Genomic DNA, 288,358 nt, shown 5'->3' with positions numbered 1-288,358 from the left:
GAATGCATTCTCTCTGATTCTCTGAAAGGGGCCAGCACTGATTTATTTTAAAATTCTGTCCTACTGCCAATCCCCAGGTCCAGTGAAAATCAACTACAGAAGTCAGAACTCTCACCTTCTGTATCCTCTCAAAAATTGTTCACTCCATTCTCCCAGTGGGAAAGGAATGATAGAGGAAAAACAGAGGGCTCTGAACGCCAACTCCAACAAGAACCAGAGAGAGAAGAAGAAAAAGAATAAGAAGGAGGAGGAGGAGGAGGAGGAGGAGGAGGAGAAGGAGAAGAAGAAGGACATTTGGAAGTAGTAATAAGTGTAGGTGTGACTCAGAAAGGAAGAGAAGGCAGGATCATAGAAAAAAAAGAACTAGCATATGCAAATATAAACAGACAGTTACATAAATAACAGTCAGCTTACAACTACAGTCTTGGCAGGACTAGTGTAGCTTCCAGTGGGGAGAATGAGGATACAGACCTCTGATGGTGGAAACAGTGCACAATTGTACCTCTATTACCTTACAATTTTGTAAATAAATATGTCACTAATATTTTTTTTAAATTAATCAGTTATTTATTATTAGATAGAGACAGAGATTGAAAGCGAAAATAGTGAGAAAGAGAGACAGAGAGACACCTGAATCCCTGCTTCACCATTCATAAAAGTTTCCCAGGGACGGGTGGTGGAGCACCTGGTTGAGTGCATATGTTACAATGCACAAGGATCCAGGTTCCAGTCCCTGGTCCCCACCTGGAGAGGAAAACTTCACAAGCAGTGAAGCTGTGCTGCACGTGTTTCTCTGTCTCTCTTCCTCTCTATCCCCCTTCCCTCTTGATTTCAGGCTGTCTCTATCCAATAAATAAATAAACATAATAAAAAATATTAAAAAAAGGTTTCCCCAACAGGTAGGGACCAAGGGTCCTTGCACATTGTAATGTGTGCACTTAACCAGGTGCACTACCACTTGGCCCCACTAATATTTTTTTAATTAATAAATTATTTGTATTATTTTGTATTTATTTACTTATTTATTTATTATTAACCAGAGCACTGTTCAGCTCTGGCTTATGCTGGTGTGGGGGATTGAACCTGGGATTTTGGAGCCTCAGGCATGAGAGTCTGTTTGCATAACCATTATGTTATCTACCCTCTGCCCACTAATAAATTTTTTAAAAGAAGTGAACCTATGTGCTAAGGGGGGAAATTAAAAATTAAATCAAATTAAATTCTGTTCTATACAACTGTGAGAGAATAATTTTGTGTTGTTATTGTTTATGATTTGCACAAGGGAACTATATAGTCATCATATAACACCATTGTGGGTATTAAGTTCATCAAGGTAAGGCAGAAGCTGTCTCATAGAAAGAACTTTTAAAGTTGCTGGGAAATTGTGCAGATGCATTCACATCCCTGCCATGTTTTCCCCTCAGGCTATTAGTTCCCGTGAGAGATGGGACATTCTGGGAGTGCCTGTTCCACCATGTTATGCCCTCAGGACATTGTCTATATCCCTGTGATATCTGGAGTGCTTTGGTCACTCCTCCCCCCTCCCATTCTCACGAGAGTTATCATCCTATCCTGGAGTGCTATGGTTACTCCTCCCTCCTTTTCATTCTCATGAACGCTACTCCTATAAAAACCCTTCGTTTTCCGCACCTCGCTCTCTTGCCAGTGCTTCACTCTGGTGTTCAGATGCAGGAAAGGTTACTGCGTGAGGTAGCCATTTTTGCTACCTCTATGTGGCCCAACCTGCTTCTCTAGCACCCAACTCTGAGGTGCCAGTGCAAATAAAGATTTGTGTTCCCGCTTCGCTCCAGACCTCCTCTCTCATCTCCGCAGCCCGCACTCAACAAGATCTGGCACAACAACATCTGGCGCCCAACGTGTCCCGCACTCACACCCAGCCTGAGGTCCAGAAAAGCTGCCCAGACACAGGTAAGTGGCATCCGCCCGCCTCTGTGGCCCAGTGTTTCCCTCCACCATGGGATTTTTTCTGTTTTATGAGGAGGTGTCCCAGACATTCTATCTTTCTCTCCTGGGACAGGCTTTCGATCTCAGAGATGCTTTAATTTTCGCTACACCATGGGTTCTCATGGCTATATTTACTATTTTCAGGATATGTACAAGGCCTCCTGCCAAAAGGTTAAGTGACCTTGAGGCTGAGATATGGGAGTTAAAGGATATTTGCTTAAGACTTAAACACCCTAAGCAATCTTCAGTCAGCCCCAAAACCGCTGCTTCCGGAGACACATGTTCGGTTTCTCCTGCGGCAGCTTCTGCTTCCATGACCCCGCCCCCACTGCCCCCAAAGACCCATGTTCAGCCGCTCCTTTGACCCCTCCACCAGCTGTCCCCACAGACACGTGTTCAGCTCCTTCTGCAGACACGTGTTAGGTCCCTTCTGTGGCAGACACATGTTCAGTTCCTTCTGCTTTTCTGGCCCCGCCCCCTGCTTCCCCTGAGGCTTCCAGTTCTCTAGCCCCTCCTCCTACTGTCTCGGTTTTGGCTTCTCCTGAGGCTTCTGCTTCTCTGACCCCACTCCTGCTGATACATCATCATTAAGAGACCTTGTGGCTGAGATACGAGAGTTAAAGGATATTTTTTCAGCATTTAAGGACCTTAAACCATTTGCAGTACACCCTGAGAGCTCCATTCCCGTAGATAAGTATTCAGTTTCCCCTGCCACTACAGCAGTTTCCACGGCACCTTCCACTTCCGTGGATCTCTCCCCAGTGTCATCAGACCAAATCCACACCTTCCTGGTAAATGTGGCCCCTTCTAAACAAAACCCTCAGCTGTGGCAGCCATACTCCTCTACAGATATCGGAGCACTGAGACAATCAGTCAGGGAGGAGGGTATGCACGCTCCATGGACCAAGTCCCTTTTTAAGGAGTTTTTACCACCATCTTAACACACCCCAAGATCGGAAAGATCTGGCTTGTGCTGCACTTCCAGACCCCCGCTACCTACAGTGGAAGGCATGCTTCCACGATGAGTGCTCTAGACAGTCTCAGGAAAATAGTAACAAACAGGTAGAATGGGATTCTGATGCTTTGTTTGGAGAAGGAGCTTATGAATCTGGAGCTCAGCAGGCAGAAGCCAGGTTTCCAACCGGTTATTTTGAACAGGTATGCATCTGCGCAACACAAGCATGGGAAAGGTTGACCCCACCCAATGTAGATTCATCAGTTCCCATTAACTCTCTTTAACAAGGCACTGATGAATCATTAGTGAGCTTCATATCAAGGGTGAAGACAAATTTAGAGAGAAAGGTTTATAATCCTGATGTCCGCTCACTACTCCTGCGCTCTATTGTCTGGGAAGGCATGATACCACAATTCCATCAGGCATGCCTTAATCTTAAACACCTACACCCAGATAATTGGATTTTAGCAACACAGGAACTTACATCAGACAATTATGGGGCACCCGCTACGACACAGGTTTATGCAGTTAACCCACGTAATCAAAACGGGGCCTGCTTTCAGTGCGGTCACCAAGGACATTGATAAGCTGCAACCACACCTCCAGTCAGGGAAACCCTGCTTTCAGTCAGGGAGCCAGAGGCCACGTACTGTTTGTCCAAGATGTCGCAAGGGGTTTCATTGGAAGAGAGATTGTTGGTCCCAATTTCATAAAGATGCTTTTCCCCTGAATGGTACAAATTCGGGGCCTGAGATTTTGTGGACCACTCCTGTTTTAGAACAAGGTCACCCTTCTATGACAGTAAAGATTGGCAATATTCCTTTTAAATTTTTGATTGACATGGGGGCAGCAAAGACGATTTTAAGGCAAGAAGAGGTTCCCCAAGATTGGGAAATCATCCCTGGACCCAGTTTACATGGAGTAGGAGGGGTGACCCAATCATTTCGCACACGAGATTCGCTCATGTGGGAAGACCTGGAAGGTTCTACCGGACACTTCCGCCCTTTCGTAGCTAATATTAGCACCAACCTATTGGGCAGGGATATTCTGGAATGTCTTGATGTTAGGATATCCACAGATGCCTCTGCATAGTGTAACACTCGTTCCCGCGAGACCAGGTCTAATCAGCACCCCCAATACTAAATGCCACTGTTCATAGACAAACACCCCGCTTAAGCTGGCTTTCTAATGAGCCTGTCTGGGTGGAACAGTGACCTTTACCTAGGGATAAACTAGAAATTTTAGTGTGGGCTCATTCAAGTAGAAAGAAAAATGTCTTGTTTGGGACTGGTAGGTGGTGCACCTTGTTGAAAGCAAGGAAACTGGGTGGAGCCTCTAGTTCCCACCTGCAAGGAGAAAGCTTTGAGAGTGAAGCAGTGTTGCAGGGGTCTCTCTGTCTCTCTCCCTGCCTATCACCCCCTTTCTTTCCATACTCCCATCCTGCTTCTCTCTTTCCCTAGCAAGGTGGGGCTCTGGGGAAGTGGAGCTCCAGGACACATTGGTGGGGTCCTCTGTCCAGGAAAGTCTGGCCGGCATCATGTTAGCATCTGGAACCTGCTGGCTGAAAAGAGAGTTAACATACGAAGCCAAACAAATTCTTGAAAAAGGTTATTTAAGGGGCAGGGCATGGGCACTGGCATATATGGTAGCATATATATATACAAGTACTCTGGTTTGAGCCCTTATCCCCCATCTGAATATTTATGGTTTTCTATAGCCAATAAATAAATAAAGATAAAAAATAAATACAACTTCTAAAAAAAAGAAAAGAAAAATCAAAATGTCTTGTTTGAACTCAACTCTCTGAATACAGATGAATGACTTTTAGGCTCTGAGTTGTCTCTATGAATATTGCCTGAAATAAAGCAGATTTAAATACTTTGCTTCAAAATCACCTTTTATTTTTTAATATTTTAATCTCTTTCTTGTTCATATTTTACATATTTATTCATTTTTGGATAGAGACAGAGATAAATTAAGAGGAAAGGGAGAGGAAGTGAGGGAAAGAGAGAGCCACCTGTAGCACTGCTCACCCTGCTCCTGAAGCTTCCTCTCTTTAGATGGGTGCTAAGGGCTCCAGCCGGAGTACTTGTACACTATTATATATACACACTACCATATGTGCCAGTGCCTGTACCCATGCCTGGCCCCTTAAATTACCTTTTCCAAGAATTTGTTTGGCTTTGTATGTTAACTCTCTTTTCAGCCACCAGGTTCCAGATGCTAGCATGATTCCGACCAGAATTCCCTGGACAGACAACCCCACCAATGTGTCCTGGAGCTCCACCCTACTATGGAAAAAGAGAGAGAGGCTGGGAGTATGATTTGACCTGTCAATGCCCATGTTCAGCAGGAAAGCGATGACAGAAGCCAGACCATCCACCTTCTGTATCCCACAATGACCTTGGGTCCATACTCCCAGAGGGTTAAAGAATAGGAAAGCTATCAGGGGAGGGGATTAAATACAGAGTTCTGGTGGTAGGAATTGTGTAGTTGTACTCCTCTTATCCTATGGTTTTGTTAATGTCTACTTTTTTTAAATAAATAACAACAATTAAAAACAAAAACAAATTCACTGCTCCTAGAGGCCATTTTCCATTAAAAAAATAAAGAAAATCTGAGTTTGATGCACAGATAATTCTAAGCAAAAACACACAACATTAGTATTCCCCTATGCCCATGGTTTCATATTCATGGCATGATGTTGGTTTTTGTTTTTTTGTTTTTGTTTTTTTAAATGAGGAGCTGAAGTTGGAGAGAATTTGAAAAAGTTCAGGGGAAGAAAACATTTCGTGAGGACACCATTTCTACTCTCCTTTCTAATTTGCCAAGTAGCAGTGGCTTCATCCTCTTTCTAAAATGCTAGAGATTATTTAGGTAAACTCAGTTCTTGGCAGTAATGATGGTTTCAGTTCAAAACCCTCTTTTGGGTAAAGTGATTCAGAGTAAGTGTTACGTTTGATTTTTTCTCACTGTGAAATCTAGATTTTGCACAGCTATAATATTCCCTTTTCAAGAAGGCTGGCAGGGCCAACATTTAGGTATAGTTCAACCATGCCTAATGCTATATCCTGCCATATTTAGTGCTCCACTTTCATTACCCTTAAACTCTGTCTTTTCAAGCAAATTGAAGGATCCTCCTTTATCTATGATTTAGAATCCCTTAAATTTTGTTTTTGGATATGTCCAGGGGCATACGGGCTTTTTCATTTTATTTTAATTTGTGTTTACCAAACCTATCTCATGCTTGCCCTCCACCAGGCAGTGGGCTCCTCTGGGTTCCTTCCAGAAAATTAAAAACATAATTTAAGTTTAAATGGCCCAAGCCACAGAACAAGCAAGGCCTTCTTAATATCCACAGAGAGGAGTTCTATTACCACTACTTGCTTTAGAGAAGAGGAAAGCTACCTGTAATTCTCGTTCGTTTTCTTGAAGGTGTGTATTTTATAATAGGTCCCCATTCACCACCCTGCCTTCCCCGAGGAGTTCTTAGCTGCTTGATTTTTTTGGCTGTGGAAGAACTGGCAGCAAGGGGTAAGCACATTCTTAGGACCCCTGGGGTAGATGCATTGCAGTTCCCACAAAAGTTTATATACTCTATTTAACTGTTTCTGAGTTTAATTTTGTTTCAAGCTAACTGCTAAAACTAGTTTTCTCTGGTGAGAATAACTTTGCAAATGGGAAAAAAATGCTGCCCCAATGAGTCCCATCTCTTTATTAATCATTGCTTTTAAATATTTTTTAACAATCCATTATTTACTTTATAAAAAAAGTAATGAAAAAAACATGATCATTTTTATGACTTGGTCTTCTTCAGGATTCTTTTCTACTCTTTGACCCTAATCCATATAGACTATTATACATAAGAAAACACCTCAGCCTCTCTTCCCAAGACTGAAACTTTCTTGAAGAAGGAGTTCCAATTCATTTCAACCCACGGGGCTTCTCCAATTGATGGATAGTAGCAACCCGTTGAGGAGAAGTAGAAGCCAAGTACAGACTCAGCAGGAAGGAGTATGGTGATTGATTAATGATGTCTTCCATGGTGGAGGAGGAAGTGGCAATGTTTGTTCCATGTTCTTGCCATTCCTGGTTAGGACTGGATCTTATTCATCTTTGTCTCCCTGTGTCTAGCATGGAGGCTGACCCAGAGAAGTGTTCCATAAATGTTTGCCACACTGAATTGAGCTATACTTTCCACCCAGCTCCCCTTTACTCTAAATCAGAAGGAATGATGGTGGCTAGGCCATCATCTGTTGACAATTATTATGGTGAGACATTCCTCTGAAAGAGTACATTGTACATGGACACTCAATAAGACCAGGGTGCCTGGGGCCAGGTGGTGGGGAAAAAGGATAAGGGAATGAGAGAAGGTAACAGAACAAATCCCTCAGAAAATAAAGACTTTTGCAAACCTGCTCTGCAGTAGGTTTAAGCATAGGATCAAAAGTTTTCCCCAATTCATAGGTACAATAATGAGTGAAGACTAATGCAAGAGTAGATCATAGAAGTGATCCCTGCTTTTCAGTTATTAATGTGGCAATACAATTATGTTGGGCTTCTAAGAAATGTGTGCCAATAGGACATACTGGCATCTGGTTGAGTGCACATGTTTTAATGCATAAGAATCCAGGTTCGAGCCCTCGACCCCAACCTGTAGGGGGAAAGCTTCATGAGTAATGAAGCAGGGCTGCAGGTGTCTCTCTGTCTCTGTCTTTCCCTCTCTATCACCCTCTACCCTCTCAATTTCTGTCTGTCTCTATCCAATAAATAAATAAAGATAACTGAAAAAAACAGGGTGCCTATAATGTGTTATGGATCTAGTCATCTACATTATAGAACTTTCAAGACCATTGTTGTTTTGCTTTTGCTCTGATATTCCATGAATGACTAAATGATGGTCTCCATGTGCCCACCTTCCAGGCAGTATGTCCTGTTGGCACACATTTATTAGAAGCATAACATAATTTTCTTGCCACGGGGGGGTCGGGTGGTGGCGCAATGGGTTAAGTGCACATGACGCAAAGTGCAGGGACCGGCCTAAGGATCCTGGTTCGAGCCCCTGGCTCCCCACCTGCAGGGGAGTCGTTTCACAGGAGGTAAAGCAGGTCTGCAGGTATCTATCTTTCTCTCCCCCTCTCTGTCTTCCCCTCCTCTCTCCATTTCTCTCCATCCTATCCAATAACGAACAACATCAACAATGGTAATGATGATAACCACAATGAGGCTACAACAACAAGGGCAACAAAAAGGGGGAAAAATGGCCTTCAGGAGCAGTGGGTTCATGGTGCAGGCACCGAGCCCAGAAATAACCCTGAAGGAAAAAAAAATTGTCTTGCCACATTAACATCTGACAAGCAGGGATCACTTCTATGGTCTACTCTTGAGTTAGTCTTCACTCATTACTCTACCTATGAATTGGGGAAAACTTTTGATCTTCTGCTTAAACCTGTTGCAGAGCAGTTTTGCAAAATCTTTGTTTTCTGAGGGCTTTGTTCTGTTCTCTCATCTCCCTTATCCTTTCCCAACCATGCTTTCCTGGTGTATTATTTCATATATTTACTATCCTCAAAGTGACAGAATTTCTTTTTAAATATTTTAAATTATTTATCATTGGATATAGACAGAGAAAACTGAGAGGGGAGAGGGAGAACTAGAAATGGAGAGAGAGAGAGAGAGAAGTGCAGCCCTGTTTCACCACTCATGAAGCTTTCTGTCTGAAGGTGGGAACCATGGTCTTGAACCTGAGTCCTTGTATATTGTAATGTGTGCACTTAACCAGGTATGTCACTGCCTGGTCCTAGAATTTCCATCAGATTTTACCGGGCAATAAGGTGATTGGGAAGCTTGGGATTGAGTAAATCTGGCTTAAGGCATATTTATATTATTGAAGATCTGTGTGATCCCAGGAAATTACTGATCTGTGACTTTATTTGCTTTTAATTCTTTTTTTTTGGGGGGGGGAGGTTCATCCAGGCCAAACTCCCTGAACCATGTTGTTTCCTTACAAAAATATCTCAAGATAAGGTATAAATTAAACTCACCATCTAACTGGTTGAGCAAAACCTGGAACAACAACATAACTTATTTCTTTCACTGACGACTTTATTGTTAGACTACATGTAACTAAGTAAACTGGGTTCTGGGTACAGAACTCCAAGTGTTTCTATGTCACAAGCCCATCCCCATTCACATAAGATATTGGTCCCCTAGATATTCCCCCAGAGGTCCCTGACAATTGAGGGAGCTTGGTGTCATCACATAATCAGGTCACAGCAAAGCTCAGAGTCTCTACTTCTGCAAAAACACACCTGAACAAGCATCAGGAGGGCAACACCTCTCCCCACCCTGGTGTGAAGTGTTTGATGGAAGAAAAATAATAAACATGTCTGCTGTGAAGAAGCAAACTTTGGTTGTACCTGTTAGAGCAACACTAGCCTTTTTCAAAGAGTCCAGTAGCCCAACACTTGGGATTTTCAGCAGCTCCTCAGAAATGTGTTTGAAGAGAGGTGACTTTTGAGAGGGCAATGTCTTGATGTAGGTTGCCAGTCATCCAATACACGGGGGAGATTAGTTACTAGCTCTTTCCTACAGCTGTTTTCCTGTCCACCCTCTAGGAGTCTTTGGAAAGAAATGCATGACTATTGCTTTGACACTTAAAGTTTCAAATCAAACTGGAGAACAGAAATCTGCTGGTTGTCCAAACTAGCATCATGGAAGGTGGTGATAAGATGTTGCTAATTAGGATCCTATGAAAAATAGAACAGATAGTGTAATGAGATCTCAGAAACCACAAAAGGTCAATGAAAGGAAAGGAAATGTTCCTATTGGGAGTCTACCATACTGATTATTACTAATATATATATATATGTGTGTGTGTGTGTGTGTGTGTGTGTGTGTGTTTTCTCTGTCTGTTTTCTTGATCTATTCATCATCTTCCACATTTTACGCAGCTAAGATTGCCAAGAGTTATTGTAATTCATACAGCATTAACAGATGAAATAAACCATAACATTCAATGTCATTTTCCCTGAATTAAGTGCCCTCACCTGTGGATACAGGAAGTCAAAGAATGAGAAAACAAAATAACTAAATGAGAGATGGACAGTTGTCAGAGCAGAATGCCGGGCTGGGAGCAATCATTCAGGTGTGCCTCTATCGCAGCATGGAAATGATGAACAGCAACTAGTCTCAGGTTTTTGAGACATTAATAATGTCTCAAAAAACTCAGTGGCCTCACTTATCTCAGTAAGTGTTCCTTTTACATATGATAAATAAAATTGAGAGTGGAGGAAAGAGACTGTAGCTCCACTTCATCACTCATAGAGCTTCCCTCCTGCAGGTGGGCACCTGGAGCTTAAGCTCAAGTATTGGGGGCTGAGTGGTGATGCACCTGGTTGAGCACACATATTACAGTGAACAAGGACTCACCTGCAGGGTGAAAGCTTTGTGAGTGGTGAAGCAATGATGCAGGTGTCTCTCTGTCTCTCTCCGAGTCTATCTCCCCTCCTCCTCTCAATTTTATTCTGTTCCACACCAAAAAAAAAAGACATAAAAGAAAAAATATTACATCACAGCAGACAAAGGAATAGAGAGATATTCAGCAGACTATGGGGTACAGTGGTGAAGAGTGAGTGGCATTAGTACAGGACTTCCAATTGGGAGATGACAAACTCTGCAGACAGGGATGGTCATATAGCATTGTGAATTCTGAAGGCTCATGGAGAGAACTATTTAAAGTTTAGAAATGCTACACTTAAATATCTACATTAAAGTTTAAAACATAGGGCAACATATGTCTATAACACTGTGGTGGTTATCCTGGAGGAAAGCATTACTGGTCCCTGTTCAGGTACCAGATGCCAGGCTAGCTTCATGGGTGGGAGACAGAAGACCAAGGACTCATGACTGAGCTGGAAAGCAGTGCAATGCCATGTTGGCTTTATTCATCTGCATTTATACTCTCCAGGAAGGAAGTGGTAGGGTGTAAAAATAGGGTGTGACTAGGAGAGGGGGTGGAGCAAAAAGGGAGTGCAAACAAGTGGAATTAAACCACTGCCCTGCAGGCAGGGTGGGTCTCAGAAAAAACAGTGATTATGTAAATAGACCACAGCCTTAAGTATGGGGGAGCTGGTGTTCTTCCCAACAACAAAGAGAATCCTAAACCTAATTTTCAAAGAGGTGACCTTGCTCAAGTTTACATTACCTAGAACACAAGGAATGGGACTCAAGCTCTGCCTTTTTTCACCCAAGAGCCCTGGATGAATTTACCACAAGTCAAACTTGTGTGCTATAGCTTTGTGCTATAGTTCTCTTTCTTTCTGTCTCTCTGTGTCTGTCTTTCTTCTATCTGAAAAAAAACAATTCAGAGTGGTGAAGCACTATTGATGACCAAGAAAGAAATGAAATAAAGACAGAAAGACAGAAAGAAAGAAAGAAAGAAAGAAAGAAAGAAAGAAAGAAAGAAAGAAAGAAAGAAAGGAAGGAAGGAAGGAAGGGAGAGAAAGAGAGAAGGAAGAAGTGTTAATCAGAAAGGAACTTGAGCACAATTTAAAGATTAAAAAAAAACATTCCTTGCGCAGGATAAACGATCAAATCTCAAGATACCACATTCCAGGACCCAGAAACTGGATCCATCATGATATAGAAGGGCAACAAGGGGCTGGGCAGTAGAGCACTGTGTTAAGCGCATATGGCGCAAAGCACAAGGACAGGTGTAATGATCCCAGTTGGAGCCTCTGGCTCCCCATCTGCAAGAGGGTCGCTTCACATGCAGTGAAGCATGTCTGCAGGTGTCTGTCTTCTCTTCCCGTCTTCCCCTCCTCTCTCAATTTCTCTCTGTCCTATCCAACAACAGTAGCAATAACAACAATAATAATAACAAGGATGAACAACAAGAACAACAAAGGGGGAAAAAGGTCAACAACATCATAGAACTACTGTCATGTAAGATCAAGTATTTGAAGTTCAAGTACTAGGTGGGGACGACACCATCATTCTGCTTCAATCTACTTGATGATCTTTTTCTCTGTGTGAAGTCATTTTATGTGAAGAGGCAGCATGCTTTCAGGTTAGATGGCAAAAGTAGTCTGGCTTCTGAAGGAACATCTCCTTGTGAATAAGGAGCTAGGCAGCTTGTCTTTCACTTGTCCCCATGAACATAGAAAGAGAAAGAAATACATTTTCTATGTTGGTAAATCAGAACTCCAGACCTGTAGACTGAGAAGAACAGAATTGGGAGAGTGGGTCAACTTATCCTGACCTCCTGAAAGAAGGAAAATGGAGTTTTGAGTCTCATTACTTGTGCTCTAGGCAATGTAAACTTAAACAAATTCACCTCTTTGAGACTTCAACATTCATTGATAGGCTAACAACTTTAATCATGAATTCCCTCACCTGAGATTACATCTATCTTTTCAAAATGAGTTTTTGTCTCTCTCCTCTGAGCTATTCATCTGTCCAGTTTACAACCTACCTCTCAGAAAGAAGTCCACTTTGGGGGAAGTTGTATTTTCTACCCCCATCGCACCCCCAACCTCCACCCCATCCCTACCACCAGTTTCCAGATCTACCTATTTAAAATGCAACTGAAAAAATTAAAGCCATTACAGAAGCTATCCAATGGGCAAATATTTGCCTCAATTATTCTATTTACAATTCTGAAAATATTTCTTCTGTTGAAGGTTGTGTACAAGAAGTGGCTCCCCAAACCATTTTTAAGGGAGTTTTGACATCAATGAAACATTATGCTGGCAGGGCGAGTGAAGTGCTTGATTAATAAAGAGGCTCAGTGTTTTCAAACACATATTCCAAGCAGCCTCATTTGAAGAAAACCACAAATGGAGAATGCTTTGCTGCTCACAGTCACAAGGGGGTTGTGTATTTCATTCGTGCTTACAAAGTCCGCTTACTTTGGAGCTTGGGTAGGAAAGAAACAAGGCCAGCAGGAATAAGGCTACATTCAGTGACCCTGTCCTTCCATCCATTGGCCAGATTGGAGTTTTTTTTCCCCCCTCTTTGCTACTGTTTTCTTAGTTTTTAACCTTTTAAGACTTCTTGAGAGCATCTTGAGAGAGTAGGGGGAGACACCTTGGGGCTTCATTGTGCTGGCGATGGGGGTCCTAAGATGTCTAATTTCAGAATCTCTAGGCAGTGGTGTTGGCATATAACACAAAAACGTAATTGAGCATGTTCATGTTAATTACTTTGAAGTGCTTTCCTCTTTTCCAGTGCTTTACAAAAACACAGCAACTTAAATTGGGTCATTATTTCATAGGGCTAAGCTTCTACTCAGCTACTTAAGGTAACCATGGAAATGAGTCTGAAAAATTCATGAACAATAATGGACTCTTCTATTTACAAATAACAGAAAATAAAATAATCAAAAAAAGTTCATCTGAACAGTTATATTGTCAGGGTAATTATTAAACCAATAATCTATTATATATATATATATATATATATATATATATATATATATATATATATATTGCAAAATATAAACTATCATTAAAAAGTCTTCATTTTATCCTGCTTACAGATATGGGGTGCCAGAAATGTGACAGGCATCTTTTTTTTTTTATTTGCCAATGCACATTATTGAATTTTCTCAATGGTGCTATAAAACATAGACTCATCATATCTATGAGGCAAAGAGTGACTTTTTTGCCTTTTAATTTACTTAAGGATGTACTTATTTATGGATCAGGATTAGAGATGAGGAACAGTGAACATCTTTCATCCAGAGAGATTTTGGGAAATATCACTGTTCACAAAAAGTTTATTGACATAAATTTGTATGGTGATATCTATTTTTCTTTCTTTTTTTTTTTTTTTAGTGATTTAATATTGGTTTTGTTGTGGTTGCAAATTGGATTTCTATCTCCATGAATATGGGACTTCTCTGATACTTTATCTTATTCTTTTGATACTCAGTATTTAAGTTGATTTTTAATTTGTATTTGTTGATTATTTTTTCTTTCTTTTTCTTTTTTTTAATTTTTATTTATAAAAAGGAAACACTGACAATAACCACAGGATAAGAGGGGTACAACTCCATACAATTCCCACCACCAGTACTCTGTATCCCATCCCCTCCCTTAAGAACCCTCCCCCTCTTTATCCCTCTGGGAGTATGGACCCATGGAGACCATGGAGTGCAGAAGGTGGAAGGTCTGGCTTCTTTAATTGCTTCCCCTCTGAGTATGTGTGTTGGCAGGTCCATTCATACTCCCAGTTTGAGAAAGCCTTTTTTTTTTTTTTTAATGTTCAAAGCTTCATTGAGCTAGGCTATCAGTTAAACACGAAAAAGTCTCTATGAGAAACAAGGGAGGTAAGTGGGACCTGAACTGAGTACTCCGCACAGATCTGATAGCAAAACATACACAAAATCTATACAAGAGTGACAGAGCTCTATGAGCTCTATGAAAATTGACTGGAATCCTAATTTCATGGTTGGAAAAGATCTCAGTTGAATGATAATTCAAGTTTTATCAGCACAGGAGACTGAGACATAAAGACAACCAAATCCCCCAGCTTCATTACAGTGAATCCTAAGTCAAGACCACACTCTACCCTCCAGAACTAGTAAGTGAAAAAGTTCTATGCAAATAAAATATCTTAACTTTTCCCAAATAAGATGTATTGAGACTTTGAAGACAAGCAGTCGACAAATCTGGATGCTATATGTGCTTTAGCCATTTTATTTTATGTATTTATTTATTTATTGAATTTATTTATTTATTTTACCAGAACAGTGATAAGCTCTGGGTTATGGTGGTGCAGAGGACTGAATCTGGGACTTCAGAGCCTCAGATATGAGAGTTTCTTTGCATAATCATTATGCTATCTACCCTTTATCCCCACCTTACTATACCCACTAAAAACAGCTACTAGAATCATGACTACTCTTTTTTTTTTTTTTAATATTTATTTTATTTATTTATTCCCTTTTGTTGCCCTTGTTGTTTTATTGTTGTAGTTATTGTTGTTGTCATTATTGGATAGGACAGAGAGAAATGGAGAGAGGAGGGGAAGACAGAGAGGAGGAGAGAAAGACAGACACCTGCAGACCTGCTTCACCGCCTGTGAAGTGACTCCCCTACAGGTGGGGAGCCGGGGCTCGAACCGGGATCCTTATGCCGGTCCTTGTGCTTTGCGCCACCTGCGCTTAACCCGCTGCGCTACAGTCCGACTCCCAGAATCATGACTACTCTTAAAGAACAAAAGTACATATGCATCTGTGCATTAAGCTTTGATTCTCATTCTCTCAGCTTCTAGAAAATAAACAGAGAGAGAGTAACAGTAACCAAATTGTGAGGGAAATCTGCTGGAAATCAAAACTACTTAAGCTGAAGTGGGTGGTGGAGAAAGGAGCTTTTTATTTGACTCCAGTCTTTTTGATTCCCCTCGAATTTGGTTCACTGTTCTGTGAGAGTGGCCCAATCCACTCTCTCATCACCTTCTAATTGGCTGTGACAGTGACGTTTTTCTATTCCTCTACCTTCATTCTCCCTAATTCTGACTACTATCACAGCAGCTCATATACCACATAATTTATTTATTGAAGTGCAACACCACCACATCTAAATTCAGGAGTTTACAACTGCTATTTTATTTTCTGTGTCAAGGTTCAAATTAAGTTCAATAAGAAGCTTAGCCCTGCTTCATCATGACTGGTTTCAGCTGGGAAAGCTCAAGAAACTTGGAATTGACTGGGCAAGGTGGGCAATAAAGTAATTTTATTGGCAATGGAACATCTAAAAGCTGTCTTTACATTTGACCTTAAATGTTGGTTAAAAAAATGCCTTGGTTTATCATGATCTTTCACTCCTTTGTGATTCCTCCCTTCAATAAGATGACTTTCCACACTTTATTCAGTTCTTAATTCTCCCTCTAACCAAAACTTGAAATCTATGCCTGTTGGGATATTGTACAGATGTGGTTGAGTTAGGCAAGACCCCAAAACCACCATATTTCCATGTATTATTATTTACATATCAATCTCCTGATTTGTTTTAAAAATGACTCCTCCACCACCACATTACCCCCTCAAGGTATCTAGCAGGCTAGCTTCGCGGGCAGGAGAGAGAGACGACCAGGGACTCATGGCTGAGTGGTACGCAGTTCAGTCTTTATTCATGTGGAACACAGCACAATCTAAGCTATCTCTAATCACAATCCTGTCCTTATATATCCTGAGGAGGAAGTGTCAGGTCCAAAAAGGATGTAATTAGGGTGGGGGTGGGGAGAAGGAAAAAGCATGCAAAACAATGAGGATTAAACCAATGCCCTGGAGGCAGGGCGGTGCTTAGTTAACAGTGGTTATGTAAACAGAATACAGTGTTAAGCAGGGGGTGATTAAACCAATGAAACAGAAGGGGTTTTAGAAGCAGAATTAGAAGCATACCAACATTTACCCCTTTCTTTTTAATTAATGGCCATAGTATCAGGAGTGTGAGGTGAACAGAAACCTATATCATACAAGCGTTTTCAAAAGAACTGGTGCAAGACATAGAGGAACAAGTAAGAGAGCAGCAAGAACCAGTGTGATGCCAAAGGGAGGCCCGAGGGGAGCATTTCCTGCCTCAAAGGGCAAGGCCTAGCAGGCAAAAGGACATTTCTTGCCTCTGGGGGCATCTATTACCTCAAAGGGCGTTTCCTGCCTCTGTGGGAAGAGCCTTCAGGTGATGGGGCGTTTCCTATAGAGTCCCAAGGCTTTGGTTGCAATGTCCATGCACTGCTGAGGTCAGTCTTTGAGAAATCCAGCAGCGTAAGAGAAAATTGCTGTAAAGTTATGTAAAGTGTCCAAGAGGTGTACCAGTAAGTCCGATAGAAGTGTCAGTCTAAAGCAGATGACCATGGAAGAAATGGCAGGGGACGAAATGCTGCATGTCTGTCTCGATGGGGAAGGTCAGCCACCAGAATTCTGCTTTTCTGTCGAGAGTGAGCTTTGGAGTCTGTGAATCAGTTTTTTCAGGTCGTGCCAGGTAAAATCATTGGTTTCGAGGTCTGCTGTAGTCATGCCATCTTGTGAGCAATGTCAGAGAACAGGGGGCCAAATGGATTTCCAGGGGTTCCATTTGAGCAGATGCTTTTTTATGTGAAGACAACAGCTGTAATTCACTTACTTGTGAAACAATTTTTTTTTTATATTTATTTTTTACCTTTTGTTGCCCTTGTTTTATTGTTGTAAGTTATTATTGTTGTTGTTGTTGTTGGATAGGACAGAGAGAAATGGATAGAGGGAGGGGAAGACAGAGAGGAGGAGAGAAAGATAGACACCTGCAGACCTGCTTCACCGCCTGTGAAGCGACTCCCCTGCCGGTGGGGAGCCGGGGTTCGAACCGGGATCCTTATGCCGGTCTTTGTGCTTTGTGCCACCTGTGCTTAGCCCACTGCACTACAGCCCAACTCCAGAAACAAAACTTTTTAAGGTTGTTTAAACAGTATAAACTCAATAGAAGAACCATGGTTAGAAGCCTCAGGCATGAGAATCATTAGCATAATCATTATGCTATCTACCCCACCCATATTCATACAGTTTTCAGTATTAAACATTTCACATTTATGCCAAGACATAAAAAAAAAATCGAAAGAGAAAAAAACAATTTTTGGTCTATTTCTGGATGTCTCTAGAAATCATAGCTGCATCCAGCATTTTTTTAAGTCAATGTCATACAAAAATTTAGTCATTTAAATCACACTCTTACAAAACGCAACTGAAAGAAGACAGCAAACTTAAGATATTCAGAAAGAACAACGACGTATGGGGAATCAAAAGAAAAGCCATAGGCAGCTTTGCTTCTTTTACCTTGAACCAGATTATCTAGATCTCATCATGTAGCATCATGTGTCCCCGGAGGGCATCCTAGTCCAAAAATCTCCTCCTAATTCCATTTAGGGTGCTTCTGACGGTTCCTGCTAGATTGCTGCAGGCACCCATTTTTAAAAGTGTCTTCCCATTGAAGAAAGAATCAAATCAGGAGGGTAGAAATAACCATGTGCCTCCATTCTTGGGTATTGCCAGTGTACTGGAGACAGTAGTCCTTCCCCATGGGAAACATGGAAGAGGAAGTCCAGAAAGTCCCAGGGGAAATCTCCATACATCTTCCAAGCTCTACGATCATGGTCATAAGAAACCAAAGTGTGGCCCGGAGCAAAATGTAGTCCTTCTCCTCAGGAAACATGGGAGAGGGAATCCAGAAAATCCAAGGAGAAATCTCCGTGCATCTTCCAAGCTCTATGATCACAGTCATAAGGAACCAAAGTTCCCGGTCAGGGAACCAAAGTGTGGCCCAGAGCAAAATGTTCCAGAGACAGAGAAACTGTCTCTTGACAAAAGAGTAGAAGCTTTGGGAAACCTCTTCATAAGTAGAAAGGTAGGCCATGGCAACTTAGTTATCTGGCCTCCTTTGGTCTGCTGCATGTGTGTGGAGTTGAGATTCCTGTCCCTGTTCGGGCGCCATTATGCCAGGCTAGCTTTGTGTGCAGGAGAGAGAGATGACCAGGGACTCATGGCTGAGTGGTATGCAGTTCAGTCTTTATTCATGTGGAATGCAGTTCAATGAAAGCTATCTCTAATCACAATCCTGTCCTTATCTATCCTGAGGTGGAAGTGTCAGGTCCGAAGAGGATGTAGTTAGGATAGGGGGTGGGGAGAAGGAAAAAGCGTGCAAAACAGTGAGGATTAAATCAATGCCTTGGAGGCAGAGCATTGCTTAGTTAGCTGGTTATGTAAATAGAATACAGTGAACAGTAAATAGAATACAATAAACAGTAAATAGAATAAAATGAACTTTTTCTTCCTTTCCTTCTTTATTTTTTCTCTTTCTACTTCTTTCTTTCTTCCTCTCTTTTCTTTTTTTATATCTTACAATTCACAGGAGCCAAACATCTTAATTTTCTAGACCAACCATGACTGCCATTTTCTTATGAAATCTACCCAAAACACTGAAAGTTTTCTGCATACCCCACTACTTTACTTCACCTGTATCAACACACTTCCCACTTTCTGTATGCATTTTGTTGAAATATGCATATGTCTCACCATTCTTTCCAGACAGATGGCAAGCATGTGTGCTGTTCTCCAGGACAACTGTCATAGGTAAAGTTATTAAGAAATGATTAAATGGGAAGAGAAGGTAGAAATCAAATCAGGATATTTCCATAACTCAGCTCAACTAACATGGGGAGGCAGGTATTATTGGTCATTTCTAAGAAGAACCTGTGTATATGGAGTCTTCTTTGAGTTTCTAACTCTATTTGTAAATTGGTCATAATCCAATAGTCAATATGGTTAGGTGACATGCATAACCTACTTTGCTGAGTTTTAAAACTCTTTTGAGAGAGACCAGCACAACAGACAGCTGTGGTATATGTTGTGCTAGGGATCAAAACTGGGCCAGGTGGCGGTGCGCCTGGTTAAGTGCATACAATACCATGAACAATGAACTGGGTTCAAGCCCTCCAACTCTAATTGCAGAGGGGAAACTTTGCAAGTGGTAAGGCAGATCTGTAGATGTCTCTCTGTCTCTCTTCTTTCCTATTTCCCTCTAAATTTCTCAGTGTCTTATAAAAGAACATTAATAAAAGTTTTAAAAAATGGAACCTCACATACCACTACCATGTGACTGTTGTGAAGGCCATTGGTAATTCTGCCAAGTCACTTACTGGAGCTCATTTTCCTGGACATTTGATTCCATGTGCCCCTTCTCCACGCACCTCTTTGTTCTACTGCACCAAATTTCTGAATCCTAGTCCTTCTCATACAGCCAAACACATCCTATTTTCATAAAAACACTATAAGGTCGCATTGAAAGAAAGCTTGACTGGAAGATAACAGAGGTGATTCTCATTCTCACTCCCTCACTGAGCCATTGAGTGGCCCTGGACACATTCCCTTTTTTTCTCTATACGTCAGCTGACTCACAGATAGAGGAGATAATCCAGAGAAGCTAGCTCAAGGCTCATAGTGTATAACTCCAAGTTCATCAAAAGGACATTGAAAGGGAGAAATCCTGGCTGCTTGCCTCTAGGAAAAAATTAATTAAGATATCACTCTGTGAAAAGGGCAAGTGAATTTCAACAACATGGCACTTGTCTTTGTCTATAGTTGGCTGTCTGAGCTCCCTGTTGGATTCTATAAATTATCTTAGGACGCAGGCTAATTGACACAGTTGAGAGGAGTGGGACACAAATAGTCCCAGGCTTGGAGAGCAAGACCTCTGCAGGGAGGTAAAAAGAACTGGAACAGCCTGGGCTTGAGGAAAGATTGCTGAAGGGAGCCATCATTCTGCCGACACATTCATAAAAAGAAGGAGAAGGGCAAGGATCAGTCTCCTTATTAATCAGCAAGGGCAGAATGAGAATTAACAAGCTGTAAGCTGCAATGAGGACTATGGAAGCTAAATATCAGGGAAAATGCAAGACCCCTGGGAGCAGTTAGGCAATGGAACAGGCTGCTAAGAGAAGCCATGAAGTCACTCTAATTGGGGACATGCAAGGCAGAGAGCAGATGCACTGCTGTCACAGGGGACGGCATAGCAGGAGGTGGGGGACTGAAGGCCTGGATGCCGGCAGATTGAAATGACCTCAGCACAACAAGCCCTCAAGTTTAATCAAGGAGCACCCCCTATGGTTCAATGTTAAGGCAGAGCAGGGTGAGACTGGGGTGTTAGGACAGAGAAAAAACATAAAGTCAAGAAAGTGTTGTTGCTGAGACCACATTTTGGGGTGTTTATGAACTGGCTTTAAACCTTAACTCGTGGTCAGGGAGGTGGCACAGTGGATAAAGCAGAGGACTCTTAAGCATGAGGTTCTGAGTTCAATCCCCAGCTGCACATGTACCAGAGTTATGTCTGGTACTTCCTCTCTCTCTCTCTTCTCCTATCTTTCTCATTAACAAATAAATAAATAAATAAAATCTTTAAAAAAAACTTAACTCAATTATCTACTAACTCTTAGATTCATCCCTTTTCCATAGGTTGAAGACCATGATGCCCTTCAGTTTTGGCTGACATCCCTTAGTTGGCTGGTGAAGCCCATTATTAAATTCAAATAAGATCACATCTAGGAGTATCTTAGCATGGAATCTGATACACAGGGAATTCTAGGTAAATGATGCATAGAGTCACAGCAGGATATATCTAGAACACTGTTCAGCAGAGTTATTTCACCATCCCACCTACTTTTCTTTTAAATGTATCCACTCTGATGTGTTGTGCTTACAGAGATGAAAAAAAAATCAGAACTTTCAAATGCTTTCCCTCCTTCTGTCTCATATCTCCCATCACCCAGGCTCACTCCGGATTCTTTATTTTTTAACTTTAGAGCTTTCTTGTCAACTGTGTCAATTAGCCTGCATCCTAAGATAATTTATAGAATCCAACAGGGAGCTCAGACAGCCAACTATAGACAAAGACAAGTGTCATGTTGTTGAGATTCACTTTACCCTTTTCGCAGAGTGATATCTTAATTAAGTTTTTCCTAGAGGCAAGCAGTCAGGATTTCTCCTTTTCAATGTCCTTTTGATGAACTTGGAGTTATACACTATGAGCCTTGAGCTAGCTTCTCGGGATTATCTCCTCTATCTGTGAGTCAGCTGAGGTATAGAGAAAAAAAGGGAATGTGTCCAGGGCCACTCAATGGCTCAGTGAGGGAGTGAGAATGAGAATCACCTCTGTTATCTTCCAGTCAAGCTTTCCTTCAATGCGACTTTATAGTGTTTTTATGAAAATAGGATGTGTTTGGCTGTATGAGAAGGACTAGGATTCAGAAATTTGGTGCAGTAGAACAAAGAGGTGCATGGAGAAGGGGCACATGGAATCAAATGTCCAGGAAAATGAGCTCTAGTAAGTGACTTGGCAGAATTACCAATGGCCTTCACAACAGTCACATGGTAGTGGTATGTGAGGCTCCATTTTTTTTTAACTTTTATTAATTTTCTTTTATAAGACACATTGAGTCATGCTTTACAGTACAGTCTTCTGTATGACACTTTGATCCTTATTTTTCCAGTCAGTTCTATGGCAGTGTCTACTATCAGAGATGTACAGAACATTTCAAATTCAGAACTCAGTATCACAGAATCCCCATGTGTTGGTATGCTTCTAAATTCTGCTTATAAGACCTTCTGTTTTGATTATCACATTAGGTTCGCTTGTATTACTTACTATGTGGTTTATTTACCTGGGTCCCGCCCTGCCTACAGGGTATTGGTTTAATCCCCACTGGTTAGATGGAAGTTTTCTATGTTCTGTTCACGCTCTTTTTTTGCTCCACCCCCTCTCCTAGTCATTTCCTTTCCCTTGACACTTCCGGTGAAGAGATGCATAAAAGGCGATGTATCTGATTAATAAATGAGATAATGCTTCCCTGATCGTCTGTCTCCTGCCCATGAAGCTAGACCGGCAAATGGCTCCCTGAACAGGGACTGGCACCCATGTGCATCATATGTGCGTATATATCCTTTTCTTTAGGAGGGAGAATGGACATCACACACAACTCAGAGATTGCAACCTTCATGTAATTGTACAAATACATGTCTTAAGGCTGCTCCTACCTGCATGGGAGGTGGATGATATAGTTTTTCTTCTCTTAGAGAAAAGATAACCAAACAAAACCAAGTAAAGAAAGAGTACTTAATCAAATATACCTATGAAAGGGAGAGAGAAAATAGAGCACTACTCAGTTCAAAAGTATGTAGCATTGGAAAATGAGCCCAGGACCCCATGCACACACAGGTAGATCTGTACTTTACTAGCAAGATTTCTCTCTGAAGAGATATATAATTTTCCTAGCAAGTAAAATTTGGCATTCACATAATTGCCATGGCCCAACCACCAAGAATATTTCTAAGTACTGAAATTTCCTCCTTGTAAAGAGAAAGTCAGTGCCTAACATTTCAAATTGAACATTTGTAATATATTAGTGATAAGGAAGATGATTGTGATCTTTTGTATCTTTTCTTTTTTTTTGTATCTTTTCTACTTAAAAGGGATGTTCATTTATTCTGAAACAAAAGATTGGGAGGTATGTGTATCTTTACTGGTGGTAGCAATATTTTGCTTACTTCTTCTGATTTTAAATTTCTTATTTTTACCTATATATTATGCAGCATCAGCTCTATGGTACTATAAAGCTGACAAAATTAGCTAGTTTCCAAAGAGTCTAAAAAGAAATATCTTATTTACCTAATAGATATTTTCAGAAATATTAAATACAGGAGCAGCATAACCGTTTAATGTAAAAGTCAACAGCTTAGAGATATTATCTGAGTTTTTCTTTCTTTTAATTTTCCTAGATTGGAGTTTGGAGAGGAAATTTCAGTACTTTAAAATATTAATCAGCGTTGAACAGTGGTTCACCTGGTTGAGTGCACGTGTTAATATGCACAAGGACACAGGCTCCAGTCCCTAGTTTCCATATGCAGAGAAGGGAAGTTTCATGTACAGTGAAGCTGTGGTCTCTCTCTCTCTCTCTCTCTCTCTCTCTCCTTTTTGCTGTAATTTCTTCTCCATACTATCAAATAAAGGGAAAGAAAAGATAAAAATGGACACCTGCAGTGGTGGATTAGCTGATTAAGCAGTCTCAAAAATAACCCTGCTGGGACAATAAAAATATTATCAATAATAGCTATATGTATTTCCATCTCAATTATCATTCTTTTGTCCTTGACTGAGTTTCATAACTAAAAGTCCACTGATGACTATTTTCACACTTAAAAGGAGAGAAAGAGAGAAAGAAAGGAGAGAGGAAAAACTGTCATGAAATCTATTTTCTCCAATGTTGGGGGCTGGAAGCTGGGTCATGCTCATGCTAGAGGAAATATATACCAACTTATAGTAGTTTAAAAAAATGCACAGGATTTGTGCCAGGCGTTTAAATAAACAGTGGGTTTATTACATCACAAATTATTTAGGTACAAAAAACCAAATCGTGGCAGCAGAATAGGTGCCAGGGCAGAGATCGGCTATTCATGATAGCGTGGAGATTAGAGTCTTTAAGCTAGTTGCCAGTGCTTGGCTACATGTGTTCAGGTACCTGGGGGAAGTAGCACAGTGTCCAGGGAAGGAGAGCAGGCAAAGGAACGGGAGTCGGGCGGTAGTGCAGTGGGTTAAGCTAAGCGCAGGTGGCATACAAATCCAGGCTCAAATCCCTGGCTCCCCACCTGCAGGTGAGTCATTTCACAAGCGGTGAAGCAGATCTGCAGGTGTCTGTCTTTCTCTCCCCCTCTCTGTCTTCCCCTCCTCTCTCCATTTTGCTCTGCCCTATCCAACAACGACAGCAATAAAACAAGGGCAACAAGAGATAAATAAATAAATAAATATTTTTTAAAAAGGAAGAAAAAAAAAAAAGAGCAACAGGAACAGAGAGTGGTTTCCACCAGACACTTGCTAAAATAACTTCCTGTACACCTGCCATCTGTTGTGGTTTTGCCTAAAACCACTGCATGCTCCTGAGGGTGGAATCACTCATATGCTAATTCTGTTCATGTCTCAACACTAGGCAAGCTACCTTGATGACCTATCCAGTTGCCATTTTTATTCTGTTAATATTAATGTTTTAGAATAAAATGATCAGGGCCAGACGATGGGGCACCTCATTAAGAGCACACACTACAGTGTACAAGGACCCAGGTCCAAGCCCCTGGTCTCCATCTGCAGGGGGGAAGATTCACAAGCTATAAAGCAAGGCTGCAGGTGTTTCTCTGACACTCATTTTCTCTGTCTACTTTCTCAATTTCTCTCTGCCTCTATCCAATAATAAGTTAATACAAGTATTTTTAAAAAGAAAAGAAAAATGTCAAAGGAGTAACTGTCAACCCTTTACATTACTTATTGACTCATTTAAATACAAAGATGGCATTTGAATTGCAAACTTCAATATACATAATTCCCCACAACCTTTCTGAAATAGAAAATAAAAGTATGAGGCAGCCAGGTGGTGGCATACCTGGTTGAGTACATATGTTACAATGAGCAAGAAAGAAGCCAGGTGTGAGCCCTTAGTCCCCACCTGCAGGGGGAAAGCTTTGCTAGTGGTAAGGCAGTGTTGCAGGTCTCTCTGTCTGTCTGTCTCCATATTATTCCCATTCCCTCTCAATTTATGGTTGTCTCTGTCCAATAAGTAAATAAAGATAACATTTTTAAAAAAGAAAAGAAAAAAAGGAAACTACCTTGTTAAAAATGTTATAAAATCTATTTTTGTTTTTTAAGAACTAATTTGTTTTTATTAAAAATGATTGAATAGTGACTTAAAAATTATAAGTTAACAGGGGTAAATTTCACACCATTCCAAACACCAGTCTCATGTTCCCACTCCCTCCATGGCAACTACAATAGTTTTGCCAAGGTTACAGGTATGAGTTGACTTTATATCTATCATATCTATCTGCCTCTCTCTCTCTCTCTCTCTCTATATATATATATATATATATATATATATATATATATTCCATTTTTTCTATGGCCCTGACTTTACTTCTTCATTGTCTATCTTTACTGTTTTGGAGGAAAGTCTGTACCATCCACTTCTACTCCATAGTCGCACTTCATGGAAGCCTAAAATCTATCTTTATTTTAATTTTATTTATTTTCCCTTTTATTGCCATTGTTACCTGTTGTTGTAGTTATCAATGTAGTAGTTGTTAGATATGACAGAGAGAAATGGAGAGAGGAGGGGATTACAGAGGGGGGAGAGAAAGATAGACACCGGCAGACCTGCTTTAGTGCCTGTGAAGCGATGCCCCTGCAGGTGGGGAGCCGGGACTCAAACCAGGTTCCTTATGCCGGTGCTTGTGCTTCATGCCACCTGTGTTTAACCCACTACACTATTGCCTGACTCCCCTAAAACCTATTTTTAAATGAACAAATGTACTCAACAGAGACCTATATGTTTGATAATAAAGATTTTCAACATATACAGTAAATGTTCATCTTTTTTTCCCCTTTGAAAGACCTTATGTACTCCTAAGAATTTAGTAACTATGAGTGTTTCATTATTATAATCAATGGATTATGTTATTTGCTTAGGATTTTTAAAGTCCTAGATTCAGAGCTTTCTCATCTGTCTGTCACCTTTTCCAGTTACACTCATTTGCAATGATTAATTAACCTTGTAGAAAAGTTGACACCACCACTGGGAATAATTCTTTGTTAGTTTTACTATGCTTTTTTTTTTTTCTATTTAACTCCTTATATTTATACCCCCTGAGGCCACATAATGTAATACTTGTTGATTTCAAACAGATTTAATTGGTGGAAAATCTTATATACTCTTGTGAGTGTCAGAGGAAAGCTTAGGGATAAGACAGTTTTGTTTGGAATGATCATGTCCTGCTATTTAGCAAGACTTACAATAGTTTGTTTTTTTCCAGATTATTTTCCCCTAAAATAAAATGTAAGTGAACTCAGTGTAGGAAAAGAGTTCACAGGAGCTTCACAATGGTCATGTGATGTTGTCTAATTTATAGATGAAAGATTAAGTGGCAGAATTGCAGTAAGGTTGACCTCAGTAGTAAGTGATGTATCTTGGTCTTTGGAATGCATGTATCAGGGCTCTCCTTTAGCATTCATGAAAAGGAGAAGATAGTTTCTGGTGTTTTATTCATGAGAAAATACTGGATTACAAAAACAACCCTCATCAAGTAAGTTCAGATATCACTGGAATTACAATTCCACTCAGGAAAGTCAATTTTTATAGATTAAAAATATATTATCTTCATTTATTTATTGTACTTCAATTAATAGGGAAAGGAGAGAGAGAGAGAGAGAGTCACCTGCAGACATGATTCACCATTCACAAAGCTTTCCACTGCAGGTGGGGGCAGGGAGATTAAATCCAGGTCCTTGTACATTGTAACATGTGCACTCAATCAGATGCACCACCACCCAACCCCACTCAAGTTTTTAAAGATTTATTTAATTCATTCCATATTAATATATAGAGGTTTATGAGAGAGAGAAGGCAGAGCACCACTCTGGTGTGTGCATGCATTGCTGGAGACCAAACTGGAGCTAATCTTACGCTCAAATGAGATATTCTCCCAACCTTGAAGGAAAATAATATAGAATGTATTCTTCATAAACAACAAATTCAAAAACATGTCCCATCTGAGGTGTGTGGTGGTGGTGGTGGTGGTGGTGGTGGTGGGGTGTGTGTGTGTGTGTGTGTGTGTGTGTGTGTGTGTGTGTGTGTGTGTACACATAAGCACATGTGCTATGGGTCAATTGCATATTCCTCAAAATTCATATGTTTAAGTCCTAACACCCAGGGCTCCAAATAAAACATACATCCAGACAAAGTCTTACAGAAATAACTGACTCAAGGTCACTAAAATGGATCTTAGTCTAATGTGTATGATTTCCTTATAAGAATAGGAAGTTATGGGCTAGGTGCTAATAGTGATAAACCTGGTAGAGAAAACCCTTTGCCAAGCATAAGCATCCAGGTTCAAGCCCAGAATCACCACCTATAAGGGGAAAGCTTCATGAGAGGTGGAATAGAGTCTTGGGTGTCTTTCTTTTTTTTCTCTCTCCCTTTCTCTCTCCCTTCCTCTCTCTCTCTCTCTCTCTCTCTCCCTCTCTCTCTCCCTCTCCCTCTCCCTCTCCCTCTCCCTCTCCTCTCTCTCCCTAAATGCAAAATTAAAAATAAAAGTAAAATAAAAAATTAGACTATGACAACCCCACCAATGTGTCCTGGAGCTCCACTTCCCCAGAGGCCCACCCTAGTAGGGAAAGAGAGAGGCAAACTGGGAGTATGGATCCACCTGTCAATGCCCATGTTCAGCAGGGAACCAATTACAGAAGCCAGACCTTCCACCTTCTGCAACTCACAAAGACCCTGGATTCATACTCCCAGAGGTATAGAGAATGAGAAAGCTATCAGGGGAGGGGATGGGATATGGAGATCAGGTGGTGGTAATTGTGTGGATTTGTACCCCCTCATATCCTACAGTTTTGTTAATGTTTCATTCTTAAATAAATAAAATATATATATTAATGAAAAAAATTAGACTATGTATACCAAAAGTAGAAAGACCCAGTACTACAAGTACAAAGAGAGAAGACTAGAACATATCCAGCCCTTACAGGCTTCCAAAGGAGGTAGCCCTATAGACACCTTGATACTGGATTGCCACACACTGGAGTTTTGAGACAATAAACTGCTGTTGTATAAGCCACCTCACTTATGCTGCCTTGTGATGGCAGCCTTATCAGTAAATTCTAATGTGTGTATGATTATTCATAACACTCAGGAACCATTTAAGGTATTACGGATGTGTCAGCAAACACACACGACATTATCATATGTGCTATATATGCTGGATATATAGTCTTGTCATATTTTAAGGTGAGCACAAATCCAATTTTTTTTGTTGCTTTTAAAATTCTACATTACTATAGGAATGCTGGAGTCCATAAACAAATATCTTAACCAAAAGGACCCACATAAGGATCCCGTTTTAGCTCCCGCCTCTCCACCTGCATGGGGGTCACTTCACAAGTGGTGAAGCAACCTTGGCGCAAATATATATATATATATATATTTACAAGAATGGAACTGCCCTTTAAGGCTACGAAGCCAAATATTTATGGAGACTACACATTACCTAGAAGACCACTGAGAAGACACTTGTAGTCATTTAACCTAAAATTTTCATCTATAGCAGGGAAGACAAGAAAGAATGATCTCCCCCACAATATATAGTTAAAAGAACCTGGAACTTTTAGCAAAAGAAAAAAAAACTGAATCCAAATTTTTACTCTGTCACTGTCCAGCTATGTGATATTAAATAGACCTCTTTACTCCTCGGAGGTGTTTTTTTAATCTTTAGTAAAAATATGAATATTGGGGAATTGGGCGGTAGTGCATCGGTTAAGCACAAGTGGTGCAAAGTGCAAGGACCAGTGTAAGGATCCCAGTTCGAGCCCCCAACTCCCCACCTGCAGGGTAGTCACTTCACAGTCGTTGAAGCAGGTTTGTAGGTGTCTTTCTCTCCCCCCTGTCTTCCTCTCCTCTCTCCATTTCTCTCTGTCCTATCCAACAACAATGACATCAATAACAACAATAATAACTACAACAATAAAACAACAAGAGCAACAAAAAGTAATAAGTAAACAAAACATAAAAATATTTTTAAAATATGAATACTAAAATCACAACTCACAATGTAGTTATGAGGCTGTAATGAGGTTCTAAATGTGAAAATACCTGTCACATCAAAGAATTCAAATAAAAGTTGAGTGGAGTTTTATTTTCATCTCCTTTTATTTCTATGTTTGCTTAGCTTTTCAATGTTATCTTTAAGTACTCTGAATTAATCTGAAAGAACTGCAGAAAATAAACCAGCTTCTAGAAGGAAAGCATATATGTAATACAACACTCAAGTCACCTTGCATTTTAATTTCTTACTGATATATTATAAAAGGCAAGATCAATGTCTTCTGGACATCAACGTGACATGCCAGTATGTGACATTATTTGGTGTTGAAATCATCCATCATCTCCTCTAACATCCTTCTTGTTGGCTGTGACTTCTTGGACATGTCAGAAGCTATTTCACTTAATCCAACTTGCTAGTAATAACCATCTCCTAATCCTTGGCCAATAATAATGTTCTTAAAACCTTAGAAGGTTTCTTGAGTTGATTAAAACATAAACCAAAAACAAAATTTTGGCTACTAGATTTGAAAACAGATGTCTCATATTCCAGAGGAGCCAGAATAAAAAGACACTGTATCATCTTCATGAGATGATGGGATCCAGTTGGGTTCTTAATACTCACCAGCAAAACTATGGTACTATCTAAAGTTCTAAACAGAGTAACTGAAGAAATTATAGTTCTCCAGAACACTCTGGTTTCTGGAGAATAGAAAGAGATGGAACTGAGTTATTGACTCAAAAAAAAGTGAGAAGTTATTAAATAACCTACTCAGTCAACATATGTCTATCAAGCATCTTTTGGATTCTCACTTCTGTGTTTCTACAAACTGGGGAAAAATAGCTTTGTTGTTTTCCTTCATTAAATCCAACAAGCATGCCGATGGCCTGTTATGCAGAGTTCCAGAAATAATGATCAATAGAATAGGGGTACTTCCTTTAAGAGTGTGTAGGGATACAGACATTGGCAAGGGTCAAGAACAAGAAGATGTTGGACTACTACATTAGTAAGACCAAAGCTAATGTCTAAAAGATGAATATGGGATGATTTCACTTTCAGGCAGAAGTTGAAGAACAAGATCAGAAGAGAAAACACAAGTAAAACCTGTACTGGAGTTGGTGTATTGCACCAAAGTAAAAGACTCTGGGGTAAATGGCAGGGGAGAGTACACATCCAAAAAGGATGACAGAGGACCTAGCAGGTATTGTATTGTTATGTGGAAAACTGAGAAATGTTATGCATGTTATACAAACTATTGTATTTACTGTCAAAAGTAAAACATTAATCCCCCAGTAAAGAAAGTATATATATATATATGTGATAGGAAGAAACAATGACTTACAAAGAGGTCCACTGACATCTTGATCTTAGATACCAAATCTGGTCTCCAGGACTGTGAAAAATACTCACACTGGAGGTTCCAGGAAGATGGCAGACTGAGAAGCTGCTAGTGGCTTCAGCTCTGACCACATCTTCTGGAAACGGGAGGATTTTCTGCCTTTAGTAGGCCAGTCAATAAGGGGTCCTAGCAGTGATACCAAGGAGGTGACTATAACTTAATTTGGGTTAAAAAATAGAGTAGAAAAAAATGGGAAAAATTTTTTTTCTTTTAAATTATTATCCCCAAAACACACATCGACCACCTCCCCCGCCCAACCAGTCCCTGGGGACCAGCTCCTAGCAGGCTCCCCTGCTGAGCTTCTTTCTTTACCAAGATTCCTGTCCCAACAGGGAGTATCATTCATTCTAAGTCTATTCCCTTCTGAAACCTCTACCCTTTTTTCTTTCAACATAGCCAACCTCCCCCACCCCACAAAGCTAATTAAATAAATAAAAACAAATAAATAAATAACTCTTTCCTTTCACCGCTCTTTTAATACTGTTCTTTATCTTATCTTTTTCTTTTTTCTCTCTCTTTTTTTTTCTTTTTCTCATTCTTGTCATCCTTTTTCCTTATCCTACAGCTTCTAAAGCCACAGGGCCCATCCCCCACACCACCAAACAGTGTGCTTTCATTGAATTCATTGATACACGTTTGGGAATTATTTTGGGGAAGAATTTTGACTCAGAGTGGACTCTCACTGTGAGTATCTCTGATCAAATTTAGCTACCCCTAGAATATACAGTGGATAGTAGATTTGCATAACTGTCTATTTCAGCTATCCTTGTCTGGTCCTGAGGTTTTCTTTTTTAATTTTTTTTTCTTTCTTAACAATCAGCTGTCTCTGCTCACGAGGTTTGAGGTAGTCTGGGACAGGGTTTTTTTTAACCCTGCTCTATTTTACTATTAATATTATATAAAGACATATATCTTCCCCACCCCTTTAGGTTGATCAGAATTAACTCTTAGGGTATCTTTCATTGCTAGGGTAGTGGGCATCTTATCTATTGTGGGAGGAACTTGTCTGGTTACTCCTACCTCCTCTACAAACTCGCCCCTTCCTCCTCCTCCTAGCTAATTAGAAAAAATAAAATTAAATTAAAAATAAAGTAATCAAAAAAAAACTTTCCTTTCACTGCTCTTTAATTACAGCTCTTTTTATTATCTTTTCTCTTTTCTCTCTCTTGTTTCTTTTTTCTTTTTTTTTATCTTGTCATACACTTCTTCCTTCCTTCTTCTTTGCCTTTCTGAATTTGTGAATTATTTTGGGGAAGATATCTGACTCAGAGTGGACTCTCTATGTGTGTATCTCTGCTCTACTTCCCTTTCTTCTCTTGTTACCCCTAGAATATACAGTGAATAGTAGATTAGCATAACTGTCTATTCTTGCTATCCCTTATTTCTTTCCTCTTTCTTCTTCACTAGGATTTGGTTACTATTTATTCATGGACTGGAGACATTGCTTGGCTAACTGGTAGTGATTAAACTGCTTCAATACTTGCTTCAGTTGCTATTGTAATTCCTGAGGTTGGTGAGTGCAATTGTCATAAAGGTATTTAGTACAGTGTTGCTTGTACTCAAGACACAACTACTGAGGACCAACAGAGCATAAAAAAAAAGAAGCACATAGATCAAAAAAATGGGTATATCAATAACAAATAAAACTGCTACTCCAATGAATGAAGATAAGAGCCCAGAATAAACTACAAATCAGCCAGAAGTAACCATAGATAAGAAAAGCATGCAAGCAATAATACATTTATTAATCACATAAATGAAAACAACATTGAAAAAAAGGAATGGCAGTATTAGGGAAACAACAGTTGAGATCCCCAAGGAAAATACTGATTATCTTGAGGCAATTAGAGAACTGAAAGCTGAAATAACTGTAATGAAGAAAGAAGCTGAAGCAAGGGAAAGCAGACTAACAGAAGCAGAAAACAGAATTATTCACAGAGGCTGAGTTAGAGAAAACGAAGAAAGTCGTGAAAGAGCTCAAAAAGAGATTGAGAGACACTGAAAACAACAACAGAGACATATGGGATGATATCAAAAGAAGTAACATTCGTATAATTGGCCTGCCAGAGGAAGAAAGAGAGGAAGGGGAAGCAAACATTCTAGAGGAAATAATAGAAGAAAACTTCCCAGACCTGAATAACATAAAGGACATTAAGATTCAAGAGGCCCAGAGAGTACCAAACAGAATCAACCCAGACCTGAAGACACCAAGACACATCATAGTCACAATGAGAAGAAGTAAGGATAAAGAAAGGATCCTAAAAGCTGCAAGAGAGAAACAAAAAGTCACATACAGGGGAATATCCATAAGATTATCAGTAGACTTCTCCACTCAAACTCTAAAAGCTAGAAGAGAATGGCAAGATATCTATCGAGCTCTGAATGAAAAAGGGTTTCAACCAAGGATAATATATCCTGCTATCCTTTCATTCAAACTATATGGAGGGATCAAAACCTTCTTAGACAAACAACAGTTAAAGGAGGCAACCATCACCAAACCCTCTCTGAAAGAGGTTCTAAAAGAACTCTTATAAACAAGAACATCGCTATAATACTTGCAATATATCAGAGCAAACAAAAATTTTTTTTTGCACAATGGCACTACAATACATTAAATCCATAATATCAATAAATGTCAATGGCTTAAACTCACCCATCAAAAGGCAGAGAGTTGGGGGATGGATCAGAACACATAATCCAACCATATGCTGCTTGCAAGAATCCCATCCGTCATCACAACAAGATAAATACAGACTTAAAGTGAAAGGATGGAAAACTATCAAACAGGCTAATGGACCACAAAAAAGGGGAGGTACATCCATTCACATCTCAGACACAATATATTTTAAATTAAATAAATTAATAAAGATAGGCAAGGACATTACATAATGATTAGAGGATCAATCAACCAAGAAGACTTAACAATTATTAACATCTATGCACCCAATAAGGGACCATCTAAATACATCAAGCACTTACTGAAATAATTTCAAAAATACATCAATAGTAATAAAATAACAGTGGGAGACTTCAATACCCCACTCTCACACTTAGACAGATCAACAAAACAGAGAACCAACAAAGATACAAGAGAATTGAATGAAGAGACTGACAGACTAGACCTCTTGTACAATTTCAGAGTCCTTCACCCCAAAAAACTGGAATACACCTTCTTTTCAAATCAACAAAACACATACTCAAGGATAGACCACATGTTAGGCCACAAAGACAGCATCAATAAATTCAAGAGCATTGAAATCATCCCAAGTATCTTCTCAGACCACAGTGGAGTAGGAGTTGTTAAAACTATCATTTAACAACAAACAGAAAATTATTAAAAGTCACAGAATTTGGAAACTAAACAACATACTCCTTAAGAACTACTGGGTCAGAGATTCACTGAAGCAGGAAATTCAAATTTTCCTGGAAAAAAATGAAAATGAAGACACCAACTATCAAAATATTTGGAACACAGCTAAAGCAGTACTGAGAGGGAAACTTATAGCCATACAATCACATATTAAACATCAAGAAAAAGCTCAAATGAACGACCTTACTGCACACCTCAAGGACTTAGAGGAAGAGGAACAAAGGAACCCTAAAGCAACCAGAAGGACAAAAATCACTAAAATTAGAGCAAAAATAAACAACATCGAAAACAAAAGAACCATACAAAAGATCAATGAAGCCAAATGTTGGTTCTTTGAAAGATTAAACAAAATTGACAAACCCCTAGCCAGACTCACCAAACAAAAAAGAGAGAAGACTCAAATTAATAGAATTGTAAACGATGGAGGAGATATCACAACTGACACCACAGAAATCCAGAGAATCCTGCAAAACTTCTATAAAGAACTATATGCCACCAAGCTAGAGAATCTGGAAGAAATGGAACAATTCCTAGAAGCATATGCCCTTCCAAAACTGAACCAAGAAAAACTACAAAATCTAAATGCACCAATCACAGAGAAAGAAATTGAAACCGTTATTAAGAATCTCCCCAACAAAAAAAGTCATGGACCAGATGGCTTCACAAACGAATTCTACAAAACTTTCAGGAAACAGTTAGTACCCATACTTTTTAAGCTTTTCCATAAGATTGAATACATAGGAATACTCCCTTCCAGCTTCTATGAAGCCAACATCACCGTGATACCAAAAGCTGATAGGGACAGAACAGAAAAGGAAAGGTACAGACGAATATCTCTGATGAACATAGATGCCAAAATATTAAACAAGATCTTTGCCAACTGGATACAGCAGCATATCAAAAAGATTGCTCATCATGACCAAGTGGGATTCATCCCAGGAATGCAAGGCTGGTTCAACATCCATAAGTCAATAAATGTCATTCACTACATCAATAAAAGCAAAGCCAAAAACCAAATGATTATCTCAATAGATGCAGAGAAAGCCTCTGACAAAATCTGACACCCATTCGTGCTCAAAACTCTACAAAAAATTGGACTAGATGGGAAATTCCTCAAGATAGTGGAGTCGATATACAGCAAACCTACAGCCAACATCATACTCAATGGACAGAAGCTGAAAGCATTCCCCCTCAGATTGGGGACTAGACAGGGCTGTCCACTGTCACCGTTACTCTTCAACATAGTATTGGAAGTTCTTGCCATAGCAATCAGGCAAGAGAAAGAAATCAAAGGAATACAGATTGAAAGGGAAGAAGTCAAGCTCTCACTATTTGCAGATGATATGACAGTATACCTAGAAAAACCTAAAGAATCCAGCAGAAAAGTACTGGAAGTTATTAGGCAATATAGCAAGCTATCAGGCTACAAAATCAATGTACAGAAATCAGTGGCATTTCTTTATGCAAACACTAAATCTGAAGAAGAAGACATCCAGAAATCACTTCCATTTACTGTTTCAGAAAAATCAATCAAATACCTAGGAATAAAGTTGTCCAAAGAAGTGAAAGACTTGTATACGGAAAACTATGAGTCGCTACTCAAGGAGATAGAAACTGATACCAAGAAATGGAAAGATATCCCATGCTCATGGATTGTAATAATAAATATCACCAAAATGAATATTCTCCCCAGAGCCATATACAAATTTAATGCAATACCCATCAAAGTTCCACCAAGCTTCTTTAAGAGAATAGAAAAAACACTACAGTCATTTATCTGGAACCTGAAAACACCTAGAATTGCCAAAATCATCTTGAGGAAAAGAAACAGAAATGGAGGCATCCCACTCCCAGACCTTAAACTATATTATAAAGCCATCATCATCAAAACAGCATGGTAATGGAACAAAAATAGACACACAGACAGTGGGACAGTACTGAAAGCCCAGAAATAAATCCCCACACCTATGGACATCTAATCTTGGATAAGGGGGCCCAAAGGATTAAATAGAAGAAGGATGCTCTCTTCAATAAATGGTGCTGGGAATACTGGGTTGTAACATGCAGAAGAATAAAATTGAACCACTTTATCTCACCAGAAACAAAAATCAACTCCAAATGGATCAAAGACCTGGATATCAGACTAGAAACAATCAAATACTTAGAGAAAAACATTGGTAAACAGTTTCCCAACTACACCTCAAGGACACCTTTGATGAATCAAACCCAATTGCAAGGAAGACTAAAGCAAAAAACAAATCAATGGGACTACATCAAATTGAAATCTTCTGCACATCCAAAGAAACTATTAAACAAACAGAGAGACCCCTCAGAGAATGGGAGAAGATCTTCACATGCCATACATCAGACAAGAAACTAATCACCAAAATATATAAAGAGCTCAGCAAACTTAGCACCAAAAAAGCAAATGACCCCATCCAAAAATAGGCAGAGGATATGAACAAAACATTCACTTCAGAGGAGATCCAAAAGGCTAACAAACATATGAAAAACTGCTCTAGGTCACTGATTGTCAGAGAAATGCAAATTAAGGCAACACTAAGATACCACCTCACTCCTGTGAGAATGGCATACATCAAAAAGGACAGCAGCAACAAATGCTAGAGAGGTTGTGGGGACAGAGGAACCCTTTTACATTGCTGTTGGGAATGTAAATTGGTACAGCCTCTGTGGAGAGTAGTCTGGAAAACTCTCAGAAGGCTAGACATGGACCTTCCACATGATCCCGTAATTCCTCTCCTGGGGTTATACCCCAAGGACTCCATAACACCCAACCAAAAAGAGGTGTGTACTCCTATGTTTATAGCAGCACAATTCATAATAGCTAAAACCTGGAAGCAACCCAGGTACCCAACAACAAATGAGTGGCTGAGAATGCTGTGGTATATATACACAATGGAATACTATGCAGCTATCAAGAACAATGAACCCACCTTCTCTGACCCATCTTGGACAGAGCTAGAAGGAATTATGTTAAGTGAGCTTAGTCAGAAAGATAAAGATGAGTATGGGATGATCCCACTCATCAACAGAAGTTGAGAGAGAAGATCTGAAAGGGAAACTAAAAGCAGGACCTGACCAAATTGTACGTAGGGCACCAAAGTAAAAACCCTGTGGTGAGGGGTAGACATGCAGCTTCCTGAGCCAGTGGAGGGTGGGAGTAGGTGGGAGGGATAGGTCACAGTCTTTTGGTGGTGGGAATGGTGTTTATGTACACTCCTAGTAAAATGTAGTCATATAAATCATGAATTAATTAATATGAGAGTGGGGAAATTAATTGTATGTCTCGAAGTTTTTTAAAGCACAAACTGAATCTTTTTTAATATATAGGCTGTGTATTTGATATGCGGACTCTCTCAAAAGCCTAGACCAAATAGATCAGAAGCATCCAATAGCACAGCTATATACAAGATACTGGGTACTGTACATCAAACCCTAACAAAAGGACTTTTCAAAGTTAACCCAATTACCAAAGAATGTGATGATAACATTAACTATCGATTGTCTTTTTGAACCCTAAGACAGCAGGAACCTCACATCTCCACTATAGACCCTGTATTTCCTCCAGTCCTGGAACCTTAGGATAAGGCTCACTTTCCCGTATGCCTCTCCCAATCCATATCAAATAATATTGCATCTGCCAATCACAACCTAACCAACACAACGACTGCTACCTCAACATGCTTCACTTCAGACTGTCTGTGTCCAGAGACTTCAGGTGTGGGATGACAACCCTTCAGCTTCATTACTCGGGTGAGACCTTTCCTTTCATAGTCTACTCTAATTCCATCTCAGGTGGTTCACTTTCTAACAAAGTCCCAAAACCTAGATATACACCAGTTTCTGTGAGAGAGAGCATATGTTCACATGTGTCCGTAAACTACTGCAAAATATATACCTGAAAGCAGAAGTACACTAGAGTTTGCAGTGAGTATCCCCCTAACACTTCCTCTCCACTATTCCAAGCTTTGGGTCCATGATTGCTCAACAATTTGTTTGGCTTTGTATGTTAACTCTCTTTTCAGTCACCAGGTTCTAGATGTCATCAGGATGCTGACCAGGCTTCCCTGGACTGAAGACCCCACCAATGTGTCCTGGAGCTCCGCTTCCCCAGAGACCCACCCTACTAGGGAAAGAGAGAGGCAGACTGGGAGTATGGACTGACCAGTCAATGCCCATATTCAGTGGGGAAGCAATTACAGAAGCCAGACCTTCCACCTTCTACAACCCACAATGACCCTGGTTCCATGCTCCCAGAGGGATAGGTGGTGGGAAAGCTATCAGGGGAGGGAGTGGGATATGGAGATTGGGTGGTGGTAATTGTGTGGAGTTGTACCCCTCCTTCTCTATGGTTTTATTAATTAATCCTTTCTTAAATAAAAAAAATAAGAATAAAAAAAGAAAAATACTCACACCACATGGGAGTGTCACATCATTGATGGAAGCTCTGGAGCTGTGATATCTCTCCTATAAGACTGAATGAAAATCTCACCTTGGGCACAGTGAAATCACTCAACCTTGAGGAACCAGCTCTGAATAGCAAAACAAAATCAAACAAACAGAAAGTGGCATATCATAAATGTTGATTTAAAAGAAGAAGAAGATGAAGAAGAAGAAGAAGAAGGAAAACAGGAAAGAGAGGAAGAGGAAGAGGAAAAGGCAGAGGAAGAGGAAGAAGGAGAAGGAGAGGAAGAGGAAGAAGAAGGAGGAGGAGGAGGAGGAGAAATATCTGGGTAAAAGTATCAATACATTTATGGGAGGCTAGAATCTGGACCCAACAATTATCCAGAAAAGGGAAAACTCACAGGTGTTGTGTTCTTCTTCTTCTTCTCTCACAAACTACTGGGACACAGAATGTCCTCTGTGAACTATCCAGGAGGGAGAAATCCAGCTTTACAGTACATGTAATCTGGAAAGCAAGGAAAAGAACATTTAAGCTGTTATTTAAACAAGTCTCATTCCAATTACTCTTTTCCTTTCTGTCAAAATCAATTATTCTTACTGTTGACATGACCACTGCTTGCTGAGGAGGTTGGGGAGGGGTGTCTGTCTCCATATTTTTCCCCTTGTATTTTCTTATGTAAGGAGAAAAGGGTGTTTTGGGTTTCAGGAGTTTTCAAAGTGTTGTTGTTGATATTTCTCGATGCAACCAAGCCAGAGATTCTTTTACACAGTCATAAAAGAAAATGAATGCACATGGGGAACGGAGGCTTACTCCAAGTCAGGGGCTGGACAGCTCAGTTCAACAAGCACTGTGTTTCACAGGAAGAGTTATGTTCACTCCTTGCCAAAAGATGCAGTGACTGTTCACATTGTGACATCACCTAGTCCAACTTAAACCCAGAGCCAGACAAGTACTGACAAGTCAGGCTTTTTTTTTTTTTTTGCCTAGTGGCCCCGAGAGAATGGTTCACCCCAAATCAGTTTGATGGGCTAATCACAGCAGCAAACTGAGCTAATTCCACCAAGCTGGGATCCTGTCATCACTTCCATGATACTATTTCCTGGCGGGACTGTGGAGTTTTTAGGGCATGGAGAAAAAGGAAGTGAAGGGACAGGGCTTAAGTGCTTCCTGATATGTGGCTATTATGTTGAATCTGATCATTGGTCATGAAATGGATTAGAACAATGCATGCAATACTAATCTAAAGTGTGGATTGATTTTTTTTCTCTTTTTGTCATATTTTTCCTTTCTTCTTCCCACCCCCCTGCCAAATCAGTCAGTGTTTCAAGTATAGTTGATTTCTCCACTCCCCAGCTACATTTTTTATTCAGAGATAGAGGTGGGAGGGAGATATAAAGCAGAGAGACAGAGATAACACAGGGACATAGATTCTACTTAGTGTTATAGCACCTTCCATGTGATGTCTGGCTCAAAGCTGGTCTGTGTACATAGCAAAGCACCCATTCTACTTAGTGAACTTTCCTAAGTGTTGTCTTGTCAACTTGCACTGTTTTGTGTGATTTTTTTTGCCCTATCCTCTTAAGAGTCCAAAATGAATTTCAAATTGATGTCCTAAATGTCAATAATTTAAAAAAATAAATCTACTCAGCTATATCTTAAAAATATTTTGTAGGGGTTAGGTAGTCGTACATCTAGTTGAGTGCGCATATTATAATGCAAAAGATCTGGGGTTCAAGTCCCAGTCCCCACCTGCGAAGGAAAGTGTTGTGAGTGGTGAAGCAGTGATGCATGTGTCACTCTGTCTGTCTCCCTCTCTATCACCCCTTCCTTCTCTATTTCTGGGCCTTTTATCTGATAAATAAAGACAATACAAAAATTAAAAATTATTTAATATAAAATATATTATTTCTTGTCCATACCCTGAAGAATTCTAACAAATCCTATTTAAAAGTTAGAGAAGTGGCATTGAGGGTGATGTAGGAAGGATCAAGGATACCCAAGCTTTGTTTTCATATTATGTTCAACTGATCAAATTGGAGAGATTTCTACCTTCTATTTCCCCTTGATTTTGATCAAATTAAGCCTTTGCTCATAAATTGCTTACATACTTGGTTTATTTATTTCTGGCTACTGTCAGCATAGCTCAAACAAAATGTTTACTTATTTATTTTTGGTTATTAAAATTACAAAGTCAGCTTAGGAGCCTATGTGACCTCTGCATCCCTGTAGATCTGAGCTCACATTCTGTGGTCATGAGTAGGAACTTTCCAAACTGCCCCAATTTTAGGACCCATCTTCCTCAGGTGTAGCATAGAGTATGTTGTTCATCCTCCCTTCTGGATGGAACATTCTCTACCATTGTTGACCCCAGTTGAGAGAGACAGAGAGAGAAGAGTGAAGAAAGATGTGATCTCTTCATCCTTTAAGAATCATGTTAAGTGACACAATCCAAAAGAAGAAGGAAGATAATAGATAATCTCACTCACAGGTGGGATGTAAGGAACATAGAAAGGAATACTAGAGGAAGAAACCTTAATAGGATGTAGTCTTTTGAAGCAGAGTATATAATTGAGAGGAGGGTAGAAGGAGCTTCTAAGTTTAGGGGAGTTGAACATAAAGTATCCTGTCTAAGACAAGGAGGAGGATGGTTTGGTGGGAAGTGAAGTGTGTTGATACCCATCTTGAAGAGATAAAACTGTACCCATGTGACAGCATACCTATAATTCAAGATTTTCTCCATAAAGTGATTTTAAAAAAGAGAAATACTACCAGAAATAATAAATAAAGAGCACAAATCCCACTTCTGAGGGTAAAACCCACACAAAATGGTTGGATAATTATCAGAGGTATTGCTTCCCAGTATCAGCATACTGGGAACTAGTATTTTTCAGCACATGAATGAGGGGGTATACATATTTAGTTGATATCATTCTTCCCATCTGTTGGTATGCATGAGACCCCTTCTGTTTCATTTGGTTTAAATCCCCCCTGCTTAACACTATTCTATTTACATAACCACTTCATTCTATTTACATAACCACTGTTAACAAGTTCCACCCTCCCTCCAGGGCATTTGTGGTTCAGTGATAGGATTCTCGCCTAATCTGCCCCCTCTTTGTCACACTCTGATTTTCACCAGTCACTTTTCTCTCCACCCTCTCTATGTCACATCCTGTTTCCACCTTACTTGGCAAGTATATATAAAGACAGCATTGTGAGTTTTACAGTACTTTACCTTGAGTTTAGCTTAGCTCGTCTTAGATTGTGCTGCATCCTGCATGAATAAAGAGATATTGCCTACAGCTCAACCATGAGTCCCTGGTCGTGTTACCCGCCCGTGAAGCCAGCCCGGCGAAAACAACCTAGCCTGGCGAAAACAACACCCATCGCCCCTAGAAAACACTCCCTTTTAAATGTAAAACATACTCATACATCTTAATAGTACTGAATGTTTTAAACTCATTCTAGCATCAAGTCTTAAGTTCAAAGTCACACAAAATTCTATATAAATCTAAATTACATATGGGTGAGATTCGAGCTTTGAATCATAATTCCTCTTCTTCATTTAATGCATGAATATATATTTATATTTCCAAAAAATGGTGGAATAAGTAATGGAATGATATTCCTAGATCAAATGGGAGAAATAGAAAAGAAAGGAGAATGATGAGACTCAAGCCATTCCAAAACCTAGCAAGGGAAATTCCAAGGCACTTCTGTAAGATTCTAGATAAATTATCCTTGGCTTAATTCTCTATCATTCAGGCAGAGAGGGGAAGTTATGTGGCAAAAACTCTACGGATTGGAACTACCTCATAACTCCAGGCAGCCCTGATCATAACTCCAGGCAGCCCTGATCTCAAGACTTTGGACAGAGAATATTTGACCTGTTGAAATGAAGACGATATTCTTCTCTGTTTTTGAAACCAGGGAGTCATCCTTATCTCTTATTACTTTATTTTAGAATCTACTATGTCAGATGCAATTATAATTCCTAATCCCCCCCTTTTTTTGGTTCATTAGCTTGCATGATTTTTTTTTTATCCTTTTACTTTGAGTCTTTACTTGTCCTGTTGATTTAGGTGGTATTCCTACAGACAACATATGGCTGTGTTGTGGTTTCTGATCCATCTTCTTACTGTATGCCTTTTAATAGGTGAGTTCAGATAATTTGATATTTATTGATATTATGGATTGGAGATATTTCAATATCATTATTCCAAATTCATTGTGTGTGTTAATAGATGACATATGTTTGATGCTGTTATGGTTGATAGGAGCCCTTCAGACTTCCTATAGGGCAGGGTTGTTGATAGGTAATTCCTTCAAATATTGCTTGACTGAGAAGGTTTTTATTCCTCTATCTAGTTTGCACAACAGTCTAGCAGTGTCAGGTATTCTTGACTGAAAACCTTTTTCATTGAGCTCTAGGAGCCAGAGCAGACCCTAGCTTTTTCTTAAATATTATTTGGGATCACTCTTCTTTTGAAAGGTAGCAAATATTCTATGATCAATATACAGTCAATCTTTAGAGACCATATCAGTCACATAGCTGTGTGGCCTTGCCCTGTATCACCTGCAGGGGAAGTTCTTGAAGGCCTGCCTTGTCCATCCCATGCCCACCATTCCATTGGCCACTAGAGAGGTGTCACAGAGGAGGATAACAGGCCGCAGTGGGGGTGATCACACAGAGTGACTCTGGACACTATGGAAGAGGATAGTGCATTTAATAAAGGAAAAGGCAGTGTTTATATGGGGTAAAAAGAAGTGTTTATACTGGGGCAGGGTGCCAAGGCAACAAGCTGAATAGGGGAAAATATTTGACAACAAGAACCAATCAGATATTGTTAGATTCTATATTCCTTCTAAGGACTCTGGCTCTTGACTTGCCCTTACCCAGGGCATGGGATTTAAGAATGAGGAAAGGGCTCTCCAGGTTTATCCACATTCCATTGAGCAAATCAGGTTTATCCAGACCAGGTGGAGGAGGAACGGTTATGGCCTCTGGGTCTAGCAAGATGGAGGTCAGGGAGGGATGGAGATGCTTATAGATCAACTCCTTCCATCCTCACAGAGAGGTATCCGGGGTTCCTAACAGGTTCTCCACATTCACCTGTCTGATCTCTTTCCCCTATAGTCTAAATTGACATTGTCTATTAGGCTGAATGACTAGCTCTTTATTTCAGACCCACACTAATCTATACAATGGTTGGTTCACACATCCTTAATGTTGTATTCCATACATTCTTACTTTTTAAAAATATATATGTATTTGTTTATTTTTGTTGTCCTTGTTTTTATTGTTGTTGTAGTTATTATTGTTGTTGTTATTGACATCATCATTGTTGCATAGGACAGAGATAAATGGATAGAGGAGGGAAAGATACCTGCAGACCTGCTTCATGGCCTGTGAAGCAGCTCCCCTGCAAGTGGGGAGCCAGGGAGCTCAAAGCGGAATCCTCACGCACATCCTTGTGCTTTGAACTATGTGCGCTTAACCCACTGTGCTAACTCCCGACTCCCACATTCTTACTTTTAAAATAATATAAACAGAATTTTCTTTCTAATCCTTTTTTTTTACTTAGCCTTTACATATTCCATTGATATCTTCTAGAATTTTACTATCAGCTGTCAGAAGGAGCTTCACCACACCATCAACACACTTCTCAGAGTTTCTTCTCGATCAGCTATTCTACCTTCCACAAAACAACAGAACAGAAACACAACTTCTACTAAGTTCTTTGTAACTTCATAACAAGAACCACCTTTTCTGACTAGTTCAGTAACATGTTTTCATTTCCAACTGAGACTTCACCAGGAGGAATTTTACATTCATATTTCTTTCAACATTCTTTAAGATAAGAGCTTTGTTTATAGCACTTCTCTTCCCTTTTTTACTTGTATCAAAATCAGCTTGAAAATTCTCTCCATGTCAATCTTTATAGTTTGAACCCCCAAACGCTTAAAGTCTCTGCCTATTGTCCACTCCCAAAGGTGCTTCCACGTTGTTATCTATTATAGGAACAGCCCACTTTTTTATGTCAATTTCTATCTTAGTTAGCTCAGGTGGTCAAATAAACATCAGAAGTTGGATGGCTGTTAGGGAACATGCAGAGATGATATATTAGCATGCCAGGCTAGTATTTCTCCAGGGGCTTATGCAACTCATGGCTTAATTATTTTGCATACCTGCAGGAATACATACCTCCTCAAATATTGATAGGCATCAATGAGTGCCATAGCTCCAAGGCACAGCCAGTTTGACGTCTGATATGAATGAGGGGGTATATGACCCAGTGACATTGCAGCTATAAATCTCTTGAGCTTCCTGTGGGGGTGTCAATTAAGAAAGAACTTAAAAGAATGTTAGTTAGAAAAGAGCTAATGGAGCTGCCTTAGGCATATATTTTTTTTATCTATTTCTTCCCCTTAAACATCACTTGTTCTCCTGAACCACTGTGTTTTTGCTGACTTTAAGCTGTTTTAGAATTGCTTTGTATCTTGAAACTAACTAATAAAATACAGAGGGTCCAGTGGTCAGCACTACTCTACTTTGTATAGTCCTAAATGATAGTGTGTGAGCCACACTGGGCTCCCTCACAATTCTAGACTTGAGTTTATAGGTAGTTATTTATTTATGTAAATCCTATATTGTACCACTCTTATCCCACAATCTTGTTAATCTTTATTAAGTCACTAATTTAAAAAAAAATCCTACATAGAAGCCAGGAGGCAAGATGGAACGCACACATGGTTTAGCAGTACATGCTGTGTTACTCTAGTTGTGAAGGTTAGAATTCCTGAGGTCAGATAGGGGCTGGGTGGTGGCACATCTGGTTGAGTGTACATTTTACAATGCACAAAGACCTGGGTTAGAGCCACTGGTCCCCACATGCAAGGGGAAAGCTTCATGAGTGACGAAGCAGGGATGCAGGTGTCACTCTGTCTCTCTTTCTCCTTATCTCTCGCTCCTTTCTCCATTTCTGACTATCCCTATCCAATAAATAAATAAACAAATAAATATAATAAAATGTTAAAAAGAAAGAAAGGGAGACCAAGATCAGAATACCAGAAAATGTAGTGCAAATTAAGGTGCTATTACTGTTTTGGAGATGGTTTTCTTTTTTCCTGTATTTTTAGATGCAAATGGGTGGGTTCAAGTGGGTAGAGACAGAGAGGAGGAGAAAGAATTTTTCTTGCATCTGTCTTATAAGGACTAAGTCCCAATAATAAAAGCTCTACCCTCAAGACCTAATAAGTTTCTATAATTCCTACATCTAAATGCAAAATTAAGACTTGAACTGATAAATTTGAGGGGCCAAATCTAGTTCATAGCAGAGGGATTAAAAGGAGTGATAGGTGTTCAACTTTTTTTTTTTTTGAGATTTACTATTCTCCAAAGAGGTTTCTTCTTGTATGTACACATATGCATATTTAAAAACATAATACACGCATATAAAAACATAAGTGTGCTTACAGATGTATTTTCCTTAATTGTTTATATTCATTATAGTGAATGGTATTATGTGTTATGGCAGTATTAAAATTGAAGATTTATTGCAATCTGAGATCAGAATCTTACTATATTAAGAAAGAAAACTATTTTCTGAAGCTCTTTACATGCCATATTTCTTTGTACATCCAGTTACAATACCAGAAACATCCTTAATGTATTTAAAATTTAATAAATACCTCCAAAAGAATATCAGACTTATAATGGCTCAATAAAGTGAAAAGTAAATGATTTTTTTATCTGTTGCCTACCAAAATAAAAAGTCTTAAAGTATTATGAGACTTGAGGAAGCAGGGAGGCTACCTTGCTTACCTCACCCCTCCATCTAGTATGTAATCCCAGCAGAATCATTATAAAGAATAACTAAATTACTTATTAACCAATCCAATGCAGAAGTCATACCCTCTCTCTCTCTCTCTCTCGATGGACCATCTCTTACTGTCATAATTTTTTTCCTGCAACTTTTTGATCTCAAAAACTTAAAATTCTGTACTAAATGCACACAGACAGGCCTATTTAGAGAAAGGGGAAGATTCCTGCTGTATAAGGGTTTAAGAAGGCAATAGCTAGTTATTGCTATAACCAAATTATTTGACAAATGGGTTACCTTCGAAAATCCTCTTGTTAGGATTTGCTGTATCATACACAACATCATAATTTATGTCTTTTTACGCTATTTAAATACAGCTCTATCTTACAAAGTAACACCACCAGTTGCTTCTGTTCTCCCTGGTCTAAGCCTTTAGGAGATTTAATATTTCAAAGAACAAGTCATTATTAGAAATGTAATAACAATTTGAGGCCACTGTTAAAATTCAATTTGATTACCACTTTGAGTTTTAAGTGCTTAGACTGAAGGAACGTATACTCGGAGTTATGGTCTATGCGTCCAAAAAGGTTGAGACATTCAATCCATTTTACCCTGCTCATATAAATTAAATAATGATTTATGAGACTACAAGTTAATAAGAGTGTACACCAACACCCTTCCTACCACTAAAGGTCTGCTCTCCTCCCCTCCAGAGAAGCTGGACTTCTACCCTCACCCTCCACCCATAGATATTTACTTTGGTGCCCTACTACAAACTCAGTCAGATTCTGCTTTGAGTTTCCCTTTCTGTTATTCTTTCTTAACTTCTGTTTATGAGTAAGATCATCCCATATTCATCTCTGTCTTTCTGCAAATAATAATACAATAAAATAGAATTAAAAATCCTAACAGTCTGCGGATTTAACCACTCCAGATTGGCTGCACACAGCCTCTTCCCCTCCCAAAATCAAGCAAAAATAAACAATTACAAGAAGCAACTATCAAACAAGCTCAAGGGGTAGAGGGAAGGAAAACAGGTAATCTAACCCAGGTGAGACTGAGGCCCTGATTGTTCAGGTATTCTGTTGCTCGGAGCTCCAGCCCCCTTAAAAAAAAAAAAGCCACTGCTTGGGTAAATGTTCCCCTCTCCTTTGGATGACACCACTTGATGCAGGAATCTTGATAAAGAAATTATCTCCACAGGAATCCTACCAGAAGTAGCTGGCATGAAGGGTTGTCCTTGTGGCTGGGGCAGTGCATATCGAAATAGCAAACCTGAAGACTCCCACCTGAATCCCTGTTTCCTTTGTCCTTTACAACCTCTGTTTGCAAGCCCAGGGTGAATTGCAGGACTCTTCCTTGATATCACCCTGACCCACCCCTGCCCTCCTCATCCACCGGCCCAGAACTCCTACCTTCACCTGAACTTCCCAGGTTGAAAGCAGCCTCCTTGCAGAGCTCATGCCAGGTGTTGTCTCCAAGTTACCAACTTGGCTCCACCCCCCTATCAACTACTCTTACCCCTCAACTTAGGCTTCCTGTTTATTCTTTTTATAACTTTAAAAATATTTTATTTTATTGCCAATGGGTTACTGCTGAGCTTTAGTGCCTGCAAGGCAATTTTATTGTTCTTGTGGCCATGTTTTTTTCCTGTATTGTGTTGATAGAGACAGAAAGTAGTGAAGAGGGAAGGAGGAGATAGAACCGGCAACGACCCTCGATCCTGGGTCCATACTCCCAGAGGGATAGAGAGTGGGAAAGCTATCAGGGGAGGGGATGGGATATGGAAACTGGATGGTGGGAATTGTGTGGAGTTGTACACCTCCTATCCTATGGTTTTGTTAATGTCTCCTTTCTTAAATAAATAAATAAATTAATTAATTAAAGGGAGGATAAGAGACTCCTGCAGCGTATCTCACCATCCCCAACACAAGTTTTACCTTGCATTTTCCCTTGTTTCTTAAATTCTGCTTATAAGTGAAATCTTCCAGTATTCCTTTTCTGCTTTTGTTTGTTTGTTTGTTTATCTCACTTAGCATGTTTCTTTTAAGATCCATCCAATATGAGGAAGATGGTTTCTTTTTTATTATTTTAATTTATAAAAAGGAAACATTGACTAAACCTTAGGATAAGAGGGGTACAACTCCACACAGTTCCTACCACCAGAACTCCATATCCCATCCCCTCTCCTGATAGCTTTCCTATTCTTTATCCCTCTGGGAGTATGGACCCAGGGTCATTATGGGATCATAAGGTGGAAGTTCTGGCTTCTATAATTGCTTCCTCGCTGAACATGGACGTTGGCAGGTAGATCCATACTTCTAGCCTGCCTCTCTCTTTCCCTAGTGGGACAGAGCTCTTGGGAGATGGGGCTCCAGGACACATTGGTGGGGTCATCTGCTCAGGGAAGTAAAGTTGGTATCATCTTAGCATCTGGAACCTGGTGGCTTAAAAAAAGAGTTAACAAACAGAGCCTAAGAAATTGTTGACTAATCATGAACCTAAAGGCTGGAATAGTTTATATGAAGAGTTGGGGGGGGGGTCTCCGTTTTGTTGATAGTTAGTAGTCTTATTTAGTTATATTCTAAAGAGCTCATGACTATAATAGATTTTTTTTACCTGAGCCTGACATCTGATATGTGGGTGTATCTAAGTTATTTTCTGGGGAGATGATGATTTTATGGCTGGAAATAGGACCAGAAAACTGGATCAGGGAAGACAGTAGCTCCTAACAACTATGGCAAAGGTGTATAAATGTTGTTGACTCCAGACCCCATCAATTTGATCTGATCTAAGACCCATATTCAGCTTAGAAGCCTATGTGACCTTTGCATCCCTGTAGATCTGAGCTCACATTCTGTGGTCATGAGTAGGAATGTTCCATGCTGCCCCAATTTCAGGACCCAGAGGAAGATGATTTCTAGTGTCAGAGTAGTATCCTTAGAATCCTGCTGTGTATGTGTACAGTTTTCTTAGTCACTCATCCATCACTGCGAGGAAAAGACAGTGCTGTTGACCTTTCTCAGTGACTGAAATACCCAGAAAAATAGGTTGATGGCATTCTGCAAACAGATCTCTCTCTCTCTCTCTGAAGGCAAAGAATGAACTTTACTAGTTTTCTGGAGGCAAGCCATAAATGTCTACCTGTTCTAGGAAAGGCCTTTGAGAGCATAAACAGTAAGGGTTGACTGTAAGCTTAAGTTACTTTTAAGGCTTCACTAAAAACATGTTATGATTAAAGGTCACTTCATGCTTTTTTTGGTCAAAATAATCTTGCTCTATATAAGCTGTAGCAAAATCCAATAAAGTGACTTCTGTCCTTGAGACTGTGGATACTCCACTGATGTTGCCTGTTGGCTCTTTGTGGCTCCTCCCTCATCAGGCCCAGAGACAGAGAACAACCCAACACATCATCAAAACACACTCTTTTTTTTTTTTAATTTAAGAAAGGAGACATTAACAAAACCATAGAATAAGAGGGGTTCAGTTCCACAATTCCCATAATCCAATCTCCATATCCCATCCCCTCCCCTGATAGCCTTCCCAGTCTCTATCTCTCTGGGAGTATGGATCCAGGGTTGTTGTGGGTTGCAGAAGGTGGAAGGTCTGGCTTCTGTAATTGCTTTCATGCTGAACATGGGAATTGACTGGTCAATCCATACTCCCAGTCTGCCTCTCTCTTTCCCTAGTAGGGTGGGGCTCTGGGGAAGTGGAGCTCCAGTACACATTGATGGAGTCGTCTGTCCAGGAGAGTCTGGTCAGCATCTTGTTGGCATCTGGAACCTGGTGGCTGAAGAGAGTTAACATACAAAGCCAAACAAACTGTTGAACAACCATGGACCTAAAGACTGGAATAGTGCAGATGAGGTGTTGGGGGTTATTCCCTGCATGCTCTTGTGTACTTTTGCTTTCAGGTATATATTTTTCCCCTAATTTATGGACACATGAACCTATGCTCTATCTCAGGGGACCTGGACTATATCTAGGTTTGGGGACTTTATTGGGGAGTGGACCACCAGGAATGGAATTAGAGAATACTATGAAAGGAAAGGTCTCACCCAAGTGATGGAGCTGAAGGGTTGTCATTCCACACCTGAAGTCTCTGGGCACAGTCTGAAGTGAAGCACATTGTGGTGGCACTCATTGCATTGATTAGTTTGCAATCTGTGGATGCAATATTATTTTGTTTGAATTGAGAGCAGCACGTAGGAAAGTGGGCCCCACCCTAAGGTTCCAGGACTGGGGGAAATATAGGCTCTATAGTGGAAATGTGAGGTTCCTGTTGTCTTAGGGTTCAAGAAGACAATGGATAATTATTGTTATCATCACATTATTTGCTGATTGGGTTAACTTTGGAAAGTCCCTTTGTTAGGGTTTGGTGTATAATATCTAGCATTTTGTATATAGCTGTGCTACTGGTTGCTTTTGTTATCCCTGGTCTAGGCTTTTGAGAGAGTCAACATATCAAAGACTCAGCCTATGTATTAAAAAGACTCAGTCTGTGTTTTAAGAAGTTCTAGATATATGATCAATTTTTCCCCTCTCATATTAATTAAATAGTGGTTTATATGTTTACACTTTAATAGGAATGTACATAAACACCATTCCCACCACCAAAAGACTGTGTCCATCTCCCCCACCTCCATCCCCCCCACGTTGCACCAGGAAGCCCAATGGCCACCCTCCCCTTCACCACAGGGTTTTTACATTGGTGCCCTGCTCTAAATTTAGTCAGATCCTGCTTTTAGTTTCCCTTTCTGTTCTTCTTTCTCAACTTCTGTTGATGAGTGGGGACATCCTATACTCATCTTTATCTTTCTGACTTAGCTCACTTAACATAATTCCTTCTAGCTCTGTCCAAGATGGGTCAGATAAGGTGGGCTCATTGTTCTTAATAGCTGCATAGTATTCCATTGTGTATATGTACCACAGCTTTCTCAGCCTCTCATTTGCTGTTGGGCATCTAGGTTCCTTCTAGGTTTTAGCTATTATGAATTGTGCTGCTATGAACATAGATGTACATATATCTTTTTGTTGAGCATTATGGAATCCTTGGGGTATGTCCCAAGGAGAGGAATTACTGGGTCATATGGAAGGCCTATGTCTAGCCTTGTGAGAGTTCTCCAGACTGCTGTCCAGAGAGGTTGGACCAATTTACATTCCCACCAGCAGTGCAAAAGGGTTCCTCTCTCCCCACAGCCTCTCCAGCATTTGTTGCTGCTGTCCTTTTTGATGTATGCCATTCTCACAGGAGTGAGATGGTATCTCAGAGTTGTCTTTATTTGCATTTCTCTGACAATCAGCGACCTGGAGCAGTTTTTCATGTTTGTTACCCTTTTGGATCTCCTCTGAAGTGAAAGTCTTGTTCATATCCTCTGCCCATTTTTGGATGTGGTCATTTGCTTTTTTGGTGCTAAGTTTGCTGAGTTCTTTGTATATTTTGGTGATTATTCTCTTGTCTGATGTATGGCATGTGAAGATCCTCTCCCATTCTGTGAGGGGTTTCTTTGTTTTTGTGATAGTTTCTTTGGCTGTGCAGAAGATTTTCAATTTGATGTAGTCCTATTGGTTTGTTTCTGCTTTAGTCTTCCTTGCAATTCGGTTTGTTTCATCAAAGATTTCCTGGAGGTTTAGGTGGGAAAGTGTCTTACCAATGTTTTCCTCTAAGTATTTGATTGTTTCTGGTCTGACATCCAGGGCTTTGATTCATTTGGAGTTGATTTTTGTTTCTGGTGAGATAAGGTGGTTCAGTTTCATTCTACTGCATGTTACAACCCAGTTTTGCCAGCACCATTTATTGAAGAGATCCTCCTTCTTCCATTTAATACTTTGGGCCCCCTTATCAAATATTAGATGTCCATAGGTGTGGGGGTTTAGGTCTGGGCTTTCAATTCTGTTCCACTGGTCTGTGTGCCTATTTTTGTTCCAGTACCAGGATGTTTTGATTATGATGGCCTTATAATATAGTTTAATATCTGGGAGTGTGATGCCTCCATTTCTGTTTCTTTTCCTAAAGATGGTTTTGGCAGTTCTACGTGATATCTGGTTCCATATAAATGATTGTAGTTTTTGTTGTATTTTCTTAAAGAAGCTTGGTGGAACTTTTATGGGTATCACATTAAATTTGTATATGGCTCTGGAGAAAGTATTCATTTTGATGATATTTATTCTTCCTATCCATGAGTATGGGATTTTTTTCCATTTCTTGGTATCATTTTGTATTTCCTTGAAGAGTGACTCATAGTTTTCAGTTTACAAGTCTTTCACTTCTTTGCTCAGCTTTACTCCTAGGTATTTTATTGATTTTGCTGCAACAGAGAATGGGATTGATTTCTGGATGTCTTCTTCTTCAGATTTAGCGTTTGCATAGAGAAATGCCACTGATTTTTGTACATTGATTTTGTAGCCTGACACCTTGCTATATTGCCTAATAACTTCCAGTAATTTTGCACTTTGCACCATGTGCGCTTAACCCGCTGAGCCACCGCCTGTCCCCCTACTTCCAGTAATTTTCTACTGGATTCTTTAGGTTTTTCTAGGTATACTATCATATCATCTGCAAATAGTGAGAGCTTAACTTCTTCCCTTCCAATCTGTATTCCTTTGATTTCTTTCTCTTGCCTTATTGCTATGGCAAGAACTTCCAACACTATGCTGAAGAGTAATGGTGACAGTGGACAGCCCTGTCTAGTCCCTGATCTAAGGGGGGATGCTTTCTGCTTCTGTCCATTGAGTATGATGTTGGCTATAGGTTTACTATATATGGATTCCACTATCTTGAGGAATTTCCCATCTATTTCCATTTTTGTAGGGTTTTGAGCATGAATGGATGTTGGATTTTGTCAGAGGCTTTCTCTGCATCTATTGAGATAATCATGTGGTTTTTGGCTTTTCTTTTATTGATGTGGTGAATGACACTTATTGACTTACTTATGTTAAACCAACCTTGCATTCCTGGGATGAATCCCACTTGGTCATGATGAACAATCTTTTTGATATGCTGCTGTATCCTGTTGGGCCAGTATCTTGTTTAATATTTTGGCATCTATGTTCATCAGAGATATTGGTCTGTAGTTTTTCTTTTTTGTTGTGTCCCTATCTGCTTTTGGTATCAGGGTGATGTTGGCTTCATAGAAGGTGGAAGGGAGTGTTCCTGTTTCTTCAATCTTATGGAAAAGCTTTAGGAGTATGAGTATTAAGTGTTTTCTGAAGGTTTTGTAGAATTCATTTGTGAAGCCATCTGGTTCAGGACTTCTGTTGTTGGGGAGAGTCTTTATAACAGTTTCAATATCTTTGTCTGTAATTGGTGCCTTTAGGTTTTGTAGTTCTTCTGGGTTCAGTTTTGGAAGAGCATTTGTTTCTAGGAATTGTTCCATTTCTTCCAGATTCTCTAGCTTTGTGGTGTACAGTTCTTCATAGAAGTTTCACATTATTTCCTGGATTTCTGTGGTGTCAATTGTAATATCTCCTCTATCATTTACAATTCTATGATTTTGAGTCTTCTCCCTTTCTTGTTTAGTGAGTATGGCTAGGGTTTTGTCAATTTTGTTTAATCTTTCAAAAAACCAACATTTGGCTTCATTGATCTCCTGTATGGTTCTCTTATTTTCGATGTTGTTTATTTCTGCTCTAATTTTAGTGATTTCTGTCCTTCTGGTTGCTTTAGGGTTCCTTTCTTCCTCTTCCTCTAAGTAATTAAGGTGTGCATTGATATTGTTTATTTGGGTTTTTTCTTGTTGTTTAATATGTGATTGTATGGCTATAAGTTTCCGTCTCAATACTGCTTTAGCTGTGTCCCAAATATACTGATATGTTGTCTTCATTTTCATTTGTTTCCAGGAACATTTGAATTTCCTGCTTGAGTGTCTCTCTGACCCAGTGATTATTAATCAGTATGTTGTTTAGTTTCCAAATTCTGTGTCTTTTACTAATTTTCTGTTTGTTGTTAAATGTTAGTTTTACTCCATTGTGGTCTGAGAAGATACTTGGCATCATTTCAATGCTCTTGAATTTGTTGATGCTGTATTTGTGTCCTAATATGTGGTCTATCCTTGATTATGTGTTTTGTGGATTTGAAAAGAATGTGTATTCCAATTTTGGGGGGTGAAGAACTCTGAAAATGTCCAATAGGTCTAGTGTGTCCATCTTTTCATTTAATTCTCTTGTTTCTTTGTTGATTCTATGCTTTGTTGATCTGTCTAAATGTGAAAGTGGGGTGTTAAAGTCTCCCACTATTACTGTATTACTATTGATGTATTTTTGAAGTTCTTTGAGTAGGTGCTTGATTTATTTAGATAGTCCCTCATTGGGTGCATAGATGTTAACAATTATTAAATCTTCTTGGCTGATGGATCCTTTAATCATTATGTAATGACCTTGCCTATCTTTTATTACTTTATTTAATTTAAAATCTATTGTGTCAGAGATATAATGGTTGTTCCTACCTTTTTTTGTCGTCCATTAGCCTGTAGGATAATTTTCCATCCTTTCACTTTAAGTCTGTGTTTATTAGGTTGGGTCAAGTGGGATTCTTGCAAGCAGCATATGGTTGGGTTACATTTTCTGATCCATCCTCCCACTCTGTGCCTTTTGATGGGTGAGTTTAAGCCATTGACATTTATTGATAATATGGATTTAATGTTTTGTAATGCCATTGTTCAACAGGTTTTTTTTTTTCTGATATGTTGCAAGTATTATGATGATACATTTGTTTATAAGAGGTCTTTTAGAACCTCTTTCAGAGAGGGTTTGGTGATGGTTGCCTCCTTTGACTGTTGTTTGTCTGATAAGGTTTTGATGACTCCATCTAGTTTGAATGAAAGTCTAGCAGGATATATTATCCTTGGTTGAAACCCTTTTTCATTCAGGGCTCGATAGATATCTTGCCATTCTCTTCTGGCCTTTAGAGTTTGTGTGGAGATGTTTGCTAATAGTCTTATGGGTTTTCCCCTGTATGTGATTTTTTTGTTTTTCTCTTGCAGCCTTTTGTATCCTTTCTTTATCCTTACTTCTTTTCTTTGATGTGACTATGATGTGTCTTGGTGTCTTCAGGTCTGGGTTCATTCTGTTTGGGACTTTCTTAGCCTCTTGGATCTTAATGTCTTTTCTGTTATTCAGGTCTGGGAAGTTTTTTTCTGTGATTTCCTCTAAAATGTTTGCTTCACCTTCCTTTCTTTCTTCTTCTGACACGCAAATTATATGAATGTTACTTCTTTTGAGATCATCCCATATGTCTCTGCTGTTGTTTTCAGTGTCTCTCAATCTCTTTTTGAGCTCTTTCACCTCTTTCTTAGTTTTCTCTACATCATCTTCTGTCTGGCTAATTCTGTTTACTGCTTCTGCTAGTCTGCTTTCCCTTCCCTCACCTGCTTTCTTCATTTCAGCTATTTCAGCTTTCAATTCTCTAATTGCCTCAAGGTAGTTAGTATTTTCCTTGAGGGTCTCATGTGTTGTTTTCATAATACTGCTATTCCTTTGCTCCAAAGTTGTTTTCATTTCTGTGATTAATAAATTTATTATTGCTTGTATCCTTTACTTATCTATTGTTACTTCTGGCTGATTTGTAGTTTCTTCTGGGCTCTTCATTCATTGTAGTAGCAGTTTTACTTGCTCTTGATATACCCATTTTTAATGTGTTTTTTATTTTTATGTTCTGTTTTTCCTCAGTTATTGTGTTTTGTGTACAAGCCACACTATACTAAATGCCTTTATGACAAATGCAATCACCACCCTCAGATTACAATAGTAACTAAAACAATGACTGAAGCAGATTAACCAATACCAGTTAGTCCCACAATGTCTCTGATTCATGAAAAAATAGCAACCAAATCCAAATGAAAAAGAAATAGAAAGGGGAAAAGGGGACAGCAGGAACATACAAGTATGCAAATCTACTGTCCACTGAAAATTCTAGGGGTAGCAAGAGGATAAGGTAAGTAGAGTGGAGACAAACACAAATAGAGTCCGCTCTGAATCAGATTTCTTCCCTGTAATAGTTCACAAATGAGTACCAGTGAATTCAGAAGGCAGAGGGAGGAGCAAGGGAGAAAGGAAGACAGGGGAAAAAAAGAGAGAAAATAAAAGAAGAAAAAAGTTTTTTAAAAAAGCAGTGAGGGAGTTAGGTGGTGGTGCAGCAGGTTAAACGCACGTGGCGCAAATCTCAAGGACCTGTGTAAGGATCCCAGTTCGAGCCCCCGGCTCCCCACCTGCAGGGGAGTTGCTTCACAGGCTGTGAAGCAGGTCTGCTGGTGTCTATCTTTCTTTCTCCCTCTCTGTCTTCCCCTCCTCTCTCCATTTCTGTCTGTCCTATCCAACAACAATGACATTAATAACCACAACAATGTTAAACAACAAGGGCAACAAAAGGGAAAATAAATAAATAAATATTTTTTTAAAAAAAATTTTAAAAAGCAGTGAAAGCAGAGTTGTTTTTATTTTATTTTATTTTTTTAATTGGCTTGGAGGTGGGAGAAGGGCGAGAGTGGATAGAGGAAATATGAAAAGTGAGACAAGTTTCTCTCACAGTGAGTGATACTTCTTGTCACCCTGCAATGGAAGTTATACTAAGAGTTAATTTTGGTCAGCCTGAGGGAGGGGGGGCAAAGGGATATGCATTCATATTTAATAGTATTAGTAAAATAGAGCAGAGTAAAAAGCCCAAACAGTGGGTCTGCAGCTTGGACAGCTCCCAGTTATCATATGCACATTGAGTCTAGACAACTGATTGAGAAAGAAAACACAAAACCAAACAAAAGAAAAAAAAAACTTTCAAGCAGTCTTTCCCAAGCTGGGTGTGGCTTGCTTGATTAGCTAATTGTCACTCTAAATGGGTCTAAGTCCCTTACTCAGAGGAAAAACAAAAATAGCCTAGAAATTTGGAAGAGTGGTTGGAGTGGCACCCTGGTGGGTCAGGAATCTTGGTAAAGAAAGGAGCTAAGTGGGGAGCCTGCTAGCAGCAGCTTCCAAACCCTGGGTCTGGTTATGGGGAGAGGGGGGCTGAGAGAAATAATCAAGAAATTTCCTTTCTTTTTGCTCTAATTTTTAACCCAAATTGAATTATAGTCACCTCCTTGGACTTACTTTTAGGTTGCCTCATTTGTCCTGCTGAAGGCCAGGATTTCTAAGGCTTTCTAGCAGTTGTTGTGAGAGCTCATACTGGTGCAGCTACCTTCCAGTTCTCATCTTCCAAAACACACTCTTAAGTGTAAGAACAAAATAGTGATTGCCAGCAGGGAAGAGAGAGCAGATTGTGTATGACAGATAAAAGGGGTAAATTGTACAATGAGAGATGGAAACTAGCTTGTTAGCTGTGAATATTATGCAGGTAGTCAAAATTTGATTTGTAATGCTGTACAGATGAAACTTGTGTGACAGTGTAAACCAATATTATTTCAACAATTTGTTTTCAGAACATACATAAACAGTTAAAAGATGAGAATCAGTTCTAGAAAACTAAGTTATCTTGGGGGCAGGCCTATGGAGTACCTGGTTAAGCATACATATCCCATGGGCAAGGATTCAGGTTCTAACCCCCATCTCCCACCTGCAGGGAAGATGCTTTATTAGTAGGGAAGCAGGTCTTCAGGTGTTTATCTTTCTCACCCCCTCACTTTTTACCCTCTCCTTTAAATTTCTCTCTGTTATTTCAAATAATAATAAAGGGGAAAAATGGAAAAAAAAAAGTGGATGCTAGAAGTGGATTTGTAATATAGACACCGAGATCCAGCGGTAACCCTGGAGGAAAAGAAAAAATAGAGAGAAAAAAGAAATTTAAAGAAAAAGGTTATCTTTTGGTGCTCATAATAGTACCATGTAGCACTGAAGTTTTGTTAGTACGAGAAAGCTATAGGAAGGACCCCATAATATCTTGTTCTATATACCCTGAAGTTCTTATTCTGATTTTCTTCTTTTCTGTATTCATGAACTCATGTTTTCTTACCCTTTGAATTCAAGTGTTTGGAATCTTTTTGATGGCAAAGCACCTAATCTGTATTCATGGGATGCCTATCCAGAGCAACTTTAATGGCCTGGAAAATCTCTGTGTAAGTGTGACCATTAGCTACCTCGGAGAAACCCAGAAGCTCAATGGAGTCTATTCCCATGTAAAAGGCAGGACACCCCACCCCCCCATGCACACACACCCTCCACCAAAGATGTTTATTTTTTCTTGAATCAATTAGTGAAGCAACACAGACACAGAAATGCCCAGTGCCTTTCCCCAAGCACCAGCAGAGGAAGGTTAGAGAACCTTGGAGGATCCCCTGGTGAGTCCTAGCCAACTTCAAGGCAACCCTGGGCTTTGTCAACTCTGAGCTCAACACTCAACAGCTCACCACAATTGCCTTCCTAGTGAACTTTTTCCCATTAAGATTGGGCATTGCAGGAAAGATAACAATCAGCCAGACTGGCCCCTTTGGTGTGGGGAGGATGGAAAAGAGAGAGAGAGCTACTGCCTATCTGAAGGTTACAAGGACACCTTGTTTCTGCAGAGGATAGTCTCTGAATAGAATCAGGGAATCAAAGAGAGAAAATTGAATAAGCCATATCTTTTTGGAAGATATTTTGTTATTATTATCATCATTATATTTGTTTGTTGTATAGAGAAAGCCAGAAATCAAGATGGTAGAGAGAGATAGGGAGAGAAGGAGAGACACCTACAGCCTGGCCTCAATACTGGCAAAGCTTTCTCCCTGCATGTGGAGCCTGGGGGCTCAAATATAGGTCCTTGTGCATTGTAATATATGCACTCAACTAGGTACACCATTACCAATCCCTGAATAAGTCAACTTTATGCTCCCTCTTCCTGGTGATTTCAGTCCACCACTGCATGGTTCCTGAGATGTTAATGTTGAATGTTGTCATTGACCATCTCCCTTCAATAACTTCAGTTGTTAGAGATGACAATTTTTTTTAAATTTTTTAGAATTTTAATAGTTGTTATAGATGTCAATTTTTAATATTTGCTTATTTATTTATTTTCCCTTTTTGTTGCCCTTGTTTTTTATTGTTGTTGTAGTTATTATTGTTGTTATTGATGTCATTGTTGTTATTGTTGTTAGAGAGAAATGTAGAGAGGAGGGGAAGACAGAGAGGGGAGAGAAAGACAGACACCTGCAGACCACGACCTGTGAAGCGACGGTGGGAAGCAGGTGGGGAGCTGGGGGCTTGAACCAGGATCCTTATGCTGGTCCTTGAGCTTTGTGCCACCTGCGCTTAATTTATAGCACTACCGCCCGACTCCCAGAGATGTCAATTTAAATATGAGTGGAATGGGTTTTGTATTACTCATATTTTTTCATTTGTCTAAGCCAAATGAAAACTTAGCCCAAATTTCCATATGAACTCTTCAAATATTTAAAGATTGGAGTCCAATACTATGATCCTGCCTTTCCTTTGGCTAAGTAACTCCCTCATTCTATTCAGTATGGCTTGGTTCTTCTCTGAAACTGCTCAAGTGAACCACCAAAGGCTCTCCAGTTAGTGAATCCTGCATGCAGATTACTTATTTATCTATTTGTTTTGCCTCCAGGGTTATCACCGGGACTTGATGCCAGCACTATGAATCCACCACTCCTAGTGTGGCCTTTTTTTTTTTTTTTCCATTTTATTGGATAGGACAAAGAGAAATTGGGAGGGTAGGGGACATAGAGAAGGAGAAAGACATGTACATACCTGCTTGTCACTCTCCCCCCCCCCACACACACACAGATGGGAAGTGGAGGCTCAAACTTAGCTCCTTGAACATGGCAGCATGTGTGCTCCACTGGCTTTGCCAGCTCCCAGCCTCTGTAAAAAGATTTGACCCTTGCAAAGTGAAGTTTTTGGAGGCATCCTAAGTAGAATATTTCTCTTAATGCAGATCTTCCCCAGCCTTCTCTTTCCATACTTTTTATAATTTGTCATCCTCTTATGCTATCCTCTATGTTTTAATCACTTAAAGGTTGCCACCTTCTTGGGTCTAGCTCTCGTCCATTTTCCTTCTCGCTAGAACTGTTTGTTCCTCAGCATTACACAAATGCCTAGTGTCTAACTCTCATCTAAAGACTGATGGTATTCAAACTCCATTCTCCATTCGAACATCACATGACCATACCCAGCTTCACCAAAAAAGTACTCCATAAGTAGGTCTCAAATTCAATTTGTACATAAGGGAAATAAATGTCTTCCTCACAAAAATAAAGCTTTCCTCTTCTGTATTATTTCCTTTTCACATGTCCCTTACAGTAATAAATGGCTCCATTTTCTCATGTCTTCATGACAACATGAAGCAAACAATAAGAAACCTAAGATATATATTCTGGACCTAAGTAAGTTTTCTACAGTTTCCCAGAAAATTAGAAAATGAGAATCTTGATTTCCTGGTAAATGTATTTTCCCTCTAGCTTTATTTGTGGAGACTTAAGTTTGTATATTTCTCCAGGCAAATATACACAAATACATCATTTTAAGGACTTTTGAGATCACTTGCTGATATGTGATAAGATCCATTTTAGTGACTGAAATGACTTGTATTTTTATTCTCCTCCATACTACTATCACATAAATGCAGTTTTGATAGAGCTTCTCTTGGTCATGAAGTCTATTTCTGTCAAACAGAGGTGAGACAACAAAGCAAAGTTCACAGCCATGGCCAGTCACATTTTGCCAAGAGTTAGCTTTAACAAGGAGAACTCTGACACTGGCAATAAGGAGAAACCTTTCTATGAATCATTGCTTTATTGAAACCTCACCCAGAAGATACAGTTTAAGTGTAAAGAGAATTTCTGCTGCTGTTTATAGGACTGTGGGGGTCAGATGTCAACCAGACCCTTCTTAGAAATGACTACAAGAGTTGGCCTTCTCTGGGTCAGGCTCCCATTTCTGCACTTCTGACAAATATTTAGGAATTAAAATAATTCTGCTAAGGAAGGCATGATGCCTTTTACAGCCTGCAAGCGTGAGGGTTGCCATGGAGGTGAACTTGAGAGTTTCCACAGCATTTATAAATATTTGCAAAGAGCCATTTCCTGCTTCAAGAAGGACAGAACTCGCACTTCACTGTCAAAGTTTTAGTTGCCTTCAATTGTCTCAAGAGTTGCATCTTGTTGAAATCTGTACTCAGATGTGCTACAGCAACATGTGGTCACTTGGCAAGTTCCTTAAACTTAGGGAGTTCAAAATAAAGGCTGAATGCTTTTCCCTTAAGGCCTCTAGGGAGGGTTGGACAGCACAGTGGGACTTTTATATAGGAAGCCATTCTCTGGACTCAAGTGGTGGAAATTGGGTATGAAATCCTCTATTCAGGAGACTGCAGCCTGGTATTATCCTCAAATAAATGTGATTAGCTGAACACATTCAAAGAGAATAACATTGCCTCCCAGTCCAACCTCTTAACCTTCAGCCGCCTCTCCAATGACTTCATTAGTCAGATTTATAAAATTTAACTTATTGGCTTCCTTTGCTGCCAAAAGTTTGGAAACTATTGCTGGGATATTTCCTATATTCCAAGCAGGCATCAAGGATATCATATTTTGGCTTAAAATAACAGATACAGTCTCTCTTCAGAAAGGAAATAGTAACCACCTTTTATTAGATGTCATCCATGTGTCATTATCTATAGCAAAGTCTTTTCAGACACTATCTCTTTTAATTCTCATAATAAATCTGTCTGGTAGTAACATTTTTCAATATGTGTATACTCTACTACAGTTCAAGAAAGTTTTAGGACAAAAAAAAGATGCCAGCAAATATATTCTGTGATGGAATAGTTTAAGATTAAGAGTAGTTGTGTTTGGAAATGGCTTAGTAGGTAAGGCACACCCATGGCTATTTGTGGGACCCTGAGATTGATACCCAGTATCCACTGGAACTCTAAGGATGATGGAATATTCCTTTGCTGTATCTCTCTCTTCCTCTCCCTCTCTCTCTAATTATTATTATTATTGTTGTTGTTGTTATTATATATGCATATACTTATATATGTCACCCCTTCATCTATCTCCCTCTGGATGGGTAGAACTGGAGCCAGGGAGATCATTTAGCAGTATTGTGCATGTGCATGCTACGCATGCCTTCCCAAGGCAGAAACAAACAAACAAACAAATAAATAAATAAATAAATTGTTAGTATGCTTCTAATTCTGCTTATAAGACCTTCTATTTTGATTATCACATTAGGTTTGCTTGTATTGCTTAAACGATGTGGTCTGTTGGTATGCTTCTAATTCTGCTTCTAAAAATCCCTTCTGTTTCATTTGGTTTAATCCCCTCTGCTTAACACTATTCTATTTACATAGCTAAGCACCAGCATGCCTGTATGGGATTGGCTTGATCCCATTCAAAGCTGCAGTCTATTTACATAAATCACTTTTACATTTACATAAAGCACCACCCTCCCTCCAGGGCATTGGTGGTTCAGTGGTAGAATTCTTGCCTGCTCCACCCCCTCTCCTTGTCACACCCTGATATTCACCAGTCACTTTTCTCTCCACCCTCTTTATGTCACATCCTGTTTACACCCTACTTGGCTAGTACATATATATATATATATATATATATATATATATATATATATATGTAGATAAGATTGTTTTTAGTTTTTAGTTTAGTTTAGCTCAGCTTAGATTGTGCTGCATCCTGCATGAATAAAGAGATACTGCGTACAGCTCGACCATGAGTCCCTGGTTTCCTCAGCTCACAAAGCTAGCCCAACAGCGGTCTATTTACATAATCATTGTTTTAATTGTTTTAATCCCCACTGGTTCCAGCTCTTTTTCCACTCCACCCCTCTCCTAGTCACACACTGTTTTCCACCACCAGTTTGCACTCTCTTTTCGCTCCACCCTCTCTTCCTCACATCCCATTTTACACCCTACCACTTCCTTCCTGGAGACTATAAATGCAGATGAATAAAGGCAGCATTGCATTTGCATCCCAGCTCAGCCATGTGTCCCTGGTCGTCTCTCTCCCACCCGTGAATATAGCCCAGCATCTAGCACCTGATCAAGGACCCGTGATAAGTAAAGTGGCAAGAGACTGGCATAACTTAATGATGACTCTTGAGTCACTATCAGGCCACCCCATCAGTTAGGGGCCTAGTCGGGGAGTCCTGAGGTTCCCACACAGACATGATGGGCCTAAACCTCGAATAAATCCCTCTCTAAATTGTCACTGGTCATCTCCATCAGGAACAACACAATTGACCCCTTTATGGGCCCCCATAGGACCTTTTCCACAATGTGGATCAACAAAAGTAGAGAATGTTTCATCCTCTGAAGGAAGGTTGGATAGCATACTCTATCTACCACTTGAGGAAGATGGGTCCTGAAATTGGGGCAGCTTGGAAAGTTCCTACTCATGGCCACAGAATGTGAGCTCAGACCTACAGGGCTGCAGAGGTTACATAGGCTCCCAAGCTTTATATGGGCCTCAGATAAAATTGATAGAGTTTACAGTCAACAAAATTTATACACCTTTCCCATATTTTGGAGCTACTCTCTTCCTTGATCCAGCTTTCTAGCCCTTTTTCCAGCCATGACATCATCTCCCCAGACAATAACTTGGTTCCATGTGTGTATCAGAGGTCAGGCTCAGGAAAAACGAGTATAGTTATAGGCCTTTTGGAATATAACTAAAATAGGCCTAATATCTATCTTCAAAATAGAGACCCCACATATTCATCTGCAATATTCCAGCCTTTAGGTTCATGATTAGTCAACAACTTGTTTGGCTTTATATGTTAACATTTTTTTATTAGTTAGCAGGTTCCAGATGCTACCATGATGCCAACAGGACCTCCCTGGTCAGAAGACTCCACTAATATGTCCTGGAGCCCTGGTTTCCCAGAAGCCCTCCCCAATATGGTGATAGAGAGGCAGGCTTGGAGTATGGATTGAACTGCCAACACCCATGTTCAACAGGGAAGCAATTACAGAAGCCAGACCTTCCACCTTCTGCATCCCATAATGACCTTGGTTTCATAGTACCAAAGAGATAAAGACTAGGAAAGCTATCAGGGGAGGGGATTGGATACTGAGATCTGGTGGTGGGAATTGTGTGGAGTTGTATCCCTCTTATACTATTGTTTTTTTCAGTGTTTTCTTTTAACAAAAAAAAATTTTAAGTGAAAATTAAAGCACATAGTAGCTGATCACTTCCTGAGGGGATGTAAATAAGGAGTAATAGAATCAAATTTTTTACTTCAGTAGACCAAATCCAAAGATCATTTTGTGTCCATCACTCCATCAGCAGGAACTGGAATCAAGAATAAAGTGATCACTAGCCCTCAGTAAAATTGAAGATAGAGAGATTATGTGATAGGGTGAAATAGTTGCCAAATGGAAAATGCAGAACCAGAAAGGAGAAAATGTTTTGCTTGTTACCTGGAGTGTCTCAGAACTGGATGGCCAAGGGTGTTTGGATCATGATAGCTACTCAGTGAGTAGGGCTGCCCATACTTTACAGTGTAACCCAACACTGCCTCTGGAATAGTAATATCTTAGCAAATTATGCCACTGATGCAAACAAAACCATCTTATGCACTCACATATGTCCCTTTGGATGGTGGGTGGTACTTCTCCCAATTGAGAATCTCTGCTTAGAAGATATTATTTTGTATTGTGTTCTCACCACAACAGACATTATTATCTTATGACTAAGGAAACTCTTAATGCAAATATAGACTTTTGAAACAGAACCAGTTATTAAGTAATGTTAACGAATGGTATTGTCTTCTTAACTAGATGATACCAATGTCCTAATATTCCTTGACTTTCACATTCCTTCTAAGAACATAATCTCTTTTATTGACAATATTTTTGGAAATAACTCTAGGTTATTTGTTTCTTGAAGCAAGTTACAGGTTATCTATCTTCTTGAGAATGTTTCTTGTGGATTCTGGTGTAATCTGCCTAAATTAATTTCCTATTCAATTAACTAAAGATAAAATCCTAATTGAAGCAACTTGTCCCTGTATGCTTCTGCTTGGCAATGCAGTTCAGAAGAGACTATATGATAAGTGGTAAACTGTTGAATTCTAACACAATATTTTTATTTTTATTTGAAAGGTATTGACAGACAGGCAAAGACTCTATGTTGTATGCTTTACATTGGGTAGTTCTCCCCCGCCAAGAGAATTGGATCAGTCCAGTTAGTTTCGCGGGCCTGCTTGGCCCCGCCCCGAAGGAACCCCGCAAGAGTTCCAGAGTTCTAGAGTTCGGGAGTTGGAGAGTTCGAGAGTTCCAGAGTGGGAGAGTTGCAAAGAGAGAGTGCTTGCGCCGCCGCAAAGAGACAGCAGAGTTCTGCTTGGTGATTAATTTGTTTTAGTTTATGAATCGTTGTTCCTGAATAAAGAAATACAGCTTCCCTGCCCAGCCATTGTCTCCGTGTCTCTGTTACCCGCCCGTGAAGCTATCCTGCCCAGCTGGAGCCACTGAATTTTAACAACAACTCTGAGAGAGAATAGAACAAAATTTTTGACATAGAAAATTTCTATAGGCACATTCATGGTTAACTGAACCAGTAGACAGGGGAGGCAGAAAATTAGCATTTTTGTAGTGGTCATGGTATGTCAAGATTCAATCTGAAGACAGGTAAAATGACTACCCTAAATATATACAAAGTATTTTTAATATTTATTTATTTTTTATTTTCCCTTTTGTTGCCCTTGTTTTATTGTTGTAGTTATTTTTTTTTGTTGTTACTGATGTCATCTTTGTTGGATAGGACAGAGAGAAATGAAGAGAGGAGGGGAAAACAGAGAGGGAGAGAGAAAGATAGACACCTGCAGACCTGCTTCATCACCTGTGAAGTGACTCCCCTGCAGGTGAGGAGACATGGGCTCAAACCAGGAAACTTAACACCAGTCCTTGAGCTTTGTGCCACTTGAGTTTAATCTGTTGCATCACTGCCCAACTTCCTAAAGTCTTTTAAACCAAAATTGCTTCATTTTTTGAGTCATTTCTAAACAGGAGAGTATATCATAGTTTCTGTAACATCCTTGTGCTATGTTTCGCAATGACCAACATCTGTCTTGAATCATCTGGGCCCAAATTACTCTTTTGTCACCATCTACACTCTGACTTTTCTATTTCTCTGTGTACTCTCCTCTCCAAGTTCTCTTTCTTTTACTTCTTAACTAACTAATATATAGTCACATACTATATAGGAACTTTACCCTTTTATCTTACACAACTTTTTTTGAACTAAAACTTCTATGGCTATCAGCTTCTAGACTCCCTGGTTCTCCGAATTCAGTTGGATATCATTACTGGGAGGTCCAAGAATAAATAAGATTGGGGCCAGGTGATGGCAAACATGGTTGGGTGCACATGTCACAAAGTGCAAGTACCCAGGTTTGAGCCCCTGGTCCCCACCTGCAGGGGGGAAGCTTCACAAGTAGTGAATCACTATCTCTCTGTTTCTCTCCCTCTCTATTACCCCCTCCCTGTGATTTCTCTCTGTCTCTATCCAGTAAATAAGTAAATATATTGAAAAAAATTAAATCAAGGGTTTAGTGGGAGAGGACAATGTGTTAGCTTATTGCTCCTGTTATCTCCCTAAGTGGTTGATGTGGTTTCAGTGATGGTTCTTTAAAGAAAGAAAGAAATCAAACAAGATGTTCTCTTTAACTTAAAAGCTATTAATCAGAGCAGCATACACTTTTGATAAAAATTTAATGATTTGTTTCTTTAAAAATCTAAAATGTACCTTAGCCCAGAAAAGAACTTCCAAAGATTTTTCTCCATTGCGCCGCCCCGTCATGACCACCAGAGAGACTGACAAAGTCATCTCCTCTGGACCTGCATTCAGACTTCAAAGAAGCTGGGCAGAAGGACGGGAATGGGTCGACGCATTCTCCCCCCGTTATTGCTACAAACAATTATACTGTCACAATTGATTAATAATGCTTTGGCAGTGCCTGGTGGAAATGGAGAGTCAGAAGCACCCCCTCTCCCTTACACAGGAGCATATTTGAAAGTTACATTATGAAAGTGGAGAAGGTGGGTCAGCGTAGACGGACAAAACAAGTCATGTTATGACTTGCCCCTCATAGAAACAATACAGAGATTGAGGCCTCCCAGGTACAAGTTGACATATTGAAACAAAGAAAGATTAATAGTTAAACTGTACCAGACCTATATGAGCAGTGGTCCACGACTAGTCAAAGATCTGTATGCCCCCATAGAAGATTAATGGTAGAGATAGCCCTCAGCAAAAGTCTAAAACAATTCTGGGTATGACCTCCCCTGGGAACAGAACGATACAAAGTATTGTACCCATTCTTTACAGTTATGGGGGAATAACATGTAGCCTGCCAAAGTCACAAGACTATTGTTACTTCTTTATGAGCTGGTTGCTTAGACAACCTGAATGTAACCTGAAAAAAGTATAAAAGCTAATGCAGTTTCACTATTAAAACGAGTCCAGATTCACCCTCCAATAGATTGTGGTGTCTATCTGTTCTCCCTCACCGACTCCTGACCCACCTGGGAGGTTGCCTTCAAGACCCCTGACCCTCCTGCTGCTCGTCCACTGAGTGGTCCGCGGCACTCCGTGCGGTGGTAAACTAAGCCCACCTGTTCCATCCACGCAGCCAATCACATCACAGAGCTACCGCTCCACAGATTGGCAAAGACTGCAGTCAATCATCCCTCTAGCCACACCTGCCCCTCCTGGGGGCAGGGCGGAGGAGTGGCTGTGAGCCAGAAATTAAAAAAAAAAAAAAAAAAAACGCTTTTCAAAGGAAAATTTTTCTTTTCACCAAAAATGTCTACTTTAAGTCTGTGTGCTAACCTTGTTTTCACTAATTTGTGTTAACCCTTTAAAATAACTAGATTTTGTTTTAATTTTTAAATAATATTTAGTTAAGCTGAATGTGATTTTAAAGATCCTGACTTGTAGAGTTGGCACACTAAAATATAAGACAGTTTCGTCCTTCTGATAGCTAATATCAGCATCAACTCATTAGTTAGAGATTTTCTGAGATCTCTAGGTGTGGTAAGATGCTTCGGCAGTCTCTCTCACTCTTGTGAGAATTCTAAATGTTAGCAGCACCCCAATACCAACTGCCACTGTAACAAATTCCGTCCTTAGACTGGCTTTCCAATGACCCACTCAGGGTAGAGCAGTGGCCTTGCCAGGAAAAAAGGGTTAAACATGATATTCCTGGCCTGAAAAAACTTTTTTTATTCGGCAGATGTGATTCAACAAAATTATTTAGTGTAAAATTGTCATATAAAATAAATGTAACAGTAAAAATTTATTTTTAAACATTTAAGCTATGAGGTTTATCTTAGCTTTTTAAGTGAAAGATCAATTAAGTTGTGTACCCACCCTTGTTCATAGCTGCCCTAAGGGTATGATAAGCTTTGTGATAAGCAAAGATCCTAACAAACTATGTTTAACATTTTACTTAAAATTGTTTAAGTGATTTAAAAAAATAGCAAACATTTTATCATGTCAACACATTAAGTATTGACTTTCTGTAACATACGGATATATTTTAATAAATAGCTTTCTAAAATCATATGAAGGAACTCAAGCCAATTCTAACCATTAAATTTCTAACTTGGTACAAGTTATCTCTCTTAAGTAAATAATTATAGGTACAAATCTGCAGATGAAGAACTGACTGCTCATATGGTAAGATTTAAAACTAAACATTTTTCTTTTTTATTTATGGGTGTGTGATGACTCCTAAAGTCACTCATATCCTAAAATTTTTCTCTCATTTTTTTTTACAAGCGTCTTAAAAATTTAACACTTGACCTGCCATAGTGAGAGCACTTTACTGGCTTCTGCATTGTTTAATTAAGATCTTGCTATTCAGACGTTTAAGATTAATCCCCATTGATAAAAGCCAGTGCTCTCTGGCAGATTGATGTAACTCACCTGCCCATGTTTGGTAAACAAAAAAATGTTTGTTTTTTTTCTCAATTGGTACTTTTTCTAAATTTATGTGGCCTACAGCTCAAACAAGAAAAACTATAACCATTAAGATCAATTAATAAAAAAAGAAGGGGAATGCACCCCCCAGTATTCAGTTGGCTAAAGTGTCAATGAAGTAACTATACTAAACCTTTTTAATATTTACAAAAATTCAAATTGTCCATTTATTATATCTCATTGACAAAGCTACCCACTTTTTCCAGTCATAGAGACATATATTTTTTGTTTTTTCTTTTTTCAATGCTGGATGTCCATGTTTGTTTTCCTTTTATTATGGTGGATGAGATTACTGCGCTTGCAAAATCCAGAGTCCCTGTTGGCAAGTCCTTACCACAAAGGACACCATGCCAGTATATACTCCAGCTAACCTCACCAGCCTATCCAAGTCTTCTCTTTCTGCTGTCCTACCACCTTTGACTTCAATTCCTCTTTATACAGAATCCATTGGTTCTGATTTCATTCTTACATGTTTATTGACCTCTTCTTTTACTCACAATGCTCCTCGATGTTCAAGGACCCTCACCTTGACTTCTAATGTGTATTCACCTTCTCTGTTTGTGTTTTGGTGCAACACCACCCTATATTTTCGTGTCAATTCTTCTCTACCTGGTCCTTGCCTCCTAGTTTCTTTTGTTCCACAGCTGACCCTCTATGAAGAAGAATTTCATCAGCTGGCGATGGCTACCCACTGGAGGACTAGACGTGCTGTTTCTTCCCCTGGACATCACATTGACTGACTGCTCCCCTTAGACTTGCTGGTGGACTTTGGGACAATTTCTCTATGCTGCTAGACACACTGAAAATCAGCTTCAGCAGTCCATTTGACTTCACCTCTGACAGCTTGGAGTCTCTCCAGAGACAGATAAACTCCCTTGCCAAGGTGGTACTCCAGAACCGTCGTGGTTTGGACTTAATATATGCAGAATGGTGTGGTCTTTGCCTGTCATTGCAGGAAGAATGTTGTTTTTTTTTTTTTTTGTAAATGAAACTGGATTTGTAGAACAGAATGTTGATACCTTGCACAAACTTAGCCGTGATATTAAGAATTCCTTTTCCCCTTTCAATACTAGCTCCTGGTTCTCTTCTCCTTTAGCTGCTTGGCTTCTGCCTCTCCTATGCCCTTTGCTAGCTATGGTAGCTCTATCGCTGATTATTCCTTGCCTCATTCAATTCCTCAAGAAACGCATACATGACATAATTAATGTTACAGTACAGAGAGTCTCAGTTCACCCTTATACTCATATTCCTTTAGAGGAAACAAATGCTCTAACTGACATTGATCCATAAACACTGTTCGTTAATTAAAGTAATTAGGGGGAGATGTTGGGAACATGTGTAAGCCTGATAGAGCTTAGGGAGAACCACCTCCATCTTTGGATGGAGGTCTGAGAAGATAACCTCTTGGTAAGTCTCTCTCAACTGAGGTGAGCTTAAGGGGGGAAACTCAGACTTGGTTCTTTCCTTCTTGACTCTCTGGCCCACAGTAACTCCAATACTTCCCTCCATTAACTGCAGGCCACATGGCCACAGATTCACTTATTCAAAGTCACCTTCTGATCACAGAAGAACACACCTTATCACACACTTCATCACACACCTCAGACCCCAGACAAGAGAAATTCCAAACTATATGGCTTTTGATATCCATCTTCTTTCTGTCTCACCCTACAGGTTTAACCCCTATGCTTCTCTCAAATACCTTTGGATAATTAGATTGCTTGTGTTATGGAGAATAACTGTCTTGTATCTCATCAATTCCTATCATACCAACCCCCTACCTTAGGGGCATGCTGACTGTTAAGAAACCTGTAATTTCTGTCATATTTCAACAATAATTAACTTCATTGCTTTTCTATTTAACTCATGTCCACTTTGCTAATAAACGGACTCTAGGATTCTGGGATTCTAGCACTCAGATTCTAGACATGCTAAGAGTCCCCTCATGTCTTTTACTTCCTGTCACCCCTGTCGTGAGCAAGAAAGAACCAGCCCATTACCTTTCCCCTGGAGGCCACCCTGCCGGAGAAGGAGAGAGACACCCCTAAATAAATTAAAGCAAATTTAGTTTGAAAACAATTTAGCATTATCTTACATGTTGATAATGGAATACTGAATATTTATTATTGTTCTTTACAGCATATACAAATGTATATAAGTGAAGACACATATAATACACACATATATTTATATCATCAAAAGGGCTTCACTCTCTAGGCCAACTTTTTAAAAACTTATTATTCAGATAGAGTGAGACAGAGAGGCAAAGAAATGGATAGAAGATTACTAAAATGTCCTTCAATGAAGTAAGAGCCAAACCTGAACCTGGTAGCACATATAGCAAAGCAGTGTACTGTTAAGTGAACTATTTTGTCAGCGCTGTCATATAATATCATATAATTTTAATGTATATGAGATTATTTTTTCTTATTTTTATACGAATGTCCAAGCTGACTATTAGAAAAACATTGACTCTCTAAAAGAGATAATTTGCATCCCAGATACGTAATTATCCTAATAGAACTTGAATATTTTGAAGGTGCCATTCCATACTCTTACTAATCAGGTTATTACTAATCATATACTGTAGTTTGTTAAATTTTCATATTCCATGCTGTTAACTGTGAAGGATTAGTATTTCTTAGTACTTAACTGTTAGTTGACAAGTAGCTATTTTATGAATTAATTTCCACAATAGAAAATGAGAAGCCATTTCCTTTTGTGAAAATGAAATTGGGTAATTGAAAGAAAAGACTAGCAGAGCTGGAAATAAAGGACCTTTTAAAGTATAAGAGCTCTTCTTTCATTATCAATATGAATAATGACATTCTCATAAAAAAAAAACAGTAGTGTAAAGAAAACACAGTGTGAAAATCACTATACACTGTAGACGTGACAGATACCCACCCCCCAGAGTCTCTATCATATGAGAAGAAGCACTTGCTCATGTGTCACAGGATAAATATTTCAGGAATTCTACCCAGAGACACCAGCCTGGATTTTTAGTATATAATCTTTATATACATATATTTCTTTTTTATTGCTATTAATAATGTTACCAGATAGGAAGTTTACAATGTATAGTTCCACACCACAGCTACCACCAGAGTTCTTTCTCTCCACCCTCTCACAGATAACTACCATAGTTCTCAAAAGTCTTAACCAGTTTGCTTGCTTTTGTTTCTTTTGTTTGGATTATTGCTATTTTCTTTTTCTTTCTTTCTTCTTTTTTTTTTTTTTTTTGGCAATTTCATGTAAATCAGTTCTCTAGATTCCACATATGGGTGAAACTACCTAGTTGTTTTCTTTCATTTTTTTTTAAATTATCTTTACTTTTTTAATAGAGAGAGCCAGAAATCAAGAGCGAAGGAGGTGATAGAGAGGAAAAGAGGCAGAGAGATACCTGCAGCACTGTTTCACCACTTGCAAAGCTTTCCCCCTGCAGATGGGGACCGGGGGCTTGAACCCAGGTCTTTGTGCACTGTAATACTGCACTCAACCAGGTGTGCCACCACCTGGCCCCAATGTCTTTCATTTATTTATTTACTTCACTAGGTATAATCACCTCCAGTTCCATCTATTTTGTCCCAAAGGACACAATATCATCTTTTTTGATTGCACAGTACTAGTCCATGGAGGATACATCCCAAAACTTCTTTAGCCAGTCATCCACTGATGGGCATTTAGGTAGCTTCTACTCTTTGGATGTTGTGAATAAGGCAGCTATGAACACAAGGCTGCATATGTCTTTCCTAATTAGTGTGTGAGTACCCACTGGATCAATTTTAGTGCATGATCTTACTCTTGCCAAAGAATGTCCAAAATGCAAGCAAAGTAGCCAGAAATAAATAGTGTGGAGGCCAGAAATAAAGTTTAAACAAAAATAAATTACAGGTTACTAATGAAGCTCCATCTCTATTCCAGCAAGCTGGGGATTTGCTTCATCTCACTGTATTTTCATTTCCAAGTCTTTATAACAACTTTTAAAGCCAGGCTCTATAGTCAGGCTGCTAGAAACTGCCTTGGAGGTGTGAAGTAGGTAGACTATCTGGCTTGCATACAGAAAGTTCTGCATTTGATCCCTGGCATTGAATGCATAAGAGTAACTCTCTGGTTCTTCCTTATTCTTCCCTTCATTCTTTTCTCTAAGAAATAAATTAAACTGCCAGGGATTGGATCTTAAATCTCCTGCCAACAATTGATTCTATTCACTAAATTTTCCAAATTTTATTTTTTCTTCTATTTGAAATGTAGTTACCAATTCATATACAGGTGGTTATGAGATAGATTATGTAAAGCATCATCTTGTACCAAGCACTTTGAAAAAATTTAAGAAATATCTGACAGTCTCTATTGAAAATCTGGGCTCACCTCTCATTTATCGGTTTAACTCTGCACTTTCAACATATGCACAGTACATGTTCCACAGACAGTTATGGACCTATTTCTGGCTGGTCATAGAAACCCCCAATTAAGTCTTTAGCATTCACACAAAGCTTATTGAGAAAACCTTTTGGAGTCAGTCAGGGCTGTGCTCTTAGTAGGACATGGCTTCCTTAGTAGCAAGAGGGGGGGTAGTCTATATTTTGAAATGTTTCATAGACTGCCAAGAGCTGTTATAAAACAATATTTTGATGAGTTATACAGTAAATGAATCAGAAACATATGAGCTTAATTTCCCTGAAAATACATGTGGGTTTAAAAATGAAAGGAGAGAAATCTTGGCACACTTTGCTCTGCCAAACCCTAAATGTTAGAAAAATATTTGAAGATGTTAAGATGCACAGATCCTAAACACAGCTCAATTTGCTCATCCTTCTGTGGCCTGTTCCCAGTGTATCTGGGAGTCTAGTTTCCTCTTGACAACAAGAAGGGCCTATAAAAGATGGAAGGAAAGGAAGAAAGAAAGAGGAAAAGAGGAAGAAAGGGAGGAAGAAATAAAAAATAAAGGGGGAGAGAGAGAGAGGAAGGAATAAAGAAAGAGAAAGAGAGCAAGGAAGGAAGAAAGAGAAAGAGAGGGAGAAAGAAAGAGAAAGAAAGGAAGGAAGGAATAAAGAGAAAGAGGAAGGGAGAAAGAAAGATAAAGAGAGGAAGGAAGGAAGGAAGGAAGGAAGGAAGGAAGGAAGGAAGGAAGGAAGGAAGGGCAGGGAAGTAGAAAGGAAGAGAGAAAGAAAGGGGGAATACTGGCATAGGGCAGGGAGCCAGAAGTTTCTAGCTGATGGCTGGTTCTACCACTTAGTAGATTTGAGCCACTAGATTAACCAGTCTTCCTGGACTGTGGCTGAGGAATACAGTTCATGAGTCGCAGGATGTCAGGAAATAGAGACAAGCCAAGAATGAGAGGGGTTAGATCCAAGCATGATATTTTGACCTCTGTATGAGGACAGAATGAAGACAAGCAGAGACTCCAGTACCCAAGTGAAAAGAGATGCATAAGACAAGTGCACAGCCAGCCGCAAAGACATCTTCAGCAAAAGAGAAGGGATGGCTCTATGGCAAAATATCGGAATGACCATGGCTTCCCAGTTTGCTGAACCTCCTTGTGTCTCCTGCCATCTAATACATCTTCATGAGGCCAGGACATAAGCTTCACTGGTGTTCCATATGATTCAGTATGCACAGAGCCCCAGGTTTCAACCACCCCCAAACACGACATAACTCAGTCCCCACTACACTAAAGAATACTTTAGTACTCTGGTCTCTTGTACTCTCTCTCCTTTCTCTCTCATTCTCTCTCCTGCTCTCTCTCGCTCTCTCTCTGTCTCTCTCTCTCTCTATATATATATATATATACTTGTATCTGTTTAAATACAGTATAAACATATACATACAGAGCTATCTTAATATGTAGCTGTTAAGGAAAAAATTAGCATTAGTTAATAAAGAATGTAAACTACAATATTAATTTTTTATTGTCCCTAGATTTATTGCTGGGGCTCAATGCTCACATAACAAATCCACCACAGCCAGCAGCTATATTTTTCCATTTTTTCCCTTTATTGTTTTATTTGACAGGACAGAGATAAAGTGGGAAAGAGAGGAGGAAGTAGGGAGGGTTGGAGATAGACAGCTGCAGACTTGATTCACTGCTTGTGAAGTATCTCTCCTGCAGGTGGGGAGTAAGGGCTCAAACCTGAGCAGGCCAGTATGTGAGCTTAACTAGGTGCACCATGACCTGGCCTATATTTTTCTAATTTAATATATTTTATAAATTGTCACAAATCTATTCCATGAATTAAGACAATATAATGTTTTACCTTTTTAGAGTCCTAAGAGGTATCTTAGATTAAATAAGTCAATAACCAGGTGTCTCACTGTACCCCAAGTTTAATGTTCAGAGAGAGAGGTTCCCAAAGCCCAAACCCAGTCTGAGAGCTGTGTTTAGAATGGTAATCAGATTCTGGGGAAAATTGCTTACAGTGTGACAGAAGTAACCTAAAGTCTTAAGTGGTTAAACAATTTGAGCATTGTTTTTCACATGATTAGTGAAAAGTCACATCAGGATACAGGGTTTACATATAATCTTTTCACTCTATAACAAGCTACACAAATCACACAACATTTTCCCAGAAATAGATGAAAATAATTAGTTTTTTACTGTGCTGTGCCAACTCAAGGAATAATAATTAACTTAAGTAATTTTTTGTATCTTAATGTTTTCATGTTACTATAATGACTATACTCAATTCATGAAGTCATGAGGTGAAGGCAATAATGCCACACAATATGGCCCACAGTAGGTATTAATGAGTATCCTTGGACAAATAAAAGATTGAATGTAGGAACAGTAAGTGTTTGCTAAAAAGAATATAATGACTAGTTTGGACAACCTACTGGCATAGAAAGAGGTTCCTGATTATAGCACATTCTTTAAAGAGAAATTGTTCATTATAAGACACAAACCATATACATTTTACTCATCACAAAGCAATCTTGTATATTTTCAATCTTTTTCAAGAAGATTCATTCTTTATCATATGCTTACAGCAAACTTTAAAAAGCTATTTATCATATTTGTAAAAAAAAGAAATATATACTTCTTCTACTTGACGGAATAAGGAATATACTCTATATGGGCAGGAGAGATAGCATAAAAATTATGGAAAATTCTTTCATGCCTAAAGAATCAAATGTTCCAGATTCAGTTCCCAACACCATCATAAGCCAGAGCTGAGCAAAGCACATCATAGGGGGATTAAAACTTCTTAAATTGTACTGATATTAATTAATAAGTTTAGAACTAAAATGATGCCATCAGGAGAGTATGCTTATAATGTGATTCAGTTACTGCATTAGACAGAACAACATAAATATTTAATCTAAGATATCTGGAAAATATCTAAAAAACTAGACAAAAAGTAAGACAGGAAAACTATGGTTCCAGTGCTTATGCGTCTAGCCAGCCAACTAAAGTTTATGCACATTAAGAACATCTCTAAGTGGGCTGGTTAGTGGTGTGCCACATTCAATATAGTATATGCTTTATGATGCACTAAGGGGCAGAGTTCAAGCCCCTGCCATCCCTTCCTGCAAGGTAGAGGTTTCACAAGCAGTAGTGCATTTATCTCTCCTTCTCATATCCTCTCTAATATCTCTTTCCCTTTCAGTTTTTCCCTTTGTCTATCAATAAAGAAGGGAAGAGATAAGGGAAAGATAGAAAATATATGTGAAGGGAGGAGATTGGATAGGACTGGAAGGGAGGAGAAGACAGGGGATGAGAGAAGAGATGAATGATGATAGATTGAAAGAGAGATGATAGATGAAGGAGAAAGAGCAAGAAATAAATAGATGATAGATGATAGATAAATAGATGATAGAAAGATATAGATAGATGAAAAAGAAAGAACCACCAAAAATAATGAATTTATCAGGTACTGTGAGCCTGAGATAACTCTGGTGACAATTAAAAAAAGAAAAAGAAGGAGAATTCAGGACAGGTAGCTATAGAGGAGCAGCAGACTCATTTTTGCTCTTCCTAGTTGAACCAGGAAAGGCAAGAAATAAAGTAGCTAGAAGTTCAACAAAATATGACTAAGATTTCTTCAGAAACTCACCAAACTACAGGTGAGTAGACAAGTGTGACTCGTGGACAGAACATGGGTAAAGGAGAGATTCCCAGTACTGAAAAGGCTATACTCAGGGATGGCTAGAGCCAGACAGTGAGCTTGACAGCAGAGGCAAACCACTTCTATGTCTGAGTTAAAGAAACAACTGTTAAAAAAAATAATAAAGGAAAGAAAGAAAATCACCTAAGCCACAGTAGAGTATAGACACATGTGACTTGTGGACCGGCAAAAGGGAGTGAAGGAGCATTCCCAGAACTAAAAAGTGATGTTCATTCAGGTACAGTTGGAACCAAATTAGGAGAATTACAGAAGAGACACACCACTTTCAGGTCTGAGTTTAAGCAACAAAAAACTATTAAAAATTTTTTTAAAAAGTCAAAAAACTTTTGTCAATGTACAACTATGATTTCTTGAGTTTCCAGTGCTATTGCCCCACAGAGGCTAGAACAGCAACTGAAGAGCCTACAGTGAGAATAAGGTCAATAACCCAGCCTGGTGACTCATGATAAAGTCTCCTCTCCCTCATAAAGACATATAAGCATAGAAACCAAACACTTTAGACACAGAACCTCCTATTGGCACAGCAATGAAATTCACAATAAATGAAGAAACTGAGAAATGCACAAACAGCTATGACAGAAACTTTGAATGACCAAATAGGCATAGAGCTAGACAAAAATAGAGTTCAGAAATCTCATTATGAAATCAATTAAAGAAACTAATGTCAATATTCAAGCATCCAGTAACAATTTTACCACAGGATTACAAAATAAAGGGGAAAAAATCTGAACAGAACCACAGAGTCTAACGGACACTTGAAATGAAGTTCAGGCTGAGGTAGGAGGCCTTGGAAGTAGGCTTAGTAAGGTTGAGGAGAAAATATCAACCACCATACACTGTGAATTTAAAACTCTTGGAGTGAAAGGTTTAAGAAAATGAAGCACTTCTCTATGAAATAGTAGACTCCATCAGAAAGACAAATATCAGAGTTATTGGGATCCCTGAGGAGGAAGAGAGGAGTAGAGAACATATTCAAATAAATTTTAACAGATTTTTTTTTCCACACCTGAGCAATGTTCAAAACATAGAAATACAAGAAAGGTGAACACACACCTAATTTTTTAAATCTAAAATGGCATACACCAAGACACATAATTATAAAACTATCCAAAACCAGGCATGAAGAAATACTGCAGTCTAACAAGGAGAGGAAGGAAGTCACAGACAAAGGTACAACCAGCAGGCTTTCTTCCTATTTCTCATCAAAAACCTTGAAGGCAAGGAGGGAGTGGAATGGCATATTAAAAGCATTAAAAAATAAGAAATATCAGGCATGGATTCTATACCCTGCTAAATTATCCTTCAAATATGAGGGAGAAATAAAAATATTTTCAAACATTCAGAAACAGAAGGAATTTGCCACTACAAATCCTATTTTTCAAGAATTATTGAGGAGTCCCTCATAAAAATAACAGGCAAAGGAACCCCAACTTTTAATGAGATGATCAGTATTAGACTTGAACTAGGAATGCAACAACAACTATGTTTATAGCTGCATTATTGACAGTAGCCAAAGACTAGAAGCAGCTTAAATGCCCATCATCAGATGACTGATTAAATAAGTTATGGGATATATAGTCCATACATATATACTACTGTACAACCAAAAAAGACGATATTCTGTCCTTTGGGACAAAATGGTTAGAACTGGATGTGATTGTACTTAGTGAAATGAGTAAAGAAATAACAGACAACTACTAGATGGTTTCACTTATATATGTAATTTAGAGATCTGATTTATATGAACTTGCTAAAAAAAAATCCAAACAAAACAGAAGCAAACAAACTGGTTGTCAGACTTGTGAGAACTCTGGTGGTTATCTTTTTTTTTTTCAATCTTTATTTCTTTATTAATTGGAGGGTTAATGGTTTACAGTATAGCATTTAACAGCACAATCTCTCATCTCCCTTTAACTGGTGGTTATCTTTGGGAGGTGAGAGGATAGGGATAGAAAACATTGGTGATGGGTGTTGTGTGGAACAATACCTTGTAATTTTACAACCTTGTAACAAACAAATAATAACAAATTATACATATATGTGACAGATTGTACCCATGTGGCAATGTCTTGTAAATCATTATTTTCCCCAAAAGCCTGTGAGGTAACACAGTGGATTAAGCACTGGACTCTTAATCATAAGATCCTGAGTTTGATCCTTAGCATTGTATGTGCCAGAGTGATGGTTTGCTTCTCTTTCACACATAAATAAATAAATAGAATATGAAGAAGAGGAACATTTCTGAAAGTCAATTATCTTTCCTCCTTTTATAATAACACCTGTGGACTACATGGGTGAAGAATGAATAAAAACATTAAAAATCAATCTTCACCATTGTGTGTATGCTGTGATGTGATTCTCCTAAAATGTATACCACATTATTGTTTTAGTTAAAAAAAAATGCATTGCAGTCAATTGCAGGAGGAAAACATACATTTTACAATTCCATTTTTCATGTGAAAATTCATTTTTGAGAGGAAAACGTATAAGAGAATGTGAATTTAAATTCAATAATTGTTTCTAGATATATATTTCTTAAAAATTGATAAACCCCTCCTTTGAAGGAACATAACACTGAAATATAAGAAAAATAACTAATATTCTTGTACATCTAAACTTTCCAAAGTGAAAAATATACTGAGGCCTGATATAGATGAACTGGGGCTTTGTGGTGGGAATCAGTCTGTGGGTTTATCTCCAGCCATGATGCCTAAAATCCAGGACCTCTGTGACCTGCTCAGTGGTAGGTTTACATTAAAACTGTTATAAATTATTACAGAGGTGAAGCCAAGCCAAACAGTCCAACATAAATATCTCTGCAGACACACTGGCTACTATATATTCTAAACACTGTCGGTAAATGAATAAACAGAGCTTTCTAAATCATTTCAGAAAATATATTTATTCACATAGAATCAATAATTTTTATGTTGAGTCCCTCCATTAAAAAAAATGAGTTTATTGTATCTCACTCAAAGGGATCTATAAATCTTAGGGTCTCCCAGTAGTCTTTCTGTGATAGTGACCAGAACACATACTTCTCTGGGTGATGTGTGAATGTGATTCAGTTTGGATACCTGATGAATCTCTACCTCTTGAAACTGTTCCACCACATTATGCAAATGAAATATGTGAGCCCCATGGTTTTTGACTGCACACTTGGAATAAAAGGACAAAGAGGTGCAATGTGACACTAATTTTCTCAAGCTTTGTATAACAAAGTAGCAAGACTACTGAGTCGTCCATGTGGGTGAATCAAGCAGAGTAGAACCAATTCTGTGGTCTGAGTTTATTTGCCCAGTCATATAACTTAGGGCTTTAAGTCTGCACATTATTGACCAAAACACTTATTGTGGTAAAATAGTTTGTGTCTGACCTGAAAGAGTAAAACCAGAGTAACCCATGAGTTGTTACCATGGATTAGTTAAACAAGGTGGAGGTGGGAATAGGGAGGGAAGTTCCAAACCTCTAAAGCTAAAGTCATTAAGACGTCTGGTATTAAAGACAGCTTCCACAGAAATAAGGCCACCAGGAAGGAGGGATGGGCTATCAAAGCATCAGGGAATGGAAGTCAAAGATTTTTCTGCTTAATATTTCTTCCTCTTTGTGATCCAGTATTAATCAATGTAACTGTCTTTCTGTGTCATCTGGGTTTCTTATCTATTAAACAGAACCAACTCGTGATAATATGCAGTTCACTTTTCCAAGGAGTAATTTGCTTCCAGTCACTGGACACAGGAAAAAAATAGCAAGCCTAAAATGTCAAACTGGATTTCTAAGGATATGGGAGTTTCTTTTATTATTATTTTTTTGCATTATCTTTATTTATGTATTGGATAGAGAGCACCAGAAATTGAGAAAGAAGGGGATGATAGAGTTGGAGAGAGGCAGAGAGACACCTAAAACCCTGCTTCACCTCTTGAAAAGCTTTCCTCCTGCAGGTGGGGACTGGGAGCTTGAACCTGGGTCCTTGCTCACTGTAACATGCACGCTCAACCAGGTGCTCCACAACCTGGACCCTGATATGGAAGGTTCTTATACAGAATATATGTTGGGAAATTGTGCAGATATGGTTGAGTTAGGCAGGGCCCACAAACCGCCTTATGCTAGTAGGCCAGCCCCTTTATCTACATACCAATCTTCTACTTTCTCTTATAAATGACTAAAGGCCTCCTCCCCACCACATTATCCCCTCAGGGTATTGCTAATTCCAGCCAGCTAAAACCATAGCAATGGTAGCTAAGGAAGTTCCCTGCCTTTTTCTTTTCTCCATCCCCTTTCCTAGCCATCTCTGTTGGGACTTGCCACTTCCGGTTTTATCCCATAAAACTCACTTCTGTTCCTGGTTTCTCTCCCTTTTCTTTTCCGTGTCCCAATCTGGAGAAGGGCTGGTGTGCAGAGCAGGAAACAGCCATTGTGGTTTGGTGCCACACGGCTTAACCAGCTGTGCTCACACCCGACTCTGGGGCATTCCGTGTGAATAAATACTTGTATTACCACACTGCCACGAGTTCCTGGTCTCCAGTCCAGGACGCTAGCCTGGCAAATATGAATGTAGGTTTGCTAAGAAAAACATATCCAAATGCTGAAGGAAGAACTTGGGATGATCATAAAGACCGATGTTATTTGCTTTTCTTCCTGTCTTAAGCATTATTCAAAAGGTCTGCTTTGACACGATGCTGGAAACTCTCACACCCTAGTCCCACATTTTCAAGGTAAGCTTGACAACCATGGTGCTCTAGTATTAAGTTTCTGTAATTTAAAGCTTTTTCCTCTTTTTCTAGCTGCTGTTCCCCAAAGGATGAAACTATTTACTGAGTCTCTGGCAATGGTAACCATCTGACAGTGGAAGATGGACAAGAATATCTGCGTGATAGAAAATGAACTTCCAGATCTCCGAATGCTATCCACTGTAATGGGTCAGGAGAGGAATGCTTTCTTCATCTATGCACATGTGTAATGTTAGATGGTATGCAGATAATTCTTTCAATACAGCATATTATAATGGGTAAACTCAGAAGTAGAAAGAAGAGGACATACTTCCCCTTTTACAGCATTAAAAAAGGCTGGCAATTACCTCACTAGGGAAAGATAGAAACAGGCTGGGGGTATGGATTGACCTGCCAAAGCCCATGTCCAGTGAAGAAGTAATTACAGAAGCTAGAACTCCCACCTTCTGCACACCATAAAGAATTTTGATCCATACTTCCAGAGGGATAAAAAATAGGGAAGCTTCCAATGGAGGGGATGGTATATGGAACTTTGGAGGTGGGAACTGTGTGGAATTGTAGCCCTTTTATCTTACATTTTTGTTAATCATTGCTAAATCACTAATAAAAAATTAAGATAAAATGTAAAAAGGCTGGGAAAAGGGGGAAATAAGATACTCTTTTCACCTAATAACTTCCTTTATAAAAAAATTTATTTATGTCCTGGTTCAAGCCACCGGCTCCCCACCTGCAGGGGAGTCACTTCACAGGTAGTGAAGTAGGTCTGTAGGTGTCTATCTTTCTCTCCCCCTCTCTGTCTTCCCTTCCTCTCTCCATTTCTCTCTGTCCTATCTAACAACAATCACATCAATAATAACTACAACAACACTAAAAAAAAAACAAAAAAACAAGGGCAACAGAAGTGAAAATAAATATATATATATAAATTTAAAAATAAGATTAAAAAATTATTTATAAAATGGAAACATTAGCAAGACCATAGGATGAGAGGGGTACAATGCCCACGTAGCTTCCATTGTTTAATATTTTTCCACAAAACATATGCAGATTCATAAAAATACAAAATATATACACAAGTAAACATAAATAGTGTGTCTTTGGATTTGCAATATCTTTAAATATCAAAAGGAATTTTAAAATTAAAAACAAATTAAGAAATGTTGATCTAAACAATCACTGAAAAAAAAAGTCTTCCTTTGATTGCTGCTTGAAGCCAATTTTCTATGATTGTTTTAAATTCTTATTTCAAAGTCACAACCAGGAACCCCTTCCAGTATAGCCATTGGATTAATCTGTAGGGGAATGACTCACTCATTTTCCAGAAAGCTTCATTAAGATGAAGGGGGTAGAGTGCAGTTAGAAGGGACAAACAGAAGAAAGAGAACAGATTAAGGAAAAGAGCAGAATAGAATTGGAGAGCTAAACCCCCTGTCCTTCCCATTCAAATCCTCTCTCTTTACCCCTCCCAATCCAGAAACTAAAAAGTTAATACCTCCAGAGATAAGGAGCTTCCAAAACCTCCACACAGAACTAAAGTACTGCACTTTACCACCTGCTAATGCTGTGTGCGTGTATGTGTGTGCGTGTATGTGTGTGTCTGTGCATGTCTGTGTGTGTCTGTGTGTATAATGTTTTAACCAAAGCACTGCTCAGCTGATAGCCAGAACTTCTGACCCTCAGGCATGAAAGTCTTTTGCATCATCACCATGCTATTCATCCACCTTTATTAAATATTTTAAATTACTCAGGCACACAGAATCGCTAGGAACCCTAATTAGTACACCAGATGCAAAGTGTTAGCACAGTCTCTGATTCACAGGTATACTCAGAAAGTATTAAGTATTATAATCCCAATTACCTCCACTTTATTCCTTAAGAGCATTGTATTCTTTGACCTACCTCTTGAGCAGGAACTGCGTTTGACCCTATCTTTTTACAGTACAGACCATCAGTTTTAAGTTATGCGACAAGGACTGAAAACAACACCAGAATGTTCCAAAAACTATGTCTCTTTGAGGTGCAACTCAACAGCTTCTAAAGAAGATTGAACAAAGTGTTGACTGCGTATGCTTAGCGACTAAGCTTCTGAGTACTTCTGTTGTCCTTTGCCAGTTGCAAAAAGGGAAGAGTGAATTTGTAAAAAATATCCCCAAGGGATTTCTTGGTATTTGAGCCAGGCTCAAGGCAGAAAATATGAAAAGCCCTGTGTGAAAATAAGCCTCTGGTTAGAGACCTCAGGCCAGCCAAGATTGACCCTGATACTCTTTATAAAGCAAACAGGTCTCTGTAAACCAGCCCACTTGCTTTTGAAGCAACTGAACTTCCAGCACTAGGAATCTGACTAATTATTAATACAATTTCCTTCATGAGCAGATGTTGGACACAGAGAATATCCCAACCAGAGCAGTTCACATCCCCAATCCTTCCTATTTTACTTAAGCTGTAGGTGTATTTACACAAAAGTTTGGGCAGCATTAAACCACAGCTCATCAGAGAAGTCCGGGACGCTCAGTACTAACTCATCCTTCCCCACTTGAAAGGCATCCTTTGGCCCAAGACTGAGCCAAAGGAGTTTCCAGCTCATTTGGAATCCAGGTTGCTAGCACAACATGGCTTTTTGCTTTTCTCTCCCATACCTGTTCAACCAGCAAGCAAGCTAAGACATTAAGTATTTTTCCACAGCTCTCCACAAATGTGAAATGTTGCTTCTCTTTGCCTATGAATGAGGCCTTAGAGCTTACCAAGTGCTCTTACCTGCTTCCTCATTTCAACATCACAGTGAAATAGTGCAAGATACTCCCCCAAGAAATTCAAATGTTTGGTGCTCTGTTTCACCAGGAATCTAGAAAATGAGGTATTTGGAGATATCAACTACTGTGTGGTGAAATAATAACAATTGAATTTGGAGCCAAAAGACTTGAGTGTTAAATCCAGAAATATTACCAAAAAAATCATGCGGTCTTGGAGCAGTTAAGATTTATGCCAACTTGAAAAGATACACATTTAAAATTACAGAGGAGACAAAGATCTATCTCTTGTGTAACTGAACCCACTTGCTTGAGGATGATGAGGTCACTTGTTACATTTATCAATTCACTTTTCTCAACATGTGGCATGTACTAAGATTTGAGTTCATTCATCCAGTCTACATCCACATTCTTGTTATAGGAAAGGAAGAGAGATTGAAGAAGTAAGGGAGCTGAGGGTAGTGACTGTCTGCCATGATTCCATAGCAGTCTTCTATTTACTTTCCATTGGTTACAGTGTGGTCACATAACCACAACCAGCTGGAATGGATGGTGGGGAATATAGTCTTGTTTAAGTCTGATGCCCAATTGTTTTGTCTTATTAGACATTTTATTGATAACAAATGATGAAAAGGGCTGACAAATGGCTTACTTTGCTACTGCACTGCTTTGTCATGTGCATGACCCACGTTTGAGTCTGGGCCTCACCTCACTGAAGGAAGCTTTAGTGCTGTGATCTTCTCTCTCTTTCTTTCTCTCTCTCTCTCTCTCTCTCTCTCTCTCCTCTCTCTTTCTTTCTTTCTTTGCTCCTCCTTTCTTTCTCTCTTTTCTTTTCTATTCATTTTTCCTTTAGGGTTATCACTGGGGCCCTGTGAAGAATCTGCTACTCCAGGAGACCATATTTTCCTTTTTTGTATTATTTTTTTTATAGTTTTATTATTTTTTTCCTCCAGGGTTATTGCTGGGCTCAGTGCCTGCACCACGAATCCACCACTCCTGGAGGCCATTTTTCCCCCTTTTTGTTGCCCTTGTTGTCGTAGCCTCCTTGTGGTTATTATTATTGCCATTGTTGATGTTGTTCGTTGTTGGATAGGAAAGAGAGAAATGGAGAGAGGAGGGGAAGACAGAGAGGGGGAGAGAAAGATAGACACCTGCAGACCTGCCTCACCGCCTGTGAAGCTACTCCCCTGCAGGTGGGGAGCCAGTGGCAAGAACCGGGATCCTTATGCTGGTCCTTGCGCTTTGCACCACATGCTCTTAACCCACTGCGCCACCGCCCGACCCCCGATATTTTCCTTTTTATTGGATAGGACAGAGATAAATTGAGAAAGGAGGTGGAGATAAAGAAGGGGAGAGAAAGACAGCCACCTGTAGACCTGCTTCGCTGCTTGTGAAGCATACCTCCTGTAGGTGGGGAAAAGAGCCTTGAACCCCAATCCTGGTGTGGGTCCTTGTGCTTAATACTATGTGCTCTAAACCAGGAACACAACAGCTTTGCCCCTGGTCTTTTTTTCTCTCTTATTTTCTGCCTTTCTGTCTCTAGCTGAAATAAAAATGATGAAAACGGAAGATAAAAATTTAAGAACAAATGTGTGCGTAAGTGAACCCAGCACTATTCAGTGCCATGAGATGTCTGTTTGTAGTGAATGCTTATCTCTAGGAGTGATGTTCTGAGAGAATCAACTTGGTTTCTAGGTCTGGTTTGTGTAGATAGTGATAAGAATTGCATGTGAATGTTTGAAACAAGAACAACAACAAAAGAAAAGTTTTTTAAACTATATGGATGTCATTCAAATGCAATCATTGGGGGTTTGATTAGGATTACATTGGACCTATATATTACTTTTGGTAAGATGGACATTTTGATAACATTTATTATTCCAATATATGAACAAGGGCCTTTATCTATTTCTTTGTGACACCCTCTGTTACTGTTAACAATGTCCTAGATTTTCTACTGTAGAGTTCTTTCAACTCCATTGTTATAATAACTCCGAAGTAATTTGACTTTTTCCAGTTCATTTGTAAGTGGGATATTTTCCTTCACTATTTTTTCCTCAGACTTTTAAATATGTATATGTGTGTGTCACAGATTTACATATATTGACTTTGTATTGTGCTACTTAATTGAATTGATTTATGATTCCTAATAATTTTTACTTATGACTCTTTTTACTTAAGATTCTTTAGGCATATTACCATGATATTTGCAAATAGTGATAGTGAATATATTCCGACTTGAATTCCTTTAATATTTCTTTCTTTCTTGAGTGCACAGTTCAGGATTTCCAAGACTGTTGAACAGTAGTAGTGAGAGTGAAATTGGTCTATAGCTGGCGGCCAGTGTTGGGTCTTTCTTTGGTTTCAAAACCGCTATTATCTTCGCACGATGCCAAACTTTGGGCATAGACTCAGATTCCAAGATGTGGGACAGGAATGAAGCGAGCCACTTCTTTGCCGCGGGACCCAGGTTAAGAATGAGTTCTGGGGTGATGTTATCATAGCCAGCAGCCGTTCCCGGTTTAACCCTCTTCAAAGCGTCTTCCAGTTCAGACAGTGTAAAGGGAGAGAGTTTTGGAGATGGACAAGATAACCGGAAGTGAGATGACCACTCATGGGAAATTTCTCTTTTCCAGACTGGGTCGATCTTAGCACGTCCAACTTGAGTTAGGTGACTGGCCACTGAGTTTGGAGATACGGGAGGATGGGAGACAGGAGGGGGTTGGCTACTGGCACCCAGTCTGTGAAGAAGCTTCCAGGCCTTCCTACTTGAGTGGGTGAAGTTCAGACTTTCCATGAGTTGTTGCCAGCAGGCTTGGCATGCTGCATCCAGGGAGACAATGAGATGGTCAGCCACATCTGGGTCGCCCGACTCATCATACTGCTTTAGTAGTTGCTCGCATTCAGCATCAAGACAAGGCGTATAGTTAGCACGTCTCCGACGAGGAATGGCTTGGGAAGCTGCTTTGAAGATGGCTTGGCGGAAGCACCTGTAGGAATCTTCAGAGGGGATAGAGTTAATTGGAATTGCAGGAATAGTTTTGTTCGTAAGATCACTGAACAGACGCCAGTTTGCTTTCTGAAAGTTCCATCTTAGTTTCCAAATTATATTCCTCCATGAGGATAATTTCTGGAACCATCCCTTCCACCCCGGTTCCATGGCTGCCAGTTCTTAGCAACATCGCCCCGCCAGATAATTGTCGGGATGTGGCATCATCTAAGTTCATTTCCCATGTCTACGCTCGACCGGACCTGCCAATTTACACAGATATCTTGGCCCACCCTGTCCAACGCTTGATGTCTCATCACCCAATCTGGTCCCCTATGCCTACACTGAACTTCTCTGTTCCAGTCTCTTAGAAACAGAGTTGGCAGTCAGCTGAGGTAAAGAACAAACACCTCATCACAGACCCCTACAAGCGTCAACCCGGCTTTGACCTAGCACGTTATGATCGGACCCTCCTCAATCGCTATCGAACAGGCCATGGCCGGTGCGCCGCTATGTTCCATCGCTGGGGAGCCAGAGATGACCCGAACTGCCCCTGCGGCTACAGACAGACTATGACCCACATAGTCAATGACTTCCACCTCTCCAGATTCAAAGGAGGTCTCGAAACTTTACATCAGGCTCAACCTGACGCTGTTGACTGGCTACGGAAGAAGGGCAAACGCTAGAAGAAGAAGAAGTGAGAGTGAACATCCTTATCTATTTCTACATTTTAGTGGGAAAATTTTAGTTTTTCCTCATTAAGTATATTAGCTGTGGATGTGTCGTATCTACCCTTCATTATGATGTCTCTTTATCATAAAATGGTGTTGAATCAGAGACAAGGTGGAGGTGCACCCTTTAGAGTGTACATGTTACAGTGTAAAGACTTGGGTTCAAGTCCCCAGCCCCCACCTGCAGGGGGAGTAACACAACCAGTGAAGGTGGTTCTCTCTCCATCTTTATCATCCCCTTCTCTCTTGATTTCTATCTCCATCCAATAAAAAAAGAACATATTTTTAATTAGGTGATGAATCTTGTTAAATGCCTTTTCAGTATCTATTAATATAACTGTAATTCACACCTTTCTTTTTGATAATGTATTATACTACCTGGTTTGATTTTTAATAAGAGATTTTTTTTTTACTTTCCTTTCTCCAATCTCAGGCTTCTTTGAGATTTTCCTCAGAAAAAGAATACAGAAGGAAGATGAGGTAAGCAAAAGATTCATTGAGGTCCCTGCCAGCTAAATCTGTATTAATAGCATCTCTCTATGTCTGTAGACTGGTAGTAGAATTTCAATTTCCTTATTTTCTCTACAAGATTTAAGCCTTTCAGTTGCAACCTCATGCATCAAATATTTATTGACTTCAGACTCTGTGCCAAGCTTATTTTGAGAGGCTGACTCTACAGAGGAAGTGTGTACTTGTCACATTCCTAAAGATACACAATTATGCCTGTTCCTCTAAATGTAGCCTGGGTATTTATCAAAATAATTCGCACGGGAACCAGAGCAGTAGAGAGGATTAAGTATAGGAGGTTGAAGCATATAAAATAAATGCAACTAAGGGCTTCTGTGTAGCCTGACTGCTGTTTTGAGTTTGGTTGTCTCCAATTGTTCTAGAAATATCATGTTCAGTGGCAACATTCACTCTAAAGAGCCACCTGTACCCTACAACATGTCTGCTTTGGTAAAATGTCACAACCATGCTCGGTGTAGGTGTATTACATGTGCTGGGAGGAAAATACATGAGAGGAAACTCTTAGTTCCTCAACAAAGGACTCTTGAAGAGCAACTACTTTAGAGATTCCACAATAGAGTAATAGCTGCTTTTATTATTTCTTTCTCTTTAATTTTTTAGTGATTTAACTATGATTAACAAAATTTTAAGATAACAGAAACAATTCCATACAGTTTCCACCACCAGAGTCGCACGTCTTTTCCCCTCTGTTGGAAGTCCCCCTAGTCTTGGGGCTGGGTGATGGCACACCTGGTTAAGTGCACACGTTACAATGTGCAAAGACCCAGATTCAAGCCCTCAGTTCCCACCTGCAGGGAGAAAGCTGTGCGAGTGGTGAAGCAGTGGTCCAGATGTCTCTCTCCTCTATCTCTCCTTTAATCTCAATTTCTGGCTGTCTCTATTCAATAAATAAATAAATAAAAGCAAATAAAATAAAAAATAAAAGTAAATAAAAAGTTTCCATACACATATATATTTTGCCCCCAGAGTTATTGCTGGGCCTTTGTACCTGCACTACAAATCCACTGTTCCTAGAGGCCATTTTACCCATTTTGTTTCCCTTGTTGATGCTATTATTATTGTTGTCATTGCTGTTGTTGCTAGATAGGACAGAGAGAAATTGAGAGAGGAGAGGAAGACAGAGAGAGGGAGAGAAAGAAAGACACCTTCAGACCTTCACTAACCGTGACACACACACACACACACACACACACACACCCGCAAGTGAGGAGCCAGGGGCTAGAATAGGGATCCTTGCTCCAGTCCTTGCACTTTGTGCTATGTCCTTGCACTTGGTGCCATGTGCACTTAACCCACTGTTCTACACCCCTCAAGTTTCTCTATTCTTTGTCCTCTGGCGGTATGGACCAAAGATCTTTATGAGGTGCAGAAAATAGAAGGTCTGGCTTCTGTAACTGCTTCTCTGCTGAACATGGACAGCCTGTTTCTATCTTCCCCTAGTGGATAAAACAGTGTTGCAGGTGTCTCTACCTCTCCCTATCACCTCCTTCCATCTCCATTTCTGGCTGTCTCTACCCAGTAAATAAATAAAGATTAAAAATCATTTTCAAAATAGCTGCAGGACAAAATTCTATGTCTACTCTGAGTTTATGTATACTGTAAAAATTTTATTTGTGATTATGAAGAAAGGTGGAAAAGTTATAGATATTTGACAAAGTAAAGAAAAACTTAAGTGAGTCGAAATTTGAGAAATGGTGACAAATTAGAACTAAATGTAGTCCCCAAAGTGGAAGCCTCCCTTTATTTCCACTATAAATAATTCTCAGATATATTAGGAAGGATATTAAGCTCTTACACAAGATGAAACTGAAGTGATATTGATGGGGGCTGGGAAAGTGGCTCGGTGGTAGAGCACACATTGTGCATATGTGAGATCTTGGATTCATTCCCCAACACCACACAAATGCCATTGTCGGAACAGTATTCTGCTCCATATCTATCTAACACCTCTCTCTCTCTCTCTCTCTCTCTCTCATCTATCGATCAATTTATTGTCAATCTACATGTCATTTATTTATCTTTCACTCACAATTAAAACCCTTAAAATATTAAGGCTGGGGGCCAGGCAGTGGCACCGAGTTAAGAGCACATATTACTATGTGTGGGGATATACACAAGGACCTGGGTTTGAGACCCTGCTCCCCAACTGCAGCAAGACATAAATTAATGATAAGTCATATGAATAAAACAACAGCCAGTAGTGTCATTCTCTCTCTCTCTCTCTCTCTCTCTCTCTCTCTCCCTCTCTCCCTCTCCTCTCAGTTTCTCTATGTAATTTTAAAAAATAAAAAAAACAGCCACCAGGAGCAATAGATTTGCAGTGTAGGCACCGAGCACCAGAGATAATCCTGGAGAAAAAAAAGAAAGAAAGAAAGAATTAATGAATGAAAGAAAAAAAGAAACCTACTGAGGGAGTCGGGCTGTAGCGCAGCGGGTTAAGCACAGGTGGCATAAAGCACAAGGACCGGCATAAGGATCCCGGTTCGAACCCCGGCTCCCCACCTGCAGGGGAGTCACTTCACAGGTGGTGAAGCAGGTCTGCAGGTGTTTGTCTTTCTCTCCTCTTCTCTGTCTTCCCTTCCTCTCTCCGTTTCTCTCTGTCCTATCCAACAACGACAACAACAATAATAACTACAACAATAGAACAAGGGCAACAAAAGGGAATAAATAAATAAAATAAATATTAAAAAATAAAAGAAACCTACTAAAATGCTATTGGCAAACATGTCTGTTCATTCCCAAAGAGCAGGGATATATTTATCATATCTTATCTTCCTCTTTCTCATTATTATAGTATTTTAGCTACCATTATCTGACACCCCCAATCTTTTTCATTTTATTAACATCATTGTCTATGAATCAGCTTTAACATGCTAGTGTAGTCCAAACTTTGCTGGCTTGTTCCATATTGGAATAACCTTTCAAGTCATTTCCACTCTGTTATTGTAGGCTTCTTCTTTTACAGCTAGCTAATTTCCTCTAGCATGTGCTGACTTTATTCTTTAGTCTTGGGAGGGTAATCTTATTTTCTTATTCCCAAGTTCTTAAAAGACAACTTACTATAGCCCTAAATATGGAAAACTGCTGTAAGTAACTTGGCACCTGGTTCATGTTCAGTAAATATTACTTCTCTCTGTCTCCTGATTTTTTTCTTACTTTCTTTGGGGAATAGCAGACCATTTCAACTTATTAATGAGCAAGTATTTAATAAGTGCCAGAGGAGAGTAGTGAGTTAATAACAGACTGCCGTGTAAAATGTTTTGGTAAAGTAAGTTAAGAACTATTAAGTGTTTTATATAGAAGAATAGTAATATAGATTACAACTTGGTTCCACTGGTCTTATTGAGACTGAATAGGATTACTTTTATAACTGCAATCTATCAGGGCAATGAAATTTTGTTTTAAGAAGTTCAGAAACTGATATGAATTAGTGAGGAGTCACATGAATAAAAAACAAATTAATACTGCTCAAGCTTCCAATAATTTTTTCTATTATATGTTTCTTTTTACATATCTGTTTAAATTGTTTATTGGCTTGCAAAATCCTTAAAGCAGGACTAGTGTCCAATTCATCTTTTATCCCAGCATCTAGCAATTCACATTCTCTCATAAATAAATCATAAAGTATTAAACATTTCCTTGAACTGTCCCTAGTGACAAAGAAAAGTTACTTGTGTCCTTAAAGTTTTAGGTACCAATCCAGAACCATCATAAACCAGAGACCAACAGTGTTATAGATAAAAAATAATAAAGGAAGAAAGATGTTACAGCCCTAATCCACCACCTGTAAAGATTCCATGGTGCATTTATTCATGTGATGTTGGGGCTTAAACTTAGGTCCATGGGTCTTAAACCCATGATAAGCTATGATCTTGACCCAGTGAATTATTTCACAGTCCCAAAAGTTTACTTTTTAAAACTCATTTTGTATGAGGTAAATAGCTTCTTATGAGAAAGCTAGAATTCAGAGCATCATGTTGGTATATGTGGTACTGAATATCATACTAGGAACCTCAAGCATTTAAGTGCTGGACTCTGTCAACTAAGCCATTTTTTGAAGAAATTCTCATCTTATAAACCTTATTTAACATATAAATAAATATAAATAGCAAGCTTACAAGACTTTTCCTAAACACACACAATATTCTGCTTTCCAGGCTCTTACATTTCTATCATGACTAACAATATCTTACACGTTTTCATAAGTATATGTTTAGTAAAATACAACTAAGATGCATTGTTTCAGTTTAGCAAGACTGTGAGTGCAAAAGTTATAATTGTAGCTCACTATTGTTTCTGCCCCTCTGAACCAGGTATAGTGATGAGAACTCATGCTGTATTATAAAGATGTTTATGGTATATTAACCAATATTTATGCACTTCCCCACAAATGAACTTTCACAGCACAAACATACAACTGTTCATTGCCCAAATGAAACAATTATCCCTCATGTTATCACTGCAAAAGCAGAAAACTATGTCTTTCAAGTTTCAAAGGGCTAGACTGAAATCAATATTTGTAAACATTAACTATCACGTTTTTTTCTTCTGAGAGGTCCAATCCGATAACAAATGGAATCAGATCTGAGTTAAATAAAATTAATTATTTATACAAAATGTATTTTTAGCCAGAATGAATGGTGGGGGGATAAAAAGAGGCACAATTCAGCTTGAATAGTCTTGACTTTTTATCATGCATCAGTCAAGGTGAAAAACTGACTAGAAGTGAAGAAAGTTTGCATTTAAAATAAAATTCCTAAGATGAACTTCATTATGTCAAAGTAGCTACAAGAAAATCATTTAAAGATTTTCCATAATGTCACTATTGGGGTTTACTCAGCTTTGACTAACAGAATTTTGAAAAGAGTCCATCCTCGCTCTAGTATTGCTTGAGTTTTATGTCTAGGAGAAGATTAAAATGCTTTTTTGATCTTCCTAATAAGAGAAATCTTGATAGAACTAAAATAAATGCTGCTTTCAGACTGTAGATATAGACACTTCTGCTTCTCAGGGAACTTCATCCTTTATTGGGCATAACTTATGATTGCTGAAGATTGAGAAGGCTCATTCATAGAGCAATGAACTTTTAAGCATAAGGTCCTGAACTCAAGTTAGGTGTGTAAGCTAGAATAATCTGTCTCTGACTCTGTGTGTGTGTGTGCGTGTGCGTGTGCGTGTGCGTGTGTGTGTGTGTGTGTGTGCGTGTGTGTCTCTCTGTTTCTCTCTCTTCCTCTCTCTCATTACAAGTCAGTATTTAAAAAATAATGTTGGTTGACACAAAGCAAAGAGAAGTTAAATAGCTGTGACAACATAAAGCAGTCCTAGGTCAGCAGCAAAATATAGTAGTTGTAAATCTCATAGATTTTTTTTTTATAGCTATAGACTTGATATGACCATGGTGAGAACAGCTAAGAATTTAAACATCTGCTAGAAATCTTAGTCAGTTAAAAGAAAAATATGCAATAACTTCTTAACCACTGATAATTTCCAATTTCAGGATATAGAAGAAAGTAATACTATGTGGACATGACTCTTAAGAAGTAATTACTGGTTATGTGGAAATGATCAAACTTGAAAATAAAGGAATTATTCCATTACATCAAATTTCATATAATTGAGAAAATTAACATGGTGCAGAATTGGACATGAGGCAACTATTAGAAAGCCCAAAATAAACATGTATGTACTCCATGGTATTCATTCACTGCATTACCTTTTCACTATTTTTCAAGTATTTTTATTATTATTGAGGTAGTGTTGTTTTATAGCATTATATAAGGTTTTGTTATGTTCTACTGTAAACACGTTCTACAACTGCAGACACTTTATCACATTTCCATAAAAGGTCTAGTTTCTAACCATTACCCATCAAATACTCCCCAAGTTCACTCTCCTCTGCTAACCACCTTCACTGTTTGATATTTATTGTATACCTATTATATCTTGGAGTCTTAGGGATGACAGAATAAATATAAATAGTATATTCTGGGTTCTGTGCTAGCAGATGAGGCAAAGGATTCAGGTCTGTCAAGATAAATTTTTATTTATTACTTTATGGAGACAGAGAGAAATTGAAAGGGGAGGGGGATGTAGGGAGTGAGAGAAACAGAAGGATACCTGCATCCCTGCTTCACTATTTGTGAAGCTTCCCCATGCAGGTGGGGACCAGGGGCCATAAGGTGGGTCTTTGTGCACTGTAACATATGTGCATAACCAGGTATGCCACTGTCTAGTCCCTTATCATGATAATTTCAACAGTAAAAACTGTTTCTGTCCTCTTAGCTTCTGTGTTCTGCTTTCTACTTTACCAAATTTAGAGAAAAAAATGGTTTTATTTTCTTTCAGTTCTACAGCATCCTTTGCATGTTATCGCAGAAGGAGACACTATTAGTTAGCTTATGTGAATTTAACCCAACGATGTTTCCAATTCATATTCAAAAAAAAATGCAGGCACCCAAGCTATAGAGATGCAAAGATGATTAAAATGTGGCTTTTTTCCCCAAGAACTTTATGTCTAGTTAGAAAGATACAAAAGATTCACACAGACCAGTGGGAATATAGACAACGATGGATGTTTAAACCAGGCATTACAATTCTGTGAGCCAACAAGAAGTCTCTCTGGGAATGGAGTCCACTTGCTTCTATCTTCCACTCTCTCTGTTTTTTTTTTTTCTCTTTTGTCTCCAGGGTTATCACTGGGGCTCAGTACTGACACTATAAATCCACTGCTCCTGGCAGCCACTTTTTTCCATTTTATTGGATAGAGACAGAGTAATAGAGAAAGAGAGAGAGAGAGAGAGAGAGAGAGAGGGAGAGAGAGAAACACCTGCAGAACTACTTTGCTGCTTGTGAAGCATCCCCTCACCAGGGTCCTTACATTAGTCCTTGTGATTAGTACTATCTGCACTTAACCAGGCGCACCTCTTTCTTCACTCTTGTTACTCTCCTCATTTTCCCAGGAGCTTCATAGCCAGCCCCAACAATGACATGATGCTGCAAATAACCTATGATGTATTACTTCTAGGCACCACCACCTTGTCTCCTCTGTTATTCCTCTTTGACCTGCCCACATGTCTCATCTCCTCTCTCTGACACCTCTCACCTAGAAAGCTCCTACTACCCTTGCCACTTTGCATCTTATTTGAACCACATTACTCTGGAGGAAATATGGTGAAGATAGTGTATGTGGTAAAAACTATTTTGTGTTGCTGCCTTGGCATGTTATACTATGACAACACTGCTTTTCCTCAGCAATCTTTTTAAAAGAAGCATACTCCTATGCTGGGAAATTATGCCGATGCAGTCACATCTGCCATGTTGTTCCCTTAGGCTACTAGTTCCCGCGAGAGTTGGGACATTCTCGGAGTGCCTGTTCAGCCATGTTATGCCCTCAGGACATTGTCTATATCCCCTTGATATCTGGAGTGCTTTGGTCACTCCTCCCCCCTCCCATTCTCAGGAGAGTTATTATCCTATCCTGGAGTGCTATGGTTACTCCTCCCCCTTCCCATGCTTGAGAAAGCTACTCCTATAAAAGCCTTTCTTCTTCCGCAACTCGTTCTCTTGCCAGCGCTTCACTCCGGTGTTCAGACGCAGGAAAGGTTACTGCGTGAGGCGGCCATTTTCGCTACCTCCACGTGGCCCAACCTGCTTCTCTAGCACCCAACTCTGAGGTGCCAGCGCAAATAAAGATTTGTGTTTTCTCTTCCCTCCGGACCTCCTCTCTCTCATCTCCACGGCCCGCGCTCAACAACATCTGGCTCAACAACACTCCTAGAGGGTAAAAGAATAGGAAAGCTATCAGGGAGGGGATAGAATATAAAGTTCTGGTGGTGAGAATTGTACCCCTCTTATCCTATGGTCTTGTCAGTGTTTCCATTTTATAAATTAAAAAATAAAATAAAATATTTTTTTAAAAAGCAATTGGAAAGGGGGAGTCGGGCTGTAGCACAGTGGGTTAAGCGCAGGTGGCCCAAAGCACAAGGACCGGCATAAGGATCCTGGTTCGAACCCCGGCTCCCCACCTGCAGGGGAGTCGCTTCACAGGTGGTGAAGCAGGTCTGCAGGTGTCTATCTTTCTCTCCCCTCTCTCTCTGTCTTCCCCTCCTCTCTCCATTTCTCTCTGTCCAATCCAACAACGACGACAACAACAATAATAACTACAACAATAAAACAACAAGGGCAACAAAAGGGAATAAATAAATAAAATATTTTTAAAAAAAGCAATTGGAGGACCAAGAAAACAGTTCAACTGGGAAGTGTGCTTGCTTTGTCATGCATTCAAGACTGGTCCCCATTGCATTGAGGGAAGTCATCAAGCTCTATTCCTACTTTCTGGTTCCTGTCCATTAACATTTTGTTCTGTTTCATATTTTAACTGCCTTACAGACCCCAAGTTGCTGGTGCTATCATGATTCCATCCTAACTTCTTTAGGCAGATGACATCAACAGTGGTCTTGGAACCTCAACTCTCCAGAGCCCTACTCCACTAGGGAAAGATAGGAACAGGCTAGGGGTATGAATCCACCTGCTAATATCCATGTCCAGTGGAGAAGCAATTAAGGATCCAGAACTTCCACCTTCTGTACCCCCAAAATAATTTTGGTTCATTCTCACAGGGGTAGAGACATTTTAGGGGAAGATGACCAGAGGGCTTTCAACTCCAATTAAATCAAGAGAGAGAGAAGAGGGAAAAAGAAAAGACATTCAGAAGTTGTAATAGGGGTAGGTGTGACTTAGAAAGAGAAGTCATGGCCATAGGAAAAATGGGCAAAAATACAGATAGGTAGACATTTTATTATAGAAATAATAATTGATCTATATTTGTAATTTAATGAGAACAAATGAAGGGAATAGGGACACAGAACGCTGGTGATGGAAATGCTGTGGAATTGTACACCTGTTATCTTGTAATTTTGGAAACCAATATTAAATAACTAATGAAAAATTTAGAACTGCTTCAAAAATATGCCATGCTGTTTAGATTTTATTTTGAAGGATGAGTAAGTTTCCCTTGGAATGAAGGACTTGGTTGAAAAATGTAGACAAGAAGTTGAGTAGTGGGGGGTTCCCAGAAGATGGCGGACTGAGAAGCTGCTAGTGGCTGAGCTCTGACCACATCTCCTGGAAACGGTAGGATTTTCTGCCTTTAGTAGGCCAGTCAATAAGGGGTCCTAGCGGTGACACCAAGGAGATGACTATAACTTAATTTGGGTTAAAAATTAGAGTAGGAAAAAAGGGGGGAAATTTTTTTCTTCCTTTTAATTTCTAAGCATACCTCCTTCCCCGCCCCCCCCCCCTCATAACCAGTCCCTGGGGACCAGCTCCTAGAAGGATCCCCTGCAGGGAGCTCCTTTTCTTTACCAAATTCCTGTCCCACCAGGGAGTATCATTAATTCTAAGTCTATACCCTTCTGAAACCTCTGGCCTTTCTTCTTTCTAAGTAGCCAACCCCCCCACCTCACCCGACATGTCTAATTAAATAATTAAAAATAAATACATAAAAAAAACCTTTCCTTTCACTGCCCTTTTATGACTGTTCTTTTTCTTATCTTTTTTTTTTCTCTCTTTCTTTTTTGTTCCTTTTTCTCATTCTTGTCATCCTTTCTTTCTTAATCCTACAGCTTCCAAAGTCACAGGCCCCAGCCCCCACACCACCAAACAGTGTGCTTTTTAGAATTCACTGATACACATTTGGGAATTTCCTTTCACTGCTCTTTAATTACAGCTCTTTTTCTTATCTTTTCCCTTTTCTCTCTCTTGCCTCTTTTTTTTTATCTTCTCATACACTTCTTCCTTCTTCTTTGTCTTTCTGAATTTGTGAATTATTTGGGGGAAGAAATCTGACTCAGAGTGGGCTCTCTATGTGTGTATCTCTGCTCTACTTCCCTTTGCCCTCTTGTTACCCCTAGAATATACAGTGGATAGTAGTAGAATAGTAGAATTTGCATAACTGTCTATTCTTGCTATCCTTTCTTTCTTTTCTCTTTCTTCTTCACTGGGATTTGGTTACTATTTATTCACGGACTGGAGAAATTGTTTGGATAACTGGTAACGATTAAACTGCTTCAATACTTGCTTCAGTTGCTACTGTAATTCCTGAGGTTGGTGAGTGCAATTGTCATAAAGTTATTTAGTACAGTGTTACTTGTACTCAAGACACAACAAATGAGGAACAACAGAGCATAAAAAAAGAAACACATAAATCAAAAAATGGGTAGATCAAAAACAAATAAAACTGCTACTCCAATGAATGAAGACAAGAGCCTAGAAGAAACTACAAATCAGCAAGAAGTAACCATAGATAAGAAAAGTATGCAAGCAATAATAAACTTATTAATCACAGAAATGAAAACAACATTGGAGGAAAGGAATGGTAGTATTAGGGAAACAACAGTTGAGACCCCCCAAGAAAAATACTGATTATCTTGAGGCAATTAGAGAACTGAAAGCTGAAATAGCTGTAATGAAGAAAGAAGCTGAGGCAAGGGAAAGCAGACTAACAGAAGCAGAAAACAGAATTAGTCAGACAGAAGATGAGTTAGAGAAAACGAAGAAAGAGGTGAAAGAGCTTAAAAAGAGATTTAGAGACACTGAAAACAACAACAGAGACATATGGGATGATCTCAAAAGAAGTAACATTCATATAATTGGCCTGCCAGAGGAAGAAAGAGAGGAAGGGAAAGCAAATATTCTAGATGAAATAATAGAAGAAAACTTCCCAAACCTGAATAACAGAAAGGACATCAAGATTCAAGAGGCCGAGAGAGTACCAAACAGAATCATCCCAGACCTGAAGACACCAAGACACATCATAGTCACAATGAGAAGAAGAAAGGATAAAGAAAGGATCCTAAAGGCTGCAAGAAAGAAACAAAAATTCACATATAAGGGAAAACCCATAAGATTATCTGCAGACTTCTCCACTCAAACTCTAAAAGCCAGAAGGGTATGACAAGATATCTATGGAGCCCTGAATGAAAAAAGGTTTCAACCAAGGATAATATATCATGCTAGACTTTCATTCAAATTAGATGGAAGGGATCAAAACCTTCTTAGACAAAAAACAGTTAAAGGAGGCAACCATCACCAAGCCGGCCCTGAAAGAGGTTCTAAAAGACCTCGTATAAACAAGAACATCACTATAATACTTGCAATATATCAGAGGAAACAAAATTTTTTTTGAACAATGGCACTACATTAAATCCATAATATCAATAAATGTCAATGGCTTAAACTCACCCATCAAAAGGCACAGGGTGGGGAGATGGATCAGAAAACATAACCCAAACATATGCTGCTTGCAAGAATCCCATCTGTCACAACAAGATAAACACAGACTTAAAGTGAAAGGATGGAAAACTATCATACAGGCTAACGGACCACAAAAAAGGGCAGGAACAGCCATTCTCCTCTCAGACACGATATATTTTAAATTAAATAAAGTAATAAAAGATAGGCAAGGACATTACATAATGATTAGAGGATCAATCAGCCAAGAAGACTTAACAATTATTAACATCTATGCACCAAATGAGGGACCATCTAAATACATCAAGCACTTACTGAAAGAATTTCAAAAATACATCAGTAGTAATACAATAATAGTGGGAGACTTCAGTACCCCACTCTCACAATTAGACAGATCAACAAAGCAGAGAACCAACAAAGATACAAGAGAATTGAATGAAAAGATTGACAGACTAGACCTCTTGGACATTTTCAGACTCCTTCACCCCAAAAAACTGGAATACACCTTCTTTTCAAATCCACATAACACATACTCAAGGATAGACCACATGTGGGTAGGCCACAAAGACAGCATCAATAAATTCAAGAGCATTGAAACATCCCAAGTATCTTATCAGACCACAGTGGAGTAAAAATACCATTTAACAACAAGCAGACAATTATTAAAAGTCACAGAATTTGGAAACTAAACAACATACTCCTTAAGAACCACTGGGTCAGAGATTCACTCAAGCAGGCAATTCAAATGTTCCTGGAAACAAATGAAAATGAAGACACAACCTATCAAAATATTTGGGACACAGCTAAAGGAGTTCTGAGAGGGAGACTTATAGCCATACAATCACATATTAAACACCAAAACGAAGCTCAAATGAACGACCTTACTGCACACCTCAAGGACTTAGAGGAAGAGGAACAAAGGAACCCTAAAGCAACCAGAAGGACAGAAATCACTAAAGTTAGAGCAGAAATAAACAACATCGAAAATAAGAGAACCATACAAAAGATCAATGAAGCCAAATGTTGGTTCTTTGAAAGATTAAACAAAATTGACAAACCCCTAGCCAGACTCACCAAACAAAAAAGACAGATGACTCAGAGTAATAGAATTGTAAACAATGGAGGAGATATCACAACTGACACCACAGAAATCCAGAGAATCCTGTGAAACTTCTATGAAGAACTATATGCCACCAAGCTAGAGAATCAGGAAGAAATGGAACAATTCCTAGAATCATATGCCCTTCCAAAACTGAACCAAGAAGAACTACAAAATCTAAATGCACCAATCACAGACAAAGAAATTGAAACCATTATTAAGAATCTCCCCAACAACAAAAGTCCTGGACAAGATGGCTTCACAAATGAATTCTACAAAACTTTCAGGAAACAGTTAGTACTCATACTTCTTAGCTTTTCCATAAGATTGAAGAAACAGGAATACTCCCACCTCCTATGAAGCCAAAATCACCCTGATACCAAAATCTGATAGGGACAGAACAAAAAAGAAAACTACAGACCAATATCTCTGATGAACATAGATGCCAAAATATTAAGCAAGAACTTGGCCAACAGGATACAGCAACATATCAAAAAGATTGTTCATCATGACCAAGTGGGATTCATCCCAGGAATGCAAGGTTGGTTCAACATCCATAAGTCAATCAATGTCATTCACCACATCAATAAAAGCAAAGCCAAAAACCACATGATTATCTCAATAGATGCAGAGAAAGCCTTTGACAAAATCCAACACCCATTCATGCTCAAAACTCTACAAAAAATGGGAATAGATGGGAAATTCCTCAAGATAGTGGAGTCTATATATAGCAAACCTACAGCCAACATCATACTCAATGGACAGAAGCTGAAAGCATTCCCCCTCAGATCGGGGACTAGACAGGGCTGTCCACTGTGAACGTTACTCTTCAACATAGTATTGGAAGTTCTTGCCATAGCAATCAGGCAAGAGAAAGAAATCAAAGGGATACAGATTGGAAGGGAAGAAGTCAAGCTCTCACTATTTACAGATGATATGATAGTATACATAGAAAGACATAAAGAATCCAGCAGAAAATTACTGGAAGTTATTAGGCAATATAGCAAGGTATCAGGCTACAAAATCAATGTACAGAAATCAGTGGCATTTCTTTATGCAAACACTAAATCTGAAGAAGAAGATATCCAGAAATCACTCCCATTTACTGTTTCAGCAAAATCAATCAAATACCTAGGAATAAAGTTAACCAAAGAAGTGAAAGATTTGTATGCTGAAAACTATGAGTCGCTACTCAAGGAAATAGAAACTGATACCAAGAAATGGAAAGATATCCCATGCTCATGGATTGGAAGAATAAATATCATCAAAATGAATATTCTCCCCAGAGCCATATACAAATATAATGCAATACCCATCAAAGTTCCACCAAGCTTCTGCAAGAGAATAGAGCAAACACTACAATCATTTATCTGGAACCTGAAAACACCTAGAATTGCCAAAACCATCTTGAGGAAAAGAAACAGAAATGGAGGCATCACACTCCCAGACCTTAAACTATATTATAAAGCCATCATCATCAAAACAGCATGGTACTGGAACAAAAATAGGCACACACCAGTGGAACAGAATTGAAAGCCCAGTAATAAATCCCCACACCTATGGACATCTCATCTTTGATAAGGGATCCCAAAGGATTAAATGGAAAAAGGAGGCTCTCTTCAATAAATGGTGCTGGGAAAACTGGGTTGTAACATGCAGAAGAATGAAATTGAACCACTTTATCTCACCAGAAACAAAAATCAACTCCAAATGGATCAAAGACCTAGATATCAGACCAGAAACAATCAAATACTTAGAGGAAAACATTGGTAGAACAGTTTCCCAACTACACCTCAAGGACATCTTTGATGAATCAAACCCAATTGCAAGGAAGACTAAAGCAGAAAAAAATCAATGGGACTACATCAAATTGAAAAGCTTCTGCACATCCAAAGAAACTATTAAACAAACAGAGAGACCCCTCAGAGAATGGGAGAAGATCTTCCCATGCCATACATCAGACAAGAAACTAATCACCAAAATATATAAAGAGCTCAGCAAACTTAGCACCAAAAAAGCAAATGACCCCATCCAAAAATGGGCAGAGGATATGAACAAAACATTCACTATAGAGGGGATCCAAAATGCTAACAAACATATGAAAAACTGCTCTAGGTCACTGAGTGTCACAGAAATGCAAATTAAGACAACACTAAGATGTGACCACCTCACTCCTGTAAGAATGGCATACATCAAAAAGGACAGCAGCCACAAATGCTGGAGAGAATGTGGGGACACCGGAACCCTTTTACATTGCTGGTGGGAATGTAAATTGGTACAGCCTCTGTGGAGAGTAGTCTGGAAAACTCTCAGAAGGCTAGACATGGACCTTCCATATGATCCCGTAATTCCTCTCCTGGGGTTATACCCCAAGGACTCTGTAACACCCAACCAAAAAGAAGTGTATACTGCTATGTTCATAGCAGCACAATTCATAGTAGCTAAAACCTGGAAGCAACTCAGGTGCCCAACAACAGATGAGTGGCTAAGAAAACTGTGGTATATATACACAATGGAATACTCTGCAGCTATCAAGAACAATGAACCCACCTTCTCTGACCCATCTTGGACAGAGCTAGAAGGAATTATGTTAAGTGAGCTAAGTCAGAAAGATAAAGATGAGTATGGGATGATCCCACTCATCAACAGAAGTTGACTAAGAAGATCTGAAAGGGAAACTAAAAGCAGGACCTGACCAAATTGTAAGTAGGGCACCAAAGTAAAAGCCCTGTGGTGAGGGGTAGACATGCAGCTTCCTGGGCCAGTGGGGGTTGGGAGTGGGTGGGAGGGATGGGTCACAGTCTTTTGGTGGTGGGAATGGTGTTTATGTACACTCCTAGCAAAATTTAGACATATAAATCACTAGCTAATTAATATGAGAGGGGGAAAATCAGTTGTATGTCTCAAAGTTTTTCAAAACACAAACTGAATCTTTTTAATATATAGGCTGTGTATTTGATATGCGTACTCTCTCAAAAGCCTAGACCAAGTAGATTAGAAGCATCCAATAGCACAGCTATATACAAGATACTGGGTACTGTACAGCAAACCCTAACAAAAGGACTTTTCAAAGTTAACCCAATTACCAAATAATGTGATGATAACATTAACTATCGGTTTTCTTTTTGAACCCTAAGACAGCAGGAACCTCACATCTCCACTATAGAGCCCCTACTTCCCCCAGTCCTGGAACCCTTGGATAGGGCCCACTTTCCCGTATTCCTCTCCCAATCCATATCAAATAATATTGCATCCGCCAATCACAACCTAACCAACGTAACGATTGCCACCTCAACATGCTTCACCTCAGACTGTGTCCAGAGACTTCACGTGTGGAATGACAACCCTTCAGCTTCATTACTCGGGTGAGACCTTTCATCTCAGGTAGTTCACTTTCTAACAAAGTCCCAAAACCTAGATATACACCAGTTTCTGTGAGAGAGAACTTATGTTCACACGTATCCATAAACTACTGCAAAATATATACCTGAAAGCAGAAGTACACTAGAGTTTGCAGTGAGTACCTCCCTAACACTTCCTCTCCACTATTCCAAGCTTTGGGTCCATGATTGCTCAACAATTTGTTTGGCTTTGTATGTTAACTCTCTTTTCAATCACCAGGTTCCAGATTCCATCAGGATGCTAGCCAGGCTTCCCTGGATTGAAGACCCCACCAATGTGTCCTGGAGCTCAGCTTCCGCAGAGACACACCCTACTAGGGAAAGAGAGAGGTAGACTGGGAATATGGATCAACCAGTCAAGGCCCATGTTCAGCGGGGAAGCAATTACAGAAGTCAGACCTTCTACGTTCTGCAACCCTCAATAACCCAGAGGGATAGAGAATGGGAAAGCTATCAGGGGAGGGGATGGGATATGGAGATTGGGTGGTGGGAATTGTGTGGAGTTGTACCCCTCCTACCCTATGGTTTTGTTAATTAATCCTTTCTTAAATAAAAAAAATTAAAAAAAAAAGAAGTTGAGTAGTTTCCAGCTGTTCCAGAAAGTATTTGGAAATAACAAATAGCTTTATCACTTTTATATTTTGTATTTAATTATATTTTATTTGTGACTCATATTGAGTTACAGGATTTCACCATTATGGTGTATACTTCCATACCCATTCACCATCAAAATCATGTTTTCTCATTCTCCCAACAAAAGCTACCATTATTCTTACAAAATCTTATAGACAGTTTGCTTCTGTGTTGTTTTTCTGCAAGCTTATATGTGTTAGCTTTCTAGATTCCACATATGAGTGAAACTATTCAGTTATCTTTTATATCTATTATTCTACTAAACATGATACCTTTAATTTCATTCATTTTGTTCAACAGGATACAATATCACCTTTTTATTGTGGAGTATTGTTCTGTAGAGTATATATTTCATAACTTTTTTAGCCAGTCATCTGTCAATGGGCATTTAGGTTGCTTCCTCTATTTGACTGTTGTGAGTAACACAGCTATACACATAGGGGGGTGCATATGCCCCTTCAAATTAATGTTTCAGTGTCTTTCGATAAATGCCTAAGAGTGACATTGTTGAATCACAAGGTATTCCATTTTTATTTATTAAGGACTCTCCATGCAGTTTTCCAAAGGAGTGTGTATTCCCCCCAGCCATATTTATAATAAAGTCCTTTTTCTCCACTCTGGCTTTACTGTATTTTAATATTAAAATTCAAAATAATATTAAAACTCAAAATAAAAAGTAAGTTTAGTCTTGATGAAGAAAACCTTCATATATTAGGTAAAGAAATTTTGATTGTATCCTATATGCAATGGGGAGTCATTAGTATCCAACAGAAGATAAAACAGTACCATCAATTGCTTTCCCAAATGAAAAACAAATAGGAAAAGACACATTTATTTCCCCATAAAACATTTGTGGTGTATAGCTGGCACAGTTCATAGTAGAAGTGACTTTACCTCTAACCAGATTTCATATGAATGTTCATGGCAGGGTTGGTAAGATACATTATCATGGTAAGATACAGTGTCATGTGCTGATTAATTCAAAATGAATCACATATAAATTCCTCCACTCTTATTACCAATATATTTCATTTTTTCTAATTTTTTTCTAGTGTAGTATGAGTAGAATAAAATGAAACTTATGAAAGCATATATAGTGCATAAACCTACTATATAAACATTGCTAAACTCATAAAAGATCTAGTCTCTTGGCAAATTATATTTACTCAATGATTGTCCAACTATCTGTAAATTACTCTTTCATAATGATCCTGCTCTCTTATTATGGATAAACCATACATGGTGTGATATTGTACAAGAGTTTATTATGTTTCCTTAGACACAGACATGACACCATAACATTAAGAAGTCATGTCTTTGGTCATATTCAAATAAATAAAATACACTAAAAGCTGCAATCTGTGAAGGATCGCAGGGTTTTCATAGGAAAATGAGAATGTAGATCAGGCCTCTGATTTGTTCCTTCCCTCATGAACCCTTTGCAGCCTGCTCCATATGGGACACAAAGGGCTTTTGTGACGCATATGCTGTGCATCACAAATTGAGAGCCTGGGCCAAAAAAAATATACAGTTAGCAGAAGAATAAACCCAGGATGAAAAGCATGGAGGTAGCATCAATAGATGTCTAATATGCCATTGGCCCCATCTGGTTAGAATCACATCATCCAAATGAGGGCTGGAGGAGACCTTCCAGGTCATTCCATCCATCCCTTTGCCAACATAACAATCAACTTTTTGAGGGCCAGGTCCAGTTCTGTTTCATATGTCTCAAGAGGTAGGAATTCCACAGATTCTGTGGGCAGGATATTTACCATATTTAAAGAGGTAAGTATAGTCCTAGTAAAATAATTTCAGGCAGCCCCTGGAGTATGTAAGGGATTGACTTTTTTTTTTAGGGGTGGGGGTAGAAAATTTCCCAAGTTTGGTGTCTGGAGAATCACAACTGAGTTAGAAATGGGAATTCCTGTAAGCAGTACAAAGATTTGTAGGAACCTCAGAACTGTGTCAAGGGACCTTCTAAAATCATCTGAAGGGAATGCCATCAGTAGTCAAATGTTTCTTCCATGTGGAGGAAATTCAATTTGTTGTGACCAGGAAACAACTCAGATATTGGGGAAAAGATGAGTAGGAAATCAGAGATGGACAACTAGCTGAACATTTGGTTTATTTAAGAAATGGTGAAGAAAAGAAAAGGTTGAAAATTATACACCTAGTGTATTCCCAGAGGTCAGATCAAAACCCATGTCTAATAATTAATTAAGAATCTAAAAGATCAAAGAATCTGAAGAATAAGAGATATAGAGTCTACTGTTAAAACACTGAAAATAAGAGAGATAAGATACTATAAAAAAAGGTCAAAGGAATGAAGATCATTAGTATACTCTAAATACTGGGTGTATTTAGACAATTTTATCTTTTAATCCACTTGATTATTATGGCTACACAACTAAAACAAGAAAAGTAATATTTATTCTATCTTTTTATGAGGTTACTGAATCATTCAGGCTAATATATTCAAAGCATTATAAACTTTAAAAGACATGTTTTCATTAGTACACTTTCGAATGGTTTAAGAGGCTGACAAGGTGCTTACCAGGTACACCATATAGGTCACCATGAGCAATGACCCAAGTTCAATCTCTGGATCATCATATGGGGAAGTTTCATAAGTGGTAGACTGCTCAGATTTCTACCCCTTCTCTCTGACCATATATCTAAAGAAAAAAAAAATGATTGCTGTTTGCGGTGGGATCATGTGGAGCCTCAGTGATATCCCTGATGGCAATAAATAATAAATAAATAAATAATAAATAAATAAAACATTTAAATAGTAGAGTACATTGTGGGTAGAGAGTGTGATGCATGCTTGAAGTCTCAAGTTGAATTCCTAGTGTTGAATATGTCAAAGTTATTCTCTTCTCTCTCTTGCAAAAAAAAACTTAAAATATAAAAATATACAGCAGAGTTGTGTGGTGGTACACCTGGTTGTGTGCACATGTTACAATGCACAAGAACCCAGGTTTGAGACACTGGCCCCCACCTGCAGGGAGATAGCTTTAGAAGTGGTGAAGCAGTGCTGTGGGTATCTTTCTATGACCCCCTTCCCTCTCTATTCCTGGCTGTCTCTATACAATAAATAAAGATAGTCATAAAAATATGAAGATATAGTATGAACCAACAGCCCCATAAAAAGACAGGATCAATATTAATGTTCTTATTTTAGATGTGTAAAGACAGTAATCAATTAAAAAGATCAAAAACCAAATTTTCCAAATATTCTGAGTGTAAGAAATTCTAGGAAATAGAATTAATGTGTGTGTGTGTGTGTGTTCTGTTTCAGTAGGTGAATAATGATTTATAAGATATTTGTTGTCACATGGGTACACTTTCTTATCCTTCCAAAATAGTTGTCTGGACACCAATCTTACCAATAACTTAAGACATCCACTACTGTGTGGTCACAAATGCCCTTACAGTCACCTTCTTCTGACCCCTGCATCCTTGAGTTTCCTGCAACAGATCATGTCTATTCCAGTTTACACCCTAGGTTTTGTCTCTTCCTCCCAACCTATAAGTGAGGTTGCCTTCCTTCCTTCCTTCCTTCCTTCCTTCCTTCCTTCCTTCCTTCCTTCCTTCCTTCCTTCCTCCCTTCCTTCCTTCCTTCCTTTTTATCTGTCTTTTTTCTTTCTCCCCTTCTTTTTTTCATTTCTTCCTTCCTTTATTCCTTCCTTCTTTTCTTTCAAGTTAAATTATTTATTTTAGGAATTTATAACCCAGATGAATTTACATTGATCTATAAGGACACTAATGCAGATTTATGTACAAAGATATTTAATATAGCATTTAAATATTATCTGATAGTCAAATTTTAATCATCTCACAATTTTAAAATTACTAAATATTTAGTCTAACCATATTATACTGACTTTTAAAATATAGGCAGTTTAAAAGATTGAAGTATTAACTCTTTTTTCCCTCTGACATAGTGATTTAATAGTAACTTATAAGTTCATAGGGGTATAGTTTCATACCACTCCCACCACCAAATTTATGTGTTCCCTCATCCCTCTCAATAATAACCACCTTAGTTCTCATAGTCTGATATGTAGGTTGACTATAAAAAATAAAATGAAGTATATTCTTTAAAATGTGTTCAATATCTTTGTACATGTGCCCTTATGCACCAGTGCAAACCAAAATGCAACTGGATGTACACATCCCAGAAACTACCTCAATCATAACCATGATGACTGGTCAGCCTGCACCTGCCATTGTTGAACACTGTAAGTTACTAAAACTCTTAGTTGAAATGAAATTTATCTTAATACAACCATTGCCTATTTTACTCATTTTTCCCTTTAAAAATATTTTATTGGGAGTAATCAGTACAGTTGCTTGCAATTTCTTTCTTCCTCTTTATTTTCTTTTCTCTTTCTTTCTTTACTTCTTTTTTTCTTCCTTTCATTGCTATTGGCATTATTGCTGGTACTTGGTGAATCCTTGGCTCCTGATGGCATTTTTTTCCTTTCTACTATATTTTTAGTTGACAAGTCAGAGAGAAGTTGAGAGAGAAGGGGTAGATAGAGAGGTAGAGAGAAAGACAGGTAATGATTGTCAGAGAAATGTAAGCAAAGACAACAATGAGATACCAACTTCACTCCTGTGAAATGCCATACATTAGAAAGGATAGTAACAACAAATATTGGACACAATTTTCCCTCTTCTATTATTCAACCAGAATTTGTTTCTGGCTCATGTCTGAGAGTTCTTTGGTTTTTACTTGGTGTTGAAGATTGTAGTAAAAACTCTACATTCAGGAGTTAGATGGTAGCACAGTGGGTTAAGTGCATGTGGCCTGAAGCACAAGGACTGGCATAAGGATCCTGGTTGGAACCCCCGCTCCCCACCTGCAGAGGGTTCGCTTCACAGGCAGTGAAGCAGGTCTGCAAGCATCTATCTTTCCCTCCCCCTCTCTGTCTTCCCCTCTTCTCTCCATTTCTCTCTGTCTTATTTAACAATGATATCAATAACAACAACAATAGTTACAACAATAAAAATACAAGGACAAAGAAAGGGAAAATAAATAAATAAAATTTTTAAAAATAGTATAAAAAAACAACTGTACATTCAAGTGTTACCCCATCACACACCATAGGAGTAGTGATCTTAGATAGATTTGATAGATTGGCTTAATGTCAGGACAGAAACAACTCATATCAAATCAACTAATCTCCATTGATATCTGTAGTGCAAGCATCCTGAAACTATTTTCTTGACTATCAGAGCTGTTTTATGATATAGTTAAGGCCAGTAAAATAAGCATAGTCCTATTTTTACTTAGCCTGGGTAACTATAATTTAATAATAATCAACTGACTCCTAAACAGTTTTTTTTTTCTCTTCTTTCTATCTTTTTCTTCTTCTTTTGTTTACTATGTGGTGGGGGATGGGTTAGTCCTCTAAGTTTTCATCATTGGACTTAATGTGCCTCTGAGAATTAAACTCTTTTCCCCCCTTTCTTTTTCTTTTCTTTTATTATTTTTTTAATATAAGTGCACCACTTACTCTTTGGGGAAAAGAACAGTCTCTACATTATTGGGTACTGAGGGACCACCAAAACCAGGAAATCCATGTTTTATGAGTTTTCCCCAAATCAAAGCAAAAGTGGTATGGTCTACATCATCCTTTCATGCCAACTGAGTACATTCTGAAAGGTGCTTTTCTGAAGTAAAGGGAAGTTTTTGCAGTGAAAAGCACATCCACTTCTTTGCTTTTTTTTTTTTTTTTCCTTGCTAAAAATCAAGACTGGGACCTTAACAGCCTCCAAGGCTGCTGCAAAAATCAATAGTTCACTTCATGTTATTTTGACTGTCTTCCCAAATATGTTATCTATCACTGAATAGAGAAGTCCACAAACCAAGATTTTGAATGTGTATTTTATTGATGTAGATTTTTTCAACATTATAAAAACATGATTGCATGATAAATCTGAGAAATTTTAGAAACAAATGTTTCTAGAGTTGTTATATTGACTATTCTTTTTGCAAGTTTAATAGAGTTAAACTGTCCAGTAGTTGTCCTTCAACTTTTTATTTATTTCACTTAGCACAATCATCTCAAGTTCTATTCATTTTGTCCCAAATGTCATAATTTCATTTATGTTTCCACTGCAGAGTAGTTTTCTATTGAATATAAAGCCTGTAATTTTTTTGTCCAGTGATCATCTGTCATTATAAAAACTTCCATAATTGACTATTTTAAATTGTGCAACAATAAACATAAAAGTACATATGATCTTTATAATTCGTGTCAGGAATGTTATTTTACAGATAGGAAATGTGAGGTTCAAATAGGCTAAGTGATTACACTAACTGACCAGTGACAGAGTTCTAGGATAACCAGATTAGCTTTGCACACTGTACTTATGTCTTTGATAGATATTACTAATGGGTACTGTGTTTTTATCCCATACTACATATAAAAGTGAAGTTCCCACTTGGTATATTCCTGGACTGATAAGCCTGTTTTGTTATGCACACATTCCAGAATGGAAGTCAGGCACTGCCTCACTGGGTAAATCTTAGTTACTCCAATACCTTTTCCCCTCTCCCTCCATCTCTGTCTCTCCCTCTCAGTCTAAAAAAGCCAACTTTGAATGGTTAAGCTGAAATAACATAAAAATATTAAAAGGAAGAAAACAAATTCATATATAGGTGGTGTATTCCATTTATAGATTACCTTAGGGAAGTTATTGAACTCTCTGAAGCTCAGCTTCCTCACAAATGAAATAGGCACAATTGTAAAAAAAAAAAAAAAAAAAACTATCAAAGAACACAAAACTTTAAGTGTTCTATTGCAATTACAGTGAGTCCTTCAGCTTCTGTATCAATACTAAAAAAAAAAAAATAGAAAGAAAGAAAGAACACTGATAGGTTGAATAAATTCTTGAATCCAGTGCCCTTTATATACCCAAAAACATTGCAATCAGCTTCATAATCAATGTTAGTTACCCTCTGCTGATGACTAATATACATTCCAACAGCTTTACATAAACCCTTCATTGTTTTCTTTGCTTGATGGACACAGGGGGCAACTGTTCTCTGTCACTCATCTACTACAATTTCATAAGCTTGATGTCGGAGACTCTCTGCGAAGTTGTTTTCTAATCTAGAGAACCAATAACTCTTTCAAGCACCAAATTCAGTTTCTATTGATGGATCATCCACAGATGGCTGGCACTATCCTTGGCCCTAGGGACCAGAATGAAGAGAGATAACTTCACTGCATTTGGGACACTTGAGTTAAACAGAAGCATAACAAATGACAACCAGGCTAACCAGTTAAGTGCACTCACCAAGGTAAAGTTTTGGTATAGAGAGGAAGGTTGTGTATGAAAAGAGTCAATAGCCTAACAGCTCTCTTACCATGCTGGTAACTTCTTAGAAAATCAACATCCAGACAGTCTTGTGGTTCAATCAATTTATCTGTATCATTTACAGACAATATTTAACCCCATCTCAGGAAGAGCAGGAGCACACACATTGAGGTCTGGGTATTCAATAACTTCCCAAGCATTGCATTATTTGTAGGGACATTCAAGGTTAAAGAAGAAGAGGTGACTTCATCTATACTTAATGTCAAGTTTTCAGTTTTCTACAGACAATGTGTTTCAGAAATGTACTTGGTCTTGGATTGTGTGTAGGGGCCAGGTAGAGGAATGCATCAAGAGTCTGAGGTTCTGTACAAAGCTGTGCCTTCACTGGTTTTTTGGTGGTAAGAAAACCACTTAGGTTACTTAGTCTCAGCCTTTTAGGCTACATTTTGCTTAAAGTTTTATTGAACTCATAATAGCTCAAGATTTTCATATGAATGTGAATGAAGTGTTAAAAAGGAGAAAGCAAAATTAATGCTTCTTACCTGGAGAGATGCAAAAGAAACATGAAACAAGTGTTACACTCTCCTTCGGTTTTAAAGTCAACTGTGTATGTGATAACCATTGTCCAATGGTGCCTGCTAAAAATAAATTGAGGCTTAGCGTTCTCCTCTCTCTCTCTCTCTCTCTCTCTCTCTCTCTCTCTCTGTCTCTCTCCATTTTCTCTTTATTGCCACAAGGTTTATTGCTGAGGCTCAGTGTCTGCACAAGGAAACCACCACACCCAATGACCATATTTTACCTTTTTTCGAGAGGAAAGAAATAAATTGAGAGACGAAGAAGGTATAGAGAAGGAGAAAGGCCAAAAGACACCTGAAATACGTTCTTCATCACTAATGAAGCTTCCCCTCTGCAGATGGGGAGCAGTGGCTTGAACCTAGGTGTTTGCATATGGTGATATGTAAGCTTAACTAGATGCTCCAGTTCCCAGTCCTTAGTATTCCTCTTAGCACCAGAGATCTATGATGCATATTTCTCCTAACCCACATGCTTTTTAAAATTTTTTATATTTATTTATTTTCCCTTGTGTTGTCCTTGTTGTATTGTTGTAGTTATTATTATTCTTGTCATTGTTGGATAGGACAGAGAGAAATGAAGAGAGGAGGGGAAGACAGAGAGGGGGAGAAGAAGATAGACACCTGCAGACCTGCTTCACTACCTGTGAAGCGACCCCTTTGCAGGTGGGGAGCTGGGGGCTCGAACTGGCATCCTTCCGCTGGTCTTTGCCACTTTGCACCACATGTGCTTAACTTGCTGCACTACTGCCCGACTCCCATCCCACATTCTATGGAACTCATTTATGCTTGGTAGACCAGGCAACCCTAGGACTTACAGTGTGTGCAAACAGGTTTGGAGCACTTACATAGGAAATAGTTGTTGTTGTTATTATTATATTATTATTATTATTTATCAAAAGGAAACATTGACAAAACCATAGAATAAGAGGGGTACAACTCCATATAATTCCCACCATCAGAACTCCATATCCCTTCCTCTCCCCCAATAGCTTTCCTATTCTTTAACCCTCTGGCAGTATGGACCCAAGGTCATAATGGGATTCAGAAGGTGGAAGGTCTGGCTTCTGTCATTGCTTGCTTTCCCATCATTTAGTTCCTTCTCATCTTGTACATACATTTTTTGAGTAGGCAAGGGTACCATCCCTCACTTATTTAAGACATTTAGTGCAATGACTGTTTTCAGTGAGGGTTGCAGGACCCAGCTGAGGGTGGTAGAAATCAGACAGAATTCCTCTGGGCCACTACAGAAAGGAAACATGGAGCTACTAGGAATATTCATGTAGGGCATGGAAAAACTCAAAAAGAAAATAAAACTCAGGGCTGAATTCTGATCACATTGGTTGAGTCTTTTGATTCTGCCTAACGTGACTTTACCCTTAATGCACACAACTGAAGTCACTTTCCTATTTGAATCTGCTTCCATTGGGTTTAAAGTACTAGATGAGAAGACTCCTGACAGACATCCTGAATGTAAGAATCAGGATACAATGAGGACCAGCCAGTAGTGCGTATGGTTAAGCACACACATTACAGTGTGCAAGGACTGGGGTTCAAGTCCCTAGTTCCTACCTACTGGGGAAAGCATTTGGAGTGGTGAAGCAGGGCTATAGGTGATTGACTCTCTTTCTCTCTAACTGCCCTTCCTTAATTTCTCTCTGTCTCTATCCAATAATAAGATTTAAAAACAACAAATAATAATAATTGGGATACGTATTCGTTTATTCAAATTTTCCAAAGCTGTTACTGGATGTGCCAATATTTGTGGATTGACAGATCTGGTGCTATGACAGCTTTCACTTGCAGCATCTAGTATTATTAGAATGACTATAACCAAGGAAACTAGCACAGTAGAAAAAGTAGGAAATTAAATTTACCTGAGTTTGAATCACAACTTATCAACTGTCTCATTCTGAAGTAGTTACTGTGCCTGTATGTTGCTGTAAAATAGGAAAGCTATCAGGGAAGGGGATGGGATATGGAGATCTGGTTGTTGGAATTGTGTGGAGCTGCACCCCTCTTATTCTATGGTTTTGTTAATTTCTCCTTTTTTAAATAAAAAAATAGAAATGTATAATATGTACCTTCTGGGTACTGAACACGTTACTAGAACATAAATATGAAGATGATGAATGACAGTCATCACAACTTCATTAGTTCATAGAACCAACGAGAAGTCACATCAGGCAGTATCTTATATGAACCTAATAATGGCAATTCCTCAAAACCTTTAATAATTTACAGTGTCTTTCCCTAGCCATTAGCTTACTCCTGCCATTTCCCAATGCTCAGGAGTCATGAAATTTGAATTAATAACCTCAGTGTAAAGAAGATAATGTCTTGCCATCAGGAAGAAACAGAGATAGGACTAAAGTCACAGGCCTAAGTTCAGAACTCTAGTCCCTCACTATGCAGACTCACAGGCCTGATGCCCCTAACATGGGTCATCTCTAGAGATCACCACAGATACTCCTTGAGTTGTGTTTACACAAACCAAACAGTGTTGACAGAAGCAAGGTCACTGGAATGACCTCAACCACCACCTATATCTCTCACTGATACTGCAGCTGAAAGTATTGAGTGGAAGGTCAAAAAAAAAAAAAAAAAAAAAGATCAGGGTTAGGATCTATTAATACTAGGCTTTTTATTATAAGTTAGGGAAAAAAATCCTGCAGAGACAATTTTCTTAACTGTTTTTATAGGATCTCTATAATTATCTCCCTTTACTATTCATAAAAGAGAAATAAAGTGGCATATTGTTGCAGGTCAGTGAGCAGAACGCCTGTCAAGAGGAAACTTTTTGTGAATGATATAGATTGTTATTTATTGTTGTGACTGCTAGTGTTATCAACCCATATATCATAATCATCAGTGTCTTCTCCACTCTTCCCTATCTTTTTATGTTATAAATCTTTTTTAAAAATATTTATTTATTCCCTTTTGTTGCCCTTGTTTTATTGTTGCAGCCATTAATGTCGTTGTCGTTGTGGATAGGCCAGAGAGAAATGGAGAGAGGAGGGGAAGACAAAGGGGGAGAGAAAAATAGACACCTGCAGACCTGCTTCACCACTTGTGAATCAACTCCCCTGCAAGTGGGGAGACGGGGGCTCTAACCAGGATCCCTATAGCGGTCCTTGTGCTTTGCACCACCTGCACTTAACCTGCTGTGCTACTGCCCAACTCCTGTATAAATCTTATTTAATATGTATTTACTTTTATGAGAGAGAGGCCAAAGTACTGCTCAACTCTGGCCTATGGTGGAGCTAGAGACCTCCAGCCCTATATTATAAATCAAGGGAGAGAGAGAGAGAGATAAGTTAGAGATAATTTCTTAGAGACTAAACTTTCTGTTTTTTTTTTCAACTTCTCCCCAGTAAATTTATACTCTTTGAATGACGCAATCAGTGAATACTTGGGCATTAGCTTGAAGTGTTATCCTAAGGGAACTTTTGTCAATGTTATCTTTATAAAATATAGTTATTATTCCTGGTTCAAGCCCCTGGTTCCCCACCTGCAGGGGAGTCACTTCACAAGTGGTGAGGCAATTCTGCAGGTATCTGTCTTTCTCTCTCCCTCTCTGTCTCCTCTCTCCATTTCTCTCTGTCCTATCCAACAACAATGGCATCAATAACAACAACAATAATAACTACAACAAGGGCAACAAAAGAGAATATATATATATATATATATATATATATATCTCAAAAGAGATATATATATATATCCTTATTATTACTAGATAGAGATAGACAGAAATCGAGAAGAGAGAGGGTGATAAAGATGGAGAAAGCAAACCTGCAACACTTTCAGCATTCATGAAGGTGAGGAAACAGGGAATTGAACATAGGTCCTTGAGCATGGTCACATGTCTGTTTTACCAAGTGTGCTACCCTGGAAAATTGTCTTTGAATTGTTATGTGGATTCCTCTCCTCTCATCCTACCATAAAGGACACTGAAAAGTCGACAAAGTTGAAAAACATTGAATGGGACATTCCTCTTCTCCTCTCAATTGTATCTTTCTATGCCCCCACCTTCATTTGCACCTTGTACCTAAACACACCTGCTTGGAACTCAGCAGACAGAGATGGATGTGGCTCCCCATGGAGCCTTTCCAATTGAATTCTCTACTTGTTTTCTCTCTCCAGTTGTAATTTGCATTCAATTTGCTTTAGGGCATCGAGTAAAGGCACTAGTGTAGGAGTTGTTTCTGATTGAACAGCTAAAGGAGCCAGGAAATGTAAAATCACAATTTCTGGAAGTTTAGTGACTCAAAAAAATGTAGATAGTTGTTGGCTAAAGAACTGAGGAATGCTTAAGTCAGGAAGAGATCCTAGGTAATGGAGCGAGAGAGCCTACAGCAGTGGTAAATACTGCTAAGCTATCATTACACACTAAGGAGTTATTAGTCAGCTCTCTTGTTTTGAACAAAAGCTTAAGGGTCTCAAGTCTAAAGCTTAGGTTCTATTCTTTCTAACCAATCAAATGTCCTTTCTCCTCCAATAAGAGAAATTTGCCAAAAGAACATTAAAGGTCAAATTAAACCCACAAAAGTAAAGCAAATTTCAAAGGCCTCAAATGGAAGAAAGAAAAAAAAAATGAATTACAAGTCACAAGTTCCTTCTGAGCAGAATAGTTGGAAAGTCTGGTTTAAGGACAGACACCATGGGACAATGGGAGTGGAAGCAGGAGCCCCAAACCAAACCATAGCAAAGTGGCCTGGAAACTCTTAAACTTGGCAGGAGTCTTTCCTTCCAGGCCTCCTCTTGGGAGAGAGGGTCACAGTGAGGTTGGAGCAATGAGTTGGCCCCTTGAGGCCTATTGAGGGAACAAAAAGTGAGAACCTGGCCCCAGTAGAGGGCCTGGCTCTCTCCCAGCTCCACAGCACTTTCCTGTGTCACCCTAAATAAGCCATCACCCTGCCCTGTTCAACACATAACTAATTAAAAATGGTTTCTTCTAAGGAGGCCAAGTTTAACAGTAAGCCTGTAGTTTGTGGCTTGAGGAATGCTGAGAAGTCAACAAAAGAACTGAAGACCCGTTCAGAATAATCACATCTCTCCGTTCCTCTCCACTCTACTTCTCTACTAGTAGCAAAAACACCACCATTCTGAAAAGAGTTATTGTGTTTCTCTTTCCTTCAAGCACAAGTGACTTAACCATTCCCAGGACAGTTTTTCCATTCAAATGGAAAATAGTAGGTTTGGGCAGTAGCACATCAGGTTAAAGTGCACATAACACAATGCACAGGGATCCAGGTTCGAGCCCCCCGATCCCCTGCTCCCAACCTGCAAGAGGAATGCTTCATGAGTCATGAAGCAGGTCTGCAGGTGTCTGTTTTTGTCTCCCCCTCTCTGCCTCCCCTCCCCTCTCAATTTCTCTCTGCCATGTCAAATAAAAAAAGAAAGGAGTAAATAAATATAAATAAATAAAATGGCCACTGTGAGCAGGAATTCATAGTGCAGGCAATAACCCTGGTGGCACAAAAGAAAAAATAAGAGGAATATCATAATGAGGGAGATACCATATCATTGGTATCTTGCTATTCATAACACTTTCATGCAGTGCCAGGACTCAGACAAAGCCATTCATGATCAGACACATGCCCTACCCAGGAACCTTTCTCTCCAGAGGGCAGGTGTTGGTATACCCCACAGAGGGCAGGCAGTACCCTGTGTAAGGGCCTAAGTTCAAGCCCCAGTCACCACTTTCAGGGAGGAAACTTCATGAGAAGTAGAATAATGCTGCATGTGTCTCTGTTTCTCTCACTCTCTCTAGCTACCTCTCATAATTTCCAGCCGTAAGAAAATAAAGTAAGGGGCCAGTTGTGACACACTTGGTTGAGCTCACATGTTACCATGTACAAGGACCTGGGTTCAAGCCACCAGCCCCCAGCAGCATAGAAAGACTTCATGAGTGGTGAAGCAGGGCTACAGGTATCTTTCTCTTTCCCTCTCTACCTCCCCCTCCCTCTCAATTACTGGCTGTTTCTATCCAATAAATAAATGAAGATAATAAAAAATTATAAAAGAAAATAGAAGAAAGTAAAAAATGACTGCTATGAAATGTGGAGTTAGCAGGCAGGCACTGAATTCCTTCAATAACCATGACTGGAAAAAAAAATTCTGGAGTACTTACTTCATGCTAAACATTGTACTAAGCACACAGGAGATAGTGAAAACAAATACCAATCCTATGAAAAGTCTAGCAGAGAAGGAAGAGACCAAATCAAACAAGGAAAGATAGATGAATGTCCAGAAGACTGTGAGGTCTCAGTGAAGTAAGTGGACAACATACTCTGGAAAAAAAAGTTTAGACATCTGAGTCCTTGCTAAGTTTCTAGCAAAGTCACTTAGAAGGTGACTTTCTTTTTTATCTTTCATTTAATAGTATTCACGTGCATGTATAATATGTCATTTTAATTTGTGCCATTGCATTATAACATTTCTATGTTTCAGGTGCGCACTTATATAAATCTGTATCTGTATAATCAATGAAGCTCATCTTTCATCATATACCTTAGGGTGCTTTAAACATGAATATAATGCAGAGACTTTGGAAAATGGCTCAGTGAAGAGTTACAAAACAATGAGTCCCAATTTGAATAGGATTCAGATTACCTTAACAGTTTAGCTTTAATAAAAGCTTAATCTTGGGGTCTGGAAGTGGCTCATTTGGTAGAATACACATATTACAATGTGTAAGGATACCAGTTAGAGCTCCCAGCCTCCACTTGCAGATGGGAAGCTTCACAAGTGGTGAGAAAGTACTACAGGTGTGTCTCTTTCTCCAATTTCCCTTGTCTTTATCCAAAATAAATGAAATGGAGTATTTTTAAAATAATAAAGTAGTGTTAGTTAAATAAAGAACATGATTTAAAAATCAGGAAATCCTATGGACATGATGCGTATAACATACGGGGCGGGAAGTGGTACACTGAGTTAAGGGCTCATAGTATGAAGTGCAAGGACCCCAAAAAACCCTTGCTAAAGCCCCTTGCTCCCCACCTGAAGGGGAAATGCTTCACAAGTGGTGAAGCAGGGCTTCAGGAGTCTGTCTTTATCCCTCTCTATCTCACCCACTTCTCTTAATTTCTCTATGTCCTGTCCAATAAAATGAAAAAAAAAAAAAAAACAGGCTACCAGGAACAGTGGATTCCTAGTTTCAGCTCCCAGCCCAGGGAGGCAAAAAAAAAAAAAAATCAACAGAAAAATGTGTGATAATATGTACTGATATTTTTGTAACAATTGGAATAAATGAAAATAAGAATAATTCTACTAATTGGTAGGACTCTTAAAGGAAGATGATGTTTTTTCTTTTTTAACTTACATTAGAGTTTTCAAAGACTATGCATGTGTGATGCCATCAACCAAGACTGTGAGAAAAGTAGGCTGAACAGGTGTGTGAGGAAAAAATAGGACAATACTTCAGTTTAAACTTGAGTCATTTATTTGAATTCCTTAGATCAGACACAAGCATTTTCTGTAATTCCTCTGATAGAAATACACTTAGCACACAATGAAAGGCTTTAGTGTACTCACTTTGAAATGTGCATTTTTGTTTCAGAGAAATCTTGTGCTCAAAGTTTTATTTGTTTTCAAAAAAATTTTCCTCAAACACCAGCAATTTCTCTATTGCTCATCATAAAAATTCACTCTTGGCCATGTTTTTGTCTCAATTTCTTGCACTACTGAAATCTTTTATTCAAAACTTGAGCCCCTTTGGATTGGTAAGTTTTCTACTATTTCTCAAAGTCATGTAGCATGAGCTTGGTTTGGCAGTTACCTAATAGAACCCTTCCTAAGCCCCTTCTTCATAAACAGTATAGCATGGGATAATCTGTTGTGTCTTAACCAAGGTAAACATGCACAATGGGGAGATGGAAACACAGGTTCTGACCTTGGAAAAGGCAGAAAGCTCAAGACTAAATGGGTACATGGAGGTGGTGATTAAAGAGCTGATATTGCAAATCATCGACATGGAGAGAGATTGCCTAGGAAGAAAGTAGGGAAATGAGATGTAAGGTAATGGAAAAAATTTAGTAATGTGGATATGAGAAGACTAAAACAGAAACTTGTAGTCTAAATGAGTGAAAGGCAAACTTACTCAAACATGGATTACTCAAATTTAGAAACAGTTCTGATTGACCTTAAATTCTCTATTCTAACACTTCCATCCCATTATATACATTTTTTTAATATTTATAAAAAAGAAACACTGACAAAACCATAGGATAAGAGGGGTACAACTCCACACAGTTCCCACCAACAGAACTCCGTATCTCATCCTCTCTCCTGATAGCTTTTCTATTCTTTAACCCTCTGGTAATATGAACCCAAGAGTGCTTACTAATGGATTTAGGAAAGAAAGAATGAGAAGGGAAATATAGAGAGGAAAATAATAGAGACAAAAGAAAATAATTCAAATGAGCAAAGTTTGACTCCATGTGGTAGAACTGCATCCCTGGAGCATTTAAGATCTTAGACCTCCTTCTATGTGGTAAATTTTTAGTGGAGATGAGAGGGAATAAATCCATGATGTCTGAACACAAAAAGAAAGAGGAAAGACGTTTGCTAGAAGGGAATCATGGAATTTGGTTCAGTTAGGAATACACACTTTGTATTTCTGTTGCTGGCTTCATAGAGGAGACAAAATTCATAATCACTTATATCATATAAAACACGTGACCAAGATGGTTTCAATATGTAGATGTGACATAGGTATATTCATGCTCGTATCATGGCTAGGATCTCTTTTCCTCTTTGTGTGTCCCCAGTGCATTTTTAGAGTCAGTGTAAACCCTTGAATTGTGAGTTATATGACATTACCTATATCTTAAATAAACAACTTCACATCACAGTATTAAGTAGAAGTAAGAAATGAACCTAATCTTTAATATACATTAAAAAAAAAGATACTAACAGAAACATGACACCATTAGTTGTAGAGAAGGATGCATAACTAGTTGAGTTAATCTTTTCACTTCTTAGTTGCTGAAGTCAATTGAAGGCAAAGCTTTCTTTCACACTGAGAAGCCCCGGACAGACACATGAAGCCACTGGGTATAGAGCCAAGTGCTTTAGCCATGCAAATCCTATGTTCTTCCTTCTGAGCTATCCCCGCTCCTACTCCTTAGTGTAAGGAAGTGTTAATAACTATTGTCAAATTAATGCTTGTCAGGAACTAGCCTATATTCTTTTTATAATTTTTTTTGCCTCCAGGCTTATTGCTGGGATTTGGTGCCAGAGCTACAAATCCTCTGCTCCTGGTGGCCATTTTTTTCTTTTTCTTCTTTTTTTTTTTTAAAGGACAGAACTTGAGAGGAGACTCAGGGAGAGAGGGTGAGAGAAAGATAGACACTACACTGGCAGACCTGTGTCACAGCTTGTGAAGCAACCCCCTTCAGGTGGAGAGCCCGGGGCTTGAACGGGGATCCTTGCATGAGTTCCTGCACTTCATACTATGCACACTTAAGCCAGTTCACCACGGCCTGACCCCCTCCTATGTTGGTCATCATTTCTCCTTTGGCTAGCTCTGCTTCTGTTTCTATCCCTGTCATCATGCCAGGTTCCCCTGCATTGCTTAAAGCTGTGGTCTATTTACATAATCATTGTTTTGTTTGAGACCCGCCCTGGTTTAATCCCCATTGGTTTAATCCCCACTGGTTTAATCCCCATTGGTTTAATCCCCACTGGTTCTCACTCTTTTTCCACTCTGCCCCCTTATTCTACATTCCTTTTCCACCCTACCACTTTCATCTCAGAAGATATTTAAAGGCAGATCAATAAACACAGCAGGGTATTGTGTGTTCCTGCTCCGAGAGTCCCAGAGTCTCTCTCTCGCAATGTTAGTTCCTGATCCCTTTCCTGTGTGGCAGCCTAGGTTGGCTCCAGTAGAGTTCTCTCCAACCCAGAGAGCACATGCCTGGGAAGAAGCACCCACAGGCTAGCCAGGCACTCCTATATTCTTTTGATTATTTATATCAGTTAATCTTCCCAAGAAACCATTAAGATAGATGTCCCCATCCCCAAAGTACAGCTAAGGAAACTAAGGAGGGGGGACTAATGTGGACCAGACTCTCACCCACCCCAAGGTGATTCGAAGTTTACAACCTCAGCTCAACTGCTGGTCCCTGTTTCAGGTGCCAGATGCTGGACTAGCTTCGTGGGTGGGAGAAAGACGACCAGGGACTCATGGCTGACCTGGGAATGCAGTTCAACTTTATTGATGAGTGGGGATGCAGTTCAACAATCTAATCTATATTCATTAGGAAATACTGTCCTTTATATCTCCTGAGGCAGAAGTGTCAGGAAGAGGAATTATGTAGGATAGGGTTTGGGGAGAAGGAAAAAGCATGCAAACCAATGGGGATTAAACCAATGAAAACAATGATTATGTAAATAGACCACAGTGTTAAGCAATACAAGAGAACCTGATGTGATGATCAAAACAGAAGGTCTTATAAGCAGAATTTAGAAGCATGCCAGCACTCAACCACATCTCTAGATGTAGAAAAGTCTGCAGGTATTTTTTTTGTTTTGTTTTCCTGTCTGGCCCACCATCACCAGTATCTTATCTTAGTTTAAATAATCCTACTTCTGAGCTCACCTGAATACTCCCCCAGCTAGGATTGGTTTTTGTTGACAATGGCAACTATGTCTTTATTAAAATGGACACTGCCAGGCACTGTCACCTGTAGAGCAGCATTCCCTAGCCCTTGAAAAGAGTTCATGGCTGCAGAAGGGATGAGATCCACTCAGAGAACTGCTGGCACCTGGGTCCCCTATTGAGAGATTCAGATCAAGTTTAATGAAGTGGATTTACTAGGTCTAGATCCCTGAACACATAGTGATCTGTACCCTAATGTTCATGCCAGTTGTTCAATAAAGGGAATCAATTCTCACTAGTCACAATCATGCCAAAAGAGGTAATATAGGTGGGGATTGTGTGTGACAGCCCCTGCTGTGGTGATCCTGCCTTTGCTGTCACCTTCCATCTCTCCCCATATTAACTCTGGATGCAGAACCCATAGGACTATGCCACAGTTATAGAGAAGAACTCATTGTTCAGTGAAATGATGGCCTACTGGCTAGCAGACTGAAGGTGACCCTGGTGTAGTACTGGGACACCTGTGAGAGGTTCAAAGGGATTTTGTACCTAACCCTCACAATATCCCTGCAGGAAAGGTATCAGTATCCTTACTTTACACATCAAAGCTTAGAGAGAGCCAGTTATTTCATTTCCATTTGCATGGCTGAGAAGTGGGAAAGCCAAAAATGAAGTCACATGCTCTGTATCAGTGTCCCACCCTTTCCTGCTACCTCTGAAGAGGACAGGAAGACAATAAGAGCCAATCAAGCAGGACAGAGCATGGCAAAGACACTGCCCCTCTTGATTTATCTGGCAAATATTAATTGAGCTATACAATGTACCAGGAATATACTGCAAGAATGGACAAGCCAGTCACAGCTTCTGAAGCCATAGACATACTGAGCAAGCCATTCAAGAACAATGGAAGGGGAAGGGTGATAGATAGATTACAGGAAAGCAGATAACAGGAGGCTCACTACTACCAGGGAGACCAGAAGAAGTGGTGCATGGCTAAAACTAGTGGTGGTAGCAGGATGCAACTACAGAACTGAAGGCTAGGTAGTGGCACAGGTAAGAAAGCACAGAGATGAAAACAATTCTGGAAAATCTAAGAGGCCAAAAGTGTAGAAGGGTAAAAGAAGTCAAGAGGTAGAGGACTAGAAAGGGGACTGCAATGGTGAAGTCAGATATTGTAGGCCTTCTAACTTCAAAGACCCAAGAACCACAATACAGTGGGCCAGCCCCAGGGCCTCTTAGCTTTCAGGGGTTCCTCACTGGGGGAGGAAAGTGCATCCATTAAACTATTTAATCTCTCCCCCCACTGCAGGTCATTTCCTCCAACAAGGAATGAATTAGGCAGGTTCCCACTTCCCGTCCACATGGCCTGGGTACCGTGGCTGGGAATGGGACCTGGTTTCCAGGTGCAATTTAACCAGTGCCAAATAAAGGGGGATTATCTCCCCTTCCTGCAGCCCAACTTCTCTCACAGGCCAGCTCCAGCAGGCTTGGCTTTCCTTGGGACCAGATCATGTTACCAGCTAATATCTAATTTATAATTTCTGTTTCGCACCTCAATTTCACAACATTGTAGCTTCCAAATAAACACTCACTTCTTCCTCTTTCAAATTAGTTGAGTGCCCTCCAGTGAAAGGAGATAAATAATGAGCCCATTGGACGAGAAAGAGCCTGAATTGCTCCAAGAACAGGGTTTAACTTCATCTTTTAGTTAACAATCTGTAAAATGGAATCTTTAATTTTGTCCATTGTAAACCTGGGCATAGTCCTAATAAAGTGGAAAATTTAATGGGATGGAATTTGAATTCATATACCAACATCTCCACAAACCCTCTGTCTTCATCACATAAACAAATAAAAAAGTAAATGGATTCAAGTTCTCCTCTAGACATGACATGCTATGGGGTGTAGTTAGTGTCTCTGATACAATGAGAATGGTCAAACCCTAGCAATTGAAATAACTGTACACTGTACATAGTTACATAGTTATGCTTTTAATTTCAAAGTTATACAGATTGTGCAATGCAACTTCCTAACCAGTCTAGTGTCACTCTTAGCATGAGAACAAGGAATTGTTGATTAGCACGATCAAGCAGGTTCAGAAAATGTCTGTTATTGTTGGGCTGTTTCTCCTGTCATCTTCTTTAGTCATGCAGAAGACATGGCCAGGCTAAATCCTGGGATGTGCTTAATGTCAATATCTTTATTACTATAAATTCATCAGAAATATTTTCAAGGGAGGATTGGTCAGTCTAAAACCACATGGAGCAATGAGAATGTTCTCTATAGGAAAGAAAATCTACATCTTTGAAGACTGGCTTTCAGTTTATCAGCTTCTAAAACTATGAGTCAAAACTGGCTGTCCTGGTGCTGAAATATTTGCTTATGACTCACAAGGTGAAGTCTTAAAAGAGAGATGTCTTTACCTAATGTTACAGTGTGGCTACAATCCCTCCAAAAGCACAACAGTCCTGATTACCACTTCATAGCTGACATTTATGGAACACCTACTATGTGCCAAGAAATGACCTAAGCATTTAATAAGAATCAACTCATGTCACCCCACTACATTCATGAAGGTGGAGAGCAATCCACACTTTACGGAAAAGAAATTGCAGTCTAGAAAAATTATGCGTTCTGATCAGTGATGAATAAGCTAGTGAGGTGCAAAGCCAAGTGTCTCAACATGGTTGACCTCTTGTTCCCAGATGTGTGTATATGGCTTCCATAAATGTTGGAGGTTGAGAACAGTTGGGGAAGGCTGCCTGCCTGGGTCTCTGTTCTGACTTTGACAGGTTCATACTGGGTAACCTTGGCAAAGTGTGTATTATCTGCACACTCCGTAGTGTCACTGAGAAAAGATGTTTCTGTTTATAATATCACATTCCCTCCCCCTACAGCAAATGCTCGGTAGGTGCTCCCAAATTTGACTTCATTTTTGCAATAGGCTGTACCTTTGCTTTTCTTTACCATGTTACTGAGGGCTAAGTGGTTTACTAAGGTGTATTTTTACATGAGGATAAGTGGTTGGTATATGAGTAAAGCTTCCCATCTCTCCACAGTGGACCAGTCTTCAAGAACATTGTCATCCCCAACTTAGGATATTTTCTGTCATCATACATCAGGCCCTGATTTTTCAACATCAAAGGAAACAAACAGTAACCCTAACACCCATGTTCAACTGCATTCCTCACACCTGCTTATAAACCTAGGCTTTGATCTCAGCAGCCTTTCTGTACATAAGCAATCTCGTTCACTCAGTTTTGCTTATACTACTAGTTATTTTTAAAAATTTTATTTGTTCATTGCTGCTTTCATCATCATCATCTCATCTCTAATATCTGTTGGTGCATAACTTATGAGGATATAACACAGGATGTCTGAGTCTCAGGGGTGAAATTATTTTGCATAAACTGCTATGTCATTTCCTTGACCTTAAGATTCATGTATTTTAATTACATATATATATAATCTACACACATATATGGAAGAAGAGAGAGAGGGGAAAAGAGATAAGGGGAGAGAATCATAGCATAATTGTCACATCCGAAGTTCAAACTGGGAACCTCACATATGCAAGACCAGAGTATTTCCACAAAACAATCTTCTTAGACCCTCATTGTTTTTATAATTATTGTTATAATTTATTATTGATATTATTGTGACTGTTGTCATTTCCAGGGTTTCACTGCTCCCAAATAACTTTTTTAGATACAAAATAGTTTATCAATATCTTCATTGAGAAATATTTAACTTGCAAGTTTGTTGTATGAATAACTCAGTATGTAGACATGCCTAGATAATATTGTATGTCCAGGGCAAGAGAGATAGTATAATGGTTATACAAAAGATTTTCATGCCTGAGATTCTGAAGTACTAGATTCAGTTCTTCATACCACCATAAGTCAGAGCTGAGCAGTGCTCTAGTCAGTGTGTGTGTGTGTGTGTGTGTGTGTGTGTGTGTATGTGTGTGTACTTATAAATAAAATATTAATAAAAAAGGAAATAAGATTGAGTCTCCAGTAAATTATTAATCTTTATTGTTGTCATTTGGGATGTTTGTTACCGTTTTTTTTTGCAAAATTTATTCTGCTCTTTCTAAATAATTATACACCGTACAGAATGCATTAGAAAATAACTTTTCATTGAGGTGTTTTTTAAAATTTAATATAAATGATGAAAGCCTGGAACATTTTATACATCTGTTACAAAGCCTTTGGGAGTTATTTGGAAAAGAAAAGTTTAGAATCTCAAGCAGGTGGCTGGGCAGGACATACTGGTTTGTTCAATGAGCTGGATATCCCTCAAAACTCACAAACTTAGGAAAATGTCCAAGGGAGCTGTGAGAAATAGTAACTAATGACTACATGCTCTGCTTCTATACCCTGTGATAAAATTGCCATACAGGACCACAAAGAAGTCAATTCTACATCTTAAATTCTCCCCCTAACTCTGAAGTGTCATTATCCAACAGAAACAAAAACATTCTAGCCCTGAGCACCAGCTCAGAGTCAAGTATATTATCAAGTATACTAGCCGTTTTACCTCATCTCATTTTATATCTACCTAATAGCTGGCACGGGTTCATTCATTTTCACCTCAAATTCATACATTGAAGCTTTGACTCTCAGTGCCTTAGACTGTGATCTGATCTAACAATAGGGTCCCTGAATCTATAATTCATTAAAATGAAATTTGAAGGTATAATCTAATCCAATGTGATTAATGTTCTTATAAAAAGAATGAACTGGACATAGACACACACACACAAGTAGAAAGAAACTAGGGGCTGGGTAGTGGCACACCTGGCTGAGTGCACATGTTACAAGTAGGAAGAAACTAATATTAATATAAACATAAATGTAAGGATAGAAAGGGAAAACACAAAGTAAAACTTGACCTGGGTTTGGAGTGTTGCACCAAAACAAAGGATTCTGGGGAATGAGGGCCAGGAAGGGGGTAGTAGAGGCCAGATTTAGAATGTTGGTGCCAGAAGGCTAGAAATGGACCTACCCTATGACCCTGCAATTCCCCTCCTGGGGATATATCCTAAGGAACCCAACACATCCATCCAAAAAGACATGTGTACACATATGTTCTTGGCAGCACAATTTGTAATAGCCAAAACCTGGAAGCAACCCAGGTGTCCAACAACAGATGAATGGCTGAGCAAGTTGTGGTCTATATACACAATGGAATACTACTCAACTGTAAAAAATGGTGACTTCACCGTTTTCAGCCGATCTTGGATGGACCTTGAAAAAATCATGTTGAGTGAAATAAGTCAGAAACAGAAGGATGAATATGGGATGATCTCACTCACAGGCCGAAGTTGAAAACAAGATTAGAAAAGAAAACACAAGTAGAACCTGAAATGGAATTGGAGTATTACACCAAAGTAAAAGACTCTGGGGTGGGTGGGTGGGTGGGCAAAATACAGGTCCATGAAAGATGATGAATGACATACTGGGGGTTGTATTGTTAAATGGGAATCTGGGGAATGTTATGCATGTACAAACTATTGTATTTACTGTTGAATGTAAAACATTAATTCCCCAATAAAGACATAAATTATTAATAAATAAACAAATGAATAAATAAATAAATAAATAATGTTGGTGCATGATGGCAGAAAGAACCCAAACTGGGGGGATGAAAATGTTGTACTGATATCCATCACTGGGAGATCTAGGTGTCAACAACTCTACTATAATACCCTATGCCCCCACCCCCCAAAAAAAGATAAAAGAATAAAAACAAGATAGCAATCATTAGAGTGATAATTCTAAAAGTCAAGGAATAACAAAGATTTCCAGTAGGCCATCAGAAACTGAAAGGAATGGTTTTCCCTCACAGATTCCAGAAGGAAGTAACCAAGCCAGCACCTGCATCTTTGACTCTGGGTTTCCAAATATGGAGATAATACAGGTCTGTTGTCTAATTCACTGAGTCTTTGCTACTGTATTATGGCAGTTTTAGCAAAGTAACACACTAATTTATAGAGTGAGGCATAAATATTTTCAACTTGTTGGAAATGTATGCCTAGAGAGTTTTATTTGTCTTCCCAAAGGAAACATAATTAGTTACTGGTTATGCTGATAGAGCAGACTTATTCCAAAGTCTGTGGTGCTGTAATGAGTAGGGTCTGCTGTCTTTTACAAAGACACCCCTTGCTATAATACTCTAGCAATTAGATATACTTTCTGAGAAACAAAAAATGATTTGTAGAATAATTATTTATGAATATATAGAGAGTATTGATCTTTCCCACAAAAGTCATCACACCAATACAATAATAACAGTCAACATTTAAACTGTACTCTGTAACACCTCGATGCCACTGGCTTAGGTTTTCAGGTAAATTTGTGAGGAGATGTCAACATCGGGAAGAAGGAGTTAGGAAAAAGAATCTTGGGATTTGCCCAAGGCTACGAGAAGGTGGGAGTCAGGCGGTAACACAGAGGGTTAAACGCACATGGCGCAAAGCACAAGGACCGGTGTGAGGATCCAGGTTCAAGTCCCCAGCTCCCCACCTGCTGGGGAGTCCCTTCACAGGTGGTGAAGCAGGTCTGCAGGTGTTTATCTTTCTCTCCCCCTCTGTGTTCCTCTCCTCTCTCCATTTCTCTCTGTCCTATCCAACAACAACGACATCAACAACAATAATAACTACAACAACAGTAAAAACAACAAGGGAAACAAAAAAGGAAATAAATGAATAAATATTTTTTTAAAAAGAATATGCAAAGGTGAACAAGCCAACATTGCAAACAGTGCTTCTAGTATTCTATGTTGACTTCCTACCATGAAAACCACATCCAATATTTCTGCAACATAGGAGAAGTACTAGTAAGTCAAGTTACCCTATTAGAAAAAGCATGATGTCTGAAATGGAATAGATGTGAGTTCAATTTCCAGTCACTGTATACCCTCAACATCTTTTACTATGAGGTGAGCTACAATGAGAATGAATGATATTAACTATGAAAGAGTCCCACGGAGTGTGTTAGTATTTAAGTTGACATGTATCCTTAAATACAAATTGGCTAATTCCAGACTCATCATTTCTTTAGGCTTCTATCTTAAACTCATTTTACATTTTTTTAATTTTATTTCTCTTCTAACTCATATGTATGTAGACTGATGTGTTACCTGGATACAGAAACTCTTCCCAGATTTTTATTCCCATGTAACTAAAGGGAAATACTATAAGGGATCTGAGAAGACAGAAAAATTCCCAGAACACAGAAGACATTCAATATTGGCTTAATGAACAAAAACTCCTTTGCAAAAAATTAAAATAATATATTGTGGTGAGCTTAATAAATATAAATTGTGGGGGCGGGTGGTAGTGCAGTGGGTTAAGCACACATGTCACAAAGTGCAAGGACTTGTGTAAGGATCCTGCTTTGAGTCCCCAGCTCCCCACCGGCAGGGAAGTAGCTTCACAGGTGGTGAAGCTGGTCTGCAGGTGTTTGTCTTTCTCTCCCTCTCTCTGTCTTCCCCTCCTCTCTCAATTTCTCTGTCTTAGCCAACAACAATGGCAGCCATAACAACAATAATAGTAACAACAACAAAGATAAAACAAGGGCAACAAAAAATGGGAAAAAATAGCTTCCAGGAGCAGTGGATTCATAGTGCAGGCATTGAACTCCAGCAATAACCTTGAAAGCAATAAATAAATAAATAAATAAATAAAATAAGAAAAGTAAAGATATATTTTTACCTAGATCATATTTTTATGGCTGAGGACAGGAAGAGAAAGACCCTTTATTGTGAAAAATTAGGAAAAAATTAGCAACTAATTATATTAACCAGAGCACCTCATGTATTAATTTCCACTAAAATTCAAGTTTCACTAGGAAAGAGCCTATAGGTCATTCTTTGCAAGTCAACTCTGAATTTAATTTAATTTTAAATCTTCTCATCCCATGGCTTAATATCAATGCACATTGCACATTTTAAGTAGTGTCCCTATGCAAATATTTTATAGACACACATATGAACTCATAGGAATCTATTAAGCATGTTGAAATCCATGTCTACACTGGGTTTGATATCTAATAACTGGAGATAACAGAAAGGCATATCTCATAGTGTTACTTTGGAAAGCGACCACAAGTGATCCCCAAATGTTCAAAGTCAATAGCTATTAATGCTTTTACATATGGTTCAAATTCCACATTAATTCTGTCAAAAGTGATATCATAGTTAGAAGTTCCAAATGATGACATCACTAAAACAACTTGGTTTTCATGAGCATGGGACTGGCCAACGCCAAAGCCCAGTTCAATCTATTCATCTGTCAGTTCTGACAAGTTCATTTTAATTAGTTCATGGCCTCATAATGAATAAGAGACTGGTTTTCTGTCCCATCGCCAGAGCCATTCCTATTCTCTTCCACTTAAGTGCCAAATGCTTACACTGCTTTGCCCAATTTATACCTTTGCCTATAATTACTAGTCCCCAAGGTGTGATTGTCCTTTTTCATATGAGTTTGTGCAGCTGCCAACATGAAGTTGTAAATAAATTGTAATACTGTTGCTATGAGGTGTAAAAATCCCACAGCTCATATCCAGAGCCTTGTATAATAAACTCAAGTAAACATTCCATTTCCTGCCAGTGATTGTGGTCTGTGACTAGATTTAGAAAACAGGGCAATAAGTCATCTTTCTTTAATGAGTCGTTGAAACAAAGTCGTATCCCATGAAACTGAAATCTGTCCTTGAGAAAAACACATAGCTGATTTGCAAAAGACCCTCCAAAGGGGGACAGATTTTTTTTTCCCTGTAGCTCAGGTTCAGAAGCATATTTTTGTAGTCACAAAGGATGACTACAATGTCAAGTCTCCCAAGTCCACTCCCATCAACAGCATTCTGGTCAAAGGAGTCCAAGGGATTACTCTTCTAGCAAAGGAAACAACATACTATAAGAGGAAATAATGAGAAACATCAAATGTAGAGGGGCCTGCCTTGATAATCCCAGTTGTGTGTAATCATGGTTGTTTAGAATCTTTGATCTACTAGCTTTTTACAACATGGAGATCCCAAATCTTCATCTGCAGCATTCTTGCACTTAGGCTCCTAATTATTAAGCCATTTGTTCTGCTTTCTAGCTTAATGCTTTTTCAGCCACCAAGTTGCAAATGTTACCATGATGCCAACCTGACTTTCCTAGGCAGATGACCTCTCCAATGTGTCCGGGAGCCCCACCTCCTGAGAGCCCTGCCCCATTAGGGAAAGACAGAAACAGGCTGGGGGTGTAGATGCACCTGCCAATGCCCATGTGAAAACAGTTACAGAAACAACTACAGAAACCATACCTTCCACCTTCTGCATCCCATAATGATACTGGGTTCATACTTCCAAAGGGTAAAGAATAAGAAAGCTTCCAATGGAGGGGATGGGATGCAGAACTCTGGTGGTAGGAATTGTACCTGTCTAGTCCTACAATCTTGTTGACCATTAAAGTCAATAAAAAAATCTTTGTTCCTCAGTTTCTTCCACTATAGTTTGAAAGAATACGAGTTAGTGTAAGTACAAAATAAGATCATTAAATGTAAATTACATAACAACAATCCAGTTCAGTAATAAGTGGCAGAAAACATTTTTGTCTAGATGGAAATCCTATATTTCATGGTTTTCACTGAACCAACCCTTAATCAGTTATATTGAATGTGCCATAATGTGTTATAATAGAGAAGCATATTAGAATTTTTTTGCAAAATTTCTGTTGCTAAAGTCCTAATATTACTTTTATTTAAAAAGTCTATTTGCAAAAGGCATTCAAGAGTGTTAAACATAACTTTTTAATTTCATATTTATTTATTTATTTATTTTAAAAAGGAGATATTAACAAAACCATAGGATAGGAGGGGTACAACTCTACACAATTCCTACCACCAGATCTCTATATCCCATCCCCTTTCCTGATAGCTTTCCCATTCTCTACCCCTCTGGGAGTATGGACCCAAGGACATTGTGGGTTGCAGAAGGTGGAAGGTCTGGCTTCTATAATTCCGTCCCCACTGAACATGGGCATTGACTGGTTGGTCCATACTCCTAGTTTGCCTCTCTCTTTCCCTAGTAGGGTGGGGCTCTGGAGAATCGGAGCTCCAGGACACATAGGTGGGGTCCTCTGTCCAGGGAAGTGTGGTCGGCATCCTGCTAGCCTCTGGAACCTGGTTGCTGAAAAGGGAGTTAACATTCAAAACAAAACAAATTGTTGAACAATTATGGACCTGAAGGCTGGAATAGTGCAGATGAAGTGTTGGGGGGGGGGGTACTCACTGCCGACTATTGTGTACTTCTGCTTTCATGTACATATTTTGCCCTAGTTTATGGATATGTGTGGACATATGCTGTATCTCAGGGGACCTGGTCTATATCTAGGTTTTTGGGACTTTGTTAGGAATTGAACTGCCTGGAATGGAATTTGAGAATACTATGAAAGGAAAGTTATCACCCCAGTAATGAAGCTGAAGGGTTGTCATTCCACACCTGAAGTCTCTGGACATAGTCTGAAGTGAAGCATGCTGGGGTGACACTCGTTGCATTGATTAGGTTGCGATTGGCGGATGCAATGTTATTTTATATGCATTGAGAGAAGCATGCAGGAAAGTGCACCCTACTGTAAGGTTCCAGGACTGGGGGGAATATAGGCTCTATAGTGGAAATGTAAGTTTCCTGCTTACATTGTCTTAGGGTTCAAGAAGACAATGGATAGTTATTGTTATCATCACATTATTTGGCAATTGGGTTAACTTTGAAAGGTCCCTTTTTTAGGGTTTGCTGTATAATACCCAACATCATGTATATAGCCACCGGTTACTTCTGTTCTACCTGGTCTAGGCTTTTGAGAGTCAACATATCTTTTTATCTGTGAACAGGAGCCTTTATTGTTGTGGTTTCTTTGTTAAAATTTAATTTAATTTTTAATTTTTTTAGTGATTAAATATTGATTTATAAAATTGTAAGACAGGATGACAAAACAAGATGAAGCAGAACCAGATCATAGAGTCTTGTGAAGATAAGATATTAAGCATTACAGCCTTAATGTTAAGTATGTGGTTATTCATGTGTCTGTTAGATCTGCCTTCCGGTTAAAGATCACAGTTCAAAGTTTACCTTGAGAGGTTATCCATGATTCTCCAGATTTTACCACTCTCAGTGGATTTTACTTCAGTCATATTCAGACTTCCCTTAGAAAGAACACCCCAATTAAGTTATATCTAGGCATGTAGGAATAGTCCCTATTTACAATTATGAGAAATTCTCCACCAAGGATGTCATTTTGGTGACTGTGGCATACATGAGAGGACACCACTTTCACTTCTATTGGGTCCTGCCTTATCTGCTAGACAACATATTCTCCCAAGATTTGAAGTCCATATTAGTTTCCTGAATGTAACTGCCATGGAAAATAACATTTAGTAGTTGCTTAGAAGAACAAAATTCTTTCAGAGTTCTAGGAACTGTAGTGGAAGTCCAAAATAAAGATGGTAGTGGACTGCACTCCCATAAGTAACTTCAGAGGAAAATTTTTTCTTGTGCCTTCCAAGTTCCATGATTTCAAGCAATCCTTGACTTTTCTGCCTTCATTCTGTGCTTTATATATAGTTCCATTACCTTTTCTACTACATGTATTTTCTTCTGTGACTCTTATATGGAAGCTTGTTACTGGTATCAATGTTCCTCTAGATAAGATCCATGATCTCTCTATCTCAAGAATCCTTGACTACATCTATAAAAATCATTTTTCCAAACAAGATACTAATAAGGTTCCAGGAATTTAAATTTCAGATTATAATGTTGGAGGCCATCTTTAGTTGATTTCTATTAAGAAAGTGTTCTTTTTTTCTTTTTATTAAAGGAGACATTAACAAAATCATAGAATGGGGGGGTACAACTCCACATAATTCCCACCATCCAATCTCCATATCCCATACCCTCCCCAATAGCTTTCCCATTCTCTATCCCTCTGGGAGCATGGACCCACGGTCATTGTGGGTTGCAGAAGGTGGGAGGTCTGCCTTCTGTAATTACTTCCCCGCTGAACATGGGTGTTGACTGGTCGATCCATACTCCCAGTCTGCCTCTCTCTTTCCCTAGTAGGGTGAGTCTCTGGGAAAGCAGAGCTCCAGGACACATTGGTGGGATCTTCAGTCCAGGGAAGCCTGGCTGGCATCCTGATGGCATCTGGAACCTGGAGGCTGAAAAGAGAGTTAACATACAAAGCCAAACAAATTGTTGAAGAATCATGGACCCAAAGGTTGGAACAGTGCAGATGAAGTGTTGGGGGGTACTCACTGCAAACTCTACTGTACTACTAATTTCAGATATATATTTGCCCTAGTTTATGGATACCTGTGAACATATGCTCTATCTCCTAGAACATGGTCTATATCTAGGTTTTGGGATTTTGTTAGGAAGTGAACCACCTGGGATGGAATTAGAGAATACTATGAAAGGAAAGGTCTCACCCGAGTGATGAAGCTGAAGGGTTGTCATTCCACACCTGAAGTCTCTGGACACAGTCTTAAGTGAAGAATGCTGGGGTGGCACTCATTGCATTGATTAGGCTGCAATCAAGAGATGCAATATTATTTGATAAGAATTGGGAGAAGCATATTGGAAAGTGGGCCCTACCATAGGGTCCCAGGACTGGGGGAAGTTTAGGCTCTATAGTGGAAATGTGAGGTTCCTACTGTCTTAGGGTTCAAGAAGACAATAGATAGTTACTGTTATCATCACATTATTTGGTAATTGGGTTAACTTTGAAAAGTGCCTTTGTTAGACATACAATTTTCCCCCTCTCATATTAATTAAATAGTGATTTATATGACTACAATTTAATAGGTGTGTACATAAACACCATTCCCATCACCAAAAGATTGTGTCCCATCCCACCCACCCCACCCACCCCACCCACCCCCACCCCAACCACGCCAGCCCTGGAAGCCACATGTCCACCCTCCCCCTCACCACAGGGTTTTTACATTGCTGCCCTACTTTCAATATAGTCAGATTCTGGCTTTAGTTTCCCTTTCTGATCTTCTTTCTCAACATCTGTTGATGAGTGGGATCATCCCATACTCATCTTTATCTTTCTGACTTTGCTCACTTAACATAATTCCTTCTAGCTCTGACCAAGATGGGTCAGAGAAGTTGAGTTTATTGTTCTTAGTAGCTGCATAGTTTTCCACGGTGTATATATGTATATATACCACAGCTTTCACAGCCACTCATCTGTTGTTGGGCACCTGGGTTGCTTCCAGGTTTTAGCTATTATGAATTATGCTGCTATGAATATAGGAGTACACACATCTTTTTGGTTGGGTGTTATGGAGTCCCTGGGGTATATCCCCAGGAGAGGAATTACTGTGTCATATGGAAGGTCCATATCTAGCCTTGTGAGAGTTCTCCAGACACCTCTCCATAGAAGCTGGACCAATTTACATTCCCACCAGCAGTGCAAAAGTGTTCCTGTCACCACAGCCTCTCCAGCATTTGTTGCTGATGTCCTTTTTGATGTATGTCATTCTTACAGGAGTGAGGTGGTATCTCAATGTTGTCTTTATTTGCATTTCTCTGACAATCAGTGACCTGAAGCAATTTTTCTTGTGTTTCTTAGCCTTTTGGATCTCTTATGTAATGAATGTTCTGTTCACATCCCATTTTTGGATGAGCTCATTTGTTTTATTGTTCTAAGTTTGCTGAACTCTTTGTATATTTTGGTGATGAGTCTCTTGTCTGATGAATGGCATGTAAAGATCTTCTCCCATTCTATGAGGGGTCTCTTTGTGTGATAGTTTCTTTGGCTTTGCAGAAGCTTTTCAACTTGATATAGTCCCATTTGTTTGTTTCTGCTTTAGTCTTCCTTGCAATTGGGTTTGTTTCATAAAAGATGCCCTTGAGGTTTAGGTGGGAAAGTGTTTTACCAATGTTTTCTTGATTGTTTCTGATCTAAGAGCCAGGTAATTAATCCATTTGTAGTTGTTTTTGTTTCTGGTGAGATAAAGTGTTTGTTTCATTCTTCTGCATGTTTCAATCCAGTTTTCCCAGCACCATATATTGAAGAGAGCCTCCTTCTTCCATTTAATACTTTAAGACCCCTTATCAAAGTTTAGATGTCCATAGGTGTGGGGGTTTAGTTCTGGGCTTTCAATTCTGTTCCTCTGGTCTGTGTGCCATTTTTGACGCAGTTCCATGCTGTTTTGATTATGATGGCTTTATAATAAAGTTTTAGATCTTGGAATGTGATGCCTCCATTTATGTTTCTTTTCCTCAAGATGGTTTTGGCAATTCTAGGTGTTTTTGGTTCCAGATAAATGATTGTAATTTTTATTCTATTCTCTTAAAGAAGTTTGGTGGAACTTTGAGAGGTATCACATTAAATTTGTATATTGCTCTGGGGAGAATATTTGTTTTGATGATATTTATTCTTCTGATCCATGAGCATGGGATGTCTTTCCATTTCTTGGTATCATTTTCTATTTCCTTGAATAGTGACTCATAGTTATCAGTATACAAGTCTTTCACTTCTTTGGTCAGCTTTACTTCTAAGTATTTTATTGATTTTGCTGCAACAGAGAATAGGAGTGATTTCTGGATGTCTTCTTTTAGATTTAGTGTTTGCACGAAGAAATGCCACTGATTTTTGTACATTGATTTTGTAGCTTGACACTGTGCTATATTGCCTAATAACTTCCAGTAGTTTTCTACTGGATTCTTTAGGTTTTTCTATGTATACTATCATACTATCTGTAAATAGTGAGAGCTTGACTTCTTCCCTTCCAATCTGCATTCCTTGGATTCCTTTCTCGTGCCTGATTGCTATGGCAAGAACTTGCAACATTATGTTGAAGAGTAATGGTGATAGTGTTCAGCCCTGTCTAGTCCACGATCTGAGGGGGAATGCTTTCAGCTTCTGTCCAGTGGGTATGATGTTGGCTGTAGGTTTGCTGTATATGGATTCCACTATCTTAAGGAATTTCCCATCTATTCCCATTTTTTGTAGGGTTTTGAGCATGGGTGTTGGATTTTTTTAAAGGCTTTCTCTGCATCTATTGAGATAATCATGTGGTTTTTGGCTTTGCTTTTATTGATGTGGTGAATGACATTGATTGACTTACTTATGTTGAACTAACCTTGCATTCCTGGGATAAATCCCACTTGGTCATGATGAACAATCTTTTTGATATGCTGTTGTATCCGGTTGGCCAACATCATGTTTAATATTTTGGTTCTTCTTCTTCTTCTAGCGTTTGCCCTTCTTTCATAGCCAGTCAACAGCGTCTGGTTGAGCCTGATGTAAAGTATGTTTGTCAGAGATACTGGTCTGCAGTTTTCCGTTTTTGTTATGTCCCTATCTGCTTTTGGTATCAGGGTGATGTTGGCTTCATAGAAGGTGGAAGGCAGTGTTCCTGTTTCTTCGATGTTATGGAAAAGCTTTAGAAGGAAGGGTATTAACTGTTTCCTGAAGGTTTTTAGAATTCGTTTGTGAAGCCACCTGGTCCAGGTCTTTTGTTGTTGGGAGATTCTTAATAATGGTTTTGATTTCTTTGTCTGTGATTGGTGCATTAAGATTTTGTAGTTCTTCTTGGTTCAGTTTTGGAAGGGCATATGCTTCTAGAAATTCTTCCATTTCTTCCAAATTTTCTAGATTGGTGGCATATAGCTCTTCATAGAAGTTTTGCATGATTTTCTGAATTTCTGTGGTGTCAGTTGTGATATCTGCTCTATCGTTTACAGTTCTATGAATTTGACTCTTCACCCTGTTTTGTTTAGTGAGTCTGGCTAGGGGTTATCAATTTTGATTAATCTTTCAAAGAGCCAACATTTGGCTTCATTGATCTTCTGTATGGCTCTCTTATTTTCGATGTTGTTTATTTCTGCTCTAATTTTAGTGATTTCTGTCCTTCTGGTTGCTTTAGGATTCCTTTGTTTCTCTTCCTCTAAGTCCTTGAGGTGTGCAGTAAGGTCGTTTATTTGAGCTTTTTCTTGTTGTTTAATATGTGATTGTATGGCTATGAGTTTCCCTTTCAGTACTGCTTTAGTTGTGTCCCAAATATTTTGATATGTTGTGTCTTCATTTTCATTTGTTTCCAGGAACATTTGATTTTCCTGCTTGAGTGACTCTCTGACCCAGTGGCTCTTAAGCAGGATGTTGATTACTTTACAAATTCTGTGTCTTTTAATAATTTTCTCTTTGTTGTTAAATGTTAGTTTTACTCCACTGTGGTCTGAGAAGATACTTGGGATGATTTCAAAGCTCTTGAATTTATTGATGCTGTCTTTGTGGCCTAACATGTGGTCTATCCTTAAGGATGTGTTGTGTGGATTTGAGAAGAATGTGCATTCCAGTTTTTGGGGGGTGAAGGGCTCTGAAGATGTCCAGGAGGTCTAGTCTGACCATCTCTTCATTTAATTCTCTTGTTTCTTTGTTGATTCTCTGTTTTGTTGGTCTGTGTAAGTGTGAGATTGTGGTGTTAAAATCTCCCAGTATTATTGTATTACTATTAATGTATTTTTGAAGTTCTTTCATTAGGTGTTTGTTGTATTTAGATGGTCCCTCATTGTGTGCATATATGTTAATAATTGTTAAGTCTTCTTGGATGATTGATCCTCTAATCATTATGTAATGTCCTTGCCTATCTTTTATTAGTTTATTTAATTTAAAATCTATTGTGTCAGAGATAAGAATGACTGTTCCTACCTTTTTTTGTGGTCCATTAGCCTCTATAATAGTTTTCCAACCTTTCACTTTAAGTCTGTGTTTATCTTGATGGGTTAGGTGAAATTCTTGCAAGCAGCATATGGTTGGGTTGTGTTTTCTGATCCATCCTCCAATTCTATGCTTTTTAATGGGTGAGTTTAAGCCATTGATATTTATTGATATTATTGATTTAGTGTATTGCAGTGCCATTGTTCAACGAATTTTTATTTGCTCTGATATTTGGCATGTATTATAGTGAAGTTCTTGTTAATAAGAGGTTTTTTAGAACCTCTTTCAGGTCCAGTATGTGGATGATTGCTTCCTTTAACTGTTGTTTGTCTAAGAATGTTTTGATCCCTCCATCTAGTTTCAATGAAAGTCTAGCAGATATATTATCCTTGGTTGAAACCCTTTTTTATTGAGAGCTAGATAGATACCTTGCCATTCTCTTCTGGCTTTTACAACTTGAGTGGAGAAGCCTGCTGATAGTCTTATGGTTTTTTCCCCTGTATGTGACTTTTTGTTTTTCTCTTGCAGCCTTTAGGATCATTTCTTTATCCTCACTTCTTTTCATTATAACTATGATGTGTCTTGGTGTTTTCAGGTCTGGGTTGATTCCTCTTGGAACTCTCTGGGCTTCTTGAATCTTAATGAATGTCCTTTCTGTTGTTCATGTCTGGGAAGTTGTCTTCTATAATTTCCTCTAGAATGTTTCTTCCTCTAGCAGGCCAATTATACAAATGTTACTTCTTTTGAGATCATCCCATTTGTGTCTGTTGTTGTTTTCAGTGTCTCTAAATCACTTTTTGAGATATTTCTCCTCTTTCTTAGTTTTCTCTAGCTCATCCTCTGTCTGACTAATTCTGTTTTCTGCTTATGTTAGTCTGCTTTCCCTTCCTGTTGGTAACACGTGTAAGCCTGATAGAGCTTAGGGAGAACCACCCCCATCTTTGGATGGAGGTCTGAGAAGATAAACTTTTGGTAAGTCTCTCTCAACCGAGGTGAGCATAAGGGGGGAAACTCAGACTTGCTTCTTTCCTTCTTGACTCTCAGGCCCACAGTAACTCCAATACTTCCCTCCATTAAATGCAGGCCACATGGCCACAGATTCACTTATTCAAAGTCACCTTCTGATCACAGAAGAACACACCTTATCACACACTTCATCACACACCTCAGACCCCAGACAAGAGAAATTCCAAACTATATGGCTTTTGATATCCATCTTATTTCTGTCTCACCCTACAGGTTTAACTCCTATGCTTCTCTCAAATACCTTTGGATAATTAGGTTGCTTGTGTTATGGAGAATAACTGTCTTGTATCTCATCAATTCCTATCATACCAACCCCCTACCTTAGGGGCATGCTGACTGTTAAGAAACCTGTAATTTCTGTCATATTTCAACAATAATTAACTTCATTGCTTTTCTATTTAACTCATGTCCACTTTGCTAATAAACGGACTCTAGGATTCTGAGATTCTAAGGACTCAGATTCTAGGCATGCTAAGAGTCCCCTGGTGTCTTTTACTTCATGTCACCCCTGTCGTGAGTGAGAAAGAACCAGCCCATTACCTTTCCCCTGGAGGCCACCCTGCCGGAGAAGGAGAGAGACACCTGGAAATCTGGCTCCCAATGTGGGGCTGGCTATTGGCCATGCCCTGAGGCAATACCACTCATTCAAATCTATCAGCAGGGCTGGCATTATTAATAGAAGGAACAGAAAAAGCAAAACGCTTACAATCTTGTGGGTGGAGAGGAATGGAGAAAAAGCAATCTTGAATATCAATTCCCATAATCAGGCTTCCAGCAGGAATCACAGAAGAGAGAGGTAAGCCTCTCTGGGGGGCTCCCCAGACCTGCATTGTTTTATTAATTGCACGGAGGTCTTGAAGGAGGTACCACTTTCCAGAGCATTTTTTAATTACAAAAACGGGGGAGTTCCATGGGCTTTGGGAATGGCGAATGTATCCTAAAGACAGTTGTTCCTGAACAAGTTCTTTTAATATTTTTAGTTTTTCCCCTGGCAAGGGCCACTGCTCCACCCAGACGGGTTCATCAGAAAGCCATTCTAGGTGAGGGGTTTCATGACAAACAGTGGCGTTTAGAATTGGGAGTGCTGGAGTGGCCCCACCCTCCAGCGACTTGGTTGAGGGAGAGGTGTCTCTTTTCTCTGGTTGCTTAGCAGATGCTGCACACTGTTTTAATGCAGCACCTTCCCTCAGCTGCTTTCTTCATTTCAGCTATTTCAGCTTTCAGTTTTCTAATTGCCTAAAGATAATCAATATTTTCCTTGAGGGTCTCAACTGTTGTTTCCCTTATACTGCCATTCCTTTTCTCCAAAGTTGTTTTAATTTCTGTGATTAATAAGTTTATTATTGCTTGCATATTTTTCTTATCTATGGTTACTTCTGGCTGATTTGTAGTTTCTTCTAGGCTCTTGTCTTCATTCATTGTAGTAGCAGTTTTATTTGCTCTTGATCTATCCATGTTTTTATTAATGTGTTTCTTATTTTTATGTTCTGTTGTTCTTCAGTTGTGTTTTGAGTACATCGACACTGTACTAAATACCTTTATGACAAATTCAATAACCAACCTCAGAAATTACAATAGAAATTGATGCAAGGATTGAAGCAGTTTAACCACTACCAGTTAGCCAAACAATGTCTCCAGTGAAAAACTAGCAACCAAATCTAAGTCAAGAAAGAGAAATGAAAAAAGGGATAGAAAGAATAGACAATTATGCAAATATACTATCCACTGTATATTCTCGGGGCAAGAGGAGAAAGGGAAGTAGAACAGAGATACACACACAGAGAGTCCACTCTGAGCCAGATTTCTTCCCCCAAATAATTCACAAACGAATATCAGTGAATTCAGAAAGCTGAAGAAGGAAGATGGGAATACAAGAAAAAAAAAAGGAAGAAAAACAAGAGAGAGAAAAGAAAAAAGATAAGAAAAAGAACTGTAATAAAGGAGCAGTGAAAGGAAATTTTTTAATTAATTATTTATTTATTTATTTTATTTTTTAATTAGCTAGGAGAAAGGAGAAGGGGAGAGTGGGTAGAGGATGTAGGAGTAGTGAAACAAGTTCCCCTCACAATGGATAAGACGCCCATTCCCCCAGCAATGGAAAATACACTAAGAGTTAATTCTGGTCAACCTAAAGGATAGAGGGAAAGAGATACACATTTATATAATATTAATAATAAAATGGAGCAGGGTAAAAAACCTGTCCCAGAATGCCTCAAGCCTCCTGAGCAGAGGCAGATGATTGTTAAGAAAGTTAAACAAACAAACAAAAAACCTCAGGGCAGTCTTTCCCTTTTGTAGATCCAATTGGCCACTTAGAAAGAAAGAGGGCCAAGGGTTTCAGAAAGGAATAGACTTGGAATGGAACCCCTGTTGGGCCAGGAATCTTGGTAAAGAAAGAAGCCCAGCAGGGAAGCCTGTTAGGAGCAGCTCACTGGCACCCAGGGTCTGGTTATGGGGGTGGGGGGCAGGGGTGTGCTTCAGGAATAATAAAAAAAATTTTTTCCTTTATTTTTTCCTCTATATTCTAACCCAAACTGGGCTATATTCACCCCCTTGGTGTCACAGCTAGGACCCCAAATTCACTGTCCTGCTGAAGGCAAAAATTCCTACCATTTCCTGCAGTTGTTGTCAGAACTCAGACCAGAAGCTAATTCTCAGTGCACCATCTTGTCTCCGCCTTTCAGGAAGTGTTCTTTTATAAGACAGTTTCTGCCTCTGACTCAGGGTATAATTTTACAGGTCTCTGTGTTTAGACCTATTGAGATGTTTTCTACTATAAAGAGAAAATTGGGATAAATCTATTTTCTTGCCTTCTGAGAACAGGTTCTAAAGCAGAGTTGCCTTGCTCTTCTATATCCTAAGAGCCTTATTTACAGAAAGGGAAGTGAGCTCCATCCCAGAGATTCTAGGATTGGGAGAAACATAGGCTCTATAGATGAAGCTGGAGATTCCTTTTGTCTTAGGGTTTAAGAAGACAATAGATAGTCATTGCTATAATCGCATTGTTTAGCAATTGGGTTAACTTTGAGGAATCATTTCTAAGGATTTGCTGTATCATACACACCCTCACCATATTTCATGTCCTTTGACATTATTTTTATATAGCTATGTCACCAGATGCTTCTGTTCTCCCTGGAATAAGCTTTTAAGAGAGCCTATGTTTCTCCCAATCCTAGAATCTCTGGGGTGGAGCTCACTTCCCTGCATGCGTCTCTTGAGTCATACTAAATGATTTTGCATCTGCTATTCCCAACCAAATCAATGCAACCAGTACCATCTCAGCATTCTTCACTTCAGACTGTGTCCAGAGACATCAGGCATGGATTGTCAATCCTTCACCCTCATCACTCAGGTGAGACCTTTCCTTTCATGGTAGTCTCTAATTCCATTCCATGAGGTTTACTTCTTAACAAAGTCCCAAAACCTAGATATAGGCCAGGTCCTGTAAGACAGACCATATGTTCACGTGTATCTATAAATTAGGGTATCATCTAAGTTCATTTCCCACGTCTACGCTCGACCAGACCTGCCAATATATGCGGATATCTTCGCCCACCCTATCCAACGCTTGACGTCTCGTCATCCAATCTGGTCCCTATGCCTACACTGAACTTCTCTGTTCCAGACTCTTGGAAACAGAGTTGGCAGTCAGCTGAGGTAAAGAACAAACACCTCATCACAGACCCCTGCAAGTGTCAACCCAGCTTTGACCTAGCACGTTATGATTGGGCCCTCCTCAATTGCTATCGAACAGGCCATGGCCAGTGCGCCGCTATGTTCCATCGCTGGGGAGCCAGAGATGACCCGAACTGCCCCTGCGCCTACAGACAGACTATGACCCAAATAGTCAACGACTGCCACCTCTCCAGATTCAAAGGAGGTCTCGAAACATTACATCAAGCTCAACCTGATGCTGTTGACTGGCTATGGAAGAAGGGCAAATGCTAGAAGAAGAAGTCTCTCTCTCTAAAAAGAGGTTGAGCACGGGGTGGTGGGACACATGAATCTCACAAAGTTGGTGGACATGTAAGTCTTCCCTCCCCCACAAAAATGTCCTACATCTTCCCACCTGAGCACGGCATTCCTTAAAAACATTTAAGCCTGCTCCACTCTATATTTCCTATACTGTGTCCATTAGATATAAAGAAAAAGGGGGAAATGCTGGGGAATTATATAGATGCAGTCACATCTGCCAGGCTGTCTCCTCAGGTTCTACCATTTCCCAGGAGTTATACGGTATTCTGAAGTGCCTTTCCCAGGCTGTCCCCTCAGGTTTTGCCACTTCCCAGGAGTTAATACAGTATTCTCAGATGCCTCTCCCAACCAATCCTGTCCCAACACGTCACTCCTGGTTGTTGCCCTATAAATCCCTCCTACTTCTGCCCCTTCTCTCTCTGCCTGGTTTTATACCTGGGTGATGGAAGGGTGGTGCGAGTAGCAGGGGACAGCCATTTTTGGCTAGCTCCACGTGGCCTGAACCACTGCGCTCTGACCCAACCCTGATGTGCCCACATGAATACAGGATTGTGTTCCCTCTCCACTTGGATTTTCTCTCCTCCGTGTCCTGCCACCGCAAAACGACACCCTCCAACCCAGAGAGCACGTGCCCTGGAAGAAACACCCTCATGCTAGCTTAGCATATATGGAAGGCCCATGTTTAGCCTTGTGAAGGTTCTCAGGACTGCTCTACACAGAGGCTGGGCAAATTTACATTCCTACCAGCAGTGCAAAAGGGTTCCTCTGTCTGCACAGCCTCTCCAGCATTTGTTGCTGCTGTCCTTTTTGATGTATGCCATTCTCACAGGGGTGAGGTGGTATCTCAATGTTGTCTTTATTTGCATTCCTCTGACAGTCAGCAACCTGGATTAATTTTTCATATGTATGTTAGCCTTTTAGATTTCCTCTGTAGTGAATGTTTTGTTCATATCCTCTGCCCATTTCTGAATGGGGTCATTTGCTTTTTTGTTGCTAAGTTTGCTGAGCTTTTTGTATATTTTGGTGATTAGTCTCTTGTCTGATGTATAGCATGTGAAGTCCTTCTCCCATTCTGCGAGTGGTCTCTTTGTTTTTGTGATAGTTTCTTTGCTGTGCAGAAGCTTTTCAATTTGATGCAGTCCCACTGGTTTGTTTCTGCTTTAGTCTTCCTTTCAATTGGGTTGGTGTCATCAACAAAGTCCTTGAGGTTTAGGTGGTAAAGTGTAGCAGCAATGTTTTCCTCTAAATATTTGATAATTTCTGGTCTAACATCCAGGTCCTTCATTCATTTGGAGTTGATTTTTTTTCTAGTAATATAAAGTGGTTCAGTTTCATTCTTCTGCATGTTTCAACCCAGTTTTCCCAGCACCATTTATTAAAGAGAGACTCCTTCCTCCATGTAATACTTTGGGCACCCTTATCAAAACTTAGATTTCCATAGGTGTGGGGTTTTAGTTCTGGGCTTTCAATTCTATTCTGCTGGCCTGTGTTCCTATTTTTGTTCCAGTACCAGGCTATATGATGATGATGGCCTTATAATATAGTTTGTGATATGGGAGTGTGATGCCTCCATTTCTGGGTTTTTTTTTCTCAAGATTGTTTTGGCAATTATAGGTGTTTTCTGGTTCCAGATAAATGATTGTAGTTTTTGTTCTACTCTCGTAAATAAGCTTGGTGGATCTTTGATGGGTATAACATTAAATTTGTATATGGCTCTGGAGAGAATGTTCATTTTGATGATATTAATTCTTCCAATGTATGAGCATGGAATGTCTTTCCATTTCTTGGTATCATTTTCTATTTCATTGAGTAGTGACTCATAGTTTTCAGTTTACAAGTCTTTCAATTCTTTGATCAGGTTTATTCCTAGGTGTTTTATTGATTTTGCTCCAACAGTGAATGGGAGTGATTTCTGGATGTCTTATTCAGATTTACTCTTTGCACAGAGAAATACCACTGATTTTTGTACATTGATTTTGTAGCCTGAAACCTTTCTCTATTGCCCAATGACTTCCAGTGGTTTTCTGCTGGATTCTTTAGGGTTTTCTTTCTTTCTTTTTTTTTTTTTGTTTTTATGACTTTTATTTATACAAAGAACTTGTATTCTCTTTAATTACCTCCCTCCCTTTCTTTATATTTTTTTAATTTTTATTTTAGATAGGAGACATTAACAAAACAGTAGGTTAAGAGGGGTATTGCATCTGTGGGTTGCAACCAAATCAACACAATGGGTGCCACCCTAACATGCTTCACTTCAGACTGTTTCCAGAGACTTCTGGTATGGAATGACAACCCTTCAGCTTCATCACTCGGGTGAGACCTTGCCTTTCATAGTATTCTCTAATTCCATTCCAGGTGGTCCACTCCCCAATGAAGACACCAAACTTAGATATAGTCTAGGTCCCCTGATATAGAGCATATGTTCACAGGTGCCCATAAACCAGGGAAAAATATATACCTAAAAGCAAAAGTGCACAAGAGTCTACAGGTAGTACCCCCCAACATTTCATCTATTCCAGCCTTTAGGTCCATGATTGTTCAACAATTTGTTTCGGCTTTGTATGTTAACTCTCTTTTCAGCCACCAGATTACGGATGCCAGGATAATGCAGACCAGACTTGCCTGAACTGAAGACCCCACCAATGTTTCCTGGAACTCTGCTTCCCCAGAGACTCACACTACTAGAGAAAGAGAGAGGCAGAGCTGGAATATGGATAGATCAGTCAACACCCATGTTCAGTGGGGAAGCAATTACAGAAGCCAGAGCTTTCACTTTCTGCAACCCACAATGACACTGCATCCATACTCCCAAAGAGGTTTTTCTGTGTATACTATCATATCATCTGCAAATAGTGAGAGCTTGACTTCTTCCCTTCCAGTCTGTATTCCTTTGATTTAATTCTCTTCCCTGATTGCTATGGCAATAATTTCCAATACTATGTTGAAAAGTAATGGTGATAGTGGACAGTCCTGTCTAGGTCCCAATCTGAGGGGGAATGCTTTGAGATTCTGTCCATTGAGTATAATGCTGGTTGTAGATTTGCTATATATGGACTCAACAATCTTGAGAAATTTCCCATTTATTCACATTTTTGTAGTGTTATGAGCATGTATGGGTGTTGGATTTTGTCAAAGACTATCTCTGCATCTATTGAGATAATCATGTGGTTTTTGGTTTTGCTTTTATTGATGTGGTGAATGGCATTGATTGACTTATATATGTTGAACCAGCCTTGCATTCCTGGAAGAAATCCCACCTGATCATGATTAACAATCTTTCTGATATAATGCTTTATCTGGTTGGCCAGGATCTTGTTTAATATTTTGGTATCTATGTTCATCAGAGATATTAGTCTGTACTTTTCCTTTTTTGTTATTTCCCTATCTGCTTTTGGTATCAGGGTGATGTTGGCTTCATAGAAGGTGGAAAAGAGTATTCCTGTTTCTTTGATCTTGTGGAAGAGCTTTAGAAGTATAGATATTAAGTGTTTCCTGAAAGTTGTTTAGAATTTGTTTGTAAAACCACCTGGTGCAGGACTTTTGTCATTGGGGAGATTCTTAATAACAGTTTCAATTTCTTTATTTGTGATTGGTGTATTTATGTTTTGTATTTCTTCTTGTTTCAGTTTTGGAAGGGAATCATATTTTCTAGGAATTCTTCCATTTATTCCAGATTCTCTAGCCTGGTAGCATATAGTTCTTCATAGAAGTTTCACATGATTTTCTGGATTTCTTTGGTGTCAGTTGTGTTATCTTCTCTATCATTTACAATTCTATTAATTTGAGTCATCTTTTTTTTTTAGTGAGTCTGCTTATGGGTTTGCCAATTTTGTTTAATTTTTGAAGGAACCAAAATTTGGCTTCATTGATATTTTGTATGGTTCTCTTATTTTTGTTGTTGTTTATATCTACTCTAATTTTAGTGATTTCTGTCCTTCTGGTTGCTTTAGGGTTTCTTTGCTGCTCTTCCTCTAAGTCCTTAGGCATGAAGTAAGGTCATTTACTTGGGCATTTTCTTGTTTTTTAATATGTGACTCTATGGCTATGAATTTCCCTCTCAGTACTGCTTTACTTGTGTGCCAAATATTTTGATAGCTTCTGTCTTTATTTTTGTTTGTTTCCAGGAACATTTGAATTTCTTGCTTGAGTGTCTCTCTGACCCAGTGGCTCTTAAGTAGTATGTTGTTTAGTTTACAGATTCTGTCTTTTAGTAATTTTCTGTTTGTTATTAAATGTTAGCTTTACTCCACTGTGATCTGAGAAGGTACTTGGGGTGATTTCAATGTTCTTGAATTTCTTGATGCTGTCTTTGTTTCCTAACATGTGGTCTATTCTTGAGTATGTGTTGTGTGGATTTGAAAAGAATGTGTATTCGAGTTTTTTTTGGGTGAAGAACTCTGAAAATGTCCAGCAAGTCTAGTCTGTCTATCTCTTCATTTAATTCTCTTGTTTCTTTGTTGATTTTCTGCTTTGTTGATGTAAGTGTGATAGTGGGGTGTTAAAGACTCCCACACTTGTTGTATTACTATTGATGTATTTTTGTAGTTCTTTCAGACGATGCTTGATGTATTTAAATGGTCCCTCATTGGGTGTATATATGTTAATAATTGTTAAGTCTTCTTTGATGATTGATCCTCTAATGATTGTGTAATGTCCTTGCCTATCTTTTATAGTTTATTTAATTTAAAATCTATTGTGTCAGAGATGAGAATAGCTTTTCCTGCCTTTTTTTGTGGTCCATTAGCCTCTATAATAGTTTTCCGTCCTTTCACTTTAAGTCTATGTTTGTCTTGATGAGTTAGGTGAAATTCTTGCAAGTAGCATATAGTTGGGTTGTGTTTTCTGATCCATCTTCCCATTCTCTGCTTTTTAATGGGTGAGTTTAAGCCATTGACATTTATTGATATTATGGATTTCATGTATTGTATTGCCATTATTCAACATTTTTTATTTGCTCTGATATATGCTAAGTATTATGGTGATGTTCTTGTTTATGAGAGGTCATTTAGAACCTCTTTAAGGGAAAGTTTGGTGATGGTTGCCTCCTTTAACAGTTGTCTGTCTGAGCATCTAATTTGAATGAAATTCTAGCAGAATATATTATCCCTGGTTGAAACTCTTCTTCATTCATGCCTCAGTAGCTATCTTGCCATTCTCGTCTGGCTTTTAGAGTTTGAGTGGAGAAGTCTGCTGATAATCTTATGGGTTTCCCCCTGTATGTGACTTTTTGTTTTTCTCTTGCAGACTGTAGGATCCTTTCTTTATCCTCACTTCTTTTCATTATAACTATGATGTGTCTTGGTGTCTTCAGGTCTGAGTTGATTCTGTTTGGGGCTCTCTGGGCCTCTTGAATCTTAATGACCTTTCTCTTGTTTACATCTGGGTTGTTTTCTTTTATTATTTCCTCTAGAATGCTTACTTCCCCTTTCTCTCTTTCTTCCTCTGTTAGGCCAATGATACAAATGTTACTTCTTTTGAGGTCATTCCATATGTCTCTGTTGTTGTTTTAAGTGTCTCTCAATCTCTTTTTGAGCTCTTTTACCCTTTTCTTTGTTTTCTCTAGCTCATCCTCTGTCTTGATAATTCTGTTTTCTGCTTCTGTTAGCCTGTTTTCCCTTCCATCAGCTTCTTTCTTCAGTTCAGTTATAGTACTAGCTTGTTCTGCTAGTTGACCTTTTAGCTCAGCTATTTCTGCTTTCAGTTCTCTGATTACCTCAAGGTACCTATTTTCCTTAAGAGTCTCATCTGTTGTTTTACTAATTCTGATATCCCTTTCCTCCATAGTTGTCTTCATTTCTGCAATTATTAAGTTTACTACTGCTTGCATACTTTTCTTATCTATGGTTACTTCTGACTGATTTGTAGTTTCTTTTGGGATCCTGTCTTTTCTTTTTTCCTCCTTCTTTTGCTTTCTGAATGAACAAGCACTTGTTTCTGAATTACTTTGTGGAAGAAATTTGACTCAGAGTGCACTCTCTCTGTGTGTTAATATCTCCATTTCTACTTTCCTTTCTCCTCTTGCTATGCGTATAATTTATAGTGGACAGTAGATTTGAATAATTGTCTATTCTTGTTTTCAATTTTTTTTCCCATTTTCTTTTTAGATTTGGTTGCTATTTTCTCTTGGATTATAGGTGTTTTTTGGACAGCTGGTATTGGTTTAACTGCATAAACCCTTGCTTTAGTTGCTATTGTTGTAATTTATGCTGTTTATGACTGCATTTGTGAGAGGTCTATCATGTAGTGTGGCTTGTACTCAAAACACAACTGAAGAATGACAGATAATAAAAATTTTAAAAAATCTATTATTTAAAAAAAGGTTAAATTAAATCAACAGCAAGTAAAACTGCTACCACATATATCAGGGCAGGAGGCAGAAAAAACTCCAAATCAGTCAGAAGTAAATATAGATAAGAAAAGTATGCAAGGAGTAATAAACCTAATAATCACAGAAATGAAGACAACTATGGAGGAAAGGGCTATCAGAATTAGGGAAACAACAGATGAGTGTTGGGGAATACACCAGCTTCCCCCTGCTTAATTCTGTGGCTACTTACATAATCACTGTTTTGTCTGAGAACCACCCTGCCTGCAGGGCACTGGTTTAATCCCACTGGTTAGAACTCCCTTTTCACTCCACCCCATCTCCTAGTCACACCCTGATTTCCACCATTTTATCCCACTGGTTTGCACTCTCTTTTCTCTCTGCCCCCTCTCTAGTCACACCCTGTCTTTACAGCCTACCACTTCCTTCCTGGAGAATATAAATGCAGATGAATAAAGCCAGCATGGCATTGTATTCCAGCTCAACCATGAGAGTTCCTGGTTCCTCTCCCATTTTGCTAAGTAGGCATCAGCCTTGGTTGGTTCTGGCAGAGTTCTCTCCAACCCAGAGAGCACGTGCCTGGGAAGAAGCACCCTCAGGCTACCCCAGCAGATGAGACTCTTAAGGAAAATATTAGGTACCTTGAGGTAATCAGAGAACTGAAAGCAGAAATAGCTGAGCTAAAAGGTCAACTAGCAGAACAGCTAGTACTATAACTGAACTGAAGAAAGAAGCTGATGGAAGGGAAAACAGGCTAACAGAAGCAGAAAACAGAATTATCAAGACAGAGGATGAGCTAGAGAAAACAAAGAAAAGGGTAAAAGAGCTCAAAAAGAGATTGAGAGACACTTAAAACAACAACAGAGACATATGGAATGACCTCAAAAGAAGTAACATTTGTATCATTGGCCTAACAGAGGAAGAAAGAGAGAAAGGGGAAGTAAGCATTCTAGAGGAAATAATAAAAGAAAACAACCCAGATGTAAACAAGAGAAAGGTCATTAAGATTCAAGAGGCCCAGAGAGCCCCAAACAGAATCAACTCAGACCTGAAGACACCAAGACACATCATAGTTATAATGAAAAGAAGTGAGGATAAAGAAAGGATCCTACAGTCTGCAAGAGAAAAACAAAAAGTCATATACAGGGGGAAACCCATAAGATTATCAGCAGACTTCTCCACTCAAACTCTAAAAGCCAGACGAGAATGGCAAGATATCTACTGAGGCATGAATGAAGAAGAGTTTCAACCAGGGATAATATATTCTGCTAGAATTTCATTCAAATTAGATGCTCAGACAGACAACTGTTAAAGGAGGCAACCATCACCAAACTTTCCCTTAAAGAGGTTCTAAATGACCTCTCATAAACAAGAACATCACCATAATACTTAGCATATATCAGAGCAAATAAAAAATGTTGAATAATGGCAATACAATACATGAAATCCATAATATCAATAAATGTCAATGGCTTAAACTCACCCATTAAAAAGCAGAGAATGGGAAGATGGATCAGAAAACACAACCCAACCATATGCTACTTGCAAGAATTTCACCTAACCCATCAAGACAAACACAGACTTAAAGTGAAAGGATGGAAAACTATTATAGAGGCTAATGGGCCACAAAAAAAGGAAGGAAAAGCCATTCTCATCTCTGACATACCAGACTTTAAATTAAATAAACTAATAAAAGATAGGCAAGGCCATTACATATTGATTAGAGGATCAATCAACCAAGAAGATTTAACAACTATTAACACTATTCACGCAATGAGGGAGCATCTAAATGCATCAAACACCTAGTGAAAAAACTACAAAAATACATCAACAGTAATACAATAATAATGGGAGACTTCAACAACCCACTCTCATTGTTAAACAGATCAGCAAAGCAGAGAATCAACAAAGAAACAAGAGAATTAAATGAAGAGATATACAGACTAGACCTCCTACACATTTTCAGAGTTCTTCACCCCCCAAAACTAGATTACACATTCTTTCCAAATCCACATAGCACAACCTCAAGGATAGACCACATGTTAGGCCACAGAGACAGTATCAACAAATTCAAGAGCATTGAAATCATCCCAAGTATCTTCTAAGACCACAGTGGAGTAAAGCTGACATCTAATAACAAACAGATAATTACTAAAAGTCACAGAATTTGCAAACTCAACAACACACTACTTAAGAACTGCTGAGCCAGAGAGGCACTCAAACAAGAAATTCAAATGCTCCTGGAGACTATTAAAAATAAAGACACAAACTATCAAAATATTTGGTACACAGCTAAAGCAGTACTGAGAGGGATACTCATAGTCATACAATCACATATTAGAGAACAAGAAAAAGCTCAAATAAACAACCTTACAGTACATCTTAAGGACTAGAGGAAGATGAGCAAAGAAACTCTAAAGCAACCAAAAGGACAGAAATAAACAAAATTAGAACAGAAATAAACAATATCGAAAATAGGAGAACCTTATAAAAGATCAATGAAGCCAAATGTTGGTTCTTTGAAAAATAAAACAAGATTGACAAACTCCTAGCCAGACTCACTAAAAAAAGGGGGGGAGGAAGTCTAGTGGTAGTGCAGAGGGATAAGGACATGTGGTGCCACATGCAATGACTGTCATAGGGATCCTGGTTGGAGTATCTGGCTCCCCACCTTCTCAGTGTCGCTTCACTGCCTGTGAAGAAGGTCTGCAGGTGTCTATCTTTCTCTCCACTTCTCTGTCTTCCCCTTCTCTCTCCATTTCTCTCCATCCTATGTAAGAAGGACAACATCAATAATGACAACAATAATAACTACAACAACAATAAAAAACAGCAAAGGTAACAAAAGGAAAAATAAAAAAGAAGACTTAAATAAATAAAAATGGAAATGATAGAGAAGCTACCACAACTGACACCACAGAAATCCAGAAAATCATGTGAAACTTCTATGAAGAACTATATGCTACCAACCTAGAGAATATGGATGAAATGGAAGAATTACTAGAAACACATACCCTTCCAAAATTTAACCAAGAAGAACTACAAAGCCTAAATGTGCCAATCACAGACAAAGAAATCAAAACAGTTATTAAGAATCTTCCCAATAACAAAAGTACTGGACCAGATGGATTTACAAACAAATTCTACAAAACCTTCAGGAAAAAGTTAATACCTATACATCTAAAGCACTTCTACAAGATAGAAGAAACAAGAACACTCCATTCCACCTTCTATGAAGCCAACATCACCCTGATAGCAAAAGCAGATAGGGATACAACAAAAAAGAAAAACTACATGCCAATATCTTTGATGAACATAGATGACAAAATATTAAACAAGATCCTGGCCAATCATATACAGCAGTATATCAAAAAGATTGTTCATCACAACCAAGTTGGATTTATCCCAGGAATGGAAGGCTGGTTCAACGTATGTATGTCAATCAATGTCATTCACCACATCAAAACTGAAAACAACAACAGAGACATATGTGATGATCTCAAAAGAAGTAGCATTCACATAATTAGCCTACCAGAGAAAGAAAGAGGGGAAGGGGAAGGAAACATTCTAGAGGAAATAATAGAAGAAAACATCCCAGACCTAAATAACAGAAAGGACATTAAGATCCAAGAGGCCCAGAAAGCCTCGAACCAACCCAGACCTGAAGACACCAAGACATATCACAGTTACAGTGAAAAGAAGTAAGGATAAAGAAAGGATCCTAAAGGCTTCAAGAGAAAAACAAAATGTCACAAAAAGGGGAAAACCCATAAGACTATCAGCAGGCTTCTCCACTCAAGCTGTAAAAGCCAGAAGAGAATGGTAAGATATCTATCGAGCCCTCAATAAAAAAGGGTTTCAACCAAGGATAATATATCCTGCTAGACTTTCATTCAAACTAGATGAGGGATCAAAACCTTCTCAGACAGGCAACAGTTAAAGGAGGCAACCATCACCAAGCCTGCCCTGAGTTTGTAAATGATCTCTTATTAAAATAAAACATAACCATACTACTTGCCATATATCAGAGTAAATAAAAATATTGTTGAGAGGAATAGCAAGGGAGATCATCTGGGACTGCAGCCGGATGAGACCAGAGTGACTTCAGGAACCCACCAAGTCACCAGTGAGTGAAAAATACATGTGACTTGAGGACAGAGAGGATCTTAGGGAGAGATTAAGTGGCTGGTAACAGTTCAGCAGTTTATCAGTTGAGACACTACCTCCAGTCTGTTTCACCAACAAAAGGACAGCTGAAAAGAGGAGACACTACCTACAGTCTGTTTCACCAACAAAAGGACAGCTGAAAGGAGGAGAGGATTCCCCTGAGACTCATCAAATGCAGCTATGGGTCTCCATTGCTGCTGTCCTCAGAGGCTTTGCAGCAGGTGGGGAGGCCCATTGCTGACACAAGGGAACAGAGAACTCAGAATAAAATCTATACCATGGTGACCTAGCAGAGGGACTGTGAGAGACTCTTTCCATAACCACTATATTATCTCTGCCCCACCCTGCTTTATCTATTGGTCAGGAGTCAGTGATGAAGCTAAGAAGCCTACTTATAGTTTAAAAGATCTCAGGCTCCCATAGCCTACAGGGAAGAAAAATAACAAAAGAGGATTTTAAGCCACTGTGCTCCAACTCAGGGAATAAAATAATATTGAAACAACTGTCAATTTCCACAACTGTAAACCCTTTAAGTACCTTACTTAGACACAAGTCAACCCAGGTAAAAGTGATTAGTAATTTTAAAAGTACCAAGAGATGGCATCATAACATACTATATAGAATGGTTAAACCAACAAGAAGAAATATTGGAGAAATGAACCAGGACAAGAGTCCAGCTAAAAGCCCCGAAAAGGTTGAAACACAAAATAATGAGGTCAACATCAAAACACTAGTTAAGGAAATAATCACAGGAGTGAGTAAAGAGTTTGAAAGAATTGTCATCAGAAATGCAGAAACAACAAATAAGACCCTGGAAGAAAATACTAATTATCTTCTGGTTATTAGAGAGCTGAAAGCTGAAATAGCTGAGTTAAGAACACAAATATATGAACAAGCAAAAACAGTATCATAACAGGGTAACAAAAATAGATTAACTCCAGAAAACAGTAGAGGGACAAGAGAATAGAATAAATGAGGCTGAAGACAGAATTAGCAAGATTGAGGGTGAATTACAGACAACTAAAAAAGGAGTAAGAGATCTCAAAAACAGATTAAGAGATTCTGAAAACAACTACAGAGACCTATGGGATGACTTCAAGATAAATAATATACACATTATTGACTTACCAAAAAAAGAAATAGAGGGAGGGGAAGAAAACATTTTTCAGGCCATAACTGCTGAAAACTTCTCTAGTCTAGACAACATAAAAGACATAAAGTTTCAAGAAGCTCAGAAGGTCCCAAACAGAATGAGCCCAGACTTAACAACCCAAGACATATCCTATTTAATGGAAAGGAATAAGGATAAATAAAGGATCTGGAATGTTGCAAGAGAAAAACTAAGAGTCACCTACAGAGGAGAACACATAAAATTAGCAGCATTCTTCTCCACACAAACAATACAGGCCAGAAGAAAATGACAAGATATCTATCAAGTGCTCAGTGAGAAAGGCTTTCAACCAAGACTACTGTACCCTGGTAGACTGTCATTCAGACTAAATGTAGGCATAAAAATCTTCTCAGACAAGTAACAGTTGAAAGAATCAACTATCACCAAGCCTGCCCTGAAATAAGTTCTGAAAAGTTTCCTATAAAAAGTCAGACAACTATAAATGTGCCATAAATCAGAACACTCTAAAAATATACAAAAATGACATTAAAGTATCTTCAATCTATGATATCAATAAATGTCAATGGCCTGAATTCACTTATTGAAAGACACAAAGTAGGAAGATGGATCAGAAAACATAACCCAACAATATGATGTCTACAGGGAACCCACCTAACTCAACAAGACAAACACAGACTCAATGTGAAAGGATGGAAAATTATCATATAAGCGAATGGCCCACAAAAAAGGGGCAGGAACATCTATTCTCATATCTGACATGATTGACTTTAAAATAAATAAAATTTAAAAATATAGGTATGGACACTACTTAATGTTCTCTGGATCAGTCAATCAAGAGGACTTAACAATTATTAATATCTATGCACCGAATGAGAAGCCAACTAAATACATCAAACATCTACTGAAAGAGCTACAGCAAAATATTTACAGCAACACAGTCATAGTAAGGGACTTCAACACCCCAATCTCTCAACTTGACAGATCATCCAGGCAGAAAATCAATAAATACATAAGGGAGCTAAATGAGGAGATAGATAAACTAGAACTATTGGACATTTTCAGAGTCATTCATCCCAAGAAATTGGAATATACATTTTACTCAAGTCCACATGGGTCATTCTCAAGGATAGACCATATGTTAGGCCACAAAGACAGCATCAGCAAATTCAAAAGCATTGGAATCATCCCAGGAATCTTCTCAGACCATAGTGGAATTAAACTAACACTTAACAATCAACAAAAGATTAGTAATAGTCCCAAAATGTGGAAGCTCAACAGTACACTACTTTACGACTACTGGGTCAAAGAGGAAATAAAGGAAGAAATCAAAATGTTTCGAGAGTTCAATGAAAATGAAGACATAAGCTATCAAAATATTTGGGACACAGCTAAGGCAGTAGTGAGAAGGAAGTTCATAGCCATAGAAGCACACATTAGAAAACAAGAAAAGCACAAATAAGCAACCTGATTGTACATCTTAAAGACCTAGAAGAAGAACAAAAGAATCCTAAAGCAACAAGAAGGACAGAAATCACAAGTTAGCTCAGAAATAAATACCATTGAAAATAAGAAAAGCATATAAAATATCAATGAAATTAAATGTTGGTTCTTCAAAAGAGTGAACAAAATTGGCAAACCTATAGCCAGACTCACAAAATAGAAAAGGAAGAAAACCCAAATAAATCGAATCATAAATGAAAAAGGAGATATCACAACAGACACCACAGAAATTCAACATATCATGTGAGGCTTCTGTGAACCACTATATGCCACCAAGTTAGAGAACCTGGAAGAAATGGACAATTTCCTAGATACCTATAAACTTCCAAAATTAAATAAAGAGGAATTAGATAATATGAACAGGGTCATAACAGCTAATGAAATTGAAAGAGATATCAAAAATATTCTCAAGAATAAAAATCCTGGCCAGATAGTTTTAGTAATGAATTCTACAAAACCCTCAAAGAAGAGATAATACTTCTATTTTTAAAAGTATTCCAAAAGAATGAAGACACTGGAATGCTTCAGTGGTTCTATGAAGCCAACATCACTCTGATACCAAAAGCAGACAGAAACACAACCAAAAGAGAAAACTACAGACCAATATCTCTGATGAACATACATGCTTGCTAAAATACTGAACAAAATTCTAGCCAACCGGATACAGCAGTATATTAAAAAGATTGTTCATTATGACCAAGTGGGGTTTATCCCAGACATGTAAGGTTGGTTTAATATAAGTAAATCAATCAACTTCACCCACCACATCAACAAAAGCAAAACCAAAAACCACATGATCATATCAATAGAAGCAGAGAAAGCCTTTGACAAAATATAACATCCCTTTATAACCAAAAGACTATACAAAATGGGAATAGATGGAAAATTCTTCAAGATAGTGGAGTCTATATATAGAAAACCTACAGTCAACATTATACTCAATGGTGAAAAACTGGAAACATTTCCCCTCAGATCAGGTACTAGACAGGGATGCTCACTGTCACCATTATTATTCAACATACTGCTGGAAGTTCATACCATAGCACTCAGGCAGGAGCAAGGAAATAAAGGGATACAGATTGGAAGAGAAGAAGTTAAGCTCTCCCTGTTTGCAGATAACATGACAGTACATAGAGAAATCTAAAGAATCCAGCAAGAACTTTTGGAAATCATCAGACAATAAAGTAAGGTGTCAGTCTACAAAATTAACATTCAAAATCAGTGGTATTTCTCTATGCAAACACTAAATTAGAAGAAGTTGAAATCCAGAAATCAATTCACTTTACTATAGCAACAAAGACAATAAAATATCTAGGAATAAACCTATTCAAAGAAGTGAAAGACTTGTATACTGAAAATTATGTGTCACTACTCAAGGAAATTGAAAAAGACACAAAGAAGTAGAAAGATATATTCCATATTCATGGGCTGAAAGAATTAACATCATCAAAATGAATATTCTACCCAGATCCATATACAAATTTAATGCTACACCATCAAGATCCCCACCACATGTTTTAGGATAAGAGAACAAATGCTACAGATGTTTATCTGGAACCAGAAAAGATCTAGAATTGCAAAAAAAAAAAAAAAAAAAAATCTGGAGAAGAACAGAACTGTAGGCATCACACTCCCAGGTCTCAAATTTTATTATAGGGACATTGTCATCAAAACTGCTTGGTGCTGGAACATGAATAGATACACTGACCAGTGGAATAGAATTGAGAGCCCAGAAGTAAACCCCCACACCTATGGACATCTAATCTTTGACAAAGGTGCCCAGACTATTAAGAGGGGGAAGGTGAGTCTCTTCAACAAATGATGTTGGAAAAAATGGGTTGAAACATACAGAAGAATAAAAGTGAATCACTATATTTCACCAAATACAAAAGTAAATTCCAAGTAGATAAAGGGTTTGAATGTTAAATAAGAAACTACTACTTAGAGGAAAATATTGGCAGAATTCTACTCTGCATAAATTTTAAAGACATCTTCAATGAAACAAATCTAATTTCAAAGAAGTCTAAGGTAAGTATAAACCTATGGGACTACATCAAATTAAAAAGGTTCTTCACAACAAAAGGAACCACTACCCAGACCAAAAGACCACTCACAGAATGGGAGAAGATCTTTACATGCCATACATCAGACATGAGGCATAGAAACAAAATATATAAATAGCTTGCCAAACTCACAACAAGATAAAAAATAACTCCATCCAAAAAATAGGGAGAGGTCAATATTCACCACAGAAGATATCCAAAAGGTGAGAAACACATGAAAAAAATGCTCCAGGTCTTTGGTTTTCAGAAAAAAGCAAATAAAGACAGCCATGTGATACCACTTCACTCCTGTGAGAATGTCATACAGCAGAAAAGCTAGCAGCAGCAAATGCTGGAGAGGTTGTGGGGTTAAAGGAACACTCCTGCACTGTTGGTGGGAATGTCAACTGATCCAACCTCTGTGGAGAACAGTCTGGAGAACTCTTAGAAGGCTAGAAATGGACCTACCCTATGATCCTGCAATTCCTCTCCTGGGGATATATCCTAAAGAACCCAACACAGGCATCCAAAAAGATCTATGTAGACATATGTTCTTAGCAGCACAATTTGTAATAGCCATAACCAGGAAGCAACCCAGGTGGTCCAACAACAGATGAGTGGCTGAGCAAATTGTGGTATATATAAACAATGAAATACTGCTCAGCTACTAAAAATGGTGACTTCACTGTTCTCAGCTGATCTTGGATGGAGCTTGAATAAATCGTATTAAATGAATAAGTCAGAAACGGAAGAATGAATATAGGATGATTTCACTCTCAGGCAGAAGTTGAAAAACAAGACTAAAAGAGAAAAAACAGGTAGAACCTGAATGGGAATTGGCATTTGCATCAAATTAAAAGACTCTGGGTTGTGTGTGGGGAGAGAATACAGGTCCAAAAAGGATAACATAGGAACTAATGGGGGTAGTATTGTTATATGGAAAACTGGGAGATGTAATGCATATACAAACTATTGTATTCACTGTCAAATGTAAAACATTAATTCTGTGATAAATAAATTTAAAAAATTCAAGAGCATTGAAATCATCCCAAGTATCTAAAAGTCTTTAACAAGACAGAATAAAAAGGAAGACTCTTTCCTTCTTCTATTAAGGCAACATTACCCTAATAGCAAAAGCATATAGGGACAATAAAAAAAAGTAAAATTACAAATCAATATCTCTGATGAGCATAGATGCCAAAATAGTAAACAAGATCTTGTCCAACTGAATACAGCAGTATGTCAAAAAGACTGATCATCACGACCAAGTGGGATTTATCCCAGGAATGCAAGGCTGGTTCAACATACATAAGTCAACCAATGCCATTCACCACATCAATAAAAGCAAAACCAAACACCGCATGATTGTCTCAAGAGATGCAGAGAAAGCCTTTGACAAAATCCAACACCCATTTATTATCAAAAACATGACAAAAATGTGAATAGATGGAAAATTAGTCAAGATAGTGAAGTCCATATATAGCAAACCTACAGCCAACATCATCTCAGTGGAAAGAAGCTGAAAGCATTCCCCCTCATACTGGGCACTAGACAGGGCTGTCCATTATCATCAGTACTCTTCAACATAGCATTGGATGTTCTTGCCATAGCAATCAGAAGAGAAAGAAATCAAAGGAATACAGACTGGAAGGGAAGAAGTCAAGCTCTCACTATTTGCAGATAGTATGATAGTATACATAGAAAAACATAAAGAATCCAACAGAAAAACTACTGGAAGTTATTGGGCAATACAGCAAAGTGTAAGGCTACAAAATCAATGTACAAAAATCAGTGGCATTTCTTTATGCAAACACTAAATCGAAGAAGAGGATATCCAGAAATCACTCCCATTCACTACTGCAGTAAAATCAATAAAATACTTAGGAATAAACCTGACCAAAGAAGTGAAAGACTTGTATACTGAAAACTATGATTCTGTATTCAAAGAAATAGAAAGTGTACCAAGAAATGAAAAGACAACTGATGCTCATGGATTAGAAAAATTAATATCATCAAAATGAATTTTCTCTCCAGAGCCATATAAAAATTTAATGTGATACTCATCAAAGATCCACCAAGCTTCTTTACAAGAGTAGAACAAAAACTACAATCACTTATCTGGAACCAGAAAACACCTATAACTGCCAAAACAATCTTGAGGAAAATAAACAGAAATGGAGGCATCACACTCCAAGATTTCAAACTATAATATAAGGACATCATCATCAAAACAGCCTGGTACTGGGACGAAAATAGGAACACAGACCAGTGGAACAGAATTGAAATTCCATACCTACACCCCCACACCTATGGACATCTAATCTTGGATAAGGGGGCCAAAAAAATTAAATGGAAGATGGAGGCTCTCTTCAATAAATGGTTCTGAAGAAACTGGGTTGAAATATGCAAAAGAATGAAACTGAAACACTTTATATCACCAGCAACAAATATCAATTCCAAATGACTCAAGGATCTGGATGGTATATCAGAAACTGTCAAATACTTAAAGAAAAGATTTGGTGGAACACTTTCCCACCTAAACCTCAAGAACATCTTTGATGATACAAACCCAATTGCAAGGAAAACAAAAACAAAAACAAATCAATGGGACTACATCAAATTGAAAAGCTTCTGCACAGACAAAGAAACTATCACACAAACAAAGAGACCCTCCATAGAATGGGAGAAGATCTTTACATGCCATTCATCAGACAAGAGACTAATCACCAAAATATACAAAGAGCTCAGCAAACTTAGAACAATAAAACAAATGAGCTCATCCAAAAATGGGATGTGAACAGAAAATTCATTACATAAGAGATCTAAAAGGCTAACAAACACAAGAAAAATTGCTCCAGGTCACTGATTGTCAGAGAAATGCAAATAAAGACAACATTGAGATATTACCTCACCCCTGTGAGAATGGCATACATAAAAAGGACATCAGCAACAAATGCTGGAGAGGCTGTGGGGACAGAGGAACTCTTCTGCACTGCTGGTGGGAATGTAAATTGACCCAGTCTCTGTGGAGAGCAGTCTTGAAAACTGTCACAAGGCTACACATGGACCTAACATATGACCCAGTAATTTCTCTCCTGGAGATATATCCCAAGGACTCCATAACACCCAACCAAAAAGATGTGTGTACTCCTATGTTCATAGCAGCACAATTCATAATAGCTAAAACCTGGAAGCAACCCAGGTGCCCACCAACAGATGAGTGGCCAATAAAGTTTTGGCATTCATACACAATAGAATGCTGTGCAGCTATTAAAAACAAAGAACCCACCTTCTCTGACCCATCTTGCATGTAGCTAGAAGGAATTATGTTAAGTGAGCTAAGTCAGAAAGATAAAGAAAAGTAACAGATGATCCCACTGATAAACTGAAGTTGAGAAAGAAGAACAGAAAGGGAATTTTAAGTAGGATTTGACTGAATTTGGAGTAGGGCACCAAAGTGAAAACACTGGGATGAGGGTTATGGTCAAAGTTCGGCTTCACGGGGCTGTGGTGGGGGAGTGGTGGGAGGGGGAGAATGGGATGGGACACAGTCTTTTGGTGGTGGGAATGGTGTTTATGTACATTCCTATTAATTTATAGTCATATAAACTACTATTTAATTAACATTAGAGGGGAAAATTGATTGAATGTCTCAAACTAATGCACACACCATAGGCAAAGTCATTGATGTGCTGACTCTCTTAAAACTTTAGATCAGGGAGAACACAAGTAACCGGTGGCACAGCTATTTACAAATAATGTTAAAAGGCATACATTAAGGTGATGTTGTGTATGATAGAGCAAGTCTAACTAATGGATTTTTCAAAGTTAACCCGATTGCCAAATAATGTGATTATAGTAATAACTATCTATACGTTCTTAAACCCTAAGACAGCAGGAACCACTGGCTTCCTCTATAGACCCTGTATTTCCCCCAGTCCCAGAACCTTTAGGGTGGAGCTCATTTTCCTGCATGATTCTCTCAATTCATACAAAATAATATTGCATCTGCTGACCCCAACCTAATCAAATCAAGGAATACCACCTCAGCATGCTTCACTTCAGACTGTGTTCAGCGACGTCAGGCATGAAAAGGCAACTCTTCAGCCTCATTACTTGGATGAGATCTTTCCTTTCAGAGCATTCTCTAATTCCAATCCTATGGTTCACTTTCTAACAAAGTCCCAAAACCTAGATATAGACCAGGTCCCATGGCATAGAGCATATGTTTACATGTATTCATAAATTAGGGTAAAATATATACCAGAAAGCAAAAGTACACAATAGTCTGCAGTGAGTCACTATAAAGTTCTTAATGAAATAGTGTCTACTTAGACTTAGATACCCTCTTCACCTACTTTCTATTACAATTCCGTCACTCACTCCAAAGCTAACCTTATCAAGGCAAGGACTGAAAAAGCTGAATAAGGGCAAGAGAGTAGCATTCTTTAATGATGACACTTTAGTCACTATCAGGCCACCCCATTACCTGGGGCCCTATTCGTGGAGTCCTGAGATTCCCAAACAGACATGAATGGCCTAGACCTCAAATAAATCCCTCTCTCCATTGTTACCAGCCATTTCTATCAGGAACACAATAGACCTTTTTGTGGGTCCCCACAGGACCTTGCCCTCAACTTGGATCAACAATGGTAGAGTATGTTCCATCCTCCGAAGGGAGGCTGGACAACATACTCTATGCTCCAACTGAGGAAGATGGGTCCTCATATTGGGGCAGCTTGGAACATTCCTACTTATGACCACAGAATGTGAGCTCAGATCTACAGGGACTGAGAGGCCACGTAGGCTCCTAAGCTGAATATGGGCCCCATACCACATCAAATCAATGGGGTTTATAGTAAACAATATTTATACACTGTTCCCTTATTTGGGAGTTACCTTGATCCAGCTTTTTGGTCCTTCTTCCAGCCATGACATCATCTCTGCAGAGAATAACTTGGATCAACCTGCATATCAAATTTCAAGCTCAGGGGAAAAAGGAGAGAGAGAGAGAGAGAGAGAGAGAGAGAAACTAGTATAGCCACAGGCCCTTTGGAATATAACTAAAATGTGCCTACTAGCTATTTATAAAAGAGAGACTCCCCCAAATCTTCAACTACACTATTCCAGCCTTTAGGTTCATGATTAGTCAACAATTGTTAAGGCTTTATATGTTAACTCTCTTTTCAGCAACCAGGTTCCAGATGCTAGCATGATGCCAACCAGACTTCCCTGGACAGACAACCCCACTAATATGTACTGGAGCTCTGATTCCCCAGAACCCCACCCCACTAGGGAAAGAGAGAGGCAGACTGGGAATATGGATTGATCTGTCAACGCCCAGGCTCAGCGGGGATGCAATTACAGAAGCCAGACCTTCCACTTTCTGCATCCACAATGACTTTAGGTCTATACTCTCAGAAAGTTAAAGAATAGGAAAGCTATCAAGAGAAGGGATGAGATATGGAGTTCTGGTGATGGAAATTGTGTGGAGTTGTACTTTTCTTATCCTATGATTTTGTCAGTGTTTCTTTTTTATAAATAAAATAAAACAGAAAAGAAAATATTTATCATATAAATCATTGTATCAACTTTTGAATGTTGACAGTAATAAAAGCCACAGGGTTAGGGAAGGATAATATGTCAAGATGACATCAGGTTGCATCAAAGCAGTCCTTTGACTGGCAAAGTGAGGCTTTGAAAGAAGCTTGGAGTATTAAGCACATTACAGATGAGATTTTCATTTGTAAGCTCATCCAAGAGTGAATTGCTTTGACCAGTGGTTCTCATTTTATCTCCTAAAGCTCCTTTAGAAATTTGTTGTCTGGATAATCTGTACTGAAAACCAGTAAACTCATCATTTTATTGGCAATAAATGACTGCCTATTTATAATCTAAATCTTCTTCCATGTCTAAACAGAGTGCTTCAGCTTCCCTTCCTACTCTTGTTTGCCATTTTTGCTGGCATACCCTGCATCCATTTCTCCTTCCACCCAACTTAGTTTCTCCCTCCAAAACTCAATGTATGCGTCCCTTCTTGCTTCAAAAACCTCTCTACACCAAAAGAGTTGAGTCGGGGGTGGGGGTGCATGTAGTGGTGCACACAGTAAGGATCATTATACATACAAAGTCTAAGTAAGTGGGTTCGCTAGCTCACAGACACTTTATCCTCAAATGTTATATGAGCCTTTATCGATGTCTTTATTTCATAAGTAAATTGCACAGAAATTTTGAGCAAGTGTTTTTCTAGTCACTAGAAACACAAGAGTAAATAAGAAATGATCCCAACCCTCAGGAATTTTGCAGCCTGTTAAAGTAGACAGGCACACAAACATGCAATGATACCATGTAATTTAATACTCATAGCAGGCCATTTCTTTGTATATTTCTCTAAGCTGCCTTTATAGCCTTTTAGCCTTCTGTTCCCCTACTCCCACCTCCCAGACCTCCTGGGAATATTCACAACACTTGAAAGGGAGACCCAACATAACATCAGCTTCATATATTTAATTTTCCCAATACTGTTCAAGTAAACTTTTATGATATTTTCTGGTCCTCCATTTCCACTCATCCTGGAATCTATTTCTTTCCAAAAGTTCTATCTCTTTCTTGACACTATCAGATATGATTTGGACTTATTTTTACTTACTTATGGCTACAATGACTTTGATCAAGTATGAAGACCTGTTAGAAACTAGGACAAAGATAAATAAAACGACCCTAGCCCTTCATGTTTTGGGACAACTATCATCAAGATGAGTCTTTCTGAGCCAGTAAATAGCTCACTTGGTAAAGTATATGATTTGCCAAGCATTGAGCCCCACGTTCAAACCCTGCTACCACACTAGACCACCACAGCACTGAAGAAATCTCCATGATAGTTAAACAAAGTTGTGTTAGTGTTTCTCTCTCCTTTTATATCTCTCTATACATGTCTGAAATAAAAAAAGAATGACAAATTGCTATTTATGTGCTATTTACTTTGATGTTGCAAGAAGAAATTAGTCTCTTTGCAGGGTAGGAATATAAGATATAAATTGGGGGCCTGGCAATAAAGCAAAAGATTAAGAGAACAGTGCAAAGCACAAGGACAAGTGTAAATATCCTTCTTTGAGCTTCCAGCTTCCCACCTGCAGGTGTGTGTGTGTGGGAGAGGTCACTTCACAAGTGATGAAGCACGTCTGTAGGTGTCTATCTTTCTCTCTCCTATCTATCTTCCCCTCTGCTATCGATTTCTCTGTCCTATCCAATAACAACAACAGCAATTACAACAGCAATGTCAACAAAATTGAAAAAAAATTAAAATAAATAAAAAGGCCTCCAGGAGCAGTGGATTTGTAATGCAGGCACCAAGCCCCAGCCATAACCCTGGAGGAGAAAAAATACATAAATAAATAAAGATATAAATCTAATGGACCATCAAAACCATGGGGCCTACTTTTTGGGACAAAAGCAATCTACCTGGTCCCATGTGTCTATTTACTTGCTATCACCTAGATATTGTAAAGCTTCTGCATCTTATTATTACAAAGCCAGACCTACTCTTAGCCACATAGCTGTTCATTTTTTCAGAGTTCTTTAATAAATAAGACTTTTAATAAATAATACACTAGTCTATTTAGCTATGCAAGTTATATATTCAGGATTTACCTTGGAAGAATTCTTCTCCATCTCCCTACATGTTCCACCTTTACTGAGCCTACAATAGTTACTATTAATTATTTTCTATTTTTATTTGTTTATTTTACCAGAGCACTGCTGAGCTCAGGTGTATGGTCATGCAGGGGACTGAACCAGAGACTTTGGAGCCTTTGGTATGAGAGTCTCTTTGCATAGCCATTAAGCTATCTATTCCTGCTCAATTATTTTCTTTTTAATTTTTTTTTGTATTGCCTCTAGGGTTATCAAAGAGGCTCAGTGCCAGCACTGCAAATCATCCACTGCTCCTGGCAGCATTTCCCCCCTATTTTATTGGATAGGACAGAGAAATTGAAAGGGAAAGGAGAGACACGGAGAGGTGGGGGGGGAGAGGAATAGGGACAGGGAGAGGGAGAGATCCAAAGACCTGCTTCACAACTTGTGAAGCAACCCCCTTGCAGGTGGGGAGCCAGGGGATCAAACAGGGATCCTTGTGTCTGGTCCTTGCTCTTAGTACTATGTGCCCTTAACCCACCACCCACCACCTACCACCCACCCCTAAGTATTTTCTATGTTATCTTTTCTCTGTATTTATCATCCTTAATCTTAAATCTACAGTCTCCTCACCTACTACCTATTACACTTCACTCAATCACTCCAAAGCTAACCTTACAAGCTAAGGACTACAAAAGTTGAATAACGGCAAGAGACTTGCATATTTTAATGATGACTCTTTAGTCAATATCAGGCCAACCCATCATCTGGGGCCCCAGTCGGGGAGTCCTGGGATTCCCACACAGACATGATGGGCCTAGACCTCGAATAAATCCTTCTCTCCACTGTCACTAGTCCTCTCCACTAGGAACAACATAACGAACCCTTTTGTGGGCCCTCATAGGACCTTGCCATCAATGTGGATCAGCAATGTTAGAGAATGTTCCATCCTCCAAAGGGAGACTAGATGACATATTCTACCACCTGAGGAAGATGAGTACTGAAATTGTGGCAGCTTGGAACATTCCTACTCATGACCACAGAATATAAGCTGAGACCTACAGGGCTGCTGAGGTTACATAGGTGCCTACACTGAATATAGGACCCAGATCAGATCAATTTGGTGAGGTTTATAGTCAACAATATTTATATACCTTTCCCATATTTGGGAGCTACTGTCTTCCCCAGTCCATCTTTCTAGCCCTTTTTTTCATCCATGAAATTATCTCTCCAGACAATGACTTAGGTCCATCTGCATATCAGATGTCAGGCTCAGGCAAAAACTAGTAAAGTCATAGCCCCCTTGGAATATACCTAAAATAGGCCTACTAGAAATCTCCAAAACAGAGACCCCAAATCTTCATCTGAAATATTCCAGCCTTTAGGTTCATAATTAGTTAACAACTTGTTTGGCTTTATGTATTAACCTTATTTTGGCCACCAGGTTCCAGATGATACCATGATGCCAACCTGACTTCCCTAGGCAGATGACCCCACCATGTGTCTTGGAGCCCTACTTCTCCTGAGCTGTGCCCCACTAGGGAAAGAGAGAGACAGACTGGGAGTATAGATCAAACTGTCAACACCCATGTTCAGTGAGGAATCAATTACAGAAGCCAGACCTTATACCTTCTGCACCCCATAATGACCCTTGGTCCATTATCCCAGAGGGATAAAGAATAGGGAAGCTATCAGGAGAGGGGATGAGATACAGAGTTCTGGTGGTGGGGATTGTGTGGAATGGTACCCCTCTTATCCTATGGTTTTGTCACTGTTTCCATTTTATAAATAAAAACTAAATTAAAAAAATACAGAGTACCTAATCTTCCAGAATCCACTGGTGCTCTTCTGCATCTCACTCTCCAGGAATCAGTTGACATCCAACTCCATTCCATGACTACAGTCTTCCACTCTTTCCCTAAAAGGCTCTGAATAAAGCAAAACTTTTACAGTTTTGTGGGCATCATTATATCATCTGTTCTTTGATGTGCAAGATCTCCTATCTTTGCAAACAATGGTACTGCCTTCTCAGCTCATCTCTCTCCACCTTGGAGAAAGGAGCTCTGTCCTTCACAAATAAGTGAAATCACCCAACAGCTACTTTTCTGCTCTCAGAGAACCATATGACTTTAATTATGCTTAAGGGATTGACCACACTTCTAGGGCTCCTTTTAGTTTAGTTTTTTATTTTTCCTCTTCCTCCAGGGTTATCGCTGGAGTTCCATGACTATACTACAGATCCACTGCTCCTAGAAACCGATGATTCCATTTTATTGGATAGGACAGAGAGAAGTTGAGATAGGAGGAGTGATAGAGAGGGAGAGAGAAAGATAGGCACCTGAAAACCTGTTTCACTGCTTGTGAAGCATTCACCTTGAGTGAGATCTTGAACCCTGATCCTTGCATAGGTCTTTGAGCTTAGTATTATGCACACTTAACAGGTTGTGCCACTGCCTGGCCACTGCTCCTTAAAGCTCTTATTATCTGAATAAGATTAATTTTCACCATGAGGGAAGGACCATGTGGGGAGGGACCAGGTTTGCTTTCCCTCTCTGTTGTGACCCTAGTCCATAGTGCATGCATTCCAAAATACATGCAAATACATTACATTGAAACCCTCCTGATATTTGGTGTGCTTTGTTCTGATGATATTAAAATATTACAGTTATTCCAAAAGAAGGTTAAAAATTAAAATATTTCCCCCAGTCCTGGAACCTCTAGGGTGGGGCTCACTTTTCTGCATGTTTCTCTCAGTTCATACCAAATAATATTGCATTCGCCAATCCCAACCTTAACAACGCAATGAGTCCCACCTCAGCTTGCTTCATTTTAGACTGTGTCCAGAAACATCAGGTGTAGAATGTCAGTACCTCGGCCTCATTATTTGGGTGAGATCTTTCCTTTCGTAGAATTCTCTAATTCCATTCCAGGAGGTTCACTTCCTAACAAAGTCCCAAAACCTAGATATAGACCAGGTCCCATGAGCTAGAGCATATGTTCACATGTATCCATAAACTAGGGCAAAATATATACCTGAAAGCAAAAGTACACAGTAGTATGCAGTGAGTCAGTATAAAGTTCATAACGAAATAGTGTGCAAAGACAGCCAATTATAAGTACTATCCAAAAAAAAAAAAAAAAAAATCCAGGTAGTCTTTCTCAGTCAGGGCTGAGGCTCTGATTGGTCAGGTATTTTGTCAATCAAATAGAGCTCCTGCCACCCCACCCACCCCCACCCTGCACCCCACCCACCACCCACCTCACCAAAAATAATAATAATAAAAAAAAATAAAGAGAGAAGGAAAACAAAAAGAAAAAGGCTTGGAATGACAACCCTTGTGATTCAGGAATCTTGGTAAAGAAAATAGCTCAGTGGGAAGCCTGCTAGGAGTGGCTGTCCAGCCCCTGGAGGCTGATTCTGGGGTGGAGATGAGGAGGGAGTTCAGAAATAATCAAGCCAATGATTTTCCTTTCTTTGTCCTTTTGGTTTCTGCTGGCCAGCCCAGAAGTGGGTTATAGGACTCTTTATTGGTGTCACCCTGACTACCCCTTGTTCACCCTCCTACTGATAGCCCAGTATCCTACCCTGTCCAGAGAATCCCAGGTCGTAAGCTGCTACTTTTTGGAGTTCATGCCAGATGTTGTTTCCAAGTCACCATATTGGCTCCACCCTGTAGTTTTCTTTTTTGATGAAAGCCTTTCCTATTTGGGAGATCAGGGTGGTGTTAGCCTCATAAAATGTGTTTGGAAGTGTTCCCTTTTCTTCTGTACTCTGGAAGTTTTCAAGGAAAATTGGCCATATTCTTTGAATGTCTTATATAATTCATAAGTATATCCATCCAGACCTGTTTTGTTCTTGGGTAGGCTTTTGATTACTCTTTCAATTCTTTTACTAGTGATAGGCCTGTTAAGTTTATCTATGTCTTTTTGTGTCAAGGTTGGCAGTTGGTATGACTCTAAGAATGTGTCCATTCCTCCTAAGTTGTCAAATTTGGTTCCATACAGATGCCAATTTTTGCATAATACTTTTAATCTCTACATTATCTGTTGTAACATCTCATTTTTTTTATTTCTGAGTGATTTTACAACAGAATTATCTCTTTTTCTCTTAGTGAGTATAACTAGTGTTTTATTTATCCTTTCAAAAAACCAGTTCTTGGTTTCATTAATCTTCCTAGTCCCCCTTTTGTTTTCTATTTCATTGATTACAGATCTAATTTTAACTATTTCCTGTCTTCTGCTGACTGTTGAGTTTCTTTGTTGTTACATTTCTAGTTGGGTTTTTAGATGGTTTACTAGTGATTTATCTTCTTTATTAATGTGATTTCCTTTCTTTATTAATCTGTATTGCTATGAACTTCCCTCTTAGCACTGCTTTTGCTGTATCCCATTAGATCTGATAGCTGGTTACTTCTTTTCATTGATATCAAGGTGATTCTTAATTTCTTTTTTTATCTCTTCAGTGGCCCATATATTATTTAGAGGCATGCTGTTTAGTTTCTAGACATTGGGGCAGTTTGTTTTCTTTTTGTGGTTAATTTCTAGCTTTATACCACCATGGTCTGAGAAGATATATTTTATGATTTTAACATTTACTTATTTGTTTAGGCTGTCTTTGAATCCCAAAATATGTTCAATCCTTGTGCTACTATGCTACCTTCCTGTGATTTTTCAATCTTGGTGAATGTTCCATGTGTATTTATTTATTTTGGGATGGAAACTATATATCCTATTTTGTCTGTGGTTTCAAGACTGCTATCTCCTTATTGATTTTTATCCATATGATATGTCTCTTACAGTGAGCGGTGTGTTAAGATCTCCTACTATTCTTGAGTTGCTGTCAATGTCTCCCTTAATTTCAATAAGTAATTGTTGGGGTTTCCCGGAAGATGGTGGACTGAATGGTTTGAGCTGCTAGTGGTTTGAGCTCTGACCACATCTTCTGGAAACGGTAGGATTGTCTGCCTTTAGTAGGCCAGTCAATAAGGAGTCCTAGCAGTGACACCAAGGAGGTGACTATAACTTAATTTGGGTTAAAAAATAGAGTAGAAAAAAAGGGAAAAAATGTTTTTCTTTTAAGTTATTATCCCCAAAGCGCACCTCCTCCCCCTCCCCCCATAACCAGTCCCTGGGGACCAGCTCCTAGCAGGCTCCGCTGCTGAGCTTCTTTCTTTACCAAGATTCCTGTCCCACCAGGAAGTATCAATTCCCTTCTGAAACCTCTGGCCTTTTTTCTTTCTAAGTAGCCAACCCCCCCACCCTGCATAGCTAATTAAATAATTAAAAATAAATAAATAAATAACTCTTTCCTTTCACTACTTTTTTATTACTGTTCTTTTTCTTATCTTTTACTTTTTTTACTTTTTTTACTCTCACTCTTTTTTTTCTTTTTCTTATTCTTGTCTTTCTTCCTTAATCCTACAGCTTCCAAAGCCACAGGCCCCATCCCCCACACCACCAAACAGTGTGCTTTCACTGAATTCACTGATACACGTTTGGGAATTATTTTGGGGAAGAATTCTGACTCAGAGTGGACTCTCACTGCGAGTATCTCTGCTCAACTTACCTTCCTCCTTTTGCTACCCCTAGAATATACAATGGATAGTAGACTTGCATAACTGTCTATTTAAGCTATCCTTGTCTAGTCCTGAGGGTTTTTTTTAAAATTTTTTTCCTTTCTTAACAATCAGCTGCCTCTGCTCACGAGGTTTGAGGTAATCTAGGATAGGGTTTTTTTTACCCTGCTCTATTTTATTATTAATATTATATAAAGGCATATATCTTCCCCCCCTTTAGGTTGATCAGAATTAACTCTTAGGGTATCTTTCATTGCTAGGGTAGTGGGCATCTTATATATTGTGGGAGGAACGTGTCTCATTACTCCTACCTCCTCTACAGACTCTCCCCTTCCTCCTCCTCCTAGCTAATTAAAAAAATTAAATTAAATTAAATTAAAAATAAAGTAATCAAAAAAATTTCCTTTCACTGCTCTTTAATTACAGCTCTTTTTCTTATCTTTTCTCTTTTCTCTCTCTTGTTTCTTTTTCTTTTTTTTATCTTGTCATATACTTCTTCCTTCCCTCTTATTTGCCTTTCTGAATTTGTGAATTATTTTGGGGAATCAATCTGACTCAGAGTGGACTCTCTATGTGTGTATCTCTGCTCTAGTTCCCTTTCCCCTCTTGTTACCCCTAGAATATACAGTGGATAGTAGATTTGCATAACTGTCTATTCTTGCTATCCCTTCTTTCTTTTCTCTTTCTTCTTCACTGGGATTTGGTTACTATTTTTTCATGGACTGGAGACATTGTTTGGCTAACTGGTAGTGATTAAACTGCTTCAATACTTGTTTCAGTTGCTATTGTAATTCCTTAGGTTGGTGAGTGCAATTGTCATAAAGGTATTTAGTGCAGTGTTGTTTGTACTCAAGACACAACAACCGAGGAACAACAGAGCATTAAAAAAAGAAACACATAAATCAGTAGGTAATTGTTTATATATTTGGGTTCACCTGAGTTTGGGGGCATATATATTTATAATGGGATGACTTATAGTGAGATTAATTACTTGTTCATTACGTAGTATTCTCTCCATCTTACCTTACTTTCTTTGCCTGAAAATATATTTTATGTAAGAGTAAAATAGCGCTCTATGCCCTTTCTTAAATGAATTATTAGCTTAGAAAATCTTGCTCCAGGATCTTAAGTTAAGCTTCCATTTGCCTTTTCTTCACATGTGCTGTAGACATATAAAGGATGGATACTATTTTTTTTTAATTCACTTAACTACTCTGCATCTTTTGACAGCTGAATTTAGGCCATTCACATTTTATGTGATTATTGATATACGCAGTCTATTCTGATTTTTTTTCTGAGTGTATTTCAAACTGTTTATTCTTTGCCCATTTATTTCTATTTATCATTTTATATGGATGAGTTTCTTTGATGAGATTCTCACTGATTTCTACTGTAGTTTCTGTAAATCTGTTTCTTATTTTGTATTGGTTACCATGATTGCAACAACTAACATACTGTATATAAAAATGCCTTTTTAAAGTTGGTCTTGATTAATTAACATTTTATAGAACAGCTTTGCCCATTAATTTGTCCTTCTGTTTCCTGTTTTATAATTATTTCCTTTTTTATTGTGTTCTTAGTTTTAGCTTACTGATGGTCACCTCACTTTTTTTATTTCTGTTCTTCCTCTTGTGTGACTCTTTTCAGTAATTCTTGTAAGTTGGGGTTGGTGATAGAAATTCCTTCAGTTTGGGGGAATTTGAGAAGACCTTTATTTCTCCCTCATATTTGAAGGATAATTTTACATGATACAATATCTGTGGGTTGACTTCCTCTCTTTTTGTATTTTAAATATGTCATTCGACTCTCCTTTCCTCTAGAGTGTGTGAAAAGCGTATGATGAAAGCCTGATAACTTTGCCCTTGTATGAAACGTCTTTCTTTTTCCTAGCAGCCTGCAAAAAATTTCCGTTGTCATTGAGTTTTGATAGTCTTACAATGATGTGTTTTGGTATTGGTTTTTTGGCATTTATATACCTGAGTATATACTCTGCCTCTTTAATAAATATGTTGAGTATTACCTAAGTGAGAAAAATCCTCAGCAAAAATTTCCCTAAGTATAATCTCTGTTCTTTCAGCCAGTCCTCTTTGTCAGGAATTACTTTTACTTGTACATTTGACCTTTTGATGGAGTCTGCAATTTAACAGAGTTGCTTCTTTTTTCTAATCTTTTCCTCTCCCTTATCCTTAAATAAAAAGAGTGGTCTAAATATATCTTCTAGATCAGATTTTTTTTTCTTCAGCATGAGTAAGTCCACTTCCTACTTTAGTTTGTCCTGCATTCAAAGTGTATTTCACTCCCTGTAATTCCGTTTGAAGTTTTTCTTTCACTCTGAAGTATTTCTTTCATGTTTCCTAATTTCTTTTTTTTTGAGTGTGTGTGTGTTTTACATAAACATCATTCCCACCACCAGAAGACAGACTCTGTCCCACTCCACCCCCCTCTAATCACCCTGCAACCCACCCCAAGAAGCCGAACATACACCCTCACCCTAAACCCAGGGATTTTACTTTGGTGCCCTACTCCAAATTAGTCAAATTCTGCTTTGAGTTTCACTCTCTGTTACTCTTTATCAACTTCTGTTTCTGAGTGGGATCATTCCATACCAGTCTTTATCATTCTATTTAGCTCACTTAACATAATTCCTTCTATCTACACCCAAGATGGATCAAAGAAAATAGGTTCATTGTTCTTAATAGCTGCATAGTATTCCATTGTGTATAAATGCCACAGCTTTCTCAGCCACTCATCTATTGTTGGGCACATGGGTTACTTCCAGGTTTTAGCTATTACATATTGTGCTACTATGAACATAGCTGTACATGTATATTTTTGGTTGAATGTTATGGAGTCCTGGGAGTGTATCACTAGGAGATGAATTAATGGGTCATGTGGAAGGCCCATGTCTAGCTTTGTGAGAGTTCTCCAAATTGATCTCCACAGAGACTGGACCAAATTACATTCCCACCAGCAGTGCAGAAGGGTTCCGTTCCCCCACAGCCTCTCCAGCAATTGTTGCTGCTGTCCTTTCTGATGTATGCCATTCTCACTGGAGTGAGGTGGTATCTCAGTGTTTCTTTATTTGCATTTCTCTGATAATCAGTGACCTGGAGCAATTTTTCTTGTGTTTGTTAGCCTTTTGGATCTCTTCTTTAGTGAAAGTTTTGTTCATATCCTCTACCTAATGATGGGGTCATTTGCTTTTTTGTTGCTAAACTTGCTGAGTTCTTTGTATATTTTGGGAATTAGTCTCTTGTCTGGTATATGGCATGTGAAAATCTTCTCCCATTCTGTGAGGGCTCTCTGTTTTTGTGATAGTTTCTTTGGCTGTGCAGGAGATTTTCAATTTGATGTAGTCCCATGGATTTGTTTTTGTTTTAGTTTTCCTTGAAATTAGGTTTGTATCATCAAAGATGTTCTTGAGGTTTAGGTGGGAAAGTGTTCCACCAATGTTTTCCTCTAAGTACTTGGTAGTTTCTGGTCTAACATCCAGGTCCTTGATCCATTTGGAGTTGATTTTTGTTTCTGGTGAGAAAAGTTGTTTCAATTTCATTATTCTGCATGATTCAACAAAGTTTTCCTAGCACCATTTATTGAAGAGAGCCTCCTCCCTCCATTTAATACTTTTGGCCCACTTATTAAAAATTAGATGTCCATAGGTGTGGGGGTTTAGTTCTGGGCTTTCAATTCTGTTCCACTGGTCTGTGTGCCTATTTTTGTTCCAGCACCACACTATTTTAATGATAATGGCCTTATAATATAGTTTAAGATTTTGGAGTGTGATGCCTCCATTTCTGTTTTTTTTTTTTTTTTTTTTTCTCAGGATGGTTTTGGCAATTCTGGGTGTTTTCTGCTTCCAGATAAATGATTGTAGTTTTTGTTCTGCTCTCATAAAGAAGCTTAGTGAAACTTTGATGGGTATCACATTAAATTTGTATATGCCTTTGGGGAGAATATTCATTTTGATGATAGTAATTCTTCCAATGCATGAGCATGGGATGTCTTTCCATTTCTTAGTATCATTTTCTATTTCCTTGAGTAGTGACTCATAGTTTTCAGTATACAAGTCTTTCACTTCTTTGGTCAGGTTTATTCCTAGGTTTTTTTTATTTTTATTTTTTATTTTGCTGCAACAGTAAATGGGACTGATTTCTTGATATCCTCTTCTTGGAATTTAGTGTTTGCATGAAGAAATCCCACTGATTTTTTACATTGATTTTGTAGCCTGACACCTTGCTATATTGCCTAATAACTTCAAGTAGTTTTCTGCTGGATTCTTTAGGTTTTTCTATGTATATTATCTGCAAATAGTGAGGACTTGACTTCTTCCCTTCCAATCTGTATTTCTTTGATTTCTTTCTCTTGCCTGATTTTTATGGCAAATACTTTCTTTTTTTATATTTATTTATTCCCTTTTGTTTCCCTAGTAGTTTCATTGTTGTAGTTATTATTGTTGTCATCATTGTTCCATATGACAAAGATAAATGGAGAGAGGGGAGAAAGACAGAGAAGGGTAGAGAAAGATAGACACCTGAAGACCTGCTTCACTGCCTGTGACCTCAATAAATTTCAATACTACGTTGAAGAGTAATGGTGATAATGGACAGCCCTGTCTAGTCCCTGATCTGAGGGGGAATGCTTTCAGCTTCTGTCCATTGAGTATGTAGGTTTGGTATATATGGACTCCACTATCTGGAAGAGTTTCCCATCTATTCTCATTATTTGTAGTGTTTTGAGCATGAATCTGTGTTGGATTTTATCAAAGGCTTTCTCTGCATCTATTGAGATAATCATGTGGTGTTTGGTTTTGCTTCTATTGGTGTGGTGAATGACATTGATTGACTTACATATGTTGAACCATCCTTGCATTCCTGGGATAAATCCCACTTGGTCGTGATGAACAATCTTTTTGATATATGACTATATCCAGTTGGCCAGGAACTTGTTTAATATTTTTGCATCTATGTTTATCAGAGATATTGGTCTGTAGTTTTTCTTTTTTGTTGTGTCCCTATATTTTGGTATCAGGGTGATGTTGGCTTCATAAAAGGTGGAAGGGAGTGTTCCTTTTTCTTCGATATTGTGGAAGAACTTTGAAGTATAGGTATCAACAGTTTCCTGAAGGTTTTCCAGAATTCATTTGTGAAGCCATCTGGTCCAGGACTTTTGTTGTTGGGAAGATTCCTAATAACTGTTTCAATTTCTTTTTCTGTGATTGGTGCATTTAGATTTTGTAGTTCTTCTTGGTTCAGTTTTGGAAGAGCATATGTTTTTAGGAATTCTTCCATTTCTTCCAGATTCTCTAGCCTGGTGGCATATAGTTCTTCATAGAAGTTTCTTATGATTTTTCTGGATTTCTGTGGTGTCAGTTGTAGTATCTCCTCTATTGTTTACAATTCTATTTATTTGAGTTTTATCCCATTTTTTAAATGAGACTGGCTAGGGGTTTGTCAATCTTGTTTAATTTTTCAAAGAACCAACATTTGGCTTCATCGATCTTTTGTATGGTTCTATTATTTTTTATGTTGTTTGTTTCTGCTTATTTCTAATTTTAGTCATTTCTGTCCTTCTGGTTGCTTTAGGCTTCCTTTGTTCCTCTTCCACGATGTCCTTATGGCATGCACTAAGGTCATTTATTTGAGCTTTTTCTTGTTCTCTACTATGTGATTGTACAGATATGAGTGTCCCTCTCAGTATCACTTTAGCTATGTCCCAAATACTTTGATAGCTGTGTCTTCATTTTTCTTTGTTTCCAGGAACATTTGAATTTCTTGCTTGAGTGTCTCTCTGACCCAGTGGTTCTTAAGTAGCATGTTGTTGAGTTTCCAAATTTTTGACTTTTAAAATTTTTCTGTTTGTTGTTAAATGTTAGCTTTACTCCACTGTGGTCTGAGAAGATACTTGGGGTGATTTCAGTGCTCTTAAATTTGTTTATACTGTCTTTGTGGCCTAACATGTGGTTTATCCTTGAGGATATGCTGTGTGGACTTGAAAAGAATGTGTATTCAAGTTTTTTTTGGTGTGAAGAACTGTGAAAATGTCTAGCGGGTCTAGTCTGTCCATCTCTTCATTTAATTCTCTGTTTCTTTGTTGATTCTCTGCTTCACTGATCTTTCTAAGTGTGAGAGCGGGGTGTTAAGGTCTCCCCCTATTATTGTATTACTATTGATGTATTTTTTTAGTTCTTCCAGTATGGTTTGATGGATTTAGAAGGTCCCTCATTGGTTGCATAGATGTTAATAATTGCTAAATCTTCTTGGTTGATTGATCCTCTCATCATTATGTAATGGCCTTGCCTATCTTTTATTACTTTATTTAATTTAAACTCTATGGTGTCAGAGATGAGAATGGCTTTTCCTGCCCTTTTTTGTGGTCCATTAGCCTGTATGATAGTTTTTTATCATTTAATTTTAAGTCTGTGTTTCTCTTGTTGAGTTAGGTGGGTTTCTTGCATGTAGCATATGGTTTATGTTTTCTGATCCATCCTCCTACTCTGTGCCTTTTAATGTGTTAGTTTGTGCCATTGACATTAATTAATATTATGGATTTAATGTATTATAGTGTCATTATTCAACAATTTTTAATTTTCTCTGATATATAAAAAATAGTATGGCAATGTTCTTGTTTGAAAGAGGACTTTTAGAGCCTCTTTCAACACAGGCTTGGTAATGGTTGCCCCTTTTAACTGTTGCTTGTCTGAGAAGGTTTTGATCCCTCCATCTGGTTTGAATGAAAGTCTAGCAGGATACATTATCCTTGGTTGAAAACCTTTTTCTTTGAGAGCTCAATAGATATCTTACCATTCTCTTCAGGCTTTTAGAGTCTGAGTGGATAAGTCTGCTGATAGTCTTACGGGTTTCCCCTATATGTGACTTTTTGTTTTTCTCTTGCAGCCTTTAGGATCCTTTCTTTATCCTTACTTATTTTCATTGTAACTATGATGTGTTTTGGTGCCTTCAGGTCTGGGTTGATTCTTTTTGGGCTCTCTGGGACTCTTGGATCTTAATGTCTTTTCTGTTGTTTAGGTCTGGGAAGTTTCCTTCTATCATTTCCTCTAGAATGTTGACTTCCCCTTTGTCTCTTCCTCTGGTAGGCCATTTATGCAAATGTTAATTCTTTTGAGTTCATCTCATTTGTCTCTGTTGTTGTTTTCAGTGTCTCTCAATCTCTTTTTGAGCTCTTTGACCTCTTTCTTTATTTTCTCTAGCTCATCGTCTGTCTCGCTAACTCTTGTTTTCTGCTTCTGTTAATCTGCTTTTCCTTCTCCCAGCTTGTTCTGCTAATTGGCCTTTTAGCTCAGCTGTTTCTTCTTTCAGTTCTCTAATTACCTTCAGATAGCTAGTATTTTCCTTGAGGGTCTCATCTATTGTTTCCCTAATTCTGATAGCCCTTTCTCCATAGTTGCCTTTATTTCTGTGATTATTAGATTTGTTATTGCTTGCATACTTTTCTTACGTATATGGTTACTCTGACTGATTTGGAGTTTCTTCTAGGCTCCTGTCGTGATTCATTGTGGTAGCAGTTTTATTTGCTCTTGAGTTAACCTTTTTTTTAATGATGTGGTTTTTATTTTTCTGTTCTGTCATTCTCCAGTTGTTGTGTTTTGAGTACAAGGCATGCTATACTAAAGCCCTTTCACAAATGCAGTCAGAAACCTCAGAAGTTACAACAACAGCAAACAGCACCACCAGTCCAAGAGAATATAGCTACCAAAACTAAAATAAAAAGAAAGATAAAGGAAAAAATGTAGAGTAAGAATAGATAATTATGCAAATCTACTGTCCACTATAAATTCTAGGGATAGCAAGTGGAAAGGGAAGTAAAACAGAAAGACACACACACACAGAGTCCACTACGAGTCAGATTTCTTCCACAAAATAATTACCAAATGAGTATCAGTGAATTCAGAAAGCAAAAGAAGAAATAAAAGGAAAAAAAAGAGCAGTAAAAGGAAACTGTTAATTATTTATTTTGGATTAGCTAGGAGTATAGAAAAGGAAAGTGAAGGGAAGAGGAATGAAAATACATTCCTCTTACAATGGATAGTACACCCATTCAAATATCAATTGAAGAAAAACAAGAACAATTAGTTTTGGTCAACCTGAGGAAAGAGGAGGGAAAAGGGACAGATGTATATAATTATAGTAATAATAATAAAATAAAATAGAGTAAAAATTCGTAACAATCAGTCTGCTGCTTTGACTGCTCTGGATTGGCTGCAGGTAGCCCGAACAAAGACAGACAATTATAGAAAGTATCAAAAAAAAAAAAAAAAAAAGGTAGACTTTCCCAGACAGGGCTTAGGATCTAATTGGTCAGGTATTTTTCACTTAAAGAGAGCTCCAGACACCTTAAAAAAAAAAAAAAAAGACAGAGAGAGAGAGAGAGAGAGAGAGAGAGAGAGAGAGAGAAGGAAAACAAAGAGAAAAAGTCTTGGAATGACAGCCCTGGTAAGCCAGGAATCTTGGTAAAGAAAATAGTTCAGCAGGAAGCCTTTTACAAGTGGCTGCCCAGCACCTTCAGGCTGGTTCTGGAGTGGGGGGTAGGGGTGATTTCAGAAATAATCAAGCCAAAAAGATTTTCCTTTGTTTGTTCTTTTGGCCTCTGTTTGTCAGCCCAAGAGTGAGTTATGGGACTGTATTTTCTTTTCACCCTGACCAGCCTGTGTTCACCCTCCTACAGACAGCCCTGTATCCTACCTCATTCAGAGAACCCCAGGTTATAGGCTGCTGCTGTTTGGAGATCATGGCAGCTGCTGTTTCCATGTCACCATCTTGGCTCTGGCCCCTCATTTTCTAATTTCTTAGAGAAATATAATTGAAAATATTTTGTGTTTTCTAGTTGTTTTAGAGAACTGTTTGAAGCTCTTCTTTTGTGATTCCTAACTCCTTAGTAAAATATTCTTTCAATTTTGAATATGCTTTGTCATACCATGTTTAGATTCTTAGAGAGTACTTATAATTATCCTTCTGTTGCTTTCTCTGACAGTCCCTCTATGTTTGCAGTTTCTTGGAGTTCTTTTGTTTCATCTATATCTGTCTGATCTGACATATTTGACAGTTTCTGCAATATTTCTGTTCACTAATTGTGCTGCTTATTATAGGTCAGCAGGTGGTACTCTTATTGTGGTCTCTGGGCTTTGCTTTGTTTATATCTTGCATGGGAGAGGGGTGAGGGCTGGGGTCAGGTTTTTTTTTTAATTTACTTGAGCTGTTTTGTACTCTGTGTGGTGCAGGTATATGGTTTCTCTGTATAATTTCAATCTGAAACTAAGCCTTCCCTGTTTGCTGCTTGGGTTCAACTGTTTTCATAGAAGCAGTATGCATTTTACACTTAGCCACCACCAGCTGCCACAATTTATCTTTACATTTTGATGACAGGATGGACTTCTATTGGTCACAAATATTCCCTGATATGTTGGTGTGTCCTTGCCTATAATTCAGTAGGTCAACACAGCTGAGGGCATGGATTAAAATGTCATAAATTCCCTTCTCTCAACACCAGCAGTGTGTATGGTGATGAACAGAAAGAAAATGTTGCCATGCTCTGCTGAAGTTCTAAATTCTTTGTGATTGGCTTCAGTCTCACAACCCTTTTCACCTTAACCATGTGTGTTAGCACCAACCCGAGGCTATGGAGTTTCTTCAGATGTCTAAACTATAGTTGTTGTTTTTTTTTATAGTTTGATAGTTGTACATATTCATTGTTTTAGTGAAGAGTCTACTCCATGCCCATGCCTTACAGAAGTTTGTTCCTGAACCAGTTTTAAAGTAGTATATTTTGTAATACCACAAAAATAAAGACAAAATTCAAAATCACACTTTGAAAAATAAAAAAGGCTAGACTGCTTCTTAAATATTAAAAATGAAAGTGACTTCATGTATAATTGGCATGGGATTGTGGCACTTCCCAGAAATTTTCTTCAATAGCAGAAGGAAGTCAGCTGGTAAACCATGGCAAAGTTCACTGTTGATAGTCCCAAGAATAATAAGTCCAACTACTTGATAGAAATGAAAAGTTTCTTTCCATTGGCTCAAATTGTTTCCTTTTTCAAATAATTCAAAACCTAACATGATACAGACTTTGTAGATTTTGGGGGCAATTCTTGGAGTCTAAGAGAATGTTGCCTTGGATGGTTGAAATGCACTACAGTGAAAATATTCAGTCTCCTTCCTTCTTGCTATTTTCAATAGCATTTAATTTTAGGAAATGGTCCTGCCATTCAAGCTGAAGGACAAGGTTGCATGACTAATTATGTTTTCTTTTGCAAACTATTTCACAATGCATTATGCAAAAGTTTTAATGAGTTCTTTCTAGAAAGAAGCATACCAAATATAGTCTCCTCTGTGAAAACATTCAACAAATAAATTTAGAGCAAGAATACCAATCCCAATGCCATCTTCTCAGTGGGCCTTCTCACTGGCAAAGTAACTGCTCTTACATTTAAAATACCATTAGGACTCAGTTTTTCTACTATTTTTACATCCCGGTAAAAAGAAAAATGTAGAGGGGTGACCTCAAGTTACTTCAGTGCAGTGTAAAAATCTTCTTATTTTTATAAAGATGGAATGTGTATATTACCCCACTACAGGAAAAGCAGAAATAGGACTATTGATTCATGATTTTTAAGTCTATTTTCAATGACTATTGATAGTTATATGTGTTTGCAGACAGTTCTATATCTTTTCAAACTCTAGAATGTGGAGTATTATCTGGATGTGTATGTGATGTGAGTATACTGAAGAATGGGAAAATCTGTGTCCACTTCCATCTGTAACATTATCTACCTTCCAAAAGTATAGGATAGAATTTTATTCTTTTATTGAGATATATTTTACATATCATAAAATCTGTTTCCTTTATGTGTGTGATTCAGTGATCTTTAGTTAATTTACCAAGAGCTGCAACCATCCCCATAAATCAGTTATAGAACATTTTTATTTCCCAGTAAGATCCCTCATGCCCATTTATAGCCAACCCCATTCCTACCCTTAGCACTAGGCAAACACTTATCTACTTTATGTCTCTATAAATTTTCCTTTTCTGGACACTTCACAAAAATTAAATTATGAACTACATGGAATTTCATGAATAATTTTCCCACTGAGCATAAAATGTTGACATTCCACCAAGTATAGCATGTGTCTGTAGTTAGTTCCTTCTTATCTCTTTGCTAGGGATAGCACATTTTGTTAATCTGTTCTTCAGTTTCTATCATTAAATCAGCTCTAGTCTTTATGGCACTACTAATAAATTTGCTTTTAAAAATTTCATGCAATTCTGTGCATGGATTAAATGCTTATATTCAGTATTTCCAAGCAAAGTTATTCATTCACTATGCATCTCTATAAGTGAGCCATGGCTAATGGAAAGATATTGGGTGAATTAAACTTATTTCCTTGTGAGATAAATAAGACACATATATAAAAAGATATAAAGTAGTAGACTTTGAAAGAAGGAGAAACCATTGAATTCAGAAGAAATGTGAAGTTTTCCTAGATGAAGTATATCTTGTGCAGAATATTGAAAATTGAGTATGGTTTCAATAACAAGATATTTCCAATGGAGTTCTTGCAAAAACTTTGTGTTTATTATTCCCTTTGATAAGAACATTCTTTCCCTCATATTCTACAGAGTTATCTCCTTTTTATTTTCTATGGTTTATCTTTAAAGTCACTCTTGATGGAGATATTGATTGACTGGGTAGCAGAGGGTACCTGGGTAACCATCTGGGTTACAGTGCTTTACTGTACTTGGTGGATATGAAATACACTAGGCACTCAACATTTATTGGTGAGAATTAACCATTCACTGTAACATATCATAATTAACCCTGTATTTATTTGCTAGGACTGTTGTAATTAAGTACTAAAAACTTGCTGTTAATCGATGGGGTTTACAGTCAACAATATTTATACACCTTTCCCATATTTGGAAGCTACTCTCTTCCCTAATCCAGCTTTCTGGTCCTTTTTCCAGCCATGACATTATCTCCCCAGACAATAACTTGGATCCACCTCCATATCAGATGTCTGGCTCAGGGAAAAAAAAAAAACTACTATAGTCATGGGTTCTTTGGAATACAACTAAAATAGGACTGCTAACTATCTACAGAATGGAGGCCCCTCAACTCTATATGAATTTTTTCAGACTTTAGGTTCATGATTAGTCAATGATATATTTTTTTGGCTTTATATGTTAACTATTTTTGCAGCTACCAGGTCCCAGATGCTAACATGAAGTCAACTGGCCTTCCTTTGGCAGATAACCCTGCCCCACTAGGGAACAAGAGAGAGGCTAGGAGTATGAATGGCTTCCAGTACCCATGTTTAATGGGGAAGCAAATACAGAAGCCAGACCTTCCAGCTTCTGCATCCCATAATTACCTTTGGTCTATACTCCCAGAGGGATAAAGAGTAGGAAAGCTATCAGGGGAGAGGGATGAGATATGGAGTTCTGGTAGTGGGAATTGTGTGGAGTTGTCCCCCTGTTATCCTATGGATTTTGTCAGTGTTTCCTTTCTATAAATAAAAATTAAAAAGAAAAAAAAACTTGCTATTTTCACAAAGAGATATATTTTTTCCATAACTGTGGAGGCTAGAATGAATAATCATGTGAAATTTAGTGGTTTTGCTATTTATCAAATATTAAAGTCCTCATCTTTGTTGTTGTTGTTGTTGTTGTTGTTGTTTTTGAGGCTTTACCCTGCCACACTGACCTTTCTCAAATGAGAGAGAAGGTAGAAAGAGAGAGAAGGGGTAACCAAGGGTAAAGTTTCTTCTTGGGTTTCCCAATGGGTAGGGAATATACACATCTGTTGTTCATTTACACATCACTACTAGTTGATGAATTTGGACATTAACCTTGATTTCTGTTGTCACTTCCTAGGTTCACTATATGGTTGAGAGACAGTGTTATGTATGGGTATGTGTACATGTGTGTCTTGTATATTTTTAAGGTAGCAGAAAAATAGTAATATGTAAAAAAGGTCAACTATCAACCAAATACAAGGTAAATCCCAGATGATGACATTCATGATCTCTCAGGTAGAAATGTTCATCTAGGTTAGGTTTCTAACTTGAACCTTCTTGGCCCAAAAATATATGGAACATGTGAAAAATCCATATGGAAAATGTAGAGGAATTTGGAAGAAAATTAAGATCTGGGATCACTAAAAATGAAAATTTCTTCAGAGGCTCTTGCCAATGCACCTCATCTAGGACAAGTGGAAAGAGACCAAAGCATCCTGTCAGGCTTCTTCTTCCAGAAAACATAAATCTTTAAAAATATGTGCATTTATTTTGGTAGTTACAATTCAAGATTATAGTACATTATGAATGCTTTAAACCTAGAATGTTGGAAAGAAATAGAGTGTTTCTTTTACTTTTAAGTTATAAAACTGAAGAATTGAGCATCTTAACATCCAACTTGCTGTGACAGCAAAGCTGGTTAGCAAAGGCAATTCAGGTTTCATTCCCATCCTGTCCTAAAGGCTAAGGGTTTCAATATGTGTTTCTTTTCTTCTTTGATCGCTGTTTCCTCAGAAATGTGTCAGGGAAGAGCTGCATGTTACAGATATTTACAGTAAGAATAACTATTCCTAAGTAGCATATCTCAACATTTGATCACTAGTTCTCCGATCTCTGTAAGCATTCTGCTAAAGTGTTCTCAGTAAGGAAAATCATGACTAGGAAAGTTAGATGATGCATATGATAACCTCCAAAGAGAATAATATGCCACCATCGGTGAGTACAGCATTAAATCAGACCCAAATCCCATGATTAACAGAATCCAGGAGAGTATGTCTCACTCTTAGGAAGGACATGAAGACAAGATCTTGGGTCTCAGGACCATCAGTGCCTAAAATTGTGTATCTTCTTCTGCTTTGGTGAGCAGCTTCTCATTACCTCTGCATTTGAGAAATGTCGAGACTTCTCAGTTAAGGGTCAACTAGTAAGTGTGTGTGTGTGTGTGTGTGTGTGTGTGTGTGTGTGTGTGTGTGTAGAGAGAAATGTCCAGACTTCTCAGTTAAGGGTCAACTAATAAGTGTGTGTGTGTGTGTGTGTGTGTGTGTGTGTGTGTGTGTGTGTGTGTATACAGAGAGAGAGATGGAAGATCAGTGGATGTGTGGGTGGGATGACAGATGGGTATGCAAATATATGGGTGGATGAATGAAGATAGGTACTTAGATGATAGATAAATTAAACCTGAAATGTGGGTTGGAGGGCAGGTAGTGTTGTACCTGGATGAGTGTATATATTACAATGCGCAAGGACCCAGGTTGGAGCCCCGAGTCCCCAACTGCAGGGGGAAAGCTTTACGAGTGGTGAAGCAGGGCTACAGGTGTCTCTCTGTTTCTCTCCCTGTCACCCCCCTCTCCTTCTTGATTTCTGGATGTCTCTATCCAATAAATAAAGATAATAATAAATTTAATTTTTTTTAAAATTAAGCCTAAAATTTGTGTAAATAGTGATTAAGATAAAGTTTTCAAATATGATGAATCCTGGTACAGGATTTAAGGCATATACTCATATATTTACTTTAAGAACAGTTGTTATAAGGTTGATAGTATTTAAACAAGTAACTATAAAAATAGATAAGTACAAATAAAAAAATGACTTGAGGAATTGGCACTATAGTATATCCTAATTGAAAACTTTCTGCTAAAGGGAAAATTTACTTTTTTTTTTCTTCCATGGTTATCGCTGGGGCTTGGTGCCAGCCTTAAGAATCCACTGCTCCTTGGTAGTCGGGCTGTAGCGCAGCGGGTTAAGCGCATGTGGCGCAAAGCACAAGGACCGGCATAAGGATCCCGGTTCCAACCCCGGCTCCTCACCTGCAGGGGAGTCGCTTCACAGGCGGTGAAGCAAGTCTGCAGGTGTCTATCTTTCTCTCCTCCTCTCTGTCTTCCCTTCCTCTCTCCATTTCTCTCTGTCTTATCCAAGAACGACAACAATAATAACTGCAACAATAAAAACAACAAGGGCAACAAAAGGGAATAAATAAATTAAATAAATAAATAAATAAAATCCACTGCTCCTGGCAGCCATTTTTTTCTCTCTCTCTCTTTTTTTTTTGATAGGACAGAGAGAAATTGAGAGAGGATGGGGAGATAAAGAGAGAGAGAGATAGACACCTGAAAACTTGCTTCATCATGTCTAAAGTTTTCCCCCTGCAGATGGGGAGGCAGTGGCTCCAACTCGAATCATTGCACTGCCTACTATGTGCACTTAATTGGGTATGCCACCACCTGGCCCCAACTTAAAACCATGTTGTCAGAGCCATAGGAGAAGTGGGTATGAGGTGGCATGAAAAAGAAGTTACATCATTCTATCTTGGGCCTAAGGGCATGAGACTCAGGGGGAGATTTCTTACTGAGTCTGTTTCCTTCCATGTAAACAAAAAAGAACATTATCAACAGTCTGTGAGGGTGTCATAAGGATGGAATTTACAAACACACATAAAGGGTCTCTCAGCACAAGCACCTTACACAAACTCACCACTTAATATTACCAAAGATGAATTGCTTCTGTTATTTCATCAAGCATCAACTCAGGAGAAATGTCTGCCCTGGCCTGAACACGGCTCCAATCTCCCTCACAGGCTCACGTGCCATCAACTAGCTCTTGTTCTCCTCTGTGAAAATCGCCACTGTTGTTTTGCATGTGTCCCTCTGTCTAAATCTGCAGAGAGTAGAAACTGCATTTTATGAATCCATGTATCCCCAAAATTAAGTGCAGATCCTGGGACAAAGAAATTGTGAAGTAATTAACTGGGAACAAATAGTTAGATGAAATAGTAATATTCCAAGTTCCATTCTATTCAGAAAATGGCACTGTTCCAAAATCTTTATGATACAGCTCAGTTCCCCAGGTTCAAAAATTATGTGACTGTGTCTATGTCTGTGTCTGTATGTCTGTGTCTATGACTGTCTGGGGCTGTGTCAGTGTCTGTGGCTGTGTCGGTGTCTATGTCTGTTTCTATCTCTCTCTGTCTGTGTCTGTGTCTGTGTCTGTGTCTATGACTGTCTGGAGCTATGTCTGGGGCTATGTCTGTGGCTGTCTTCTCAACAGCCTGTTTCTCCTCTGCTGCCTGGCCCAATAAAATACAAAATGTAGGGGTCAGTTTCTATGCTAAAATTAATTTAGAAAATACCAGATTTAAGATGTTCTCTTCTGTTTTTGGTTTGTCTTTACCATGAATGTTATAAGTCCAAGGGTCTATAGAGAGTTGTATTTACCAAAGGCCTGTGATGACTCGCCCTTGTGTGGTGGCACTAAGCCCTGAGGACATGTGCCCACCCACAGGGCCACACACCTATGGAAGGAGCAAGTCTTCAAAGCAAAGGTTACACTAGCACAGGGAATCAAGATTGTGCACAGATGTCTTGACTTCAAGATGCAGGGTCCAAGGAGGAAACAGAGCCACAAGCAATGCCTCCACAGGGTCAGGTATAATGGCCTGATATAAATAGAACATACCACCTGGTCTGGTGAAAGGAGAGCATTCTTTTTTTTTAAATTTTTATTTATAAAATGGAAATATTAATAAGACCACAGAATAAGAGCAGTACAATTCCGCACAATCCCCACCACCAGAATCCCGTATGCCATTCCCCCCTGAAAGCTTCCCTATTTTTTATCCCTCTGGGAGTATAGACCCAGGATCATTGTGGGGTGCAGAAAGTGGAAGGTCTGGCTTCTATAACTGCTTCCCTGCTGAACATAGACATTGCCAGGTTGATTCATACTTTCAGTCTGTTTCTATCTTTCCTATGTGGGGCAGGGTTTTGGGGAAGCAGGGTTCCAAGACACATTGGTGGAGTTGTCTGCCCAGGGAAGGCCGTTTGGCATCATGGTAGCATCTGTAACTTGGTGGCTAATAAAGAGTTAAGATACTATTAGTTTATGTAACAAAAGTTTAAAAGAGTTAACAAATATGGAGAGTTATGTAATTATATGCAACAGACACCAATGAAGTGTACTTGAATATATATATATATAGTAGGGAAGGGCTAGAGAGTTAGCTCACTGGCTAGGGAACTTATTTTGCTCTATACACACACCACATCTACACATGAGAGGGCCATGGCACTAGATGGAGACTCTGATGCCATCCTCCTCTTCCTGTCTCTCTATTTTTTTATTTTATTATCTTTATTTATTGGATAGAGACAGTGAGATATTGATGGGGTTAGGGAGAGATAGGAGGAGAGAGAGAAAGATATCTGCAGCACTGCTTCACTATTAGTAAGGCTTTCCCCCATACAGGTGGGGACTGGGAGCTTGAACCAGGTCCTTGTGCACTGAAGCATGTGCACTCAACCAGGTGCACCACCAACCAGCCTCTACCCTTCCCTTCCCTTCCCTTTGTTCCCTTCCCTTCCTTTCCCTTCCCTTCCTCTTCTTCTTCCTCTTCCTCTTCCATTACCTTCCCTTCCCTTTGTTCCCTTCCCTTCCCTTTGTTCCCTTCCCTTCTCTTTCCTTCCCTTCCCTTCCCTTCCCTTCCCTTCCCTTCCCTTCCCTTCCCTTCCCTTCCCTTTCTTCCCTTCCCTTCCCTTTCTTCCCTTCCCTTCCCTTCCCTTCCCTTCCCTTCCCTTCCCTTCCCTTCCCTTCCCTTTGCTGCTTCCCTTCTCTTCTCTTCCCTTCTCTTCTCTTCTCTTCTCTTCTCTTCTCTTCTCTTCTCTTCTCTTCTCTTCTCTTCTCTTCTCTTCCCTTCCCTTCCCTTCCCTTCCCTTCCCTTCCCTTTCTTCCCTTCCCTTCCCTTCCCTTCCCTTCCCTTCCCTTTCTTCCCTTCCCTTCCCTTCCCTTCCCTTCCCTTCCCTTTCTTCCCTTCCCTTCCCTTCCCTTCCCTTCCCTTCCCTTCCCTTCCCTTCCCTTCCCTTTCTTCCCTTCCCTTCCCTTCCCTTCCCTTCCCTTCCCTTCCCTTCCCTTCCCTTCCCTTTCTTCCCTTCCCTTCCCTTCCCTTCCCTTCCCTTCCCTTCCCTTCCCTTCCCTTCCCTTTCTTCCCTTCCCTTCCCTTCCCTTCCCTTCCCTTCCCTTCCCTTCCCTTCCCTTCCCTTCCCTTCCCTTCTCTTTCCTTCCCTTCCCTTTCTTCCCTTCCCTTCCCTTCCCTTCCCTTTCTTCCCTTCCCTTCCCTTCCCTTCCCTTCCCTTTCTTCCCTTCCCTTCCCTTCCCTTCCCTTCCCTTCCCTTCCCTTCCCTTTCTTCCCTTCCCTTCCCTTCCCTTCCCTTCCCTTCCCTTCCCTTCCCTTCCCTTCTCTTTCCTTCCCTTCCCTTTCTTCCCTTCCCTTCCCTTCCCTTCCCTTCCCTTTCTTCCCTTCCCTTCCCTTCCCTTCCCTTCCCTTCCCTTCCCTTCCCTTCCCTTTCTTCCCTTCCCTTCCCTTCCCTTCCCTTCCCTTTCTTCCCTTCCCTTCCCTTCCCTTCCCTTCCCTTCCCTTCCCTTCTCTTTCCTTCCCTTCCCTTCCCTTCCCTTCCCTTCCCTTTCTTCCCTTCCCTTCCCTTCCCTTCCCTTCCCTTCCCTTCCCTTTCTTCCCTTCCCTTCCCTTCCCTTCCCTTCCCTTCCCTTCCCTTCCCTTCCCTTCTCTTTCCTTCCCTTCCCTTCCCTTCCCTTCCCTTCCCTTCCCTTCTTTCTCTTCTCTCCTCTCATCTATTCGCCTCTCTTCTTCCCTCCCCTTCCTTTCCTTTTCCATTCTTCCTGTTCTCCTTCTTTTTTCCTCCCTTTATTGGAGGATTAATGTTTTACAGTGTACAGTAAATACAAAAGTTTGTACATACATAACATTTATCAGTTTTCCACATAACAATACAACCTCCACCAGGTCCTCTGTCATCCTTTTATAGGTCCTGTATTTCTCTTCTTCTTCCTCCTCCTCCTCCATCTTCCTCTCCTCCTTCTTTTTGTTCACCTTCTTCTCCTCTTCCTTCTCCCTCTTCCTCTCCTCCTTCTTCTTTTTCTTTTCCTTTTCCTTCTGCTCCTCCTCTCTCTTTGCCTTTCTCTCTACTTGAATGAAAAAGTTGGTTGTAGGAGTGGTGGAGCAGCAAATATGTGAGACCTCCACTTAGAATATATTTACAGTATACTTCCCCAAATTGAAGAACAGCTAGCAAATCAGGTTTAGTTAAAGGCAAGACCCAAGAGGTTTCTGGGGATTCAGGTAGGAAAAATTAGTGACTTTAACACAAAATCAGTAGGAAGGACTTTACGTGGCTTTTCATTTTAAAGATTCATTCTATCTACCATCTATCAATCTATCATGTATCTATGTATCTATATATCATCTATCCATCAATCATCTCTATAGAGAACAAGAGTATCAGTTTGGCATGCTCAATGCTAGGAACTGAGATGGGACCCTGGACTTATATGTCCTGGACACTTACACTGTGTCTCCTCCCAGCTGAGCCGTTTGTTTCCTTGTCTTTCCTCTCAAGACCAGTGAATAGTCTTGCTTTGATCACTATCATTACCTCCTGGCCAGGAAAGGCAAGTTACCTTGATTAGCAGTCTAATCGTGAAGATCTCTAAAGTACATTGAGTTTTATTAGGGATGATAACATGGATAGTTGGACATCAGCAACAAAGGCTGACTGTTACCTTTGTCCTCCTCTCAGGAACTGTGTGAAGTATTATGACTTCCATTTCACATGACTTAAGAATGAGGCTTAGCAAGATTGAGCAAGCAGTCCCAGGAATTTGAACAGAGAGCATGAGTTTAGAGTCCAAAGATGCTGTTTTAATTTCCCCATGGCATCAAGTTGAACTGGGCCTTGAGAAGTGGCTGGGAATCCAAATGGCAGAGACATGAAGGAGCAGAAAACAAAATGGTCACACCCTTGACTGTGGCACACATTTGACATTGTAGCCTTCCCTTCTCTGAGAACAGCTCGCATACTTTTTAAATTTCACAGCAAGAAAAAACTAAAAAGCATTCTTGGAGCTTCCTTTGAGACTCACAGTCTATGAAATGGAAAGCAATCTAAGGCAACATTTGTTTAAATAAAAAATAACAATAAAAAGAAAATCTTGACATGTATGCCTGGCCCAAGGGTTCAGCATTAAATAATTTAGCTTTGATTAAAAAAAAAGTAAGTTGCTTTGGGTAGCTATATTTAAGCAAGCTTTGCAAGCCTCAGAGGGAACTAAAAATGTTTTAATTGCTTCCTTGTTTTTACATAGTTCACTATATGGACCTTCCAAAGCAGTTGTCACCAAATTAGCAGTATTACAAAAACATTGTATATTTTATACATGGAAGAACCTCAAATACCTGAAAATACCTCCAAGTATTTGAAGAGGCAATTGAGTATTTTCAAACAAAAAATGTATTTAATTTCTAGTTGTGCCTGAGTGTCTCAGACACACCCTAGGCCTTTGGTTTTCTTTCATTCAAAATGTGGAATTTTCCATTAAAATTCTCAATCTCTGACCTGCTCATGAGGACAGTGGATCTTCTAAAATGACAAGGAATGTTTAGTCCTCTGGACATTTCAGCCTAGAAAAGCTTACATATGGGATTAAAAACACAAAGGGTACCATGAACGCAAACTCATATTTTGGCAATATTGTCAGGTGTCAGGCAAGTTACTGAGTCCATTGCATTTCAAGGATCTCTGTAAGCCAAATATCACTGGGAAGAACTGTGTTACAAACCATTCCATGCAGTAATGTTGCTTTTTCTTTGTGATTTAATATTGATGGACAAGATTGTGGGATAAGAGGGTCACAGTTTTATAGAATGCCCACCACCAGAGTTCCATATCCCATCCTCTCCATTGGCGGTTCCCTATTCTTTAACCCTCTGGCAGCATGGACCAAAGATCTTTCTGGGGTGTAGAAGGTAGAAAGAAGGTCTATCTAGCATCTGTAATTGCTTCTCCACCGAACATAGTTGTTGGCAGGTGCATCCATACCCCCACTCTGTTTCTATCTTTCCCCAGTGAGGCAGGGCTATGGAGAAGTGAGATTCTTGGAAACAATGATGAAGTCATCTGCCCAGGGATATCAGGTTGGCATCATGATAGCATCTGCAACTTGGTGGCTGAAAATCAGTAAGATATAAAGCAGAACTGCTGGGCTGGGTTAGCTTCACGGGTGGTAGAGAGACGACCAGGGACTCATGGCTGAGCTGGGAAGCAGTATCTCCTTTATTAATCAGATACATCGCCTTTTATGCATCTCTTCACTGGAAGTGGCAAGGGAAAGGAAATGACTAGGAGAGGGGGTGGAGCAAAAAAAAGAGCATGAAAAGAACATAGAAAGCTTCTATCTAACCAGTGAGGATTAAACCAATACCCTTCAGGCAGGGCGGTTCTAGTGGTTATGTAAATAGACCACAGCGATTAAGCAGTATAACAGAAAGGGTCATAGAAGCAGAATTTAGAAGCAGACCATCACAGAACAAATTGTTTAATAATCAGGAACATAAAGCTAAGAATAGAGCAGATGGGATTTCAAGTATTTGTGTTGGAAGACGGTAGGAAGCCTATTTTAGGTGTATTCCAAAGGGCCCGTGACTTTGCTAATTTTTGCTTGAACCCCACAGCCAACATGCAGGTGAGCTAAACATATAGTCTGGGGAGATGGCATCAGAGTTGAAAGTAGGATAGAAATAAAAGCTATTTTTTTAAAATGTGGTTTTTTAGAGAAGAAGGAATGAAACCTAAAAAGCAATTTTCTCAAGCACTTGCCCATGTAAATGATAAAAGTGGGCATTAACCAGAGTAAAGCTGGGGCCAGGCATTGGCATATCAGCTTAAGCATATATACTACAGTTCACAAGGACCCAGGTTCAAGTCTGAAGCAGGACTGCAGGTGTCTCTCTCTATCTTTTCTACCCCCTCAGTTTCTCTCTGTTTCTATTATATATATATATTTTAAAGCTATTAGGTCTAGATACCCACCTCTCATATTTCCTGTTTCACTTCCCTCAATCACTCTAAGCCTAACCCTGTCAGATAAAGTAAGGGCTATAATATCTGGATAAGGGCAAAACACCACCACACTTTATTGATGGCTCTTCTGGTCACTACCAAGTGACCCCATCATCTGGGGCCCTATTCAGGGAATCCTGGAATTCCCTTGTACATATGATGGGCCTAGACCTCTAACATATCCCTCTTTCTGTGATCACTAGTCATCTCCATCAGTAACAATATCATAAACCCTCTTGTGAATCTCTACAGGGTCTTTCACTCACTCTAAGGCAACAGTGGTAGGGAATGACCCACTCTCTGAAGGGAGGCTAGGTCAACATCCTCTGCCACTTGAGGAAGACGGGACCTGAAATGAGTGCAGCCTAAAATGCTCCCAGGTGTGACTGTGGAACATGAGCTCAGACTGACAGGGACTCAGGGGTTTCACGGGTTTCTGTGCTAAATATTAATAGACACAAGCCTCAGATCAGATGGATGGGGTTTCCAGTTAATGGTATTTATATACTTTTCCCATATTCAGAGATACTCTCTGCCTTGGTCCAGCTTTCTAGTCCTATATCCAACTTTGACACCCTCTTTCCAGACTATATGTTTAGCTCACCTGCATGTTGGCTGTGGGGCTCAGGCAAAAATTAGTAAAAAAAAGTTAGTAAAAAATTAGTGGGCCCCATGGAATACACCTAAATTAGATTTCCTAGCTTCTTCACATATGAAGACCCTTAGTTCCATCTGCTCTATTCTTACCTTTAGGTTTATAATTATTAAAAATTTTGTTCTTCTTTGTATCTTACTGCTTTGCAGCCACCAAGTCGCAGATGTTACTATGATTCCCCTGGGCAGACAACTTCACCAATGTGTCCTGGAATCTCACCTCTCCTGAGTCCTTTCCCATTAGGGAAAGATAGAAGAAATTTTGGGGTATTGATTGACCTGTCAGCATTCATGTCAAGCAGAGAAGCAGTTACAGATGCCAGACCTCCTACTTTTTGCACTCCATAAAGAATATCTGTACTGCCAGAGGGATAAAGAATAGGAATGCTTCCAAGGGAGGGGATGGGATATGGAACTCTGATGGTGGAAATTGTATGGAATTGTACCCATTTTATCCCCACAATCTTGTCAATCATTATTGAAGCACTAATAAAAAATGAAAGGAAGAGAAGGATAGACTATAGGAAAAAGTGGGAAAATACATAAATATAGACAGATGAATATTTATAGAAATAATAATAGTAATAATAAACCTATCTGTAATCTTGGGAGAACTAATGCAGTTTCCAATGGAGGACGTGGGGGACACAGAACACTTGTGGTGGGAACAGTGTAGAATTATAAACCTGTTATCTTATAATTTTGTAAATCAATATGAAATCTCTAAATTTTAAATATGTATTTTAAATATATATATTCTAACCAGGATAAAGTAAAAAAAAGAGAGCATTCTTGTATTTTCCAAGCACAATATACATTTTTACAAGAGCTACTCCTTCTTCTTTTTCTTTAATTTTATTGGGAAGGGAACTAGTGGTAGTTCACAGTATAGTCTTTCACACACAGGCCTAGCCTCTCATCTCAGACTGGTTGGTGTCTAGGAGATAAATCAGGACCCCAATTTCCCTTCACTCCTTCCCATTCCCTCCTTCCTCAGAGTTCTTTACTTTAGTGCAATCCTCTCCACCCAGTCCAAGTTTTACCTCTTGTCTTTCCTTACTGTCCTTTATTCTCAGGTCCATCTATCAGTTGGACTACTCAACATGATGCCTTTGAGTTCTGACCATGATATTACAAAGAGGACAACTTCATAGTTTTTAACAGCTGCATAATATATCTATATTATGATATATATATATCATAATAAATAAACATATATATATATAATTCAGCTGTGATATGTATATCACAGCTTTCTTAGCCATTCATCTGTTGTTGGGCATCTGGGATAATTCCAAGCTTGGGATATTATAAATTGTTTAGTGATTTTTTTTGGATAGGTGCTTTTACTTCCCTTTGGATAAATCTTTAGGAGAGGAATTGCTAAGTCATAAAGCAGGTCCATTTTTAGAGATCTGATGACTCTCTAGACACTTTTCCATGGTGGTTGAACAATGTAAGAGAGTCCCCTTTCCCCTACAGCCCCTCCAACTGTTGGTTGTTTCTGACTTTTCTGATGTGTGGCATTCTCACATGTGTGAGGTCAGATGTCCCTTTTTCATTCCTAATGATCTATAAGATCCCATTTTTTCATCAGTGAATGAAAAGTCACCCTGCCTCTGTGACCCCAGTGCTTTCATCAGTCAGAATCACTACAACATCAATGTACATGGCATCGTCCTCCAGCTGTGTTTGAGGCCAGGAGTAGTGGGGAATGTACACTTGAACACACACTAGTTCCCTCATCTGGCCACTCACATGCCTTAGTGAGAGTTTCTTTACCCCTCACAGGAGATCATAAACCATAGGTTGGTAAAAATAGAAGTGCTGTAGGTGGAGTTAGATGGTGGCAGGCCTGGAAGAGCACACACACTGCATCACGAAGAGACCTGGGTTCAAGTCTCTTGGGTCTACACCTGTGGGGGCTGGTGGAGGAGGCTGCACAAGCCATGAGGAAAAGCTGCAGTGGTATCTCCTTCTCTCTCCCTCTCTATCTCCCCCTTCCCTCTCAATGTCTTATCAAATAAAATAAAGGGGATAATTACCTCCTGGAGAGGTTCATTTGTCATGCAGGCCCCAAGTCCCAGCAATAACTCTGGTGGCAATGCAAAAAGGAGGAAGGAAGGGAAGGAGGGAGGGAAGAAAGAAGGGAGAAAGGGAGGAAGAGTGGAAAGAAAGGAGGAGGAGAGGAAGGAAAGAAGGAGGGAAGGAAGGAAGGCTGAGAGGAAGGAAAGATGGGTGAAAGGGAGCAAGAGAAGGGTAGAATGTGAAATTCTGTAAGGTCATACATGTCCAACAAAGGTCTTGGCAAGAAAGGGCTTTTCAATAAACAAGAGTTTAATTTTTCTATTTCATTGTCCTAACATCTGAGAATAAGCTGTCAGAGAAAGAACTGGTGACATTCTCTGTCTCTCTCTCTCTCTCTCTTTCTCTCTGTCTCTCCTCATTCTCTCACTCTATCCCACCCCTTCACTGACTTTACATATTATTCTTCTTTTGCCATTCTAGGACATCACTGTTAAACTGTAACATGTCTGTGACATGGGAGAGACTATAGCCCATTGAGATCATTCTTCAAGGATTCATTCAGCAAGAGAAGGGGAAAAATCAGCAAACAGAATCCTGGACCAGTAACACATAAGACTTCCAACACTGCATTCTGGAGACTTCCACAGACTCTCCAGAGGTCAGACAACTGCACATATGGATCCTGAATCATAGATGCCTAGACTATTCTTTATGATACATCTCAGAAACAGTTGATTATTAGCATTTCAGAACTGGTTCATCAGCATCTATAGTTTTTTTTCTGTCTGATTCTTTTCTCACTATCCCCCCCCATCCCAATCCCAATCACTGTTTTGAGGTAAATTATAACTTACCAGAGAATTAATTTCACAGGAGTATAGGAGAAGGAAGGGGAAAAGGAGGGAGAAAGGGAAGGAGGGAAAGAAGGAAAGAAGGATGAGAGGGAGCTACTATAAGTAGCTATAGGTATTCCAGCACTATCAGATACTGTGTCCCAACACCCTGTCAACCTTTACCACTTACTTCGTCTGCCACCTTTAGCTTTGCCACAATAGGCCACATCTAGTCTGAGTTTCAACCTGGGTTTTCCTTTTCTTTGTTTCGTTTTTGCCTCCAGGGTTATCATTGGGACTCAGTGCCAACACTATGAATCCACTACTCCTAGTGGTCACTTTTCCCCATTCTGTTGGACAGAACTGAGATGAATTGAGAGGGGAGAGGGAGATAGAGAGGGAGAGAGCAAGATAGACACCTGCAGACCTCCTTCACTGCTTGTGAAGCATCCCTCTGCTGGTGGGGAGCAGGGGATCAAACCAGGGTCCTTGCACTTAGTACTATGTGTGCTTAACTGGGTGCACTACCACCTGCCACCTTTTGTTTCTTGACATTCACATATGAATGATATTTGCTGGTATACACTCTTTTTCTTCTTCCTTACTACCTAGAGTGTGCTTGGTTTCATCTTTTTCTTGTTTTAAAGAGGCATTAAGTTCTGAAATGTTTGTTGTATTTTAGTGCCGGGATAGCCTGAGGGTGTTTCTTCCCAGGCACATGCTCTCTGGGTTGGAGAGAACTCGACCACAGCCAACCTAGGCTGCTGCATGGGAGAGGGATCAGGAATTTGTGCCAGGCTAGCGCAGGAGAGAGACTCTGGGACTCGCGGAGCGGAATTGCAATCCAATGTTTTTAATCAGAAAAGATTCTTTTATACTTGCCAAGAAGGAAGTGGTAGGGTGGAAAACAGGATGTGACTAGGAGAGGGGGCAGAGCGAAAAGAGAATGTGAACCAATGGGGATTAAACCAATGCCCTGCAGGCAGGGCGGGTCTCAGGTAAAACAGTGATCATGTAAATATACCACAGTGTTAAGCATTGGAGCAGGGGAACCTGATGGTGATGGATAGAAACAGAAGCAGAATTAGCCAAAGGGGAAATGACGACCAACATTTTAGATGCTTTTGTCAGGAACTGGTGGAGAATAGACCACTTAACTCAATAAAGCACTCACTCCTCTCCTTTTCCAGCTCTAAAATTATAAGTAATGAATCTTTATTTTTTTCTTATCTATATTCCTGGGGAGAGGGGGATGATAGAGGAAGATGGCCAGTGAGCTCTGAACCCAATTGTACCAAGACCTGGAACTCCTGTGACCAGGAACCTTCATTTTTGCACCATCATTGAAAGGGAAGAGAATACGGAACACATCTGAGGAAACTGGGTGCTATTTCTTTATCTGAAAGGGAAGAAGGCAAAGGGAGAACACCTAAAGTTGTAATCGGTGCATCTGTAGCTTAGAAAGAAAGTGACAACAAGGCCTTATATGTGAATAAAGATGGGTATCAACTTCCACATGATGTCAGCCATCTTTGCCCAAATGACCCATGTGTTTCTCTGGGGCATGCTTTTCCATATAGCCTTTATTAAAAGTTTAAAATAATGGAAAGAAAAAGCCTATTAGGACAACTTAGATAGAATTATAGGAGAAAAAAAAAGTCTTTAACAATGGAATACAAAAAAGTGTCATGGAACATATATTCAATGGAGCATTTTTCAGCAGTTAAAAATGATTATGACGTGTCCTTTGGGACAAAATGGGTGGGGTTGGTAGTGATTATGATTAATGAAGTAAGGGAGGAAGTGAAGGGAAGCCATGGGATGAATTTATTTAGAAGTATAATACAAAAAAACTGAAACACATAAACTTGAAAAGAGAATAAATGACCTTGAGATAAGTATGATAGTTATTATTGGGGGGGTGGCACACAGAACTTTGGTGTGAGAGTGGTGTGCAGTTAGACCCCTATTATCTATTACCTTACTATCTTGTAAATATCTATTAAATGAGTAATATCTATTTTTTTCATTAAAATTTTTTGAAGGATATAAAATCCCTAATCACACCTGCTATCTCTCTACTCTTTGTTTCCTATTCATTAACCATTTTATCCCAATTATGTCCTGCCTCCTTCTAGACACCAAGTGGCAGACGCTACCATGATACCATCCTGACTTCTCTGACAACCTCACCACCCCCTTAAATATATATATTTGTGGGGAGAGGATGGTTAGTGGTTTACAGTTCACTTGTTGATACATGGGTAAATGTTTTCATCTTACTATGAGAGGTGTCTAAAAAACATCCCCAGTCTAAGCCATTTTCCACGGGGACCTCACAACCCACATCCCGTCTCTCTCAATCTCCTTTCCCAGAGTCCTTTGCTTTGGTGCAATACACCAAATCAATCCAAGTTTTGCTTTGTGTTTTCCCTTTCTGTTCTTGCTTTCTAAGTTCTGCCCATGAGTGAGATCATCCCATATTTATCCTTATCTTTGTGGTTTATCTCAATTAACATGATCCCTTCAAGTTCCACCTAGGGTGAGGAGAAGAAGGTGATATCATTCTTAAATATGCTCTCTTCATTTCTACAGGTGGACAGATCACACAGCCTCAATTTATGTAGAGCCTTCTATGGAGACCCATGGAATTGGGCTTGATCACATCATCGGCACACTGACAAGAAGTGATGCCTAGTCTGAATTGAAGATCTAGTATCTCCTGCATGGATTCCTGTAGGCTCTCTGCTGCTCACCTCTCTCTGCCATGAGAAATGTGCTCCTCCAGTAAGAGATGCTCCTTCATCCGGGCCCCAGGTGGCAGCTAACTCACAAATGCCAGCATATAAAAATAAAAGTGCTACAGCTGTTGACATCTGGAGTTCACTGATTGTTTTGTAGCAACCCTGGACCATGTACGTCCTTCTTTATTCCTTCTATCTCATAAAGTGTTCAGCCGTAAAGTATTTATAAAAGTAGGCACTCTACTGAATATTTAACATCATTTCTCTGTGTGTCAATAACTGAGTTGCAAGCCATTATTCCCCCCTAAAATGATTTTGAGAAAGGACTATCATTTCTACAACTATGTTTGGTTTTATTTGAGGCTAAGTAAGTTCCTCTGTATCAAACAGAAGTGGTTAAACAACCCCTCCTAAAAGAGACTTGCTCTTTCCTTGACCTTTTCCAGGAGAGTTACATAGAATTTCACAGGTTTTTGTTTGTTTGTTTGTTTTGTTTTTGCACAATTAAAAGAGGGTAAATAGGGGGCTGGGCAGTGGTGTCTTGTCTCTCTACTGGGAAAAAAAAAGTCTTCTTTTGGAGCCATGAGTAAGGAAAAGCTATATAGGAATTACAAAGCAGCAGTCAGGAGGGATATGCCCCCTGAAGGGTCACAGAAAAAAATAGGTCAAGGAACTTAAGAGGGGCAGGAGGGCAATGAAACACTTGCTTCCATGAATTGATGATAAATGGGTGAAACAGAACTCTTCAAACAGTTGCTCTGGAGACATCCCAAGAGATAGAAATTTAAGAGCAGCAAAGGTCTACAAAACAAACAAACAAACAAACCAAAAAACTAAGGTTTAGATATGAGGTTTGATCACCATGTACTAAATAAGAAGTTAGCAATACTAGATGTTTATAGGTCATTTAAAGAGGACATGGAAGGGTTATTCTTACTAAAGAACTTAGAGTAAGAAGTAGCTATTCTCATTTAGAATAAGGACTGCCATTAGCCAGAGGTTTCAAGTGCCATTATTTGACTAGTTCCCTATTTAGAACTCATTCAACCTTATAAAGCATATTACCTCTAATTAATTGAGTGTTTATGCGTTAAAAGAGTTATTTGCTTGTGACTATAGTGAAATTTCCAGGATTTACGGCAGGAACATTTTAGAACAGTGACATGTGTTTCCCTCTGACTTGTATGGCTTCATTCATTATAATTTTTCCTGATGTTTTGCCTACCATATTATTAACTTCCCCCAAAGCAATGAAATGCCAGCTTGTCTTCTCACGGCAGAGAAATGAGAGGAATAATTATGAATGTGGAAATCCCAGTGAAAACATGCTTCTATTGAAAGAGGCTAGTGGTCCAAGAAGGAGTTCCCTGGATTTATGGAGACCATTAAAAAAATAAAAAAGCAAACACAGAGGAAAACAGATGCATTTTTTCATCCGGCATCTTGGGCGTCCCGTATGCAGGGAAAAGGGACCTTTCATCTCTGTTTCTGTCTCTCTCTCTCTCTGTCTCTCTTTCTTTCTCTCTGTGTGTGTGTGTGTGTGTGTGTGAGAGAGACAACATACAAGAATTTATATTTGATTAAAAGCTCTAGGATCCAAATAAAATCACTCAAATTTCAAGTGTAACCAGGCATCCATATTTGAGTGGTGCAAACTGTTCTTTTCAAAATGTAAGAATTAGAAAGCATACTGTTTGATTTGTAACTGACTCCAAGGGCAAGGCAAAGAATGTTCTCCTCAACTCCTGTCTACTTAAGATCTCAGAATAGAGAGCAGCAGGAGTGAGGTACCTACTTTGTCAAAAACAAATACAACAAGGCCAGGCAATGGTGCACAGAGTACTATGTGCAAGAATCTGCACAAGAATCTGGGTTCGAATCACTGCTGGGTTTAAACCTGCAAGGGGAACACAGTCTTTGTCCTGCTCTATCTCCCCTTCTCTCAATTAATTTCTCTCCATCCTATCAAGTTAAAAATTGGGGTTAGGTGGGGGGAAAGGCTACCAGGAGCAGTGGATTCATAGTGATAACCCTGGAGGATAATAATAATAATAATAATAATAATAATAATAATAATAATAATAATATAAATAAAATGAGTCTCAGGACAATTGGAGGTGTATACAGAGATAATAAGAGAAGGTGGTTTTCAGTGCCTGCCCCTGCAAAGACGGGTTGACCTGAGAAGTCAATTCCATCCCCAGCTATAGATGAGGGGTTATTTTCCAAAAGACTGGAGCTGATTGGACCATGGCAGTCATGGAAGTTTATTGTTCAACCAGATGTTTGGGGAGTCAACTGGAGTAGAGAAGGAGCATGAGAAGAAATGAGCAGAGGAATAATATGTTAAGGGGGTCTGAGGAGTGGAGGGTAGAGAACAGTGAGGACCCCCAGGCGAGGGGGAAAGAAGCAGGCTTGTGAGGGCTGGCTGGCTGCCTGGGAGACAACCTCCTCTCCTGTTGGGGATGGTGTTTGTATTATGACATCCTGTGGTCTCTCCATTGTTATTTCTCACAACATCCAGGGCATGCTCAGACACCCTCACCATCCAGGTGGCCTCTCTCATAAAAGGGAATGAAGCAGACCTGATTCACATTCACATGGCCCTGTTGTCCTGCTTACCCTGACATTTTGCATTCACTTCCTGTAGGCTTCAAGTGAACATTCACTCAGAGAAAGTTTGCTCCAGAAAACCTCTCCCATATTCATCACTTCTCCTACAAAGCTGTTCTTCAAAGATACAAAACATTTTGAAGTCCTTTCTTTTCTTTACAAATAAATGCAATTGTGTTAATGAGAGAGAAGCAGAGCATAGTTTAGGCATTTGCAGTGCTGTAATTATGGATTAAACTTGGGACCTTATGTTGGCAAGTCTAAGTTTTATCACTATATTTATTGCCTCTCTGGTAAAGGTCCACTTGTATCAATGTGGGGAAAAGAGGGAAATTTACAAGATAAGGGTTGCTAGCCCAAAAGTGACTGTTTTTTTGATGAGAGCAACAACTCTGCTGAGAATGTGATACTCAGGGGAGTGGGTGGTGGTGGTTTACCCACTTAAGTGCACATAGTACTAAGCACAAGGATCCACGGAAGGATCCAGGCTCAACACCTGCTCCCTACCTGCATGGGGGGTACACTTCATAAGTGGTGAAGTAGATCTGCAGGTGTCTATTTTTCTCTCTCTTTCTTTCTCTCTCCCTCCCAATATCTTTCTGCCTTAACCAATAAAATGGGGGAAAATTGGCCTCCAGAAGCAGTGGATTCATAGTGCAGACACTGAGCCCCTGGTGATAATGCTGGAGGCAAAAAAAAAAAAAAAAAACATGTGACAGTCATATTAATTCCTTGTAAATCTAAAAGAAAAAAAATACCTCAATATTTTGGAGATTCAGTAAGTCTTGATTTTTGAGTCATTACCTTCCAACCCCTTGTCTTTACAATTGTCTTTATAATATGGCCTTTGCAGGAATCAGTCAAATTTAATCTTTTTTACAACCACCCAACTGAAACTTATGTCAAAGGAGGTGTTGACATCCATACCAAGATCAGTGTCAAAAGTAGTCATCCAGTAATTACAGAGGTCGCTTGGTGAGTAGTTATTCATACATAATACCTTGAGTTCAGTACACTACACTGTATCTGCCAGAGGAGTGGACGGACTGACTTCTTTCTCTCTCAGTGTCAATAAAGGAAGTCATAAAACTTAACATATCAGAGGAGGCAGAGAATGAAATAGTAGCAGACCTCACCAGAATGGTGAGGTAGGAGAACCAATATGATAATAACACATTATGAAAGAAAGAATCCACTATTTTTTTTTTTTAGGAAAAGGTGATCGTCTTTATTTAAAGAAGAAAATGACACCATTCCAATCATAAAACTCAAGTGATATTTGAATAATGCCAAGTTACAACATTGAGAGTCCTTCAAGTATACAAAGAAGTCATCATTGCAGAGTGTGTAAAAGAACTTGCTTTTGTTTTAACTTTGCAGTAAGTAATCAACTTTGTATCATGAAATGCAAAGATCTACCTGTAATGATAACATAGTATTTTACAGAATGAAATTGGTCTTCTACAATGATGGTTCATTATATTATAAGATGAAGGATCGGAATTGTGGCAACATACTTCCCAAATCTGTACAACAATCAATCCAGCAATATGTTGGAAATTATCTGACTTCTTTTATAAAAATAAAAGGAGGGTCCAAATGGTGGGGCACCTGGTTGAGACCACATGTCATAGTGCCCAAGGACCTGGGTTCAAGTCCCGGGTTCAAGACACCTGCAGAGGGAAAGCTTCAGGAGTAGTGAAGTAGGTGTGCAGGAGTCTCTCTTCTCTACTTTTCCCTTCCCTCTCAAGATCTGACTGTCTCTATCCAATAAATAAATAAAGATAATTTTAAAATATTTTTTTTTTAAAAAGATGGTATTATAAATGGTTTTGTGCCCCTTGGCTGAGTTGTAAATAGTAATAACACCATTACACATCTCTGAGTTCCATGCAAGTGAAGGTTTGTGGTTTTTTTTTTCATAGTTATCCATCCCCCCATGTCAATTGGGTCTCTTCTGTTTGTAGAATATATACAGGTTACTAGATGTCTTTCTAGCTTTCTCTACATGGATTCCTCATAGAAATAGCTACTAGGTCAGGTATGATGAATTAGTTCATTTTACAGAAACAAAGATTGAGTGCTATTTTACAAAGATTAAATAATATATTTCAGTGTTAAACTTGGACTGACAGCCAGTCTGTCACCCCTCAGGTGATACTGGTTGGCTGATGAATAGTGTGGCAGCAGATGTATAAACTGACATGAGATGCTCCAGTTTTTTTTTTTTAATATGCCTCAAAAATTCCAAAAATGTATAGACATATTTATGGAGTATGTAAAAGATGATTGATGACTGATCCTATTGGATTGAATCAGATAAACTTAAATAGCACAGAAATGTTTAGTTTGAATTTAAAAGGGTTGAGATCATTTAAATCAAGCTGAATTTTGTGATTATATATATATATATATATTGATTTCCCATATTTGTCTTAAGTGAACATTAGGAGTCAGAGAGGGGAGATTCTTGCCTTTAGGTTCATGATTAGTTAGCAATTTGCTCTGCTTTATATCTTAATTCTTCTTCAGCCACCAGGTTCCAGAGGATGCCAACCTGACTTACCTGGGCAGAGGACACCCCCATGTGTCCTGGAGTCCCGTCTCCCCAGAGTCCTGCCCCACTAGGGAAAGAGAGAGGCAGGCTGGGAGTATGGATCTACCTACCAATGCCCATATTCAGTGGAGAAGCAATTACAGAAGCCAGAACTTCCACCTTCTGCATCCCATAATGACCCTGGGGGTCTGTACCCCCAGAGGGTTGAAGAATAGGAAAGCTATCGAGGGAGAGGATGGGATACAGAATTCTGGTGGTGGGGATTATGTGATATTGTACCCCTCTTATCTATGGTCTTGTCAATATTTCCATTTTATAAATAAAAATTATATAAATTAAATAAGGAACAAAAGACAGGGAAGAAAGGAGGATACTGGTTATAACTCATTAGGCTATCAAGTAGCCTATGAAAAATCAGACCTCCATAACCCAGCATTACCAACTCACCTTAAACTATATGACACTTCTACTTTCTGAGTAGTGTGTGCTTTATCCAAACATTTCAATGTCACTCCTCTCAACAACTTACCTCCCTCACCAAAAGAACAAACAAATCCAAACTCTATCCCTGTCTACAAATATCAGGGTGTCAAGAGATTCAGATAATTTAGGTTAAACTATATGCTGTCAGCATGCCTTTACCAGTATCTCTATTCATGATATACCCACTGATATTCACTGTAAATATCAGTGACTTTAATCTAGACCCTGGCTAAAGCTTAACAGACAGGAAGAGAAAGAACTCCTGGTCCCTTGGAAGAAGCTGTCGATAAATGGCCGATGGGAGTAGAAGACATCGTGTGCTCACGCATGTCTCCCTATTGATGTGAAGAATGGTCAGTATTTCCTCCCAGAGTTCCCCTGCAATCTAATGACTGGCTTGCCTGAAGCAGCCAGCCTCCCAGTCGTGCACCTCCTCTTGCTTCCCTTGTCTTGCTTCTCTCCCTCTTCACCTGTTCAGCCAGAATCATCTTGGAAAGAAACTCATGTCTAGGACTGCTTCTGGATGTATTCCAGGCTGGGCTGCATTATTACATTCAGGAGTACTTATGTCTTACAGAGTCAATGACTGAAAGTCCAAACGGATGCTAGCTATGAAAGAGTTTAAATAAATAAGATTTTCACCTGTGTGAAGAAGTTACATGAGGATAACTTCATACATCTTGGAGATGCTATCTACATAAATGAGACTGGCCACATGTGGAAAAAATCACCCAGCCAGATGTCAAAGACTGAATTTGGATAGTATTGCCGCTGACTCTCTATAAGCCTTGTCATTCTCTCTGATCTTCTTTTTTCTTTTTCCTCTTCTGGAAACTTATAGGACTGGAGCATTTGATCCCTGGTCCTGTTTTAGACTCCATACCTCATGAATCCATGGAAGAGGATGAAATACATGGGCACCTCTTATAAGGTGTGTCCCACAGTAATTAATACACAAGCAAACTTTTCACTCAGCACCAACTCTAAGAGGGGCTGTTTAATTAGGCACATGAGACTTTCCAATCCGTCTAGACAGACTTCTCTTTTTCCCCAAAGATGCCTTCCATGCTTGCTCTGACACTGTGACAAGGTGTCCTTTGGCTCTCAGCAGTGATTTTCTTGGGTGATCATTCAAGTGCCATAGAGTCATCAGTGGAACTTTCTTTAGTGTTAATGCTGTTTGTCTTTCCAAGTGGAGCTGAGAAGAGTTATGCAAGAAGCAGCCAAGAGGCACTCTGAGCAGTAATAGTCACCAAAGACATAATTTTTTTGAAGTAGTCCCCATGCCTCTCTATCCATTAGCAAACTTTTAACTTTTTTAATTATTTATTTTCCTTTTTGTTGCCCTTGTTGTATTGTTGTTATAGTTATTATTGTTGTTGTTGTTGATGCCATCGATGTTGGATAGGACAGTGAGAAATGGAGAGAGGAGGGAAACATAGAGAGGGGCAGAGAAAGAGAGACACCTGCAGACGTGCTTCACTGCTTGTGAAGCGAGACCTCTGGAGCCAGGAGCTGGAACCGGGATCCTTAGGCTGGTCCTTGTGCTTTGCACCATGTGTGCTTAACCCGCTGTGTTACCACCTGACCCCCCACATACACACATTAGCCGACTTTTTAGCTACCATAATCTTTCCCATTCTTGTCCGTGAAGAATAAAATGTATTAACATTGAAAGGGAACTTCCAAGTCATTTAATGAGTAATACCACCTTTCCTAACTGAGCACAACACTTCTTCCAAAAAATTCTAACAACAATAAAAAAAATCTCTAGATACAGGGATTCTGTAACACCCAGATTTTTCAGTACATAAATTTGAGTTTTGTAACAACTGTGGTATATCTTGATCCTCCAAATGCAGTGAACTTTCAGTTTGCATGAATGGTTTGGTCAGTCTCATACATTACGTAAATGGAGGAGAAATATATGCAACTGTTGTCATTAATTGAAGGGAATTTGCTAACTGATTTTTAAGGGAATTTTCCAAGTTATTTAGAAAAGCCAATAGGATAGATTTGATAAAAACTAGACTTTTGTCTTTAATGGTCACTTAAAAATTTATTCAGGAGAGGAAGGAAAGATTCATAGCATTTTGTCCCACTGTGGTCTGTCTACAGTCTTATTGAGTCACACAAACTAAAGTCAATTAGTGAACATGTCCAACACACATTCCCTATTTTAATTTAGTTCAAAGTTAGACTTCACCCTCCCTATTGTCCACCCATGGCTAGGGCTGTACATCAGCCCTGAAAGCAAGGGGTCTTTGCTTCTTCTTCTTTTTTTTTTTTTTTAATTTAAGAAAGGAGACATTAACAAAACCACAGAATAAGAGGGGTACAATTCCTATAACCCGATCTCCACATCCCACCCCCTCCCCTGATAGCCTTCCACTCTCTATCTCTCTGGGAGTATGGATCCAGGGTTGTTGTGGATTGCAGAGGGTGGAAGGTCTGGCTTCTGTAGTTGCTTCCCCACTGAACATGGGCATTGACTGGTTGATCCATAAGGAGTCTTTGCTTCTATCTTCTTTCATTCTACTTTTGCCCAACTCACTAGTTGTAGCTCCACACCTTATAAAACTTTAAGAGCTAAGAGAAGAGTAGCAGAGAGAGAGTTTTACTAGAGTGAGTTGCTTCATGTTCCCTGGACCTGGCAAAGCACTGAAGTGACTCTTTCTTTATGGGTGCTTTAAAGGTTATTTGGAAGCTTCCCAGCTGGACCCTCCCACAGAAACTCCTATGACTTGGGCAGTGCCTCTCTTTTAGACACTTTTCTCCACCCTACGTCCCTAGGGATGAGGTCCAAATCCATTGTACAATCTGAGTCCAAATGTCCTCCCAAACAGTCCTGATGGGTTCTACCATGAGACGGGATGTTGTACTTCTGCCTCTAATGATTCCAAACCTCTTCTTCCCTTGGTTCCTTCCTAAGCACTGTACTTTGTTCTTTTTGGCCTGTAACTTTCTGGATCACTGCCTTGTTGACCTTGTTTTATCAGAGCTGATATCAAATTCGATTACTGTTGTCTACAGACTGCAGGGAATGTAACAGGAGCAATATGAGTGGTTCATACGAGCTTGACTGTATTTGATTTTTAAAGTAGTCATGTGGTTCTCTGTATGTATGTCTATTATGCATAATTTTCAGTGAAGACAGAGGAACACATATATTTTTCAAATACTTGTTTTATATTCTTTTGATTAATACCCAGAAATGGGATTGCTGTAGCACATATAATTTTCTTATTATTTTTGAGGGATCTGAGTAAAATTCTTCCCACAAATAAAATTAGTAACATACTATTTTTACTAATTACATTATATTAAAGAGTAGATAACTTTTTTCAAAACTGTTTCTGCAACATTTATTTCAACTATTAAAACCCTTTTAGCATGAGGAAGACAAAGAATCTCCAGTCCTTTACTTTTGGCAGGTCAAAGGATTATAATTCATATTCAAGAAAAATGAGCATGTTTGCACATGCATATAAATGTGTATGTGTGTATACGTGTATCTGTCCCCACATTCATTCTACCCATGGGTCCTTTATATGTTCAAAGTAGATGACAGAACATAATAACCATTCAAATCCTTGAAAAAGCATTTTAGGATACTCTGGCTCTGATTTACTTTGTCTAAAATCTATTGTGTTTATTACATCTTTTAACCTAAAATAGTAGTTTGTTTTTAAGATAATTTTTATTGAAACAACATGGGTTTGTACCACTATAGTTTTTAAGATTGAGACAAACCAGAAAGAGAAAGAGCAATACCTAATGATATATAAATACAAATACATATTACAATATTATAATACTATAAAGTGTAACTTAAGAAAGAGGACAGTCCCTGAGGAAAATGGGTCCTGAAACTGGGGCAGCTTGGAATGTTCCTACTCATGACCACAGAATGTGATCTCAGATCTACAGGGATCAGAGGTCACATAGGCTCCTAAGCTGAATATGGGCCCCAGATCAGATCAAATTGATGGGGTTTACAGTCAATATTTATATTTATACACCTTTCCCATATTTGGGAGCTACTCACTTCCCTGATCTAACTTTCTAGCCCTTTTTCCAGCTATGACATCATCTCCCCAGACAATAACTTGGATCCACCTGAATATCAGATTTCAGGCTCAGAAAAAACAAACAAACAAAAAACCGTAGTATAGTTTTTGGAATATAACTAAAATAGGCCTACTAGCTATCTACAAAATGGACACCCCCCAGGGGGCTGGGCAGTAGCACAGTGGGTTATGCACACATGGCTCAAAGCACAAGGATCGAGGTAAGGATCCTGTTTTGAGCCCCCAGCTCCCCACCGGGGAGGGTCGCTTCACAAGCAGTGAAGCAGGTCTGCAGGTGTCTTTCTCTCCTCCTCTCTGTCTTCCCCTCCTCTCTCTGTCCTAGCCAATAACAATGACAACAGCTATAGCAACAATAACAACCACAACAAGGACAACAACAAGGGCAACAAAATGGGAAAAATAGCCTCCAGTGGCAGTAGATTCATAGTGCTGGCACCGAGCCCCAGCAATAACCCTGGAGGCAAAGAAAAAAAAATGGAAACCCCGAAAGCTTCATCTGCAACATTCCAGCCTTTGGGTTCATGATTATTATATATATATATTGGCTTTATATGCTAACTCTTTTTAAGCCACCAGGTTCCAGTTGCTACCATGATACCAACTGAATATCTCTGGGCAGAGAACCCCACCAATGTGTCCTGGAGCCTCTCTTCCCCAGAGCTCTGGCCCATTAGGGAAAGAAAGAGACAGGCTCAAAATATGGACCGACCTGCCAATGCCCACGTTCATCAAGGAAGCAATTATAGAAGCCAGACCTTCCACCTTCTACATCCCACAATGACGTTGGGTCCATACAACCAGAGGGTTAAAGAATAGGAAAGCTATCAGGGGAGGGAATGGGATACAGAGTTCTGGTGGTGGGAATTGTGTGGAGTTGTATCCCTCTTATCCTATGGTTTTTATCAGTGTTTCCCTTTTATAAATAAAAATTAAAATTAAAAAAAGAGGGCAGTCAGGGAAGTCATGAGGTAGAACTTGGACTCAGTGTGGTGTATTACACCAAAGCAAAAGACTCTGGAGAAGGCGGGAAGAGGACAGGGAGAAGTGACATTGGGGTCCTGGTGTGTCCCCTAGATAACAATTAAAAGGAGATGAGAGGTTGTGCCTTTGTGCTAAAGATTATACTGTAAACAATTGGTCCTCCAATAAAATAGAAAAAAAAAACCTACCAAAATGTAATAAAGATGCATCCTAATTCAACATCTACAGGTACTCTATCCATTACTACCAAAAAGGCTTATTGTTATTAACCACTATGCAATGAACTCTATTACCTGTTTCATCTGGTTATCATTATTAGTGATTTCATAATGATTGGCAGGATTGTGGGAATAAGAGTGGTACAATTCCATACAATTCCCACCACTAGAGTTCCATATCCCATCCCTTACATTGGAAGGTTCCCTATTCTTTATCCCTCTTGGAGTATGGACCATTCATTAGAAAATCCTGTCCTTTGTATCTCCTGAGGTGGAAGTGTCAGGTCAGAAGAGGAAGTACGTAGGATAGGGGATGGGGAGAAGGAAAAAGCGTGCACGCTTGGAAGTATCAAGCTTGCATCGAACCAGTGGGGATTAAACCAATGCCCTGTAGGCAGGGCAGGTCTCAGGTAAAGCAGTGATTATGTACATAGACCACAGCATTTAGCAATGCAAGTGAACCTAACGTGATGATCAAAACAGAAGGGGTTAACACAAGTAGAACCTGAAATGGAATTGGCATATAGCACCAAAGTAAAAGACTCTGGGGTGGGTGGGTGGGGAGAATACAAGTCCAAGAACGATGACAGAGGACCTAGTAAGGGTTGTATTGTTATATGGGAAACTGGGAAATAGTATGCATGTACAAACTATTGTATTTACTGTTGAATGTAAAACATTAATTCCCCAATAAAGAAAAAAAAAAAACAGAAGGGGTCTTAGAAGCAGAATTAGAAGCAGACTAACAATCTTCCACATATAAATAAAATCATAATGTATTTTTCTTTCTCCATCTGATGCATTTCATTTATAATACTTTTTAAAAAATCTATATTGTCACAATGGCAAGATTTCATCTTTTTTATAGATGTGTAAATTTTAATTCTTTCCCTCTCTCCCAATATCAATGAAAAGATGTCCCTGAGCAGTATGAGACTACATACATACAAAAGAAAGAAAGAAAGAAAGAAAGAGAGAGGAAGAAAGAAAGAGAGAACACATGCAGAAACCTTTATAGAAAGGGAAGCAAAATACTTGAACAGATCTAACATAACAGCACTTAATATCTAAAAATCATATGAAAAAGTATTTGATTTCATTAGTTGTCAGGAAATCAAAAACTTAAACAATATGGTGAAATACTAGATACCTATTCATATTGCTAAAATTTTAAATTGGAAATACCAAGTACCAGTGAGGTTAAGGAGCAATGGGAACTCTCATACATTGTGGGTAAATGTGTAAAATGTTACACCCACCCATTTTGGGGAAAGGTTTGGCAGTTTCTAATGAGGATAAACATACTTATTCCCTATAATCTATGAATTCCACTTCTACATATTTACCTAAGAGAAATAAAAACTTATGTTCAATGTCCACAAAATATTTTCTCAAGAAAGTTGAGAGCTCTGTATTCATGCAAGCCAAAAACTGGGGGCTGGAGGTGGGTGAAAGAAATACCAGTATCCAAACAAGGATAAAATAAAAACACCCAGGAAATAAATTGTTTAACTTCTAATGTATGTATACAATGGAATACTGCTCAATAATAAACATGACAAACTGATACATGCAACAGCATGAATGAACTTCCAAATATTATGCAAAGTGAAATAATAATAAACACAAAAGCACACCTTTATATCATCCATTTATAAGAAACTCTAGTTAAACTAAGCCAAGGGTTTAAGAAAGAAATCAGAACAGTGGCTAGAAGAGACACCTGGAGAATGAAAATATTCTATAACTTATTGGAGTATGGTGTACCAGGGTTGTATGTATTTGTCAAAACTGGTAAATGTGGTGTTTCTTTTATTTGTGTATTTATCTATATAAATACAGAAAGAGAAATCAAGAGGGAGAGAGGTATAGAGGAGAAAGGCAAAGAGAAACCTGCAGCACTGAGCCACTGCTCATGAAGCCTACCCCCGAAGGTGTCAAAAGGGGACTTGAACCTGGTTCATTGAACATGGTAATCACCCAACCCTACATATGTGATATTTCAGTAAACTGTGCAATCCTATTCACAGACAATATGCTAGAAGAATATCAGTATTACAAGAGAAGTGATAGAAAACACCAGAAGTACAAAAACGGAAGTAGTCAAACTTGTTAAGAGAGGCAGGGAAGTCTGAAGAAAAGAATGAGATGTTGGTCTTGAAGGACAAAAAGGGGGTTGTTTATGGCTCAGAGGATAATATTCAAGCAGGGGAAGGCAGTTTAGGGACCAGGAATTTCCTGGAATGACTCAAGTGAATAATGTATGACAGTTTGTAGTTAAAAGCTTGCAAACTAAAGCCAAACTGCCTACACTTACATTATTAGCTCCACCACTTAATAGCTATGAGACTTTGGACAAGTTCCCAAACAACTCTGTGCCTCATTTTTCTTATTTATAAAATAGGAAAGATAATATTACTTACCTCAAATGGTTTATGTGAGGATAATATACTTTAATACATGTAAAACACTTAGAAAAGCGTCTGGTGCATACTTACCACTCACCAAGCATTAGGTATTATCATTACTTTTATTTTCTTGAGGGACAGCAAAGAATGTTGACTATGGAATCTTAAGGATATGAGAATCAAAGAGGATGGAATCTAGTCTATTCCTCCAATCAACCCAATGAACTGAATCAAAGCATCTTTGAAAAGGGCAACTGAGTCAGTGGAAGATTACTTAAGGAGTATTTGTAAAATACTGGGAGTGTTTTTCCAGGATCCAAGTAAAGAAACAAGAATCTGAATTGGGGAAATACTCTTTCTACCAGGTATATTTTCCACTGGGAGAGTTATATGCAGTAGGAGTAGTAGGTCTCAGGTCCAAATTCAGTCTTGCCAAAGCAAACACAATAGGACAATAGTTGGGTATCTCCATCATTATATCCCAGAAAGGAGTCTGAAGAGATATGTTCCTGACCTCACATCCAATAACTCATCAAGGCTGCTGGAAATAACTGGAAAGACTCTGGAGTAAAATTTATCCAAATGAATAGCTATGTATGAAGACACAAGGAAGAGAAATGTGCAGATATATAGACAAAGAGAGAGTGTCATGTACAAGTATCTTACGTATTCTCCCCAGCTCATGTAATTAGCATCTTCTATGTTGATTTAGTCACCCCACATGCATCACTTTTCAGTTTCTAATATTGGACCATTTTCTAATAGACAAATTTAGACTATCTCTGTAACAGAGAAATAAATACCAAGACCACATTCCAGAATGTTACCACACACATGGGTAAGCAAAATATGGCTGCCTGAAGAGCAGGACAAGGCAACAACATCTCAGATGCCAGATACTATAGTCAGACCCCAGAAACTTGCACAAGACAGGAGGTATTAGGACCACAGTACTTTGGAGATGTAAAAGGTTTCCTGGATAACACACTTAATGCGTAAAGTGTAGTATGGGATAGCTGAACATAGAAAGAAGGGCAGAGTAGAAGAGAGAAATACTTGTAATAACGATCCTTGTCTCTGGGAATTCTTTAATTCTTGCCAGTGTAGAAATATATTTTTAGATATATTTATTTCCATGAAAGAGAGTTGAGAGTGTTATGACCCCAACAGGAGTTTGGAACTATTAGCATACAAATTATATTCCTCCATGAGGATAATTTCTGGAACCATCCGTTCCACCCCGGTTCCATGGCTGCCAGTTCTTAGCAACATCGCCCCGCCAGATATTCGTCGGGATGCGGCATCATCTAAGTTCATTTCCCACGTCTACGCTCGACCAGACCTGCCAATATACGCGGATATCTTCGCCCACCCTGTCCAACGCTTGACGTCTCGTCACCCAATCTGGTCCCCTACGCCTACACTGAACTTCTCTGTTCCAGACTCTTAGAAACAGAGTTGGCAGTCAGCTGAGGTAAAGAACAAACACCTCATCACAGACCCCTGCAAGTGTCAACCCGGCTTTGACCTAGCACGTTATGATTGGGCCCTCCTCAATGGCTATCGAGCAGGCCATGGCGGGTGCGCCGCTATGTTCCATCACTGGGGAGCCAGAGACGACCCGGACTGCCCCTGCGGCTACAGACAGACTATGACCCACATAGTCAACGACTGCCACCTCTCCAGATTCAAAGGAGGTCTCGAAACTTTACATCAGGCTCAATCTGACGCTGTTGCCTGGCTACGGAAGAAGGGCAAATGCTAGAAGAAGCATACAAGTGAGGACATCATCCTGAGGAGGAGACACAGAGGGGGATGCATAAAAGGAAGGGTTCAGAGCAGCTTGCTCTCTTGGCTGGGTCACCTTCACCACAGCATGCTCCTGTCAGTTTGGATTTCACACTTATATTCACACACGGTGGTCTTGGGTGGCTTGACTGCAGATTTTAGACTTTGCCTGTTCTCTTAACTAGAATAATTTCTTTATGATTACTGTGACTTTCTAAATAAATCCCTTTAATGGTTTCATCTTAAATGGGCATATGTGATTTCCCAATATGAGAGTACTACTCAACTCTAGATTTTGCTGGGGAATGAACCTGACAATAACCTGGGTCCACGTGCATGTTAGCAGTCAGGCTCAGGCAAAAACTAGTAAAGTCATGGGCCCTGGAATATACCTAAAACAGATCTCTTAGCATTTTCCAAAACAAAGACCCCAATCTTCATCGGCAATATTCATACTTTTAGGTTCATGATTAGTCAACAATTTGTTCTGCATTATATCTTAACTCTTTTTCAGAGACCAGGTTCCAGATGATACCATGATACCAACCTGACTTCCATGGAGGCCTCAGGTTCATTCCTTGCCTCCCCCAGATCCCTGCCAACTAGGGAAGGAGAGAGGCAGGCTGGGAGTATGAATTGACCTGTCAATGCCCATGTTCAGTGAAGAAGCAATTACAGAAACAAGACCTCCCACCTTCTGCATCCCACAATGATCCTGGGTCCATACTCCCAGAGGGATAAAGAATAGGAAGGTTATCAAGGGAGGGGATTGGATATGGAGCACTGGGGGCCAGCAATGTGTGGAAATATATCCCTCTTATCCTATGGCCTTGTCAATATTTCCATTTTATAAGTTAAAAAAATGTTAAAATAAAAAGAAAAAAAGAAATGGTTTAAATAACAAGGTCACCTCAGTTCTACCTATAGATCTTCTAACATAGGATGGCAGAGATGTGGCTTAGGAATTCAAAAGTTAATCATAATCCATTCTGATGTAGATATTTAATTCATCAAAATAAACAGTGAACTAGGTAAAACAAAAGTAAACTTCACACCAATTTACTGTGATCAGAAGGGAAGAGGAAAAAAAATGAAGAGGAGATCTGGGTAAATCAGATAAAAGAAGTCACTAACATGATGTTAAAATTAATGTAATATTACATGCACATTTTTAATTTATCTTGTAGCCTAACAGAAATTTACATAATGCTACTATGCAGTGCTGCCCCAATAGATAATAAAGGCAGAAACAAATGAAACAAAAGAGCAAGAAAGTCTGTAAGAAGAAGCTTGTCTTTAGCCTGCCTAATTTGTGAACACAAGTGAGTGATTTATATCTTCTGTGGAATTTCAGATTAGCAAAGTATCAGAATCAACTATATTTTTAATATTTTTAAGAATGTAAGAATTGAGTTTTAAACTGATATTGCAATATATATTAGAACACCTATTTACTGTTTTGAATGAGTAGTCCGGGAGGTGGCGCAGTGTATAAAGCACTGGACTCTCAAGTGTGAGGCCCCTAGTTCAATCTCCAGCATCACCTGTACCAGAGTGATGTCTGGTTCTTTCTCTCTCCTCCTCCTCTTTCTCATGAATAAATAAATAAAATCTTAAAAAAATAAAATTTTGGATGATACATAATTTACATTTTATTGTTGTGGGGACCATATGGGATCATGTAAGCACCTTGTGTCGAGCACATGATGGGTGATAGATGCTGGTGTGAAAAGGTGAGAGTTAGATTTTTTTCTATTCCCTATTTTTCCATCCGCATAGAAGAACCCAACAACATAGTGTAATTTTGCTTCCTTGCCCCTTACTCACAACACCTAAGTGGAAAAGGAAAGACACAATGGATGAGCTTTAGAGAAAATAAAAGGAGGCATGCCTTGACTAGCTCTTTATTCCTTCACAGTGTCTTTCTTCTGCTCTCTTGTCTTGTGCCTGAAGTCTCTCACTTCAGGATTACTGTGAAGTCACTGAGATCATTTCCATAATGACAACCTCCAAAATTGGAAGGACCAACTCCTTCATCTTCCAAGAGTTTTGTGCCCCTATCAGATTAAGAAGGGAGGTGTAATGGACCATGACTACCATCTTTTGATCTTCTAGTATCATGTGAAAGCATTACAGAAATTATTTTACTGACTCCATAACAACCTAATGACAGGGGAACTTAGTTTATTCCATTTAAAAGATGAGAAAATTGAGGCTTTCAACATTAGATGACTTGTTCAAGGTCACTCAGTAACGGAAAGAAAACACCTATATATAAGCCCTATTCCTCCCATTTATCTTTATCTTTTTTTTTTTGCCTCCAGGGTTATTGCTGGGGCTCATTGCATGCACCATGAAGCCATCCCCCCCCTTTTACTGCCCTTGTTGTCTTTTTTTAAATTGTTGCTTGTTTATTATTATTGTTGTTGTCATTGTTGTTGGATAGGACAGAGAGAAATGGAGAGAGGAGAGGAAGAGAGGAGGAGAGAAAGACAAACCCCTGCAGACCTGCTTCACCGCTTGTGAAGAGACTCCCCTGCAAGTGGGGAGCTGGAGGCGCAAACTGGGATCCTTACACTGGTCCTTGTGCTTTGCACCACCTGTGCTTAAACTGCTGTGCTACCACCTGACTCCCTACATTCAGATTAAACCCTCCTGAACTGTTTGCAACTAACCAAGGAATTCGAATAGATAGAAACTGCAAAATGCACAGGAGAGTACTTAGAAAACCCATTTACGGAGAGAGCACTGAGGAAGGAGAGGGCAGGGGAAAGGGACTACAGGTTGCCAAGCACATAATCTTGAAAAATGAAATTACTGCTGTGCCAACAAATATCCTTTTCAAACTCCCCCCTTTGCGAAGGCAATTCCACTTATACTTTGATCTTTGACCTATACCCAAACAATTAATTCCACATCATATTTCTGCATATTACTCTCCAAGGAGAATCAAGTTTACACTTCCCCACAATCCAAACCATAACAGTACTTAATTAGGTGATAATTTATGTAGTACTTAGTATGAACTTTTGGCACTTGCTGGAGAACGTTGCACAAGTGTACACATGTTATCACCTGACTACATCAAGTAACTGAACCTGAGCATTGGTGAGGTGTCCTGGGCTTTACAAGGTATCAAATGACTTTTATAAGCCTGTAGTACCTGGCCTTCCAGTAGGCAGAACTGTCTCCAGTGTGTATTAATATACTGAATATTATGCCCACATGCATTGAAACTCTGATTCTGAACACTTCAAAACAACAAGGAGCCTGGAAAAGTGAAGAAACAGATGTTGGAAGAATAGTAGACCTTCTCAGAGCCCATCATTCAACTTCAGGAAAAAGGTGCAAAGGCAAAAGGGAATCATTCAAACCTACTCAGTGGAAAATAAACAGAACATTCCCCACTGGCAGACATTGCCTGTGGGGATAATCTAATCTGAATCCTTGTCCCCAAGTCTCATACCCCAGTCTCATCAATGAAATTGATCCAGAAGTGATTTTCTTCCAGGCAGCCCAAAAGACATGAGAAAGTCACCACTATGTGGCCCCAAGCATGGGAAATGTTCATTGAAATAGTATATACTTGTCAAGACAGAGGAAATCCTAAAAGACAGCAGATGTCTGGATTTCAGTGAATGTGTAGGATTCAAAGTACTGGCAAGATAGGATCAACGTATCTTCCAACCATTCTTAAATCTCAGTGCACTTATAAACAACAACAAGAAAGGGTGGGGTAGATAGCATAATGGTTATGCAAAGACTTTGACTCTCATGCCTGAGGCTCCAAAAAAATCCCAGATTCAATCCCCTGTATCACTATAAGCCAGAGCTGAGCAGTGCTCTGGTGAAAGAAAGAAAGAAAGAAAGAAAGAAAGAAAGAAAGAAAGAAAGAAAGAAAGAAAGAAAGAAAGAAAGAAAGAAAGAGGAAAGGAAGAATAAAAGAAAGACAAAGGGACATTATTTTGCTTCCTGACAACTTCATAGCACCTGTCCTCTTTCTGAACTACAATTAGTTCATGGAGTCCAGTCATGGACTTAGCAATACAAGTCATATAGAGCACTGAGTATAGAAGCAAATCCACAAAGGTGGTTTATACTATAAGTTCTCTGATCCCCAAACATCACACAGTGTCATTTCAAGCAATTCCAGTTCCCACCTGAAATTTGTTCCATTCCTATATCAGCACATGGCACATAACCATTGGTCCCATCTTCTAATTGAGACATGTTCCAACTTCATGGTCAGAGTCTTGGTCCCATCTTCTAGTTGAGACATGTTCCAACTTCATGGTCAGAGTCCAAGTTCTATTCAGTTCTGTCCTCTCTCTACAGGTGTTGTGTGCAGCTTCTGGCTCCCACTTCCCTTGCTTCCTGCAGAAGGACCACCAATTCATTGCACTAATCCAGATTTCTCAAGCTCCTTTCTCAGAAGCAGAACTGCAAGCTCAAGAGGTATTATGAAAGATAGCAAGTAGGAAAAAAAATAGAGACTCAAAATTCTATTACAATAATTTTTAAGTAAACACTCTCCCTTTTCAGTAATTTTGATTAAAAATAGACATGATATGTTCTTCGGTACTAATCCTACACAAATATTTCAAAGCAAATGAGTGTCTAAAATAGCACTTCCATCAAGTCTATATAATTTCACACACCGTATGCTTTTTATATCTTGTTCTATCTACAAGAATCATTGAAACATTGAAAGTAAGACATCACTCTAAATGTTCTGATCAGAATAAAGATGAATAAACATGACATTATTGAACTTAATCTTATGATTTAGCTCAAGAACTAAGATGTTACTACCATGTCTCCAGCAAATATAGAATCGCAAATTATAGGAAAAAGCCCAAGTTGGTGGTGAGAGTGTTTTGAAGATATCTATCACAGGGAAATGTGAAATTGTGTAAACAGCTATACTATAATCCATTAGCCATAAAGAAAAGAAAAAGAAGGACTGGGTGGTGGCACACCTGGTTAAATACACACATTACCAAGTGCAAGGTACTGAATACAAGCCCAAGCTCCCCACCTACAAGGGGTCTGCTTCACAAACAGTGAGCAAGTCTGTGGTTGTCTATCTTTCTCTTCCTCTCTCTATATCCCTGTCCTCTCTCAATTTTTCTCTGCCCTACCTAATAAAATAAAATAAAATAGAAAGGGGGCCAGATGGTGGCACACCTGGTTAAGTGCACATGTTACAGTGCATGAGGACCCTGTTCAATCCCCCTCTCTCCACTTGCAGGAGGAAAGCTTCATAAGTGGCGAGGTAGGGCTACAGGTGTCTATCTCCCTCCCTCTCTATCTCCTCCTTCCATCTCAATTTCTTTTTGTCTCTATCCAATAAGTTAATAAATCAAAGAAAATTTTTAAAAAATAGAAAGAAACAAAGAGTATTGAAAAACAAAGACAAAGAGTGTCATAACACAAGGGGTTGTGGTATCTCTCCATCTCTCTATCTGAAGGAAAAAGTCATCTTGGGAATTATGAGATCATGTGTGAACAAGGCTTAGTTCTGGAATAAAGAAATAAACACTTCTGACAGAAGACCAAGTTCACCCATATCATTCAGAGCCCCTCTCCACTAGAATGTGGACTATTTAGGTGAGCTGTTTGTCCACTCCAGTGCCTGAGAAAAGGCTGACAATATCTGTTGAATAAATCAGTGATCGTATGAGATTATTTGTGTTGATAGTTTTCACCCTTCAGTCATTCACTCTGAGGACAGGGAATTTATTTAATATTCATATAGAGGAGGAGAGACCCCATCTAATTTTTAGGTTCCCATTTGCATCTCTACTCCTAAGCTATGCAGGGACCCCTCATCTCATTAGGACTCCCATCTTGCCTGAAATGACCACCACTTCCTGCTTGTCCCCAGTTCATGAAAACTGCACACACAGACATCCATTATGGTCTATGGTCCATAGCCCCAAATCCCACCCACAGTCTCAGAGCCATACCTCCTCTCAGTGGCCTCATTAAACAGGCAGCACCTTGGAGAAGGCAAAGTAAAAGCCTCAGGCAAACTTACTCTGTGCTTTCACCAAAATTTCATTTGTACATAAATTAAGCCACAGACCTAGAACCCCTCAAGGAACAAAGGGGGCTTTATTTTCTATGCTTCATGAATGATTGTCAATGTAAGCCTTTGTGCAGTTTACCCTAAAACATCTCAAAATCCTGGGATGTCACAATAATTTCCTACCCTTTCTAACAACCAGAATAGAACAGAGGCTTTGAGCAGAAAAACCGAAATTAGGCATCAAGTTCCATATCACTATTCTCTCGCAAGATGATATAAGACAAGCATTTCAACTTCCCTGAACCTGAATTTCATCAAGATAAAGATGATGATACAAAAACTCACAGATGAATGAAATTATATGTAAGGAACATGATGCCTAAGATATAGGAAACAGTAAAGTTCAACCATTACTGTTATTAATCACTTACACACTTAAAATGAATATATCCTACTCATTGGAAACAAAAAGCACCTCTCAGAAGAGATGTATGTATGCCTATATCCATAGCAGCACAATTTGTCATAGCCAAAACCTAGAATCAGACCATATGTCCAACAACAGATCAGTGGCATCAAACAATGTGGTATATATAAATAATGGATTATTATTCCACTGTTAAAAACAACAAAGCTGTTTTTGAGACAGTTTGGGTGGAACTACAGGAGATCATGTAAAGTAAATAAGCCAAAATGAAAAGGACAAATTCCAAAGGATCTCACTTATAAGTGAAACCTAATAAATAAGAATGAGTGTGGAGGGGTGGAGAATGCAAAATGAAACTTGGACTGGGGATAGTGTATTGCATCAAAGCAAAGGACTTGGGGGAAAGAGGAGGAGCGAGTGGGTGGAAGAGAACTGTGGGGTCCTTGTGCACAATGAAATTGTACTCATAGATCAGTGATTGCTCTGTAAAGCATGAACCCCTTCAATTTAAAAAAAAATGAATATATCCTCTATTGGGGGCAATGTGCTGGGTTTGGAGATTATAAAGAAGTCACTACTTATGCCTCCGAGGAGTCCAGATGTGTAAGTGATCAGCCCTCTCAAGGCAGAAAGCAGATAGATTGACAAAGAGTTGTAGGAAAGTGAAAGATTCCTCCAATGCATGGTCATGTTTGAAGAATACACATGGAGTGCTGTAGTACCAAGCAAGGAGTGATAGCAGGAAACTGTGACTGTAAAGAGATGAGAGATAAAATAGTGATACTGGGGTGAGTTTGGCAAGACAAGAGCCTTTCAAAAGGGTCATGATATTGTCTAATCATCCTGGTCAGTGAAGAGCAAGAGAAATAAATACAGCAAATTCTTTCTCCTCTATTTGTTATCCTGTTTTATTCTGTATGTTTCCTACTTGCTGAACTCAACAAGAAAACTAAAAAAAAAAAAAAGTCTGACTGGAGAAATTCTTAGAATTCACCTTCTAAGAATAAGATAAGACATTGATTGGAGGGAGTTTGGCCGTAGCGTAGCAGGTTAAGCACACGTGCTACAAAGCACAAGGACCAGTGTGAGGATCCTGGTTGGAGCCCCCAGCTCTCCAGATGTAGGGGAGTCACTTCACAAGTGGTGAACAGTCTGCAGATGTCTTTCTCTTCCCCTCTATATCTTTCCCTCCATTCTCCATTTCTCTCTGTCCTAGCCAACAATAACAACAATAATAATACAACAAGGGCAACAAAAGGGAATGAATAAATAAATATTTTTAAAATAAATATTTTAAAAAGTGGACTGGATACTCAGTGACACAAGGAAGAAACAAATGACAGACATTTAACAACATATCAAAGTTTGTACTAATTTTTTTTTAGCATAAATCATTTCGGGCAATAAAAATAAAACAGAACATACATGTCACATATCTAACAAATGACTGATACAAAACTATAAAGAACTAGTACAACTCAACAAAAGAGAAAAAGTAGCAGATTAAAAAAAAAGTGGGCCAAAGAACTAGACAGTTTTCTAAATAAGTGATACACATGGGAATTGGGTGGGGGGCTCTCCACCTGCAGGGGAGTCACTTCACAGGCAGTGAAACAGGTCTGCAGGTGTCTATCTTTCTCTCCCCCTCTCTGTCTTCCCCTCCTCTCTCCATCTCTCTCTTTCCTAACAATGAAGACATCAGTAACAACAACAATAATAACTACAACAACAATAAAAAAACAAGGGCAACAAAAGAGAAAATAAATAAATATAAAAATATTTTTTAAAAAAAGAACTTATGGCATGTAGTCTCTATGAAATACTATGCTTCAATTACAAAAAATGTGTTCTTTGAAACAAAATGGATGGGACTGGGAATGATTGTACATAGACAAGGAAAAAAAGATGAAGCACTGCTACTAGATAGTGTCACTCATATGGAATCTAGAGAAAGGAAACACATGAACTTTAAATAAATAAGAAAGAAATTGTTCAAAGATGTTGTGAGTACTATGGGAATTATCTTTGGGAGGTGGGAAGGTGAGGACACAAAACCCTGGTGGAACTATACCCTGTAACCCTAAAATCTTGTAACCCACTATTAATCATAAGGACAAACACGAGAACAAGATATGTGTTTTTTCAGTACCTTTCAAAAGAGAAAGCTGCAAATCCAGCAGACCAAGTGTCTTTTTCAGGTCTGAACCATCTAGTTTTTGCTAGATTCATAGCATGTGTATTTCAACTGGATCACAAAGTCCCCTTGATTCATTCACTAAGTATTTACTGACTTCTGTGTAGAGATAATGACATCACCCTAATAGTAAATCTTACCTCTGAATTTTCCACCCTACTTAGACAGTTCATCATAGTCATGTTGCTGTTTAAAGCCATGAAGCAAGGGGGACAATTGAACTGAAGTTAAAATTCTGGAAGATTATGGTCTGAATCCTAAAATGATTATCCATGTATTTGAACATTATGGTCTGGACTTGGCCTGACTGGTCATCACTATTGTAGTTGTGTCTCTTTTAGTTGTGTAGTGCTACCATACCGTGCACAAGGACGTGGGTTTAAGCCCCCACTCCTTACACGTAGAGGGGAAACTTCACAAGCTGTGAAACAGGTTTTTAGGTGTCTCTCTTTCCCTCTCTGTCTCCATTGCCCTTCTCAATTTCTATCTGTCCTGTCAAATTAAATGGCCACTGGGATCAGTGGATTCATAGTGCCAGCACCAAGTCCCAGCAATAGCATTAGTGCAATAAAAAAACAATAATTAAAAAAAAAAAACATGAGTTAAAATTATACGTATCTTTTCCAGGGTGAATCCATGAAAATATTATGTATTTATAATCTTTATTTATAATCTTTTTCTATGCCCCCTCTACTGACAAAGCACTGAGGAGGTTATAAATTCCAGATCATACATCTAGAGAATTCCTGGATTTCCTTTAGCCTAGGCTCACTAAATGACAGTGTAAAGAGTGCCTTCACAGTTATTAGCAAAAGAAAGAATACTGTGTTGTGTTAAGGCATTAAAATTCAGGGTTGTGTGTTACACAGTAGATACTAATCTCTCCTGACTAACACACCTATTAACTCTTTGGGATTTAGAGAGTGTAATGGAAACAGTGGCCCAATCACCCCTGAGGTTTCCACTAATGTCATGTAAAAACCACACATCACAGTGCACAGATAAAAGAGGAATTGATCTGCTGTCAATGAAAGGAATTGATGACAAGATTTTTTTTTTTTTTTTTTTAGCTGCTTTAAAGGACAAGTAGTACTTTACAGGCAAGGATCAGAGATGACTTTTCTGGGAGAAGTTGAAAGAGTCCACCAGTGAATGGAACCTGAAAGTATACCTAGTTACTTATATGATTGAGTCTAGTGATCAAATTGTGTAGACTATGTGGTCTGGGAAATGGCACAGTGGCTAAGGTACTGGACTCTCAAGCATGAGGTCCCGAGTTCAATTCCCGGTAGCACATGTACCAGAACGATGTCTGGTTCTTTCTCCCTCTCTCTCCTATCTTTCTCATTAATAAATAAATAAAATATTTTTAAAAAATTGTGTAAATGAGAAATCGATAAAAACAAGAGCAAATCTTAAGATGAAATGGAAGAAGAAACATTAAAACACTGAAACAATTTGTCTAGTGCTTATAGCAGGAGAACCTACATTTTATCACAAGGTAATCTGTCATTTTATAGTTGGGCAAGCCAATTCAAAGAACTGTAACTTTGCCAGCACCCTGTGTCTAGGTTAAGTCAGGATGACACCACAAAGCAGAGTTATAGACTCCAGGGACTCTGAACTCACATGAACTTCCAAGTGGATTTTAACCTTGTGAGGGCTTAAACAAGCTACAAAAAATCATGTGGACCCAAATCAGTTTTACAAAATCTTATCTACAGAATGAGTTTCAGTTCCTGAAAGTTCACAGATCAATAAATGGCTGATAAGATTTCTTTCATAAGTGAAAAATCTATTTGGCCCTGTGATAAAATTTCCCTGAGATAAAACCACCTAGCACCCTGGAAGTTGAACACTCTAACATGGTAGATCTCTAAATGATAGAACGGCTCTGTTTGTATTAAGCAGTGGGTAGATGATGATGACAACTGGCAGAAAATCCAGAAAAGGATTTCAAGATGAGAACAAGCAGAAAAATTACGTTCATAATCATTTGGGAAGGACTTGAATGAATAAAGAAGAGGTGACAGGATGATTTAAACTCTGAATCCAGGACAAAGGAAGGAAAGGATAGACTCTTTTACAGTAATGACAGAGAAAAGGCATTATAAGGACAATATTACCAAGGGGTTAAAAGAATGTTTACAGCTGAGATAAAGCCCAGATTCTATACCTGTTCATAATCAACCCAACAAAACGTAACTTGAAAAGGATGTAGGTCTTGCAGTTCAAAGTTGGTATTATTGAATTTCTCCATTTCCATCAAGACTGTTTTCCTTTTTAAGCCTCTGTGTGTGGTCGCCTCCACATTGAAGAAGTATTCATAGCCAGGGAAAACACCCCCAAAATCATTTTCCAGGGCATCTGTACCCTGGTGGAGGCTGCCATGATGTTTTAATTGAGTGAGATTAAATTTCAGTGGAAGGGTTAGAAATGGTGCATTTTTAAAAAGTAGTAATTTTGTAGGTGGGGGTGTTACCTTTTTGACACAAAATAGAAGGCATCTGCCTTCCTCTGCAGCAGGCATTTGCATTTGCATTTGGAAGAAGACCAAGGCTATCAAAAGAGCTCATGGTTTTGTTGTCTCAGAGGATTTGGGAGAGAGGGCCCTGTCTAATAGGAGGAGGGCAGGAAGGTTTTCCAGATGTGAAGCTTGTGGGAGAAATCCAGAGAGTTCTTGGTTTCCTGATCAGCTTCTCTATGGCATGTATACATTCACTTCAGGTCATTTGATTCTGCTGAGTCATTCATTCTCATAGATCTGGCCACACAGTGAGATGGACAGTGTAGGGAGCAACCAAAAACATCAGAGCTGCCCCTTCACATTTGCAGACACAAAGGCTCATAGATAGGGATCTTTGCCAGGAGATTCCAGTGCACACCCCCTTTTGGGGGTACAAAATAGGCAAAAGGCCTTTTGGGGAGGAAATGGAACTGGACCGTTAAGAAACAAAACTCCACTTTGGTTTCTGTGCTCCTGGCCCCATGAGTTTTAGGGTAATTCATATTGCCTAAGTGTTCTCTTCTTCACAACTTTAAATCTTGTGAATGGCTCAAATGGCATTCAGGTATCTCCACCCCTGACATATCTGTGTCTCACTTCAGCATCCTACACTGATGCTTCCTTTATCTAGTCTTACTCTTGACTTATTCCATTGACTTCCTCCTCTTTACTGTAAGCTCCCTCTAGACTTTATAATTTTGAAGCTATTTTCTTTCTGCTTCCTCAAAGCCAAGTTTCCCTTCAAGTGTTTTGCTGGCCTGTTGTCAGCAATAGGAGTAGTGGGGGGCTGGGGTGGAGGAGAGAGTAGGGGAGTGGATAGAGAGGCATTGGACTGAGAGCTGTTTCATGTCTTTTTTTCTGTGTAGTATCACATCCCCAAATGTCCAGATGCATGCCATTTTTGGTTCAAATCAATTTTCTAGGGCAGTACTACTTAAACATATTTTGTCTAGGACATGCATGGAGAGTTAAGGAAAGCTGTAGAGATGTCTCTTTTGGAAAGATATACAACCAAAATAGTCATGATCGGTCAGGCCAAGTCCAGACCATGATGTCCAAATACATGGATAATCATTTTAGGATTCAGACCATGATCTTCCAGAAGTTTAACTTCAATTCCATGAAGAAGCTAGAGAAGGTGGGGCTCCTATCATGGTGTTATGCAAAAATAAATCCATTTCCCAGCTCTCCAGTCTTACAGCTCAAATGTGGCCAAGGAATGAGACTGAGGCTGCATGCAGGGCAGGGAGTTACTTTTGTTTCTCGTTAACTGGTTTCAGGTCAGTTCCTACCAGGCCTGAACAACTTTCTACCAAAGCACCCAGCCTTTTATTTTTTTTTTTTCAAGCTGGGTGTGGCACAGCTGATTGGTTACAAACAGGGTTCACCAAGGTGCTGACTACATCAAAGGATAAGAACAGATTGGCAACAATCAGACTCTGCCAACTTTTCCACTAGGGCTACAGGAATGTGTGAGTGCCCACTGTTGCAGTGGTTCTCTCTCTTTCATTCTTTTGCTTGTGGATTTTTTCATTTCAATGGGGGTTGTTTTGTTTTGGTTTTTAATTTTTTTTCCTACTTCCTTCTTATCTTAAGATAGTTGTCCTTTCTCTGCTCAATGGGATCCCAATGAAGCATTCAGTCATGTGGCTCCAATTTTGCAGAAGGAAAAGACAGTCATGATTGGCCAGGGCTGTAAATTGTCATTAAACTTATGGATAACTAAACTAGGCCAATTTGAGTAGTGTTAGGGAATTGCTAGAGGTTACTGAAACATAAAAATCAAATTATTTTCTCTGGTTTTACTGGAGTTGAAACATCATATATTTAGAACAACCAGAACCAATCTTGGTTGTGATGGAGAAAGAGTTGAGTGCACGCATTAAGGCAGCTCAGGAAAAGTAATACCCCAAAAGGTAGAGAAACAGAGTTTTTCTGATCTCATTTGCTTCCCTCCATGCTTCCCAGTTTTCTGAGTCTACAGTTTCCTATCATTCTCACCATGACAATGATTGCTACTTGCCAGATGTAATTCTAGTGGTTTTTGTCACTTTGAACCAAAATGATACTGTCTGGCAGAAGAGATGTGTTCCTGATGTTACAAGACTAGTATCTCAACAAAGTGACTGCAAATAAAGCAAGAAAAATAAGGTAAACATCTGGTTAGGTAAGTCCACCCGAAAGAAAGATGAAAGATTGTGATTCAAAGATGCCAGGTTCCTACTGTGCAATGACAAGTGGGCTGGAGACCTGGCAGAGAAGAACATAGAAGACCGACCTAATTGTGATACCTAACCATAATAGCACCTGTCACATTAACAGCATTGGACTTGAAGTTGTCATGTACCATTTTATTTAGTCATTGCTGGGACATTTCAGCTTATTTTATGACCTAGTACGTATGTGATCTATTTCTAGGAATATTGTACATATCATGTGTACAACATGTCATATTTCCTATAATTTGCAGAAATGCTATATCACAGTGGAAAAACAGGGTTTCTGGAAGCTAAAGTAGCAGAACTCTGACAATAATGGGGTCCTGTTATACTTAATTTTCTAACTTCTTTTTTTTATTTCTTTATTGGGGATTAATGTTTTACAGCTGACAGTAAATAGTTCGTACACACGTAACATTTCCCAGTTTTCCTCATAATAATGCAACCCCCACCAGGTCCTCTGCCACCATGTTCCAGGACCTGAACCCTCCCCTACCCACTCACTCGGGTCTTTTACTTTGGTGTAAAACACCAACTCCAGTCCAAGTCCTGCTTAGTGTTTTCTCTTCAGAAAGGAAAAGAAAAAAGAAAAGATCAGAAAAGAAGAGAAATTTTCATTTTTCTTAAGATTCAGAATTCCTGTCTTAGGAGTGCAAGGTGAACGTTGAAGGTAGTTGGCTGAGAAGTGGAAACTGACTTCAGGTGGGGTCCATAGGCAGACTCAGCCGTGAAGTGCTACAGCTTAAAGAAAAAAGAAGAACAAGGAAGGGGTGGGGAAGTGTGTTAGACAAGAAATGCTGTGTCTCTACAACCCTCCGAACCCCAAGCCAAAGACAAAAAAAGAAAAAATACATATAGTATAGCTGCCCTCAGAAAACTTGGACCCAGTCAATTTAGTCTTCAAGTCTAATAATCTTATGTTTTTTAAATTATTGTGATGGATAATTTCTTTATATATATTTTAACTTTTTGTTATCTTTATTTATTTGATAGAGACAGTCAGAAATTGAGAGGCGAGGGGGAGATAGAGAAGGAGAGAGACTGAAAGACAACTGTGGCACTACTTCATCATTTTCAAATCTTTCTCCTTGCAGGTGGGGGACAGGGGCTAGAAACCAAGTCCTTAAACATTGTAATGTGTGCTCAACCAGGCGCACCAACTCCTGGCCCCTGGATTATTTCTTTAAAAAAAATGCGTGTTTATTTTCATAAGAAAGAGAGGCGAGTACTGCTTATTTCTGGCTTATGGTGGTGCTGTTGAATAACAATAATTCTTAATAGTTTATTTTTTGACTGGTATTGAGGAGATTTTTCTCCCCTGCTTTGCCAATAACTATATGATTCTGAAATAGAATATAAAAAGACTGAAGTTCTTGGGGAGAGCCTAGAAGTAGTTAATGTGCCTGCCCATCCCTTGGGACTGCCTAATTCCCTTTAGCAGGAAGAAGATCACAGGAGGAGTCATGAACAATGCCACTTGAGATAAACACCAGCTCTCTAATCCCTACCATGAGACAGTGGAATGAGAGTAGTGGGAAGGAGAATTTTCATTCCCTATATTGTACAACATAATAAACTTTTCTTCTTTTCTCAATGGGACAGAATGCAGAATTATTTTATTCTGCAACATCAGGGAGAGGAGTCATAAAAGTTCCACTTCAGTTTACATAGTTCGTGCCACTGCATCAAGATATGAATTGCTGGTGGGCTGGAGTCCTGCATTAGGTATGCCTGGGTGTCCTGCACAGGCCACTGCAATGCTTGGGAGGCACTCTATAAATATTCATTGGAATATTAAATACCACACAACAAGATATTAGGGGGATTTTCCCCTTAATTGTAAAAATAGAGGTAGGAGAAAAGCACCAATTACATTGAATTATTTGTGAATTTTATTCTAAGGAAGTCAACAGACCACTATTACTCTAGGCCTCTGTCCAGGTCTTTAAAATATTTTACTATAGCAATATTTTATTAGATATATTTTCTATAATAAGATTTGACCTTAACTTGTTCGTTTCCCACAACTGAAGTCATCCAGTTATAGAACTAGAGGCCATATTCTTTACATTTGTTTTTTTGTAAAGGAAACTTTTAAAAATATGTATTTATTTATTTAATGGACAAAGATAAAGAGAAATCAAAAGGTAAGGGGGAGACAGAGAGGGAGAGAAATTGACACTAGCAGTCCTGATTCACCACTTGTGGAGCTTTTCCCCTGCAGGTGGGGACTGGGATCTTGAACTTGGCCCTTGCACATTATAACAAAACTCTACTGTGTGCACTACCAACTGGCCCCTTGTAAAGGAGATGTTAAGAGATGCCACAGATGTCAATATTCACCTAGGGGTTAGATAATTCCTGGCTGAGTGGATAAAGTACTTGATCCTCAAGTCTGAGGTCCCGAATTCAATCTCCAGCACTACATGTGCCACCGTTTCACACTTATTTTTTCTCTTTTCTTCTTCTTTCAAGAATAAATAAATAAAACTTTTTAAAAATGTTGTTATAGGTAGAGACGAGGATGAAGTTGTAGGAGAACTCTCTAAGCAAACATAGCAACTGTGTTATTCACAATATGCCTTGACATATGGAAGACACTAAATTTTCTTAAGTAACGAAACTGATAGGATTTTGATCACTCATCACTTCTCAGTAAATCTGAATAAAGGATCAATGTACACACAGGTGAATCAAACTCTACAGATGACAGATCCTTTTGATGCCTTTATCTGCTATCTTCCCCTCAGTTAAGCAATAAGGAAACTGGAAATACATTTCAGGAGCAGCCCCCACACACAACCTTTGGAATGAAATGACAGGATACTGTATGCCAGCTCAACCACATAGGAATATGATGCAAGCACATAAAAAAGGCCCTGCATCATTTTTCAGAGTTTTCTCTGCTCAGTGAGAATATTTCCATGGAATATATGGTTTTTATTTATAAAACAGAAACACTAACGAGACCATAGGATAAGAGGGGCACAATTCCACACAATTTCACCACCATTGCATTCCCTCCCCTGATAACTTTTCTATTCTTTAGCCCTCTGGGAGTATGGACCCAAGATCATTACGAGATGCAGAAGGTGGAAGGTCTGGCTTCTGTAATTGCTTCCCTGCTGATCATGGCCGTTGACATCAGTGGGACTATTTCTACACCTCAGAGTTTTCATGAGGTTTAAATGGAAAGATAGTCTTAAATAACTATCATGTTATCTCTTAAGGACTATTTTAGTATCATTTTTAAAAATCTTATTAGTGATTAAATGTTGATTTACAAAATTATGAGATAACAGGGGTATAATTCCACACCATTCCATCAGAGATCTCTGTCCCCATTCTTTCTATTGGAAACTTCAGTAGTTCTCCCAAGGTCACAGATATGGTTTGACTACTATTAAGTGCCATTTTTCTAAAGGAGGAAATTAGCTATCCTAAAGAAGTCAAAGAGGGAGCCAGTAGGTAGCACCGGATTAAGCACACATAGCACTATGCACAAGGACCTGCACAAGGATCCTGGTTCGAGCCCCTGACTCCCCATCTGCAGGGAGGACACTTCATTAGCAGTCAAGCAGGCCTGCAGGTGTCTATCTTTCTCTCCCCCTCTCTATCTTCCCCTCTTCTCTCAATTTCTCTCTGCACTATCCAACAACAATAATAACAGCAAGAACAACAATGAGAGAAAGATGGAGGCCAGAAGTGGATTCATAGCGCAGGCACCAAGCCCCAGGGATAACCCTGTATGCAAACGAGAAGGAGGAGGAGGAGAAGGAGAACAACAAGAAGACAACAATAAGAAGAGGAAGAAGGAGAAGGGGAACTTGTGTCTCTAGATATTCACAATTCCACAATATTTCCCTGGTTTATGTTATTTTTTTTAAAAATTACCTATTTAATTATTGGGAGAGGGAAAGGAGAGACTTAAAGCACCTCTCTCCTTGTACATGTATCAGGGATGTCTGGCATGCGAGCCCTGTGTACGAACACTAAGCATCTCCCTAGACCACTTCCTATTTTATTATTTTCCTTCTCAGTCCTTTCCCACCAAAATCTGTGAATCCCTGAACTACTCCTTAGTTACTGAGGCAAAAATAACACCATTACAATTCTTCATGAACTAACGGGAAGATATATTGATGGGCAAATTGGAGGGGCCAGATGGTGGCACGTTTGGTTGAACACACACATTAGAGTGCACAAGGAACTGAGTTCAAGCCCCTGGTCCCCACCTGCAGGACGAAAGCTTCACCAGTGGTGAAGTAGGGTTGTGAATGTCTTTCTGTCTCTCTCCTTCTCTGTGTCTCCCTCCTTTCTCAAGTTCTCTTTGTCCCTAACCAATAATAAATAAATAATGAATATTTTTTTAAAAAAGAAATTTGAATGATCTGTAATGAGGAAAAAAAAAGAAAATCTCATAGCAGAGACAAGAGGGGGCAAAAGGAAAGCGTCAAATCAAGTGGTTGTGATTTTATGAAAGTAGAAGACAAGGATTCCCCCCTCCCTCCCCCCAATTATACTATATTCTGGACTCTAACATTGCACTTGGAACTCCTCTTCAGCCTTCCATCTCAAATTTCTCAAAGACTCAACTAAGATTCTAAGAACACAATCGTCTTACCTGCATTTTGAAACCAGTGCTCCCTTTTATGTAATCCACCATGTTAATTAATGAAACTGCAACACAAAGAAACTATCCAGTCAGCTGTTGGCTCTGCAAAGGCCCCTGGTCTGGACCAATGACTAGATAGCAAAGAATTTAAATCTGCCACATGTAAGTCACTCTAAAAACCAATTTGGCAGGTCCTCAAAATGTTAAGCCAGCCAACATTAGCATATGTAGAAATAAATGAGACAAAGCAGATGAGAGTAGCCAAGTTTGTTTATTCAGAGCCTGGGATACTGAGAAACCCAGCTATCATCACTAGTACTCTGGCAGATTCAAATGTAAGCAAAGGAATGGGAGAGTTGTAACAGAGGGAAAAAATGGAAGGCTTTAGCTGTGCCCTGATTAGCTATTGTTCACAGAGGGGGTTGCAGGCAGGACTAATTAGTAGAGTACCTCATGTGGCTAGCTAGGGATTCACATCTGGTTTCTTCTGGTGGCTTCTATGTTGGAAACTAAGACAAAAAAAAGTTAATTCTTATTTATTTTATTTATTTATTTATTTTGTTTATCCCCTTTTGTTGCCCGTGTTGTTTTATTGCTGTAGTTTTTATTGTTGTTGTTATTGATGTCATCATTGTTGGATAGGACAGAAAGAAATGGAGAGAGGAGGGGACAACAGAGAGGGGGAGAGAAAGATAGACACCTGTAGACCTGCTTCATAGCCTGTGAAGCGACTCCCCTGCAGGTGGGGAGCCAGGGGCTTGAACAGGGATCCTTATGCCGGTCCTTGCGCTTTGTGCCATGTGCGCTTAACCCGCTGCACTATCGCCCGAATCCCAGATAATTTTTTTTAGTTGTTTTTGTTTGTTTGTTTTTAGGGGAGCATGTTTGGGGTGGGAAGTGGGAGGAGTCTACTACTGAAGAATTATATTTCATGTCTTGAGTTCTTACTAATGATCATAACTTAAATCTGCACTGCTGGCTTAGATCAGACTAGTTTTTGAAATGTTTATGAAAGATGAGACTGTAACCCCAGACAGGTACAGCCAGTTCTATCTTAGAGTTTTATTTATTTTTATTTTATTTTATTCTATCTTAGAGTTTTATTTATAATGTTTGGTTGAACACACACATTAGAGTGCACAAGGAACTGAGTTCAAGCCCCTGGTTTTGATATTTAATTCATCAAAACAAACAGTGAACTAGGTAAAACAAAAGTAAACTTCATACCAATTTACTGTGATCAGAAGGGAAGAGGAAAAAAAAAATGACGGGAAGGAGATCTGGGTAAATCAGATAAAAGAAATTTTTATGAAAGATGAAATTGTAACCCCAGACAGGTACAGCCAGTTCTATCTTAGAGTTTTATTTATTTATTTATCCCTTTTGTTGCCCTTGTTTTTATTGTTGTAGTTATTATTGTTGTTGTTATTTATGTGGTCGTTGTTAGATAGGACAGAGAGAAATGGAGAAAGGAGGGGAAGACAGAGAGGGGGAGAAAAGATAGACACCTGCAGACCTGCTTCACCGCTTGTGAAGTGACTGCCCCCGTCCCCCAGGTGGGGAGCCTGTGGCTGGAACCTGGATCCTTACACCAGTCCTTGCACTTTGTGCAATGTGTGCTTAACCCCCTGTGTTACAGTTCTGTTTTTATCTGTGGGGTGACTGTTTCCCATTTGTATACTCAGTGTTTTTTTATTTTTAAAATTATCTTTATTTATTTATCTATTTAATGGATAGATAGCCAGAAATTGAGAAGGATAGAGGGGTGATCCAGAGGAAGAGAGACAGAGAGAAACTTGTAGCCCTGCTTCACCACTTGTGAAGCTTTCCCCCTGCAGGTAGGGACCAGTGGCTCGAACCCGGGTCCTTGAGTATTGTAACATGTGTGCTCAACCAGGTGCACCACTTGGCCCTCCTGGTTCTCATATATGACTCAGCAATTCTACTTGTAGGTATTTACACAAAGAAAATTAAAGCACCCCACACAAAAGCGTGTACACAATTGTAGCAGCATGTTTCACATGTGTCAAACAGCTAATAAATGGAAAAAATGTGGAGTATACACAAAACAGATTTAATTACTGATACATCTTACAACATGGACAAAATTAGAAAACATTACTATTTTTTCTTTTTTTAATTTTTTTTTCTGCCTCCAGGTTTATTGCTGGGGCTCGGTGCCTGAACTACAAAACCACTGCTCCTGGAGACTACTTTTTTTCCATTTTTGTTGCCCTTGTTGTTTTATCGTTGTTGTGGTTATTATTTTTATTGTTTTTGATGTAGTTGTTTTTGGATAGGACAGAGAGAATTGGAGTAAGGAGAGGAAGACAGAAGGGGGAGAGAAAGACAGACACCTGCAGACCTGCTTCACCTCCTGTGAAGCCACTCCGCTGGGGGGGAGGTTTGAACCGGGATCATTCTGCTGCTCATTAAGCATTGTGCCATATGCACTTAATCCGTGCTACCGCCCAACCCCCTCATTAATTTTCCATTTGTGATTAGTAGAAGGTTACAAGGTAATAAGATTACAATGCATAGTTACACACCACACCCACCACCAAAGTTTTGAACCTCCATTCTCCCACCACTCAAAAGTCTTAGGAACAATTTGCTTGCTTCTGTTTTTGTTTTTGAAAACATTTTGCTAAATGAAAGAAGCCAGTTGCCACTCAGGGAGGTTGCATAATGGTTATGTAAAAAGACTTTTATGCCTAAGGGCTCTCAGATCACCAGTTCAGTTTCCAGCATCACCATAAGCCAGAGCTGAGGTAAACAGTATTATGGAAAACAAAAAAGTTAAAGAAGTAAGAACTGTACTGCATGTGCCATGATGTTTTGTTTTGTTTTGTTTTTCTCCTCTTTCTCTGTCTCTATCTTATAAAGCTAGCCTATAGGGAGTCGGGCTGTAGCGTAGCGGGTTAAGCGCAGGTGGCGCAAAGCACAAGGACCGGCATAAGGATCCCGGTTCGAACCCCGGCTCCCCACCTGCAGGGGAGTCGCTTCACAGGCGATGAAGCAGGTCTGCAGGTGTCTATCTTTCTCTCCTCCTCTCTGTCTTCCCCTCCTCTCTCCATTTCTCTCTGTCCTATACAACAACAAAAATAATAACTACAACAATAAAACAACAAGGGCAACAAAAGGGAATAAATAAATAAAATAAAATAAATATTTTAAAAAAAAGAAAGATTGCTAGCCTATAGCAGTGAAGCCCTGGTCATGAGGAAAGGGGAGGGGAGAGGAGGGGAGAGAAGGCTAAACTAGGCAAGGAAAGGGGGAGGCAAGGGGGAGGCAAGGTGGATCTGAAGGTATGGGAAAGGGAGGAGAAAGGGGAAAGGGAAAGAAGGAGGAGCTAAACACACAAAACCACACATTATAAGACTTTACTTATAAGTGACCAGAACAGGGTAATGAACATAAATGGGAAAATAGGGCAATGGTCTCCAAGGTCTGAGAGAGAGAACAAATCTGGGCTGTGACTGCTAAGGGACAGTTTTGGGAAGAGTAATAAAAATGTTCCAGGGTTCAATAATGGTAATGGTATGTACTCCTATGTTCATAGCAGCACAGTTCATAATAGCTAAAACCTGGAAGCAACCCAGGTGCCCAACAACAGATGAGTGGCTGAGAAAGCTGTGGTATATATACACAATGGAATACTATGCAGCTATCAAGAACAATGAACCCACCTTCGCTGACCCATCTTGGACAGAGCTAGAAGGAATTATGTTAAGTGAACTAAGTCAGAAAGATAAAGATGAGTATGGGATGATCCCACTCATCAACAGAAGTTGAGTAAGAAGATCTGAAAGGGAAACTAAAAGCAGGACCTGATCAAATTGTAAGTAGAACACCAAAGTAAAAACCCTGTGGTGAGCGGTAGACATGCAGCTTCCCGGGCCAGTGGGGGGTGGGAGTAGGTGGGAGGGATGGGTCACAGTCTTTTGGTGGTGGGAATGGTACATTTTGCTACACTCCTAGCAAAATGTAGACATATAAATCAGTAGTTGATTAATATGAGAGGGAGAAAATCAATTGTATGTCTCAAAGTTTTTCAAAACACAAACTGAATCTTTTTAATATATAGGCTGTGTATTTGATATGCGGACTCTCTCAAAAGCCTAGACCAAGTAGATTAGAAGCATCCAATAGCACAGCTATATACAAGATACGGGGTACTGTACAGCAAACCCTAACAAAAGGACTTTTCAAAGTTAACCCAATTACCAAATAATGTGATGATAACATTAACTATCGATTGTCTTTTTGAACCCTAAGACAGCAGGAACCTCACATCTCCACTATAGAGCCCCTACTTCCCCCAGTCCTGGAACCCTTGGATATGGTCCACTTTCCCGTATGCATCTCCCAATCCATACCAAATAATATTGCATCCGCCGATCACAACCTAACCAACGCAACGATTGCCACCTCAACATGCTTCACCTCAGACTGTGTCCAGAGACTTCACAAGTGGAGAGTGGAATAACAACCCTTCAGCTTCATTACTCAGGTTCCAGATGCCACCAGGATGCTGGACAGGCTTCCCTGGATGGAAGACCCCACCAATGTATCCTGGAGCTCAGCTTCCCCAGAGACACACCCTACTAGGGAAAGAGAGAGACAGACTGGGAGTATGGACCGACCAGTCAACGTCCATGTTCAGCGGGGAAGCAATTACAGAAGCCAGACCTTCTACCTTCTGCAACCCTCATTGACCCTGGGTCCATGCTCCCAGAGGGATAGAGAATGGGAAAGCTATCAAGGGAGGGGATGGGTTATGGAGATTGGGTGGTGGGAATTGTGTGGAGTTCTACCCCTCCTACATTATGGTTTTGTTAATTGATCCTTTCTTAAATAAAAACAAAATAAAAAATAAAAATAATGGTAATGGCCACACAATGCTGAGATGGGATTAAGAGCCACTAAATTCTATACCTTAAAATATTGTGAATTTTGTGGTAATTAATTATATCTAAATAAATCTATCATTTAAAAATTTGTGACATGTCTGTATGTTCAATGGTTGATAAATCATATTATTAGTTTTTCCTATTTAATATTTATATCAATGACCTCCCAGAAACTTCTTCAAGGAAGTTCATCTACGCCGATGACATCTGCTGTGCAACTCAGGCATCCAAGTTCGACATCCTCAAGGAAACACTCACGAAAGACATGTCTCTGATATCTGATTACTGTAACAAATGGCGACTAATCCCTAGCACTGCAAAAACGGTATCATTTGTTTTCCATCTACACCATGCCTCAGCCTCGCGTGAGCTTAATGTGCAGCTTGGCGATACGAGAATCAGCATGAAGCCCGGCCGGTCTATCTTGGCATTACTCTTGATCACACTCTGTCATTTCACGAACATCTCATAAAAACTGCAGCAAAGGTGGGCGTGAGGAATAACATCATTGCAAGACTGGCCAGCTCCTCATGGGGCGCAAGCGCTTCCACACTACGATCATTATCTCTGGCATTATGCTATTCCACTGCAGAATACTGTGCCCCAGTATGGTTCCGTAGCCCCCATGTCCACTTGGTCGATTCCAAATTATATTCCTCCATGAGGATAATTTCTGGAACCATCCGTTCCACCCCGGTTCCATGGCTGCCAGTTCTTAGCAACATCGCCCCGCCAGATATTCATCGGGATGCGGCATCATCTAAGTTCATTTCCCACGTCTACACTCTACCAGACCTGCCAATATACCCACCCTGTCCAACGCTTGACGTCTAATCACCCAATCTGGTCTCCTAGGCCTACACTGAACTTCTCTGTTCCAGACTCTTGGAAACAGAGTTGGCAGTCAGCTGAGGTCAAGAACAAACACCTCATCACAGACCCCTGCAAGCATCAACCCGGCTTTGACCTAGCATGTTATGATTGGGCCCTCCTCAATTACTATCGAACAGGCCATGGCCGGTGCGCTGCTATGTTCCATCGTTGGGGAGCCAGAGACGACCCGAACTGCCCCTGCGGCTACAGACAGACTATGACCCACATAGTCAACGACTGCCACCTCTCCAGATTCAAAGGAGGTCTCGAAACTTTACATCAGGCTCAACCTGACGCTGTTGACTAGCTATGGAAGAAGGGCAAACGCTAGAAGAAGAATTAGTTTTTCCCAGGGTGTATTCAGTAAAGGGTTAGGATTCAGATAGTTCACTATTTCCTGAACTTTGTTATTTTTTTTTAATTCTTTATTGGGGAATTAATGGTTTAAAGTCAACAGTAAAATACAATAGTCTGTACATGTGTAACTTTTCCCAGTTTTCTACACAACAAATCAACCCCTACTAGTCCTCCTCTGCCATCATGCTCCAGGACCTGAACCTTGCTCCCCCCAACCCACCCCAGAGTCTTTTACTTTGGTGGAATACACCAACTCCAGTCCAAGTTCTGCTGAGTGTTTTCCCTTCTGATCTTGTTTTTCAACTGCTGCCTATGAGTAAGATCATCCCATATTCATCCTTTTCTTTCTGACTTATCTCACTTAACACAGTTCCTTCAAGCTCCATCCAAGCTGAGGTGAAGAAGGTGATTTCACCATTTTTAATAGCTGAGTAGTATTCCATTGTTTATCTAGACTACAACTTGCTCACCCACTCATCTGTTGTTTGACACCTGGTTTGCTTCCAGGTTTAAGCTATTACAAATTGTGCTCTTCTGAACATAGATATACACAGATCTTTTTGGATGGATGTGTTTGGTTCCTTAGGATATGTCTCCAGGAAAGGAATTGTAGGGTCATAAGGTAAGCCCACTTCTAGCCTTCTGAGAATTCTCTAGACTGCTCTCTACAGGAGTTGGACCAGTTTACATTCTACCAGTTCACTTGCTTTTTTTCAAAGCAGAATCATTAAAGGAATAGCTAGCTAGATTTCAGAAATTAAATTTTTGCTCACAATCCTAGAAATTGCTGGCAGGTTTAGTATCAAGAAATAAAGCACAGAGAAGTTTCTTAAACAACAACTTTGCAGGCATTTGAGAAAAGAAAGCCTTCTGTTTATCAAAAAGGAGGACAAATACCATTTTTTTTCAAGATAATGAGTTTATTAGTGATCCATAGATAAAAGGATGAGGTCAAGGGCAGTGCCACTGATCTTCAGACTTGAGATTTGTGTCAAATAAAGCACTTGTGTGCATAATTGCTGTAAACTCCAAATCAAATCAAATCCACACTGTTAACTTCCAGCTTCTCTGAGCCATACTGGTGCTAAGAGGCAAATTTATATTGGCAACTAAGATAGCTGGCTTTGATTACCTGCTTCCTTTTAATTTAAGCGTTCTTTCAAAAATAGAAGAGGAGGAAGATGAGGGGAAAGTTTGATCTGTGGTCTTAAACAGCTTTCCTAAGCTGTGAAGTTGACATTTGGAAGCATGGTAAAAATTGTTCTCATTTGGACCACAGTTCTTTCCCCAGTAGTATTTGTCTTGGGTTGGAGTAGAGAAGGGGAAGACAGAACAGCCTGCAAGAAGCCAATCTGAAACGAACAGAAATTTTAAAAGTATTAATGAATACAAGCCTTCTCCTTCCAGATTTTGACAACAGAATGGAAAAACAATAACGAAAATGTGCATGAGCAAAACCAAAGCAGAATAAGGTCAGTGTACTAATGTTGCTAACAGCACTATGTAACCATACACTTAATGTAGCATATTATAGCAATTATCATGATTGCTTCTATGGTTATAAGTAATAATATTTATTAAAATATAGTAACGTACCTATATGTGAGTACTTACTATGTCAGAAGCTATTTTATATGCATGTTCTAAATGTTGCCTAATTTCTCCTATTAAGTAGACATTTCATTACTCTCACTGAACAAATTGGGAAACTAAACCATGGGCCCAGAATCACTGTGTCAGTATTCTCCCAATATCTGCTGAAGTTACCAAATTTATTTCTATTTTCCTTGATTAGTAGATTAATTCATAGACATATTCATTGCTAAGGGCTGTTGGTTCAACGAGAAAGCTTTACACAACTGAGAAATAGGTAATGTAATGAATGATATTGAGTAAGTAATCTCTGAAGCACTAGAAACTGAAAAAAAAATCAACTAGTTAGGTTACTTAGACAAGCATATACCTAGTGGACTGTTTGATCTCACTCATTCACTCATGCACAAAACTATTTGGTCCCTAAAACATAGCCCCAACAAAAGTAAGCATAAAAACACTATGATGAAAATAACAGTCCAGCAAGGGAATTGAGCTAGAGGTTTAGAAAGATAATCTCATAACTGCTAAAAAAATAAAATACTAAAAGCTAAAAGCACATATTACACATAAAATTTTTTTAAGATATTATATCTTTATTAATATTAAGGACTTAAAGATAGAGGGATCCCTGACTATTTCTTAACTACATGCTTACTATATCCAGAACACTTGGCAAACTGTAGGCTAAAATGTTATATTAAGTGCTGAACTAACACTTCCTACTAAGAAACGGTTCTGAACATATCACACATTTCAAGTCACTTAATTCTAACAACAAACCAATGAACCTTGGGTCCACTCCTGTATGATAAGAGAAGGTACAAAGATACAGCGAGATTAAGACAACTACTTCAGACCCTGAGGCTGGTAATGACAACATCAGCATGCCCTGTCCAATCTAACATGGTACCTGGTGTGCAGGTTGACACAAGGTACAGAAGGAGCTTCCCCCATCTTGAAAGCAGTCAGAAGAAAAGCTAATGCCTTTATTTTTTAAAATTTTATTTATAAAAGGAAACATTGAAAAACCTGTAGGTTAAGAGAGGTACAACTCCACACAATTCCCACCACCAGAACTCCATACCCCATCCCCTTCCTTGATAGCTTTCCTATTCTTTATCCCTCTGGGAGTATGGATCCAGGGTCATTATGGGATGCAGAAGGTGGAAGGTCTGGCTTCTGTAGTTGCTTCCCCGCTGAACATGGGCATTGGGAATGCTGGGATAGCTATCTCAGATGCTCTAAAATAGGGCTTTTGGGGGAAAACCAATGGAAGGCACAAATCCAACCATGATATTCTAAGGGCTTGAAGCTAGTCAAATGACTTTCACCTGAATGAGAGAGGATCTGGGGTGAAGCTGTAATCTGTCGTCTGTCTTTCCTGGCATTTTTATCGCCCGTTTAGGATTTCAAATGAAACGTTTTTATTGCATTTGATGTTAGTTAAACACTTAACATGTACTCTTCATGGTTACAATTTGCAAGGAGTTCTGACTACATTACGCAAATATTTAAGAAACATTTGGGCTGTTTTTCCATTTCTGAGTATTTAATCTGTAATAAACATATAGCATGTTAAAAATACATTTCATGCACAGTGTGTGTTAAGTGTTGAGTATATTTTTGAACTGACTTAGTTGAGCCTGTCAGAATTTCCATTACAACTCTCTAATTTAAGGGAGATTTAAACCTGCCATAAAAATCTCTTCGTGCTAACTTTTTTGGGTAAAATATATCTCCTTCCAAAAACCTTTTTCAGTTATTGGTGGTTATTTTTCAGCATTAATAGATTTAGAGGAAAGTTGACTCTGTATAGATGGGCATCAAATAGACTATTCATACAGGATTTTAGTGTGTTGCTCTTGATACTTTCTTTAATTTGTTCCAAACTAAAGACATTTCATTAAAAAATAAAATAGTCAAGCTTACTCTAAGATTTAAGAAAATGAAGTCTGGTTGAAGTCAAGCATTTGCCATGTATTTCCAGACTGACTGAAATGTAGGATATGAAAAAAGGCCAGTGGGTGTTTCTTTCCTTGTGATCGCCAAGGCCTTCATACCTTATCTGCTCATGGTCTTTTGTGAAATAATGTGGCTGTATTGATTCAGCATACTCATTTATATGTTTAATATATCTCTACCAGTTTATATGTCTGGTTATCTATGCTTTCTCTTAACTACCCTTCATGATGTTGAGAGGAAGAGTGTTCATGTCCTAGTAAACCAAACTTACAGATAGGTGGTCAACGTTTGGAGAAAGATTAAACAATTTGTGTAAACACACACACACACACACACACACACACACACACCTATTAGTGAAGCTGAAGCTGGAGTTCAGATCCCTTAGTTTTCTCCACATCACTTCAGTGTAATGGTTGCAAGCCCATCAGCACCTTGGTGTTTCCAGCTAATTGTATTGATGCTTGGTAAAAATAAGTTTCTTTAGCTATCACAATCAAGTAAAATCCAATCTCTTGCTACATTAGTGGATTTTTTTTAAATCTATTTTTCATTTTTAGAATCAAGAACATATCAAGGTATCTTAGCTATCAGGCTCAGTCAAAAATTACTGAAGTCATGGGCCACATGGTAACATACAGAAAATAAACTCCTTAGCTTCTTCCCACATAAAAACTCCTAATTTAATTTGCTCTATTTCTTTTTTTAAATTTTTAAATTTTATTTTTATATTTATTTATTTTCCCTTTTGTTACCCTTGTTTTTTATTGTTGTTGTACTTATTATTGTTGTTGTTATTGATGTCGTCATTGTTAGATAGGACAGAGAGAAGTGGAGAGAGGAGGGGAAGACAGAGAGGGGGAGAGAAAGACAGACACCTGCAGATCTGCTTCACTGCCTGTGAAGCGACTCCCCCGCAGGTGGGGAGCTGGGGGCTCGAACAGGGATCCTTACCAGTCTTTGTGGTTGGCTTGGAGCCACATGTGCTTATCCCACTGTGCTACCACCCGACTCCCAATCTGCTCTATTTCTAATTTTGGGTTCTTATATACTGAACAATTTGCTTTATACCTTACCACCTTTCAGCCATCAAGTTGCAGGTGCTACTTCGATGCCATCCTGAAGTACCCAGGCAGACAACCTTACCAATGTGTCCCAGAATCTTGTCAATCTTTATTAAATCAATAATAAATATTTTTTAAAAAAAAAGATTGGCCCATACTCCCAGAGGGATAAAGAATAAGGAAGTTTCTATAGAACTCAGGTGTTTGGAACTGTGTGGAATTGTACCCCTGTTATTTTATAATCTTGTAAATCACTAATAACAAATTTTAAAATCATATCATATGAAGAGGCAAAATCAAGACAATTTTCTTCCCCTTGTCAAGCCATCTGGATTATCAGCTGTGGGTAGAAGTATATTTCCTGAAGACAGGCTAAGAGTATGGATCGACCTGCCAACACCCATGTTCAGCAGGGAAACAATTACAGAAGCCAGACCTTCCACCTTCTGTATCCCATAATGACTCTGGGTCCATACTCCCAGAAGGATAAAGAATAAGAGAGCTATCAGGGAATGGGATGGGCTACGGAGTTCTGGTGGCTGGAATTGTGTGGAGTTGTGCCCCCTTTATTATTATTATTTATTTATTTAAGAAAGGAGACATAAACAAAATCATAAGATGGGGGGGTACAACTCCACACATTTCCCACCACCCAATCTCCATATCCCATCCCCTCCCCTGATAGCTTTCCCATTCTCTATCCCTCTGGGAACATGGACCCAGGGTCATTGTGGGTTGTAGAAGGTGGAAGGTCTGGCTTCTGTAATTGCTTCCCCGCTGAACATGGGCGTTGACTGGTCGATCCATACTCCCAGTCTGCCTCTCTCTTTCCCTAGTAGGGTGGGTCTCTGGGGAAGCAGAGCTCCAGGACACATTGGTGGGGTCTTCAGTCCAGGGAAGCCTGGCCAGCATCCTGATGGCATCTGGAACCTGGTGGCTGAAAAGAGAGTTAACATACAAAGCCAAACAAATAGTTGAAGAATCATGGACCCAAAGGTTGGAATAATGGAGATGAAATGTTAGAGGGTACTCACTGCAAACTCTAGTGTACTACTGCTTTCAAGTATATATTTGCCCTGGTTTATGGATACTTGTGGACATATGCTCTATCTCCTGGAACCTGGTCTGTATCTAGGTTTTGGGACTTTGTTAGGAAGTGAACCACCTGGGATGGAATTAGAGAATACTATGAAAGGAAAGGTCTCACCCTAGTGATGAAGTTGAAGGGTTGTCATTCCACACCTGAAGTCTCTGGACACAGTCTGAAGTGAAGCATGTTGGGGTGGCACTCTGCATTGATTAGGCTGCAATCAGCAGATGCAATATTATTTGATAAGAATTTTGAGAAGCATACGGGAAAGTGGGCCCTACCCAAGGGTCCCAGGACTGGGGAAAATATAGGCTCTATAGTGGAAATGTAAGGTTTCTGCTGTCTTAGGGTTCAAGAAGACAATGGATAGTTATTCTTATCATCACATTATTTGGTAATTGGGTTAACTCTGAAAAGTCCCTCAGTGTTTCCTTTGTATAAATAAAAATTTTAAAAAAAGAAGTATCTTTCCCATTGCAAGGAAACATCTTTACTCTCTACAGAGCTGTGCATAGCTGCACATGCTCACAGGAGGCACACAATTTTCTCAGCCACTAAGACTATAACTTTGCTGAAAGCTGGGAACTCTCTTCCTTTGTGTCTGTCTTTCTTCAATTTCTACCTACTCCTGTGCTTACCAGTACCCCTTTGTTGGTATGCATGAGACCCCTTCTGTTTCATTTGGTTTAAATCCCCCCTGCTTAACACTATTCTATTTACATAACCACTTCATTCTATTTATATAACCGCTGTTAACAAGCACCTCCCTCCCTCCAGGGCATTGGTTCAATCCCCACTGTTTCATGATATGTTTTTGCTCCACCCCGCCTCCTTGTCACACCCTGATCCTCTCCTTGTCACACTCTGATTGTCACCAGTCACTTTTCTCTCCACCCTCTCTATGTCACACCCTGTTTCCACCCTACTTGGCAAGTATATATAAAGATAGCATTGTGAGTTTTAGAGTACTGTACCTTGAGTTTAGCTTAGCTCGTCTTAGATTGTGCTGCGTCCTGCATGAATAAAGAGATACTGCCTACAGCTCAACTATGAGTCCCTGGTCGTCTGTTACCTGCCTGTGAAGCCAGCCCGGCGAAAACAACCTAACCCGTCGAAAACAACACCCCTTGGCATACTATAGGTGTTTGTAAATATTTGCTATTAGGAATAATCAATAAATTCAACAAACACCCATTTTATTGATTACATATGAGTTAGAAATTGTGTGTGTGTGTGTTTGTGTGTTTGTGGTGTGTGTGTGTGTGTGTGTGTGTGTGTGTGTGTGTGTGTGTGTGTGTGTGTGTGAAAGAGAAATTTAGTACCAGCAATGCTGGGCATGGGACCAGGATCTTCAGACATGTAAACCCTCTACTCTACCACTTAAGCTGTGTCCCCAACCTAGGACTCCATACAGAAAAATTTGATACTCTGTGATTTTATGGATTATTATTTTATTTTTTTTGTCAAATGTTTGTGCAGTTTTAGTTGTTAAGTGATCACTTAAATAGTAAAATGCTTCAGTTAGGCACCATTGTTTTGCTAATATATACAGACATATACAATGTCTGTAAATAATATTATTTATGTGTTTATTTATAAAGAGGAGACACTGACAAAATCATAGGATAATAGAGGTACAACTAAACACAATTCCTACCACCAGAACTCCATATCCCCTCCCCTCCCTTGATAGCTTTACTATTGTTTAACCCTCTGGGAGTATGGATCCAGGGTCATTGTGGTATCCAGAAAGTGGAAGGTCTGGCTTCTGTAATTGCTTCTTCGCTGAACATGGGCATTGACAGGTCGATCCATACTCCCAGCCTGCCTCTCTCTTTCCCTAATGGGGTTGGGTTCTGGGAAATTGGAGCTCCAGGACACATTGGTGGGGTCGTCTGTCCAGGGAAGTCTGGTTAGCATCATGTTAGCATCTGGAACCTGTTGGCAGAAAAGAGAGTTAACATATAAAACCAAAGACATTGTTGACTAATCATGAACCTAAAGGTTGTAATAGTACAGATGAAGAGCTGGGGGATTTATGCATTATTTAAAATATTAACTCAGTGACTCCTACTATCATTTCTCAAAGTAACTCCCTTACTTTATCAATATCACACATCCAAAATGATTCCATGAACTAAACCCTAAAGGAAGAAAGAAAAAAAAACTATTTATTTCAGGTTTATGATGGTGCAGATTGAACCTAGGACTTTGGAAACTCAGACATGAAAGCCTTTTTGCAGAACCATTATATGATCTCTCCTGACAAGATCCTCAACTTGTAATCATAACTCAAGTACTATATTGGCCAAGATAAGTTAAACAGCTTATTTTGTTTCCTCATTTGCTCAGAGCATCAATGAGAATAAGAAATATTCTGATTTTTGGTACCTAGAAACTCTCATAGAGAAAAATGCCTGGAGTCTTCTACAGTCAAGTGCTTTTCTTTAAAACCCATCTTCCTTGCAAATATACCAAAAATATCCTCAAGCCTTCAGACTAATTATATTTATGATCATTCATTTTTTCATTAGTCAAGAGCAAATATTGTGGGAACCCGAGAAAGACGATGTTCCAAAGTCAACCTTAGGTTTGGAATTGCAAGAAAGAACCACAGATGAAAATGGAATTGGAATCAACTGAACCCTGGATGCTCTCTCTAATAAGAGCTATGGACAGAAACCACATATTATACTGTCTCAACATACAGCCTTATGAAGTTAGATTGGGCTGGATCTAAAAATCAGGCCTAGGAGACCTTAACTTAAGAAGCAAAGGATATTTCAGGACCCAAGAAGAGAAACTGTAATTTGCCAGAGGTGCTGACAACTGTGCTGAATGTTTGGATGCTAACTTCTAATTCAGACTTAATGTCAAATAATAATAATAAAGTCCTGACTTCACTCATTGTCTCGATAAATATTTGCTGAGGACTGTTAAGGTGCCAGTCACTGCTGGCAACAAGACCAATGTGGCAGTGAGCTAAGACTACATTTCCTGCCTCCATAAACCACACAATAAAATGACAGAAGACAAATAATACAAATTACATAAGCCAAGTACAGAGGGCCAGGGAGACACAGGTCTTGGAAACCAAAGGTTTTAGGATCAGTCTCTGTCACTGCATATGCCAGAACTCTGTGATGCTCTGATCTCTCTGTCTCTGTCTCTCTTTCTCTCTTTCCCTTTCTCTCATTCTTCTTATTCCCTTTTATAAACAACTAAATCTATGAATAAGTAAACAAGCAAGGTGGATGGAAAATAGAAAGCATTCATATTATGGCAAAAACATTAGGTAAGTTGGTGACTCTGTACACTACACATGTTACCATGTATAAGGACCAGTGTTTGAGGGCCGGGTTCCCATGTGCAGAGAGAAAGCTTCATGACAGGTGGAGAAGTGCTGCATGTAACTCCATTTCTCTCTATCTTTCCCCCCCTCTCTTTATCTTTCATCCACTGTTAAAGTAAGTGAGAGGAAGAAAGAACAGTGACCAGAGGCATTAGGGTCACAGTGTAGGCACTGAACCCCCAGGGATAAACCTGATGGTAGAGAAAGAAGAGAGAGGAGGAGGAGGAGGAGGAGGAGGAGGAGGATAAAGAGAAGCAGCAGTAGCAAGATGAGGAGGAAGAGGAAGCAGAAGAAAAGGAAGAAAAGGAGACTGATAATATAAAGGTGTTATATATGGAGAAAGTAGTGATCAATGGAAACCCAATTAACACATGAAATTTGAAAAGATATTTGAAGGAGATACAAACATCTGAGCAAAAAAAATATATATCAGCAGCAGCAATGAAAAAAAAAAAAAAGGATGCCAGGAGAATATTTATGATACATCCCATAACTAGAAGGAACATGCTCTAGTCCTCTTAGGCTATCCAAACTAAGTGTCATTGACTGTGTCTTAAGCAATACAAATTTAATTTCTCATATTTCTGTAGGTTGAAAATCAAAGATCAGAGGTTGGTTGGTGGTACACATGGCTGAACACACATTACATTGAGCAAGAACCCAGGTTCCAGCCCCTGCCCCCGCCTGTAAGGGGAAAACTTTGCGAGTGGTGAAGCAGTGTTGCAGGCATCTCTCTGTCTCTCTCCTGCTCTATCAGCCCTTCCCTCGCAATTTCTGACCATCTCTATCCAATAAACAAATAAAGATTGTCAGGCAGCTCCCCTTGCTCCATCCTCCATTGTTGACACTATGGCCTATTTACATAATCATTGTTTTGCCTGGTCTATCTTCTTTCTACCTTGAGACCCACCCTGCCTGCAGGGTACATTAATCCCGCCAGTTAAAAGCCTAGCAACCATTCCTGTGGAAGCTTTCTACCTTCCCACTCTTTCCTTTTCTCCACCCCTTTTTCTAGCCATTTCCTTTTCTGACTTGCCACTTCCGGTTCTAAATATAAAAGGGTTGTCTCTAATCAATAAAGACACATTGTGTTCCCACTCTGTCACAAGTTCCTGGTCTCTCTCCCACGTCGCTGAGGAAGCAGCAGCCCAGGTTGGCTCTGGTCCAGTTCTCTCCAACCCAGAGAGCATGTGCCCGGGAAGAAATACCTGTGATGCTAGCCCGGCAAAAGATAATAAAAAAAAAAAAAGACAAAGAAATGAATGTCTAAGATCAAGATATTAGTACAATTTGCAGCTGGTGAGGGTTTTCTTTTTTCTAGAGCCCTACCCCACTAGGTAAATATAGAAACAGGTTGGGGGTATGGATCCACCTGCTAACATCCATGTCCAGTGGAAAAGCAATTACAGAAGCCAGAACTTCCACCTTCAGCACCCCATAAAGAATTTTGGTTCTTACTCCCAGAGAGGGATAGAAAAAAGGGAAGCTTCCAATGGAGGGGAAGAGATACAGGCCTCTGGCGGTGGGAGCTGTACAAATATAGCCCTGTTATGTTACTATCTTATTAATCATTATTAAATCACTAATAGAAAGTTAAAAAGGAAGAAAGAAAGAAAGAAAGAAAGAAAGAAAGAAAGAAAGAGAGAAAGAAAGAAAAGAAGGAAGAATTACCAAGAGAACGGTAGACAGGAAAAAGGAACCTTCTTCTGTCACAGGTAAGACAGAAGAAGGCAGGAATTCATTGACTATATATCTTTCCTTTTATTTTATTTTTTTAAAATAGTGACTTGTGAGACTATGAGTTAATAAGAGTGTATATTAACACCATTCCCACTACAAAAGGCCTGTGCCCCCCTCCCACACACACAAACACACAGTGAAACTGAGTATCTCAACCTCCCCCTCCCCTCAGAGAGTTTTACTTTGGTGCAATACTTCAAACTCAATCCGATTCTGCTTTGAGTTTCCCTTTCTGTTCTTATTTCTCAACTTCTGTTTATGAGTGGGATCATCCCATTCTCATCTTTGACTGTCTGACTTATCTTTCAGTTAAAATTACATTGGGTTTTGTGGAAAGCAGGGGACGGAGTATGTCTCTAGCCACCCTGGCTGCAGGGGCAGACTTCTATTCTGTTCAATTGCCAGGTGTGGAAGCCTTTTTATATTCAGAATGACTAAAAACAGCCTGCTAGTTTTTGCCCTTTTAAATATCTTAAGCCTTGGGTGGAGATTTTCACAGGCCTAGCTCTCAACTATTACAATTCTGTCATCCTGGCAAAAGTTTTATTTGCAATATTTATGCCACAGCACTTGTAATAGGTGAATCTTATCACAAAGGACCAACCCAACTCTGTTCTTACTAGTAAACTCTCAGATATTATATATCTTCCAGGGTTATTGCTGGGGCTTGGTGCCACCACTATGAATCCACTGCTCCTGGAAGCCTTTTTTTTTTTCACATTTTATTGGATAAGACATAGAGATAATGAGAGAGGAGAGGAAGATAGAGAGGAAGAGAGAAAGAGACACCTGCCCCTTCTCTCTGATATATTTGCCATGTCCATTTTAGGAGGTTTTTTGAGACTGTCCTCCTCTGAGCCCCCATGCTCATGTATCCATGAATCTTTAAGTCTTTCAACATTTGTTGTTTCCTTCACCATGTAGAAAGCAGCTAACAATCCCACACAGGGTCACATTGGAACTTCTATATTTCTTGTGTGTCCTATGTAGTCTTTGAAAATAATTGGATATGTAACTATAGAACCCCTCTCCACCTTCAGCCCAATACCATCCTAGATGTCCATTGTTACATTTTCTAAATACTCATGAAATTGTGACCATACAGGCCCAAGACTGCCTGGCATAGCCTTAGAGAGATGAGGTGACCCTGCATGGGTATATTAGATTAGCTAAGTAAAAAGCTAGGTAAAAGCTAATAACCAAGCTTGTCACATTCTGAATGTAGGAATTGCTATGCAGAGGAAGTAAATATGTTAAAAACTGAATTGTAGAAAAGAACAATAGAGAGCCAGTTGGTGGCTCACCTGATTGAGCACACATGTTACAATGCACAAGGACCCAAGTTCGAGCCCCCAGTCCCCACCTGCAGGAGGGAAAGCTTCACAAGTGGTGAAGCAGGGCTGCAGGTGTCTCTCTGTCTTTCTCCTGCTCTCCCTCTCCTTCCGGTTTCTGGCTGTCTCTATCCAATAAATTAATAAAGATTAAAGAAAACTTTAAAGAAAAAGTAATAGGCAGAAACTACAAACCTTGCTTTGAACCTTTTGCCTTCAGGGCAAAAGTTTAGCAGAGTTTAAGACCTGATTGAAGTAAAAATTTATAGAATGCAGGCCAGTCCCCAAATCTTTTTTTTAACATTTATTTATTTTCTTTTTTGTTGTCCTTGTTGTTTATTGTTGTAGTTATTATTATTATTATTGATGTCATAGTTGTTGGATAGGACAGAGAGAAATGGAGAGAGGAGGGGAAGGCAGAGAGGGGGAGAGAAAGACAGACACCTGCAGACCTGCTCCACTACCTGTGAAACGACTCCCCTGCAGGTGGGAAGCCGAGGGCTCCAACTGGAATCCTGATTCTGGTCCCTGCGCTTTGTACCATGTGCACTTAACCTGCTGCACTACTGCTGGACTCTCCAATCCCCAAATCTTAATCTGCAATATTCTTGCCTTTAGGTTCATGATTAGTCAACAATTTGTTCTGGTTTCTTATCTTTTTGAACCACCAGGTTCCATATGCTAACATGATGCCAACCTGACTACCCTGGACAGATGACCCCACCAATGTGTCCTGGAGCCCCACCTCCCCAGATCTCTGCCCCACTAGGAAAGAGAGAGACAGGCTGGGAGTATGGAACCATCTGTCAATGCCCATGTTCAGCAGGGAGGCAATTATAGAAGCCAGACCTTCCACCTTCTGAATCCCATAATGACCTTGGGTACATACTCCCAGAGGGTTAAAGAATAGGAAAGCTATCAGGGGAGGGCATGGGACAGGGAGTTCTGGTGGTGGGAACTGTGTGGAATTGTACCCCTCTTATCCTATAGTTTTGTCAATATTTCCATTTTATAAATTAAATTAAAAAATAAATAAAGTAAATTAATATGTAAGAGATCAGATGAGCTGATGACCTCAAAGCCATGTGCTGCTTATCCTGAACCACTTGCTATTTTTCAAGAAACAGACAAGATAGACATTCCCAGCCTCTCCTTCTACTCAGAAATGGGTTCTAAAGCAAAGGATAGAGCGGCAGAGCTGAGCATTTCTCAACCTCCCCTGTACTTTGTAATTCAATCACAAACAAACAAACAAACATATAAATAAATAACAAGAGGAAACTACTTTAAATACTGTCAAACAATGCATATCCAGTAGAAGCTAGATGATGAAAATCCCATAATTTGGAAGTCTGTATAATAGCCAACCACATGCTAAAAGAATAAGCTTATAGAACCTGATCATGTGTGTGTGTGTGTGTGTGTGTGTGTGTGTGTGTGTGTGTGTGTGTATGCATTATACCTTACCTAGAGATATCCCAGTAACTCAACTTAAAAGGCAGGCCAGCAGGCTCAGAGAACTTAATAGACTGGCTCCACATCACCCAGGAACCTATATGGACTGTGATGCAAGCATCTTATTTCCATGCTCTTTAACTTCACTGTTTTAAAATCAAGTATGGGGGGGGGGGGTGCAGCATAATGGTTACACAAAGAAACCCTCATGCCTGAGAGTCCAAAGTCCTATTATCAATGCCTCCACCTCCATCTCCATCATCTTCAGCCAGAGCTGAGTAGTGCTTTGGGAAAATAAAAAATAAATCAAGGTGCTAAAATCATTCAGGTATGGAGAAGTCCGTGGGCATGGAAATGACTGCCACTGTAAAGATAGTTTGTTGTAATCAGAGATCTAGATAAGAAGGCCACAAGTAAACACAAGAAAAGGGGCTACTTTAAATACTATCATATTTATAAATACTAAATTATCAGGAGAAAGAAGGAGCAGGGAGACACATGGGGAACGAATTTCCAGTGGCACTCACAGGAAAGAAAAGCTGAGGTAGAGTAAGTAGGCTTCCTGTTGGCTGATTTGAGTAATGATGGTATGCTCTGGGGCACAGAGGCTGTACCTAGTCAATACCCAGGTGAGTTTACTACCTCTGGGGATTAGTTCACCCCAGGAAAAAGGCAGCTATCTGCAAACCCCCCAGATACCAGATTCACAACATAAAGAAATATGAAGACATACTTGGTAAACTCACTGCATTGCAATCATATATCTCTGCTGTGATAAATAAAGAAATAAATTTGGGGGCCGGGCTGTAGGGCACCCTGTTTAGCACACATAGTACTGTGTTCAAGGATCTGGGTTTGAGCTCCAGTTCCTCATCTACATAAGAAGATGCTTCACAAGCAGGTCTGCAGGTGTCTCTCTCCCTTTCTACTTTCCCCCTCTCCCTCTCAACTTCTCTCTATCCTGTCGAATAAAATGGAAAAAAAAAAAAAAAAAAAAGGCCTCTAGGAGCAGTAGTCTCATAGTGCTGGCACCCAGCCCCAATGATAACCCTGGAGCAAAAAAAAAAAAATGAACTTGGTTTCTTTGAATGTATCTACCAGCTTTCCAAAGCTATGTAATAAAATAACTTTAAAAGGGAGTTTCTGCTTGTCATCTTCAGAATTCTGAGACCTCAGAGCTATGAAAAATGTCTCTTGGATCCTAATCTAGACAATCTTTTCTGATTATTTATCTAAAACTAAAAGCAGGAAATGATTCATTTGATTTCTGCCAATGCTGGAGTGTTGCCACTTTGGGTTTAGGAAGAACCAGCTTCCCTTGGCAGTCCTCACTTGTAGGATGATGAATGAAGTCCTATGTTTGGTGCTCTCTAAAATTTTATAGGGTCTAAAACAGCAATTTATACATGCTTCAGGAGGTGGCTGTATTTTTTTTTTTCTTTTTTAGATAGCTCTTAGTCACAGCAGGGCACTCAATATATATCTATCACATGGGAAGGTCATTTTCCAGGAGGAATGAAACTGCTGTGTGTTGATAAACGTATCCTGCCTGGGCTTCTGTGAACCTTATACACCCTTAGATCACGGCAAGTAGGTATCTGCTGGATTCTGGATTTCTCCAGCTATGCTCATATCTCAAGTACCCAAGGCCTTAAGTGGGATATTGTGAGGAGATAAATAGCCTAACAAAAACAGTTCCTGATTCCAGTGTTGTTATTCAGCAGTGGGAAAGAGCAGTTGTTCTCATGTCTTGGAAATCTCAGACATAGGGCATCTTGTAGATGATGCAGTGATGTAGACAGTCAACTGAGTTGTCAAAGCATCAGAGCAAATTCAAAGAATGGTGGTTGGGAACGAGACACACTGCTTACTCTAAATGAGGAGCACTCTCAGTATTCGCAGCCAGAAAATTCATTATTATTATTATTTTGTCAGTAGGTTTGAGGTTTACATTAGAGTTGTTAAGATATAGGTACAAATGCATGTGTCTATCTTTCTCTCTCACTCTGTCTGTTTCTGCTTCCTCTCTGAATTTCTTTCTGTCCTGTCGAATAAAAAAAAATATATATGGGAGGAATGGCTACCAGGAGTGGTGAGTTCATAGTGCTGGCATCTAGCTCCAGCCATAACCCTCAAGGCAGAAAAAAGAAAGAAAGAAAGAAAGAAAGAAAGAAAGAAAGAAAGAAAGAAAGAAGAAAGAGAGACAAAAAGAAGGAGAAGAAGGGGGAGGAAGAGAAGGAGAAGGAAGGAAGGAAGGAAGGAAGGAAGGAAGGAAGGAAGGAAGGGAGGGAGGAAGGAAGGAAGGAAGGGAGGAAGGGAGGGAGGAAGGAAGGAAGGGAGGAAGGGAGGAAGGAAGGGAGGAAGGGAGGAAGGAAGGGAGGAAGGGAAGGAGGAAGGAGGAAGGAAGGGAGGAAGGGAGGAAGGGAGGAAGGGAGGAAGGGAGGAAGAGGGAAGAGAGGAAGGGAGGAAGAGGGAAGAGAGGAAGGGAGGAAGATATTAAATCCAGATCCTAGTGTATAGTAAAGTATATGCTCTACTACATATACCACCACCTGATTTTTAAAATGTTCTTAGTCTTTCTTTTATTTAAGATTTTTTAAATCTCCCCTACAGAATGCAAACTGATTATAAGATTCCAAAAGTAACTTAAAGAAGCCTTGATAAAATAGTCCAGTCCACTTGGATAGTGCACTGCTTTTCCATGTGATCCTGGCCCTCACCACACTAAATGAAGTTTCAGTATTGTGGTCTCTCTTTCTCTCTCTCTCTCAAAAAATAAGTAATAGTTTAAAGTGGAATCCATAAGGATGAAACAAATAACATACCTTAATTGCTCACCTGGGCAAACAAGTTCTCATTTCACAGTCAGTTCCCAGTGTGATTTGCACACCTTCTCAATGCATAATACCAAGCATTGTGTTAGCTGCAGAGATACTAGGGTTAATGTTATCCCACCAAACTCCAAGGAATCCGGAGGAGACCAAGGACTCTAGCATCTGACGATATAAGCCAGGTATTCTTGGAACACACAGAAAGGAGATTAAACCAAGGTGAAGAAAGTCATTACAGACACAACTCTGAGAAACAGCCTGTTGTATATAGCATACTAAAACCTAACACCAGATTCCAACTGCAACCAGAACTTTAACCCACCAGTTTTATTTATTTTTATTTCCCTAGTACTTAATACAATGCCTGGTGTATGGTGAGTGTACTGTAAATATTTGTCAAATAAATAATTTAGAATGAACATTTCTGCCAAGTGGTTACCCAGACTGTTGCTTACACATGCCTTGTAATAGTGGCTATCTTGTAAGGCATTCCTTTCCATCTCTAAGCAGCATGGGCACAGAAAAATGTTTCTTGTATTAAGTCAACCCTAAGCCCAGTTATGCCAGGAAGCAGTTTTACATAAGTAACAGGGTTATCTTATAGCAAACTGATGGGTCAAAAAGGTGAGAAATTAAGAGTCAGAAGGTGGGGAGTTTACTTGGGAAGCCATGGGCTTTGCCACAAGTTCAAACCTCTGATGTACCATATGGGAATAATACAGCACTAGGGGAAACCTCGGTGATATAGTCTCTCTCTCTCTCTCTCTCTCTCTCTCTCTCTCTCTCTCTCTCTCTCTCTCTCTCCCCTTGGGAAATTCATTCCCTAGCAATCAGCTCCTGGAAATGACAAAAACTGTAAGTGAAAATGTTATTTTATTGTATTTTAAATGTTTTTAAACATTTTTAAATGTTATTTTATTGTATTGCAGTGTGTTGTCATCTATCTTAAAGATCTTTGGCTTAGTAGTTTGTTTAATGAGAGAGAAAATGAGAAATAGAATCAAACACAACCCCAGCTGTTTCTAGTATGCAGCAGTGGCCCTTGGAACCTCACACTTACAAGTCCTGTGCTCTGCCTTCCCTGTCATTTCCCCAGTTGCAGAAAAGTGGCATTTAGGAACCAGTAGGATGACTTTAAGCTGAACAACAACAGACACACTCAAAAAAAAAAGGAGCAGAATTAAAGTCCAACAAGGTTTGAAAACATCCCAGCCAACATAGGTGAAGCTCGCCCCTCTCTCACTCTACAGAAGAGCACACCTCCAAGGAGGTCCTCATTCCAAGGGCACCAGAGATATACTTCCAGTTCCACAAAGCCTCCACCACTTAGCCTGGCATACTACATTGTGTGTGTGTGTGTGTGTGTGTGTGTGTGTGTACGTGTGTGTACATTTTACCTAGTGAGCTACCTATCCCCTGTTCCTTTTGGATGATTTTATGAGAGACTTTATTTACTTATTTATGTATATATTTATTTGAGAGCAAACCTCTGAGCATCTTTCTAGCACATGTGGTGCCAGGGATTAAACCAAGTTTGAACTATCACTCCCTCTCTGAAATAAAAAAAAAAAAAAAATCACCAAAGCAGTAGAATTTTCACATGCCCAAGGCCAGATTCTGGGAAAAAACTTTTTTTTTTCAGGGTTTTTACTTGTAAGTACTTCAGTGAATGCTGTTCCACTTACTGTTACTTAGTTTTCTTTAATCTAGGAAAACTAGCTGTTGCCTGGAGTATTTCTAAAGGCCATTGGAAATCCGTGAGTTGGGTCTCACTTGTGAATCTGATGATCCACTAATGTTCTCTGGATTTTATTTTAATTTTTATTTATAAGATGTAAATATTGACAAGACTATAGGATAAGATGGGTATGACTCCACACAGTTCCCATCACCAGGACTTTGTATCCCATCCCCTCCCTGATAGCTTTCTTATTTTTCTTTTTTTATTCCCTTTCGTTGCCCTTGTTGTTTTATTCTTGTAGTTATTATTGTTGTTGTTGATGATGATTTTGTTGTTGGATAGGACAGAGAGAAATGGAGAGAGGAAGGACAGAGAGGCGGAGAGAAAGATAGACACCTCCAGACCTGCTTCACCACTTTTGAAGCGATTCCCCTGCAGGTGGGGAGCCGGAGGCTTGAACCAGGATCCTTACGCTGGCCCTTGCTCCATGTGTGCTTAACCCACTATGCTACTGCCCGACTCCCAGCTTTTCTATTCTTTATCCCTCTGGGAATATGGACCCAGGGTCATTATGGGGTGCAGAAGGTGGAAGGTCTGGCTTCTATAACTGCTTCTCCGCTGAACATGGACATCGGCAATTCGATGCATACTCCCAGCCTCTATCCCTAGAAGGGCTTGGCTCTGGGGAAGTGAGGCTCCAGTACACATGGTAGGGTTGTCTGCCCAGGAAAGTCAGATTAGCATCATGGTTGCATCTGGATCCTAGTAGTTGGAAAAGAGTTAAAATATATAAAGCAGAAAAAATTGTTGACTAATCATGAGCCTAAAGTCTGAAATATTGTAGATGAAGATTTGGGGTATCCGTTTTGGAAAAAGCAAGTAGGTCTATTTTAGATATATCCAAGAGGGCCCATGACTTTAATAGTTTTTGCCTGCGCCTGATGTCTAATAGGCAGGTGAACCTAGGCTGTTTTCTGGGGAGATGGTGTTATAGTTAGAAAAAGTGACTAGAAAGCTGGATGCTCCCCAATGAGAAGGGGGGTAGTCAGAATGCTCCCAGGTGATCTCAGCTCAGAGGAGGGTCAGATCTGAGGTCCAGATACCACTAGGATCTCATCACTGATCTGGAGCAGGGCACAGTATCCTCCCAGAATGACTAAAAGAACCCCCTAAGCTCCAGGAACAGCTCAGAACTTTTGAGTCTGACTTTTCCTTCTCTTAGTTGTACACACACACACACACACACACACACCTACCTCTCAGGAGCCACCTTAGAGCACAGAATCTTTTTCCAAAGAGCCCTCCCTGAAGTAAGTGAGTTCAGCTGTACCACACAGAACTGCAAAACTTACTGTTGCAGAACTGTTCTTAATTAGAAGGCATTACTAAAATACAATATGGAGTGTTTAACACCAGTAAAATATAGAGCCAGGGAATTACTTAATAAATATACTTACTACACACATATACTAAATACACAAATGTACTATCGACGCACACACACATGCTTTCTCTATAATCCAGCATGCATGTTCATTTTTATTTAAATTAGATCATATGCTGTAGTCTTCAAATATGTGTCAAGCGTTTTTCTGATTCTTCAGTCTAAAAAAAGATTGTTTTAGTAGTAACAAGCATCATTAACTAAGTTGTATCTTGTTAAGATTCAAACTCACACCTGAAAAGATATTGCATCTTTGCCCACTAGCAGCCAAGTAAACCCCCAGTCTCTCTAAGACATCTGCATAATGAGTTTAGTGAAGTAAGCTCTGTTCCAAGGCAAGAGTAAACAGCTTGCTGGCCTCAGAAAGGGCAAGGACCAAGGAATGAAGACCCTGCTTTCTTTCTTTCTCTCTCTCTTTCTTTCTTTCTTCCTTCCTTCCATCCTTTCTTCCTTTTTCTTGCCTTTTTTTCTTTCTTCTTTTTCTTTTCTTTCTTCCTTTCCTTCCTTCCTTCTTTCTTTTTTTCTCTCTTCTTCCTTTCTTTCTTTAAAAGGAAAAAAAAGTGAGGTAAGATGGCGACGGCCTGAGAAGTCGCTAACAGCGAGTGCTCTGATAGCATCGTCGGCAAAGGTAGGATTTTCTGCCTTTAGCAGGCCAGTCAACAAGGGGGGAGCACCAAAGAAGTGATTACAGTTTAATTTGGGTTAACAATTAGAGCAAAGGGGACACGGACTAGCGGGGCTCCAGAATTCCCAGGCGGCGCCAGGCAAGGCGAGTGCGCCGGGCATTGTCCTCCGCCCGCCCGGGAAGGCGGCTCCTCCGCCGCCAGTTGCAGAGCGCGGCGGGCAGAGGACCCGGAGAGAGCACTTTAGCTCGGGGGCTGCCTCTTGGGAGTCGCTAGGGTCCACCGCGACCCTGAGGGTGGATCCAAAGACTTCTTGAGTATAGCTCTCATTGGATCAAAGGACTTGGAGCTAGTTTTCATTTTTGAGAAATCCTTTAAAAAAGTCTGGAGGGCGGGGTTTCCCGGAAGATGGCGCCCGGAGAAGCAGAAGCGGCTAGCCTTTGAGCTCCGGACACATCTCGTGTAAACAATAGGATTTTCTGCCTTTAGCAAGCCAGCCAATAAGGGGCCATAACGGTCATACCAAGGATGTTTCTATAACTTAATTTGGGTTAAGAATTAGAGTAGGGGAAAAAATTCTTTTTTCTTCCTTTTAATTTTCAAGCATACATCCTTCACGCCGCCCCCCCCCCCCCATAAGCAGTGCCTGGGACCAGCTACTAGCAGGATACCCCATACCACCAAACAGGTTTTTTTTTTTTTTTTCCTCTTTCCTTTTTTTTTTTTTTTTTTTTAATTCACTGATACACATTTGGGAAGTTCCTCGCACTGCTCTTTAATTACAACTCTACTTCTTATCTTCTCCCTTTTCTCTCTCTTATCTCTCTCTATCTCTCTCTCTTTTTTTTTTTTTAATCTTGTCATACACTTCTTTCTTCTTTGCCTTTCTGAATTTGTGAATTACTTTGGGGAAGAAATCTGACCCAGAGTGGACTCTCTATGTGTGTATCTCTGCTCTAGTTCCCTTTACACTCTTGTTACCCTTAGAATATACACTGGATAGTAGATTTGCATAACTGTCTATTCTTGCTATCCTCTCTTCCTTTTCTCTTTCTTCACTGGGATTTGGTTACTATTTTTTCACGGACTGGAGAAATTGTTTGGCTAACTGGTAACGATTAAACTCCTTCAATACTTACTTCAATTGCTACGGTTATTCCGGAGGTTGGTGAGTGCAATTGTCATAAAGGTATTTAGTACAGTGTTACTTGTGCTCAAAACACAACAACTGAGGAACAACAGAGCATTAAAAAAAAAAAGAGAGAGAAACACATAAATTAAAAAAAAAATGGGTAGATTAAAAACAAATAAAACTGCTACCCCAATGAATGAAGACAAGAGCCCAGAAGAAACCACAAATCAGTCAGAAGTAACCATAGATAAGAAAAGTATGCAAGCAATAATAAACTTATTAATCACAGAAATGAAAACAACATTGGAGGAAAGAAATGGCAGTATTAGGGAAACAACAGTTGAGACCCCCAAGGAAAATACCGATTATCTTGAGACAATTAGAGAACTGAAAGCTGAAATAGCTGTAATGAAGAAAGAAGCTGAGGCAAGGGAAAGCAGACTAACAGAAGCAGAAAACAGAATTAGTCAGACAGAGGATGAGTTAGAGAAAACTAAGAAAGAGGTGAAAGAGCTTAAAAAGAGATTGAGAGACACTGAAAACAACAACAGAGACATATGGGATGATCTCAAAAGAAGTAACATTCGTATAATTGGCCTGCCAGAGGAAGAAAGAGAGGAAGGGGAAGCAAACATCCTAGAGGAAATAATACAAGAAAATTTCCCAGACCTGAATAACAGAAAGGATATCAAGGTGCAAGAGGCCCAGAGAGTACCAAACAGAATCAACCCAGACCTGAAAACACCAAGACACATCATAGTCACAATGAGAAGAAGTAAGGATAAAGAAAGGATCCTAAAGGCTGCAAGAGAGAAACAAAAAGTCACATACAGGGGAAAACCCATAAGACTTTCTGCAGATTTTTCAACTCAAACTCTAAAAGCCAGAAGGGAGTGGCAAGATATCTATCGAGCCCTGAATGAAAAAGGGTTTCAACCAAGGATTATATATCCTGCTAGACTTTCATTCAAGCTAGATGGAGGGATCAAAACCTTCTTAGACAAACAACAGTTAAAGGAGGCAACTATCACCAAGCCGGCCCTGAAAGAGGTACTAAAAGACCTCTTATAAACAAGAACATCACTATAATACTTGTAATATATCAGAGTAAACAAATTGTTTTTTAGAACAATGGCACTACAATACATTAAATCCATAATATCAATAAATGTCAATGGCTTAAACTCACCCATCAAAAGGCACAGGGTGGGGGGATGGATCAGAAAACATAACCCAACCATATGCTGCTTGCAAGAATCCCATCTGTCACAACAAGATAAACACAGACTTAAAGTGAAAGGATGGAAAACTATCATACAGGCTAACGGTCCACAAAAAAGGGCAGGAACAGCCATTCTCATCTCAGACACGATAGATTTTAAATTAAATAAAGTAATAAAAGATAGGCAAGGACATTACATAATGATTAGAGGATCAATCAGCCAAGAAGACTTAACAATTATTAACATCTATGCACCCAACGAGGGACCATCTAAATACATTAAACACCTATTGAAAGAATTTCAAAAATACATCAATAGTAATACAATAATAGTGGGAGACTTCAATACCCCACTCTCACACTTAGACAGATCAACAAAGCAGAGAACCAATAAAGATACAAGAGAATTGAATGAAGAGATTGACAGACTAGACCTCTTGGACATTTTCAGACTCCTCCACCCCAAAAAACTGGAATACACCTTCTTTTCAAATCCACACAACACATACTCAAGGATAGACCACATGTTAGGCCACAAAGACAGCATCAATAAATTCAAGAGCATTGAAATCATCCCAAGTATCTTCTCAGACCACAGTGGAGTAAAACTAACTTTTAACAACAAACGGAAAATTATTAAAAGACATAGAATTTGGAAACTAAACAACATGCTCCTTAAGAACCACTGGGTCAGACACTCACTCAAACAGGAAATTCAAATGTTCCTGGAAACTAATGAAAATGAAGACACAACCTATCAAAATATTTGGGACACAGCTAAAGCAGTACTGAGAGGGAAACTTATAGCTATACAATCACATATTAAACACCAAGAAGAAGCCCAAATGAACGAACTTACTACACACCTCAAGGACTTAGAGGAAGAGGAACAAAGGAACCCTAAAGCAACCAGAAGGACAGAAATCACTAAAATTAGAGCAGAAATAAACAACATCGAAAATAAAAGAACCATACAAAAGATCAATGAAGCCAAATGTTGGTTCTTTGAAAGATTAAACAAAATTGACAAACCCCTAGCCAGACTCACCAAACAAAAAAAGAGAAGACTCAAATTAATAGAATTGTAAACGATACAGGAGATATCACAACTGACACCACAGAAATCCAGAGAATTCTGCGAAACTTCTATAAAGAACTATATGCCACCAAGCTAGAGAATCTGGAAGAAATGGAACAATTCCTAGAAACCTATGCACTTCCAAAACTGAACCAAGAAGAACTACAAAATCTAAATGCACCAATCACAGACAAAGAAATTGAAACCGTTATTAAGAATCTCCCCAACAACAAAAGTCCTGGACCAGATGGCTTCACAAACGAATTCTACAAAACTTTCAGGAAACAGTTAATACCCACACTTCTTAAGCTATTCCATAAGATTGAAGAAACAGGAATACTCCCTTCCACCTTCTATGAAGCCAACATCACCCTGATACCAAAAGCTGATAGGGACAGAACAAAAAAGGAAAACTACAGACCAATATCTCTGATGAACATAGATGCCAAAATATTAAACAAGATCTTGGCCAACCGGATACAGCAACACATCAAAAAGATTGTTCATCATGACCAAGTGGGATTCATCCCAGGAATGCAAGGCTGGTTCAACATCCGTAAATCAATCAATGTCATTCATCACATCAATAAAAGCAAAGCCAAAAACCACATGATTATCTCAATAGATGCAGAGAAAGCCTTTGATAAAATCCAACACCCATTCATGCTCAAAACTCTACAAAAAATGGGAATAGATGGGAAATTCCTCAAGATAGTGGAGTCTATATATAGCAAACCTACAGCCAACATCATACTCAATGGAGAGAAGCTGAAAGCATTCCCCCTCAGATCAGGGACTAGACAGGGCTGCCCACTGTCACCGTTACTCTTCAACATAGTATTGGAAGTTCTTGCCATAGCAATCAGGCAAGAGAAAGAAATCAAAGGGATACAGATTGGAAGGGAAGAAGTCAAGCTCTCACTATTTGCAGATGATATGATAGTATACATAGAAAGACCTAAAGAATCCAGTAGAAAATTACTGGAAGTTGTTAGGCAATATAGCAAGGTATCAGGCTACAAAATCAATGTACAAAAATCAGTGGCATTTCTTTATGCAAACACTAAATCTGAAGAAGAAGACATCCAGAAATCACTCCCATTTACTGTTTCAGCAAAATCAATCAAATACCTAGGAATAAAGTTGACCAAAGAAGTGAAAGACTTGTATGCTGAAAACTATGAGTCGCTACTCAAGGAGATAGAAACCGATACCAAGAAATGGAAAGATATCCCATGCTCATGGATTGGAAGAATAAATATCATCAAAATGAACATTCTCCCCAGAGCCATATACAAATTCAATGCAATACCCATCAAAGTTCCACCAAGCTTCTTTAAGAGAATAGAACAAACACTACAATCATTTATCTGGAACCTGAAAACACCTAGAATTGCCAAAACCATCCTAAGGAAAAGAAACAGAAATGGAGGCATCACACTCCCAGACCTTAAACTATATTATAAAGCCATCATCATCAAAACAGCATGGTACTGGAACAAAAATAGGCACACAGACCAGTGGAACAGAATTGAAAGCCCAGAAGTAAATCCCAACACCTATGGGCATCTAATCTTTGATAAGGGGGCCCAAAGGATTAAATGGAAGAAGGAGGCTCTCTTCAATAAATGGTGCTGGGAAAACTGGGTTGAAACATGCAGAAGAATGAAATTGAACCACTTTATCTCACCAGAAACAAAAATCAATTCCAAATGGATCAAAGACCTAGATGTCAGACCAGAAACAATCAAATACTTAGAGGAAAACATTGGTAAAACACTTTCCCATCTACACCTCAAGGATATCTTTGATGAATCAAACCCAATTGCAAGGAAGACCAAAGCAGAAACAAACCAATGGGACTACATCAAATTGAAAAGCTTCTGCACATCCAAAGAAACTATTAAACAAACAGAGAGACCCCTCACAGAATGGGAGAAGATCTTCACATGCCAGACATCAGACAAGAAACTAATCACCAAAATATATAAAGAGCTCAGCAAACTTAGCCGCAAAAAAGCAAATGACCCCATCCAAAAATGGGCAGAGGAAATGAACAAAACATTCACCACAGAGGAGATCCAAAAGGCTAACAAACATATGAAAAACTGCTCTAGGTCACTGATTGTCAGAGAAATGCAAATTAAGACAACACTAAGATACCACCTCACTCCTGTAAGAATGGCATACATCAAAAAGGACAGCAGCAACAAATGCTGGAGAGGATGTGGGGACAGAGGAACCCTTTTACATTGCTGGTGGGAATGTAAATTGGTACAGCCTCTGTGGAGAGCAGTCTGGAAAACTCTCAGAAAGCTAGACATGGACCTTCCATATGACCCAATAATTCCTCTCCTGGGGTTATACCCCAAGGACTCCATAACACCCAACCAAAAAGAGGTGTGTACTCCTATGTTCATAGCAGCACAATTCATAATAGCTAAAACCTGGAAGCAACCCAGGTGCCCAACAACAGATGAATGGCTGAGAAAGCTGTGGTATATATACACAATGGAATACTATGCAGCTATCAAGAACAATGAACTCACCTTCTCTGACCCATCTTGGACAGAGCTAGAAGGAATTATGTTAAGTGGACTAAGTCAGAAAGTTAAAGATGAGTATGGGATGATCCCACTCATCAACAGAAGCTGACTTAGAAGATCTGAAAGGGAAACTAAAAGCAGGACCTGATCAAATTGTAAGTAGGGCACCAAAGTAAAAACCCAGTGGTGAGGGGTAGACATGTAGCTTCCTGGGCCAGTGGGGGGTGGGAATGGGCGGGAGGGATGGGTCACGGTCCTTTGGTGATGGGAATGGTGTTTATGTACACTCCTAGCAAAATGTAGACATATAAATCAGTAGTTAATTAATATGAGAGGGGGAAATCAATTGTATGTCTCAAAGGTTCTCAAAAGACAAACTGAATCTTTTTAATAGATAGGCAACGTATTTGATATGCGGACTCTCTCAAAAGCCTAGACCAAGTAGATTAGAAGCTTCCAATAGCACAGCTATATACAAGATACTGGGTACTGTACAGCAAACCATAACAAAGGGACTTTTCAAAGTTAACCCAATTAACAAATAATGTGATGATAATATTAACTATTGATTGTCTTTTTGAAGCCTAAGACAACAGGAACCTCACATCTTCACTATAGAGCCCCTACTTCCCCCAGTCCTGGCACCCATGGATAGGGTTCACTTTCCCGTATGCTTCTCCCAATCCATACCAAATAATATTGCATCCGTCGATCACAACCTAACCAAAGCAACGATTGCCATCTCAACATGCTTCACCTCAGAGTGTATCCAGAGACTTCACGTGTGGAATAACAACCCTTCAGCTTCATTACTCGGGTGAGACCTTTCCTTTTATAGTACACTCTAATTTCATCTCAGGTAGTTCACTTTCTAACAAAGTCCCATAACCTAGACATACACCAGTTTCTGTGAGAGAGAGCGTATGCGCACACGTATCCATAAACTACTGCAAAATATATACCTGAAAGCAGGATTACACTAGAGTTTGCAGTGAGTACCTCCCCAACACTTCCTCTCCACTATTCCAATCTTGGGATCCATGTTTGCTCAACAAATTGTTTGGCTTTGTATGTTAACTCTCTTTTCAATCATCAGGTTCCAGATGCCACCAGGATGCTGGCTAGGCTTCCCTGGATTGAAGACCCCACCAATGTGTCCTGGAGCTCAGCTTCCCCAGAGACACACCTTACTAGGGAAAGAGAGAGGCAGACTGGGAGTATGGACCGACCAGTCAACGCCCATGTTCAGCGGGGAAGCAATTACAGAAGCCAGACCCTCTACCTTCTGCAACCCTCAATGACCCTGGGTCCATGCTCCCAGAGGGCTAGAGAATGGGAAGGCTATCATGGGAGAGGGTGGGTTATGGGGATTGGGTGGTGGGAATTGTGTGGAGTTGTACCCCTCCTACCTTATGCTTTTGTTCACTAATCCTTTCTTAAATTAAAAATTTAAATAAAAAAAAAAAAAAAGGAAAAAAAGTAATGAGAAAGTTAAAGAGACCACAGCACCAGAGCCTCCTTCACTGAAGTGTGGGTTAGAGTCAAACCTGAGTCATGCACATGCAAAATATCAGAGTATCCAATGAATTCTTTCAACAGCACTTCTTCTTGTTTTCAAAAGGACAAACAATGCATGAGGGGAAAGTGACAGCTGGTCTTAGAGTATTTGTGATAATGAGTTTCAGATTTCTCTGCATGTCAGAGATATTCCATAGTTGAAATGCACATAGTGGTTATCCTCCTATATACACACTTGATCCCTGGGTTTGCCTTTTGGGGCTTCATTTACCTTTGGTCAACCTCATTCCAAATATACTAAGTTCAATGTGATGTGATAAGCTGCTGAGGAAGTAGCTCAGATGTTAGGGCACAAGACTTACATGCCTAAGGTCCCTGGTTCAATCCCCAGTGCTCTCTTTCACATGTAAAACTCTCTTTTTCTCCTTTCTTCTATTAAATAAATAAAATTGACATAAATAAATATATTTTGAGAGGAAAACCACAATCACATGTGGAGTATGTTATTATAATATTATTCTGGTTCATTATGACCACTGTTAATCTCTCATTGCATCTAATTTACACATTATAGTTTATCACAGGTATGTATTCTAGTAAAAGACATAGTGCACCTAGGGTCCAGCCGGCTCTGCAATAGAAAGTATTTGTAGTGTGATTCAGCCAGTACAAGCATAGAAACTTATTTCAACCAAAATGACAACTATAGATTATGACACCAGTAACATCCCAACCCTGTTGACCAACATCAATGCAATCTCATTGACTTCAGTAGGAAAGTTGTGCTGAGGATGGTAAGAAGCATACCTATTGGTCCAGAAAAGACGGGAGAAAAAGCTACATCTTTGTCTCTCATAGTAGGACATCACAGGGTAAGGCATACATCTGAAAAAACTCTGGAAACAGAAGCATATGTGCCTCATCTAGACATATGGAAGAAAATAGTCAAAGCAACATGAAACATGGTGTGGGTGAGAAGCTGGAGAATGAAGTATCTGCAAACAGGTAGCAGATGAGGTATGTTCTTCTCATCTTGTTGATCTATTTAAATCCTCAAATGACTTTGACCATACAACTGTAACCAAACATTTTATTAAATTTAAAGTTAAGTAAGATTAAAACCGTATGTTGGGGGGGGAAAGAAGGAGGAGGAAGAAGAGGAGAAGGAGGAAGAGAAGGAGAGCCTGAATGCAGTTGCTGTAACAGCAGTTAAAACCCTGGTAGTTGGGCATCTCTGAGAAGAGTTAAAATCAACAGATTTCAGGTTAGCCTGAGAAGAAGCTAGATGAGTTTGTATGATTTTTTTCCCTCCTGACCATATGTTGTATACTGAGGGGAAAAAAAAGTCCTATCCTTGCCTAAAAGGAGCACATGTTTATATATCCAAGCAGAACTTTCACCAAGATGTAAAAATAGATTTTGATGGTTGAAGGAAACATTCATAGTTAATAATTAATTAAGTCAAAATGAATGCCTGAGCCAGACTAAACAATAATGGAAGATGCTAGGGAAGCAGGGAACATAAAACATAATTTTACAAAACTGTGTTTCCTGTATATATACTTTTTATTTTTGTTTTAAGTGTGATGTCCCACTTAAAGATATCACTAGTGCTAATATTCTAATTTCTGGGATGAAGTAAGTTTCATAAATGTATTCTTTTTCTTTAAAAGAAAAGTGCAGTTAAGTGTGGAGCTAGTCTTATTATTCCCTCACTGACAAAAATTATGACACTCTTAGAGATTCAGTTTACAGCTTAATAACTAGTGAAATATCTGCAACAAGAAATGGGCCATATTATATACAAAATATTCAGCAAAAGAACAAATTCTCTCCTGAGAAATAGCCAGATATAAACCTATAAAGGAATGAAAAGTATCATCAACACAAAGGTGCCTTGGAAAATACCACATGGTGGCTAACTGATCTACAGAAAATGTTTTCACTGGGAGAAAATATTTTTTAATCTTTTTTTAAATTTTTTATTTATAAAAAGGAAACATTGACTAAACCATGGGATAAAAGGGGTACAACTTCACACAATTCCCACCACCAGAATTCTATATTCCATCCCCTCCCCTGATAGCTTTCCTATTCTTTATCCCTCTGGGAGTATGGACCCAGGGTCATTATGGGATGTAGAAGGTGAAAGTTCTGGCTTCTGTAATTGCTTCCCTGCTGAACACGGGCATTGACAGGTCAAGCCATACTCCCAGCCTGTCTCTCTCTTTCCCTAGTGGGGCAGGGCTCTGGGGAAGCAGGGCTCCAGGAAACATTGGTGGGTTAATATTTTTAATCTTGAGAAGCATATTCTTTTTGAAATGTTGTAGGGGGGCTGAAATCGAGCTTCAAAAAAAATTAAGGACAGATTGTGTTTTATCATGTGTAAGTCCAAATCCTGACACCAATGGGAGCACCACGACATTGAAAGAATCTGTCTCTCTCTCTCTCTCTCCAAATGGAAAAAGTACTAATCCAGGAGCAACAGAATTGAGCACATACAAGACCCCAGAGTTGCTCTAAATTAATTAATTAACTAATTAATTAAATTTAGTGATTCAGCATACACTGGAAGGCAAAATGAGACAACAGTGACCAAGAGCAAGAGGAGGAAGGACAGAAGGTGTTGCAAGTACTTATACCAGGTGTTAATAGTCAGCCATGTTTATGGTCAGGAAAAGAGACTGAGGAAGAGTCACAAGTGTCACAAGCAGGACTTAAACTCTTGAGGGACTCATAGTTGGCCAAACTCATGTATTCCATGCCTTTGTACCTCATGGGTAACAGCCAACACTAGCATTCCATTCTCTGGGGATTAAGGGAAAGTCCGCCTTCCAAAGTGTTCTTACCATTTGTCGGTTACTGAGATTACAAACCATTTCCCAAAAAAGACAGATTTAAATGAAAGAGGAGAAAGCTCAGAAGCCACACCATCCATATATATCCCTGTACCTCCACTCTTTTCATTATCTCATATCCACACTGTGAGAACTCAGGTGCCCAGGGAATACAGCCGAGAACCCTGGGTGTTGGTTACACTCCAGCAACAAATGGAAAAGTCAGCATGGACAGGCACTACTCGTGCAGCCATGAATTCAGAGCTTTCTGCACTTCTGAGCTATATTCTCTGGCTTCCTCTGAAGGTGCCCCTGAGACATTTCAACCAGCACAGTGAAAGGTGAGACTCTACACAACAGATGTGTTAAGCCAGGCTACACATTCAGAAGGAAATATCACCCCAAAGAGCATGCCCGTTAGCAAACAATATAATATTTATTAAGCACTCGACTGCCTGGAATAGCCTCTTGTAACCAGTAAAGATTAGGAGTTAAAGGCCATAGGAAATATGCATTTTCCTTTTGCAAATGCAGAGAGAGAGAGAGAGAGAGAGAGAGTTCTTTACAGTTTTGCACAAACCCAGGCAGTGCATGGTCTCTAGGGCAGTGATCATTTTTCACATGCTCTCAAAACCACACCAAGTCATTTGAGTGCCTGAATCACTCAGTATCTCAGAAGATGACATTCCATTTTGTCCTGTCCTTCAGGTTTTCCTGGGTGTCTAAACACAGTCTCCCTTTCAGGAAGTGAAAATAGTTGAAAGTGAGTGTAGCTGAGGATCTTTAAGGATTAGCTCTTTTTTTTTTCTTCTCTCTAATTTCCTTTTTTATTATTTTTTTCTTTTATTTATAAAAAGGAAACACTGATAAAACCGCAGGATAACAGGGGTACAACTCCACACAATCTCCACCACCAGAGTTCCATATCACATTCCCTTCCCTGATAGCTTTCCTAGTCTTTATCCCTCTGGGAGGATGGACCCAAGGTCATTACGGGTGCAGAAGGTGGAAGGTCTGGCTTCTGTAATTGCTTCCTTGCTGAACATGGTCATTGACCAGTTAATCCATACTCCCAGCTTGTCTCTCTCTTTCCCTAGTGGAGTGGGTTTCTGGGGAATCAGAGCTCCAGGACACATTGGTGGGGTTGTCTGTCCAGGGAAGTCTGGTTGGCATCATCGTAGCATCTGGAACCTGGTGGCTGAAAAGAGAGTTTAACATAAAAAGCCAAATAAATTGTTGACCAATCATGAACCTAAAAGCTGGAATAGTGCAGATGATGAGTTGGGGGGGTCTCCATTTTGTCCATAGCTAGTAGGCATATTTTAGTTATATTCCAAAGGGCCTGTGGTTATCCTAGCTTTTTTTTTTCCTTGAGTCTGAAGTTGATATGCAGGTGAATCCAATTTATTGTCTGGGGAGATTATGGCATGGCTGTAAAAAGGACGAGAAAACTGGATCAGGAAAGATAAGTAGCTCCCTAACATGGGAATGGTGTATAAATATTGTTGACTGTAAGCCACATCAATTTGATGTGATCTGGGACCCATATTCAACTTAGGAGCCTATGTGTCATCTGCATCCCTGTAGATCTGAGCTCACATTCTATGGTCGTGAGTAGGAACATTCCAAGCTGCCCCAATTTCAGGACCCATCTTTTTCAGGTGTAGCATAGAGTATATTGTCCAGCCTCCCTTCAGAAGATGGAACATTCTCTACCTCTGTTGATTCATGTTGAGGGCAAGGTCCTATGGGGGCCCACAAAGGGGTCTATTGTATTGTTCCTGGTAGAGATGACTGGTAACAATGGACAGAGGGATTTATTCGAGGTCTAGGCCCATCATGTCTGTTTGGGAATCTCAGGAGTCCCTGACTAGGGCCCCAGGTGATGGGGTGTCCTTATAGTGACTAAAGAATCATCGTTAAAGTATGCCAATCTCTTGCCCTTATTCTAGCTCTTCTTCTGCTCACACTGATTTCAAGGGCAATATGCATCCCCATGTTTATATCAGTTTTATTCACAATAGGAAAAATCTGGAAATAAGCAAAATGCCCTTTGACAAATGACTAGATAAAAAACCTTATGGGGGTAGGGGTAGATAGCATAATGGTTATGCAAATAGACTCCCATGCCTGAGGCTCCAACCAACCTGAGGTTCCAGGTTCAGTCCCCTATACCACCATAAACCAGAGCTGAGCAATGCTCTGGTAAAAAAAAAAAAAAAAAAAAAAAAAAAAAAAAAAAAACCCTTATGGGACATATACTTAACAGAATATTATGCAACAATAAAAAGGGATGATATCATGTCCTTTGGGATAAAGTGGATGGAACTGGAGAAGATTATGCTCACTGAAGCAAGTAAGGAGGTGAAGGACAACTACAGAATGATTTCACTCCTATGTTGAATGTAGAGAACTGAGTCTACGAATGTGAAAAAAACAACAACAAAATGTTAACCTATTTTCAAGACTGTTGGAGAACTATGGTAGTTATCTATGGGGGTGGGGGTGGAGATGCAGACCTCTGGTAACGGGAGTGGTGGGAAAAAATTAACTAATTAATTTTTTAAAAAAGGATCAGCTCTTCTTATTATAAGAAATTGTGTGGAAGGATCAGTTCCTGGAACATCCAGAAACATCAGTTAACCCTCTAGGGCATATAGGAGGAGACTGGGTAACAACGTCTGCTGTTGGGCAGTACACCAGCTTCCCCCTGCTTATCCCTGTGGTCTATTTACATAACCGGTTACCTAGGAACTGTCCTGCCTGCAGGGCACTGGTTTAATCCCACTTTTTGCTCCGCCCCCTCTCATAGTCACCCTGATTTCCACCACTCTCTTTTTGCTCTGCCCTCTCTACTTCAAATCCTGTTTCCACCCTACTTGGCAAGTATATATACAGCTGCTCTTCTGTTTTAACACACTTTGGATTGCCTTCCAGCTCCCAGAGTTCCAGAGTCTATCTTCCTGCGAAGCTAGCTTGGCACGAGTTCCTGATCCCTCTCCCACGCAGCAGCCAAGGTTGGCTCCAGTTGAGTTCTCTCCAACCCAGAGAGCACTTGCTCAGGAAGAAGCACCCTCAGACTCTCCCAACAGCCTGCTAAAGTGGTGAATGAATGACACAATGGGCAAATGGGTAGAGCACGCACTATTAAGGATGGAATGGAATAATCAGAAGGAATGATAACGAAGAGAGAAATAAGTGGGTTTGGGTTCTATCCCAAGTTATTGCAGTAAAATCAAGAAATTTAAGCTCACAGGAGTCGAGCATTGGCACACCTGGTTAAGTACACACATGGCCATGTTCAAGGACCTTTTCCAAGGACCTTCATGAGACGTGAAGCAAGTGTTTCCTTCCACCCTCAATTTCTCTCTGTCTTATCAAAGAAAGAAAGAAAGAAAGAAAAAAAGAAAGGAAGAAAGAAAATGGCCACCAAAAGTAGTGAAATCATTACACAGTCCCCAGAAAAAAACCCTGGTAGCAGGAAGAATAGGAGGAAAAGGAGGAGGAAGAGGAGGAGAAGAAGAACCCATGTTCTTGTTGGCAACTCACTACAAAGACAGGATAACATGAATGGTGCCTACCAGCCATCAGTCAATGGCAATGCTCCAAAATGCCTTTGATACAAAATGGGTAAAACTGGAAGGCGTTATGCTAAGTGAAATAAGCAAGAAGAAGGATGATTATTGGATGATCTCATTAATAAACTGACAAAATTTTTCAAGAAAATATTTTTAGTCCATCTGCATGTTAACTATCAGACTCAGGCAAAGATTACTGAAGTCATAGACCCCTTGGGACATACCTAATATAGACTTCCTAGCTTCTTCCAACACAAAGACCCCAAGTCACATTTACTCCACTCCTACCTTTGGGTTTCTGTTTATTAAAAAAAATTGTTCTACTTTATATCTTACAACCTTTCAACCACCAAGTTGCAGATGCTACTATGATGCCAGCCTGACTTCCCTGGGAGACGACCTCATCAGTGTGTCCCAGAACGCCAACTCTCCAGATCCCTATCCCACTAGGGAAAGATAGAAACAGACTAGGTATAGGGTTTATGGATCCACCTGCCAACATCCAGGCCCAGCAGAGAAGCAGTTACAAGAAGCCAGACCTTCTACCTTCTGTACCCCAAAAAGAATTTTGATTCATATTCCCAGAGGGATAAAGAATGGGGGAGCTTCCAATGGAGAGGATGGGACACAGAACTTTGGAGGTGGGAAATGTGTAGAATTGTAGCCCTGTTATCTTACAATCTTATTACTCATTGTTAAATAACTAATATTAATAAAAGAAGAAGAACCAAAGGGGAAGTACAGAGTGAAGTATTGGTAAGCTATGGTCTACTTCAGGAGACCCAAAAGCTCAGGAAGGATTTCTGGGAGTCTCAAAAGCCAAAGGAAATTGGTGGAGGGAGATTCTGAGGAGGGTAAAGTGTGCTCATACCTGTTTCAAGGAGATAAGAAACGGTACCTCTGTGATGACAACAGCCTTGTAAATTAACATTTTCTAAATAAAACAAATACTTGCTTCTGCATGAAACATGGTTTTAAATGCATCAAAAATTATTAGTATGTGTAGGGTTAGATAGCATAATGGTTATGCAAACAGACTCTCATACCTGAGGCTCTAAAGTCCCAGGTTCAATACCCTGCACCACCATAAGCCAAAGCTGAGCAGTGCTCTGGTGTAAAAAAAAAGAAAAATTATTAGTATGGATTGATTGATGGATAGGAGAGATATAGATAGAGGAATACAGATGGGCTAAGCAATGAATATAAACTATTTTTTAATATTTTATTTCATTTATTATTTATTGTCGGTAGAGACAGAAAGAAATTGAGATTTAAGGGGAAGACAGAGAAGGAGAGATAAATAGAGACACCAGCAGCTGTGCTTCACAACTTAAGAAGCTTCCCCTTTGTAAGTGGGGACTGGAGGCTTGAACCAAGCTAGGCCCTTGGGCATTGCAACAATTGTGAGAGTAAACTGTTATTGACTGTGTCTCAGTATAGCTATGCCAGTGTGAAAAAAAAAAAATATATATATATATATATCTGTATCTCTGCAAATTTTCATCAATGATATTGGAGAGGGGACTGGGTGATGACACAATCAGTTAAGACACACATTACCATGCACAAGGATCTGGGTTCGAGATTCTGCTCCCCACTTGAAGGGAGAAAGCTTCACAAGTGATGAGACAGGTCTGCAGGTGTCTCTTTTTCTCTCTCCCTTTCTATCTCCCTTCCTTCTCAATTTCCTACTGCCCTATCCAATAAGATATAAAGGGGGAAAAAGGAAAGGGAAGGGAAGGGAAGGGGAGGGGAGGGGAGGGGAGGGGAGGGGAGGGGAGAGGGGAGGGGAGGGGAGGGGAGGGGAGGGGAGGGGAGGGGAGGGGAGGGGAGGGGAGGGGAGGGGAGGGGAGGGGAGGGGAGGGGAGGGGAGGGAAGGGAAGGGAAGGGAAGGGAAGGGAAGGGAAGGGAAGGGAAGGGAAGGGAAGGGAAGGGAAGGGAAGGGAAGGGAAGGGAAGGGAAGGGAAGGGAAGGGAAGGGAAGGGTAGGGAAGGAATGGCAAAAGGCTGCCAGGAGCAGTGGAGACAAATAGTGCCGGCACTTAACCCCGATGATAACTATAGTAGCAGTAGTAAGTAAATAAACAAACAAATTGGAGCAAAGAAAAAGCATTTTTAATAAGTACTGAGTATCTCCCAAGTGGAAACAAATGATAAGGAACACAATACGAGAATGATTTATGATTTCTTCTAGAGCTAAAAAAAATAATGTCCATTCTGGTCTCACCTGCAGTCATCCAGCCTTCATCAAACTACAGTTGGCTAGCAAACCATGTGAATCCAGAAGCCAGAGATGACCCCCACCTTCTGATATATCCATCTGACACAGACGCCAAATGAACCAACACAGCTAACTGCCAATGACATCAGAAACCCAGATTTTCTTGTGTGTGTGAAGCAGGGCTGAAAGCTTATCTCCCATGGATTCTCCTGTTATTCTTGAGAAAGGAAGTGGGATTTCCCCCCACCTGCAAATGAAACTTGAACCTCCTCTTCCCACCCACCAAACTACCAGGGAAGAAAAAAAAAAAAAGCCTTCAATTGGAACATGTTTTCAAATACACAAGATGTTTTCCTTGCCTCTTAATTATTGATATGAGCAGCTATTTTCTCTACACATGCTAAAAAGTTACCTGAGAAAACTTCACGATGTCCTTTTATGAGAAAAATCACCTCCGTTGTTAAAAAAAAAAAATCCGCGTATTGCACCAAAGTATAAGACTCTGGGGTGGGTGGGTGGGTGGGGAGGATACAAATTCAAGAAGGATGACAGAGGACCTAGTGGGGGTCGTATTACGATATGGAAAACTGAGAAATGTTATGCATGTACAAACTATTGTATTTACTGTCAAATATAAAACATTAATTCCCCAATAAAGAAATTTTAAAAAATGGGAAGTTTGTCATATGATTAGATATAAACTACTACATGTGTTAACTTCTAATGTCCATAGACACTATCTACTGCATACTAGTTTATAGCCACAGATATTAATGGATTATAAATCAAAATATTCAGGCTACTGCTTCCCAATGTGTTGTGTTTTAATATGATATAAATAATAAAGGGATTAGAAAGGATTTTGAAAATGCAAAAAAAAATTCCATGTTTTGTTTTCCAATCAGCTTGATAACTTGGATTTTTAAGAATTTTCTTCTAAACATACAAGCTGAGTTGGTATACCTATTGTTCAGGTTCTGAATGCGGAAACAGCTTGTAACTTATCAAGAAGGGAGTTTGCCTGGCCGGAAGTATACACTGAGCTTTTCAGGCAACTATATCTTTCTACTCCTGTGGCCAACTACCTTTCTGTTATTGCCACATGTTTGTTCAAGTGGTGAGGAAATATTAAATATCACACGCTCTCAGCAGAGACCCAATGGTAATTATCAACAGATGGTAGCCATAGGAGGCTGAGAGAGCAAAAGAGTCCTCCCTGCAGAGGGTTTGTGCTGATGCCAGGTCATCCATTGGTGTCAGGCCACGTATATAGGAGGAGACTAAATGCCCATGCCTTTCCTCCCAGTTTTTGTGTTACCTGAAGTTGCCCTAGGCATTCATCTCTTACCACCGATTACAGGCTCCCTCAAAAGTGGCAGGGACTGCACTGTGTGCTGAGATTACTTAGCCTTTCTTCAGAGAAAGACAACACCAGTAGAAGGCTTTAGAGCTGGTGCTGAGTGGTGGCACACCCAATCAAACGCATTTAATAGCAAGTTCAAGGACTCAGGTTCGAGCACCTGTTCCTCATCTGCAGGGGGGCATGGTTCTTGAGCAGTGAAGCAGGTCTTCAGGTGTCTCTCTTTCTCTCCTCCTCTCTACCTCCCCTCTTCTCTCAATTTTGTTCTGCCTTGTCAAATGAAAAATAGAAAAGGAAAAAATGGCCACTGGGAGTGGTGGGTTTGTAGTGCAGGCACTGAGCCCTAATGATAACCTTAATGACAAAGAGAGAGAGAGAGAGAAGACATTAATGAGGCCCCCAGAGTCTGCACCCCCCAAAAAAATTCTGGTCCATACCTCCAGAGGAGAGGATAAATTAGGGGGAAATGTTAGGGGAAGATGACCAAGGCTCTGAAACTCAATTTGATCAGGACCCAGAGAGAGAAGAATCAAAAGGGAAGGACATTTGGAAGTTGCAATAGGTATGACTTAGAAAGGAAGAGAAGGCAGGACCATTGGTGAGGTCATCTGCCCAGGGAAGACAGGTTGGTGTCATGGTATCATCTGTAGCTTAATGGCTGGAATGCATTAAGATATAAAGCAGAACAAATTGTTTGATAATCAGGGATCTAAAGCTAAGAATATAGCAGATGAGATTTGAGTTCCTCATTTTGGGAAAAGCTAAGAAATCTATTTTAGATATATCCTAAGGGGCTCATGACTTTACTAATTCCTGCTTGAACCTGACAGTTAATAAGCTGTTGGGCCAAAGGTTTTTATTGTCTGAGGAGATGGTGTCAGAGTTGGGAATGAGACTCAAAGCTGGATCAGGGAAGCAAGTATCTCCCCAATACGAGAAAAGTATATACATTATCCTTAACTGGAACCCCATCAATCTGATCTGGGTTCCATATTCAGCACAGGAGCCTGTGTAACCTCTGCATCCCTGTCAGTCTGAGCTCACATTCCATGGTCACAGCTAGGAACATTCTAGACTGAACTCATTACAGGACCTGTCTTCCTCTAATGACAGAGTGTGTTGACCTAAAGTCCCTTTGGAGAGTGGGGCAGTCCCTACCATTGTTGTTACACACTGTGGGCAAGGTCCTGTAGAGGTCCACAAGTGGGTTTCCTTTGTTGTTCCTGATGGAGATGACCAGCGATGGTAGAGAGACGAAACTGTTAAGAGGTCTAGCTTCTTAAGGGAGCCCAAGGATACAAAAGTCCCATCAAGACTCACTTCTGTATTACTTTGTGTGTTTCCTATTGTTGAACTATTGTGGGAGTTTTCCTTTTTTTTTTTTTTTTTTTTTGTCATGTTTAAGAAGCAGAGAATGCTCATAAAACATAAAATTTTAATTTCACCCTAGCAGGTTGCCCACTCTTCAAAAATCTGTGACTTCCCAGGCTGAGTGGTGGCACACATGGTTGAGTGTACAGGGTACCAGGTGCAAGAACTTGGATTCAAGTCCTCTGTCCCCACCTGCAGGGGAGAAAAATTTATAAGCAGTGAAGAAGTGTTGCAGGGGTCTCTTTGTCTCTCTCTCCCTCTCAGTCTCCCTTTCCTCTCTGAATTTCTAGTCCCAGAAAATAAGAAAGAAGAAAGAGAGAGAGAGAGAGAGAGAACAGCTTGGGGTGGGGTTGGGGGGCTGGTGGTGGCACAGCTGTTTGAGCACACATGTTATAATGCACAAGTTCCTAGTTCAAGTTCCTGGTCCCCAACTTCAGGGGGAAGCTTTGTAAGTGGTGAAGCAGGGCTGCAAGTGTATCTCTTTCTCTCTCTCTCCCTTTCTCTCTCTCTCTCTCTCTCTCTCTCTCTCTCTCTCTCTCTCTCTCTCCCTTTCTCTCTTCCTCTCTCCTACCCTCTCTATTTCTGGCCGTCTCTAATAAATAATGTTCCTACTCATGGCCATAGAATGTGAGCTCAGACCTACAGGGATGCAGAGGTTATATAGGATCCTATGCTGAATATGGGCCCCAGACCAAATCTACGGGGTCTGCAGTCAATGATGTTTACACACCTCTCCCACATTGGGGAACTACTCTCTTCCCTGATTCAGTTTCTAGTCCTTTTCCCAGCCACAACATCATTTCCCCAGACAATACGTGGGTCTACCTGCATATCAGATGTCAGGCTCAGGGAAAAACTAGTATAGTCATGGGCCCTTTGAAATATAACTAAAACAGACCTACTAGCTATCTTCAAAACGGACACCCCAAATCTTCATCTGCAATACTCTTGCCTGTAGGTTCATGATTAGTCAACAATTAATTTGGCTTTATATGTTAACTCTTTTTTCAGCCACCAGGTTCTAGATGCTATCATGATGCCAACCAGACTTCCCTAGGCAGAGGACCTCACCAATATGTCCTGGAGCCCCACTTCTCCAGAACTCCGCCCCACTAGGGAAAGAGAGAGACAGGCTGGGAGTATGGATCGACCTATCAACACCCATGTTCAGAAGGGAAGAAATTACAGAATCCAGACCTTCTACCTTCTGCACCCCCATACCTTCTGCACCCCCATAATAATCCTGGATCCATACTCCCAGAGGGTTAAAGAATAGGAAAGCTATCAGCTGAGGGGATGGGATACGGAGTTCTGGTGGTGAGAACTGTGTGGTGTTATACCCCTCTTGTCCTATGGTATTGTCAGTGTTGCCTTTTTGTAAATTAAAATTTTAAAAAGATAATAAAAATAAAGGAAAATTAAAGATAAAATTCAATAATAATGGCTTCAAGGTGTAGTGGATTCATTGTGAAGACACCAAGATCTAGCAATAACTCTAATGGCAAAAAAAAAAAAAAAAAAAATGCTGACTATCTGCTGTTTTGGCCTATGACAATGTGGTTTTAAATGTCTATCCCTGCTTCTTCCATATTGATATTTTAAGCCTCAAATCATATCTCTGCTTTTTCAAGATTTCTTCCCTAGAAACCACCATTTCTTCATTCCCTTTACTTTCTCCTCTGCCTCAGCATATTCTGGACTTGTTGGGAGCAGAGACTGGACATTTCTCATCCCTTGTTAAGTGTCACCATGACCTCTCACTTGATCAATATTTAGTGAATGAGCCATGAATGAATGCTTACTTGTTTGAGTTTTAGAAAGTCCAGATGCAGTAGCCTTATTCTGACTCTTCTAAAATCTACCAGCAAGACTAAAAACAAACAAACAAAAAACAAGGTGAGACTAAAACAACTTTGTTCCTAAAGTCATCCCAAGCTCCTAAACCTATACTCAAACACTTTCCCCACAAACATGTAGAAAGTTTTCAGTCCTCTAGTGCCATTCCATGAAACCCAAAGCGGTGTGTGCTCCTAGTCATTTCGAAAGATAAATAGGATTAGTGCAGAAATTATGCAAACTTTCCTTGGAAAATAGAAAATTTCTTAAAAACCCACAGGCAAACTTCGGAAAAGCCAAAATCAACTAGCTTCGTTTTACACACAGAACTTTCTACACCTCACTATAAAATAATGTGGGTGATTAAATCTCACTAAAATTGAAGAAAATCAAGGTGCCACAATTGGCCAAGGAATTGTGTGTGTGTGTGTGTGTGTGTGTGTGTGTGTGTGTGTGTTCGTGTGTGTGTGTGTGTGTTCGTGTTGTGTAAGTGTATGGGCTTGTTCACAGGCAGGTAGTTAAGAGTAGCATCTCCATGCAGTTTGGTAAGTAAACAAATAAAAGAGAGTGTTAAAGCAAGAATTAATTTTCAGACAAAAAGGAAGTTTTACCCCATCACAACTTGCTTCCAAGACCCCCTGACTTTGCAGTGCTTGTGTTGGAATGGCTTCCCCCTATCTCCGATTAGCTGGATAAATTTCACTTTAAACCCACCTCCTCTGACTCTTGGCATAACCCTACTACTCTTTCCATACTACCTCCATCAGGGCAAGTGTTGGGATTAGATCTTCACACAAATCAGCCCATCAGCAGACTATGTTTTCATCTCTGAATCTTAGCGTAGCCCTGTGCTTGATATATGATAGGTGATTTCTGATGCATGAATAAGTCACTGAACAGATAAATAAAAATCTGGAAAAAAATGTATTAAGCACTGAAAAATGAACCAAAGAGCTTTGAGAAACACATAAGCTACTTAGCAGATTCAAAGGGATTTTCTGCAAAAAGCACAGCAAACTTCCCATACAAACACCCTGGCCCTCCTCAAATTAAAATAGGAGCCCCTTCCTTAAAAATCAGCCCTTTTATACCAGCAAATAAACACTCGAATGACATGTTTTTCTATTAAAAACGCATGGGCCTTAAATTTCTTTTTAATCACAGGCTTTAGTATTATTACACGTGTTCCATTAACAGGCATATCCAATGAATTCCCTTTCATAAACACTAGCAAGTTCAGTGCAAACCAGCCAGGTGATTAATTTATAATTCTTGACACATTAGGGAGGTGGGCTGGGAGTTAGAAGTAGTGAGTGAGCCCTAGGATGGAGCAACTTTTATGTCCACATGTGGACACACACAGAGAAGGGTATGTGCAAACATTTGAACATACATGTACACACACAACACACACACACACACACACACACACACACCCCACCCATAAATACCCACTGTGCTGAACTGGCATTAGATCCAAATTTGACAAATCAATGCCTGAAGGCAAATAGCCGAACCAAAACTGTTTTAGGTTCCTTTTCCCATAAAAATAATAATAAAGAATAAAAATAGTTGGAGCCAGGCCAGTGTTGAGTTCAGCACTGTTGCTAAATTCAGCAAGCTCCTTCCCCTACACACATATACCCCCCACTTGCGCTGCCACCTACCTCTTACCTTTCGAAGCAGGTTACTCTACCTTCATTTAAAGAAGGCGTTCAATCAGCCCCCCCAACTCTTAGGGCCTCAGCCTCAGAGACAACGATTCGTTCTGTAGAGAGGAAAACGGCTTCCAGCTGGACCTGATCAGCCTCTTGCTTCCTGTGTGATTTTGGGAGAGACAATTCTCCACTCTGTGCTGCATGAACAAATGTCTACAAGAGTTAGAAAGAAGGTTGAGTTGGTGTATTGCACCAAAGGAAAAGACTCTGGGGTGTGGGAGAGGGCTCAGATCCTGGAATATGATGACAGAAGAGGACCTAGTGGGGGTTGAATTGTTATGTGGAAAACTGGGAAATCTGACACATGGACAAACTATTGTACCTTACTGCTGACTGTAAACCATTAACCCCCCCCCAAAAAAATAATAATAATAATAAAAGTTGAGTGCGGTGATCCTTTTCATACTTTTAAATGTTGAATGGTTTTAATATAGTTTATTCAATTAGAATTTATTGGATACAAAGAGAAATTGAGAGGAAAAAAGAGACACAGAGAGAGACCTGCACCTAGATCCATCACTTATGAAACTTCCCCCTAGCAGGTGGGGAATAGGGACTTCAACCTGGGTTATTGCACAGCGTAATATGTGCACTCAAGAGGTGTGCCACAACTTGGCACGTGCCCTCCCATTTTTATTTCTTTGATCTCTTTATTAACACAGAGAGGACATTAGTTTATGAAGGACTTATAAAATTAGATTTGACATTGAGCAGAATGTACTCATATAATATGTGAAAATGGCATTGGTAACTATCCTCTCTACCCTTCCTATCCTCTCTACCCTTCATGGTCACAGACTACTACTTAGAATTTGTTTATCATAGGCCTACTAGCTATCTACAAAATAGAGGACACCCCCCCAACGTTTCACCTGCAATATTCCAGCCTTTAGGTCCATAATTGGCCAACAGTTTGTTTGGCTTTGTATATTAACTCTCTTTTCAGCCTCCAGGTTCCAGATATAGCATGATGCAGGCCCGACTTCCCTGGGCAGACAACCCCACCAATGTGCCTTGGAGCTCCGCTTCCCCAGAGCCTTTTCCCACTAGAGAAAGAGAGAGACAAGCTGGGAGTATGGATCGACCTGTCAATGCCCATGTTTAGCGGGGAAGCAATTACAGAAGCCAGACCTTCCACTTTCTGCATCCCACAATGACCTTGGGTCCATACTCCCAGAGGGTTAAAGAGTGGGAAAGCTATCAAGGGAGGGGTTGGTTTACGGAGGTCTGGTGGTGGGAATTGTGTGAAGCTGTACCCCCCTTATCCTATGTTTTGTCAGTGTTTCATTTTATAAATAAAAAATTAAAAAATAATAAAAGAATGTGTTTATCAGGGAGTCGGGCGGTACTGCAGCATATTAAGGACCAGTGTAAGGATCCTGGCTTGATCCCCCGGCTCCCCACCTGCAGGGGAGTCTCCTCACGGGCTGTGAAGCAGGTCTGCAGATGTCTATCTTTCTCTCCCCCACTCTGTCTTCCCCTCCTCTCTCCATTTCTCTCTGTCCTACCCAACAGTAACAACAATAAGAACTACAACAATAAAATAAAAGAATTTGTTTATTTGTTTGTTTTGTTTTGTTTTGTCTTCAGGGCCACCAGCAGGGCTCAGTGCCTACACTACAAATCCAGTGCTTCTGACAGCCATTATTTTTTTCCATTTTACTGAGAAAGAAGGGAGAGATAAAGAAGGAACAAGAAAGACCTGCAGACCTATTTTACTGCTTGTGTAGCTTCCCCCGTGTAGGATGGTGTTGTTTTCGACAGGTTATGTTGTTTTCAATGGGCTGGCTTCACGGGCGGGTAACAGACGATCAGGGACTCATGGTTGAGCTGTAGGCAGTATCTCTTTATTCATGCAGGACGGACGCAGCACAATCTAAGACGAGCTAAGCTAAACTCAAGTACTGTAAAACTCACAATGCTGTCTTTATATATACTTGCCAAGTAGGGTGGAAACAGGATGTGACATAGAGAGGGTGGAGAGAAAAGTGACTGGTGAAAATCAGAGTGTGACAATGAGGGGATCCGGGTGTGACAAGGAGGGGGGGGGGGAGCAGGTGAGAATCCTATCACTGAACCACCAATGCCCTGGAGGGAGGGTGGTACTTGTTAACAGTGGTTATGTAAATAGAATAGTGTTAAGCAGGGGGGATTTAAACCAAATGAAACAGAAGGGGTCTCATGCATACCAACAGGATGGGAGCTGGAATTTTGAACTGGATCTTTGTGTGGGTCCTTGCACCTAGTACATTTTATGTGTAGTTTACCCAGTGTGCCACCACCCGGCCCCCTAATTAGAATTTTTTAATTGATTATCTAAAATAAATGGGTCTAGCCTCTGTGGAGATCTGTCTGGAGAACTCTCACATAACTAGACATGGACCTTCCATATGACCCAGTAATTCCTCTCCTGAGGTATACCCCAAGGACTCCATGACACCCAACCAAAAAGAGGTGTGTACTCCTATGTTCATAGCAGCACAATTCATAATAGCTAAAACCTGGAAGCAACCCAGGTGCCCAACAACAGATGAGTGGCTGAGAAAGCTGTGGTATATATACACAATAGAATACTATACAGCTATCAAGAACAATGAACCCACCTTCTCTGTCCCATCTTGGACAGAGCTAGAAGGAATTATGTTAAGTGAGCTAAGTCAGAAAGATAAAGATGAGTATGGGATGATCCCACTCATCAACAGAAGTTGACTAAGAAGATCTGAAAGGGAAACTAAAAGCAGGATCTGACTAAATTGAAAGTAGGGCACCAAAGTAAAAACCCTGTGGTGAGGGGTAGACATGAGGCTTCCTGGGCCGGTGGGGGGTGGGGGTGGGTGGATGGGATGGGACACAGTCTTTTGGTGGTGGGAATGGTATTTATGTACACTCCTACTAAAGTGTAGTCATATAAATCACTAGTTAATTAATATGAGAGGGGGAAAATTAATTGTATGTTTCGAAGTTTTTAAAACACAGACTGAGTCTTTTTAATATATATGCTGTGTATTTGATATGTGGACTCTCTCAAAAGCCTAGACCAAGTAGATCAGAAGCAACCGGTGGCACAGCTACATACAAGATACTGGGTACTATACAGCAAACCCTAACAAAAGGACTTTTCAAAGTTAACCCAATTACCAAATAATGTGAAGATAACAATGACTATCCATTGTCTTTTTGAACCCTAAGACAGCAAGAACCTCACATCTCCACTACAGAGCCTATATTTCCCCCAGTCCTGGAACCTTAGGATAGGACCCACTTTCCCTCATGCCTCTCCCAATCTGTATCAAATAATATTGCATCTGCCGATGGCAACCTAATCAACGCAACGATTTCCACCTCAACATGCTTCAGCTCAGACTGTGTCCAGAGACTTCAGGTGTGGAATGACAACCCTTCAGCTTCATTACTCGGGTGAGACCTTTCCTTTCATAGTATTCTCTAATTCCATCCCAGGGGGTTCACTTTCTAACAAAGTCCCACAACCTAGATATAGACCAGGTTCTGTGAGAGAGAGCATATATTCACACGTATCTATAAACTACTGCAAAATATATACCTGAAAGCAGAAGTACACTAGAGTTTGCAGTGAGTACCTCCCTAACACTTCCTCTCCACTATTCCAAGCTTTGGGTCCATGATTGCTCAGTGATTTGTTTGGCTTTGTATGTTAACTCTCTTTTCAGCCACCAGGTTCCAGATGCCATCAGGATGCTGGCCAGGCTTCCCTGGACTGAAGACCCCACCAATATGTCCTGGAGCTCCACTTCCCCAGAGACCCACCCTACTAGGGAAAAAGAGAGGCAGACTGGGAGTATAGCTTGACCAGTCAAAGTCCATGTTCAGAGGGGAAGCAATTACAGAAGCCAGACCTTCCACCTTCTGCAACTCACAACGACCCTGGGTACAGGCTTTCAGAGGGATAGAGAATGGGAAAGCTATCTGGAGAGGGGATGGGATATGGAGATTGGGTGGTGGGAATTGTGTGGAGTTGTATCCCTCCTATCCTATGGTTTTGTTAATTTATCCTTTCTTAAATAAAAAATAAATGAATAAAAAACTGTGATAACGTTCTATATATCCTGTGTAATTTTCTTTTCTCTGAAAGCAGATCACATTTGTTGAGTCAATGAATGTGAAAAAGGTTAGAGTCCTCATTGAACAAATTTAATATTTTCTAGTTTACTAGGTGATGTTGGATCTTTACTGGCATCTGGTTTCTTGTCAAATTATGCGCGTAAGTATGAAAACCTAAATCCAGAATAACACTCCAAGGCTTAACAATAAGATAGGACCAGTATTCTAGAGAATTGGAAACCTCACTTTCAAATTGAATCTTCCCACACAATATAAAGTATTAATGCATGGCTTAAAAAGAAAGCATCAGAAATGTCAAAAATTGAATCACAGGGACTTCCTCTAAAAAACATCATTTGTCAGG

The sequence above is a fragment of the Erinaceus europaeus genome, chromosome 3, assembly GCF_950295315.1.
Source record: "Erinaceus europaeus chromosome 3, mEriEur2.1, whole genome shotgun sequence".
NCBI lineage: Eukaryota > Metazoa > Chordata > Mammalia > Eulipotyphla > Erinaceidae > Erinaceus > Erinaceus europaeus.
The sequence above is the reverse complement of the archived record's forward strand: the minus strand, read 5'-3'. Positions refer to the sequence as shown.